Source organism: Lampetra planeri, chromosome 2, assembly GCF_965212315.1.
Source record: "Lampetra planeri chromosome 2, kcLamPlan1.2.h2, whole genome shotgun sequence".
NCBI classification, from domain to species: Eukaryota; Metazoa; Chordata; class Hyperoartia; order Petromyzontiformes; family Petromyzontidae; genus Lampetra; species Lampetra planeri.
In genome coordinates, this window is record NC_136108.1 from 32,456,098 (window position 1) to 32,737,222 (window position 281,125).

Consider the following 281,125-nt stretch of genomic DNA (forward strand, 5'->3'; position numbering starts at 1 on the left):
GAATATCACGTCGCGGTCTGCTTTTCGCTTGCAAGTTTCAGATTTACTGCAATATACCCGTCCTTGGACGGGCAACAGGCTCGTGTATAATAGAATCATGCACCCAAATATAAATCTCTCACACATACATCACACATATATCACATTCACACACATTCGCAGCGCCGATTCACACGGTCGGCTACGTACGGTGCGAAAGAGGTTCAACATACGTAGTACATCAAGGCCGTAATTATGATATATATATTGGGGGACACACATCCCCACGTCGCCCCCAATATTCAAATATGCTCAAAATGTCCCCCCCAATATTATGCTATAAAAAATAATTGCTATGCTATGTAAATAAAAACAACAATTTGCTAAACCTTGGCCACAATATCTGGACTTGTCTTCATATAAATCAATGCATAGATTTCTGTTTATATGATTGTGGTTATGGTTGTACTTTATTGATCCCTAATCTCTGCCATTACATACAATGAAACAAGAAATGGTAAAAAAAAAGTTAAAACAGAGCAATGTAATACAATACACTATTCGACATTATTGTAAAAAATAAATAAAAGTGCATCCCACGTGTTAGTGATTTTTAAAAATATTTTAGGCAGGAAATTCGTTTTCAAATTTAGATTTTTTTCTGGGTTGGGACCCCCAGACACCCTGGAAGATTTGGTCCCCCCCAATGTTGACTCCATGCCTACGGCCTTGTAGTACATACATCAGAGACAAATATCACCCGTATGGCCAACACAGTCTCTTGGGCAAATGCTCTGCACTCAGTATTCGTTTAAGGGTGAGTCAACTTCGAGGAGGCTCAGGACTGGCAGGTCACCAGCATTTAAGCAGGCAGGACTTTGCTGTCAAGACACTGGATATATAGAAGCCGGTCCAGAGGTTTGTGTTGATGCGTGTACGTTGAACTTCTTTCGCACCGTACGTAGCCAACCGTGCTACATCGGAGGTGCGAGGTTGCAGCTGATGTAATGCGTAAATAAATACATTTTACGTGAAAATCCAGGTGCGTTTTCTGATTATGTTGTTACCCAATTGAACGTGAATCGATGTAAGAGATCCCCGTTCGGATAACGAAGCAACGTTCACTTCTATAATCATACTACTACTACAAAATAATATATGCATACCTCTTCAAGTGATGTCCTCAATGGTCAAGACTGACATGGTTTATTTAAAATCACTCTAACTGTTCAATTTGCGTGCCTATTATCATTCGTTCGACAGAATGTTATTGAAATCTTTGAGTTTGTTTAAACCCCCCACAAATCATATTTTAGTACTTTTAAAAGATTACGTTTAGTGCTCCGAGTACAGGATTTTGAGAAGAGTTAAAATCACAGTTGTCTCTTATTTTTCGTTGCAGATCAACGGGTTTTGCGACTCTTAATCATCGCAACACATTATTATACTGGTAGGAACCTCCTGGTTACACCAGCCCACAGGGGATTATTGTGTCCGTCCGTCCGTCGTGCATCCAAAAATGGGAGGGGTGGGGCTGGGTGGAGAGGGGAGGGTGGGGAGGGGCTGGGTGGGGAGGGTGGGGAGGGGCTGGGTGGGGAGGGGCTGGGTGGAGAGGGGCTGGGTGGGGCTGGGTGGGGGGTGGGAGGGGTGGGGCTGGGTGGGGAGGGGCTGGTCACCCCGTGGTGCCCTTATAAACTCAACGTTTAACCTACTCACGCCGGCTTGTGCCCGCCCTCACAGTCGGCCATATTTGCGGAATACACCACGCCGCCGTTGACCCTGGCCATTGACCGAGCAACCCAACGTTCCTACCAGCTCCCTCCGCAGGAATATGTTTTACTCTGCCAGTAGGGGGCGATGATTACAGTTTTCCGTACATATAACAGTCAAAATGTAATAATTTGCAGGTACAATATCTTCATGTTACAGCAGCACACAATGGCTTTCTCGTTTCGAATGACATCCAGGGGCTATTTAACGTCCACTGTTAAGCATACAGCGTGGAAATATCGTCAACACACCTCCGCATTGGCAAACCCCGCACTATTTGGTGTTTTATTTCAGTGTTACTGAAATGGTGTACGACTTTAATGATGCTTTCATCGAACGGAATTTTATGCTTCATTCGCTGTCACTTGCTTTTATTTTATCAGCAAGGCCCTCCGTGGGTCATTGTTGTAAATCAGCTTAAGGTTGCATTTACTTTTTTCCTTACCAGCTAAACACAAATGCAAACAAAAACATCCAATCCATCAACTTACAACATCGCATCATTAACCAGGACGACCTCTGGAATTCCAACCGCGACCGCCCGCCTCTCTCACGCCCCTCACGCCCCACCCCCCCATCCCCTTAATCCGTTTCCCGTAACGCGATTGGCTGAAGCAAGCGCGCGACGCGCCGTAACTCGGCCTGCGATTGGCTGAGCTTCGCCGTCACGAGTCACCGCGAGCGAGTGGGGGTGGGGGCCAGGACGGGGGGGGGCGGGCGGGGGGGGGGGGCACGGGCCGTGCCTATCCGCGCTGGGAAATCAAAAGGGGGAGAGCGGAGGGGAGAGGTAAAAGGGAGAGAGAGCGGAGGGGAGGAGAAACGCGAGAGCGGCAGACGGACAAGGCGAGAGGTGAAATAGAAGAGGGTGGACAAGCACAGGAGGAGAGACGCGTGAGGGAGAGAGGCCAGGGGGGAGGGAGAGAGACTCACGCGGCAGACGCCGGTCACCAACCCCGGACCCCGGCCCAGCGAGGAGACCTCGGCCCAGATTCTCAAGCCCAGGACCCTGCGACTACACGGTGAGCAGACCCCCTAACCCCCTTTACCAAGACCCCCTAACCCAGTCCCTGAACCCCCTAAAACCCTTCACCAAGACCCCCCTAACCCCTTCACCAAGACCCCCTAACCCAGGCCCTGAACCCCTTCACCAAGACCCCCTAACCCAGTCCCTGAGCCCCATTAACCCCTTCCCCGAAACCCCCTAACCCAGTCCCATTAACCCCTTCACCAAGACCCCCTAACCCAGTCTCTGAACCCCCTTAACCCCCTTCACCAAGACCCCCTAACCCAGTCCCTGAACCCCTTCACCAAGACCCCCTAACCCAGTCCCTGAGCCCCATTAACCCCTTCCCCGAAACCCCCTAACCCAGTCCCCTTAACCCCTTCACCAAGACCCCCTAACCCAGTCTCTGAACCCCCTTAACCCCCTTCACCAAGACCCCCTAACCCAGTCCCTGAACCCCTTCACCAAGACCCCCCTAACCCAGTCCCTGAACCCCCTAAACCCCTTCACCAAGACCCCCTAACCCCGTCCCTGAACTCCCCCCTAACCCAGTCCCCTTAACCCCTTCACCAAGACCCCCTAACCCCGTCCCTGAACCCCCTAAACCCCCTTCACCAAGACCCCCTAACTCAGTCCCTGAGCCCCTTCACCAAGACCCCCTAACCCAGTCCCTGAACCCCCTAAACCCCCTTCACCAAGACCCCCTAACCCAGTCCCTGAACCCCCTTCACCAAGACCCCCTAACCCAGTCCCCTAAACCCCCTTCACCGAGACCCCCTAACTCAGTCCCTGAACCCCCTAAACCCCCTTCACCAAGACCCCCTAACCTAGTCCCTGAACCCCCTAAATCCCCTTCACCAAGACCCCATAACCCCGTCCCTGAACCCCCTAAACCCCCTTCACCGAGCCCCTCTAACCCCTTCACCAAGACCCCCTAACCCAGTCCCTGAACCCCTTCACCAAGACCCCCTAACCCAGTCCCTGAACCCCCCTTAACCCCTTCACCAAGACCCCCTAACCCAGTCCCTGAACCCCCTTAACCCCTTTACCAAGACCCCCTAACCCAGTCCCTGAACCCCCTTAACCCCTTCACCAAGACCCCCTAACCCAGTCACTGAACCCCCTAAACCGCTTCACCAAGACCCCATAACCCAGTCCCTGAACCCCCCTTAACCCCCTTCACCAAGACCCCCTAACCCAGTCCCTGAACCCCCCTTAACCCCCTTCACCAAGACCCCCTAACCCCGTCCCTGAACCCCCTTAACCCCCTTCACCAAGACCCCCTAACCCAGTCCCTGAACCCCCTTAACCACTTCACCAAGACCCCCTAACCCAGTCACTGAACCCCCCTTAACCCCTTCACCAAGACCCCCTAACCCAGTCCCTGAACCCGCTAAACCCCTTCACCGAGACCCCCTAACCCAGTCCCTGAACCCCCCTTAACCTCTTCACCAAGACCCCCTAACCCAGTCCCTGAACCCCCCTTAACCCCCTTCACCAAGACCCCCTAACCCCGTCCCTGAACCCCCTTAAACCCCTTCACCAAGACCCCCTAACCCAGTCCCTGAACCCCCTTAACCACTTCACCGAGACCCCCTAACCCAGTCCCTGAACCCCCCTTAACCCCTTCACCAAGACCCCCTAACCCAGTCCCTGAACCCCCGTAACCCCTTCACCGAGACCCCCTAACCCAGTCCCTGAACCTCCTTAACCCCTTCACCGAGCCCCCCTAACCCAGTCCCTGAACCCCCTAACTTAGTCCCTTGTCCCCCCTCTCCCCTCCTCTGAGACTCCTTAGCCCAGTCTCCGAGAGCCTCCCCCACGCCGCCCAACTCGAGCCCTGAGACCCCCGTGACGCATTCCTCATGCCCTGGGCCTCTCTACAGCAGCGACCGAGCAACATGAGCCATTGACACGCGTGATGAGTGAGTGAGTGAGCTGTGTATTTTATTGTGTGCGCCGGGGTTGGGCGTTGAACCTATGGGGCCCTCTCACCCATCGTCCCTGGCATGGAGTTGTCTCTGTCACCCGTGTGTCACTGTCGTCAAATGTCACGGCAAAAGATAAACTATTCATTTTTTTCGGAGGCGACCTGGCCACAAATGACAGCTCATGGAAGTGGCTCGTATCCATGTAGGGGGGTTTATATTAGCAGCCCCCCCAAAAACAATCTAAAAGCAATTATCAATCTAAAAGCATGTTTCTTTAATGTGGAGGGGCAAAACCGGAGGACAAGGAGAAAAATCACCATGGGAGAGAGAAACACGCAAACTACAAATATACAGCAGGCGTCAGGATCTGGACCGAACCCATGGCCCCTGCATACCAGGCGAGGGAGATAACATCTCTGTCATCCAGTGTCTCTGTCAGCCACTGTCTCTCTCTTCTGTCTCCTCGATAAACGTGCTATCAGGCGCATTCACGCTGGCTTCCACTCCAGTGCGAGTCTCGACTGCCGGCCATCATCCTTCCCAGCGACGTGTGTCCTGCCTGAGCCCACTTTTCTAAATGGCCCGAAACATTTAACCTTGGATATGTTCTCAGATCCCAGTGTTCTTCTTTCTGTCACTCATTGTAATTCGAAGCGTTCCCCTCCCTGCGCACTTTTGAGCTCTTGAGCGTCACGGAGTGCCTCCGACATCTGGCGTCGTCGATGCTGTGGCAGGCTGATGTGACACTGCCGCTCTCGTGTTTGTTTTGATGAGACACCTCTGTCCAAACACTACGAACTGCGCGGGTCTCCTCGCTCGCTTGCCAACCGGTGGACCCATGTTTGCCGTAGCCATGGGTTTGTGTTCGGCTTGTTTTTCTCCGCCGGCTGTTGCGCTCACACTTAAGACTCTGTTCAGTTTGAGTTGGGGAGCACCCTGCACTTCTCGCCACAGCCAGAATCAAACTGACGAAACTTGAGCGAGGATCAGTAAGTAACTTCGGAGTGCGGGTGTAAGGCGGGCTGCGGGTAATAGCGACACCGCACTCAAATGCTACCACACCGGGTGGTGCGGACGCTTTATTGTTCGAGTTTGAATACGTGACGGTCGGATGTGCGGTGCCGTTGTTACTGAACGAGTGAAACGCAGCGCGTGCACCCGTGACTTTGGTTTGCGTTGGCAAGCGTTGTTGGTGCCGCTGTTAGACGGAGGGGGCCGTGCCCAGGGGCTGTTGTGGCGGTCTCCTTGCGGCACTGGAGGTCATTGTGTCTGGAGGGGACCCGTGGAGAGGACGCGAGTTTGCTTTTCTGCTTTACGACAAACTCGCGCATAATGAGAGGGCGTTTGTGTGCGCCCCCCCGCACCTCCCCCGCGGACGGCGTGCCAGCTCGTGTGAGCTTGAGGTCGTCAAACGAGGAGGAGATAACTGCGCGGTGTGAGTCGGCGGTGGTAATTTGCTCTTGGAGGCGTTAACTGCACATCGATTCATTGATTGATATCGACTTGTCGAGCCGCCCTAGTTTGTCGCGCCGCGGGATTGTGAGGGATGGCGGCGGCGGGTTAAAGACGTTACGTTCACTGTTCAGGCCGGCAGGTGGGATTGGGCAGGACTTGCCACTGTCAGGGGATAGTGCCCGGTGGTTAAGACTGTCAACAGAGTGGCCAACCGGAGGGGGATGGAACGCACCGGTAGAGAGGAACGTCGACCGAGGAGAGATGGAGCAATGAGTTCAGCTCGTGGGCAGGTCTCGGGATTGTGAGAGTTGCAGAGGTTTAGGGAAGGGCCTTCACCAGAGGTCGCAAACGGGTTTTGATTCCTTACCCGTACCCGTACCCGGCCGCACCAGGGTCGCAAATGGGTACCCGTACCTGGCCGGGTATGGGTTCCCGTTCCCTACCCCTACCCGTACCCTACCCGAAATGAGTGACAAACGGTTACTCACCAGTGACTCACGGCCTACCCGTACCCGTACCCGGCCGCACCAGGGTCGCAAACGGGTACCCGTACCCGGCCGGGTACGGGTCGCCGGGTATCGGGTAGAGTACGGGTATCGGGTACCCGGTTGCGACCTCTGGCCTTCACCCGGCAGTAGTTTGGTGTTGGCTGGTGGTGATGATTAAGTTCACGATACGGGCACCTAGTTGCGTAAGAGTTGACACTTTTTAAATCCTTTATATTAAGTTCGCTTGCTTGCTTGCGCGCTTACGACCGTGGAAATCTTTCGGTCGTTTTTTAACCCACTTCCCGTGATCCAATCGAGCTGACATTTTGCACACAGACTCGTTGTGCGTGACAATTTATTTTCGTGAAAAAAAATTCCAAAATGTTCCACTTTTTAGGAAAAAAAATAATAATATTTAATTTAAAATACCAATGTCATAAAAATGAAACTCTTACTCAAGAAAAACAAATGAATAATAAAATAAAACCGATGCCACGCATATAAAGGATTTATAGTGAAAAACTTTGTTTTTACAGGTTAATTTTTTATTTTTCCTACACGTTCCAATGAAATGTGCTCGTGTGTGGAGGTGCTAGGCGGGGGACCGTGAGAGATGGAGGCGACTTGGGGAGTTCTTCATCCAGCAGCGGATTGACCATGACTGACGATGTTTTAGGTATAATGGATTTCATACAGATGCTCCCAATTCGAACCTTTTCATATCGAGCAACGTATTGTTTATCCTGTGTACATTCGCTTACTTGTGTAGCATGTTCCCACGACTTAAAGCGGCTTGCACGTTAGTTGTGTCCAGTCATCTGTTTGTGCACGCTTTGTGGTGCTGTCATTGTCTATCGATGCTCACAATATCTGTCCTTTTCACATACCCCCCCCCCTGCACCTCAAGACCACGGCAAGCCGGATATGTGGCACTTACTGTATTTCCAAATCAACCTGGCAACGGCTTTGTTGAGCTGACAGATTTTTGCGAGTTTGCCAAGCCGCCGCATTTTGTATAAATTGGCAGTTTTCGCGCCAGCCTGCCGGTGGAATTTCACCCTTATTTGTTTTGGAAATTCCTTCCTCCGTTACGACTCCGTGGCTATTTGAAGCAGCAAAAAATTGTTATTTTGTGATGCTGATGACATACATGAAAACTGCCAAAGCCTCTTGATTTGAAGCTTTCGTGACTGCAAGGATTCATATTCTTAGGGGTTTTTCCGTAAAGTCACGTAGGTATTTTTTTATTTATTAATAAAAGTTAAATTTAAATAAAAGAAAAAATAAAAGAAAAATAAACGTCGTGATTTTTACTTTTATTTCATTTTTATTTTACTTTTATAAATTTTAATTTGTTTTACCTACGTGACTTTACCGAAAAAACATAAGAATATTAATGCCAAAGCCTCTGTTTATGAGCGCGCGGGATGCAGCGATTCACAACCCCGTTTAGCCCCCCCGCCGCCCCCCCGGGACATTCGATGAATAATCACGATTCGGGTAAATTTGCAGTGCCTCCAGCGGCTGCGGCGGGGTGGGGGGGGTCACGTCAAACCCGCCCGAGCAGCGTAGCGCATGCCGACGAGTCTCTGTAACATTGGTGATTGAAACGCCTTGGCCAGTCTGTTGCTGGTGGAAAGCCTCTCCCGTGGCACGACGGTGACACGGGTTTTCGGGAACACTTCGGGCCGATGGTATCTGGTTTGTTGAAAGTGGGGGGAGGCCATAGGTGGAGTTTGACTCCTATATTTGGGGGGGTAGGGTGGTGGTGCAGGGCTTTGCTCTGTCCCTCACATTAGGAATTGCCGGTGCATGTTATTGCATTTTTAATCTTAATTGAAAATTATTCAAGGTGTCCAGTTTGCGGTGGGATGGCTTTGGCCACCCGTGCCCCACCCCCAAACTCCGCCAATGGGGGAGGTCCCAGACTGGGTCAGAATGACCACTCGCCACTTATGCTCGCCGAGACCAGGAATCGGTACGTTCGAAGCGCAGCGCTTGAACCGCTCTGCCCCCGCCCCACGAATAAGACAATATACGTGAGTTAAAAACTTTCATTCTTACACTCACGTAATTTGATTGCGTGTATCATGATTTAAAAACCGATGTTACTCTTATCTATTCGTTATTTGGCGATACTGCGTCTGCAGTGGTGCACACGCACAACAACTCAACGCATTCATCAATAACACTCCCCTAAAATTAAAAATATATAATTGGGGGACCGTTTCGGGGAAATAGGCCTCCTTTATAGCCGAGACATCAACAAGAGCCATTACCTAAAACGCTGCCTATTATATATATATATATTTCCTTTTAGGGGCAGTGTTGTTGACAATTGTGTTTCAGGTTTTTGGTTTTGTCACTCTAATTGATGGGTGGCTGGGTGCCTCCTCGTTCTGTCTCTAATATCTGCACTTCACGGATGCTTGTGGTATGCCAGTTACGAGTTGTGGTTGTTGTGGTTGTTGTTGTTTTTTCCCACCCAGACACTGTCCCTTTGGCTTTTGTTGAAGTTAGAGGGAGCAAGGTCACAGCAGCAGTCAATACGGCATGAATAATTCACTAAACCCCGTAGGTAAAATGCAAACACCTGTCTGGCTTATTGCCAGGGGAGAGGGGCAGAGAGGGAGGTGCTGGTCGATGTCCATTCACAAATTCACAGGCAGGGCCACTGTACGCTGATTTAAACCTCGACCCCATTCATTGTTCGTGTCACTGGGTCACTTGTCACATGTCCTGTTGCTCACATTGTGAGAAGCGTATTTGTTTGCCTGCGAGTCTAAAAAATACTGAAAAAACATTCGTCAATAAACCGACTGCCAGCAATGGCAAAAAATAAATATAAGTAAGGTGACATTTCAGGCCATAACCCTTTTTGATCTCTCACTGCAATGAGTAAGACAAATTTGCCTAAAGCGTCACCTATTATATATATTTCTCTCATTAAGGCGGTGTTATTGATGGTGGTTGTGTTGACTTTTTTTTGCTCCGCGGGCTTGTGCACCTCTGCCAATGCAGTAGCACACGTTGCTTTTTTTTCGCTGCAGGTCAGTTTGCTGCCACGGCACTAACTTGAGTCATTTTTTGCCCGTACAAAGTTGAGTCGGTGCTCATTCTGCTCGGAAGGAACCTAGGATGTACGGCATTCGTGATGAGTTTTGTGTCCAACGTATAACCTCTGACCTAGGTCGAATAAACCTTTGTTTGGGTATTTTCACCGTGGTTTTGTACGTAAAAATGTGGATTAACTTGATTAGTATATTTAGTTTTTTATCTGACAGGTCACGTGTGTCAATGTCAGTCACTGGGAAAGTTGAGGTGGTGAGCAACGGGAGACAGACTTTGTTGCATTAAAAAAAAAAGTTATTAAATGTAATCGCAACATATTAACAAATTGATTTATTTTTTACATGTATAAGTTTAGCAAAAAATATTCTTGCCAAATCATGGAAGCATCAGCTTAATGAAATATAGTTTGTCAGTATAAAGGAACACACGGATTAGGAAACCTAAGCAAGTTAACAGACACCTTGTTGACCATTCAGGAAAGTAAGTGGACTCGTTGCCTGTTGGGATGATGGCTGGTGGTTGAGACTGAGGACAGAGTGGCAGCCATACGAGAGGAACACGTCCCTAATGAGGACGCGCACTGTGGAGACAGCGATTTTACATCGGGTGCTGGATGGATTGTTACAGAGATGGTGGTGGCTTGAAGGGGCCTTCAACCAGCAGTGGTTCGATCGTGCCTGACGATGATGATGATGATAAGTGCACTTTTACATTCATTCATATGTCAGATTAGCATGTGTCTGGCAGACCTGTACAGGTCACCTGGACGCAGATGTGCAGCCTACCCTGTCGAACGGGCAACAGTGAGAATCTTATATGTTTGGCCGCTGGAACGTGAGAACACGAGGCGACATAAATAATGCAAGCGTTCCCGCTCTGCTCTGCTTGAGCAGGGAGGACACAGACTGTTCCTGTGAACTTTTTTTACTCATCGATTCCTCCACTCGGTTGAACAGACTGACTGTTTTGTCTCGTCCACACTGTTCAACCGCTCCGCTGCTGGTCACAGTAACACTCGCTCGCCCACTTACTTGCCACAGCGCCGGTTACAATAACACGCAGGCACTCCGCCACACCGCAGGTCACCAAACACTCGCCCACCACAGCACACAGCTGGTCACAGGAATACTCACTCACCCTTGAACTCGCCACGCTGCAGGTCACCATAACACGCACTCACCCACTCATTCACCACACTGCAGGTTACAACATTTCTTTAGCTGCTGCTACCCCTCGCACTGCTCGACTTTGGAATTCCCTCCCATCGTCTCATTTACCATGCTCTTACCTTTCTCAATTCACGAAATGTGTTTATGTTATCTATTACAACCGAAATTCCTTCTGTGTATTGCTGGCTGCTTTGTGTTTTTGGACCTTTGGGACTGTGCTCAATAACCGTTATATTAAAAAACACTGCTACCTTACTGTATGGCTTGTATACACGTTATCAACATCAGCCATGATAAATCCACTGCTGGATAAAGGCCTTCCCAAGCTTTTTCCATCTCTCATGGTTGTGCAATGTCGTAAGCCCTCCAGCACCTGTACAAGAGCTGATTTAATCGCTCCATCTCCGCAGGGGTCACGTACACTCAGCCATGTTTCGTCCGTCGGCTGCAACTCCACCGTTTGTCTTTGCCCGCTGGCCATTCATGAAATGCAGAGTACAAATTCATAATACGGTACTATAATAATAAAATATCTTCTCTAAACCACATATGATCCTTATGGCGGTACCCCGGGGTACCAAATGATACAAAATGGCCGAGGCAATTCAATATTCTATTTCTGGGATACTTTCTTCCAGGGGTGTACTTCACTCCGCGACTGGGGTACCAATCAATCCGACATCGGTGCTACTCCGCGATGTCGAAACGCAGCGAGGACGATTGCGCCGAAACCCTGAACGCTCGCGGCACGCACCGTAGTGGTGCATCGTGAGTACAGCTCGTCGAGATGAGTCGATGGCCGCGTCGCCGACCATCAACAGACTAAAAGTGACTGCATCACGGATCATTATGCGAGAACCGGGGCACTATGGTACCCCGGGGTACCGCGATAAGGTTAATATGTGGAAGGGGTTAATCTTTTTCTAAACACACCCCCACCCACAGACAAAGTCTAAGATCCCCCATATAGCCTTCACCAGACTGTTAGGACAGGTGCAGTTAGCGAGCACCTATTAAGACCAGTACACCACATGAGGGGTTGGGTTGTCAGCACCACACCTGGCTGCCTTTGTCTCCCCAGTGCTGATTTTCACACACCGCACCAGTTACACATTTAAGGCTGAGATGACCTAGGGGAGGCCCAGGACTGGTTTCGACATTCGTCACCAATGTTGGCCGTGAGCGGCAGTCGAACTCGGCTCGCCGGGTTTGTAGGGCGATGCTCCAGCCACTGCGCTAACGTCCCCGCACACGACGCGCACACGCCGGTGTTGTACGTTATTCTCATGGGAACCTCTTGATTGCCGATCGTAACTCCGTCTCTCGCTGGAGTACGTGTCTTGTGCCTTGTGCCTAGTTTTCTACTTCTGTTGGTTTCATATGATGAAACGCTGACGAGATAATGTTTTGGATTTAGGAATGGAGTTTTTCTGGTCTCTTTGTCCCGATAAAAAAAAAAGTTATCTAGATTATATAATATATATCGTGTGTTACGGTCTTCCTCCGGATCATAAGATACTCCGCAAAGTGTGATGCATCCCAAACTGGTGCTCTGTGTCAATAAAGTTATACGTTTGTGGTCACAAAGGCAAAGGTCTTTCATATTATAGGCGTTAAGAGGCTGTTTGGGCGAGTGCTGCGCACGAGGGAGTGGGTGGCCAGCGCCACATCCGGCCACCTTTGTCTCCCCAGTGGTGATGTTTACACACTGTAGCAGGTACTCGTTTAAGACTCGGGGAGGCCCAACATCGGTTCAGATATTCGTCACCGATGTTGACAGTGAGCGTGACTCAAACTCGGGCCGCATAGCGAAATGCGCTAACGGGCACACTCCATCTCCCCAATCTCATCTGGTCACACGGACACACTCCCAACTTATGCTTTAAAATGCAGGGGGGGGAAAAAGTCCGTCTTATCAACTCGCTAATACAGTATATGTCGGGGGACAATTTTCATTGCAGCGAAATCCATCGTTGTACTGTACCATGCATCAATGTCTATGCTCCCTGCCTTGACCCAACCGCATTGAGCAGCGTGGTGAAAGCAGGTCAAATAGTCCTCAGCAGGGTGGGGAGACTTGACTTGTTCAACGTGTCCATGTGTTGCAACTAAACCGCCGTGTAGAATTAACACGTAACCTAGGAATCGGTGCGGGACAACGTAAAGAATTCGGCATGACCAATACTGCGGATGTCAACACAGCATCCACTTCGCTTCCTCCTGCTGGACTCCTGGAGTCGATGCAAAGTTGACTCTCTTCTTTCACACGAACCACTCGGATGGCATCCCACACCATCTCTGGCTTTCGGTCTTCGCGTCGTTCGCTGACCTCTTTGAGTGCCACTTTGTGTTGCCCGTCTCCGTGAACCTGCCCCGCTCCGATCCTCCTACACGTGCCTCACCCACCGCCGCAACCTCCCGTTTCTGATTTGCATCTGCAATACATTCTTGCCACAATCTGTTAACATCTTCCAAGTTGCTTACCCTACCCTACGAAATGAAAACGGGCTTATAAGGCGAACACGTGTTTTACACAGGAACTGTGTCGTACCTCTTGGTTTGTAGCCATGTGTTATTTCCACGTAGACAATACTTTATAATACTTATTTTTAAACACGATTACTGAGCATGGGCCCGAAGGCCCTCAAACGTCGAGTGGCCGAACAGGACTCTCACAGTTTTAACTGATAAGCATTGTCACGTTTCTTGAATTGGTGCAAGGTTATTATTATTTATTATAAGAGCTGGCGGAGGAAAGACGATGGGCGAGGGGATTCCCAAGTGGAGCAGTGCGATGGAAGAAGCAGAAAGAAAAGTGGTGTGACCAGTGGTGTGGTGCAAGTCCTCTATCTGTCTGGCCTCTCTCTTTATGTGCTATAAAGAAAGGCCTTTTCCTGAAATGTCACCAATTATATATTTTTTTCTTTTAAATGCAGTCGTATTTACATTTGTGTTGAGTTTTTGTTGTTGTTACCTGTGCTTGTGCACCACTGCCGACACAGCAGCAGCAGGCAATCGCCGGATATTTTATTTCATTTTGCAGTGTTGGTGGTTGAGCACAGTGTGGATAAGAAATCGATGAGTGAACATCACAGGAACAGTCCGTGTCCTCCCTGCGCAACTCGAGCAGAGCGGGAACGCTTGGATTATTTATGCCTTGTCGTGTGATCGCGTTCCAGTCGCCAAGCGCATAAGATTTTCCCTGTCGCCCATTCGACAGGGTAGGCTGCACACCTATATTCAGGTGAGCCGTCCAGGACTGCTAGACACATTCTAATCTGGATTATTCACACCGTTTCATGTGCTCGCTTTCCAGCGGCAAAGCACCTGTCGACGTGGGTGGAGGAACTTCTTAACCCTTTCGCACTCCGATGACGTACGCGTCCGTCATCAGTTTTTCTTCAGATTCTGTTCCTACGACGTACGTGTATGCCAATCGGCGTGTCACGACAGTTATCTGTGGTGAGTACAATGTCTTTAAAAACAGCGGCGCTGCGCCTCTGAATAAAATTAACGCCAATCCGCTTGCGCGTACCCGAGATTCAGCGGTGAAACGGGACACCCGCCCTGCAAACTTGCAGTCGTCTCGGAACGGGAAAGGGTTAACCGTTTGTGAATGTTTTTTTTTTAAAGATAAAAACTCGGGTGAACGCGTGGCTTTTCAACACGAAGCTGAAAGCGTGATTTTTCGCGCGTCCTGAGCCACTCAAGAGGCTGCACAGGATGCTTGTCAGCTGCTCCCACACAGCAGGTTCTTGCAGCCCGAGGGGTTGGCCCTTGACAAAATAAAGAGACCCAAGTGCCCTTGAAACCTTCAGACACTCCCCCACGTGTACATTTATACTTGCGGGACAGTATATATATTTTTATACTTTCCACATCATCCGTAATTTGTGCGAGTAACTGCGGATTTGAATTGTGTTAGATTGTTCCACTTGTGCTTAGATAATGGCTCTCTTGGTTAAATCACCCTACCTTGCAGGTGTCTCTATGTGCTGTGACGATATGGGCAATTGCTCGAAATGTCTCCTTTTATTTAGTTTTTTTCTTTTCGAGGCCACAGTGCTATTTGCATGTGCTCGTGCAGCACTGCCAATGCAGTGTCACCAGAATAATTTGTTCAATCTCGTCTCAAATAGATTTTGGGAGTCCCCAACGAATCTGTTCAACAGCCGCTTTTTGGTAGGGTGGCGGGGCGTTCATCAGCATTATTTATGCGTTCATGTGGAGGTTGGCGAGCGAACCAGTGAGCGGCTTCAGGAGTAGCCACATGGTGAACATCCAGAAACGGCACCAGTGAATGATCGAAGCTATGTGGGTCCACGCTTTGAGATTGGTGACCGCATTCACACTCCGGGCTATTCTTATTTTTCTATCCGTGTCGGAGATAGCCGTATCTGCCACGCGGCGTTCGGATGCAGTTCAGTCCAGGCGATTGTTTTGTGGGGTAAATTGAAACCGGGATGTTCTTCTGTGGGGCGGGCACTGCATAGATGGCTGGTAAAGACTCTAGATGGGCAGAGCATAAGTTCGTCGTGTCTGTCAACATGGTCCAGAATGAGTTATAGTGCCCGAGTTGCCGACTACACAGTAAGTCATGTGAATTCAATGGAAATCGGTCTTTGACTCCACGAACAAAAGTTGAACACACGTGAATGCCATGCTTTGTTGTGGTTTTGGGTGAAGGTTTATTTTGCCACAGGTAAAAACCCATTGGGCAAGAGATGTTCATTTTCGATGTGGACCTGCTTATAGCAACAACAACAACAAAAAACACGCGAACAAAACAATTCAAAAACATCTCACGTGGTCAAGGTTTCTGAATGGCAGAGCCGTGCATCAGTGGTGGACCTGGGCTGTGCCCAAGAGCCCATTACCCCCACAGCAGCTTGGCCCAGCTGAACCCATCTCCCTCCCAGACCACAAATAAAATCATCATGGAATAATTTCTGCGTTTAGTATTCGTGCCATTGTTAAGGTTTTGCCGCACCTCCGATTGGCATGGTTGGCTACATACGGTGCGAAAGAAGTTCAACATACATATATATGCCGGCGATCGGGATTTTGTGGTAGCGGTGATGTTTCTATGTAGCTTTTACCCACGTAGGTAATTTGCGGGTTAATTTCAAATTTGGCAAATTTGCACTGTGACAGCGGCATACGTTGCCAACTCGTTTTTTTTAATTCAAATATTGTTGATATTTGTGGGCCAGGGTGAACTTCTGCAACAGGCAGCAGAGCGGTGCTTACAGCTCGCCCATGTCGCCACCCCAAGATTGTGAGGCCCACCCCCAGAGACCCCCTTCCGAAACCGAGCCAGATGCTTGGTCGGAGGCTGGCGCACCCTGGAATCGTTGGCGGCGACGCGGGGGTCACTGTGGAAGAGAGACACGCGTGGCATGACATCACTCGCTTAGTTTAACCTCCCGGCTGTGTTAGTTTAAAAAACCCACGGAGGTAAATGATTTAAACTACAATAGGTAAAATTCGTCTGAGCTAATAAGTACCTGCTTTATTTGTGCACACCTCTGTCAATCCATTGCTGTATGTGAGAGTTGGGAGATTTGAGGGTCAGGACTGGTTCAGATATTGCTCGATACTGATGCTAGCCATGGCCGGGAATCGAGCCCAGGTCAGCATGTTTCGTAACGAAGTGCCTCCTAATCACTGCGCCACCGTGCCATGCCATGCGCGCTCAAGGATTATGTAATAACTTTCCAACATGCGTTGTCTCCTGAAGTGTTGCATTTTAAAGTGCGACAGCTCTCGGTGCAATGTGCGTTTGCAAATGGTCCTTTTTTTCTCCTGATAACGATTGCTTGTGTTGCGATCGAAACGTCGTAGTTTTTTGTTATTTTTGTAATTTTCTTTTCATCTATCTTGCGTGACTTTACCGAAAGACCCAAGAATATCGTCCTTTTTTTCTCGGGTTTTTTCTCCAAGTTTTAGGCAACCCTTGGTTTTATCCATTAGTGTGGCCTGTTTTCAATAGGCTAAGTGTGTAATAGCAACTCCACTGTATACTAAAAAGTTTCATTTGTATCGGATCATCCGTTACGGATGGACGGACAGAGCTAATGTATTAAGCGCCTTCAGCCTAATGTTGGAAAGCACTGGGCTAAATGTTGAATCCCCACTCCCTGGCTGACGAGGGTAAGAGGTGGAAGATGGATGGGGCAAAGTGGTGAAGGAGGGTTTATGGAGCTTTGGGACACAGAGCCAGGCTCTGGTGCTCTCCCCGGGCCAATCCTGGGCCAATCTTGGGCCAAAATAGCCCTTGTTCCCACGAGGCATCAATCAATCAGAGCAAACACCGCCGCTTCTTCTCATCAACGATTTCTCACGTGACGCGGTTGTTTTTTTCCCCCAGATTTATGTTTTCCTCCGTGACCGTCCATACGTTTTGTTTGGTTTGTTTTGTGTCATTTTGGTGACCCAACCTCGCTATCAAATTCCATTATCCTCGCCTCTCTTGAGTTCTCACCTGGTTAAACTAAATACATTTGAAACTTGTGTGAAGCTGATTTTACTTCGTCTGCAGCTACTTTTTTTTAATATCACGGTTGCTTGAGCACAGGCCCATAAACGGCAAAAAACAAACAGATATATTGGGGATTTAATTGATGAGACTTCATACGTTTCTTAAATTGCACGGAGCTGTTAGAGTTTGGGAAAAGAGATTATACGAGTTAGAGTTTCAGAGTCGAGCAGTGTGAGCGGAGAAGCAGAGAGAGATGTGTGTGTGTATTAAACCGCAGTGCGGCGGTTGAACATGGTACGGACGAGACTAAGCCGTAGTCTAACAGACCGAGTCCTCAACGTGGATGGATTAATCGGCGAGTGAATTTCCTAACCATGATGGTTGCGGAAGAAGAGTGACTGACCGCTGGCGAGCAAGTGCCGGATCGACAAGCCTGACTTAGCGCCAGAGTTCTGGGAGATTGTTGTGGTCCAGTCATTGGCACCAGATCGTGTGCATGCTTATTTGTTTTGCTCTTCTATTTTCGGAAGTTTTACGTTCCCCCCCCCCACCCCCACCTTGCACGCATGGTCCGCTGTTCGCACGTTCTCCCTGCGCTGCACCCTTGCTTCTACTTTTGGGCATGTGTAAAGTGAAGGCCGTGCCTCCCGTGTTATTCCAAGTCCTCCCTCTGGGCGAGCGTGCTCCGCGCAGAGCGCTCGCTGCCGCCCGCCTCCAATCGCTTTCGACGAGAGAAATAAACTCTCGGAGAGATCCGGTCCCGTTACCTGGTCCCGCCGTGCGAGTAGCGGGAACGGAATGTCCCCCCGGAGATGACGAAGGGCATGCTTCTGTTTTTTTTATTGGCCTGTGCTGCTACTGTCCGTTGTGTTTTTCCATCGGCGTCGTCGGATGAAGAAATGTTCGCTTGAAATTTGCGGCGAGCAGTGCATGATCCTTGCGTCGGAGGTTGTGTCGCCTTAAAAGTTTAATCTTGGAACTTTATTTTGAAGTTGTTCCAGTCATCCTCTGTCGACACAAGAGGGTACACCTTATAGAAGAAAAGTGTCCGTCGCGTAACAATCAAACCGATATTTGTTAAGTCTCAGGAGCTGGAATGTAGGCAAAATAAGTGGCAAAAAAGCGGGTTACTTTTCGATTTAAAGCTTTTGTGACTGCAGGGATTCATCTTCTTGGTTCTTTCGGTAAAGTCACATATAAAGGAAGTAATAAAATAATAAAAATATAACATAATAAAATAATTCCCACGAAGTTTCGTCCACAACTGAGGGACGGCTGCTTCCGTTGTGGCCGAAACGTCGTGAGAATTATTTTATTACGTTTTATTTTTATTATTTTATTACTTCCCTTCTACGTGACTTTACCGAAAGAACCAAGAAGCGGGTTTCTTATTTATCGTTTGGATTGGAGACTGGTAGAGTTGGAGCTCGCACAATTCTGTCTGTTGATTAGAGGATCAGGGAGGGGCGGGGCGAGTTCTGACGAGGTACGAGATGTGGACACCGATCCATTGCGCTCCAAACAACCTCTGGTATCCTGGGGCGGAGACCGGCAACTCGCTTCACTTGACTCGTGAAAACCTGGCGCGATCGCAGGTGTTTGAATCCCAGACTCGAACCCAGGACCCCGTCGGTGCCAGCTCTGTGCTCTGACCTCTGGGTCACCCGGCCGCACGTTTGCCAGGGGCTTGCTGTCTCTCTGATATTGTCCGATGATAGGTCGGCGTGCCTGAGTTCTCATGCCGGATGGTGACCACAGGGCAGCTGTTTGTACAGCTCTTGTAAACAACAATAACAAAAAAACGAACACATTCGTCCATGACACTGGTGAGCAGCCTTTAAGAGGAAACTATACAATAGGTGACGTTTTGGGCAATGTCCCTTCTTCATAGCACACAAAGTTTGCACAACAGATGGCATGACCACACACATGGCCCTCTGCTGCTCACCAGAACCCCACCCGTGCTAATTCTGACCAACCCAAAGAGCATCCCAAGTTTAACTTGCCGGCGACGAGGCTTTGTGTTTTGAATTACGTGGCTGTACGCCAGCGGCGATTCTCGGCATAGCTCGTCGATTATAAAGCCAAAGTTACTTACAAATACCTACGGGGGGGGGGTGGGGGGGCAGTGCGTATTTTACTGCGTACGGTTTTATGTGCGTGTGTGTTTGTTAATAATCTGCCCTTCACATTCACTCACAAACCACCCGTGGCAGCCGACTCGTATTGTTGTGCTTCGGATTCCCGCCGAGGAGCGCAACGGTATTTCACCCCGATGACATTTTCATCGCTGCTTCGGTATTTTGACAAAAGCGACGTGATTAATCGGTCAAGCGGCGTCCCTGATTGATGCTGCCGTTTCATATGGTTCTCGTGATAGCGCCCGTTGTCGTTAAGGAGCTGCTGCGGGGAAAGAAAATAAAACGAACCGAATGTTTCGCGCGCGCCGGTGGTGAGCCGCCGCCGGCCGTGTGCGCCTGGCAGTGCTCACGTCCGCGTCTCCCCCGCTCGGAGAGGAAGACATTGGTATGCATCGCAAAATCTCGCTGCACCATCGAGATGGGCACAAGCTCAGGCTTCCTCCCCCCCCACCACCCCATGTGACCTGACCAATGCATGTAATGGGAATTGGTTGAGGATTAATTTAATTCGGTGCAAGAAGCCGGCCCAGCGTTTAAGTTGCATTCTTATCGTGCCATGGCTCCGGTTTTCAGTAGTTATCTCTTTGATCCACAGCCGTTCCTGTGAGCAGCCCAATTTATGGTGTCGGGGAAATGGATGATGTTGTTCATTGGAGTGTGTGTCCGTGCTACATGTATTGCATCGGTCGCGTCCTTGATAATGAATTGTCACATGCATATTATAAATCTTGCGCAAATTCCGGTAGGCATCGAGCACATTGTTGTTTTGGAGGTGAGCATGTATTGAACTGGCCTGCTTTCATATCAGTGAGCCTCTGTGGTTCACAGCCATCGATGGTCAAATTCCTTTTGGCACCCTCCCACTATAAGCTGCTTAGAAACCAACGCATCATAGTTCCGCTCATGATAAACGCACCTGAGTAAAAACTGCCGCCCGGTCCCCTTCCATGAAGAGACGTCCTCTGACGCGTTTGAGAAGGCTCGCTCAATGGAACGGGGCAAGCCGTCTAGTTTATGGCTGGCCGCCGCCCCGTGCCATGCCTTGTGGCCTTCGCTTGCTGGGGCTATGGATAGTGCTGCCCGTCGCCTCCGGGGGACCATGTCTGCCGTATACGGTGCGCGGCATGCGTGTCCAGGACAGCTGGTGCGGCTATACTGGGAGACGGGGGCCCACCTAAATTTGGGCCCCCCCCCCCCCTTGTAGTAATTAATACCTCCAGAAGTTCCGGGGCGATGAGGTTTGTGTGTTGTGACCAGCGCTTCCAGCGACGTCGCCGACGAAGGGGGAAGATCGCCGGTTGTTTTGTGAGCCGCGTGCCAGTTTGCGGCCGGGCTCTTTTGCGTCCGGCGTGTAAGAACATGGCCTCTCTGCGTCCTCGCCGCGTGTTCTGTGGGCAGACCTCCCATGTGCTGCTGGCGCGGCGCGTGACAATTGATGACGAACGTCCGCAGCGATTCGGATGGACGTGTGGCGGTAACTGATAGCCGGATTTTGCAGTGTTACCCGCTGCCGCCGCCGCCGCCACCGCCGCCACCACCGCCGTCTGTCAGTATCCCCGATGTTAAATAACTTAACGGTGAATGGAGCCGCGTGGGTGCACTGTACCCCAGCGGGTTGCGCTGAATACGATTCCCCCATCGTGCGGGACACGCACGTCACGCGCTGCGCTCGGCTGCCGAATCAATTGGCAGTGCAATAGACGTTCTTATTAATCTTGAACACCGCTATTTAATCCCTGGATCGGTTGCCGTTGTCAACTGGCGCGCACGCTCTAGACGGCGGCGGAGGCTGGGGCTCGCACGCTGCCGCTCTGTTCGTTATCTCGCCGTTGTTGTTGCGTGAATTCAAATGGGCGGCTGCCACGCTGGAATGCTCTTGCCGGCCTCACCTGCTTTTACTGTATGGCTGGGCACAGCAGTACAGGTACCCTTTACCCGCTGCATTAGCATTTCGAGTTTGCCCGCCTTGTGCTTAGCTGTTAATTTCCAGGCTTTTATGTGGGGTGGACGGCAATTTAATGGTTGATAAAGCTCATTGGTAGTGAGCTTGTTTAAAAAAATAAATAAATAGCCCCATGCACAATTTAACAAAAAAGTTAGTCACATCGCGGTATTGGCTAGTCGACGTCTCTCGCACGCTTTCTCACTTCTCGACAACGCTCTCTCCCAGCGAGACCGCCCATAATCGGCTGCCTCTTGTGTGTTGTGCTCTGTGTGTTTCTCCCGCAGAATGATTGACGATCGGGCGCAACCCTCAAAGGTCATGGCGGACCGTCGGCAGCTCTTCCTCGAAATGCGTACGTCTTGCACGCAAGCGGGCACGTGCGATGGGGTTCACGCACGGGGGCGGCGGTGAGCGCGGAAATAGCTCCATGAGAGCTCCACGGAGCTCCATGGCAGCTCCACGGGAGCTCCACGGGAGCTCCACGAGAGCTCCACGAGAGCTCCGGGGGAGCTCTGCGGGAGCTCCGAGGGAGCTCTGCGGGAGCACCAGGGAGCTCCGCGAGATTTCCACGGGAGCTCCGCTATATTTCCACGGAAAACTGTACGGGAGCTCCAGGGAGCTCCACGAGAGTTCCACGGGAGCGCGTCGCCATTCTCAAGGCGCACCGCCGCTGTGGATTTAAAGGCGCTTTGAATAACCTTCGTTGCTGGGAAAACTGAGCGGGCAACAGTGACGCTCGGTGATGTTTTGCCGCAATGCGCCCTCCGCTTCTCGAGATGCTGTACAAGTTAAGCGTGTAGCGATTCGTCAGATTCATAGATTTCACTTTTTTCGATCCGATTGTGTAAGTGTTTTAAGTTAATGTAGCGAACAAAACTCTACAACCAAGACGGAAAATAATGAGAAACAGAAGCAGTGAATTATACGATTAAAATGGGATGAAATTAAATGTATTCTTGAATTAAATCGTGCGCAGGGATTCATTTCCACTCTGTCCACTTGGGTTGGCGACCAGCAAAACAATTCTGCGCCGGGCACACCGCATCCGTTATACCGCTCGCCATGTGCTGTGTGACTGCCGCTCGTCACGTTTTTTTTTCTCCGCGCGAAATTAAGCCCCTGACCGTATAAACCCTGGCGCCCTCCCTCCCGCCCCCCACAATCGCTGGGTTTTGTTTTGGGTGAGGGTGGTGGGGCGGCGAAAATCTCTACGTGACAACCGAACGGGCGACGCGATTGTGAGCGTTGCACAACCAACGGGTGCTTCTGCGGGCTTTCACGCCGCCCTTCTGCTGGCGCGGGCGGGCACTTGCGATTGTGGTGTGCACCGGAGCATTGCAGCGGCGGAGATTAGTGGATGTTATCCAAATGTCAGCTTTTATGTGCGCATCTCCGGCAAATGGGCGATGAAAGGCTAGCGGCGACGGATAATGCCAGAAGTGGTCGCTAATTGCCTTTGCCTTCGTGGTCGTGATTGCCTGACGGGGCCACGTGGGGCCAGCTAATAAGAGCGGCCACTTTTGGACAATATGCGTGTCCATTATTTGGAATTGTGAAACTGAATATTTTCCAGGTGGGTGGCTGGTAGATGTGGGGTTAGGTGGCACGTGGCTAAGTGAAGCACGGTCGTTGCGAGGGGTTCTGTTCTGGATGTGGTGTGCCAGTTGCAGACATTAGCTTCCTGGTCGCCGACCTGGACAGGCCCGAGACCAGCCGTGCACGCAACGGCCTCTGTCTTGCATTTTGGTGCCTCGAAATGTTGAAGATCCCTTCATAGTAATTGTAAATTTTACTTGTGAAGCGCCGCACAACATTTGCTCGCACTTTATGTGGGAGAGAACAACTCGGAGGCGCGAGGAGGGAACCGCAGACAAGTGGGAAGGCGGCAGCCAGGCGGTAATTCGGTGCCAACAATTGCCCAAGCTCTGCAGTTGTCTATACATTGAGATGTTTTCAGCCAGTTAATGAGTGCTTACGTGTGGGAGGAAACCGGTGCACCCGGGGAAACCGTACAGACGTAACAGGTAATTTTGCCGTACCAACTTTTCCTGGAGAGCCAAGGTACGGCGGCACCTCCTCGACGCCCACGGGGGGAGGGGAGTTTTCTCCACACCAACCTTCGCCTTCAGTGCCTGATTACAAGCCACGTGCATCGCCGCCGCCGCCGCCACCTACCCCTGTCGTGAGGATGCTCGATGTGACTCACCGGAGCGTCGTGCTTGAGCCACGCCCGCACGCTCACCGGCCAGCCGACCAGGCCGGCGGGCGAGAGCGCATGCCGCGCTGCGCCGCGTCTTTCTCGCCGCTGTCATCATCCATGTCTTTTTTTGTTGTTTGCAGGGGCGCAGAATTTCGACGCCATTCGGCTGTCCACGTACCGCACGGCTTGCAAGCTTCGCTTCGTTCAAAAGAAATGCAACCGTGAGTTGGCTGGTTGCTGTGAAAAGAGTTTGTTCATTTTTTGCTTGCGTGGATGCCGTCGTGAACTTTGCTTTGATCGTAAAGAGCTGTAGACCTCGGAAGCCGGGCATATTTATTTGTCGTCTCAGTCGTGCTTTCGGTGAACTTATGACACGTGTAAAAGAGTTACTTCTTTATGTGAAGCCAGTTATGAATGGGCTTCGCATAGTGTTATTGCCTATGTTTATGGAGTACTATTGATTATAGCAGTAGTACCCAACCTTTCTGGGACCCGCCTTCAATAAATGTTCACGGAGCTCCGTGCTCCAATGACATTATACCGTTATTCAAACTTCTCCACATTGTAGTGTCTGCTACGGTTCTGTGGACCACTTCCCTTCAGCCTTGCAGACCCACAGGTTTCAAGTTTCTTTTGTTTAACTGAGTGGTTACTCGAGGGTCCAGGATCGGTCTAATTTGCAAGAAAGGTCTGGGGGCATCAAAGTGACAAGAGCAAAACAAGTAAAATATCGCACAGAAATTAAGCAAATAGTAGTCACAGCGGAAACCTCTGTGTCACAGGTGAAATCGAAAATATTGCACAAACACAAGTCATCGTTGAATAATAACTTCCCTGCAGCGCAAGGCGACCCTAGCGGAATTATTGTAAGACTCATCATAGTACAATTATACGCTAATTTATGTAAGTATTAAACAGGTTATAGTGTGACTTTTTGTACTCGTATGTAAGTGGACAAGGATTAGATGTAAAAATGCCGCTCCATTCCAGACCAGAGTTTGCCTGCCAAACCAAATGTTTTGAAAGACATTGATCTAGGACACCTGAAGCATGAAGGACCAAAACAATATTTTATTTTTACTTGGTCAAACAAAACCTTGTGTTTTTTTGAGTTAATGACCCTTGGGCAACCCGTCCAATAGACGGCGTGGTTCAAGGCACTCGCACAGCAACTCACTTGACCCTTGTCAGACAATCACCGCCCACCTGACATTGACCACTCGCCAGTTGACCCTCACCACTCACAAGTAGGGATATACATCGATGGGCACGTACATTCGTACAGAGATACATGCACACAGATGAAGTGCAAATAATAGAAAACTATTTTGTCATGCTGCGTTGGCTGTACTGCACAGGCACTAATAACAGTAACAATAACTCGACACATTTGTCAATACCACTGTGGCCTTAAAATGGAAAATACCTGATAGCCAACGTTTCGGGTCATGGCCCTTATTCATAGCACATAAAAATCACGTGTATTTTATTTCCTCTTCAGGCAGTGGTATTGATGACTTGATTGTGCTCCTTCATATAGATTTGATTACGCGCACTCCAGAAATATTGTACGTAGTAGATTAGTACGAGAATGCCAAATCGGTTCCTTTACACACGTGACCTGAAGTTGATCCTTTTTTATTTTTCCTTTCCAAAAGTATTTTATTGAACAAACGATTCCGGCACACACACACACACAGGGCATGTATGGGAAATTACACCAGTTTTTATAGACACAATGTGAAGTACAATCATAATTATTAGCCGACGTTTAAAATGTTGAACACGTCTGTGTGTGTTTTCAATAAACTCTATACTTCCCTAACTCGGATAACCCACCCAGGGGGAAGGGCGCGTAGGGGTGGGGGGGGGGGCAGGGAGAGGAAAACCAAAAGGGGGACGTGGAGTTGATGGTGCAGCGCGCCGCTGTTCCCGCAGTCCACCTGGTGGACATCTGGAACATGATCGAGGCGTTCCGTGAGAACGGCCTCAACGCCTTGGATGCGGGCGCAGAGGTGAGCGTGGCGCGGCTGGAGAATCTCATCGCCTCCGTGTACTACCAGCTGAACAAGCGGCTGCCCACCACCCACCAGATCCACGTGGAGCAGTCCATCAACCTGCTGCTCAACTTCATGCTCGCCGCCTACAACGGGTAGGGCGTGCTTCCCGGGCGTGTTAGATCTATATCCGTATTCTTTGGTTCTTTCGGTAAAGTCACGTAAGTAAAAAATTAAATAAGAGATAAGAATAGAAATAAATAAATAAAAGTGAATTAAATCACGACGTTTCGATTGCAACACAAGCAATCATCAGGTGTTAAAATCACAGCTAGAATGTTTTGACTAAAGTGGGAGAAATGCCGAGGCTTAGGAGTTTTAGGTATTACCTTGTTATCGCGGCATCTCTTGAGGAAGGGTAGCGACTCGATTAGCTGTGATTTCTCGTCTCGTCTGTTAAAAGCTCTAGCAGAAATGTGGAAGCCCTCCCCCGTAGAGGCGATTCATTCTAGATTTGAAGTTTTCGTGACTGCAATGATCCATATTCTTTGGTTCTTTCGGTAAAGTTCAAATCTAGAATTGTTAGATCTAGTGTCAGAGGTACGATAGAAATGTACTCCTAACTATAGTTCTATCTTTCGTTTAACATATATCCATATTATTATTATTGGAAAGCCACTGGAGCTATGAAAACTAATTTCTTAGGATTGAAAACTAATTTCTTTAGAACTGATTTTTTGTGTTTAGTTGTTCACCTCTCCGCACCACCGATGATCACGGTTGGTTATGTTCGGTGTGGAATAAGTTCAACATGCATCCATCCTCACCCTTAACCTGTGTCCAGCCTACATTCAAACCCAATCCTAACCACAACCTGGACCCAGCCACCATTCAGATCCATCCTCACCCTAACCTGGAACCAATCGCCATTCAAACATCATCTTAGCCCCAACACAAACACAGCGACCAATCAGATTCCATCCTGGCCCAGCCACGATTCAATCCCCATCCTCGCCCTAACTAGACCTAAACTCGTGTTTAGACTCCAGCCCGCTTCTAATGTGGCCACGGCCACAAATCAGACGCCATCCTAACCCTAACCCGGACCCATCCACCACTCGGACCGCTTCCCATCAGCACCGTCGTGACGCGTGAACCCCGCTGTGTCGGCAGGGAAGGCTGCGGCAAGATGACGGTGTTTGGGGTGAAGGTGGCGCTGGCCACCATGTGTGGAGGCAAGGTCGTGGACAAGCTGCGATGTGAGTGCATGCACGTACGGGCGCACGTACGGGCGGGGCTTGCGGTCGGGGAATTCCGCTAGAGATGGGCCCCGGTTTCCCTTCGCGGGCGATACTGGCGAGGGTCATTTTAAGAAAAGTCGTGTCGCTGCTTGCTCTGGCTTGATGTGAAGTTGCCCGAAGCGGAGGTTGGGTTCTGCTTCGTTAATCAATCTGTTGAATGTTGGACCAGTAGCAGTGGATGCAGCGTGCTTGTTTGTTACGCAACGCTCACTTACGATGGACGCTCACCTTTGATCGATGCTCACCCACGATTCACGCTCGCCTGTGTCTGTGTGCCACGTCCTCTGCATACCCCCTGCCCCCCCGCCCCACCACCACTTGCCCACCACAGATATTTTCTCCCAGATCTCAGACTCAAATGGCGTCATGGTCCTGAACAAGTTCGATCAGTACCTGCATGAGGTCCTCAAGCTGCCCACGGCCGTCTTCGAAGGGCCTTCCTTCGGCTACACGGAGCAGGCTGCCCGCTCGTGCTTCCCACACCAGGCAGGCCCGCACACTGCCACAGCCTCTCCACAACCGGCCTCTACACAACCAGTCTGTGCACTGTGACAGCCTCTCATACAGCTTGCACACAGACAAACCTGTATTGTACAGCATACACACTGGCACCCCTGTCTCTTACAACATACACGCTGGCATCCTGCTTCTTAGAGAGCCTGCACACTGACAGAGTTTCTTGGAATACAAAGACAAAGAGCCTCCGTATAGCCTGAACAGACTGTTGGGGCAAGTGCTGCTAGTGAGCGCCTAATGAAGGTGGGAACGGCACACGAAGGGGTGGGTGGCCAACACTACGCCCGGTCGTCTTTGTCTCTCCAGTGGTGATTATTTACACACCAGGTACTCAGTTGAGGCTGAGTCGACCTAGGGTAGGCCCGGGACCGCATCAGATAATCGTCACTGGTGTTGGCCGTGAGCGAGAATAGAACCCGGGTCGTCGGGTTCGTAGCGCAGCGCTAACTCAAGTTCAAGTTTTATTTATTAGGTATAGCCCTGTGAGCCATTCGGCTCTTGAATCGGGTGCAACTGCAACAAACAAAAAAACAATAAACATGAACAAGAAAACTGCTCCACTACCACTCGCCACACACTCACACATGCAGTGGAAGCTTTATCTTACAGCTGTAGCAGATGGTTTGTAGCTTGGTTGTTATTTTTTAAAAGTTTACATTTTGTAATGTCAGAGATGCGTTGCTAACGCGGCCCGCGGTCGAGTGCGCCGACTGCCGCGGTCGTGCGGCACCGGTTCTCCGCCTTGGAAACAAAACGCGTGTGAATCTCCTGGGCAGCCACGGGGAGGCAGTGTTGTTTTCAGAATGGTTCCTGTTGGAAGCTCAATAATAACACTGGTCAACACACTTTTTCTGGCATAAGGTATTCCAACGGTTCTAATGTAATTTTGGGGTGCTGATTCCAAATCTGGCATCAGTTTTTGTCTATCACATCAGGTTTTCGAGATATCAAATATTGCATTTTCAATAAAAACTGCTAAAGAAAAATATTAAATAAATGTGGATATCTACATAAAATTATATTATAAACACACTATCCTAAAAATACAGCACCATATTTTAACACTAAAGCAGTCACTGACTCGCAACAACTTGCAATCATAAGTGACAGTTAATTGCGGGTAAAATCAATGCAAATGGGGTATGTCGATAGCATAAAATGAGATGTGATGGTGCAGATCTGAGATCAGATTTGAAATCAGCACCCTGAAATTAATCTAAAACAGCTGCAAAAGTCCAGGCCAGAAAAAAATGTTTTTTTTGTTGACCAGTGTAATAGACCGGTGGTACCCAACGTTTCTGGACCCCGCATCATCACTGTAAAGCCTCTGAACAGTTTTTCCTGCGTCGCTACGCAAATATTTTATGATATGTATGTTGAACTTCTTTCTCACCGCCCTTCTCGACCGCACCACCCTCCCCCCCCGCCGTTTTTTTTTCCCACTGCAGAAGAAAGTGACGCTCAACGTGTTTCTGGACGCGCTCATGTCGGACCCGCCGCCGCAGATCCTCATCTGGCTGCCTCTCATGCACCGCCTGGCCAACGTGGAGAACGGTGCGTGGTGGAGCCCCCTGGGGTGCTACACACACCCCCCCCCCCACCTTGCGCTCGGGTGAAATGTGGAGCTGTGCATGGAGTGGCACGAAGGAGACTGCGTCTGTGAAAAAGAGCTCAACGGCTCATGGGATTCCTCCAGTTTCAATAAAGATTCTTATTTGTCGCAACGGTGATACGGCCACGTTCTCGGCACTCTTGTGAGTCGGTTGTCTGGACAAGGCTGGGAGTACGACATGCACGCAAAGCATGATATGGGAGTCCTGCCTGTTTGTGAGCAGCACAACACCTTTGTGTGCTGTTGAATCTGTATACTTTTTTCAGTCTGCGCAAGTCTTCCTGTTGCGATGGGTTATTTCGAAATGTGGAGTAGGAGAACGACGCTCCAATTCTTAATGGCAATTACTCAGTGGGATGCTGCCCTGATGTAATTGTTAGCGCACCGCAGAATAACCCAGCAGCATAAATGGCTACAGCACAGATTAGTCGATCGCCAAGTTGCGTATGGTGGGGTAAAGTGTGGGCACTCCCACCTCTTCCAAGACGTCCAACCAGCGTGGAAGAGTAGGCCAAGTATACCTTCTAGACGAGGAGCTCTCTAGAGCACTCTCAAGTGGGGGCAGGCTTTTCATTCGGCAGTGGCGAGAGAACCACTTGGCAGGACAGCGGTGGCTATGCACGTGGCCTGTAATCCAGCACTCTGGAGGCAGCGAGGTTTCGTGGATTGCACAAATGTTGTCAAACCCTCCCGTGGGCATAGGAGGCGTCAATACCCTGGCTCGCCAGGAGAAGGATGCACACAAAGTGAGCTCCTCGCCATTTGTTTCCATCCGTACGGGGATAGAGTGTTGCCCCCCTTCCCCGGGAACTCCGGTTCCCTCCCAGGTGTATAAACACTTATTTCTTCGCTGATAACATCTTTAACAAAAAACATTTTCAGGACCCTCCTTAAAGAAAGTGTCTTTCCTGGATGAATAAGTAATGATTACAATATATTTTAACAACGTTCTGTACCGTGGTCACGCAAAGTCGACTGAGCGGGGGGTTTCGTGTCGTGCGGGCGCGCAGTGTTCCACCCGGTGGAGTGCTCGTTCTGCCACAGCGAGAGCATGCTGGGCTTCCGCTACCGCTGCCAGCAGTGCCACAGCTACCAGCTGTGCCAGGACTGCTTCTGGAGGGGTCAGGCGAGCAGCACCCACTCGAACCAGCACCAGATGAAGGAGTACACCTCGTGGGTACGTGCAGCGCCAACACACACACACACGTGTGGTGTTTTCACACGCGTGCTAAAGACAATGATCCCCTGCATAGCCTGAACAGACTGTTGGGGCAAGTGCTGTTAGTGAGCACATGGTGAGGGGTGGGTCGTCAACACCACACCTGGCCACCTTTGTCTCCCCAGTGCTGATGTTTTACACACTGCACCAGGTGCTCATTTAAGCCTGACCTACCTGGCGGAGGGCTAGGACCAGTTCTAACATTCTCTGCTGTTAATTGGTCATGGGCAGGAATCAAACTCGGGTCGCCGGGTTCGCAGTGCAGTGCACTAACCGCTACACCACGCGCACACGCGCACATGCGCATGCATTCCACAAGCACCACGTGAAGGACGAGTACAGGTCACTTATACGAACACACGCACACTGATGTGTTGAGCAATGTTCGATGTGTGTATGGGCTGGTCCATTTATAGATGGCCCACTAAAATAATGCCCATAAATTATATAGAACTTCGCGTCTTATAACAAAGTCTCTAAATTTTAATGCAACTTATTAAACCTTTTATATATATATCTAAAAAAACTCTCCTGTAAGATATAGAGCCAGCGCTCGTACAATATTTAGTCACCTGCAGAGAAGAAAGTTACAGGGACAGCGTGAATCATCACTGGGGCGGTGATACGGCCCAGCGGTAGCGCGTTCGCTGCTCGTTGCAGATGTTCGCGATTTGAATCCGGCAGGTCCTCCTGGTTACTACTGCCGGTGTATTGACCGTGAAATTCTGCCCGCCGTCCGCTGCACAGCGGACGTTAAATATACCGTGACAACATCCGAAATGAGTAGGCCCATTGTGCGCCACGCGTCATCGTCCAAATTTGCCCCAGTTTGAAAAATTACACGGCACATTCCTGGGTATGGATTTGCACTCCGTTGCATTAAAGCGAGCACCATATAAATGCAAAGGTTATTATTGCATTTAACTCGTAGATTTTCGCATCCAATATAACGATCGGAAATTTATTTTTGGGTTTTGGCCATGGAATTATTATGATTAGATTTGATGATTATTATCTATGAATGGATTGCACTGTATTTTAGTCATGTGCCCCCTGACCCACGCTAACCTTTCCTCGCTTCCTCCTTCCACCTCCCATCTCGCCCCCTTCCCCACCGCGTAGAAATCCCCGGCGAAGAAACTGACCCGCGCTCTTAGTAAATCTTTGGGCTGCGTGCCGAGTCGCGAGCCCGCACACCCCATGTACCCCGACCAGCCCGAGAAGCCCTTAGACCTCTCTCACATCGTGTGAGTATCGTCGGACTTGCCTTCACACCTCCCCCCCCCCTCCTCTCTTCCCGACACTGGGGCTGCCTAGGGTTGCCGCGATATCGTTCTTCACGACGATGCCAGATATCACGTTTCACAATTGCGTTATCAGATTGTTAACGGCGTTGAGTTTCGTACTTGAAAATTTCGGAATTTGTATTATTAAGGACGATTTTAAATGTTGTCGCTTTTTACAAAATGTATTTGTCGTAATTTTTAGTTTTACATACGCTCGTCATTCAGTCACATTGCATCTCGCAAACGCTGTGGAACCACAGACAAGCCGGAAGGCAACCGGGCGGTGAACCGGTGTCAACAATTGCCCAAGCCCTGCAGTCCTCTATATTATAATAAGGTGTTCTTGGCCATACTCTTAGGTTTTTTTTTCGGTAAAGTCACGTAGGTAAAAAAAGAATAATAAAATAATAATAAATGAAAATAACTGCATCAAGTGATGCAGTCATACTTTCACATCCATCCAAGCCAACTTTTTTTCCGATTGGAAATTCATATCTAGGCCCATTTTTAAAAATATTTTTCAGATTAATATAAAAACCGGGAACATATCCCTCGCTTGTAATAGTATTTCACGTTTTTAAAGAATCTTTTTTTTTTTGCTTTCGCTGTACATCCAGCACTGATAATGATTTGCTTAAAAGTTATTCAACTGCAGTTCGCTCAACTCCAGCCTTCCACAAGTCTTACAAACAATTACCATTTCTCGCACTTATGATGCACACGCTGCCAGTAACGCTGAATATAAATAAATAACTTGTTAAATGACCCGCGGCAATTGTGGCGTTACACAATAGCCTCGCAGTCAATGAGTCGGAAACACATTTTGCCGAGCGATAATTTAATCGACAATAGCTGTCCCATTCACAACTGTAATCATTGCATTTGTTATTTCGTACGTAAATTTCCACGAGATAAAACATTTAAGAAAATGAAATTGAACAACAGAAATTGCGGTTCACGACGGTATTTTGCAAAACGGACGATGCAATCTCCCTGGATCTTATGCCGTACGATGTATCGGGAGTATCGCCGTTTCGTGGCAGCCTGGAAACCAGCCACCTATTCCCCACCCTCCTGGACCTCACGGTTGTCTTTCTCACATCTGTCTGTTACCATTCCTGTTCAGAGATTTTCGGTGATTGTGTTGCCCGTGACTGTCATGCTGCCCCGTGTGGTGGTGGTGGTGGTGTGATGCGTGTCGGCAAGGTCACGCCAAATATCGCAATGTAGCGGGACATTCCTGGCAAAAAATTGTTGAAACTTGATAAGACTTTCCTAGATAATTGAGGGTGTTACTCTATGTATGTATGTATGCACGTTGAACTTATTTTGCACTGTACCTAGCCAACCGTGATAATCGGAGGTGTGGAAATACATTACTGTACAGTGATGATGGTGCCACAGTGGTGATGATCTTCTTGGTTCTTTCGGTAAAGTCACGTAGAAGGGAAATAATAAAATAAAATAAAAATTATTCTTATTATTAAAATACATGTATTTTATTATGTTTTCTTTTTATTATTGTATTATTTCCCTTCTACGTGACTTTACTGAAAGAACCAAGAAGATGAATCCCTGCAGTCACGAAAGCTTTAAATCGAAAAAAAGTGATGATGTTAGGTGTGTGTTTTGTGAGGCTTCGATTCTCTTGATGCTTTCGATATACAGTTGCTCTATAGATCAGAGATGTTCACACTGTATAATCCCTGTTGCACAAGGCCATCGTGGAAAACAAGTAGATTTCACCCTGGTTACGGGATCATGCAATCCTAAATAATGACAGATTTCTTACCAAGCCACTGCTCTTATCTAACCGTTTCCTATATCGATGTATATAGTGCCTTAGTGCAAGGCCCTTTACAATAACAATACAATTTTACATTAGATGACAGTGGTTAAAATAAAGAGTGGGATTATTAAACGCGGTGGTGTAGCTGTGGTGACATTAAGGAGCACAGGTTGGAGTGGTTAAGTGATGGGTTGGGGTAAGGGGTAGTGCTTGATGAAGACCACCTACGGAGTGTAAGTCATGCGGGTAGTTTGACCATACTTCACCGTGCTGATTAGTGCGGGTCGATAAAGGGGATGATGCTCAGGGCCGGTTCATCCATCACTCGCCATGAACTCAGGATCGCCGGCTTTGTTGCGCAATGCGCCAAGCAACTGTACCACCACCAGCCCTGGCCATCTTGGCAATACCTGCTGGTAATCACGTGAGCAGATTGGCTGGCACTGTGGTGAAGACCTCTCCATGGGCTTCCACATTCCACATGGCCCAATGAATTTCAGGCCTTTTTTTCCCCCCCTGAAACAAGGATGGGGAATCTTTTCATTCCCAGATGGGGGCTGGGGTTATTGAGCAAGGTTTGACTCGCCCGAGTGCAAAACAGTTAACAGGAAGAATCGACGTGATTGTTGTTCAAGGCGAAATGGTTGAAACACGCGGACGTTGCTCATTTTGCTTGTGGGCGAGCACGGGAGAAATCGTCTTTCCTGTCATCCTTATTCTTCTTCCCCGTCTTTGCTTGAATAATTCGCCTTTGTTGCTGCAGCTGAGACGGAGAGGTCGGTCCCTGGCTGTCGTCGTGTGGCTAAATGCAGATGGGCGCAATCCGGTTCACTGCTTAATTTGCGAGCTGTAGAAAATTCGCGACGCTTTGTGCATTGGCGTTTGCATTCGTGCTGCGCCCCCCCCAACCCCCTTTTGCGTGCTTGAGTACGAGCGATATCAAATCAGAATTCATTCTTGCCAAACAACACAATACAAACAGCACGGTGCTGTTGTTTCTTTGTTTATAGGGTGATTCGATCAATCGTTGTGATTCTGGATCACGATTCGATAAAAAATTATATTCGTTTTCATACGCTTTCCAACAAACGTTGAAAGTGTCCGTGCATGAGCTCTCTCCCGTCGGTCTGTAACGAGGGTGCACGAGTAACTCCCGTGCACATGATCCAATGTGAGCTAAACTGTAGCATTACTGGTGTCGTGTCATTGCTCTTCGGGAGGTACCCAGTTAATGACGATTAAAACCGATCGAATAGTTGCCTAAAGCTTGGAGGCACAAAGCAGCAAAAATTTTACACTTTGTAAAATGTGCTAACGTTTGTTTGACCCTGACAGCTCAGCGTCCGCCTTCATACTGCTAATGAAATGCTTCCATAGACGAACTCGATTTGGACTAGGGTCACACGGATCCATGGCGTATACACGATTTTTCATTGCTTGTTTTGCCATAATATTGCGGCGAATGGTAGCGCCTCCGGTGACTGCAAGGGTGACCCAAACCGATTACCAACAACATACACAACTCTAAATGCATTCATTTTCACACACACATTATCCTAGCCGGGCCATGTTTATGTCACGCTGGCACCGTGGATGACCGGCCCTCTGTCCACCTGGCATGTTGCCTCGTGCATGTCATTGCCTGCGGCTGTTTAAACAGATCCAGGGCTAAATTAGGGCTTTGTTTGTTTTGTGCCCGGGGATAGAGCGGTTGGGCACAGCGGTTCGCCCGCTGCACGCTACAGAAGGCGGCAATCCGTGTTCGATTCCCGGCCATCGCTAACGTGCAAGTAATAATGATCATGGTAATTTTAACTTGTAAAGCGCCGCACAGCATTCACTCTCGACGAGAGAGAACGACTCGATAGGATCGAGGAGGAACCACAGGCGAGCGGGAAGGCGGCGGCCACACAGTCAGTCCGGGGCCAACCATTGCCCAAGCTCCACAGTCCACTGTATATTAAGATGTTATTGGCCAATGAATGATGAGTGTTTTACACGTGGGAGGAAACCGGAGCAGCCCCAGGAATCCCACACGTGCCAGGAGGAAACACTGTAGTCTATCCAGGACAGTCCACATTTTGGCTGAACCGTCTTCTCCTTGCAAGCCAGGGTATGGCACCACCTCGATACCCACGGGAAGGGAATTTCACAATATGCTATGCGGTGATCCAGCAACCCTCACTGCCACCAGAGTGCTCAATTTCAGGCGTGCTCCATCATCGCTGCAGTGTGGTGAAGTATGGTAATCGATATGGCGTGGATAGGCATTCATCCATTGGTGGATTGAGAATGGATGGAATGTATTGTATTATGTTTTGTGCTTTGCTTGTGACCAAATCACCCAGAATGCCCTCCGTCTCATCAGTCCTCTCGGAAGCGAAGCATGGTTGAGCCGGGATAGCGCTTGGGAGGGCGACCTCTGTGCTGTAGGATGGCCCCCCATCACTTTCTTCACTAACTTGCACTCACCAGTGTGGGCAAGTGTGGTCATATCACCTCCACGACCCGCACGGTGTGGAGAGGCCCCATCCAGCAGTGGTGTGACAGCAATGGCTGTACGTGTACCTGCTGTACGTGTGCTATGGCTGTGGTGTGGTGCAGTGCCCTCCAACAAGTAAACATTTTAACCAACATTTATATCGGTAAAGGTAAAAGTGGAGTCCTGCGATTGCTTGCTCACGCCATTGCTGGCAGCAGGGCCTCCTATCTTGGGAGTTCCTCCGAGCCTCTCTAGAGCCCGATTCTTCTCTGCTGGGAGAGCTGGGAGTACCCACGCTGTACCCCACCACGCGTGAGCTGCCAATCAACTGCCGCGTGGACAGAGGTGGCAGCGGTGGATTTAAGAGACCTGTCCCATTGTTGCAACTGTCGCGCCGGGGACATTATTTTTATTCTTATTCATCTATAACTGACGGCTTAATCTGCATGCTGCTGCTGTCGGCTGTGGTTAATTTAGACAATAGGTTGCCATGTGCACAGGGGTTAATGAAGGCTGCGGAACGCACGGCCATGTGACCGGCAGGGATGTTGAGCGTGCTCCTTGAAATGGCGAAATGTCAGCAGCCATGTGGTCGCCCACCACTCCCGCCCTGACGCTGACGCGACCGCGGATCGTTGCTTCCTGCACGCTTCCTCGATTTAAAGCAGCAAGCAGCAGCGGACGCCACCGTCTGTGTCGTCCTGGAGTGCTGCAGCGATTGTTCTCTTTGTTAACGAAATGTTTTCAAATTCACGGTGATTTCATTAATCAAATGAGCACTGTGGACGTGCTCATCTCCTCTTTTCATAGCCCCGAGACGGTGGTGGAAATCCCACATTCCTCTGGTGGGGTCGAGTCTCTCCATAGGGGACAGCCACTGTCGGCTTCCCCACAAAGTGGTACACATTTGTCGACCCCCGGAGGGATGATGGGGCCGAGTCAAACCCCCAACCAGGATTTGGACTCGCAACCCTCCCGATCGCGAACCGCTCGCTCGACCGCTGAGCCACCTGGGCAGATACAAAATTAGCGCCCATAATATTCACAGACGAAGTGTTTTAGTTGTTTTATATATTTCAGTCGACGATGATCGTTAGTGGACGAATATCACCAAATGTGATGATGACTACGACTTCAGCCCACCCAAGCTCCAAGCGCGCGACTGGCAATGACAAGATGAAATTAACGAGCTTGAATGAAGATGGCGATTAAGACAATTTAGAAACGTTATTAGAGACTGCAGTGCACTGAGGCAAGCCAAAAATGGTAATTGACTATATATGTTTATAAAAGAGATTTACTGAGCTCACCGATTGGTTGTGCCGATATTGTACGGGTGTCGGGCATCTTAATGATTTTCCACTGCAAGCTATTTTCCTTCTTCTCACACATGCCAGGCCAGGTACGTACCGACAAGGCTTTAGAATAAACCTTCCTGTGCAGTATGGTGGTATGGTAGTTCTTGGTGCACTGCGCCATTAGCATGGTGACCCGAGTTGGATTCCTGGCCACGGCTAACATCAGTGGGGAACGCCGGCTGAATGGGTGACGGGGTGTTGCCCTCCTCCACAACGTCGCACCGACCGAAGTAAGTGAAGTATGGTCAAACGACTCCCGTGACCGAGATGGCATGGAGAGGCCCTCATCCAAGAATGGATTGACAAAAGACTTGAATAGTCGCAAGTAGAGGAGGCCCGTAAAGGGTCCTAATGGGCAGTTGGAGGCAGTCGCCCCCTCCAAAAACAACAAAGGGCAGAGGAGTGATGCTCACAAGAACGAGCAGAGCGCCGGGCAGATAAAACAGAGCATGTTTGCACAGTCGAGAGCATCTGCCAGCCATCTTAGTCAATCAACCCATAAACACCTGGGTCTGTCCTGTGACCTCCTGCAAGCGAGCCTTTGTCACTTCACATGGCCTCAAAGCTCCCTTAGCTTGGCATAAGCGCTGTGGTGATGTCACCGCCACTAAGTGACGAATGGCGGTATGTCGTCGTGAATATTTGGGAGCACCTGGCACTCGCTAACAACATTTTTCCCTGCAGCCTGTTGTGTAGCTACACGGTGGCAGGGGGATCCTTGTCTTAGTTGCCATCGCACGCCGAGTGGAGTTGTAACGACCGGTCCCCCATGCCGCCGCTGCCGTCCGCTCCTGGCGCTCCCGGCTGCCACCATTTCCACGCGTCACTTATTCCAGCGCCGAGATTGGTTGTCCTCTGGCTATGGCCTTGCGCTTGACGAAATCGCGCAAGACCACGTGCGAGAACAAAGTGGGGGCGTGGGGTGAGGGGGGGCGGATTGCATCGCAAGGGTCGGCGCTAACGTCGCACTGCTCGCACGCCGCTGGGCGCGAGAGAGACGGGGCAGCGTTTTATGCCGGGCGTGTCGCTCACGTCGACGCTTGCTTTCGCCCAACACGTGCGTCGAGCCGCGGCGCTTGCCAATGGATTGTTAACGGTGAAGGAAAATGACGAGCAAAATTGTGTTCCAGTGCTACCGTGAGGTCAATGGAGCGGACGAACCTGCACATAAGAACGAGTCAAAAAAATCAACAAAACAAATGAAGAACAAGGCAGCCAGTCAGGATGGACAGATTTAGTCTCCCACTACCTTGAGGATTTATACTGAATTGTCTCGACTTTAGTTCTTAAATGCGTTGGTTGTGATTGTATTTTTACACTTTCTTTCAATATTATTGGTACATTCGTAATCGCAGCATAATTAAAATTCTCGTGTCTTGGCACTGATCGCTTCCCGCTTGCCAAGACCGTGCAGTGCTCCCCCACGGCAAACTCTCTCCCCTTAAACCCTATGTGCCGGCGATTAGAATTTCCACGTACAGGATAATAACGTGTGGGCGACAAAGATCGGGGTACAGACAATCGGTTCCCCGACCGAATATATAATTTATCTCGCTGCGAGGGACAACTTAACGATACAAGAGAGTATTGATGTGATCCCTTGAATTGGACCGTGAGCCCGACTTGCCGCTCTGTGCCACTGCGTAGCTTTTCGCGGTTGTGCTGCTGCAACAGCCCTCCGACGCGTCACCGCCTCTTACCCGCGCGCGCCGCGGAGTTGTTCGGCGCAACGTTTTCGCTGCCCGTGCTGGGAGGAACCCGTTCCCCGAAGCAGCTTCCGCCACGTGGAGTGAAACGTCGGACATCGCGCCGAACTAACGCGGCGGCGCGACCCAGAAAAACGTGGGTCGTGCATCCATGCGCAGTTTTACTCCGGCTTACCGAGCCTCGGCGGGCACGTGTGCATCAAGGCTTCGTCATTTCTGCCGCTTTGCACGCGGCTCTCGGGAGCAATGGCTTTAACATCATCTTAGTTTAGCCGTTTGACCTTGGGCAGTACCGTAATTTGTACGAGCGGCTATTTGGTGCACTTGTAACGACATGCCGTTGGCTATTAGAACAAAACGGGCTTTAATCTTCCCTACCTTTCCTTGTGCTGAATCGGTGTGTTCTTGTTCATTTGTTAAAAAAAAAACCTGATATCAAACAAAGAGAGAGGACCACAGTGAATTTATTATTTGCAGATTGCCTGCCAACAGAAAAAGACACCGGCATGGGGTCAGGATACAGACTAAAATGCAGCCGACAAAAGTCGTAAACGAAGAATCGCAGGGGACGTGGGAAGAAAGTGAGTTGCGATTGTTGTGATGGGATAAGAGGTGGTGGCGGTGGTGGCGTGATTGTTCAGTTCTCTCCCGGCAGCAAACCCTGCAAGCCCCGGGGATTGTATTTAAAATATTTATTTACGTGAGACACGCAGCTGAGATGTCACATCGGGTTTTCTCAGTGGCCCCGGAGAGCTCTCAAAGGTTAATGTGGAAGTGGTGTCGTTTGCGGTGATTTAATAGGACAAGGACTGAATAATAAATCTCGCTCTTCGCGTTCGGCAACAGCGCAGGCGGCGGAGCCGTTTGAAATTTTAATTATTTTGTGTTTCAAAAAAAATGCACGGCAACATCGAGCCTCTGTAAAGGTCAAATGCTCGGGCTGCAAAGTTATCACAATTAACAACACGTTCATTTTTATTTTTTGTTGCCGCTGGGATTTTATTTTCTCCGTGAACGCTTTCCGTTGTTAGCGGCCGCTGCGCCGCTGCTTCTTTGCGTAACGGCGCCAGTCGTCGGCCCGCGGATCGGCAAGGGGGGCAGCGAGTTGAGGTCCGGCAGTCACCCGGTGTCGCCGCCTCCTCCTCCTCCGCCTCTTCCTCCTCTCCCGCTCGCATGTCCTGTCGCCATGGTGACGGGGGCCAGGCGTGAAATCCGCGCTGGGCTGCGCTCACGCCCAAGGATCTTCCGCGTCCTTACAGACGCGGAGGGAGAGTAGGTGCCAAGCCAGAACAGGGAGGAGGAGGAGAAGGAGAGAGGCAGAGCGAGAGAGAGAGAGTCGAGCGGGGAGCGTGAACTGGGGGGGGGGGGGGGGGGGAGAGCGCGCAGTGAGAGCGCGACGCGTCACGTGACTTTATCGCTATTCCAGAGCCAAAACCTCCTGCTCGCTCGCAGATGCTGGCTTTTCCGCGGGGGCTATCGCCACCTTCACCGCCGCTCCACATCCTCTCGGCCCAGCTGCGCTTATTCTCTCCAGCCGTTTAAACCTTTCATTTATTTTCCTCGATGCAGTTCCTTTGTGGCGCCCGTGCCGTCTAGCCAACGCTTTCCGTCCAAGTAGCGGACCACGCGGAGGAGCGATTTGCGTCATACCTGATTGAGCGCGGTGCGCTCTATGCCAAAACTGCTCCTCGCCTGTGTACCGAGGTCGTTGGAGCAGAGAGGTACCACGTCGCGTTTCTCGCTGCGCGCGTAACCGTTGGGAGCCCGCGAGCGTCGGCGGCAGTGGTGCCGTGGATTCAGCAGTGAAGCGCGCTCGTCCCTTTTGATTCCGGCGCTGCCGTCGGCGAGCCTGCCTGAGCGCAGTCGTGTTTGCGGCAGGGTCGCGTCGGGACGGAAATAATGGCAAAGGCTGAGCTCTCAGTAAGCTAATTGCCAATTAGCTGTTCATCATCATCATCGCTATTCATGGTTTTGTATGTACAGGCTCGAGCGCGCTGGGGGATTTTCTCATGACGGTTGTGGGGTTATTTTTTTGTTCCTGTAAAATTCATGTCACGGACCACGTGAGCTCCGCAACCAAAACTTAGTAGCGTTAGTCTGGAAAATAGCAGAGCTCTGCACATTGCTGCCATTTGTCATGGCAGACGATCATCCGCAGAGACTGGGGCAGGGCGCGGGAAGGGTCGCTGTGCCGTTTGTACGGGGCTGTTTTAGCTGCTGTGCTGTGTGGCAGGGCCCACGGCAACTCTTTGCGTACAGCATCCCGTATGAAGTTCCTCTTAACCCTTTCCCATTTCGATGACGTAAGGTGTATGCAATCAGTCTTCCCTCCGATTCCGTTCAGATGATGTATGTGCGCGTAGTTGTACGTTATAGGAACAGAGGCAGTGCAGGAAGGCGTGTGGCACAGTTTGGCGCCAGCTGTAATAGAGCGCGGTCGTGTCGCTACGGTTCCCTGCGGCGAGTACAGTGTCTTTAAACACAGCGGCGCTGCTACGCCTCTAAATACAAGGAACACCGACTGGTTGCGCGTTCTGGGATTCGGCGACGAACGGGACCCCCACCCTGCAACTTGCAGACGTCTCGGAACGGGGAAGTGTGCAGGTGATATTCGTAGCTTCGCGGTCAACGGCAAGACCGCAACCATGCTCGGCAGCGAATAGCAGCAGCCCACGCGTTCTCGTAACAGCGGCGCACGTGACTGGCTTTCTCATTCAGTTCGGCAAAGTTCACGTTGGGCAGGAGGCCAAGATGCAGCAGAGCAACTGGACGCGCGCCGTCTTGCAGCAGGGCGCGCGCTCGCGAGGTCGTTCCGTGATTGAATTCGCAAAAAACGACGTGGCCCCTTGAGCCATTTGAAGGAACCTAAATCGAAAGGCAACCTTCAGGGTGGCGCAAGACTTGGGGGCGATTGGTTGAGGCGGCGACGAGGCCGGCGACGGTCGTTGAGGCCGCTTTTTGCCCGCGCTTTCCTTCGCGAGGCCGTGAACGGGCCGAGAGGTGCAAGCACGCGTCGCTCACGCCGCTCTGTGCAATCCCGCAGGCCGGCACGTCCGCTGCCAAACAACATGAACGACAGCACCCTGGTGTCGCCCTCCATGCTCTCCTCCGGGAGCCCCACACCCACGAAGAGGTGAGCTTCGCGTTTCCCAATTCCCAGGCCCGGGAATCCCTTTTGCGCGAACGCGATCCGAGCCGTTTGGCACCCGCTTGCCACGGGCGATGGATCGCGTGTCGCTCGCGACGTTTCCGGCAGATCCGTTGGTGCGCGTTCGCTTGTGCTGTGGATTGTGGAGAGCCTTGGTGTTTTGTAGCCGTGGTGACCAGCGGCCTGATGGATTGCCGCAGTGGCCAGCCCTGACTTGACGACGTTGAAAGGTGGACGGAGACGTCACCGCCATCGCCCGTGAAACCGGAGGAGGTGTGATCGTACGTGCAAAGTCGGTGCCTCTGAACCCGCCAACAGCCATGTCGGGTGATCGTGGTGGTGGCGCCAGCTCTGACAGTTGCGTTCTTCGTACTTTTTGTTTTTATTTCAGATGCCTCTGGACACGAAGAGCGTCGTCACGTCTGTCTCTGTGATGCGCGTGGCCCGTGTGTCTGGAGAAGGGCCTCCATGCGAGAGCGGTTGGCGTTGACCGAATGCGATGGCTTTGTCCCGCGGGGCAGCGATACGAGGGAATGGTACAAATGCAGTAGGCGATGCTGTTGCTGCCACTGCCAAACACTGATATTCTCCCTCGATTAGTTACACTGTATGCCAGTGGTGGTCACATCCCATGGCTTGAAAGTCGCGCAGTTCATATTCGTAGTTAATTTGTAACTTTCAAAATACCTTTGATCTGCGGAAGCAGGAGCGGCCCAGGGCACTCGCAAACCTGGCGGCGGAGCCAGGCATGATTACCCCCGCACATTTTTTTATTGAAAACTTCACAGCCACGCGACCACCCCACGCGACCACCCCACACGACCACCCCACACGACCACTCCAGTTAACTTACGTGACCCGCGCAGTGTCTTGGAACCCTCGTGCACATTAAGATTTTCGCCATGTGGCTCGCAGGGTCAGGAAACTTGGCTTCCCCTGTTGTACGCGGTCTCCCGTAGTTTATTACGTTTTTGCTAAAACCTATCATTGTGAATAATCAATGATTATTGGCAGCAGCAGCAGCAGCAGCTTCGTAGCACATGGGCGACGCTGTGAGGGGGCGATGCTTGCGACAAACGGGATGCCGAGCCCCGCGATCGGCAGCGCCGGGCGACGCGCGGCAGCGGGCAAAACCCTGGCGATGGTCGAGAGCGGCCCGACTGCGCTGGGATTTCGGCGGCGTTCGTTGCCGTTCCGGCGGCTGCGCCGTCGATTCTCTCTGTGGCGGTGGGGGCCTGGTGCTCCTGAGCGCCGAGACGACCGAGGCGACCTTCGATCGAGCGCGTATCTCGAGGAGCTGGTCCTCGCTCAGTCGGAGGCGCATCTAACCGGGGCGGCTATCGTCAAAGATTGATGAACGAAGTGTGCGCCGCGAAAAGCCCCGCATTAATCAAACACAGCTACGGGGAAGCCCCGGCAATGTGAACACTGAGCGCATGCTCGTTCGAATCAATCACTGCCCGCTGTTGTGATTAATCCTCCACACCCCCCCCCCCCCCCCCCCCCCGATCGGTCCTGATGTGAAAGCTGCCGGACACGCAAACGCTTTGGGGAGACGCCTCGCGTTGCTGTACAGCGTGATGTGCAACCGAGGCGACGATACGATTTTCCCCACCAGCCATTTTCCCTCCGCTGTCGAGTGACGCTGACTTTAAAAAACGTCGGCGGTATTTTTTGTTCCGTGGGAGCTGCCGCGACAAGAGGGCTGGGATACCGGCGCGTCCGACGTTATAAACTACCGCACGCTCGTCACCGCGCTCTCCGCTCGTGTGCGACCGTCGCAAATCACCATCGGCGCCGAATTTGGCAAACGTAAGCACGTGCTAATTATGGATGGAACGATTAATCACCCTTGGACCCGCCCCCCCCCGCCTCGCTGCCCCCCCCCCCAACCCCCACCGCGACGATTCAATGAATTGTCGCGATTCAAGAATCAATAGTTTGTTGAACGTTAACAGTGAACGGCGGCACCTCTGGTGGCTGTAGAGGTCAAGGAACCCATTACACCCACCGTAACCACATTGAAAGGCATTAGTTCACACATACACACCCTTTGATGCATGTACGAGCGTAAGAATCAATACGAATCGATGAACTGATGCATCTTTGAACCCCGACTATCTATTCATAATTATAATAACGATCATTTACAGCCCCATTGTCAATTCACTGCTAGACGATGACCTCTCCATGCCGTTGTCAGTAATTGGGGATTCGTTGGCCATACTTCACCACGCTGGTCAATGTGGGTTGGTGATGGTGGAGAGCCCAGCACTGGGAGTCAAACTCGGGCCATCGTAGTGCTCTGAACCACCATTACATTCTAACACGTACAGCCTGCGAATTATAAATTCACACGTTCAAAGTGCCGTGCGCATTATGTGAATCACGTGCACAGGCACTGTGTTGCATGTTCATTAACGATAATCGCTTCTGCATTGCACGTGGGCAGAATGATGAGAAATGAAATCCATGACAAAAGTAGTTCGCGCGGCACAGCTTCTTAACAGCAGCGTTACGGGATGGAGCGATGTCATTAATTCATATAGATTCTGAAGCTCATGATGCACACGTCGAATCCTGACCCGGTGTTCATTCTAATTACAAACACAGCAGCAGCAGCAGCTGCAGCAGTGCTCTCAGCCCAAATTATAATTACACCGTGATTTGAAATTCATTCCGAAAGACACAACCGCAATATTCATTTATCCTCCCCGTCCCCAGGTGTGACGGAATCGCACGTGTGCATGAGTCGCCGCGTTTCCCCGCTTCAACACCAGAATTCGCGTGATCGGTTCCCGTCGCGCGGTAAAAAGAACTTAGCGGATCATCGTGACCCTGAATCGGTGGGCACCTCCAATTAGCACGGTCGGCTATGTACGGTGCTAAATAAGTTCTACATACACACGTACGTACGAATCATCGAATCGCCACGTGGCGGGCGGGGCGGGCCGTGAATCGTTCCGTCCATAATCGGCGCGTGCGCTTAACGGCCCCCCGCCGAACTCGGTGCTGGTAATTTGCGATAGTCACACGCGAGTGGAGAGCGGTGGCGGGCGCGGTTGTTTATGATATTGGTTGCGGCGTTGTTCCAGCCTCTGCGCGTGGAGTGTGGCGGGGGTGGGTGGGGGGGGCCCCGACTCATTCTGGTCACGACTTAAGTGACGCTCGTGTCCAGTGATGCCTGCAAATGCCTTGTCCCCTTTATTGGCCGGCTCTCCCCTCCGCTCCTCTCCAAGGTCAGACGCGTGCAGGCGAGACCTTGGGACGGACGGCAAGGCTTTCCCGGAGCTCGCCCGGCTGCGTTGCAGAGATTCACAGCCCCCCACCCCCGTGCCCCCCCCCACCCCCCGAGCCCCCCCCCCCAACTTCATGTTTCTTTACCCTAATTTGCAGTTTGGGCCCCGTACTGAAGACTTAATTGGTTTTCGTGTCACGGTGTAATCAAGTGCAGGCAGTATTCCCGTAATGTTTACCTTAAGTAATTTATAGCTGCTAATTTAAGTTATTGGTGCGCATGTGTAAACACGTTCTAGGTAATTTCCTTGGGTTCGGCATTTCGAGCCTCGTGTTTGGCGCCCTAAAAATAAGCGCCGTCTTAAAAGAGAAGAACAACCTTTTGCGTGCGCAATTTGTTTTGCACGCGCGCGTGCGCAAGTGTGTGGCGAGCGTCTCGGACGTAGTGCCCTGGCTTAACAGCAAAGTGTGGGAGGGCTCAGGACTGTACAGACGTCGGGCTCCAGGGCGTGCGGGGGGGTGGGGGGGTGGGGTGCGGGGTCGGCTCTGGGTGATGTGTCAACAATGCGGCGAGTTGACGTGGCGCGTGCCAGGTGGACGGTGCGGTGAGACGGATTGCCCTGTCATTGCTGTGCCCAGAGTGGCCGAGGTGGTGCTGGCTCAGAGAGCCAGCGAGCTAGAGCAGAGCAAGGTGCTGAGTAGGGAGACCCCGCGCATGCTCAAGGGCAAGGGGTGAGTAAGCGTGACCTCTGCTGCCGCTTGCCGCCGCCCCTCCCCTCCTGCCCGGCAGGGAGGTCGCGGCAGGATTTGCACGCAAGCGGTGCCCGCAGGTTTTTGGGATTGCTCTTTATTTGATGGTTGACACACCTGCGGTATTAATGCACCTGCTGTTTGAATGCGCCTGTGGTATTAACCAGGGCGGCCGCTTGGGTCTTAAACCGCGAGCCTCCGCAACGAGCGGTGAACGCGTGCCAGAGGTCGCAAACAGGTTTTGATTCCTTACCCGTACCCGTACCCGGCCGCACCAGGGTCGTAAACGGGTACCCGGCCGGGTACGGGTAGCCGGGTATCGGGTAGGGTACGGGTATCGGGTACCCGGTTGCGACCTCTGACGCGTGCCACCGCTCGGCCGAGTCGCCGCCCCAAATCTACGACCCGACGCGTCGATCAAAACCTTGTACCCCACCTGCCCCACCCAGGAGTTGTTACTTCTTCATTAATCATCCTCCTCCTCAATTCGATAACGGAGTGGCTCCTGCAGAGCTCGGTCGGGTCAGTTGGGCCGAGGGCTCGTCCGTCGCGAGGCTGCAGGGGAGCGATGCCAACGCACCTTCCTGTATTGCGTTTGGAGGTCGCCCCTCGAGTGTGAGCACGCGGCCGGGACTTGACGTGTTCGCGCTTGGCTCCTCACCTGTGGCTGCTGCGGCGTGCTTCTCGTGGGGGCGCTCTGTCCGCCCGCTCGGCTTCACCGCACAGACACCGCCGTGTCCCCCCCCACGTGACTGCGTCGAGCAGCGGAGACTCGCCCGGCGTGTTGGCTGCGACTAACCCCAGCTCCGCTGGTGGTCGTCGCCGCTCATGTTCAGCTAAACCGCGTCGCCCCCAGATAAACAGTGTCACCCGCAACTAAATCACGTCACCCGCAACTAAACCGCGTCACCCGCAGCTAAACCGCGTCACTGCGAGTCATTAAACACTGCCAGTTTCACACCGCTACCCCGTGACTAAGCCACTGTGATGCTGCGGTGACCAGGTCGTGCGTTACAGCTGCAGTCTGCGGCGCCGTCTGGCTGCCTGTGCTTTGGTGACCGCTCCGGCCTGTGTTCGCCCCCCCCCCCTTCCCCGGGCCCACTGTGTGCTTGCGTGTGCATGTGCGTGCGTCTGCGGGCGTGTGTGTGTGTGTGCGTGTGCGTGCGTGGGTCTGTGCTGCTCACTCTGCTTCTTTGCTTCCTTCTCACTTTGCATGCACGCGATTTGAATTTTGATTTATGATTTTTTTCCTACACGTTCCCCTCCCCGTCCCCCGCACCCAACTTAATTTTTTGTTACACAAATTGGAACGTTTCTCTTTTGTTTTGTCATTTTTGCGCGTTTCATTTGTTGTTCTGCGCGTTTACGAGCACGTGCGCGTGTGCGCGTGCGTCTTTATGTTTTCATTTTTCTTTGCCCCTCCCCCCCCGTCTGTCAGAATACAGTACAGTTTGGACATGGCCAATCGAATGGCTGACGAGCATGTGCTAATTGCCCTGTACGTTGATCGTCTGCTGCACGGCGACCGGTACGCAGGGGGCCCCGCGTGCGTCCCATCGCGGCTTCGATCGCCATCACCGCCACAATCGCCATCACCGCCCACAATTGCCATCACCGCCACGATCACCGCGATCGCCATCATTGCCCGCGATTGCCATCACCGCCACGATCACCATCATTGCCCGCGATCGCCATCATTGCCCGCGATTGCCATCACCGCCACGATCGCCATCACCGCCCACGATCACCATCATTGCCCGCGATTGCCATCACCGCCACGATCGCCATCACCGCCCACGATCGCCATCATTGCCCGCGATTGCCATCACCGCCACGATCGCCATCACCGCCCACGATCGCCATCATTGCCCGCGATTGCCATCACCGCCACGATCGCCATCACCGCCACGATCACCATCATTGCCCACGATCACCATCATTGCCCGCGATCGCCATCATTGCCCGCGATTGCCATCACCGCCACGATCGCCATCACCGCCCACGATCACCATCATTGCCCGTGATCGCCATCGCCGCCACAATTGCGATCGCTATCACCGCCACGATCGCCATCACGGCAGCGTCCCCATCGCCATCACGGCAGCGTCGCAAGAGAGAAAATGCGGGGCGCCAGTGGTCATCGATCGTCATCGACAACATGCCTGCAAAAATAAAAAATAAACGGAAGCGAGGCCAGTAATTACATCGGACAGTAATTCAGGTTACTTAAATGGAATAACAGCAGTTAGCATTAAAGGTGTCATTCCCAGCTGCGCTACGATATGTGCACATTTAATTTTCAATATCGCCGCTCGTCCGGCAGATCACGAAGGTGCCGTAACGAGCCTGGCCTCATTGATGTCCCGTGTCGAATCCCTCCCGAGATTTGCGCCACCCTCTACTCTGCGCAACCCAATCGTATCCCACCTGCCATAACTCGCGCGCGCTCTCCCTTTGGTTTGCTTCCCGTGATTCGCGTCTCCTCTGCGCGTGAAATCAAAACGACTTCTCTTGATTCCGGCTGCTGCTGCTGCTACCGCCGCCGCTGCTGCGCCCCGACGCGTACGATTGAGCTGCCCTCCCATAGACGCTGCCCTCTCATTTGGGCAGCCCCTTCACACACGAGCTGCCCCTTCCCCCCATCGACCCACGGTGGCTCGTCATTGGGCCCCCACGGGTAAAAGTAAACGTTAACAATTCTTGCCTGCTCATTATAAAGATTATAAACTGCACATACCCCCCTTCCACCCCCCACAACTCCCTCTCCAACTGCCCACCGCCCCCCACTCATTTCCCCCCACCCTCGCGGGCTACCGTGCTCCCACCAATATATTTACCACTGCCATCGGCACAGGCACTGGGCTTCCCTCTGCCTCCTTAATCAGCGATCGTCAAAATGCCGAGCCGTGGTGAAAGAAATACGCTTCTAACAAGTCTCGGGCTCGTCTTAGAGCCCATGGCTGTAGGCGGTCATGGACCTGCCACCAGCACCGAGCAAAACCTACACGACGTCCTTGGCCGGAGATATTTTTTCACGCTTCAAAGTAGACGTCCGTAAACCTGGTACTTTTTACATCGTGGTGCCGCGGGATGGAAACGACCTGTTCGTCAGGACGTGTGTGCACGCCGTGTGTCACCGTATTCTCTGAATTTAAAGACGCTCCGGTAAATAAGACGCACTCCAAAGTTTGTGCCGTTGCCGAACAAGTAGCACATCCGGTGTCGCGCACATGAGCCCAACGAACTAGGGATTATGGCAGGATGGCAGTGTAGTGGTGACGCGCGTGCCTCGCAGCAAGTAGGGGCCTGGGTTCGATTCCCGACGAGGGCGACTTTCTGCGTGGAGCTTGTATGTTCTCCCCCTGTTTTACGTTTGATTTCATCTGGGTCCATCGGTTTCTTCCCAGAGCTAAAACGAACGATGTCACCGGTGTCGGGCAAAACATCCCATTGCTGAATAATTACGCGCACCTCCAATTAGCAGGGTTGGCTACCTACGTACGGTGCAAAAGAAGTTCAACATACATCCATGCAAACATGACTCGAGTGAGATTACACACAGCAGCAACATCACCTCCTAGTCCGATAAGTTGGCACAGGACCCTCCTAAAAAGAGAGTCTTGAGACTCGGTGAGGCTCTTCCTGGACAAATGAAGGGCATTCCAACGAGACCACACTCCCCACATCTCGCTTTAAAACGCAGTGCAACAAAAGTGCGTCCTATAATCTGGAGAATACGGCATCGCACGGTCTACCCAGGGGGCTTGTTACGTGGACGGGCAAGGGTACGCAGCTCGGCATCTCTCCTTCACTGGCGGTTTACACATTTGCACGGATGATTCGCATGTCAGGGTGACTCACGCGTCCCCACCGACCTGGATGGATCGTCAGGCTGTCCGAGCTGCCGCGATGAAGGGAACCGGCATTTGGCCTGGCAGTCGTGTACCCTGCACGCCGCGTGAACACCCACACCCCCTATTCTTTGGTTTTGTTCATCGGCTGTTGGATGAGAGTCTGCCCCCGTGCCGTGCGGGTCGTAGGGGGCTGATGTCTGTGACCATTCTTCGCCACACGCTGGTCAGTGCGAGTTGGTGAAGGGACACGAGTCAAAGATGTCCAGCGGAGAAGCGCCTATTTTATGCATGGCAGTCGCCCATCCAAGCAATAATCGAGCTCGATTCCGCCCGGCTTCCGAGATCTGACAAGATGGGACGTATTCCGACTGAATTGGCCAGAGACATCGTTGTCCACGCGCGAGCTTCGACCAATCAAATTCCTTCTTAGGGAAGCCGCGTTGGCGAGGAGATGTCATCTCCCTTGCCTGGATTTTAGGAGGTCATGGGTTCGATCCGGACCCTGGCGATGCCTGTGTATGCGGACTTCGTATGCCCTCGTTGTGGATTTTTCTCCGGGTTCCTCCGGTTTTACCATCCACGTTTTAGAGATATACGTTTAGATGATTTGGTGCCCACGTACGTCCAGTCACGTGTGTCCAGGTAGCCTATGAAATAAGCTAAGGGATCAGGAGGCTTTGCCTGGTAAATAAATTAGTTTTGTTTCGTGTATATGCCCGTGCCGCCTGAATGCAATTAATAGTAACCCCCTCGTTAGGGTTCTCGGACCGCAGGTTGCGTGGACAGTGGTTGGCGTGCGGCGTCCTTCTGAGTTGTCGGAGCGCGGCTGTCGGTCGCTCGCGGCGTTGCACAAAGAGCCCTGCGCGCAATCGACAGCGCGAGCATTCAGACCGCTCCCCCCCCCCTCCCCATTTAAGTACCTGGCGTCGTTTTAAACGCCGCTGCGTGGTGCAGCGCAAAGAGCGGCGGCGGTGGCGGCGTCGTCGTCGTCGTTAATCTTGCGCGCCGGACTTGTGGCCGCCAACGGGCAAGGCTTGTCCCCTACCAGACGTCCCGCAGCACGTAAACGTTCGATATTTTGCCGTTCAACTTTGGGTTGTGGACGGTGCCAGCGGTATCAGGAGCGCGCTGTGTGCGTGTGTGTGGGGGGAGCGGTGGCGCAATGGTTAGCACGCTGCCCTACGAACCCGGAAAACCCGAGTTCGTTTCCCGCTCACGGCCAGCACCAGGGACGATCATCCGAACCGGTCCTGGGCCTCCCCTAGGTCGACTGGACCTCTATTGAGTACCTGGTGCGGTGTGTAAAACATCGCCACTGGGGAGACAAAGGCGGCCGGGCGTGGTGTTGGCCACCCACACCCCCCCAGTGTACCGTGCCGGTCTTCTAGGTGCTCGCTAACAACACTTGCTCCTAAAGTCTGTTAAGGCTACACGGGGATCTTTGTCTTGTACCAGCTGTGCCGCGTGTGTGATTGTGCGCGTGCGTGCGTGCGTGTGTTTGTGTGAAGCTCAAACAGCGGGCTCGACAGCCCCGGCCGTCTGGATGAGGAACACCGTCTCATCGCTCGCTATGCTGCCCGACTCGCTGCCGAGGCCAGTACCACGGTGCACACTGTACACGTACGGCACACCGCACACACCACGAATCATTAACCGCAACATACACACTCCGCAGAGGGGCACCCTCCTCGGCATACTGCACACCACACGCACCGCACCGGGGAACATGGTTGCACCTTCACCATGCGTCATACGCCTCGCAGCACTCGCCACGTATGTATCTGAACTGGTCCTGGGGCTGGTGTGTAAACATCGGAATGGGCGGGAGAAAAAGGTGGTCACGCGTGTCGTACTGCCACTCCCACCCCCTCGTGTGCCGTGCAGGTCTAAATGGGTGCTCGCTAACAACACTTGTCCCAAAGGCTCTATCGGGTGTGGGGGGGGATCGTTGCGTTTGTTTTGCGTGCACGTGCCGGCACTTTTGCAGGTCGTGGCGTGTGCGTGATATTTTTACTTCGTGGTAACTCTCCAGTTTTGTGCGACCGAGCCATCACCTTAACTAATGCCCTCCGGGCCGGTGGAATCGCAATATAATTTGCTCGTTACGTCTTCGTAAAATAACCGTCGGTGCGAGATGCATCGTCTGGCTCGCTGCGTGATGGTGGCGCGCGAGCCATTACGGGAAGCCATCGGTGTCGACTGCTTGCCTCCGAGCTGCGATCGAGAAAGAGAGAGATAGATATATACGTGAAGCATTTCCTGTTTGAATTCTCCGCACGTTCGGAGACTGAAATTGTTTCCCTTGTTGAAGGTGAGTTTCCATCGGATTGTCCAACAACCGCTGGGAGCACAGAATCATTTTTTTTTATTATAAATACATATAGCCAGGTTCAGTTCATTGATTTGGTTGCTCTTGGCTATAAAAAAAACATCCTCTCAAAATCCCACGACTGGAGATAAACAAAATCCCTGAAACGACAAGAAAAAGGTCCTTACACCGGAGCTTTCGTCTCTTTAAATTATTTGATCGTACATTTTTTTTGTTGCGTGCGTGTGCCGGCGCGCGGGAGCGCGTGTAATTTCTCCACGTCGTCACCTCGTGACCTCGTCGAGGTGATGAAAGTAAGCAGCGTCCGGATCTCTCCCAGGGCGGTGCCGAGCGTTCGTGCCCGGGCACGGAAGCGGACGTCACGGAGTTATCTCTTGAGATCACTGCAGGCGGCCTCGGTGGACCACACTTTCCCACCTGCTGTTGCGCACAAGAGTAACGTTCGTCGTCGCATTGCGGCCAAATCGATATTTTTATTTTTGCCAAATTAAGCGCAGCACCGCGCGATGGTGACTCGTCGCCGTAGGCATTGGTGACCGAACTTAGACCATGAACTCCACCGATGGTACATTCTATTTATTTGCCTAACTAATTCGCCTGGTTTTCAGGAGGTCGTGGGTTCGATCCTGACCCTGGCGCCTATATATTTGGAGTTTTCATGTTCTCCCCGTGGTCGCATGGATTTTTTTTCCACGTCCTCTGGGTTTTTCCCTCCACATTTAGAAACAACGTGCGTTTAGAGTGTTCAGCTGCTATAAAATGACATGTGATAAGCCACTTCATTGAGGGAGGGGGGGTCTTGGTTTTACGTGTGACAAATTCTTTAGGCCGGTGTGTCGTTCTGTCAAGAATCACTCCGTGCTGAGTGTGTCGTATTATTTGGTGCGACATTAGTGTTTGAATTTTCCGGTGTTAAAATTGTGTTGATGGTGTGACGATTATCTGAACCGGTGCTGGGTCTCCCCTGGGTTGACTCGGCCTCAAATGAGGACCTGGTGCGGTGTGCAAACATTGCCACTGGGGAGACAAAGGCGGCCGGGCGTGGTGCTGGCCACCCACTCCCTCGTGTGCCGTGCCGGCCTTCATAGGTGCTCGCTAACAAAACTTGCCCTATTAAGGCTGTGCGGGGGATTGTTGTCTTTGTTGCATTGTAGAGTATTTGTCTGTATGTTGAACTTCTTTTGCACCATACGTAGCCAACCGTGATAATCGGAGATGCGGCACACTCAATGTGTCGCGTTGTTCACTGTGACATTCCATAAAGTGTGTGTGTGTGCGTCACATTGTTAAGTATCCCTCTATGAGTGTGTTAAGTTATCAAAGGTCACATTCAGACGGTGTCATGCTGCTGAGGTTTACACTATGATGCGAATGCCGTATTAGTTTCACGGTTCCCATCTCAAGTTGATTTTGTTTAACCTGGTGAGAACTCACAAGAGACCCTGATAAAAGTCGTCTGATTTGCAAGAGTGACTTGGGTCACCATTATGACACAGGCGAAACAAGCGACGGTGATGAAGCACAATAGGATTGTTCGGTGCAGCGTCACGTTGAGCGTGTCACGGCTATGCGCTCTGTGCCGTTGCCTTAATAGTGAAAGGATTGGAGCCATCGCCGGCTCACTGAATATTGTCCACTTGCACCTCTTACATTGTGAATGGTGCAGCAGCTTATACATTTCGTTTAAAAAAAAAAAAACCCAGTGGTCATTGTTGTTATGGACAATGAGATATCTCACTATGAAATCAGATAAAATTGTGTGGAGGAGGCAGTAGTAGCCTTCTAAATGTGTTTGTGTGTCTGCTTGTGTGCACTGGCATGTCTGTGCACGTGTCCCGTGTCTTTTTTTTCCGTGTGCACGTGTCTGCCTGTGTGCATGTGTGCGTGTCTGCGTGCCTGTGCGTACGGCGATGTCGTGTGCGTGCACACGTCTCTGTGCGTGTCCGTGTGTGTTGCGTGTCCGCGTATGTTGCGTGCGTGTCTCTGTTTACATCTGCGTGCGCGTGGGCATGTATTCTATTCTGCGTGCGTGTGCGCGTGCGTGCGTCGTGGTGTGCAACTGTCGTGTTGCGTTTGTAGCAGCGGACGCCCACCGAGTTGGCGTTCAACTCCGACACAAACAAGCAGCAGCGGCAGCTCATCGCCGAGCTGGAAAATAAAAACCGGTAACGGCCGCATCGTCTGCCTCGTTTTACTTCCCCTCGCGGTCACATTCTCCCCTTGTGATCTCTTGCTCCCAGTGCGTCCGTGTGTTGTATTTGTCTGCGTGTTTCCAAATTCTGTTTTGCGTTTGTCTCGCTGTTCCAGTGGTTTGTGGCTCCACTTCGTGATTGTCTCATGCCGTCGCGTCGCTGTGCTCCAGGGAGATAATGCAAGAGATCCAGCGGTTGAGGCTGGAGCATGAGCAGGCATCGCAGACGTCCCCCGAGAAGGACCAGCAGAACCCCACGCTGCTCGCTGAGCTCAAGCTGCTTCGGTACGGACCTTTGCCACTAGCAGGCCTCCCCCACGGTCCACGCCACGGCCTCTCTCACACGGGCCTCTCCCACGGTCCACGCCACGGCCTCTCTCACACGGGCCTCCCCCACGGTCCACGCCACGGCCTCTCTCACACGGGCCTCTCCCACGGCCCACGCCACGGCCGCTCCCACACCTATCCAAAACTTCAATGAGGACCTGGCGTGGTGTGTAAACGTCGCCACTGGGGAGACACGCTGGCGACAGGGCGTATGGCTGTCCGCAACCACCCCCTTCCATGTGCCGCGCCGGCCTTCGTAGAGCGCCTCCTTACAGCACGTTCCCCAAGAGGCCATTCACGGCTCTACATATTCTGTCTGCCATTTCTAGCGGTTAGACAAAATAACCGTGCGCCCGTTTGCTTGCCGTATGTGTTTTGCGCGTGTGTGTGCACGTGTGTGTGCACGTTGCAGGCAGCGCAAGGACGAGCTGGAGCAGCGCATGTCGGCGCTGCAGGAGAGTCGGCGTGAGCTCATGGTGCAGCTGGAGGGACTCATGAAGTTGCTCAAGGTGACCCCCGTCTGCCGCCGGCGCCGTTGCCCGTTCCTTCGCGTTATTTGCGGCTCTTGAGACGTAATTACAGAACTGCGGCAAGCCGTGAAGAATTTACTAAAAAAAACTTGGAGTGTGGGGGGGGGGGCAGTGGGGGGGGGGGAAGAAAACTCAAAGACAGAAATACATCACATGCCGGCTTCCCAGGTCACGTCCGAGCCGTGCGGCATTAGTTAGATTCACAATTTGACGGCGTGACGGTCGCTTTTACAAATTTGATGATTGTCGTAATCATTATTATAGACGTGTCCCGCTGCCTACTGCAACGTGACGCCCCCCCCCCGCACCAACCCCCCTCCCCCGATTGCCTCTGCCCCGGCGCTCGAGGCCGCCTCTAGATTATCGACGATCTGGGAGCCGACTCTAGATTGGTAAGAATCTGGGCGCTGGACTATCACGTTACTAAAGCCATCCATGTATTCTGCTGGTCATCGGGCCGATTACTCGACGCATTGCATTTTTTGGGAGAAAAAAAAAGTGTCTCCTTTATTCCCAGCCGTGCTACTCGACGCCGTTGGCTTCATCATGTGCGGCACGCTGAGCCGGGGTTTGTGGGGGTTTCCCACCTTCGGTAGGCAGGAAGTGGGGGGGGCCTCAGTAATTGACCGCAAAAAAATTGTCGCTTTATAATTTTTGGTCAATCAACGAGCTTCACCGGTTAATTGCCCCAGCTCTAGTGCTGACTCCAGATGACGAGGATGTGGGAGCGATGATGAGCATGATGAGGAGCTGTAGGTCACATGGGCCCGAGAGGCTGTCACCGACATCGCCGCTTCAGTGCGGTCGAGAGAGTCGCCCCAATTGGCTTTGCCGGTGCTCCAGCCAGGGCTGCCACCACCACCGCTCGACTCGTGCTGCGATTGAGTTCAATTACACTGGTCAACACACTTTTCCTGACATAAGGTATTCCAACGGTGTTAAGGTAATTTTGGGGTGCTGATTCCAAATATTGCATTTTCAATAAAAACTGCAGAAGAAAAAGATTAAATAAATGTGGCTATCTCCATAAAATTATATTATAAACACACTATCCTAAAAATACAGCACCATATTTTAACACTAAAGCAGTCACTGGCTCGCAACAACTTGCAATCATAAGTGACAGAGTTAATTTCGGGTAAAATCAATGAAAATGGGGTATGCCGATAGCATAAAAATTAGATGTGATAGAGCAAATCTGAGATCAGATTTGGAATCGGCACCCTAAAATTAGTCTAAAACAGCTGCAAAAGTCCAGGCCAGAAAAAAATGTTTTTTTTTTGTTGACCAGTGTTATTTCCAGCGACTAAGAGTGCCATGTGGTCCCAGAATTTTCCTCCTTTCTCTCCCCTTCCTCCTGGCTCGCTCCTCCTTCCGACGCCTTCCCTTCTTCTTCCTCCTCCTCATCCTCGCTCCTCCTTCTCCCTCTCATGTCCTCCCTCTGCCCTCTCTCTTCATACTCCTTGGCTAATTCTTCTGTGATGCTCTGTGTTCTGCCTCCTGTTGTAGGAAGAGGAACAGAAACAGGCAGTAAGTGTCTCCTCCTTCAGCCGTGCTCCTGTTGCTCCTGCTGCTGTTGCTTTGCGTGGGTTCCCCCATGCCGCTTGCTCTTCACAGGCTGTTGAGATTACACACGCGTAATTCTGCACGGTTTCAACGATCGTGTTTTACCCCAAAGAAACGACAAAAATACCGACCTCCCGTTTCTATCTCCGCAAGAAATAAAATACGTTCTGAGTTTTGGCCTCCTCGTGAGCCTGCAAGAATGAGTTAAGCGGCATTATTTATTTAAGTAAAACAAACTCTGAACTGGTTTCGACCTTGACGGTGTTGTGAAAGCATTCGGCCTAAACTATGTACCAGTTAAATCCGGTACAGAGTTCGGTTAAACGAATGCTGTTGGTTAGTGCCAGGTCTAGACGAATCACGATACGATATATATTAACGATGTTGTCAACACATATATTTTATTGGAATGCAGAACGGAAGGTCGACTTAATGTTCGATAACTCAGATTGTGGAATGAGTTTGAAACAAAATATATTTAGTGGGAGCGTTTTTGGTGTTTTTGAGCCTGAACTTTTTGCATGAATGACCCTTAGCACAAGGAGACCCAGTACAGTGAATTATTGTCATCATCATCATCATCTCCATTCCTTACTTGATATCGCACCTCACATCGGGTAAATACAAGTCGCCAAGCCGTGAGTTGGAATTTGGTGCTGCCCTTGAGCTCAGAGCCGAATTCTCTCTGACCTCATTCGCAACCCCTGACTCGTAAAGAAGTGATTATCGAGCAGAGACGTGTGCCGCTCCTGTGTTGTGTAAAAAATATAAAGGTGCAGCCCTGCAATTGCTTGCTCACGCCACTGCTGGCGAAAGGGCTTCAGAGCTCAAGAGAGCAAAGAGAGGTATTCCGGCCATACTCGGCCACGCTGGCCAGTCGTCTTGCAAGAGGTCAGAGTTACCCACACTCTACCCCACCGCTCGTTGCCTGCCGATCATAGACTAACTGCTTGGCATTCCCATTTATACAGCTGGGTGGACAGAGGCGGTGGCGGTGGTGGAGGTGGTGTAGGGCGGGGGAGGGATGGGGTTGGTGATTTAATAAACTTTGCCCCGTTGTGTGCTGGGAGATCGATCTGGAACTGGCGACCTTTGCATTGCCAGTCCAGTGGGCTGCTGCTGCTAACTGTTACAGCGCTGTGGCAGCAGCCCCGCTGGGTAAATCATTATCTGGTGTGCTAACCCGTGGCAAACGCCTCAACGTGCGGTCAAATAAATTGCATGGTTTGCCGGGGAGGCTGCTGCTGCTGCTGCCGCTGCTGTTGTTGCCGCCGCTGCTGCTGCGATGAAGGCCGCTTAGAGTTAACCCGTACGCGGTGTGCCGTGGCGACGTGAGAAAACGCCGTGTGCAGCGACGCGCTTCGCCGAAGAACGCGCCGCGCGGCGCAGAGGCGAGAGCGGGGAAAAAAATCACGCTGCGAGCGAGGACCACGGCGGACTTCATTTGTCTTCGGTCCTAGATCTGTGAAGCCTCTCTCCGCTTATAAACCTCTCAGGGAAGCACACTCGCGCGTGTGTGCGTCTGCTGCTGAAGCGCAACGAGTTGGCCCAGTAGGGAGCACACGTGGCACATCTGCCGGTCATCTCAGGCAGTCAACCCGTGGCACCTGGGTCTGTCACATCACTCTGACACGCCACGTGGCCTCAAAGTGGAACCTACCCTGGCGCAAGCGCTGTGGTGACGTCACCACCACTTAGTGGCGAATGGGGGCTGTTGTTGTTGCTGCTGCTATGGGGAGCGGTGGTGCAGTGGTGTTGCACTGCCCTATGAACTCGCCAACCTGTGTTCGATTCCAGTGTGCGTAGCCTATACAGGGGATCTTTACCTTTGTTGCTTGACCTTGAAAGCGACCAAGCTTGGCAAATGCATGGACTGCGTTTTATATGTGAATGCAAGACATACTTCGGGGACATCGCGTTTGTGAACAACTCGCGCAAATGTGCACGGGCATGAAGTGTTTGTACAAAGAGCGGCTCTGTCACCGTGGCCTCGTGAACGACGCCGCGTGGCAGCTCTCCCAGAATGTGACGACGCTGCCGTGTGTTGCGCGTGCGAGTGCGTGTGAGCACGTGTGCGTGCGTGTGAGCACGTGCGCGTGCGTGTGAGCGCGTGCGTGTGCGCGCGTGCGAGTGCGTGCGAGTGCGTGTGAGCGCGTGCGTGTGAGCGCGTGCGTGTGCGCGCGTGCGAGTGCGTGTGAGCGCGCGTGCGAGTGCGTGTGAGCGCGTGTGCGCGCGTGCGAGTGCGTGTGAGCGCGTGTGAGCGCGTGTGCGCGCGTGTGCGCGCGTGCGAGTGCGTGTGCGCGCGTGTGCGCGCGTGCGAGTGCGTGTGCGCGCGTGCGAGTGCGTGTGAGCGCGTGTGCGCGCGTGCGAGTGCGTGTGAGCGCGTGTGCGCGCGTGCGAGCGCGTGTGAGCGCGTGTGCGTGCGTGCGAGCGCGTGTGAGCGCGTGTGCGCGCGTGCGAGCGCGTGTGCGCGCGTGCGAGTGCGTGTGCGCGCGTGCGCGCGTGCGAGTGCGTGTGCGCGCGTGCGAGTGCGTGCGAGTGCGTGTGCGCGCGTGCGCGCGTGCGAGTGCGCGCGTGCGAGCGCGTGCGAGCGCGTGCGAGTGCGTGTGAGCGCGTGCGCGCGTGCGAGTGCGAGCGCGTGCGAGCGCGTGCGTGTTTATATGTGGGGGAGCGGTAGTGTGGTGGTAAGCGCATTGCGCTACGAATCCGTTGAGCAGAGTTCGATTCCCGCTCAGGGCCAACACCGGTGACGATTATCTGAACCGATCCTGGGCCTCCCCTAGATCGACTCAACGTTAAATGAGTTCCTGGTGCAGTGTGCAAACAACATTGGCACTGGGGAGACAAAGGTGGCCGGGCGTGGTACTGTTCACACCCACCTCCTCGTGTGCTGTGTTGGCCTTCATCGGTGCTCGCTAACAGCACTTGCCCCAAGAGTCTGTTCAGGCTATACGGGGGATCTTTGTATACGATGCGTGCAATGTGGGCGAGTATGGTGTGTGCTTTGTTTGATGTGCAGTGCGCTGCCATGTGCCATGGCCTTCATAGGTGTGGCCACTAACGGCACACAGCCCATTATCCAGTTGAAGGCTGCACTGGGGATTTTTGTCTTTGTTGTCTCGTGTTCTTTGTTACCCGTGTGTTGTGTCGCGTACCCTTGTGCCAAATGTTACGTACCATGTGATGCATGTTGCATCCTACTACTGCGACTCCCTACGCACCCCACTCAACTATGACCAGGCTTACCCCAAACCCCTATCACTACCCTCTACCCCTCTCTTAACCACTCGCATCTGTTCTCCTAACACGTCAGCATGATGACACCACTTTTAATAACCCTCCTCCCACCCCCTACTCTTTATCTCAACCACGATCATCTTCTGTACAATTTTTGTTTTTATAATCTTTCTAAAGCGCCTTTTGGAGTTAAGTCGCGATGTAAATCTTAGTAAGTTTAGATCGCCCGCCGCTCTGCCCTGTACTGCTCGCGCGCACGTTCGCCGTTCACCGTGACCGCTGTTCACCGCGTTCGCCACTCACCGCGACCGCCGTTCACCGCGACCGCCGTTGACGCCCCCGCAGACGCAGAGCTCCCCGCGGTCGTCTCCGAGCCACACGATGGCGCGACCGATGCCCATGCCAATCCGGTCGACGTCGGCCGGCTCCACGCCGACGCACACGCCGCAGGACTCGCTGACGGGCGTGGGCGGCGATGTGCAGGAGGCCTTCGCGCAAGGTGATGACGATTGCACGGCCCGGGTTGGGGGGGGGTGGTGGGGTAGGCGCCGTGGGGGGCCAGTGGACTCCACTCTGCCCCCTTGTCCCCGTGTTCACGTAAACTCGAACTGAACAATTTGTTTTACTTTTACCAAGTAAGGCCCCGCAGAGCTGCTATGGCGACCTGGCTATCACGTATCACAGCTCGACGAAGTGGCTTATCATCACGTGGGAAATTTATAGCAACCAAATACTCTCAAACGCACATTGTTTCTAAACGCGGAGAAAAATCCACGCGACCACCATGGGGAAAATACATGCAAACTCCGAATGTACAGGCGTCAGGGTTGGGATCGAACTCGCAACCTCCTGCATACCAGGCGAGGTAGTTCACATCCCGCCAGCGTGGGGCCCCCCATGTAGCGGCGTTGCGCCGCTGTCTGTGCCACTGGAAGGAATTCGGACTGAAGCAGCAGGAAATGAAGCGGTACGGGATTCCATGTGCGTGCCTGCGCGTGTGTGTTTGCGCACGAACGCACCCCCACGTGTGTGAGGGTGGAGTGGTGGCGCGGAGGTTGGCTCACTTTGCCCACGGGCACAGTGGCCTAAGTTGGATTCTCGACCACGGTCAACGTCGTTGGCGATTATATGAACTGGTCCTGGGCCTTGCCGTGGTTCGAAACAGCCATAAATATGTACGTTGTGTGGAGACAGTAAGCCATGTTACTAGCCACACCGCCCCATTGTGGGCTGTTCCAGCTTTCATAGGCGCTCGATAACAGCGCTTGCCCCAAATGTCTGTTAAGGCTATAAGGGGGATTTTTGTCCTTGTATACGTGTACACCTAGCCTGGCACAAAGTGCCGTGGTGACGTCTCTCCGCCCCACGGTGGCGAACGGCGGTTGTTGTCGTTGTGTGCGTGTCGTGCCCAGGCGCCCGCAGGAATCTCCGTAACGACCTGCTCGTCGCAGCCGACTCCATCACCAACACCATGTCGTCGCTGGTGCGGGAGCTCAACTCAGGTGGGCGAGCGCGGCGGTCGGCGTGGCAGGGGTCACGCGAGCCATCGGTCCCCGCGCACGGGAGGGGGTGCACGGCCCTCGTGGTCTTCGTTGGCCCTCGGTGTTCCCTTAAGAGCGCCCCGAGATGGCCCAGCATACGGCACGCTCAAAAAAACTAATCATTCTGGTTATGTCACGGGACCTTTTTGCTCGTATCAAAGTCTTAAAATGAAGGTGTTAAGATGTTCGAACACCGATTAGATACCTTTTGCAAGGAATTAAGTCTGCATTACCCACACACAGTACTTGTGGTGAACATGCAAACAAACACGCTCTGATAATAAATGGGCATTGTCTTTGAAACTGATTGGCCTACACCAGAGACAGCAGCCTTCTTTATGGCCTAGTCTCACCGCCAGTGTCAGACAGAGAACGCCAAGAGGAAAACGGCACAAAGGCAACGCACCCTGAGCTATAAATGCACTAAATTTCGATTTAAAGCTTTCGTGACTGCAGGGATTCATATTCTTGGTTCTTTCGGTAAAGTCACGTAGAAGGGAAATAATAAAATAATCAAAATATAACAATAAAATTATCACGACGTTTCGATTGCAACACAAGCAATCGTCATCAGGTGTGAAAACCACAGCAAGAAAATTAGCTTGTGTTGCAATCGAAACGTCGTGAGAATTGTATTGTTTTATTTTTATTATTTTATTGTTTTTGTTCCCTTCTAAGTGACTTTACCGAAAGAACCAAGAATATAAATGCACTGTTCGTCTTTTGCCATTCTCCGGTCGGACACTGGTGAGACTAGGCCATAAGAAGTATCTCTCTGATGTTGGCCAATCAGTTTCAATTCTCGTCTTCCCTGCCAGCCTCCTGTTAAGCACGCAGCCAATCGCCTCCCGTTCAGTCCCAGCGCAACTCTAACCGCGTGCCGCTGAAACTGTTTCCGCAGACAACGGGCGAGGCGACGAAGAAGGTGGCAGCAACGACCCAGACAGAGGTACGTGGGAGACGTGGCAGACCTCGCCGTGACGGCACGGCGCGGTGACTGCCGTTGACGTAGGTGGATCAACGCTCACGACGCGCCGTGTGCTTTACGCAGATGCTCCTCGTGTGAGCACTGGGCGAGTGGTGTCATGTGTCGGGTGTGCCTACTTGCTGGCCCGCCCGCCCGACGGCGTGCGTGTGTCTGTGTGGGTTTATCTTCTTGGTTCTTTCGGTAAAGTCACCTAGAAGGGAAGTAATAAAATAATAAAAATAAAACATAATAAAATAATTCTCACGACGTTTCGGCCACAACGCAAGCAGCCGTCCTCAGGTGAAGAACAGGTCTGTCGGAAAGACAGCGTCTGAATGAACACCACCAAGCTTGGCAGCGTATATTTAATCTGGGTTAGGGGAGGAAGGGCGCCTTGACAAATGAATCTGCATATCAACAGAGGAATTTAGCATATTTATGGAAAATGCAGATATGGGATTAGTCACTACTTGTGATGAGAGAGTACTTCTGTGCTGGGTGATGATGCGAATCTGTGTTTGTTCGTTGGTTGGCCGTGTGCGCCCCGCCAAGTGGGCACCGGACCCGAGCAGGGAGGGCTGGACTCGGAGCTGCTGAGAGCTCAGCTGGAGGAGATGATGGCCTTCTCCCCGACGGCCGTCCCCGAGCGCAGCTACGGCGTTCGCAGGGCAGGGCCTTCCTCGTGAGTCGCGTCCCCACGCTGCCCCCTCCTCGCTTCCTCGCACTCCCCGCGGCTCGTGCGGCTGCCGCTGAAATGAACGTTGGCGCACCGTGCGGGGATACGAGCGTTGCTGCTGGGGCGGAGAGAATGTGAAGGGGGCGGGGGGACGTGTGGGGGCGGGAGTGAGATGAGACGGGGAGAGATAGGAGAACGCTTCATTGTTGATAGTCTTTGGATTAGGTCGTGTTGGTATAATGTCGTTTTTTTTTACGATAACCCTTCACCACCCAACACAGCCAAACTGTGTGCCATGGGCAAATGTGCCAAATTGATTCTGCTTTTAAGAAAACCGGTTACATTGGAAGAGCAAGAAAAAGTATTTTTAATTTCTATCAACAACATTTCGCTGGAGAGTTCATCTAGCATCGTCAGGCATTGACAAAAGCTCAGCTCTTGCGTGAAAGAGCTTCCTGATCCAATTTTAAAACAAACCGTAGAGACATTATACCCACGCAACGATCTAAAAAGTAAACCAATGTAGCGAATCGTGATATTCGTCGTGAAAGCCTAAGTAGGAGAGCGCGTTTAGAGGAATAGCTTTAGACGAGAGGGGAGAGGGGAGGTCGACAGGGGGGCGGATTCACGGAGAATCTTAAACATTGCAAATGTCATCTTTGAGTTGACGATGCGAGACTGTGAATTGGGGGGGGGGGGGGGGTGCGCCGCTGGAGGGAATGCTGCGAGTCGCGGGGTGATGTGGTCACGTTTCAAGGATGCGGGCGTGAAATCTGGCAGCGGGATTCGAATCCGGACTCTTGCATGTCAAACCATGATTGGGTTTCCGGAAGGGGACCGTGCAGCTGCTTTGCATTTCGTTGCGGCGTCGTCACTTAAGGCTTTTGATCTGAAATGGTAGTCATAATAATGCCCCTTTTTTAACCAGGAAAGCCTCGGTGAGCCTCAAGCCTGCTTTTAAGAAGGGTTCTGCATTATTGGGATGTTTGGCCAATTACATCAGTGGGTGAGGGGGAGGGGGTAACACTCTAAGATCCACATGGCATGCAGAATCTGTCGCTGTGTACTACAACCCACACCTACAACACCTGGCATTCACCTGACAGTCTTCCATCCAACTACTCGGCAGGCTCCAACTTGCTTCGCGTGCGAGAGCTTACGAGGTCAGATGCAGCGTGCGTGCGTGCGTGCGTGCGTGCGTGTGCGTGTCATTCTGTTCAGCCCACCATGCCCTGAGTCGTCTCGTGTCACCGTGTCGTCCCAGGTTCCCGGTCGGGGCCGAGTTTGGCTTCCAGGGAGAGGCCGCCCGCGCCGATCCCCCCAAGCGGAAGATGGTGGAGGACGAGGCCTGCCAGGGTGAGGCGCCAGCTCGGCCCGCAGCCCAGAGTCCGCGTCTGCGCTAGCGTCTTAACCTGTTCCGTACCTTCACCCTCGCTGAGCAGCCCAGAGCACAGTTTCGATTTAAAGCTTTCGTGACTGCAGGGATTCATCTTCGTGGTTCTTTCGGAATGAATTTCATTCAGACGCTGTCTCCCCGACAGACCTGGTCTTCACCTGAGGACGGCTGCTTGCGTTGTGGCCGAAACGTCGTGAGAATTATTTTATTATGTTTTATTTTTATTATTTTATTATTTCCCTTCTACGTGACTACCGAAAGAACCAAGAAGATGAACCACCTTGATAATAACAATAGCATGCGCCGTCTGCTTGACAGTGGACGTGAAACATCCCCTGACGTCGCTCGCAAGAGTAGGCCGTCCTGTGTGCCAAGTTGTAAAATTGTCAGCAAATGACTCATTTGAATTACACACGGCAGCAAACACTGCCCCCCCCCCCCTACTGGCAGACAACTGGCCGTTTGCAGGCCAGGTGCTGAGTCGTCTTGTGACACACAGGGACAGCTGCCGGGAGGGGGGGGTACCCTTTAAAGATATGTTGAAATTCGATGTGGTGTAAAGTTGCTCTTAGACGCCTCTCCGGTACGTCAGTGGACGCTCGGTCCTCATCGACGTTTCGTGACTTTGCATTTTTGTTTCGCTTCAGGCTGAATTACGTTCTCCGGCACCCAAGGGGCAACAACCTCCTCGCTCAAGCAAGAAAGCCTTCACTCGAATCATCATCATCATCATCAGCAGCAGCAGCAGCAGCCCCTCTGTATATTAATGATTTGCTAAGAATGTCGCCGTGTGTTGTGGATTGTACTGAGCGATGATTGTGAATGTCCACATGCCTGCAACCTGCATGAGGCGCTGTGTAAAAACGCTTTCCTTATAGAGTGTGTGACTCGCGGCCGTGTGCGACCCATCCATCTGCGTGGTGCTCCAAGTGAATCGCAGGGCCTCTCTCCGCGCGACCCTTGTGTACCGCACGGTGGCACGGGTTGATTGTACCGCACGGTGGCACGGGTTGATTGTACCGCACGGTGACGCAGGGTGGCACGCGCTCGGGTTGGTACCTGGGAGCTCGCGTCTCTCTGTGCAGCGATGAATCGCGCATCGGGCCACAGATGGAGAGGAGTGTTGCGTCACGTGGGACCGGTCCCTGCCACTGTTGTAAGCCACCAGCGCTCGCTGCTGTCTTCATGGGCCCACGGTGGAGAGAGGGGGGGGAACCTCTCGTTCGGTTCTTAAGGAGGCTGCGTGTCGCTCCCGTGGCACCTCCCGTCCTCCTTCAGCACCAGGCACGACAAGAGACGCCCCGAGCTCCGAGCACCCCCTTGTGTTGTGCGTTCAAGGTTTCACTGCAGGGGAAACGGCAACGAAATCTCCGCCTTGCGAAGCTCTCGGCTGCGTAAGCGAGCGTGCGTGCAAGTGTGCATTGGGAGGTCGCTGCGTCCCACACTTGACCAACCTGCCTCTCCATTGTCGGCGTTGAGTGAAGATGGGAATTGTTGCGCGCTCCGTGAGGTCGGGAATGGTTTCACATTCGAGCGACGGAGCATTACAGACCTGTGCCCCAGGGATGTACTAATTCCCCCCCCCCGCCCACGATTTGATTAGCTATGCACGCATTCAGTCCTATGTGTGTTTTGTGAGCATACAAACCCACGTTATGTCTCCTTGTACCACCAAATGCTTATTGGACATGGATATCCATTCCAGTATCGATTTATTATCGGTTCGATTTTGCAACTAATCGGATAACAGGGAAATAGTTTTGAAAAAATAAAAAAATCTTGACTTCTGTTCCCACGTGTGCCGCTGGACGGGAGGCGTCAGGCAGGGGCGTGCCTCGTGGGGGGCGGGAGGAGGGGGGGGGATTTCCCACCTTCGCGGGACAATTTATCAGAGCAGTGCTTGCCGTCACCGCCTGTCGCAGGGCTGGGCCAGGTGACAAGCCTCTTTGCTGCGCCAGGCGAGCCGCGTTGCCACAAAAACTCATGGCTACAGAAAAGTTCGTGTTCCAAAAAAAAAAAAACGTCAACCATCGTGATTGTCCCGGGAGTTGGGTTGCTTCCTCAATGTAGCGGCCCGGTCGTGTGCGTGCGTGCGTGCGTTTGTGTTTTTTTTCTTTCGAGTCGCTGTCACTGTGGTGCATGCGGAGTGCCTGGTTAATCGTGTCCGTTCGTCTGTAGTACCCGTCGGGGTCTGTGCTCCGTGTAGAAGGGATCGTGCCTAGGGTGCGCCGCTGCTGCTGCTGCTGCGAATAATCGGCGAGGCGTCCGTTGTGCGTACGAGGCAAGCAAGCGATGTGCGGCGGCAATGCCGTGGCGTTTCGAGAACGGTGCAGGAAGGTGCGGAGAGTGATAGGCGCTAGGGGTGGGTGGCACGTGTGGTCATTGGGAGCCGCCGGGGTTGGTGGGGGGAGGGCACTCAAGTTTATCGGGGCTAATCCTCTACTTTGTGGCTTCATAATCCGTGGCTTTAACCGCGGCTAGGGAGCAGCGGGGGGTCATGGACTTCTCTGAATCCTACTGTCCGTGGCAAACGCACGTGCCGATCGGTAGATCGGACGGTGGGCCGGGCGGCGGAACAGCTGGTGGACTAGGTGGTAAATGAGAGGGCAGATCATATGGTGGACTGATTGGTAGACCAAGTTGTAGACGAGGTCGTAGATTTAGGTGGTGGTCTTGGTGGTAGAGCAAGTGATAGATCAGGTGGTGGACTAGTTGGCAGATCAGCTGGTGGACGAGGTGGTAAATCATATGGTGGACTACGTGGATAATCAGGTGGTAGAGCAAGTGGTCGATCAGATGGTGGATTAGGTGGTAGGTCAGGCGATCGAATAGGCAGGGGAACAGGAGGTTCACCTGCCCTTGGTGTGAACCGGATTTCTTTGCCGGACAAGGTAAACACCGCTGAGAAAGAGCGGACAGAACTTGAAGAGGTCACGAATTGCAAAGAGAATGAGTGGAGCATGCTGGCTGGCCGGCCAAGCCAACCCCCATAGACTAACAGGAACGAGGCAACCAAATGCTAGCCCGAGTCTTCTTCAGCAAACGCAGCAGCCACAAGGATTAGGGCCTCTCAACTGAGCCAGCCGGAAAAATATCCCCAACCCTGTCGAACCAGCTGCTACTCACTAACCTTAACCTACTTTTGTCTCAATTGGCTCAATCCACCGGTAAACCACGTGACCTAGGTGATATTGCCAGCCCTATCACTGAAGCTACCCATAACTCCACCACCGCCACAAAGTCTACCACTCATGAAGAGATGTGGTGCTTACTGCTGTGGCTCCTGTGGTCGCGTCCAATGCTGTACTGCCCACACAGCCATGCCCCGCACGTGTCTGCACGTGTCAAGTCCTCGCTCCGTGAAACGTGCTCAGCTTTTTGCCAATCTACGAGTGAGTGATGCTCTCCCCCACACGGTCTTGATCATGGGAGTCTGACCATACTTCACCACGCTGGTCAGTGCAGGAGGAGAGGGTCGGGGGTGAACCCAGGACTTCTTCAGATATCGCTCATCACCGTGACCTGGGATCAGACTCGTAGCGCAATCAGGCCTGCCTCCAGCTCCTCTCGGATGTGAGAGGGCCGTCTAGACACACGCCGTTAAGGAGAGCAAATTTGGCCAAAGGCACATTTGGTGGTGCAGGGCCCATCCCAGCACCTCCCTGTCGCCGGCTCCTGAGCACAATGCGCTCACCGCTTTGCCACCGCAACGCCTTCACTGTCGAGACTGTGTGTGGTCTCCGCTGCGTGGCGAGTCCCGACAGCAGCAAGCGGCATCGGCTCACGATCGTGAGCCACGTCTTGAAGGCGGCCGTGGTGTCTCGCTGCGTCATCACCGCTGCTGTTGCCGAGACGCGTGGTGGAATGTGCAGTAAGCAAGCGTAGTCGGTTTGTAAAGCCGATCCCTTACTTAACTATATATTATATGATTTGGTTTTATATTGCGTCAAAGATACGGAGGCGTCTAGACGTGTAATATATTGCAACCTGAAAATGCGCAACTTTGTCGAACCACTGGGGGCTTCGCCGTGAGACCTGTCCTGGGAGTTCAACTCATCTCCCATGGTATTGCAGGCTCCGCAAGCAGCGCGCACTCTCATACGCACCTTTGCTGCAGCCGACCTGCCTGCAGACGTTAGCACGTTCGAGGGAGAAATGCGCTGCTGAACATTGAGTGCACTGAATAGGAGATGAAGTGATGATATGGGGGGATGGAGGGTATGCAAGGAGATGCGGGGAGATATTGAAGCGAGGCGCCGTGAAAGTTGTAGGTGTGAAGATTGTATTTGAGAGACGGTACGGGAGTTGGTGTGCTATAGAATAGTTCTGGCTGCAGGTAAGGAGTTGTGGGCGTCTGGGGCATGGGGCAGGAAGGGGGGGGGGGTGTTTAGGATATGCTTGGAGACCACCGCACGAGGATCGGACGTGTGGTGAGCACGCTTCACCGCCGTCGCGTTTCGCCGGCTCCGACGTTTAATCGTGAAATTAATTGACGAGTGTAAAAATAACGCTTCCTCGTCCTCCCAACCCCTGGAGGTTGACGTGTATGAAAGAAGAGTCACGTAGGAGACTCGAGTCGTCCGTGTCTTCGTGGTTTAGGCAGGGAGGAGCGGGCTGTCCTCAGCTTTCACCTGCCGAGTTGTAACGCGCATCGACAGGCCTTGCTCACGCTCTGCTGTAAGTTTCGCCTCCACGTGTGTCGGTTCCCACCTGCCTTGCGCTTTGGAGTGAATGCGTCGATTAAAACTGCCGACATTTTGCGATGTCACGATGCCTCCTGATTTCTTCTCTCGGTTGGCGGGGGCGCTTCCACGCGTGTCCCCGCGTTCTTTGTGCCTGCGTGGCTTCATCACCCAGACGCGTTAAGGCTGTCGTGAGAGTTGTGCTTTAATGTGCATCTTCGTTTCTGTGGGAATGCCTGCAATTAATGGGGATCATGGCTATGCACGAGGTGTTTAGCAAAAGCGGGCCGTCATGAGCCGAGGTGGTGGCTCGCCCGGGAGAGATTTCTCGGAAGATTAAACAAAAATGTGTAATCTTTACTCTTTGGTACTTTCGGTAAAGTCACGCAGGTATAAAATAAAATAGATCACGACGTTTCGGGCGCAACACAAGCGTCCGTCATCAGGTGGGAAAGCATGGTCTGCTGCTGATGCAGACTGTTTCTTACCACATCGGACGTCACTTGCGTGAGATCAGCACCAAAGAGTGATTTTGTCAGTGGGATCAGCACCACGGACAGCGCCTCTCAATCTGGAATCAGCACCACGGACAGCGCCTCTCAATATGGAATCAGCACCACGGACAGCGCCTCTCAATATGGAATCAGCACCACGGACAGCGCCTCTCAATATGGAATCAGCACCACGGACAGCGCCTCTCAGTGTGGCGTCCTTACGTCACGTATTTCCTCGAGAGAGCCCATCTAGACGTGATGCCACGTATCGGTTGTGGCAATAACCGGCTGGCTATAGACCCTGACGCTCACGTGCACTTGTAGAAGAGCAAAAGTCACAAATGGAATTGGCCAAACATCGCAATGCAGGATCCTCCTGAAGAAAAGAGTTGAGATTCGGTGAGGTTTTCCCGGGTGATTACACCGACAGCGGCCAGTTCCCCGTTTTGACGAGTGGATCTGCCCCTGTGATCGATGGCCGTGACCAGGGCTTCATTTCTCACTCGACATTTTCCGGAAGACTGGCTGGCGTGGATTATGGACGTACGGCACTGCCACTAGAGTCTAAGGTGCGCCTATCTATGACAATTCCTATATTATCGCGCCCTGCATTCCTATCATCCTATGGACAGGTGTGTTAAGACGAAAAAACCCCGCGAGGATAAGAAGGCGAGATGGATGTACGCGCCAAAAATAATTCCCGCAAACAAAGCTCTTTTGACTATTCCAGCTGAAATTCAGCACTGGTCGTAATCGACATCTAAACACCACAGGGACCCATCTTCTTGGTTCTTTCGGTAAAGTCATGTAGAAGGGAAGTAATAAAATAATAAAACATAATATTTTTATTATTTTATTACTTCCCTTCTACGTGACTTTACCGAAAGAACCAAGAAGATGAATCCCTGCAGTCACGAAAGCTTTAAATCGAAATTTAACCACAGGGGCCGTCTCGCGTCCCCTGGCTTCCCATCGCCTCTCGCCACTCTCACAGCGCCTGGGGCCTTCGCATTAGTGGATGAATGAGACGCTGGTTCGTGAGGATCATGCGTCACGATCGCCGTTTACGGTGAAATCGTACACATGAGCAGACGTTTCGGACCATGGACCTTCGTCACGTATGAAGTCGTTTTTTTAATGCATGTGCTTTATCGACTTCATTTGAAGATGGAGCATTGTCCGAGACGACACCTATTTTCAGTGTTAAAGTCACGCGGTGTTATTTACGAATCGCGTGTTGAGCTTTTGTCCGTTGATTGTGCTTGTGCACCACTGCCGACGCAGCAGCAGCAGCATCGTCACCAAATCATCTGCACTATTTACAGCCTCGCCGGGCCAATCGTCTGGCCTTCGACCTTCATGCACAGTCGTGTCTGTTGCATCCACTCCGACAAGGGCGTTACGATTTTCGGGGTGTTGCGGCCACCCCGCTACACGGAGCAACGATGGACGGAACCCGGCATCGATTGGCCCAGAGTGTGCCCGGTTCGGGTTAGAGTCTAGTCGGCCTTGTATACCGGTTGACGAACTGAGTTTTGTTCGTGCTGGATATCCGTGCTATTGATTCAACGCAACCGCGGTTCTCCGCGATGGCAACGACGATTGCTAACAACACGAATCGTGAGTGCGACCTTCCTTCGAGACGGTGCGGTGGCATGTATCTGAGAGTGTTCAGACGCTGCTCGTGCGAGACTGCTCTGTGTGTGTCCTGCGCTGTCCAGAGCGTGCGCTGAGAGCGGTCCGCGCGCCCGCATCTTGACCCGCGACTTCGTTTCATCCGCTCCAGACCCATCACTGCCAAGTCGGAACGGCGCCGCGCGCGATATTTTTTTTCCCCGTCACTGCAAACAACGCGGGGCAGAGGGAGCTCGAGTCACGTAGATGCGCAGAGGAGAGAAGCGGGCGGAGGCGGAGAGAGGGAGGAGAAGAAGAGGAGGAGGAGGGAGTAACGGGGGTACGGAGAGACGTGGGAAGGGGGTGGACGGATGGAGGGAGAGGGGGGGTAGAGGGAGGAGACGAGGGAGATGGAGGGAGGCGGCGAGAGAGGGAGGGAGGGAGAGAGAGTGGGAAGGGGAGGGGGACGAGGAGAGAGAGAGAGAGGAGGGAGAGCGCATGAGAGAGGGAGGCTGGACGCCTCGGCTTCGCCACCGGGTGAGTTCGCGTCGCCCCGTGCGGCTTCCGAGAACGGGGCTCGCTCAAAGGGGACCTGGGACCCCCTCCTGGGGGACTCTGACCTGGGTGACCTGGAGCTGGGGACCCTGGGACCCGGTCCTGGGAGCGGGATTCGGGTCGATTGTAGCCGAACAAGTTTCACGCGGAGACGCGGGCAGGGCGAGCGAGCGAGCGAGGGCTGTTACGTAACTCCTTGTATAATGCAGCAGCCACTCTGCCACGGTGCGCGTAACCACACGGTACGTGTGCAACGGTTCGCCTACCACGGTGGGTGTGAGCGGTGCGTGTGCCACGGTACGTGCTGCACGGTTGTGCGTAACCACGGTACGTGTGCTACGGTGCGCGTGCCACGGTGGGTGTGCCATGGTACGTGTGCAATTGTGAGTATAGGAACATGGCACGTACCAGGTGCTCCACGGCATGGAAACGATACCGGGTACCATGGTGCGTGTGCCACGGTACGTGTACATGGCGTGTACCACGGTGGGTAAAGCGTTACGTGTAGCACGGGACGTGTACCACACCTGCGCATGGGGTAGTGATGCTATGATGATAATGATGATGGTGCTGATGGTGATAGAGGAGGTGATGATGGTGTTGCTGAGGATTATGGTGTTGGCGAGGGTGATGATGGTGTTGGTGACGGTGATGATGTTGGTGATGATGGTGATGCTGGTGATGATGTTGGTGATGATGATGGTGTTGGTGACGGTGATGATGTTGGTGATGATGATGGTGATGTAAATGATGATGATGTTGCTGATGATGATGTTAGTGATGATGATGGTGTTGGTGGTGTTGGTGATGGTGTTGGTGATGATGTAGATGATGTTGCTGATGGATGATGTAGATGATGTTGGTGGTGATGATGATGATGTTGGTGATGGTGGTGATGATGATGGTGTTGGTGGTTTTTGGTGATGTTGGTGGTGGTGATGTTGGTGGTGATGATGTTGGTGATTATGCTGTTGGTGATGATGATGGTAATGATGATGATCGTGTCGGTGATGATGATAGTGATGGCGATGATGATGATGATGGTGATGATGGCGGTTGAGACCACGGCTCTCGCGCGAGTAGCGAGCGGGGGAGGGGGGGGGGGGGCTCTGTGTGGGAGTCTGCAGTGAGACGGAGAACCGAGAGAGACGGGGGGCAAAGAGAGAGAGGAGAGAGAGGGTGAGAGAGAGAGACGGGGGGGGGTGCAGAAGAAGAGAGGGGTGAGAGCGAGGGTGAGAGAGAGGACGGGGGGCAGAGGAGAGCGAGCGAGAGAGAGACGGGGGGGGGGGGGGCAGAGCGCATGGACAAGAGGGCGGGGACGTCGAGTGGGGGAGGGGGGTAGAATGCAACAGACAGCGAGACCGGGAGAGAGGGGGGGGGGGTAATAAAGAGGGAGAGAGAGGGGGGGGGGGTATCAGACATGGAGATGGGAGCGAGGGTGGAGTCGTTTATGCGAGACTCATTCCCTGTCCTTCTCGAGCTGTCAACCCTCGGGGGGGGAGGGCATGTCGCCCCCCTATCTGCGCTCCATGGCGCTCGCAAGTTTTCCATGCCTCCTTTCACCCCCCCCCCTCTCCGCTGCCGCTCCCCCCCTCCTGCTCCCCTAACCTCCAACCCCCTCCCCCTCTGGCCCCCACCCCCCCCTCTTATCGCCCTCTCCCCTCCCCTCCTCTCCCTCGTCTCCTCCACCTCCGATCCTTCCCTCCAATCTCTTCCGCCCCCCACCACCCTCCCACCACCCCTTCCCTCCTCCCCTCCCTCCCTCCTCTCCCCCTCCCTCCCTCCTCTCCCCCTCCCCCTCCCTCCCTCCTCTCCCCTCCCTCCCTCCCTCCTCTCCCCTCCCTTCCTCCCTCCTCTCCCCTCCCTCCCTCCTCTCCCCTCCCTCCCTCCTCTCCCCTCCCTCCCTCCTCTCCCCCTCCCTCCCTCCTCTCCCCTCCCTCCCCTCCTCTCCCCCTCCCTCCCTCCTCTCCCCTCCCTCCCTCCTCTCCCCCCTCCCTCCCTCCTCTCCCCCTCCCTCCCTCCTCTCCCCCTTCCCTCCCTCCTCTCCCCTCCCTCCCTCCTCTCCCCTCCCTCCCTCCTCTCCCTCCCTCCCTCCTCTCCCTCCCTCCTCTCCCCTCCTCCCTCCCTCCCTCCTCTCCCCTCCCTCCCTCCTCTCCCCTCCCTCCCTCCCTCCTCTCCCCTCCCTCCCTCCCTTCCTCTCCCCTCCCTCCCTCCTCTCCCCTCCCTCCCTCCTCTCCCCCTCCCCTCCTCCTCCCCTCCCCCTCCCCTCCCTCCTCTCCCCTCCCCTGCCTCCTCCCCCCTCCCCTACCTCCTCCTCCCTCTCATATCCCTCACATCCTGCTCCCCCTCCCCCTCCAGTCCCCCCTCCCCTCAGAATCTCTCCCCCTCCCCCACTCCCCCCCACCCCCCCACTCCCCCCCACCCCCCCACTCCCCCCCACTCCCCCCACCCCCCCCACTCCCCCCACTCCCCCATTGGTCATTGGAGACGCGGGCGCGAGTCACGTGATCCCGGCTCCTCTCGTGCCGCTTCACGGGTCCCGGTGTAGGAGAGAGACCGATTACGATCATCCATCAACAACATCATCAGCAACATCATCATCATCTACATCATCATCATCTACATCATCATCATCTACATCATCATCTACATCATCTACATCATCATCATCTACATCATCATCATTATCATCTACATCAGCAACATCATCTACATCATTCTATCAACAACATCATCAGCAACATCATCATCATCTACATCATCATCTATCGGCAACATCAGCAATATCATCTACATCAGCAACATCAACATCATCTACATCATCAGCAGCAACATCATCAACATCATAAAACATCATCAGCAACATCATGTACATCATCTATCAGCAACATCAACATCATCAGCAACATCAACATCATCTACATCATCAGCAGCAACATCATCAACATCATAAACATCATCTACATCATCATCAGCAACATCATGTACATCATCTATCAGCAACATCAACATCATCTACATCATCATCAGCAACATCATCAGCAACATCATCTACATCATCTATCAGCAACATCATCAGCAAACATCATCTACATCATCATCATCTACATCATCTATCGGCAACATCATCAGCAACATCATCAGCAACATCATCTACATCATCATCTACATCATCTATCGGCAACATAATCAGCAACATCATCAGCAACATCTACATCATCTATCAGCAACATCATCAACATCATCATCAACATCATCAGCAACATCATCATCATTTATATCATCTACATCAGCAACATCAACATCATCTACATCATCAGCAACATAATCATCATCATTTACATCATCAACATCATCTACATCTATCAGCAACATCATCATCATTTACATCATCATCAGCAACATCTACATCATCTATCATCAACATCATCTACATCATCATCAGCAACATCATCTACATCATCATCAGCAACATCATCTACATCATCATCAGCAACATCATCAACATCAGCAACATCATCAGCAACATCATCATTTATATCATCTACATCAGCAACATAAACATCATCTACATCATCATCAGCAACATCATCTACATCATCATCAGCAACATCATCTACATCATCATCAGCAACATCATCTACATCGTCTCCATCATAATATACATAATCATCGACATCATCACCTTACACTTCAATCTCACCGTCCAATCATCACTCTCACCACCATCATCACTCTCATCACCACAACCATCATCATCATCACCACAACCACCATCATCATCATCACCACAACCATCATCATCATCACTGTCATCACCACCATCATCATCACCGTCATCACTCTCACCACCATTATCATCACTGTCATCACCAAAACCATCACCACCCTCATCACCACAACCATCACCACCCTCATCACCACCACCATCACCACCATCTGCTGGTGTCTACATCTCCGTGTCTCTGCTGTATCTGCGTCCTCAATGTCTCCATTCCCCGTGTCTCTGTGTCCCCCGTGTCTTCGTATCCCCGTGTCTCTGTGTTCCCATGTTTCTGTGTCTCCGTGTCCCCCGTGTCCCCGTGTCTCCGTGTTCTCCGTGTCCCCGTGTCTCCGTGTCCCCGTGTCTCCGTGTCTCCGTGTCCCCGTGTCTCCGTGTTCCCATGTGTCTGTGTCTCCGTGTCTCTGTGTCCCCCGTGTCTTCGTATCCCCGTGTCTCTGTGTTCCCATGTTTCTGTGTCTCCGTGTCCCCCGTGTCTCCGTGTCCCCGTGTCCCCGTGTCTCCGTGTTCTCCGTGTCCCTGTGTCTCCGTGTCTTTGTTGTGTCCCCGTGTCTTTGTTGTGTCTCCGTGTCCCCGTGTCTCCGTGTTCTCCGTGTCCCTGTGTCTCCGTGTCTTTGTTGTGTCTCCGTGTCTTTGTTGTGCCCCGTGTCTCCGTGTCCCCGTGTCTCCCTGTCTCCGTGTCTCCCTGTCCCCGTGTCTCCGTGTCCCCGTGTCTCCTGTCCCTGTGTCTCAATGTCCCCGTGTCTCCGTGTCCCCGTGTCTCCGTGTCCCTGTGTCCCTCTGTCTCCGTGTCCCTGTGTCCCCGTGTCTCCCTGTCCCCGTGCCTCCGTGTCCCCCGTGTCTCCGTGTCTTTGTTGTGTCTCCGCTATTCCAAGAAGTCGGCGCGTGCGCGGTGAGGTCGCGATGCGGAGAAGAGACGGATAAATAATTAAATAAACATCCCACTCGCCTCGCAGTCGCTGAGAGCCACGGGGAGGGAGAGAGACACTGGGAGAGAGATACACTGGGAGAGAGATACACTGGGAGAAATATACACTGGGAGAGAGATACACTGGGAGAGAGATACACTGGGAGAGATATACACTGGGAGAGATATACACTGGGAGAGATATACACTGGGAGAGATATACACTGGGAGAGATATACACTGGGAGAGATATACACTGGGAGAGAGACACTGGGAGAGATACACTGGGAGAGATATACACTGGGAGAGATACACTGGGGGAGATACACTGGGAGAGATATACACTGGGAGAGAGACACTGGGAGAGAGATACACGGGGAGAGATACACTGGGAGAGATACACTGGGAGAGATATACACTGGGAGAGAGATACACTGGGAGAGATACACTGGGAGAGAGATACACTGGGGGAGATACACTGGGAGAGATATACACTGGGAGAGAGACACTGGGAGAGATACACTGGGAGAGATACACTGGGAGAGAGACACTGGGAGAGATACACTGGGAGAGATACACTGGGAGAGAGATACACTGGGGGAGAGAGATACACTGGGGGAGAGAGATACACTGGGGGAGAGAGATACACGGGGGGAGAGATACACTGGGAGAGATACACTGGGAGAGAGATACACTGGGAGAGAGATACACGGGGAGAGATACACTGGGAGAGAGATACACTCGGAGAGAGATACACTGGGAGAGAGATACACGGGGAGAGAGACACTGGGAGAGATACACTGGGAGAGATATACTGGGAGAGAGATACACTGGGAGAGAGACACTGGGAGAGAGATACACGGGGAGAGATACACTGGGAGAGAGATATACTGGGAGAGATATTCACTGGGGGAGAGATACACTGAGAGATACACTGAGAGATACACTGGGAGAGATACACTGGGAGAGAGATACATGGGAGAGAGATACACTGGGAGAGAGATACGCTGGGGGGATACAAAGGCGGTCGGGCGTGGTGATAGCCCCCCCCCATCCCCTCGTTACTACCACGTTAGCCTTCATAGGTGCTAACAAGCACTTGACCCATCAGTCTGTGTAACTACACTGGGGGACCTTTGTCTTTGTACACCCAACGTGTCGATGTTTAAGCACAAAAATCGATTCCCGTTCATTTCCATTCCACGCACAGCACCCTCCAGCGAGCCACGTGTGGTGTTGGTGGTGGTTGTTGTACACGTGTGGTGGTGGTGGTTGTTGTTGTACACGTGTGGTGGTGGTGATGATGATGGTGGTGGTTGTACACGTGTGGCGGTGGTGGTGGTGGTGGTTGTTGTACACGTGTAGTGGTGGTGATGGTGGTTGTTGTACACGTGTAGTGGTGGTGATGGTGGTTGTTGTACACGTGTGGTGGTGGTGGTGGTGGTTGTTGTTGTACACGTGTGGTGGTGATGGTTGTTGTACACGTGTGGTGGTGGTGATGGTTGTTGTCCACGTGTGGTGGTGGTGGTGGTTGTTGTACACGTGTGGTGGTGGTGATGATGATGGTGGTGGTTGTACACGTGTGGCGGTGGTGGTGATGGTGGTTGTTGTACACGTGTGGTGGTGATGGTTGTTGTACACGTGTGGTGGTGGTGATGGTTGTTGTCCACGTGTGGTGGTGGTGGTGGTTGTTGTTGTACACGTGTGGTGGTGGTTGTTGTTGTACACGTGTGGTGGTGGTGGTGATGGTTGTTGTACACGTGTGGTGGTGGTGATGGTGGTTGTTGTGCACGTGTGGTGGTGGTTGTTGTACACGTGTGGTGGTGGTGATGGTGGTTGTTGTACACGTGTGGTGGTGGTGATGGTGGTTGTTGTTGTACACGTGTGGTGGTGATGGTTGTTGTACACGTGTGGTGGTGGTGATGGTTGTTGTCCACGTGTGGTGGTGGTGGTGGTTGTTGTACACGTGTGGTGGTGGTGATGATGATGGTGGTGGTTGTACACGTGTGGCGGTGGTGGTGATGGTGGTTGTTGTACACGTGTGGTGGTGATGGTTGTTGTACACGTGTGGTGGTGGTGATGGTTGTTGTCCACGTGTGGTGGTGGTGGTGGTTGTTGTTGTACACGTGTGGTGGTGGTGGTGGTGGTTGTTGTTGTACACGTGTGGTGGTGATGGTTGTTGTACACGTGTGGTGGTGGTGGTGGTTGTTGTACACGTGTGGTGGTGGTGATGATGATGGTGGTGGTTGTACACGTGTGGCGGTGGTGGTGATGGTGGTTGTTGTACACGTGTGGTGGTGATGGTTGTTGTACACGTGTGGTGGTGGTGATGGTTGTTGTCCACGTGTGGTGGTGGTGGTGGTTGTTGTTGTACACGTGTGGTGGTGGTTGTTGTTGTACACGTGTGGTGGTGGTGGTGATGGTTGTTGTACACGTGTGGTGGTGGTGATGGTGGTTGTTGTGCACGTGTGGTGGTGGTGATGGTGGTTGTTGTACACGTGTGGTGGTGGTGATGGTGGTTGTTGTACACGTGTGGTGGTGGTGATGGTGGTTGTTGTGCACGTGTGGTGGTGGTGATGGTGGTTGTTGTGCACGTGTGGTGGTGGTGATGGTGGTTGTTGTGCACGTGTGGTGGTGGTTGTTGTACACGTGTGGTGGTGGTGATGGTGGTTGTTGTGCACGTGTGGTGGTGGTGGTTGTACACGTGTGGTGGTGGTGGTGATGATAGTTGTTGTACACGTGTGGTGGTGGTGATGGTGGTTGTTGTACACGTGTGGTGGTGGTTGTACACGTGTGGTGGTGGTGGTGGTGGTTGTTGTACACGTGTGGTGGTGGTTGTACACGTGTGGTGGTGGTGGTTGTTGTATACGTGTGGGGAGCGGTGGCGCAATGGTTAGCGCCCTGCGCTCCGAACCCGGCGACCCCGAGTTAGATTCCCACTCACGGTTCCCAAAACCAGTGTGACGATTATCTCAAACCCATCATGGACCTCCCGTAGGTCGACTCAGCCTCAAATGAGTACCCGGTGCGGTGTGTAGCAAACATCGCCACTGGGAAGACAAAGGCGGCCGGGCGTGGTGAGCTGGCCAACCCACCCACCCCATCGTGGTCCGTGCCGGTCTGCCACTCGCGAACAGCTCTTACCCCCAGCAGTCTGTTGTTAAAGCTACACGTGGGGCGTGTGTCTGTGTGTAGTGTACACGTGTGATGGTGGTGGTGGTCGTGTGTACACTTTGGGGGCTTTTTGCGGTACCGTGTGTGGTGGTGGGGAGGGGGTCTGTGAAGGGGGCAAGTGATGGGCCGATGAGCGGGATCGTGGTGGGAGATGATACAGCGGCTGCTTCAAAAACAATGCGAACACTTTGGAGAATTTGCAACAATATCACAAGACGTGTGCCTCCACCGGGCTCTAGAGACCACCTGGAGAAGATTCCAGGCACAAGTTGACAACGATGGCTGTTAACATTGCATTTGTGTTCATGTTACAACGCATTATCGGTTCTTTTTCCATTAAAAACGATAATCCCGTATGAGTGTTAACAATTTTGCAGCACGCTGTGTAAATATATATATGAAACTAAACTATTGTTATTTGATGACAAGGTAAGGCCTACTGAGCTATGTAGCTCTTTTTCAGAAGCGATCTGGCTATCACGAATGATAAGCTCAACAAAGTGGCTTATCATAATCGTGTGGACATTTATAGCAGCCTATATACTCTCAAACACGTGATGAAGATTCTAAATGTGGAGGGGAAACCCGGAGGACCCGGAGAAAAATCCATGCGACCATGGGGAGAGAGACGCAAACTCCGAATAAACAGCAGGCATCAGGGTCGGGATCGAACCCACGACCTCCTGCATACCTGGCGAGGTAGTTAACATCTCATAGCCACCGTGATGATGAGAGAGAGAGAGACACGCAAACTCCAAATATACAGCAGACATCAGGGTCGGGATCGAATCCACGACCTCCGGCATACCAGGCGAGGTAGTTAACATCTCACCATGGGGAGAGAGACACGCAAACTCGAAATATACAGCAGGTGTCAGGGTTGGGATTGAACCCACGACCTCCTGCATACCAGGCGAGGTAGTTAACATCTCACCACGGGGAGAGAGACACGCAAACTCGAAATATACAGCAGGTGTCAGGGTCGGGATCGAATCCACGACCTCCGGTATACCAGGCGAGGTAGTTAACATCTCACCACGGGGAGAGAGACACGCAAACTCGAAATATACAGCAGGTGTCAGGGTTGGGATCGAACCCACGACCTCCTGCATACCAGGCGAGGTAGTTCACATCTCCTAGCCACCGTGATGATGATGAGAGAGAGACACGCAAACTCCAAATATGCAGCAGACATCAGGGTCGGGATCGAACCCACGACCTCTGGTGTACCAGGCGAGGTAGTTAACATCTCCTAGCCACCGTGATGATGAAATAGAGAGACACGCAAACTCGAAATATACAGCAGACATCAAGGGTCGGGATCGAACCCACGACCTCCTGTATACCAGGCGAGGTAGTTCACATGGGGGGGGGGGAGGGGGGGTGTACGTTATCTGACACTGCCCCCTGCGTGTGTGATTAGCAGGTCGGAAAGGCTGGGCCATGCCTGGCCGCACGGGGGCCGCCCTGGGGGGCCAGGCGAGGGCTCCCGCGGCGGGGGCCCAAGGGGGCGGCCCAACCCGGGGGGGTCAGGGCGGGGGGCGTCACGGGGGCCCGGCCCGGGGGGGAGCCCAGGGGGGGCCCCAAGCAAGAGGCGGGGGCGCCAAGACTTGAGCCGACGATGCAGCAGGTGAGAGACCTCGGGGCCATGGTGCGCCGGAAAAACATGCCAACGTCGGGGTCAACGTTAGGCCTTACGTTGGGTCAGCTGCTCCAACAATACGCGGACGTTGGGTCAACGTTGGGTCAGCTGCTCCAACAACATGCGAACGTTGGCTCAACATTCGGTCAGGTGCTCTAACAATACGCGAACGTTGGGTCAATGTTGTGCCCAGCGTTGGGTCAGTTGCTCTAACAACATGCGAACGTTGGGTCAACGTTGGGTCAGCTGCTCCAACAATAAGCGAACGTTGGGTCAACGTTGTGCCCAGCGTTAGGGTCAGCTGCTCCAACAATACGCGAACGTTGGGTCAACGTTGTGCCCTACGTTGGGTCAGCTGCTCCAACAACATGCGAACGTTGGCTCAACGTTGGGTCGGCTGCTCCAACAATACGCAAACGTTGGGTCAACGTTGGGCCTACGTTGGGTCAGGTGCTCCAACAACATGCGAACGTTGGGTCAACGTTGGGTCAGCTGCTCCAACAATACGCGAACGTTGGGTCAACGTTGTGCCCTACGTTGGGCCTACGTTGGGTCAGGTGCTCCAACAACATGCCAACAACGTTAGTCCAACGTTGTTGGAAGGTTTAATGGGGCTCCCACGGGGTGATTGATGATCAGGCCACTCGCCCATTTCCTCCAGTCGCTCGCTCACTCGCTGGTGGAGGTCAGTGGCCTCCCTGTCGCTCTGCTATAGCTGCTACCTCCACGGTCATCGTTCACTTTGTTGTGCACTGTCCATTGTTCACTTTGTTGTGCACTGTCCATTGTTCACTTTGTTGATGCGTCCACCTACGTGGAGGACCCGGGTCTAACAGGGGCTGTTTCGTCTCGTCCACCACACCGTTCAAACACCACCACCACCAACCACACTGCAAGCCACAACAACAACACACACTGCAGGTCACAACAACAACAACACTGCAGGTCACAACAACAACAACATACACTGCAGTCACAACAACAACAACATACACTGCAGGTCACAACAACAACAACACTGCAGGTCACAACAACAACAACATACACTGCAGGTCACAACAACAACAACAACACTGCAGGTCACAACAACAACAACACTGCAGGTCACAACAACAACAACACACACTCCAGGTCACAACAACAACAACCATACTGCAGGTCACAACAACAACATACACTGCAGGTCACAACAACACTGCAGGTCACAACAACAACATACACTGCAGGTCACAACAACAACAACAACACACACTGCAGGTCACAACAACAACAACCACACTGCAGGTCACAACAACAACACACACCCTGCAGGTCACAACAACAACAACACACACTGCAGGTCACAACAACAACACACACACTGCAGGTCACAACAACAACAACCATACTGCAGGTCACAACAACAACATACACTGCAGGTCACAACAACACTGCAGGTCACAACAACAACATACACTGCAGGTCACAACAACAACAACAACACACACTGCAGGTCACAACAACAACAACCACACTGCAGGTCACAACAACAACACACACCCTGCAGGTCACAACAACAACAACACACACTGCAGGTCACAACAACAACACACACACTGCAGGTCACAACAACAACAACCACACTGCAGGTCACAACAACAACACACACACTGCAGGTCACAACAACAACACACACACTGCAGGTCACAACAACAACACACACACTGCAGGTCACAACAACAACACACACACTGCAGGTCACAACAACAACAACACACACTGCAGGTCACAACAACAACAACAACACACACTGCAGGTCACAACAACAACAACACTCAACCACTCATGCACTCACCCGCTCTCTCACCCACCCACTTGTTCAATTAGTGAGTGTGCTATGGGTGAGCATGAGTGAGTGCTATGGGTGAGTGAGTGCTATGGGTGAGCATGAGTGAGCTATGTGAGTGAGTGCTATGGGTGAGTGAGTGCTATGAGAGTGGAATTCTCGCGTCTACGCGTCATGGAAACTCCTCTCTCCTCTCTCTCCGTGCAGCTCAGAATTTTAAAAATCTGCTGTGTACAGTGGCGGTGTACAGTAGCTGATGCTGCTTGCATTGGGCAGGGGGGGTGCAGCTGCTTGCGAACTCAAAACAAGGATCCTTAAACCCGCCTGAACCCTAAACAGCCTGAACCTTAAACCCGCCTGAACCCTAAACAGCCTGAACCTTAAACCCGCCTGAATCCTAAACAGCCTGAATCCTAAAGAGCCTGAACCCTAAACAGCCTGAACCCTAAACCCACCTTAACCCTAACCCAACCTTAACACTAACATCACCTTAACACTGAACCCGCCTGAACCCTAAACAGCTTGAACCCTAAACCCACCTTAACCCTAACCCAACGTTAACACTAACATCACCTTAACACTAACATCACCTTAACACAAAACCCGCCTGAATCCTAACCCCACCTTAACCCTAAACTCACCTTAACTCTAAACTCACGTTAACCCTAAACTCACCTGAACCCTAAACCGACCTTAACCCCAACCCCAATGTAACCCTAACCCTCCTTAACCCTAACCCCACCTTAACCCTGCTCTGATCCTACCCTAAATCAGACTGCACGTTAACCCTTCCCCAACCGCGATCGTTTCCCCCGACTCCCACAATTAAGCCGACCTTACCCCGATGACGAATATCTAACCCTCACCGTACCCTCACCATGACCCTAACCCTATGCTCATTATTCACAAGAGGTTTTTTTTTACGTGTTAGATCGCGTGAATATAAATGTGTCGTTAAACCCGCCACCACCCGACCAAAGCCAATTAGTAAGGATTTGCCACGTAAACAGAACGTGCCAATTCGTGACCAGTCCAGCACACCGCTTGTGTGTTGGCGAGTCAACACACAACACTTACAATTCGAGTACCGCCATATCCCCCAAACCCTTTTACTTTGAATCGACACAACGATCCTAACCCACATCGCACCAGTATCCCCTAAACAATGATCCCCTAACCCCTAACCCCTGTACTCTATATCCGTCAGCGCTCTCCTCTCACCCTATAACATTATCTATGAACAGCACGAGACCCCCACCCCCCCCCCCCCCCCCAGAGCTCGCTTGGATCTTCGGGGCATTCGTTTCAAACTGATGTCGTCGCTTCCGAGAGAAATATATGTAAATATAATCTCGCGGTTTTTGTCGACCAGTCCAGCATTTGTGCGATACTGCGTTACGGGGGGGGGGGGGGGTGGCGTGGCAGTAAAAAAACAAAAATAAACACCCAGAAACGACAGCTTTCACAAGTGCCGTTGGAACGTGCACCACCGAAAATCCACCGATATCTGCGCCGGCAAGCCGGAACGAGGCCACCGCAGCCGCCGTGGCTGCCCAAAGTTGGAGGTCGTTGGAGGTCGAACCCTCGGCGAGTGAGGAGCAATGGTTTTCGTCGTGGACACCGCTCGGCACAGCGTTTTGTTTTTTTGTCGGCGGGGTTTTGGCGATGGTTTCGTTGTTGTTGTTTTTTCTCCCACCGAAGTGACGAAATTTTGGGTCAGAGTGACCGGCGGCAAAATCTGGCGACTTTCTGCGATGAGGAGTCGACGCAGACTTAGGAAGGAGCGATCCCAGGATTGTGTTAACGACCCCGCACGAGTTGACTTGCGCGTAAAAAAAACCCGCTGTATTCTATTTAGGATTTATTAAGCGCCATTCGCCACGGCGCTAGACAACGCTTGCCGGCGGCGGTAAAAAATGGCAAAATAAGGGAAGGATGGGCGGGGGGGGTAGTGCCGCAGTTGATGATCGGGTTTGGAAAAGGAATGAGATGCGGGCAGCAGGAGGAGGAGGCGATGGTGCAGGGGGTTGAAGGAGGAATGGGTGGAGCGTGATAGTGGACGAGGCTGGTAGAGAGGGGGTAGCGTGAAGGTGGATGGTATAGTATGAAGTGAGTGCACGACATGGTCAGTGGGTTGCTGGGCTGAGCGTAAATGCGAGTGGTTTTATTGAGTTTGTGGCGTGTTGTGTTTTTTTTGGGCAGCCTGCGACGTTTTGAGCTTCGTTTGGCAACCTTCCGCTTTCAGGAGTTCACAATGAGCCCGGGACTTTTTCTGTTTAGTTTTCACGCAAGCGACATTCGTGACTGCGAGTCGGAGGCATGGAGTTGGCCACGCTGCTCTTTGGCTCTGCGCGCTGCGTTGCGTGCGTTGCGTGCGTCGCCCACGATGTCCCCCCCCCCCCACCCGCAGAACGGCGGTGGAGTCGGGCCCTGGCTCGATGAGGAGGACGATGACGACGAGGAGGAGGAGGAGGAGCTCCTGAAAAAGAAGAAGATGAGGAGGAAGCAGCTGGGGGAGAAGCAGGCGAAAGAGGTGGGGAGCACGGCACACAGAGCGGCTCCCTGTCAATCCCCCACGAGAACCCTGTTATACCCCTAAAGTATCCCTGTGAGTCCCCTGTGATATCCGCTGATATCCCATGAGATTCCACCCCTCTGAGATGTGAAATCCTGCGGTTACCCCCCGCACCTCCGATTAGCACGGTCGGCTATGTGCGGCGCGAAAGAAGTTCGACATACATACATAAGACACCCGGTGAGCCCGATGGGTCCCTCTGATAAACCCCCGAGAGTCTCCTGTGAGAGCCCTTGAGACCCGAACCGTTTGCATGGAGAAGCTGTAATCACGAGCCGTGTCAGGTGATGACTACTCCAGTTCAGATGATGTTGAATAATTATTATGTTAATGATGGTGATTACGATAATCATGACGACGACTTGCGTTCCCGGTGATAGGTGTGTCAATGTGCGTCAATGCACGCATGCTGGTAGGCGCACAAAGACAAAGATCCCCCGCGTAGCCTGTAACAGACTGTCGGGGCAAGTGCTGTTAGCGAGCACTTCTGAAGGCCGGAACGGCACACGAGGGGGTGGGTGGCAAGCACCACGCCCGGCCGCTTTTGTCTCCCCAGTGGCGATTTTTATACATCGCACCAGGTATTAATTTGAGGCTGAGTCGACCTACGGGAGGCACAGGACCGGTTCAGATAATCGTCACCGATGTTGGCCGTGAGCGGGAATCGAACTCGGGTGGCTAGGTTGGCAGCACAGCGTGCTAACCACTCCACCACCGCTCCCCATTCAGTCACATATTCACTTTAAGATGTTTTTTGTTCATGTTTTTGTTTTTTGTTTGTTGCGGTTGCACCCGATTCAAGAGCCGAATGGCTCACAGGGCTATACATAATAAATGAACTTGAAATGAACTTGAACTACCGCACACACACACACACACACGCGCGTTCACTCTTGCGGCACAATGAACCTTTCCCGAGCCGGGAGGAACGGGAGGGCATCGCCGGGGCTGTGCGACCGGCTCCCCCGTGGCCACGGTTATATCGGTACGGGCGGCCCGTGCCGCCCGGGAACCTCTGCCTCGCCGTCACATTGGTGACAATCGCCGCCGGTGCTTAGCTGCCACTGATCGCGGTGACATCATCGGCCGGCTGCGCCACGGGTGACGGCACCGGAGGGCCGCTGACGGCAACTGTGCCCGTCGCACCGGGCGATCGTCACCGCGGGGCGACCACCACCGCCGTCGTCTCACCATCGTTTATTATTATTTATACCGCGCTTCCGATGCTACCGCAGTGGTGCAATGGCCCGCGTTCTGGACTCACGATGCAGAGGTCATCGGGTCGATTCGATCAACGGCGCAAATTTCTTAAATCTCCCCCCCACCCCCATCGGCTCCGTCCGACCAGCAGTGTTAGCGGGTACGCCATGGCCTCGTTAATAGCCACGTCTCACGTACTCCCACCTCCTGGATACTGGGTACTCCTGACTCGTGAGCTCGGCAAGGCCGCGGGGAAGCGTCCCGCCGAGTTTTTCACAAAACGCCGGGTTAGTCGCCACGCAGAGCTTCGTGAAAATCGCGCGAGGGGGTGGGGGGGGGGGGCTGACGGCGGCGATGGGCAGGGTGCCGGGCGGGTGGGGGAACGCCACCGGTCTGGACGACGTTCGGAATCGAGCGAACGGAGCGGAACGTCTTGACGCGTGCTTGAGCCTTCTGTCGTGTCGCCCTCGGCCACTGCGCAACCCCCCCCCCACCCCCCACCCCTCCCCCCACCTTCTACGCACCCCACCACTCCCAACAGAAAACAAGGACCGACCCGAGAAACTGGAAGACGCCGGGGGGTGTGCACCCCCCTCGGGCCAACTCGTCCTCGTCCTCCTCCTCCTCGTCGTCGTCGGGCAGCAGAGCCCCAACCACCGGCGCTCAGGACGGGCCCAGCAGCACGAATTCCAGGGGCAAAGACAAGCGGAGCAAGCAGGGAGACGACGGGGCCAAGGACCCGGGCAAGGACCCGGGCCAGGCCGCGATCAAGAAGAAGAGGACGCAGGATGCCGGGGGGGATGGCAGGAAGGCCGCGGCGTCGCGTGAAGCCAAGAAGTCGGGTCCCCCGCCAGCGCAGCACTCCAGAGGAGACGCCGAGGTCCCACCTCGCGGCGGCGGTGACGGTGGCGGTGGCAGTGGGGCCGGCAACCGCGGTCGGGCCAATGTCAACGCCGGAGGTCGCCCGGGCGCCGCCGACGGGCGGAAGACCTCCGGAGAGTCTCGCGAAGCGGCGGGTTCCTCAACGGCAGCAGCAGCAGTGGCGGCGGCGGGGAAGAACAGAAAGCAAGACAAGGAGACGAACAAGAAGCCGAAGCGGAATCAAGACGCCGGCAAGAAGCCGCAGAAGCCAAGAGCTCAGAGCGGCAGCGCGGGAGGCAAACCGCGGGAAGTCGGCGGCGCCCAGGGCGGGGATAAAATCATCGAGAAGGCGACGGCGACGGTGGTGGCGGCAGTCAAGGAAGGGGGTTCCGGGCCGGATGGGAAAGCCAAGAGGGAGCGGCCGCACGACGCCGCGAGGCCCTCCGCGTCGGGCAAGTCGAGCGAGACGGACGGCGTGACCAGGGGCCCGCCGGCCAGGGCCTCGAGGAGCAAGGGCGGGAGGGTCGCCGGGCCGCCGGAGAAAACGGGCGGGAAGAGGAGTGCCGAGGAACTGGGGCCCGAGGCCGCCGAGGGCGACGCCGGCGGCGGCGGGGGGGGGCGGCGGCAATGCCGGGAAGCGCAGGAAGAAGGCGGCGGAGCTGCAGCTGCGACTGGAGCCGGAGGCTGGAAGTGGAGGTGGTGGAAGAGGTGGCGGAGGAGGTGGTGGAGGTGGAGGAGGAGGTGGCGGAAGAGGTGGCGGAGGTGGTGGAGGAGACGTTGGAGGCGGAGGAAGTGGCAGAGGAAGTGGAGGAGGAGGCGTTGGAGGAGGTGGAGGAGGTGGAGGAGGCGGCAGAGGAGGTGGCGGAGGCGGTGGAGGAGGTGGAGGAGGTGGTGGAGGCGGAGGAGGAGGCAGAGGAGGTGGAGGAGGAGGCGTTGGAGGAGGTGGAGGAGGTGGAGGAGGCGGCGGTGGCTGCACGAGAATCGGCGTCAAACGCACGTCGCCGTCGCTCCCTGGTGAGACCCCCCGCCCTCTCCTCACACTTCTTGATTAATTTAGGTTTTATTTTAGTACAAACAACGGGGGGTCAGATTCTGCTGTTGTTTTATTTTTATCCGGTTTTGTGTGGTGGTGGTGGTGGGAATTAGCTGATGTCGGATAGCGAGGAAAATTGCCAAAGCGATGGGGTTCACCCGCTCTCGTTGAGATGTGAACCAGGCCCTAAAACCCCGGAGTTTGAAACAATTTCTGAAACGTGAATTGTCCGACATCAGTGTCCAATTTGAACTCCAGTAGCGAGCGTCGCGCCAACCCCGTGTGTCGGAGAAAGGCCTCGCCGAAGGAGACTTCGCAGAACTACCTCTGAGATCCCTTCAGTTTAACGCCTCATGCACATGCCGCGGTGGTGGTGGTGGTGATGCAGCACTTTCGGACAAGCCCTGCTACGGCGCGAGATGTTTTCTGCGTGGCCGTCGATCCGACATCGCTGTTAACGCTCCCGCCTGGGATTTTTTCCGCAAAAAATTCAGTAAAATAAAAAAAAATTCAGTGAAAGGAAAAAAAAGGAAATATCCGGAGTTTATTCGGAAAACCCCTCCCTCCCTCCCGCCTCCCTTCCTCCATCCCTCCCGCTTACTGTGATCCTTTTTATTTTGAGAGTTTAAAAACGGGGAGCACGGGTCTCGCTTGATTTGATTAAATAAAACCCAAGCAGAGCCGAGCGATATCGGAAAGCTACAGGGGGCTATTCGCTTTAAAATCTAGGCTTAAAAACGAATTTCTTTAACACTGCTTTTTGTGTTTTTAGTTTGTCGTCCTTCCTCCGCACCTCCGGTGAGCACGGTTGGCTACGTACGGTGCAAAAGAAGTTCAAGTTTCATACATACCAGCGGCCGGCATTTGATGCAAACCCCCGGCTATTTGGCTCGGAGATCAAAAACCGCCATCACTTTGCTCCCCATCGCCGCCTCCATTTTTATTTGGACGATTAATTTGGCTGAATGCAGCGACAAATGTTTGCCTGTTCCAAAAAGCTTAGCAACAGTTGGTTCCCGAGCTGCGGAACTTTTTCAGACGCTGCAATTTAGGGGAGTTTACAGATTCTATTTTAAATGTTTCGTGTTCACGGGTGCACGGTGGTCCGATCACGTTCTTTTGTGGATTTGGCGAGGTCGGGATATGCGACGCTGCACCGACCTGTGATTTACACGCCGTCCTTCACTGCAGGTAGCCTTCGTGGTTGGAGCTGTCCGTGATGGGATGAAAGCCTTTATTATTTTTTTTTTTTTGCAGAAATATTATTCTTCGTGAATTGCGAATTGGTGATTGAGCTCGGTTTTGAAGATTGTTACGGGAATTGCTCTTCAACTCACCGGTGAGCTGCAATAATAATGATGAGGGTGATTACAATAATCATCTGTGCGTTGTTAAACGCCTATACACCACGTGACAATTTAATCTGTTTGGCTGTGTTGGGTGGCGGAGGGTTATTAATGACACATCATCGTTGACTAACTCACAAAATCTATCATGGTGTGTCACCCGACGTAGCTTCATTTCCTTGTAACGCATTCACGGCCTTCTTAATGTCTTTTTATTTTTAAACATGCAAATCATAAATGAACAATTTCCTCCGTCGTGAGTAGGGTTTTGAAGGATGTGTATCATTTGGAGCTTGCACATCGTGGGTTGGTGCATCACTTACACAGATTTGCATAACTCCCAAGTAAGGACAGTACGACAAGCAGGATCATGTCACCATCCGTGTGGATCTCTTGTATGTATGTATGTATGTTGAACTTCTTTCGCACCATACGTAGACAACCGTGCACATCGGAAGTGCGGGGGAAGGGCAACACACTGGCGGGTTTTCTCTGGGAAGTCGGGATCCCACCCGCGCGAAACGAGACGCTCATTAAAGACGGCATTGGCCAAAATTCCTCAGGAGCAGGGCTCACCGGGACTCGGCGAGTGAATGAAATTTGCGCCGTCAATAATCTGACATCGTTCACGACGGCCGCGCGACGGGGGCCGGGGTGGGCAGGGCGCATCGCCAGCGGGGGCGATGCGCCCTGCCCACCGAGAGTAATCACGGAGCGGCAGCCAAAGGGAAGTGAGCGCTTCGCAGAGCGCGTCCAACCGAGGAGACGGAGCGCTTGAACTCGGCTCGCGTGCAGGTGCTGGGCGGATCGTCACGTCGCAGGCTCGTGGGAAGTGGCAGCGGCTTGGGGGGGAGGGGAGGCCTTCATCCAGCAGTGGATTGACCATGGCTGCTGCTGCTGATGATGATGAATATTGATTTTACAAAGGTCATTTTTTAAAATGAAATTTAAAAAGCCAACGCGAAAGCTGGTGGCAGGAAGGGGTTAAGTTGGCACGAGCGGGCGCCATGGTGACGGGCTCTGGGAACGAGCTCCCTGCCTACTCACCGCTCCCTCACCTCTCCCTCACCGCTCCCTCACCGCTCGCTCGTCTGCCCTGTGAGCCACGCCGCCACGTGATGCAGCCGGTCGTGGGGGGCCGGGGGGGGGGGGAGGGGTTGAACCCCCCCCCTCTCCCATCGTGTTGGGGGGGGTGCTGTAGCTGTGGTCGTCACGGTAACCGCGTCTCTCAGAGCGAGAGGGAGGTTCACTGTGAAGCGGTTGTCATGGCAATGCTTAGGGGTGGCCGTGGAGGTGGTATCTCCTCACCCTCCCCATCATCTCCATCGTGCTCCTCCTTAGCCTCATCCCTCCTCCTTCGCTGCCCCCCCCCCCCCTCTACGCATCAACCCTCATCATTCTCTTTATCCTCACCATTTTCCTGCTGTTCTTCATCCTCATTCTCCTCCAGATCTTCAACCCTCCTTCCTGCCTCCTCCATCTCCTGCCCCGCTCCTCCACCCCCATTAAGCCCTCCTCCTCTTTCACCACCTCCTCACTGCTGCCGCTCTCTCGGCTCGCTGACAATGTTCAGCTCAAAGTCCCCCGCTGTGCTCTCTCCTCCGCGGGGTCACAGTAAAAACACAAAGATCCCCTGTATAGCCTTAAATACTGTAGGGGCAAGCGCTGTTAGCAAGCACCTATAAAGCCCGACACGGCACACGAGGGGGTGGGTGGCCAGCACCATGCCCGGCCGCCTTTGTCTCCCCAGTGGCGATGTTTACACACCACACCAGGTACTCATTTGAGGCTGAGTCGACCTAGGGGAGGCCCAGGATCGGTTCGGATAATCGTCACCGGTGTTGGCCGTGAGCGGGAATCGAACTGGGGTCGTCAGGTTCGATGCGCAGCGCGCTAACCGCTGCACCACCGCTCCGCGGGGGTCACAGTGCACGCACGCACGCACACATGGGGTACGCGGGAGGGTCGGTGCAGCATGATGACCGTCACGAGAGTTAACCGAGCAGGGCTCTGGCAAGGCGGACGGGCATGGCAAGGCGAGCGGGCGGGCGGGCAGACTGCGGGCAGCCACAGTGGTTGGGGGGGCAGTCAGTTGGAACAGCGAGCAGATGGGGCAGTGGGCAGTCAGGAGCGGGGGTAGCCAGATGGGGCAATGGGCAGTCAGATGGGACAGTGGGCAGCTAGCTAGGAAAGTGAGTTAGGCAGATAGGAGAGTTGGGCAGTCAGTTCGGTGAGTGGGCAGTTGGGAGAGCTGACTTTTATTGCATCTATCTGAATCGGAAGTGGCAATGGTTTGGATATTTAATTCAAAATTAAACCTACCTAAAGAACGGTTACTCGCGGAGGGAACGGGCTCGTGCGGTGCGATCACGTAAGGCTCTTGTCGTCCGCGAGCTGCGTGGGCGACGGGTTCTGCGCCCCGCGGTCTGACCCCGGGTTGCTACCCCTCTCGATTACCACGGTTGGCTACGTGCGGGTGCGAAAGAAGTTCAACAGGCGCGCGTGCGCACCTTAATTACCACCGCGGAAACGCACGATCGAGCGATTTGAGTTGCTGACCTCAGGCAATTGACAAGGGGTGTGGGGGCGTGGGGTCGTGGGGGCATGTTTGGAGAAGCAGGCGAGAAGCCCGTGCGTCGTGTGTGCCAGACTTGCCACCCTTCTAACGTACAATAAGAAAAGACCAGGACGTGTGCTGGGAAGCCGAAGGAGAAGATTCGCTCGCGATACCGGAGAAGGGTGAGAACGCGTCGTCGTGAGTTGGTGTCTTGTTACGCAACCCGACAAAAATAACCGGGGCTGATGATGGCCCCGGGAAGACTTTACAGATTTCCTCAGGACATCAGCTGGCTCACTCAACAAGAGGACCATCCTGGGGGGGAACAAAGAGAAACACCAGGACAGGTGGTGACCCTCGTTCGTGTGTGGACACAGCGAGGCTGGTGCGCGTGGACTGCGCGCAGCGCCGGCGCGCGTGTGGCTGTGTGCGCGTGAAGTCGTGAGACCAGAGCTTAAACCGTTGCCATTGTTGTTGTTGTGAACCCTCAGGTAGCAGCAGCAGCAGCAGCAGCGGCAGCAGCGGCAGCAGCAGCGACGAGGCCCAGGCCGGGCCCAACGCCAAGAGAGCGGCGGTGGCTTTTGGGAGCGGCGACCGCCCCCTTATGAAGGAGGAAAAGGATTCTGGGAAAACTGCAAGGGCTTGTGGGATGGAGGACGTCGGGACGGCCTCCGGTAGTGATTGCGGCCCGGGCCGGAGCGGGGCCGGAAACCGCAGCAGCAGCTGCAGCGGTGGCGCTCGCTTGAAGCAGGAGGACGCGGAGGCTCTCGAGGAGGGCGATGACGCGCCAGGCCAGGTGCGTGCACGCCGGGCCATTGCTCAAGTATGCACCTTCTGTACATACAAATATTATCGGTCAATATTTTTTCCTTTTAAAGCGGTGCTATTGACGGACGTGTTGAGTTGTTTTGATTTACTGAGCATGGACAGCCGGACACGTGGCTCGCAGTGGGAAGGTTGCAAGAGTTGAAATTCTGCTTGGGGGGGGGGTGCCTCAGCCCATCATCATTCCTTAGTGGGGGTCAATAAAATTGGTACCACTTTATGAGCAATTCAACAGTGTTTGTCCTATGGATTGACTCACCCCCCACCGCCATAGCAACGTAGAACTTCCACCACTGTCTCTGTAGGGCTGTAAGCAAGAGTTGAGCAAAAATGTCTCAATGGCTCATTTCGAGAAGGAAACCACTTTGACCTTTGACTTTTGACCCGAGGGGACAAATGCTTGTTACCTTGGGTCGCGACTCGTCGAGGTGAAGCGAGCCGCGTGACCCCTGCGGTGCCGGGCGGCGCGGGTGGCGGGATGCAGGTGGAAGATGCGGCGAGTGGAGGGGAGGTGCCCGGTCGGACCTTGAGACGGAGACCCCAGCCGTGCTTCCACTACCAGGCGGGCGAGCCCTTCCACTTTCGACCGCGCAAGCAGGACATCCTGTGGCTCATGAAGCACGAGGTGAGAGGTCGGGGGTGGGGGCATCAATTAAATCGTCCGTCCGTCCGTCCGTACGTTCGTTCCATTGCCCAGTGAGGTGGCTTGCATTAATTCGTGCACAGGATTGCAAAAACGCGCGCAGTCGTGCACCCCGACTTTGTGCAGCCGCTGCAGCCGCTGCGTTGCCGACGATGTCGAAAACGAGGTGAGAGAGGCGGAAGCCGAGGGTGCGGCTGACTTAAAAACCGGTGCCGCCTTCGCTGTCTCTATGGAGCAGCTCTTCTGCTGCTGCTGCATGAGCTTCTGCCGGCTTTGGTGCACCAACCTCCTACGACTTTGTGTGTACACACACGTGTGTGTACTATGGTTGCGGTGGCTCAGTGGTCCGCGCGCCGAGCTGCGAAACCGGCGACCCGAGTTCGATTCCCGTTCACGGCCAACATAAGTGACGGTCCTAGGCCCCCTCGAGATTGACTCAGACTCAAATGAGTACCTAGTGCGACGTGTAAACACATTGCCACTAGGGAGACAAAGGCGGCCCGACCGTGGCGCTGGCCATCCACCCCCTCGTGTGCCGTATCGGCCTTCATAGGTCTTCACTCGCCCCAACAGTCTGTTAAGGCTACACGGGAGATCTTTGTCTTTGTACTCGGTTTGGCACAGTGGCGAGCGCAGGTGGGTGCACCTGCCAGTCATGTTAGTCAGTTAACCCATCACACCTGGGGTCTGACACGTCACGCGACAGCCTCCCAAAGTGCACCTAGCCTGGCATAGGCACCTTGCGGCGAAGACACTTAGCGTCGCGGGGGTCCGTGCGTGCGTGCGTGCGGGAGCGCTCGCGCCCCGATTGAGAGTGACGATCGGCGCTGGGCGGTGCGGGCCCGCCTGTCAGCGCCGTTCACAAACGATGGGATCCCCCGGGAAGCGGATTAGAGCCCCCCCCCCCTCCCTCCCCCCCTCTCGACAGCTCCGATGCCAATGTCACCGCCGCCACTCTGCGGTCGTAACGATCGCTCTCCGATCGCTCCTCTCTCTCTCTCCTCTCTCTCCTCTCTCTCCCCGCCCTCGATAAGCCATCACGGCGACGCTGGTGCCGTCTCGGCGCCTTTCAATGAAATGAGAATCCCGGCCCCTGCGATTCACGGCTGCTAACGAACACCGATGCGCGTGTCCGTCCGTGCGTGCGTGCGTGCGCGTATCCGTGGGGAGCGATGGCGCGGTGGTTAGCGCCTTCCTCCACGAACCCGGCGACTCGAGTTCATTTCCCGCTCGAGGCCAGTGACGGGTTATCTGAACCCAGGTCTGGCGGTCTCCGGGTTTTTCCGTTTGTGCGTCGACTCTACCGGCGGCCGCGCGCAAGCCGCCGGCTTCGCGCCGCGCGCTACCAAGAGTTAAGTTGCTCCACTTGCAGAGGCGCCGCTGTTACTCAGCACCTCGGCCCGGCTAAAAATAAACGCCGCGTGTCTGCTCCGCCAATTGAGCTGCCTGCTCCCTCCTCCTCCCGCTCCCACCCACCAGCATCACCCCCGCTCTCTGCCGCGGATGACCGCACGTGTTTTGGCACCGAATCAAGCACATGGATTCGGAGCGGAGACCGGCAGCGGCACATCGGCGCAGGGGTGGGCGGACGGGCTGGCAGGCGGGCAGGAGTCTGCGTGGCTACGATGCTCATCCACCCGCCCCCCCTCCCACTCGCATGGTGCCAGCGCCGCGCCAGCAATGACGTCTCGTTAGCGAGCTCTGATGAGACGAGCGCGCGTCGGTCGCGACGGCTCAGGCGCTGCTGAGCGATTGACGGCGAATCCTCCGTGTGTACGAAGGTGCGCACTCAGTGTTGGGATGTAAACATTTAGGAATTTTGCCAGGCATACGTTAATTGTGTTGAATTTTTTTTCCTAACGACGTTTAAAAACATTATTGTATTTTTTAATTGTTTTTTTCGTTGTGCTAACAAAAGTGACGTCACCCGTCGCCACGTGCCGGTAAACGAGCCCACGTGACCTTGCAGGGAGTGACGTCACTGTAAGATCCATTCGGGGACACTGTTGGCCAATATCTAAAAGAGTCCTGGGGCCTCCCTAAGGTCGAGTCAGCCTTAAATGAATACTTGATGTGGTGTGTCAGACCGATGTTGGACCAGCGTGGGTTAGAGCAGTGTTGGAACCGTGTGCGTTGGAGCGTTGTGTCAGAATGGTGTTAAATTAGTGTGTTAGAACGTTGTCTTAGAGTCGGGTGTGTTAGGCTGTGCATTGCAACAGCGCTAGTGGCTATTCTGCACTTGGCCTGTCACCCAGCACTCAGGAGGCAGCGAGGGTTGGCGGATCACACACGGAGGTTGTGAAACTTTCTTCCCGTGAGTGTCGAACGGGTGCAATACCCTGGCTCGCAAGGAGATGGCAGTACAGCAAGTGGGCTCATTTCCATCGATATGTACGGGGATAGCCTGTTGCCCCCTCGCACGGTGTCCGGTTTCCTCTGACTCGTATAAGCGCTCACTAATTGGCTGAAAACATCTTCAAACAAAAAGCCCAATGTCAGCAGGGCGCTCCTGATTAAGAGTCTGTGGGCTTCATTGGATGAATAAGTCATGGATATGATGACGATGATGATTGTTATTATAATAATGTATTCGGCCATGATTCTAGAACTGTGTGCGGCGATGGTACGCTTTGGTGTTGCGGAGTGGGTTGGCCACTCGAGGAGTTAACCGAGTGCTCTTCTGTGAGCTTGGCAGGCCGAGGGTTTTCCAAGAAACATAAACGCGAGCACGTGTGTGTGTAACTGTGTGTGTGGGTGTGTAACTGGGGTCGTAGTGCGCTGCGCTACGAACCAAGTGACCTGGGTTCGATTCCTGCTCACGGCCAACACCAGTGACAATTATAATCTGAAACTAGGTCGACTCAGCCTCAAATGAGTACCTAGTGCGACGTGTAAAAACATCGCCACCAGGGAGACAAAGGCGGCCGGGCGTGGTGCTGGTCACCCACCCCCTCGTGTGTCGTGCCGGCCTTCATAGGTGCTCGCTAACAGCACTTGCCCAACAGACTGTTAAGGCTACACGGGGCATCTTTGTCTTTGTACTGTGTATGAGTGTGGAGCGGTGGAGCAGCGGTTAGCGCGCTGCGCTACGAACCCGGCGGCCCGAGTTCGATTCCCGCTCACGGCCAGCACCAGTGACGATTATCTAAACTGGTTCTGGACCTCCCCCAGATTGACTCAGCCTCAAATCAGTACCTGGCGCGGTGTGTAATCATCGCCACTAGGTAGGTAAATGCCGGGTATGGTTCCAGCCACCTTAATATGTCACGCTGGCCTCCATTGGTGCTCGCTAACAGCCCTTGGCACCCAACAGTTTGTTGAAGCCTCTACGGGGGACATTTTTTTGTCTTTCTGTGTGGGGCTGTGTGGAGCGGATGCGTCTGCCTCTGCTGCTGGGACTCGTCCAGGCAGTTTGGTTACAGATCTGGGCAAAGCCTCGTGAGCATCTGGTGCCGCGGTTACGTGACCCCTTGAACAGCGCAGATCAGCTGCGATGGGCCTAGAGACGTGGCACAAATACCGCGCTGGATAGCGGCACAGACACCGGGCTAGGTGGGCTAGAGGCACAGGGCTAGGTGGGCTAGAGGCACTGGGCTAGGTGGGCTAGGTGGGCTAGAGACACTGGGCTAGGAAACTGGGCTAGAGGCACTGGGCTAGGTGGGCTAGAGGCACTGGGCTAGGAGACTGGGCTAGAGGCCCTGGGCTAGGTGGGCTAGAGCCACTGGGCTAGAGACACCAGGCTAGGTGGGCTAGAGACACTGGGCTAAGGTGGGCTAGGAGGCACTGGGCTAGGTGGGCTAGAGACACTGGGCTAGAGACTGGGCTGGACAAGCGAGGGTCAGGATCCACCTTTGTGTGAAACTAAGGCCCCGTTCTCTCCCAAGACCATGGGTTCCATGGTAACGGATGACTCGGCGGGTTTTATCGCACGGCCCTGATGGCATTACCCGTCGGGGCTGGCCTACTCACTCTTGCCTGTCTCGCGTCACCGCCTTTGCGCGGGGGAACGGCTGATTCATCGCGGTGTTGGGGGCCTTGGAACCGCGCTTCGCGACTCCCTGAATCGGGCCTGGTTAGGGCTCTTCACGTGGGAGCGATGAGGAGTGGAAGGTCGCACACTTTCCACGCTCAGAAAAAGAAAATGTATTTATACTGGAGGAATCCGATGAGCTATGAAGCTCTTTTTCACAGATGTCGAGTAGTTTGACAGATGTCCAGCAGACCTCTCTCTTGGGCCTCCATTATAATAATGGCAGAGTGTGTCAACCAACCAAGTTTCGTTGGAAAGGACCATGGGCCACGAGGTGACCAGTAGATGGCAATAGACTAATGGATTCTTGAATCAGTCCGTGCAGAGCTTGGCGTGCTGCCACGCCATAAGCACGGTTTTTCTTCAGGATCTCCGGTTTCTATCACGTGCCAAACGCATGTGATTGGGACTGGCCAAGCAACCCAATGTTGGCAGGCATTTATTACCAATTATGTTCATCATCATCAACCATGACCTATCCATGGCCTCGTGAAGGCATTCCCCAAGTGGCCACCATTACCTCTCGGTCTCGCGATGCAACGACCCGCACAGCACCCATAACACGAGCCCATTTCAAATCGCTCCGTCTCCACAGCGGTAGTCCTCAAGGCACGGTCCCTCCTTTGGCCGCCTCTCCATCGTGAGTCTCGACCACCAGCGATCGTCCCTTTCCAGCGACGTGTCCCACCCAAGCTCACCTTTTCTTGGCAATATGATGTCTCCAACTGGCCTATCTTCTCTAATCTGCGTGTTGCTCTGTCTCTCTCCCGGCGTCATTCCAAACGTGGATCTCTCCGTGCGTGAATTATTTATACTATTACGCATTCCGTCATAAAAAAAAGGAAATTATTATTTATTTATTCGACTTCAATGCACTTAATTGAGCAAAGAAAATAGGATGAAAAACTCAGAGATGAGAAAGAGCATGCATAATCCCCTGGCTCCACGCAACAGGGCATTATGGGTATCGTGACAGCCTCTGTGTGGTGGTGAAGCCCTTTAAGTGCAGCAGACATTTGTAAACAGATTATTTGGTTGGCATTTGGTTGGACCAACGTTGGCCCAACGTTTGCCCCAACGCTCCACGTTTACAGCAACGTTGGCAGTGGTGCACAAGCACAAACAACAAAAATGAACTCAATACATGCGTCAATGTATGTATGTACGTTGAACTTCTTTCGCACCGTACGTAGCCAACCGTGCTAATACCACCGCGTGGCCTTGAAAAGAAAAAACACCTATAATAGGCGACGTTTCGGACAATGGCCGTTCTTCACAGCACCGCTCTCCGTCTAGGCGCGATGAAGAAGAACCATTGCCCAAAAGGTCGCCTCTCTCATCAATATTTTTTTTACAATATTTCACTTTTAAGGCCAACGCAGCGTTATTTTACGAACGCGTTGATAAATGGTGCGGTAAAAGCACGACGTTTCGGCGCTCGCTGACGGCAGGGCACTCCGCTCGGCTCCGGCCATCATCGCAGCTCCGTCCTCTGGCAGGCACGGGGGTGGGGGTCCATTTTCGCCATTGATGGGTAGCAAAATGACAGTGCCCATGTCAAGCGATTGGGGTTGGTGTGAGATGAGTTGCAATACAATTTGGCATTCAAGACGGAGGGCTTGACCAGGAAAAAAACAAATCGGACATGTGCCGTCTCCGCGCTGAGATTTCCTTTTCACACTTTTCTGCAGGCTTTGCTGACGGCTGTGGGAAAAGTTGCGCTTCTGATGGGGAGTGATTGCGAACGCTTGCTGTCTCCACCCTCTCATTCATTCATTCTCTCTCTCTCTGTCAGCCACTCATTCTCTCTCATTGTCTTTCAGTTGCTCTAGCATTCGCTCATTCTCACTCTCTCTGCTTCCCTCTCGTTTTAATTCCATCTCATTCTCTCTCGTCTCTCCTGGGACCAGGGGGATATTCGCGGTTCGTAAATCTCTCACTCACGGGCGTCATCGTGCGGCATATATACGTAAAGAGAATTCCACAACAGCCTCCTCCCCACCCCCCATCCTCCTCCACTCTTCCCCATCGGAGCACACTGGGCAGAGTGCTAATGAATCTCCTTTTACACTCGCCCACACACAGACGCGCTCACACGCACGCGACACGCACACACACATCGCAGGCGTCGGTCGGTTTGTGTTTCGCACACACACGAGCGATAGTTGTGTCGCTGGCGAGAAGAGCACTGCACACTAGCAAAGACAAAGGCACCCCATATAGCCTTACTAGACTATTGGGGAAAGTGCTGTTCGCGACCACCTATGAAGGCCAATTTGGTGTGGTGGCCAGCACCACGCCCGGCCGCCTCGGTCTGCCCACTGCGAACGCTAACACACTGCACCAGGCAATCATTTGTGGCTCAGACGACCCAGGACCGGGTTCTGATAATCGCCACTGGTGTTGGTGGCTGTGTGCGGGAATCGAACCCGGGTCTCTCGTCGGGTTCGTGGCGCAGCGCCACCACGCGCCGTGCCCTCCGCTGCCAATTCCTGGAGATCTCCTCTCCCGTTCTCTCTCCTCTCTCCCATCCTTTCTTTTTCTTTTTACGATCAGTGGAAACAAGAAGATGCTCGGTGTAGTCGGCACTTTGCTTCGTTCATCATTTTTTTTTTTTCAATGCTTTGCTTTATGTGCCCCCCCCCTCCTCTCTACTCTCCCTCTCTTCCATCCTTTCCTCTCTCCTCTCCCTTCCTCTCTCCCCTCCTCTCTTTTTCTCCTCCACATCACACTTGCCAACGTTGGGGTCTACGTTTGGGCCCCCCGACGTTTCGTGTTTACTGGGACTGGACTACGATTTAAACAAAACAACAACAACAAAACCCCGGGACGTATCATGGGAAGAAGAGGAATATCTCACAATACCGTGAGAGAGATGCAAGTAAATGCACCGTAAATTCATCGTAATTAAGTGGTGCATCCTTTTATTATCACTACGCAAACACCGGAATTTCTAATGCCCCCCTCCCTCCACCCCCCGAAGAGATGAAGGCACACGGATTCCCCAGGACGGCTGCCATCGAGAGAGAGAAGAGAGATGGGGCAGTCAATGGAAAACTGGAACAGGTGGCAAAACCCCGTAGAAATGAGGATGTCAACGGGGGGGGGGGGGGGGGGGGGTTGCAGGCGGCCGTGCCCGCAGCGATGTCTGCCGTGGGGTGGTATGAACAGAGGGCAGCTGACTCGGCTACTGTACCCGTGCTGCTGCTGCTGCTGCGGCACAGAATCTCGCCCTGACCCGCCGGGAGCTGCTACCAGCGACGCTCTCACGCTCTCCCTCCTCCTGTCTGCGCCTCTTTCTCTCTCCCCTCTCCGAAGTCTTCTTCATCCTGATTCTCTCCGAGTCTCTCTCCCTCTCTCTCTCTCTTTTTTTTACGATCAGTGGAAACAAGAAGATGCTCGGTATATTCGGCACTTTGCTTTGTTCGTAATTTTTTTTTAAACTTAGCTTTATGTAAAACCCCCCCACCTCTCGCTCACTCTCTCGCTCACTCTCTCGCTCACTCTCTCGGTCACTCTCTCGCTCACTCTCTCGTTCTACACACAGCCCTTCTCGCAGTCCGACGGCCTCCGACGCTCTATTTGTCTCTCTTCCACGAGTCTCTCTCTCTCTCTCTTCAACTGTCTGCTCCCCGAGCCTCTCTGCTCCCTCCTGTTGCCATTCTGTCTGCGCTCGCTGCCTCTCCTCTCTGTCGGCTCTATCTCCTCCCTGGTTCTCTCTCTCTCTGTCCTCGCTATCTGCCTGGCCTCCATGAGTATCTCTCCTCTCTCTCTCTCGCCTATTTATTTCTTACATTTTTTTCGACCTCCCTCTCTCTCCTCCATGAATCTGCCTCCATGAGGTTTCGTTGGCGCCGCTTCGTCGCAACGGATTTAATGAGCCGCTCCCCACCATCCTACAATTGGCGGTAGTCCAGGGTACCAAAGAATACAAAATGGCCGAGGCAATTAAATGTTTTATTTCAGGGACACTTTTTTTTCCAGGGGTGTACTTCACTCCGCGACTTGGGGTACCAATCAATCCGACATCAGTGCTACTCGGCGATGTCGAAACGCAGCGAGGACGATTGCGCCGAAACCCTGAACGCTCGCGGCACGCACCGTAGTGGTGCATCGTGAGTACAGCTCGTCGAGATGAGTCGATTGCCGCGTCGCCGACCATCAACAGACTAAACGTGACTGCATCACGGATCATTATGCGAGAACTATGGTACCCCGGGGTACCGCCATAAGGTTCAATTCCCCCCTCTCGTCGTGGCCACGCCGCCCACCGCCCTTCCAGCCCATGGGCCCTGGGGCAGTTGCACCGCCTGCGTACTCGACAAGCTACGCAGCTGGTCTCCCCCCCACCCCCCCGCACTGAAGCGAGGGTTGGTGGATCACCGCACAAATTCTTTGAAACTCCATTACCCGGGGGGGGGGAGGGGGTCGAGGAGGTTGCTATACCCTGTCTCGCCAGGAGAAGGCGGTAACAGCAAGTGGACTAATCGCCATCTGTCTCCATCTGTTCGGGGATGGAATGTTGCCCCCCTCGCACGAGGCGTGGGTTTTCTCCGCGTGCTCCGGTTTTCCTGCCACGTGTACAACGAGCGCATTCATTGGCTGAAAACATCTTAAAATAAAAAAAACCCAGTCCAGCAGTGCCCTCCTGGAAAAGAGTCCTACAGCTCAGTGAGTGGCTCTCCTAAATAAATAATTCATCTCATTCGCGAGTGGGGTGGGCGAGACGCGGCGTGGCTGTGCCCCAAATCACGCCGTCGTGAAATCTGAAATAAGAACCCAATTTGACGAGGGGCAGCCTGGCAGATTTCCAAGGCGGAGGGGGTGGGGGGGGGGCTCGGGGTAGGGGACAGGATCAGTGGCAAAGGCTGGTTCTGCCGGCTGGTTGCTTCGCTGGTTCGCGTTAGGGGTAGGGTCAGTAATACTGGCTGGTTGGTTCGATAATTGGTGTTAGGGGTAGGGTCAGTAATACTGGCTGGTTGGTTAGGTTCGCTGGTTGGTGTCAGAGCGGGAGGGGTAATGCCAGTGCCCGGTTGGCTTTCCGGAGAGCCTCAGTAGATGGGGGCTCAGGCGTTGCCCGGCGCGGGGTTTTGGCCGCGCGCGGCTCCTGCCGGCTCGCTCCGCCAAGTCGCACTGTACACGCCGCCAGGGCTGCCAATTCCTGGAGATCTCCTCTCCCATACTCCCTTCCTCTCTCCCGTCCTCTCTCCTCTCTCCCATCCTTTCCTCTCTTCCCTCCTTTTTTTTACGATCAGAGGAAACAAGAAGATGCTCAGTGTAGTCGGCACTTTGCTTCGGTCATCATTTAGTTTTTTTTTAGTTTTTTTCCAATGCTTTGCTTTATGTGCCCCCCCTCCCATCTCTCCCATCCTCTCTTTTTCTCCTCTCCCCTCCTCTGCCATCATTCACTCCTCTCCTAGCTTCACACTTTCTCACTTCTCTCTCCTCCTCCTCTACCATTCCCCTCCTCCTCCTCCTATTCTCTCCCTGCCGCCACGTCCTTCACTCGCTCTCTGTCTCCGTGTTTACAGATATCCGCGTGATTAAACGCGGAATCTGTGTTTGGGCGCTCGTGATGCCTTCTAATTTGTCTTCGGCTGGTTGGATGCCGTGGTCACGAATGTGAGCCACGGGGGTCAAACACACGGCCACCATCGTTTCCCCTTGGAGTTGTGGAGTTGGGGGTAGCACTTTGTGTGTGTGTGTCTGGGCTTCCTCGCTCGCCTAGGTCGACTCGGCCGTTAAACGTGTACCTGACGAAGTGTGTAAACATCGGGCACTGGGGAGATAAAAAGGCGGCCGGGCGTGGTGTTGGCCGCCCACCCCTCTCTCGCGTGCTGTGCCCGCCTTAGTCGGTGCTCATGAACAGCACTCGCCCCAAACGGTCTGTTCGAGGCTACATGGGCGATCTTTATTGTGGTTGGGAGCGGTGGCGCAGGGGCTGGCAAAATGCCCCCCTACCGAAGCCGCCGATTCTCATTCCCCGGCCACGGTACTGACGCGCGCACTCGCACGCGGAACTTGATGCACCACCACCGGCGCCATCCCGACGCAGATCAGAAATTCCGTTCGTCCGGGTACGTCGGACACCGCGCTGTCCTGTGAGCATATCTCCCTCGCCAAGTTTATTCCATTCATTCCGCGGACGACGGCGGTCCCGTTCAGCCAGTCGCCCGGATATTTCACACACGGGGCGATCCGCGGTGCCGCGTGTGCGAGGTTGGCTGCGCACAGTGCGAAATAAGTTCAACATACATACGAAGCTGGACATACAGCGGCAACAACGAGATAAAGACGTCAATATTGCAGAGAACGAGTACAGCGGTCCTTAAGAAAGGTGGACCACATTGTTACTTTCTAATTGGTCGACTATGGCCCAAGTCAAAGAGCCACATTGTGATTATGATAATCATCGCACACGTTTGATGATGCTGATGATGATGCTGCTCTTGCAGCTGTCGCCGCATCGCGCGCTTTCAGATGCGCTTCTGCGGCCGTCTGGAACGCTCTTCCTTCCGATGTTAGGAAGCCAATGGAGTTATGCACCTTCAAATCTTGATTTTTAGAACTGCTTTATGTGTTTAGTTTGTTATCCTTCCCCCACACCTCCGATGAGCACGGCTGGCTATGTACGGTGCAAAAGAAGTTCAACATACACACATAGCTAGTGCTGCTTTCATTATTTGTTTCTTATCAAAGCATCTCACGTGTAAAATCCCTCAAGGTGGAACATATCATTTGCAAGAGTGTCCAGGGTGTGAAGTGACACACACGTAGCGATGCTCCGGCACTGCCGGGAGCGATTGCACTGCCGCCGGTTCTGCCCGAGTTTGAACTGACGTTGCTGCCGATGCTACCGATGTTGTTGCCGGGTGATACAAGCGCCGCTGCTGGTTGCCGTGTGTCTCCTAGGCCGTGCCTCGGGCCCGCTTTCCTGAGCTGCGTGCGCCGCCCTCCCCCGCGTTGTCCCTTCTCGCCCAGGAGAAGCGGCAGAAGCGTATGGCCACAGAGCCCTCGGGGGTCCGGTTCCGGCCTCGCCGTTCCGTCTCCAGGCCGCCGTCGGCGTCGCTCGGCACTCCGCCACCACCTCCCGACGACGACGACAATGACGCCGACGACGACGAAGACGACGACGACGACGTCACGGTAGTAAACCCCGTGCCAAAACCGCCGCCGTCACCGCCAGATTCAGACGCCTTCCCGGAGGACGCGGGGCGCCCGCCCGATCCCGCGGAGTGCCGTCGTCCGGAGCGACCGCGAGAACGGTCGCGCGCCACTTCGTCGGCGCTGCCCTCCCAGCTGCTGCTGATGAGAGCGCAGATCGATTTTCCACCTCCTGCTCCTCCTGCTCCTCCTGCTGCCGCTGGTAGCGCCGGCGCGTCTGTCGGTGCTTCCGCAACGACAGCTCCTCCCTGCGATCTCCGCGAGGGGGAGCTGCCCCACGTGCGCACGGCGACGCGCGCTGGCAAGCCGTCTCCTGCGCCTCCTCCGCTCCTCCCATCGCTCGCTCCGCCACTGCTGGTGCTCAAGCGCGACTCCTCCTCCCCGCCGCCCGTGACGCCGGCGCCGTGCCTCCCGCCGTCGGAGGCGCGCCTGCTGCCCATCGCGGCGAAGCTGGAGTTCCCCCTGCCCGGCGAGGCACCCGCACCGCCGACCCCCGACCTCGTGTTGCTCGTCCCGTCCAAGAAGCTGTCGCCCTCCCCCAGCGATGGCAAGGCGGCGAGGGCCGAGCTCTCGCCGCCGCCGCCGCCGCTGCCGCCGGCAAAACCCGACGGCAATCGGCCTCGCCTGCCCACGCGTCTCCTCCCGGCCGCCGTCAAAACCGCCGCCGGCGCCAGGAAAATATCGGTGCCCTCTCTGAAGCCGAAGCCCCGGGCGGTCGTGCTGTCGGATGACGACGACGACGGCGACGACGGCGACGACGATGGGGCTGACACGGACGACGGTGACGCGGAGGACGAGGAGGACGCGGCGGTGGAGGTGATCTCGGACGTGAGCGACGTGCTGGTCCCGCCAAGGGGCAGTCCCGACGTGGAGCCGCTCAGGGATTCGGACGGCTCGGCCGCCCCGGATGCCGAGAATGCGGAGCGCGATGCGGCCAAGACTCCTGGAGAACAGCAGGTGCCGGTGGGCACCGGGGTGGCGGGCACGGGGGGCACGGGCACGGGGGGCACGGGTCTGGGGGGCACGGGGTGACGGGCTCAGGGAAATGGGCACAGGGAGGCAGACATGAGGAGGCAGACACGGTGGGTGGGCGTGGGCAGGCAGGCATGGGGTGGTGGACACGGGGGGTGGGCACAGGGGATTGGGTACGGTATGGTGGGCACGGGGAGCCGGGCATGGGGGGGTGGGCATGGGTTGGGGGCACGGGGAGGCAGGCAAGAGGAGCCGGGCACGGGAACCTGGGCACCGGGACAGACACGCACACCACGCGTACCCGTTCACACCCATGCATACCCTTACCCGTGCGTACACGTTCAGCCCCAGCGGTCTATTGAAGGCCGTACAGGGGTGATGTTTTGTCTTTGTTACCCCGCGTGCGTGCGAGCAGCCGCAGGAGCGCGGCTTCGCCGTGGGCGAGCTCGTGTGGGGCAAGATACGCGGCTTCTCGTGGTGGCCGGGCGTCCTCGTGTCCTGGGAGGACACGGGCCAGTGCTGCGCAGCCGAGGACACGCGCTGGGTCTGCTGGTTCGGGGACTGCAAGTTCTCGCTGGTGAGGTCGCCGGGCGGCTGCGGCCGGCCGGGGGTTGGGGCGGCTCGGTTAGTCCTGAAATAAATTGGCTGAAACGTAAATGGGCAACGGGTGTGTTTGATCACCACGCTGCCGGTCGCAACGCCGCTCTGTCTGCTTTTCCCTCCTCCCTTCGTCTGTTCGTCCCAAGCTCTGACAACCTTGCTCAATTCAAAGAAATGCATTAACTGCTTTTCGTATTTCGTTTAATGTCCTACCACCCGTACCTCCGATTGGCACGGTTGGCTACGTACGGTGCGAACGAAGTTCAACATACACACAGTACACACGACTTGTTGCCTCTTGTACCTTCGTCGGTGCTGTTTGTTGCTGCCCGCTTGGCACTTTGGGGCCTCTAGGGCCCTGTGTTCGGCAAAAAAAGAGAACTGGCAAGGTGGCACCGCTGACCCCCCCCCCCACCTCTCCTTCCGTCCCCACCGCGCAGGTGGCCGTGGACAAGCTCATGCCGTTCAGCCACTTCAAGGAGAACTTCAACCAGCAGACCTACGCCAAGAAGCTGGTCTACAGGAAGGCCATTTACCAGGCCCTGCAGGTGACCTCCCCACGCTGGCTGGACACACTCGCGGGAGCTTGCTCGCTCGCTATCCTATCGCTACTCCTGTGTTTACTGTATCCGTGAGCTTCACGCACAGATTCGCTGCAGTCGCTCGCTCACCGTGCGGGTGGTCAATTTGCCTCATGGGTGGAAAAAACCCGATTTTTTTTTAGCGGCAGGCATCGGGTTTTTTCTTTAATACAATTAACCCCGATTTCGTGGAATTAAAACCTGGTTTAATGAATACGAAACTCTGATCCAAGGCTTAGGCTGCTTCCTCGTCGGTGCTGCTATCATCGTACTCGGGGCCGTCGGGCACGGGGTAGTCGTAGAATGCGGCGGGCAGGTTGGTCTTGATGAACACGAGCTTCTCCACAATCGTGGGCGCCAGTGAGTTCCTTAGCTTGGAATGGATGAAGCCCATCGTTGAGAAGTTGGCGAAGTGCGGTTCTGCAATTATAACCAACTAAACCGGATTTCTCCCAATCTCAGATGATCGGGTTTAATATAAAAAGACATTTAAACCCGATTGTAAAAAACCCGACTGTGCCACCCTTGATTTGCCTCCTTAGCACTCTCATACCGCTACTACCGTGCCCATGAATTTCACTCTCCTATTCGCGCCAGTAACTTCGGCCTGTGTCATTTCGGCGGCCCGGGTCACCCTTGCAAATGATACGATCCTCATCTCCCGAGTTACCACCCGGTTATTAAACCAAATTAACTTGAGATGAATTCCACCCGCCCCCCCCCCCCCCCACGCGCTCAGGTGGCGAGCCAGCGTGTCAACAAGGTGTTCCCGCAGCCGGAGGAGAGCGACACGGAGCCCGGGCTCTCGTTGGAGGAGCGCATCTCTCCCATGATGCACTGGGCCATGAGCGACTTCCCCCCCAAGGGAGCCAAGGGGCTCGTCCCTCTGCCCGGTGAGATGGCACGAGCGTGGTGCCCTCGCGGCACGGTACGGTCGGTTTTCCGTTGGCTCTTTACCGAGGCGACCCCGAACGAAACCGTGCTACACCGGCCTCTCTGGTTAGGCGTTCGTTGATTAATTCACGTGCCCAGTACCGCGGAGTGAATTCACTCGTTCATTACCCTGCCGAGTGAGATGTGCGACCGTATAGTGTGAGATCGTGGGGTATACCCCCGAGGGCAGATTGCTTTGTTATTTGGACTCTGGGGTAAACGATTCTATTACAGAAACATGACTCCTCCCGCGGAGACATTCCCACCCGGGGTCAGAATATGTCTGTACGTAGAACTTATTTTGCACTGTACATAGCCAGCCGTGAAAATTGGAGACGTGGGGGAAGGACAAGAAACTAAATACAAAAAAGCAGTTCGAAAGAAATTAGTTTTCAATTTAGATTTAAAAGTGCATAGCTCCCAGTGACTTCCTAATATCGGAAGGAAGAGCGTTCCAGACGGCCGCAGAAGCGCACCTGCAAGCGTGCGACGCGGCGACCGCCATCCTTGCTCGATGTCGAGCCAAAAACCGCTGGCTCAGCAGAAAGGCGAGCGGCTCACCATCTGAAGGTCGCGAGTTCACAAATCCTGGTTATGGGGTGGGGGTGGTTGGGGGATTGACCTTGAACATCACCGTTCCGGGGTCGATAAAATGAGTACCGCTCTGTGTGGAAGTCGATTGTAGTTGTCGTATGGAAATACTCGCCCCCGTCAGAGGAATGTGGAACATCCACCACTGGCTCAGAGCTGTGACCAGGATTGTGGGCGCTGTCTCAATGCTCGTTTGAGCGGGAAATCAGCTCGACTTGTTTTGACAAGTACTACGAGAGGAAATTTCGCTCGTAGGTTTCCGCGGTCAATGTTACGTCACGGCCAATTGGTAAATGTTCTCGATGACTCTCCAAGACACCGGCATTGCTGCTGAAGCAGTCTTCTTCTTCATCCTCCTCCTCCTCCTTTCGTGTGGCTCATGTAGATACAGTTTCACATTCAGGTGGTCGAGGCAGACAGCCGCGTCAGCAGGAGCGGAGTAGTGCATCGCTGCGATGTCTCCTTCGTATTTGTGGATCGAGCAGTAATAAATCAGCACGTCTGTTCGCGTGGCAACTTTGCTAATTGCCCGCGTCGGGCGGAGGAGGGTTAACGGCGCACATTTTGCTCGAGCGACGTGACCCAAACATCGACGGTCAGTTACTCTTCAAGCCATGCGACTCTCTGCTTCCAGGGTCAGAATAACGGCCAGGCTCAGAATTCAACAGGCCACAGTGTTGGGCGGAGGGGCTGGCAGGGGTGAAAGGGTAGTGTTTAAATAACCTATAGCGTTCTGACCCCGGGGATCAGAATTCTACGGGGGTCAAAATCCAATCTCGCGCCATCCCCGCAGAGGAGCTGGAGTCGAGCAAGCGCAAGCTGCAGGAGATCCACCTCTTCGCTGAAGAGAAGCGTCGCTCCGCCAAGCGCCAGAAGCTGTGCGCCGCCATCGAGTCGTTCGCCCTGCTGCCTCGAGGTGAGGGGGGCCCTGCCCCGCCCCGCCCCCCTCGCCCCCACCATACCCCCCCACACTACCCCCCCCCCCCCACCGCCCCACTCTGCCCCCCGCCACCCCCCGCCCTGCCCAACCTGACCGCCCCCTGCCCTGCACCCCGCCCTGCCCCGCCCCACCCTGCCCCCCCTGTCCCGAGCTGAGCCAGCCCCACGTCCTCCCGGTACGGGTGCTTTTTCCACTGGCCGTTTGCTGAGCCGAGCCAGAACCAAACTCAAACCGTGCTACGCCGACCTCGCAAATTTGAAGCTGGCGCGGGGCCAGGATAGAGTCTCGTTTGCCCGAGTGCCCTGGAGCACCAAAGTAACAAAAACAAAACAAATTAATTACAGAAATGATGGGAATAGAAATCGGAGCAAAAGCAACTGCTGTGCCGCTTGAGAAATCAAAAATATTGCACGAACGTAATGCAGTGTTAATTCATAAATTCCCTGGAGGGCAAGCCGGCTCGGGAAGCTTATTTTAGGCCGATCACAATACAATTACAGTGTTAATTTACAAAAATGTTAAACTCATTTAGATGATGGGGTGACTATTGTACTAATACAATTTGTGTACACTCACCGCATGAGGGTTCACAGAGACCTCTGCGACTGACTCTGTACTCTGTAGCGGCTGAGTCTGCTGCTTGTTCCCTGTGTCTACAGAGCAGATCATACAGGAGGTGCAGGAGGACATCCGGACTATTGAGGGTGAGAATGAGCCCCCCCCCCGTCACAATGGGCCACACAGAGCCCCCCACAACCTTCTAGCAGTGCCGGATTAAGCTAGTGCGGGGCCTGTAACATATGTTATAAAGGGGCCCTAAATAAAAAAAAAACGTAAATATTACAACACAAATATATTACTTGCATAGTAAAGTAATTGTATTTTTTCATTTGCTATACAGCCAAATAATACGACAAATCGCTAACCTTAAACACCCAGTTGTTCATAAAAGTTGAAGGCGGTGTAGTACTATAGTAATAGAGCAAGTGCAGAATCATTGAACCGGAACTGATAGCTTGAAAGCATTTAGCGCGGGGCCCTTGAAAGTGCGGGGCCCGTAGCTACTACTACATATGTAGCTACTTTTGCTACTAGGATAATCTGGCACTGCCTCCTAGCCAACGACTTTAGGGGCAGCATAGCTTGCGAAGTGCGGTGGCCAGGCAGGGTGCAGCCTAGAGAGTTTCGGAATCTTTCATCTTCATTGAGACTGAAGAAATACGATGAGCTGCGTAGCTCGATTTCACAGATGTCACAGTTTTTCGCAGATGTCCAGCAGGTGTCCAACACCCAATACGCTGCCGTGTCAAATCCACCGCCGCTTTTAAGAGACGTTTGAAGGCTGTCTGCTGCGTCGGGCCTATGAGGAAGCCTGAGCCTGGCTCGACGCTCCTGAGTTGCGGCTGGAATTTGTCTCCTTGTAATTTCGTGAAAATGTGTGCCTTGTAAATAGTTTTTAAATGATCGTACTACTGTTAAAATTAATCCATGCCTCAAGTTTCCTGGCTGGCTGCTGGCTGGGCTCCTCTTTACCGCGACGATAACTCCATTGTGAGTGGCTGCGGGGCCGTTGCCACCAAAACTAGCTGGGTAGCTGGCTACATGGGATTTTTCTTGTAAGAAAAAAACCCTGCTGAATTATACTGAAACAGTGGAGCAATAAGTTCGGAAAAGACGTTTAACACTTGGCGACACCAAAGAGGTGGCAGCGACGATTGCAGAGGACCTACAGGGTTCGTTTGAAATCGCTCGAACTTTTCAATTTGTCCTCCGATGCCGGCGTTGGGTCAGGGAGCCGGTCGGCCAGCCGGCCGAGCGTGGACGACGCGGCGGAAACCGAATGCAGGCGACGAGGCGACGTGTTTAATGATTCATCGTCGTGCATCCCGTGTCCCCCTCGCAGAGATCTGCCTGTCGTGCGGCAGCCCTCGTATCTGTGCCCAGCACCCGCTGTTCGAGGGAGGGATCTGCCAGAGCTGTCAGGTGAAGAGACGGCACCTTGCCAGTGCACCTCACCGTTCCTCGCCAGTACACCGCGTCACTTCTCACCTGCGCACCTCACCGTTCCTCGCCAGTACCCGTGACAATTCCTCGGCGGTACACCTCACCACACATTATCACTCCTCACCATAGCTCACCAATGCACGTCACCACCAAAGCCCATGTAAAATGTTGTACTGAGCATTGTGCTGTGTCGGTGGCTGTGTGGTGTGACGCTGGCTGTGTGGTGTGTGTGGTGTGACACTGTCTGTGTGGGTGCCCGCTCAGATCACCTTCATGGAGTGTGCGTACCAGTATGACGATGATGGGTACCAGTCCTACTGCTCCATCTGCTGTGGCGGTCGAGAGGTGCTGATGTGCGGGAACATCAACTGCTTCCGGTGTGTGACGCACACTCGCTCACGCACATACTCGCTCACATGCTCACTCGCTCGCTCACTCACTCGCTCACTCACTCGCACACTCGCTCACGCGCACACTCGCTCGCTCGCTCACTCACTCGCTTACTCACTCGCTCACTCACTCGCTCACTCACTCGCACACTCGCTCACATGCACACTCGCTCACACTCGCTTCCTCACACGCTCGCTCACATTCACTCACTCGCTCACACTCACACACTCACTCGCTCACTCGTACACACACTAGTACACTCACTTACACAACGATCCCCCGTCGAGTGAGCGCACACGATCGCTGCATCGCTCGCTTTCAGACGCTCTTCCGTTCCGATATTAGGAAGCCACTGGAGCTATGCACTTTTAAATCTAGATTTAAAACTCGTTTTGTTCGAACTGATTTTTGTGTTGAGTTTGTTGTCCTTCCCCTGCACCTCCGATTAGCACGGTTTGCTATGTACGGCGCGAAAGAAGTTCAACATACACACGTGTCGCCTTAACAGTCTGTTGGGGCAAGCGCTGTTAGCAAGCATCTATGAAAGGCGTCATGGCATACAGAGGGGTGGGTGGCCAGCACCATGCTTGGCCACCTGTGTGTCCCCAGTGGCGATGTTCACACATCGCACCAGTAACGCATCAAATCAGTAACCCAATCCCCAACCCGAGCCTTTTCAGTTATCCTGTCTCCCTAAGCCCAAACCTATTCCACATCCCAACCTAATCCTCTCCCCAAGCCCAAGTCTATTCCTATCTTAATCCCATGCTTACCCTAACCCCAACCCTAACCCAGACGCTATGCCTAACCCTATTTCCAACCCAGACCCTAACCCCAACCATGTTCTTAAACCTATCCTTCAGCCTAACCCGAACCCCACACACGATCCCTAATCCCAACCCAATCTATCCCGTTGTTCCTGCGCACTTCGTTACGTCGTGCCCACTCACACTCCCATTGCATCGCCCCACCCGGGCCCCCCCCAAAAACAATTCTAATTTCAGCGTTGCCTTCAATAGGAGCAGCAGCAGTAGCAGCTGCAGCGCTGGTTGCGTTGACAGTGGCGCTGTGCGTCACGTACGTGTGTGTGTGCGTGTGTGTGGTGCTGGGGGGAGCGGTGGTGTAGCGGTTAGCACGCCGCGCTACGAACCCGGCGACCCGAGTTCGATTTCTGCTCACGGCCACCAACACCGGTGACGATTATCTGAACTGGTCTTGGGCCTCCCCTAGGTCGACTCGGCCTCAAATGAGAACCTGGCATTGTGTGTAAACATCACCACCGGGGAGACAAAGGCGGCCAGGCGTGGTGTTGGCCACCCACCCCCTCGTGTGCCGTGCCGGCCTTCATAGGTGCTGCCCGCTAACAGATCGTTGCCGGGCTGCAGGTGCTTCTGCGTGGAGTGCGTGGATCTGCTCGTCGGCTCCGGCACGGCCAAGACGGCCATCGAGGAGGAGCCCTGGCGCTGCTTCATGTGCCGGCCCTCGCTGGCCACCTGCGGCCTCCTGAACCCGCGGCCCGACTGGCCCGCTCGCCTCCAGCACCTCTTCTCCAACACCCACAGCCAGGAGTTTGTGAGGAGCGCACCCGGCGTTTTGAACGACGGATTTGTCCGCGAGCGTTTTCGTCGCTCGGACGCCACTCTCGTAGGTAGCTCGGGGTGGAGGGGGGGGCTGAACACGACGGCGGGGGTGCTGCGTTTCACGGACGGGTATAGCCCACAGGAGTTTTGACGGCGTGATTCTACCCATCGGGGTAATTCGAGAGCAGTTTTCAACGTTGGGCACAGTTGGACCGTCATGCCGGCACGGCGTTTACCAGGGCGGCCGTGTGACCCGAACCGCGGACTTCTGCAACGAGCGGCCAAAAACGCGCCACCCCGCCAGGCCGCGTCACCGCCCGTAAACAAGCGCGCCGCCGCGGGCATCCTCGAGATGCGCGGACGCCGTTTTCCGTCGTCGCGTGCTTCTAACCGTCCCGGCCGGGAGCAGTATCGGCAATGAACGCGAACCGCATTGCGGGACCCCCATCCCGCCGACGGACCCACGGATCGGTCGACATCAACGAATCTCTGCGCTTGCTCAGATATCCGTGTAACCCCGTGCCCCCTTCGAGCTCCGTGCGGTGCCGCTGACCCCTTGCGTTGACCGCGAGCGGGTGGCACCGATCCCGCATGTCTGCGGTGGGACCTCGTCGCCGTGTGCTGGGCACCGTATCGGCAGGAGTGAGCGGAGCGCTTGTGTGCAGGGGCTGGGTGTGAGGGGACAGACATGCCACCATGTGCCTCCTCCCATCACCTCTCTCCTGCTCTGCTCTTCTCTTCTCCACTCTTCTTCATCATTCTCCTCCCCCCTCCTTCCCCATTCCCTCCCTCCCCGTGTCTCCCAGGAGCCCCCGAAGCTGTACCCACCAATCACGCCAGACCACCGCAGGCCGATCAAAGTGCTGTCCCTCTTTGATGGGATTGCCACAGGTACGATGCAGTTAAGGCCTCGAGTTATATTGTCGCCTTGTGACAATGTTGGCACCGGCTTGGTGGATTTACGGTTGAGACGTGTGACGTCTGTGCACGCTTGTAGTGTACGAGGTGGTATTTACCGCACTGCGCTACGAACTCGGTGACACGAGTTCGATTTTTTGCTCGCGAACGATAACAGTGGCGGATATTTGAACCAATCTTGGGTCTCCCCTAGGTCTACTTGGCCTTAAATAAGTGGCTGGTGCGGTGTGTTAACCTCAGCACTGGGGAGACAGAGGGCGGCCGGACGCGGTGTTGGCCTGGATACCCTCTCGTGCGCCGTGCCGACCTTCGTGGGCGCTCGCTAACAGCATTTTCCCCAACATTCTAGTAAGGGCTACAAGGGGGGGGGGGGCATCTTCGCCTGCGTCTTACACGCGGGTGCGTGTGGCAGGGCTGCTGGTGCTCAAGGAACTGGGGATCCGTGTGGAGCGCTACGTCGCCTCCGAGGTTTGCCAGGACTCCATCAACGTGGGGACCGTGCGGCACGCCGGAGACATCACCTACATCGGGGACATCCGCAACCTCACCTACAGCAACGTGCGGCGCCACACCGCCACCACGCCACCCCCACCGACCCTGCCGCCACCGCCACGCAAACGCCTATTGCATCACCGTACCGCCCGCATACATTCCACCACCGCGCCCCCCACACCACGACACTCATTCCACCTCGGTGTGTGCTCGCTCACCGTGTGCTCGCGTCCGCAGCTGCAGAAGTGGGGCCCGTTCGACTTGGTGATCGGCGGCAGCCCTTGCAGCGACCTCTCCATCGTCAACCCCGCGCGCAAGGGCCTCTACGGTGAGACACCCTCGGCAGCACAACGTGGAATAGCCACGGCAGATGTAACGGGACAAGGGGCGTCTTGTGTGTGTTGCGTGTGTGTGCGGAGCGGTAGCGTTTAGTGCGCTGCGCTACCAACCCGGCGTCCCAAGTTCGATTCCTGCTCCCAGCCAACGTCGGTGACGTATATATTTGAACCAGTCCTGGGTCTCCCCTAGGTCAACTTGGCTTCAAATGGAGAATTACTAGTAATAATTGACATTTATTCGTAGGGCGCCTTTCACTAATGACTCAAGGCACCCGGTGCGGTGCAGTGTGTGAAAAACATCGCCACTGGGGAGACAAAGGAATGAACTTGGCCACCCATTCTCTTGTGTGCCATGCCAGCCTTCAGAGGTGCTCGCTAACAGCATTTCTCCCAACAGTCTGTTAATATTGGGGACCTTTGTCTTTTGAGCAGTAGTGTAACGGTTGGTGCGCTGCACTACCAACCCGGCGACCCGAGTTCGATTCCCGCTCACAGCCAACACCAGTGACGATTATCTGAACCAGTCTCCCCTAGGTCGACTCAGCCTCAAATTAGTACCTGGTGCGGTGTGTCAACATCATCACGAGGGAGACTAAGACGACTGGCCGGGCGTGATCTTGGCTCCATGTGCCGTGTCGGCCTTCATAGGCGCTCGCTAACGGCGCTTGCCCCAGACAGTCTGTTAAAGGCTACACGGTGGCGGGGGGGGGATCTTTGTCTTTTGCGTGTGTCGGCGTGGCCGGCGCAGAGGGCACGGGGCGACTCTTCTTCGAGTACTACCGGCTGATGAACGAGGCGAAGCCACGCGAGGGCGAGGAGCGGATCTTCTTCTGGCTCTTCGAGAACGTCGCCGCCATGGGCAACAACGACAAGCGCGACATCTCCCGCTTCCTCGAGGTGCGTGCGGAGGCGGGCGGGGGGGGGGAGACTGTAGTGTCCCTGCTGGAACATAATGGGCGAAGGAGGTCCCTGTATATATGTGTGGAGCAAGCGTCATTGAGAGCTAGGGCCTAACCCTAATGACCCCAAGCCTATGAACAAATCGCAGGGTTGAGCCTCGATTGTCCACAGACCAAAACAGGGCTTTGTACTGTACTATGGTTTACTAAAACTATTTTATTTCACAAGGTAAGGGCCACTGACCTGGCCACAATTGATAGCTCGCTGAAGTGGCTTATCACGTGGACATTTACAGCAGCCAAATACTCTCAAAGCATGTTTCTAAATGTGGAGGGAAAAACCGGAGGACCCGGAGAAAAAACCGCGCGACCACGGGGAGAGAGAAAAATGCCAACTCCAAATATAACGTCGTCAGGGTCGGGATCGAACCCACGACCTCCTGCGTACCAGGCGAGGTAGTTAACATCTCGCCAGCATCTATGCTCCCCGCGTTCGCCCGGCCAGCCCTGACCCAGCGTGGTGAAGTATGATCAAATTAACCGCGCGACCCGCAGGATGCGCGGGGACGCCCACATCCAGCGGTGGAATGACAGAAAGGTGACTGTGCGTCGTCGTTACGTGCAGGGTGGATGCAGACGGTGACGACTGTGGTTGCTTCCGGTTTTGCTCTCATTCTGTTGCAGTGCAACCCAGTTATGATCGATGCCAAAGATATCTCAGCCGCTCATCGCGCCCGCTACTTCTGGGGGAATCTTCCGGGCATGAACAGGCAAGTTGTCAAAGGCCACCCCTTTGACAGCGTCTGCCGGAGCACGCGTTGTTGTGGTGCATTGTGGGTAAATATATGCAAAAGCAGAAATGAATTCTGTTTCTCAAAGCATAAACAGAAAAGATGATTTTGCCCATTTGGCAGTTGGCTTTTGAGACCAGAGTGTTTAACAAGCCTGACTCTGCTGTTGAAACTCAGAAAGTCGAAACCGGTTCAGCATTTGCCTGCTTAAACAAAAGCTCCTCATGCAAACACATTAATCTCAAAAGCCACTAGGGTTAGGAATAAAGCGTATTGTTGTGTATAGCTTGGCGCGAAGCACCTTAGTGATGTCTCCATGACTTATGAGCGAATGGCGGCCGTTGTTGTTGTTGGTGCATGTGTGCGGGGTGTGCAATTCGTATGGTGTGTGCCGGTGGCCTGCGTGCCTGACTGCGTGCCTGACTGCGTGCGTGCGTGCGTCACGTAGACCCCTGGCGGTCACTGCGGTGGACAAGCTGGAGCTGCAGGACTGCCTGGAGCACGGCCGCACGGCCAGGGTACGGCCACAACCCCTTGAGAGAGATGCATGTACAGAGAGACGTAGAAGCACCTCCGATTAGCACGGCTGGCTATGTACGGTGCGAAAGAAGTTCAATATACATACAGAGAGAGGTAGCTACAGAGACACGCAGATACATACAGACAGACACAGACACATACAGAGAGACCTACACATGTAGATAGAGACATAGATGAAGAGAGAGAGAGAGAGGCAGATGGAGAGAAAGACAACAGAGAAAGAGAGACATGGAGAGAGCAAGGCACATCATTTTTCATGAGGGTGGGGGGAGGGATCCAAGCACCTGGGCACCTGCCATTCACAGGCATGCGTTGTTGTGCGTGCATGCTGGGTAACGACGGCGTGGACAACGAGGCGAGGACTCGATCCTCTCCCCTGTCCGCCCGTTGCCGTCCTCAGTTCAGCAAGATCCGGACCATCACCACACGCTCCAACTCCATCAAGCAGGGCAAGGACCAGCACTTCCCGGTGATGATGAACGGTCGGGAGGACATCCTGTGGAGCACCGAGATGGAGAGGTGAGAGTCCTGGCAAGACGCAGGGGCACCCGGCGCTAGCCTGCACCGGGACCCTCCGTCCACCTCGGTCGTTGATGCCGTTGCCAGACGGAGCCGTACCAAGCCGTCGTTTTTGTCCATCCAGGGCGTATCTTAACGGAGACGTTAACCCTGGCCACAGCGCTCTTGTCATCCGAGTAAACGTGGAACGTTGGGTCAATGTTGGTTCGTCCAGTGGTTCCAACCGCATGCAGAGGCCGGCACAGCGTTAAATGTCTCCGGGGACGTGTTCTCGTAATTACAGGTTTCCCCTGCTTTACCCAGGTTCGGTTGTGTGTGATTACACAATGTATATGCGGCTAACTTATTCCTACCCAAAATTCGCTCTATGCAGTTGCGGCTATGAGGTCGGACGCGGGACAACATTGTCTGTGTAACGTGTGTGCTGTGTGCGCTACTCGGCAGGCAGCTGTTGAACTTATTTCTCACCGTATGTAGCCAACCGTGCTAATCGGAGGTGAGGGGTAAGGGGTTAGCAGCTATCATCGCCATTCTTAGGGCGCCGCGGTGGCGAGATGTTAACTCCCTTGCCTAGTATGCAGCAGGTCGTGGGTTCGATCCCCAGCCTGACGCCTCTATATGTGGAGTTTGCATGTTCTCCCTGTGGTTGCGTGGATTTTTCTCTGGGTCCTCTGGTTTTTTTCCTCCACATTTAAGATCAAGCCTTGAGAAAATTTGGCTTGCTATACATTTTCACGTGTTAAGCCACTTTGTTGAGCTACCAATTGTGGCCAGGTTGCTTCTGAAAAAGAGCTACATAGCTCAGTGGGCTATGCCTGGTAAAAAAAAAAGAAGCTTAAAAACACAAAATAGCTTAAATTTAGACTTTCGTGACTGCAGGAATCAATATTTTTTTTCTTCTTTCGGTAAAGTCACGTAGATAGAAGAAAAAGAATAATTAAAAATAAGGTGAATAAAAATGATAAATAAAAATAAAATAAACAAAAAACACTAATGTAGACTGTAGCCTCGTTCTTAATCGGAGTGAGTGTACTGGCAGTCTATAATGTAGACTGTAGCCTGGTTTTTAAGTTTGGTGAGTGTATTAGCAGTCTATAATGTAGACTGTAGCCTGGTTTTTAAGCTTGGTGAGCGTATTGGCAGTCTATAATGTAGACTGTAGCAATGGTTATTAAACTGAGTGAGCGTACTGGCAGTCTATAATGTAAACTTATTCTTGGTTCTTTCGGTAATAAAAATTAAATAAAAACAAAAATCACGACATTTTGATCACAACACAAGCGATCGTCTTCAGGAGGAAGGAGCTGGAAGGTCACCGAAGGCAGCCGTTTATAAAGGTTTCAAAAATGGGCGTGGCACAAGCGGTTCTGTGTCAGGACGAAGTGGGCGGGGCATATGTGTCCTGGGGTCAGAGGGCACCAATGTGAAAAAAACGGAACGTGCAGTGCCACAAAACGTCTCGGTGTCAGAACGAAGTGGGTGGGGCATATGCGCTCTGGGGACAGACAACAAGAAAACGACACAAATCAAGTGATGACTTGACCTGTGCTCCCTTGACAAAAAAACACAAATCAAGTCATGACCCAAAGTGGTTGATGACATCTTTACAATGATTGCTGAGTTTATAACCATCCTCTCGGTTGAAATTGTGTCTGTATATATGGATGGCTTCATGAACGAATCTTTGTTGATAGCCAGTGGGCTTGCAAATTACCATCGTCTTAGAGAAATCAATTTCGTGTCAGCCAGCCGCATTCAAATAACGATCAGCATTAGGCAGATTTGAAACACGCTAGGACCAATACTTCTGCCGTGGCTGATCATTATTTGAATGCGGCTGGCTCACACGAAATAGATTTCTCTAAGACGATGGTAGTTTGCAAGCCCACTGGCTATTCAACAAAGATTCGTTCATGTGCTCCCCGATTAAGAACCAGGCTACAGTCTACATTTGTGTTTTTTATTTTTATTATTTTTGTTCACTTAATTTTTTTATTTTCTATCTACGTGAAATTACCCAAAGAACACAATAGCTTGTTTCAATCGTATTAATAATATGTTAATATTATTACGATTATTTAATTCTTAATTTTAGAACTTCCGTGACTGCAGGAATTATTATTTGGTTCTTTCGGTTAAGTCACGTCTAAAATTAAGATTGAACCACTTCTACGGGGAAGTTTTAAGCTTATCTTTTTTCTCTCTCTTTGGCGACTTGTTTTCTCTGCTTGTGTCCTCTTTAGAATGTTCACACTTAAATTCTAACTTAGCAATCTTTGAAATACGTAATCAACCAGGCTATGCGTTAATTGTGTGTTGACCGACCCTCTGTGTTGTATTACATTACATTTCGATATTTTACTGGGTTATTTAATTTTAGTGTGTCCTTCTCCTGATTTTCAGGCTTGCTTGCCGTGTCATCGTACTTGCAGCACCACGTCTGTTGACCACTCATTGATATGCAAATTTTTTCTCTAACCCCCCTCCCTCTCTCTGCCTCCGCCCCCCCCCTCTGTCTATTTAAGGCCACCCCACAGAGACGATCACCCCTCTCTGTTACCTGTGTTGCTCTCGCTATGTATCTTGGTGATATCTGTCTGCTAATATGTCTGTCTATAGTTTTCTGGTTAGATTTTATTTCGCTATTTCATTATGCCTGATGATGATTGCTTGTGTTGCAATCGAAACGTCGTATTCTATTATTTAATTTAATTTATTATTTTATCTTTAGACGTGATTATTTAATTGCCGACCATTTGAAGACTGAACCGTTTGACCGGCGCTGGCGCCCGCTCGCGCGTGCAGGATCTTCGGCTTCCCCGTGCACTACACGGACGTGTCCAACATGAGCCGCATCTCGCGCCAGCGGCTGCTGGGCCGCTCGTGGAGCGTGCCCGTCATCCGCCACCTCTTCGCCCCGCTCAAGGACTACTTCGCCTGCACGTCTTGAGCGTCTCGAGCGGGCGTCACGCTCCATTCCGCCCCACGACGGCCCCCTCCGCGGTTAACCCGGGCCGCGAGCGTGCGTGGTGTCGGGTCGGCGAGCGGAGGAAGTGGGGGGGGGGGGTTGCCCAGCCCGTCAAAGTTCTCCGTGGCCTCCGCGGCCACCACCGGCCCCCCACTGCCCCCCCCACCCCCCCTCTCTCACCCACCCCACGCCGCTGCCGGCCATCAGTCGCCGACGCGCCGTGTTGAGCGTGGTTCGGGGCCGCCCGTTTTTTGTCGAAGGGGAGACCAGGCCCCAGGTAGGCTTCGTGCAATAGCTGAGTTCGTTCGGCCGACGTGAGTTTGTGCAATCTGCATTTACGGAGAGCACGAGCCGAGTCTGAGAGGATTGCTCGGCAGCGTGGAATGGAATGGAGCTCAATTCCTGCTTAAACGTTACAGATCGTTGCGAAGGAAGGAGATTTTCCATCGCACGGGTGTATTTGAAATGATCTAAAGGAGGACAAAAAAATGGTAATTGCGAGGACCTTTAAAGAATAAAAGTCTGGTGTTCCCCAGGGTTCCGGTACTAGATGAGTGCCATTTGGTGGGGCTCTGCGCCACCAAATGCCACTTTGGCCCCCCAAGTTCACTCCCCTTAGCGGTGCATCACTGTTATGGTGTGGCCCCTCCACACAGCCGCTCTACTGAGCCCCCCCCCCCCCCCCCGATCGGAGAGATGTTGAAGCAGGCCCTGTCTCTTGCAGGTGAGGCCGTGTGTTGAGTATTTTGTTTTTTTTTCAAGCTTTCGCCTAACACACTACTGGGGGGGGGGAGGGGGGGAGCATCTTCAGGCGAGTTGAAGATGCCTTGAGCAGTGCGTGGCTCAGCTTGCAAGCTTGTGGGACACCCTCGGGAGTTGAAGGGGGAACGGTTGAAGAAGCCAGCAGTAGTGCGTGGAGAAAGCTCGAGGGAAGAAACGCTCGCGACACGGCCCTCACCTGCAAAGCCGTGCCCAGGATTATGCGTCGCTTCTAAAAGCAACGTCTGCGCCCTTTAAAAATAACCAATCGCTCAGAGTTTTATCGACAACTTACGATTTGTCAGGACCACTCGTGAGTCGATCGTCGCCGGTAACAATTATCAACACTAAATAAGTAATGACAGGGTTAATAATTAATTCGTTTCGTCATTAACATCATCAAGACTACTGACATCGTCATGCTTACCTGAGCCACGTAACGGCTGCAGTGCGAGCATTGATGGCGTCACGATGGCTTTGTTGGATGGTTGCCCGTTGATGTCATCCTAGCAGCAGATCGCCCAGTGGTGTCGTGGGCCTAATGACGTAATGCCCAACAGCAACAGCTCTTAAGGACAAAGAGAGTTACGATCTCACCATAGCGACACCCATACTTAAGCGTCGTGTTCTTTACGATATTTAGCATCGTATTACAAATTGTAGCCTGCCGGACTTACGGCGAAATGTTCTGTTATCCGGCCCCTCGGTCACACCTGGCCACAAGAGGTCAATTTATGAGCAGCGTGGAGGATGCTTCCTTTGGCTGGTGTCCGTCTTCGCGTTCGAAACATCACGACGACCGATCGATCGCGCGATGACTTTTTTCGTCCTCCTTCAGCGTGATTTCAAAAAAATCGCTGTCTTTATATCCAGCTGGAAAAGTAAAAAAACAACAACTAAAACGCTGACGCAGCGACGAAGTATAACGGAATATATTTATAGGATCGTGGTGTAAATGATGTGTGAAAATGGGCTTGATGGCAATATTTTATATTCTTACTTTAGTTGCAACAAGAAATTAACTAAAGGCAAAAAAAAAATAGTGTTTTTATAGTTGAGTGATGGTGCAATACTGTCTGGGGCGATAGCAGTGTCTGTAGATGCTGCCTAGGCCACTTTTTTTGAAGTGGCCTTTCCAAAAAGAAGAAATACCATCCACTCCGCGTGCACATCCGACATCAGCAGTGGAATGTCCACCGTGGAGGAGGATGGAGGTCGCACTAAAACTGCCCTTTGGCTCGTGTCACTTTATCGTGTCTCTTTATCTGTCGGCATCGCGTCTTGCAGAGGGTCGTTGGGCAAATTTAGTTTTGTCGAAGTTTCACAATTTTTAAGAAAATGTGTTGTTTTTTTCTCTTCCAACGCCGTGACTTTTTTAAACTTGCAAACGATATTCATTTCACCGCGAGTATTTCTCCTGAGCTAACATCCGCGGGAGGTTACCGCCGGCGGTGGTATTTGTACACGACAGTTTAACAACAAAAAAAACGGAGCCTGCAGTCTTGAACACCAGCACCTGCCTGTGGTTTGTACACAAGCGTTGTTCCATTAAATTTTCATCATCATTATTAATTACCTTCACATTTCCAGTCTTTTCGTCAGGCCTGCCCGGTGGCACCGCTCGCTCCGCCGGTAATTTAAACGACTTCGCGCGTTACCGGACGTTCACAACCCTGGAACGCAACGAGAGCTCGCTAGTTCGCTAGCTGCTAGCTGCTGCTGCTGCAGGACTGTGCCTTTGTTAGACGCTAGCATTGCTCGGCTGCCCCCTTCCTGATTGAAAAACAACAACAACAACAAAAACACCAAATCGAGTCGACATTTGCAGCAGAACACCCGGTATAGCATATTGCCATCCACCGCACCACAGGGGCGTCCCGTGAAATCTTGCGTATCGTTTAGTACGGCAGACCGCCCCTACGACTCTCGTAGGCGCGGTCGAGACGCCGACGCTGGCAGTTGTGGGGGCAACCTTTGGTTGCAACGACGACATCAACAACAACAAAAGATGCGTTAGAACTTCCAAAAATAAATAATCAGGTACAAATAAAAATTTGATCGTTCTCTTAATGGGGGTGGGGAATGGGGGGTTAGGGGTGGTTTGGGGTCGTGGGTGGGGGGGGAAATAGTATTGAGATAATTGCTTTGCTTGCATGTGTGTGTGTGGATGCGTGCGCACGTGTGTGTGTGTGTGTATGTAGGGGTCATTGGGGCAGGCTGTTAAAAGGCTGTCGGTGGATTCTGCGGGGTGTTGAGTCACCAATGGAATGGGGCAGAACATTGAGTGTTTGTTGAGTAGGAGCGGTAGGGCGGTACCCTCCGGGTTCTCGTGTACGTATGCGTGGGACGAGCATGAAAGTGCCGTCCAGGCAATGGTACCCACACTGATTTCAAATGGTGCTCGAGTTTAGGTGGCTTTGGAAGATGTCGATTGCGACTTCGTAGCCGAACCTTTATGTTGATAATAGGTGATTACCCCTGTGCCGTGGGCTTAGCAGTGCATATATTTGTGACCGAGATCATCCCGAGGACATTGACCATTTGTCAACCCTTCCAGATGATCGGCCGGGGGGGGGGCTAGACTGCGCCTCGTGACCCACGAGTGGCTCGATAGCTTGCTTGATAACTTTTAAACGCAACTTCATTTGAGACGGGAGGGGGGGGTGGAAAATAAAAATCTGTGGAAAAGGCAGCGACCCCGGGGGCACTCCGCCCTTGACAGCAGGGCTAGACACGAGTACTCCCGGGGCACTCCCGCAGATTTCTATGAATTCATAACTCCACAGCCAGCCAGCGAGAGCGATCCTGCGTGACCACCCCGCCAGAGAATTATTGTATGAAATATCGTGTCGCTCTCGGCCATGTGAAGATGTCGGTATGAGGCTCGTGGGGACGGGAAGTTTAGCCAGCCCCTGCAATAGGCGTCGATTCATCGTAGCAAGAGCCAGAAGAGCCATTCCCTGACTCCAGTGAGGGCCGGCTGTGTGGCCCGTTTAGTGCTGGCGGGCCTTTGTCTGACAAAGGTGGACATTGATGAAAAATGACATTGTGGTCCGATCTCCAATTTTCTTGTTTAATCAGCCGAGCTGAGCATGGCAGTGCCCAGGCTGTTACATAATGTAATTGGTTTACGTCTCGTTGTCTGTCCGCGCATTGATTGACCCTCCAAGTCCACTTGTGCAGTTATGTAACTCGCATACCGAGCCAAGCCAACGTGTGACTCAAGTCCCAACTGCTCGGAGGTTTGCGGGGATTTAACAATTTTGCCGGCGCCGCAAATTTAGATTTGATACACCGCGGCGAAAGCGAATATTGGCCATTCGCCAGTCCACCCTCCATTTGTGTCCAGTGTCCATCCGTCGTCAGCATGGCATTTGGAAGCCATTTTTGCTCGATCTTACAGGAGTCGTGGGAGTGGCTCTACGGAGTGACGACCCAGGCTATTCTTTTTTGGTCGGGACGCTACGGTGGCGAGGTGTTAACTACCTCGCCTGGTATGCAAGAGGTCGTGAGTTCGATCCCGACCCTGACGCCTGCTGTATATTTGGAGTTTGCATGTTCTCCCCGTGGTCGCGTGGATTTTTCTCCGGGTCCTCCAGTTTTTCCCTCTACGTTTAGAATCAAGCGTTTCAAGTATTTGGCTGCTACAAATTTCCACTTGATAAGCCACTTCGTCGAGCTATCATTTGTGGCCAGGTTGCTTCTGAAAATGAGGTATATAGTTCAGTGGGCCTTACCTGGTAAAATAAAAAAAAAAACAGTTTATAGTTTTATATTTAAAAAAAATTGCTGGCCCAGATTTTTTGACTGCGCTAAGCATTTTTGGCACCCCCACCCCTCCTGTGTGTGTACACCTGTGTGTGTACACCTGTGTGTGTACACCTGTGTGTGTACCTGGGCTACCCAGGTTTGCTCACTTTACTAATCAAAGTGTAGTATAAGTGAGGTTGATTATCCCCCCCCTCCCCCCAGCCCCTGTTCCCATGTGGTATGCTGCATAATAAATTGCCCCCCTTCCCCCCCCCGTGTGTTTTGCCAGTAAGAGCTCCCACTCCTCGCCGCACAACGCCGCTTACGTGTACATTGCCGTGCCGTGTGTCCCGTCGTCCCATGTCCTCCGCGGGAATGGTCGCTTCCGTACGTCTAGGCAAGGGCTGCTTTGCTACTTCGCGGGGCGCTAAGTTCAGAGTGACGACGTCGGGGGCGTCTGGTGGAGGGGGGGGGGGGTTCTTTTTGCGTTTGTTGTTGTTGCGAAACCGATGTGCTCCGTAGTGCTAGTCCAAAGAGAGATTTGGGAGAAATGTTTAAATATTGCACATGACCGCTTTTTTTACTTTACTTTCCACTTTTGTGTTGTGATTTTGGTGTAACTTTTTGTTTGTTTGTTACCGCATCACGTCGGGCGAGTTCGTGGTGCGCAATTGCTCTTAGAGCGAGGCGTTTCGATTCAAGCATGGCATTGGTTTCCGTCGCCAGTTGTTTTTTTTTTGTCCCAAATGTACAACAACCTCACCCCACCCCCACTGCAAGCTATATTTGAGCACCTTAAGCACTCTCTGAATATGCCTTCCGTAGTACTGCAGCTGTATTAACTTCGATTTGTAGAGTGGGAAGTCCACGTGTGATTATTTATAGGGACTTTCTGGAGAAACACCGGAGCTGTTTTACAACTGGCATTCTTAAACGAAATGCACAACGCAAAACAGTAATAAGAGCTCGTCTATGATGGTGCTAAAAAATTCCGAGTGTTGTCTCTCCGTTGTTGTTGTTTTTTTAAAATATAAATATATACACAGTACACATATATAAACACGTGTGCAGTCACGTCCTGTTCCCTGTGACTTTCGCAGCCCGGTTCCCGTGCCGCCGTCACGTCGGGAACCAGAACTGCTCTCGATTTGCCGCATCACTTTGGGTTGCCACCTCTCCGGGGTAGAGGCAGAGAGAGAGAGAGAGACAAAGGTAAAGAAAGTGGGCACGTGAACATGAAGGCGAGATGAATATCTAGCGGAGAATTCCCCATTCCCCCCCCAACGTCAATCAATTTTAACCGTATAATGATTATTTAACAACGTGAAGTCGCCACGCAGCACGATTTTTTTTACTTTTTATCAGAAAAAAATCTGCCGTTGTTTTGCACGCGCTCGGAAAACTGCCTGGTGCATTTTTAATCGGGACGGGAAGACGTCAGCGCACCGGGCTTATGACAGAGTGCCACGTTTGTTATTTTGTCTTGCGAATGCAATTATCATGTTACTGCTTACAATATTTTACAGTATTCTCCCGATGATGAGATGCTTTAGAGAAGTGAGACTCACCCCCAAAACGTGTGCCCGGTGTCAGTTCAGTCAAACAACTATAGTCTCGCCGCAACTTCTGTTTTATCTTACAAAGGGAAAAAAAGTCGTTCTTATAATCAGGGGAATACGTTATATATCATTATATTATCTTGCGTGGTGTATTATTATTATTATGATTATGCAACTGACAATACCCAGGCATTTTTGTTACGTCCAGATTTCCCAGGACAACAGCTTCCTCCGAATAACACACAAATAGAAGAGGACGATGCTGGAAATAGCCGGGACAGGTGGCAACCCTGGTGTCACCCCTGCATGAGAATGGTAACGTTCCGTTCGGAGCGAGCCACGCGCACGCAGTCACACCAGCCTCTTAAAGTCATTATGCACTTCCTGTGCAGGGGTGATGGCCGGCAGATCAAACTGGGTGCAGCGACCAACTTTTGTACCGTAAATACTGCGCCCCCCAACCCCGCCACGCAATCGATGTGTAACATGCGACTTCCACCGCTGGTTTGCAGAGTGAACATATGTCTCCCTCCTTAAACGTCTTCTTGCACAAAATACTCCGTAGAACTTGAAAACTAGCATCACTGGCCAGAGGACAATGGTGTGCAGTAATCGTATATATAGACACGGTCAACTCCATTTATAATAACTGATACGTGTTTTGTGCTCATGGAACCTAGTTTATTAGCGATCAGTGTTGCCAACTCGGCGATTTTTGGCGCTCGATCCAGACATTTTTTTTTTATAGTTTTCCATGGCAACAACATTTTTGTTTGTCGAAATGACCAGCGACAAAATCTGACGGTAACTCGGGACGAGGTGGTTTTGCGCAGATTCGGGAGAAGTCCCTGGTTCGATCGTCTCGCAAACATTTCCGCCAACAACTTTAGACAGTCTGGTCGAGCGAAAATCGAGCGGCTTTTAACAAAACAAATATACATGTTTTGTATCGGAGCACGTCTTGAAGGAGTTGTCGACACTGACGACCAGAATAAGTGTCGACACGGCCTTGTTAAATATCCCAAAGCGTCCATCGTGTGTCCTGGGCAACTCTTTCAGAGCCACCGATCTCACCCCACTCCTCCCCACAGTTGGCCATAACGCGATGTTTCCTTTTCCATTTGGCTTAAAGCATACGGCTCCTATAGTGTAGTCGACGTGGTGTCTGCGTCCAGTAAAGGATGAGCGAGGTTCGACTTCAGCTGTCGTAGGTTTCAAGTGTTTTTGACGGCGGTTCATCGTTTGGTGGCAGCAGCGTTGGCCAACGTACTGTTGTTAAAAGGCTGCGTTGTCATTGTGGAGGTCGGTAACCCCCTCTAATTCAACGTCCTCTCCCGTGTAAAACGCTTCTGTTCTCTGGTTGACGTTTGGAAGTTTTCAGCGTGTGTACTTTTAATGCTGCAGTGGTCGGGTCCTGTCGATTTACATGCAAGTCCTTTTTTGAATTTGCAGTAAATAGTTGTTATATGAAGAAAGAGGGGAAAAAAAAAAAACTTAAAAAGTATATGGCTATATTATAAGATATATATTAACAAAAATGTACGCTTTTTTTGCCGGAACTTATTCATTTGCACAGTTCTGCTCGGAACTAAAGATGAGCTAAGTGTCGTGTGTTTTGTGCCATAATCAGATTTTTCATGATAATCGATTATCCTTCCTGGGGCACCTGCCCGAGGGCCGTTGCATGCAGTGAGACTGCATGCCAGGTATCCCGTGCGTGGCTTCGGCACAAAGATTCCGGTGGGCAGAGGGGCCTCCCTGGCCGACGCAAGCGGTTCCGTGAACCGTCCGAACATACCAGGCGCCGTCCCGGGTTCACACTTGGGACGTTCAAAGACTCCGTGACGTTCGTCATTCGAAAACGAGGAGGCAACGTGTGCCGCCGGCTTCGCGGTCCGAATTTGCTGATTTTGAAGAGAGAACTAAATCGCCTGCAAATGTATGAATTGGGTCAAAACCTCACAGCGACATTGCCCCACCCCTACTGGCAGCAGACTAATGTCACCGTGCAGGCTGGTGCTGCGTTCACTTTGTGCCGCACAGGGTCAGCTGCCACTGGGGGTCCCCCCCCCCCTCCTGGCAAGGCCGCAGCAGGTCACCTCGTGATGTACTGCGCGGGAGGTGCAACGTCGATATCACGTGACGATGTTGATGACGGCGTGGAGAGAGTTGCACGCCTGAGCTCCATTGCCGTGGGAACGCCTGGTGCAGATGTGCGTTTCGATTGGCAGCGTAAATCACTCTCCTGCCTCGGTGGGCCACCGCGCGGTACACAAGCGAACCAGTGCTGCCAACTCAGCGATTTTGTCGCTACGATTTCACGACTTTTAGGCTTCCCCAAACAGAAAAGTGTTTGCGAAAACGACCGGCAACAGATCAAGCGACTTTCCGAGACGAGGGCATGGTGCAGACTCGTGAGGCCATTCCAGATTCGTGTTAAGGATCTTTTGTCAATTTACTATGATGGTTAATATGGCACCTACATGAAATGAATAAGCAACGTCTACTTCACATAACCCGTCTCAACGCGTAAGAAATATGGAACGTTTCTTACTCAATCCATCAACTGCACGGCCTTGTGGGAGTTTTCAGCAGCCTTGTTACAAGGCAAGCAAAAGCTAGACCGGTTTCGACATGCAGTGTCTCAGCAGCAGCAGTCAGGCTTGCTCGAACCAATGCTGGTGAGCTGACACTTTTGAAACTGGTCCAGAGTTTTCTCGTTTTAAAACAATGCTGGTGAAATTCTGCACCCCCAGAAGGCCGTGCGGCTGACATGGTTGTGTGAGAAATGCTTATTGTTATACTTTTTTTTTACGTGGAGAGATGGATATGTCAAGGACACGATGCGTGTTTATGTTGTTTTGCAAATTCCCCGCAACGATTTTGGGCTGAATCGTGAACATTTTTTTGACAACTTCAGAAGGTCTATTTAGCGACACCTCGAGACTTGTTGCGGTCGGCTCGGTGACTTTGTTTTGCTTGAAGGAGTTGGCACCACTGGGAAGGACCCCTCTGCCTACTAGCGCCTTGCCTTGTGTTGCTTAGCAACAGACGTTTTGATTTGAATTAAAATGTTTTATTTTGCTCAAAAGGAAGATGAAATAAAAACTAATTGGCGTTGGACTGCGAGCATGTTGCGTTTGTTGATCATTTATAATAACATTACTCCGTAGCAAAACCAATTATTTGGTGAGATCGAGTTGGCAGTGGTGCACAAGCACCAATATCAACTCAACACAATCGCCAAAATGCCGCCTTAAAGAGACAAGGTATATAATTGTATTTGTGTATATTCTTGCGCACGACAAAATGCTGATGCGAGCAATGAGTGGGCTTCAGAGGAGAATTCGTGTAGTTTTGGCATTCCTCCTACAATCTTGATTCGAAGCTTTCGTGACTGCAGGAATCCATACTCTTTGCTTCTTTCGGTAAAGTCACGTAGGTAGAAAAATAAAATAAATCACGACGTTTCGGGCGCAACACAAGCGTCTGTCATCAGTTGACGGACGCGACTTTACCGAAAGAACCAAAGAGCATAGATTCCTCCTCCATTTAAGAAGCGCAGACTGCAGTGGTGTACGACAGCACATGGTCCATAGTTTGAGTCGCGTGGTCACAATCGCGCTCCTGTGGTTAATCTTCAGTGTCCCATTCACGATGGAGATGTGCGCATCGGTCTGTTGGCGTTCCAATGCGGTTGGCGGCTACGGCGGTGTCTTCGAGGAACGCCAAAGCCGGAAGGTGCAATGTTTGGATCTCGAACGAGGAGTGTAAGTATGCAATAGATGAAGCTCATGAGTTATCAAACCGAGTTGTAACGCGGTCATCATGTATGTATGTTGAACTTCTTTCGCACCGTACGCAACCAACCGTGCTAATCATTCGTCAATGGCACAGTCAAACTTTTATCATTAGTAGTCATGGTCTAGCCACTGTTGGATAAAGGTCGTGCTATGCCTTTGCCATTTCTCATGATCCCGTGATGCCACGGTCCATCTCACTCCTGCACATGAACAGATGTAATTTTGCTCCATCACCGTAGTGGTCGCCCTCTGGAACATGTTTGGCGACCTGGAAACTATTAAGGTACCCGGCACACAACGTCGAGTATATCTCTCGCTGTGGCTGTAGCTGCAAGTCACGAGTGTCTACTTGCTCCCTACCAGGCAACCGGAATGTATTCAGCGAGAACTTCAGCCCTGGCTCAAACCATCACACCTCGACTAATGAGTATTGACATTGCACACGAAAATTACGGAGTGGCTGATTCCAAGTCCTCCTTCAATAGCGTCCTTAGCTCAGACCCATACTGGAGCAGGGACAACACGCAAGGCCTAATTTAGTTGTGGGATAAATGTGTTGCTGCTTCTGTCTCCAAGTTCTTCTCAAGCCGATTCATAAACGAGGCAGCCACACTGATACACCTACCCCAGTCGACATGGTATACAAACTTGTTTTTTTTGTATCAGGTAAGGCCCACTGAGCTATGTAGCTCTTTTTCAGAAGCGATCTGGCCACACAAATAGTAGCTCAACGAAGTGGCTTATCGGGTGTACATTTCCAGCAGCCAAATACTCAAAACGCATACTTCTAAATGTGGAGGGGAAAAAACCGGACAACGCGGAGAAAAATACACGTGACCACAGGGAAAACATGCAAACTCCAAATATACAGCAGCAGGCGTCAGGGTCGGGATCGAACCCACGAACTCCTATAAACCAGGCGAGGTAGTTAACATCTCACCACCGTCGCGCCCGAATGCAATGTTTGGCCAACGTTACCCCAACGGTTGAACCCGTTGGGCTAACGTCGGTTCAATGTTTCCTGTTAACTGGGTAAGCACGCCTGGCTGCTATGGTCCGGACACAGAGCCCAGACCTTCAGTTTCCATTGCCTCTGGTGACGCCTCTGCGGAATGGAGCTCCGCTGGCTGGCTGGCTGGCAGGTGAGTAAGGTGAGGTGCCGACCAGGTGAGTTCTTTATTAAATCCTTTATATTAAGTTCGCTTGCTTGCTTACGACCGTGCAAATCTTTCGGTCGTTTTTTAACCCACTTCCCGTTATCCAATCGAGCTGACATTTTCCACACAGACTCGTTGTGCGTGACAATTAATGTTCGTGAAAAACAATTTTCAAAATGTTACACTTTTTAGGACAACAATATTATATTTAATTACCAATTGCTTAATGGTGCAATGCAATCATCTGACCCATAGGTGGCAGCCATCTCAAGCCGGAGGACGAGAGGACTCTAGCCGCCACGCATATAAAGGATTTATAGTGAAAAACTTTGTTTTTACGGGTTATACTTGTTAAACCTCAGACGTGCGCGTGTACAACAACATAGATTTGTTTTAATACAGTTGCCGAAAAGGCCAACACGAACAGCACTATCAGCGATGTAAGAAATATATGGAGAGGTCAATGCCCATAGAGCTAAACAGTGCTACCACGAGGGCGGCAGTAAGAGTGCAACGCGTTTCTTGAATTGAGCGACGTTATAAATAAGACATTGGGCAAAAGAGATGATGGAAGGGCATTCCCAGTGCGTCGTACGAAGCGAGAGGAGTGTTGTTACCTGCAGTGTTGTGGTGAGTGGGTGATGGGAGAGAGTAATTTAGCGCGTGAGTGAATGGGCGAGTGAGTGAATGCATTTATTTTGTTTAACCAGATGTGAACGCAAGAGGCCAGACAGAATTAGTCCCATTTGCCAGCGTGACCTGGGGCATGTCTACCAGCAGGGGGTGATAATTGCCGCGGCTGCTGCTGTTGCTGTACAATCCCAATTGTCTCATGTGCGGGTCATGTTAGAATTTTACAACATTGGACCCAAATACTAATAATAATACGAATGACACGATAACACACGAGCCACGTTTAAATGCGTCGACCAAAACAGGGCATCGCTCCGTGCGCTTTGACGTTTTGCTTTTCACAGCGGTTGCTTGACGCGTGGCAAGTTGGTCGCGACGTTTCGATGCAGCCCCCTCTTCTGTCGCCGCGGCTTCTGGCTCACTAGCGTCGCCTGGTGGTGCGAATTCCGCTACTGCAATTGGCAAAGAGTGGTGGCATATGTGATGACACAATGTGTATCAAAAAAATTAACCCGTAAAAACAACGTTTTTCACTATAAATCCTTTATATGCGTGTTCAATGGGCCACAACCCAGCCCACATTGGTCTTTGAAACGGGCGGCTAGAGTCCTCTCGTCCTCTGGCTTGAGATGGCTGCCACCTATGGGTCAGATGATTGCCTGCCACCATTAAGCAATTGGTAATTAAATATAATTTATTTTTTCCTAAAAAGTGTAAAATTTTGGAAAAAAAATTTTCACAAAAAGAAATCGTCACGCACAACGAGTCTGTGTGCAAAATGTCAGCTCGATTGGATCACGGGAAGTGGGTTAAAAAACGACCGAAAGATTTGCACGGTCGTAAGCAAGCAAGCAAGCACGCAAGCAAGCGAACGTAATATAAAGGATTTAAAAAAAAGTAATATTTAGAAAAACTTTTTTTTAAAACACGCTTTCATGAAATGTACTAGTAACGGAAGAACTCCACGACTCCAGGAAGTGGCCCCGAAGCTTGCCATAACGTAAGGGGCCGTGGCCAATTACAGCCAACGTCAGTTGACCGTGGACAATTAGACCCAAGCCGAAACATAACATATAAAAAAAAAGTTTAAAAATATACATATTTTTAAAATTTTTTATGATAGAATATAATATTCTCATCAGTATGACATAAGTATGCCAAGTTTGCAGTCGGTACCACATTGGGAAGTGGGTTAAAATTGAGTTACAAGATTTGAGGATACGACAACAACAGACAGAGTGACTTAAATGAAAGCGGGTAAAAACAACGTACTGGCAGATAAATCACCCGATCACCATCTCTGCCATATACCGACAGAGACACGCCTACCCCCCTTCAATATATACGGGGGGTCAAATCTCTGATCGGTGATTTCGTGGGGTGTCCGATGTTTTCGTATTACCGCGCATAAGCACATTTAACAACAACAGCAGCAACAACAAAAACTCCTCCGCACGTTCGTCTATGATAACACGACTGTGGCCTTCAAAGGACAAAAAATCGATAAAATAGACGACGTTTCTGGCAATTACCCTTTTTTTATCGGACATCAATGAAGAAGGGGGGCTATGAAGAACGGCCTTTATACGTAACGTCACGTTTCATTAAACGTGCGTCCTATAATACGGAGCACAAGGTGATACAGTATTAAGATCTTTTCTACAGCATATTATTAATTCAAGAGCTGGACTTAATGCAGCAAGCACGTTATCGCAACCTGAGCGTGCAGTTGCAGTTTATTACAAACGTCAGTTCAGCTGCACTTAAAGCAGCATCAGTGCAGCTGCACTTTAACGTATCTTCTGCACATTATTCCATCTTAGGTACAGGGAGCCGTCCATAAATGACGTCACGCACCTGGGTGGGGGGGGGGGGTCAGACATTTGTGACGATGTGTGATGAGGGGGGGGGTGAGAAATTTGACGTCACATCAAAATGCACAACTTTAAATAAATATAGCCAACACGTTCTACTGAATTAAATAGACTTTTTAATAATTTTTTTCTCTTTCAACATCAGAGTGCAGCGCCACCTTAATACGCAACTACAATGATAATTGTAGTTGCAAGCGATTTGAAGCATATTTTATATATTTTTGGGGGGGGGGGGGGCAGAGCTTCTGTGACGTCATATTTGAGGGGGGGGGTCTGATTTTCGTGACGCCGTGTGAAGATGGGGGGGGGGGGCAAAAATCGTCAAAAATCGCGGGACGTCATTTATGGACGGTCCCTAGCTGCATACGATTGCAGATACACACTACACTGCAGCCGTACTTGGAGCAAACCCACATCCCTGGAAAGGGCAATACAACGTCTGCACTGTGCAGCTTCGTTCGTGGTGGCTGTTCTCGTGGTGACACGGTGGCTAGGAGATGTTAACTACCTCGCCTGGTATACAAGAGGTCGTGGGTTCGATCCCAACCCTGACACCTGTTGTATATTTGGAGTTTGCGTGTCTATCTCTCACCGTGGTGAGATGTTAACTATCTCACCTGGTATACAGGAGATCGTGGGTTCGATCCCAATCCTGACACCAGTTGTAGATTTGGAGTTTGCGTGTCTATCTCTCCCCGTGGTGAGATGTTAACTATCTCACTTGGTATACAGGAGGTCGTGGGTTCGATCCCAACCCTGACACCTGCTGTATATTTGGAGTTTGCGTGTCTCTCTCTCCGTGGTGAGATGTTAACTACCTCGCCCGGTACGCAGGAGATCGTGGGATCGATCCCAACCCTGACGCCTGCTGTGTATTTGCAGTTTGCGTCTCTCTCTTTCTTGTCCTCCGGGTTCTCTGGTTTTCCCCTCTACATTTAGAATCAACACCAGTTTAGAGGATTCTTGGCCGCTGTACATTTCTACGTGACGATAAACCAGTTCGTCGAGCTATCATTTGTGGCCAGGTCGCTTCTGGTTTTTTTAAATATAGCTCAGTGGGCCTTACCCTGGTAAAATATAAATAGCTTATAGTTTTAACTTTGTAAGCAAACATCTCGAGCAAATGCATCGGTTGACTTTAACCGATGTATATTCTCGCATGTCACAATATGTATCACAATCTTTATTTAGACTGGAGGAATCGGATGAGCTATGAAGCTCTTTATCATAGATGCCCAGTATTGGCGGGTCAACAATGTTAAAAGGGGGCTGTCATCTCACGCGAAAGTATTAATAGAGCTGTCATAGAAACGCTGACCTTTGTTATAGCCACAGCGAGATGCTATTGCATAATCAATGCCCCATTCAGCTCACCGATTGCAGAACCAGTTTTGGGGGATTTTAACTTTTTTTTAAACTGGAAAATCAGGTCTCTTGGTTGAGTATCACTGCAGTGTGTGAAGTATGTGTGGTGATGATGTCAGGGGGTGTGCAAAAGAAACGTGAAGAGGCGCGTGCTTGGAATTGTATCGACAGAGAGAAAGAGGAACACACCAATGTACCCGAGGCCTCACCATGGGAATGGGAGTACTGTAGATCATTCTAGATTTGAAGCTTTCGTGACTGCAAGGAGTCATACTCTTAGTTCTTTCAGTAAAGTCACGTAGGTAAAAAAATGAAATTAAAATTAATAAAAATAAAACTATAAAATCACGACGTTTCGGAGGCAACACAAGTCTCCGTCATCAGGTGGGACCGTCACAGCCAGATTTGCTGCATCAAGCGATGCATCAAGGAATGCAGCAAATCTGGCTGTGACGGTCCCACCTGATGACGGAGACTTGTGTTGCCTCCGAAACGTCGTGATTTTATAGTTTTATTTTTATTAATTTTAATTTCATTTTTTTACCTACATGGTGACTTTACCGAAAGAACTACGAGTTTAATGGGAGTGGAGCCAAGGATACAATGTATGGGAAACAGAAGGGGAAAAAAGTAAGAGAACGATGGGGAAATATGAGGTAAAGGAACGGAAAAATGGGAGCCATGGGTCAGGAGGGATGAGGGTAGAGAGGAAGAGGCTCGTCGCTGCTGCACGGAGGGGCGTCTGTTTTCACAGCGGCCGGGGAGAGGGGAACGATTCAGAGTGGGATTGGCCACACAGAAGTCGCGTGATTTATGGGGGGTCTTGAGCTGATTTAGATATTTCGATGGTTCCATGCAGGACCCGAGATATTAGTTGAGGGCGGGGCTAGCTGAGTAGTGGGCGTGGTGGGGAGGGGCCAATGCAAAGTGAACGATGCAGGCAGAGGCTGGTGCTGTCAGCTCACCTACCAGAAATATAATAATTATATAACATGTATAATGCGCATTCCATCCTAGGACCCCCCCAATGCAACCAGGGCAACCGATCAAACTAAAGAGGGAAGGCCACTTTGAAGAGATGGGTTTTCAAAGCAGACTTCAATATATATACCGACTCTGATTGCCTGATTTAAAGTGGCAAAAAAACCCCTAAACAAATTCCGTAATAACACTGCCTTAAAATGTCAAATATATACTAGGTGACGTTTTGGGCAAACATGTGAAGATGGACCATTGCCCGAAACGTTACCTCTTTATCCAGGGGAAATTTCTATTAAAAGTTCACTAACATTTCATTGTACGTGGAACAATTTGTGATGTGTGAGTTGGACCGTGTGAATGTCTATTGTTTCATGTTCCCATGGATGACTTCCTGGCATCCGTTTGTTGTTTTGCCATCGCCTGAACTTTACCATGGTAATGGTAACTGTTGAGCGGGGTCCCGTATTTTATGTGGAGCGCTCTTGCCAATAACATGCCCGTTTTTAGTTTTATTTTTATGTTTGTGCACCGCTGCCAATGCGGTAATGTGTTTCATACTGGTAGGAACCTCCTGGTTGCACCAGCCCACAGGGGATTATTGTGTCCGTCGTGCAGGGAGGGGCTGGGTGAGGAGGGAGGGGAGGGAGGGGCTGGGTGGGGAGGGTGGGGAGGGGCTGGGTGGGGAGGGAGGGGAGGGAGGGGCTGGGTGGGGAGGGTGGGGAGGGGCTGGGTGGGGAGGGTGAGGAGGGACTGTGTGGGGAGGGTGGGGCTGGTTGGGGGGTGGGAGGGGTGGGGCTGGGTGGGGAGGGGCTGGTCACCCCGTGGTGCCCTTATAAATAAAACTCAACGTTTAACCTACTCACGCCGGCTTGTGCCCGCCCTCACAGTCGGGCATATTTGCGGAATACACCACGCCGCCGTTGACCCTGGCCATTGACCGAGCAACCCAACGTTCCTACCAGCTCCCTCCGCAGGAATGTGTTTTTTACTCGACCAGAAATGCGGTGCATAGTAAACATGGACCGTTGGCCCAACGGTTCGAGCAACGTGCCATCACCATTGGCCCAACGTTGCATACGATTACTGGGTGACTTTATCTCTATGATTGGGAAGGATTGACTCTACCAGGTAGTACCGTCATACCACTGCCATACAGCACCACATCTTGCATACAGTAATCTAAAAGGACCGCCAATGAGGAATTATACTGGCATAACTTAACATTGAGCAGCTACGCTTTGATTACACATGCGACGTGGTGTGTGATTTAGCCGGTGGCGCTGCAGGGTTACCCCATGGCACCACCTTGATGGTGATTCAGGGGTTTCTTTCATGATTCACGTTGCAGCGCTGTAGTTTGGTTTGGCAGCAATGAATAATTTCAACTTTGAAACGCGCCGCGATCGAATAGAGAACGACTCACGTGCCGTGGCGTACAGCATTGCCAAACCTGTCAACCCCTTATCAGTGCCCTACTACCTTATTACAGACCAGTTCAGACCTTATCGGTCACCCCGTGCCCTTATAAATCTCAACGTTCATCCTACAAAGTCCCATCACAAGGGAGAGACACAAACAAATAGACAAGAAATAGTTTTAACTCAATTTCCCTGCACAAGAATACGGGTCGTCCATAAATGACGTCACGCGATTTTGGACGATTTTTGACCCCCCCCCCCTTCGTCACACGGCGTCACAAAAAGTCAGACCCACCCTCAAAAAAAAATAAAACATGCTTCAAATCGCTTTAAACTGTTGTCATTGTAGTGCGTATTTAATGTGACGCTGCACTCTGATGTTGTAGGAGAAAACATTGATTAAAAAGTCTATTAAGTAGAACGTGTTGTCTATATTTATTTAAAGTTGCGCATTTGTATGTGACGTCCCATTTCTCAACCCCCCCTCCCCCCCTTGTCACACATCGTCACAAATGTCTGACCCCCCCCCCGCCCCCCCCCCTAGGTGCGTGACGTCATTTATGGACGGCCCCTAACATCGTTTGTGTCCCAAAGTGTCAGGTCCCTCGTGTGTTCGAGGGCTATAAGCGGCAACTCAGCCCTGATGTAGGAGGGCAACATTCATGCGGAGTGACATCGACAAGTGTCTACACGTATATGATGATGATGATGGACACCGTGATGTTAACGCTGCTGCTTCTATAAATGTCGAAGAAATGATCCCCTTTGTTATGGGGCCGTCCATAAATGACGTCACGCGATTTTGGACGATTTTTGACCCCGCCCTCTTCACACGGCGTCACAAAAAGTCAGACCCCCCCCTCAAATATGACGTCACAAAGCTCTGCCCCCCCCCCCCAAAACCATATTTCAATTTTTTAATTAAAACATGTTTCAAATCGCTTTAAACTATTGTCATTGTAGTGCGTATTTTATGTGGCGCTGCACTCTGATGTTGTAGGAGTGTTGTTATAACAATTAGTGTTATAACAATTCTATATTTATTTAAAGTTGCGCATTTTTATGTGACGCCACATTTCTCAACCCCCCCTCTCGTCACACATCGTCACAAATGTCTGAGCCCCCCTCCCCCCTCTAGGTGCGTGACGTCATTTATGGACGGCCCCTATGACCCCCCTTGATCCCCGCAAAAATATTCGAGTTACCCCGGACAGACCCCGTGTGTCACGCCCGGCGAGACCCACCCCACACACGATCCATCAATGGGCTCCCACCCGAGACCCCTTGTAACCCTGCCAGACCCCGTTGGGAACCCCGTTGGGGACCCAATTGGGAACCCGTTGGGGACCCCTGCTGGGACCCCTGCTGGGATTCTGCTGGGACCCCGTGGGGACCCCGTTGGGAACCCGTTGGGGACCCCGTTGGGAGGCATCAGAACCCCCTTGGAACCGCCTAAGAAGACTTACCCCGTGTGAGTGCCACGCCCGCGAGGGGAGGGCAGGACCGGGCGTAGCTGATGAACCACGTGAGCCCCTGTGGACCCCCATTGGAACCCCGTGATACCCTGTGGACCCCCCTTGGAACTACGTGGGACCCTGTGGACCCCCCTTGGAACCACGTGAGACCCTGTGGACCCCCCTTGGAACCACGTGGGACCCTGTGGACCCCCCTTGGAACCACGTGAGACCCTGTGGACCCCCCTTGGAACCACGTGAGCCCCTGTGGACCCCCCTTGGAACCACGTGAGCCCCTGTGGACCCCCATTGGAACCCCGTGAGACCCTGTGGACCACCATTGGAACCACGTGAGCCCCTGTGGACCACCATTGGAACCACGTGATACCCTGTGGACCCCCCTTGGAACCACGGGAGACTCTGTGGACCCCCATTGGAACCACGTGATACCCTGTGGACCCCCCTTGGAACCACGTGAGCCCCTGTGGACCACCATTGGAACCACGTGATACCCTGTGGACCCCCATTGGAACCACGTGAGACTCTGTGGACCCCCATTGGAACCACGTGAGACTCTGTGGACCACCATTGGAACCCCGTGAGACCCTGTGGACCACCATTGGAACCCCGTGAGACCCTGTGGACCACCATTGGAACCACGTGATACCCTGTGGACCACCATTGGAACCACGTGATACCCTGTGGACCCCCCTTGGAACCACGTGATACCCTGTGGACCCCCCTTGGAACCACGTGAGACCCTGTGGACCCCCATTGGAACCACGTGGGACCCTGTGGACCCCCATTGGAACCACGTGAGACTCTGTGGACCCCCATTGGAACCACGTGAGACCCTGTGGACCCCCATTGGAACCACGTGAGACCCTGTGGACCCCCATTGGAACCACGTGAGACTCTGTGGACCACCCTTGGAACCACGTGAGACTTTGTGGACCACCCTTGGAACCACCTGAGACTCTGTGGACCCCCATTGGAACCACGTGAGACTCTGTGGACCACCCTTGGAACCACGTGAGACCCTGTGGACCACCCTTGGAACCACGTGAGACTCTGTGGACCCCCCTTGGAACCACGTGAGACCCTGTGGACCCCCATTGGAACCACGTGAGACTCTGTGGACCACCCTTGGAACCACGTGAGACTCTGTGGACCACCCTTGGAACCACGTGAGACTCTGTGGACCACCCTTGGAACCACGTGAGACCCTGTGGACCACCCTTGGAACCACGTGAGACTCTGTGGACCACCCTTGGAACCACGTGAGACTCTGTGGACCACCCTTGGAACCACGTGAGACTCTGTGGACCACCCTTGGAACCACGTGAGACTCTGTGGACCCCCCTTGGAACCACGTGAGACCCTGTGGACCCCCATTGGAACCACGTGAGACTCTGTGGACCACCCTTGGAACCACGTGAGACTCTGTGGACCCCCCTTGGAACCACGTGAGACTCTGTGGACCACCCTTGGAACCACGTGAGACTCTGTGGACCACCCTTGGAACCACGTGAGACTCTGTGGACCACCCTTGGAACCACGTGGGACCCTGTTGACCCCCCTTGGAACCACGTGGGACCCTGTTGACCCCCATTGGAACCATGTGAGACTCTGTGGACCCCCATTGGAACCACGTGAGACCCTGTGGACCCCCCTTGGAACCACGTGAGACTCTGTGGACCCCCATTGGAACCACGTGGGACCCTGTGGACCCCCATTGGAACCACGTGAGACTCTGTGGACCCCCATTGGAACCACGTGAGACTCTGTGGACCACCCTTGGAATCACGTGAGACCCTGTGGACCCCCATTGGAACCACGTGGGACCCCGTCAAGATCACGTGGGACCCCGTGCCGACCCCACCGCGTGTGTCACGCCCGCGTGGGAGGGCACCACGAGGGAGGAGCTGGGTAGCAGCGGCAGAGGGGAGGAGGAGGCGGAGGGAGGGAGGGAGGAGGAGGCGGAGGGAGGAGGAGGAGGCGGAGGCAGAGGGAGGGAGGAGGCGGAAAAGCGCGGCCTCTATGGCGGCGCGGGGAGCGGACGCGTCGGCCTCGTCTCCGCGGCTCGATGTCCACAGGGGCCGCTCCCGCAGTGACACTCCGTCCCCTGGGAGGTCGAGGGCCCGCACCGGTGAGGAGTGTTGTGGTGCAGCAGCAGCAGCAGGAGGAGAGAGGCAGGGAGAGAGAGATTGGTGGACGCGCGTGTGATAGTTGATGGCGGGTGGTGGTGGAGTTGGGTGATGGCGAGCGCCGCTGCTGCTGCGATGGGGCCGGCGGGGTTCTTGTGTTGCCACAGCTGCCCACTGTGTACCGTGTTTGGGGGGGGGGGGCTGTGTGTAGCTGCCACCACCCCCCCTGCCTTGAGGGGGGCTGTTGTGTCGTTTATTTTTTAAAGAGTTAAGCCCGCGATGTCGATGTGAGACCTCGACCTCCGTGTTCTAGCAACTGCCTCGGCGTTACCGAACTTTACCCTCCGAGTTTCGTTCGCTGCCCCTTGACCACGTACAGGGCTGGTGGTGGAGTGGGGGGGAGGGGACTGCCCTCTGTGTCCCTTTAGCTGCCCTCTGTGTCCCTTTAGCTGCCCTCTGTGTCCCTTTAGCTGCCCTCTGTGTCCCTTTAGCTGCCCTCTGTGTCCCTTTAGCTGCCCTCTGTGCCCCTTTAGCTGCCCTCTGTGTCCTTTTAGCTGCCCTCTGTGTCCCTTTAGCTGCCCTCTGTGCCCCTTTAGCTGCCCTCTGTGTCCCTTTAGCTGCCCTCTGTGCCCCTTTAGCTGCCCTCTGTGTCCTTTTAGCTGCCCTCTGTGTCCCTTTAGCTGCCCTCTGTGCCCCTTTAGCTGCCCTCTGTGCCCCTTTAGCTGCCCTCTGTGTCCCTTTAGCTGCCCTCTGTGCCCCTTTAGTTGCCCTCTGTGTCCCTTTAGCTGCCCTCTGTGTCCCTTTAGCTGCCCTCTGTGTCCCTTTAGCTGCCCTCTGTGCCCCTTTAGCTGCCCTCTGTGCCCCTTTAGCTGCCCTCTGTGCCCCTGTAGCTGCCCTCTGTGCCCCTGTAGCTGCCCTCTGTGTCCCTTTAGCTGCCCTCTGTGCCCCTTTAGCTGCCCTCTGTGCCCCTGTAGCTGCCCTCTGTGTCCCTTTAGCTGCCCTCTGTGTCCCTTTAGCTGCCCTCTGTGTCCCTTTAGCTGCCCTCTGTGCCCCTTTAGCTGCCCTCTGTGTCCCTTTAGCTGCCCTCTGTGCCCCTTTAGCTGCCCTCTGTGCCCCTTTAGCTGCCCTCTGTGCCCCTTTAGCTGCCCTCTGTGTCCCTTTAGCTGCCCTCTGTGCCCCTTTAGCTGCCCTCTGTGTCCCTTTAGCTGCCCTCTGTGCCCCTGTAGCTGCCCTCTGTGTCCCTTTAGCTGCCCTATGTGCCCCTTTAGCTGCCCTCTGTGCCCCTTTAGCTGCCCTCTGTGTCCCTTTAGCTACCCTCTGTGCCCCTTTAGCTGCCCTCTGTGTCCCTTTAGCTGCCCTCTGTGCCCCTGTAGCTGCCCTCTGTGTCCCTTTAGCTGCCCTCTGTGCCCCTTTAGCTGCCCTCTGTGCCCCTTTAGCTGCCCTCTGTGTCCCTTTAGCTACCCTCTGTGCCCCTTTAGCTGCCCTCTGTGTCCCTTTAGCTGCCCACTACACAGAGGGGACGGCTCTCCCCACTCGTCATTTGCTCACGCGTTTCTGGGTTAGTCGTGTCCGGTGTTACCGGAGGTACCCCGCGGTGATTCTGTGCTGCCCTTCTGTGTTATTAGCTGCCCACTGAGTAAAGTGGACGTCTCCGCTGTTGTGTAGCTGTCCCTCTGTGTTCAGGCATAGGTGAAGCTTCCCTCTGTGTTCAGCAAAAGGTGAAGCTGTCCCTCTGTTCAGGCATGTGTGAAGCTGCCCCCCTGGGGTTTCAGCTGCTTCTGATTATGCTGCCCTTGATTGTCTCGCTGCCCAGGGACTCGGGGCTACTGCTGCTGCTGTTGTTGTTTCTAACTGGAGAAGTGCCGTTCGGTTCCGCATTGTTAGCCACGGACGAGTGAGTTGTGAGACTGTGTGTCATCGGTGTGCGTCATGTGTGTGGGTTGTTATTGTTGTGCGTCGTGTGTGATTTGTACACGATGAGTGTGTGTCATGTGAATAGAGTGTCGTCATGTGGGTTGTGTGTGTGTGGTTTGTACAGTATTAGCATGCGTCATGTATTGGTGTGTGTGTGTCATGTGTGTGGTTTGTATGTAATTAAACAAGTGTCATGTGATAGTGTGTGTCACGTGTGTGGTTTGTCTTAGTGTGTGTCGTGTAGTGGTGCCATGTGCGTGATTCGTATTCGTGTTTGTCATGTGTGTGTCATGTGTGTGTCACGTGTGTGGTTTGTATTAGTGTGTGTCATGTAGTGGTGCCATGTGCGTGACTCGTATTCGTGTTTGTCATGTGTGTGTCATGTGTGTGGTTTGTATTGGTGTATGTACCTTGAGAGAGTATATTCTGTTAGTGTGTGTATGTGTTTTGTACCGTACAGCTGTATCTTGTCCGAGTAGGTGCCTGGTCTGATGTATCATGTAGTAGAGAGAGTCGTGCGTATTGGATGTGTCCCGTGTGAGTGAATGAAAGCAGATGGGCACATTGTGGTTTTTAGAGGTGAATATAAATGTGTCGTTAAACCCGCCACCACCCGACACGGTCAATTAGTAAGGTTTGTTACGTAAACAGAAGATTGCAATTCGTCACTAGTCCAGCACACCGGTAAATCCACAACATTTACAATTTGAGGACGACGTTTCGCCAGTAATTACAACTAGCATCATCAGGCGACAGCCAGAACACAACATTTACAAATGGTAAATTGTGAATGTTTTGGATTTACTCTCCCAACACACCGGTGTGCTGGACTAGTAACGAATTGGCACGTTCTGTTTACGTGACAAGCCTTACTATTTGGCTGTGTCGGGTGGTGGTGGGTTTAACGACACATTTATATTAACGCGATCTAACCCCAAAAAAAACCTGTATTATGGATAATATTGGTCGCGAAAGCCTACGTGTTTAAACTGTGGTTATTAGACCCGCATTAATCATCAGGGCGACCACTGGGGTTCGAACCGTGAAACGTCTTAAAAACATGTGGTGAACGCACTATCGGCTTGCCCATGATGCCCCTATGTCGTCTTATAAATGAATGCCCTGTGATTGTGTGTGTGCGCGCTCTATGTGTGGGGAGCGGTAGTGTAGCGGGTAGCACGCTGCGCTACGAATACGGCTACTCGCTCACAGGCACCAACACCAGTGACGATTATCAACCGGTCCTGGGCCTCCCCTAGGTCGACTCGGCCTCAAATGAGTACCTGGTGCGGTGTGTAAAAACATCGCCACCGGGGAGACAAAGGTGGTCGGGCGCGGTGTTGCCCACCCAACACCTCGTGTGCCGTGCCGGCCTTCATAGGTGCTCGCTAACAGCACTTGCCCCAACAGCCTGTAAAGGCTTTGTGCGCTATGTGTGAGTATGCTGGAAGCATCCTTGCGTTGAATAATGTGGCATGCTGTGTGTATCGCGTCTGTGCTTATGTACACATTTCACGCTTTGCTCGTGCACCCAACACATGTAACGCACACACGCACACTGTCTGTAGTTGTGCGTCAGTGGCGTCATCGGGTTTGTTTAGACATTTGTGTTCGTGTGTTTGTCCGGCTATCGCTTTCCACAGCCAACAGTGACGGCACATACGTCCGATTTGTTAGTACAAGTGAATGTGACACCAGGGAAGTTCTGCACGTGTGTGTGTGTGTGCCGTGTGCGCCGCGTGTGTGGCCGTGTTATAACGAGGGTTGCTACTCGTATGTATGAATGCTGAACTTCTTTCGCACCGTACGTAGCCAACCGTGCCAATCGGAGGTGCTTGTCTTGGTTGTTCCAGGATCGTCCTCAATTGAAGGTAGATGTCTGAGGAAATCTGTAAGTCTTCCTGGACCATCAAGGTCTCTTTTTCTTGGCCACGGCCCGATTGGGCTCGTCCCAGGCTCGACTCGGCTCAAGCTCATGTCGGCCGGCTCAAAGCGCATGCTCAACTTGAGCCGTCTCTTGAGCACGATTCCAACCATGAGCTGAGTCTGTGCCAAGCCATGGCTGAGCAACCAACCCCTGCCACGTGCAGGGGTCGGCAACCAAATTAACAAGAAGATGAAAAAAATCGAATTCGGTAAAAAAGAAAAAATCGAATTCGGTAAAAAAAAAAATTCGAATTCGGTAAAAAAAAAAACCTCAATATATCAATAGCCGCAATGCCATGCGAATACATACATATATGTGGCGTCACGAAGCAGTCCGGAAAGAGGGCCGCATTCGGCTCCGGAGCAGCAGGTTGTCTTTGGGAGCAATTGAGCGGCTCAGAGTCTGAGCCCGAGCCGTGTTAGAGGCACATAGCCAAGAGCCGAGCCGTGACAAAGAATACGGCCCTACTAAGAGTGACGGGTTACTGTCATTTGCGAAATAACATACCGCTTAAGACAACGCATTTATTTACACGTGCTTCTCACCTCGTCCGATATCGTGAGATATCGTTTTCCCCATGATTCGTCCGTGCCACTCTCGTTGTGACCTGGGCTGCGAGGCACATAGTTGGGTCAACCTGTTGGGCTGGTGGCCATGTGTCATGGGGTCCCTTGTGTGAGCATGTGCTGCCCAGTGGAGGTGGTGGTTCGTGGTGGTTGTTGTTGTTGTTGTTAAGGCGTTCAAATGCACGCGAACGAGCCCTCCGTCGCTGTGCCGTGACGTGGTTTACTGTTTTCCACCCCTCCGGGCAACCAAAGTTTGAACTTCGCCAAGGCTGTAGCAGGTTTAAGCCAAAACTCCTGCTGCTGTTGATGATGATTTTGTTGTTGCTGCCACGGATGCTGCTGCTGATGATGACAAAGTATGCTTTTGATAAATTGCTGATGATGGTGGTGGTGATGATGTCGATTGTGCTTTCCTAATAATAATGCTGCTGCTGTTGTTGTGGTAGCTGACGAGGCTACATGATGCAACCGTTGATGATTGGTGATGCTTCTGATAATGATGCTGTTTCATGAAGTAGTTGCTGCTGCTGTAGAGGATGAAGCCAATGAGGCGATCTCCGATGATAATTGATGATGATGATGATGCTGTTGCAAACGCTGACACTTTGACGCTTTTGCTGATGCCGTTGACATGAATGCTGTTTTTTTTTATTGCTGGTGATGCTGTTGATGTCAATGCTTCTGATGACAATGCGATTGACTTTGAGGCTGCCACTGACAATGATTGATGCTGCTGATGTTGATGTTGGCGTCGATGCCTGTAGCGTCTGATGCTGCTTCTGATGCAGTTGACATTAATGCCACTGACTATGATTTATGATGCTGCTGCTGATGATGCTGCTGCTGCTGCTGATGCCCCGTCTTGAGTTTCGTCTCCGGCGACTACTTTCCGTTCCTTGCATTATTGATGGAGCCCCACCGTGGGCTGAAATGAATCCGAACATTTTCCTTCCTTTGTTGCAGCCTGCTGCTGGCAACAGGTACGGTGACGGTGTCTCACCCTCACCTGATATCCGAGCTCTTGCCCATTTTGTTCGTCGTGGACAGTAGCCGCCCCCGCCGGCTACGGGAGCGAGCCGGTGGGCCTGTGTCACGGTGGGCCCGTGTCACGGTGGGCCTGTGTCACGGTGGCGATCTGCGCTCACCGTTCGCGTCGGTCGCGAGGCCGTCTGCATGGCCCCCCCTCGCTCTCTGAGCCACTGTTTTTTCCCCCACCCGTTCGTTTCTCTTGACCTTGGATTTGAGAGCTCAGCTGTGCTCTCTACAGTGTCAAGGGTGAACCCCGGTAATTTAAATGCTGGTTTTACGTCGGCAAAGCATACCCACTAGCCACACCTCCTTATCTATCGTCACATCAACTGTTTGTGAACGTGAACTCACAATGTTTCTACACTGTCCAATATTGTGTAAGGCGGAGGGGGGGTGGGTGGGTGGGTGATGCAGCGGTTCACGCACTCTGCCATGAATCTGGCGCCCTGGAGTTTGATGATTCCTGGCCAGGACTAACATCACTGGCGAGCGATTTCGCAACTGGTCCAAGGCCTCTCCCCCGCCTACACAAACTTGCACTGAGCAGCGGAGTGAAGTATGACCCCCCCCCTCCACCGTGATCGGCACGCCCGCCCGTGGGAAGATCTTCATCCAGGAGTGGATTGACAAAAGGGCTTAAACTTCGTTCTAAGTTTGTTTAAAATCGTATAAGTCCGTGCAGAAATATGAGACTTAACAAACAAAAACCCGATAACATTACGGCATACACCTGCCGTAGCACTTTGTGTTTGCAAATTACATAATGTTGTATTTGGGTAACCAAATATAAAACGCAGTTTTACTGGCGTAATGGAATGTTATCAGTCACGTCCTTGACCTCGTTTCTTATTGCTTGTGCACGTGCAAATGCGTTTTATAGCTTTGCACAAATACACTGTCAACTGTTCCGCAAAAAAATAAAATAAAAAGTAAGCGAGCTTGGGCAGGACGTGCCACCGGAAGGGGAATGGCCTACGGTTAAGAACAGCGGTGGCGTGGTAGCCGACAGCCGCCAATCGCGCCTGAGACGTTGCCCACCAAGGAGATGGAGTCACGAAATTAGCTCTGGGCGCAGGTTTAACACGTAGTAGGCTCTTTGCGACCAATATTGTAAGGTGATGCAGTACTCGGATATTATTTTCTGCAGCATCTTATATATTAAGGAGGCCGGACTTTATGCAGCAGCACTTTATCAAAACTTGAGCGTGCAGCTTTCGTGACCAATATTCATAATAGTTTTTTTTTTGGGTTAGATCACGTAAATATAAATGTGTCGTTAAACCCACCACCAGCCGACACAGCCAATTAGTAAGTTTCGTCACGTAAACAAAACGTGCCAATATGTTAATAGACTCGAATTGTAAATGTTGTGGGTTTACTCTCTCAACACATCGCTGTGTTTACGTGACAAATCTTACTAATTGCTATGTCGGGTGGTGGCGGGTTTCCTGACACATTTACCCAATCTAACCCAAAAAAACCTCTTATGGATCATGTGCAGGTGTTAGGTGGATTAGTACATCGCAGGAACGCGAGAGATGGCAACGGCTTTGGGATGCCTTCAACCATCAGTGGATTAACCATGGCAGGCGATGTTTCGGTGCCCTCTTTGTGCTGTTCATAAAAGGGGCATCGATGTTAATGAGTTTTGCCTGTAGATGTTTTCGCTTTATTTTAATCCGTTAGAAATGCGGCGTTGATTTATAGGTGACCAGGTGGTGCAGGGATCAGTGCACTGACCTGTCACCACTGAGATTTTGAGTTGGAATCTGGGCAGCCAGCCAACCAACCATGAATTAACTGGGATATAGTGAGTTGATGGTTTCAGCCCGATCACCAGTGACTGCACAAAAAGCCCATCACGTAAAAAACATGTTTTTTCAATAAATTAACCTAAATTTCAACTCTGACAATGAAAACAGTCGGTGTGATTGTCGTGCGATGGACTTGCGTTGCAGGTTCGGATGAACACGCCTCTTTACATTAACTTCAGAAGTAGTTCTGTGACCTTAAGCATTATGGTATACTGCTTCAGGTTAATCGCTTGTTTTTTCTTATAGCGCCCCTATACGCCGGGACATCTCAGAGCGTTTTACATCATCACATCTCATCTCAACACATTTAAAGGGGCACCCCTCATGGCAGCTGTCCCCCCCGTGGGCCCAGGGTAACCGCACCTGGCCTGCAAATTGGCATGAGTCTGCCAGTCGGGGCGATGATTGCTACGCGCAATCCTAATTGAGTAATTCGTGATAAATTTTCGCATTTGGACGCCGACGCCGGCACACACAACGGCCTCCTCTTTGCGAACGACGTCAGGGGATCTTTATCGTTCACTGCGAAGCAGACGGCGCGTTTTATTACGATGGTTATTACACCCGCAGTGATAATCAGGACGGCCGCATGATTCGCAACTTGATCCCCTTTCACGTCGTCATCGTGAAGGTCTCCCCAAGTGGTCATCAACTCTCACGGTGCTGCGATGTAACAGTCCAGCATGTGCACCTGCACACGAACTGATGTCCGTCGCTCCTTCTTCCGAGAGCGAAAGAACACCCGCGTGTAAATGTCCTCATCTCGTGTGATGTCGCCGGTCGGAGAAGTGGAGAGCAATAGGGTGGGGGGAGGAGGTGAGTGCTGGGGGGTAAATAACACTGGTCAACACACTTTTTCTGGCATAAGGGTATTCCAACGGTTTTAAGTTAATTTTGGGGTGCTGATTCCAAATCTGGCATCAGTTTTTGGCTATCACATCAGGTTTTTGAGATATCAAATATTGCATTTTCAATAAAAACTGCAGAAAAAAAATATTAAATAAATGTGGATATCTACATGAAATTATATTATAAACACACTATCCTCAAAATACAGCACCATATTTTAACACTAAAGCAGTCACTGACTCGCAACAACTTGCAATCATAAGTGACAGAGTTAATTTCGGGTAAAATCAATGCAAATGGGGTATGCCGATAGCATAAAAATGAGATGTGATAGAGCAAATCTGAGATCAGATTTGGAATCAGCACCCTGAAATTAGTCTAGAACAGCTGCAAAAGTCCAGGCCAGAAAAAAACGTTTTTTTGTTGAATATAGATATTTACTTATCTATATTCTTGCACAGCCCTTTCCCCCGCCCACTCACTCTGAGACCCTTATCAGCAGCTACATTCGGAGGTTTGCCCTTTTTTACCTCTCCACCTGAAGAAGACCGCTTGTGTTGCGATCGAAATGTCGTGGGTTTTTTTGCTTTTAATCTTGATTTTTGTTTTCTATCTACGTTAATTCTAGATTTGAAGCTTTCGTGACTGCAAGGATTCATACTCTTAGTTTTTTCGGTAAAGTCACGTAGGTAAAAATAAATAATAAAATAATAAAAATAATAATAGAAATAATTTTTTTTTAAATAACATAATATAATATTTCTATAATTGTTATTTATATTATTTTTTCGATTATTTTTATTATTTCCTTTTACCTACGTGACTTTACCGAAAAAACCTCAGAGTATTCTATCTACGTGACTTTACCGAAAGAACCAAGAACATGCATTCCTGTAGTCATGAAAGTTTTAAGTCTACTTATCTTTGGAGGAAGATCTCCAACCCCTTCCTCCTCCCACACTGGGACGGCTCAAGCTGGCAGGCAGCAGTGAGGCGTGAACACCCAGGTCCTACGTCAGTATAGCTTTGATAAAGTTCGATATAAATCAGCCAGCTTGATTGATCTAACGCTCACTGTTGCACATCGGTCACAAGCACACCGGCAGTCACCCCCTCATCGCTCTTCCATTGCTACTGCCATGGTTATTGTTCCCATGCACTTGGCTCATTGATTCCTACACCCATGCCGAGTCCTCGGTCGACCAAACCGACTGCCTCGTCTCATCCACACTTTATGTCACCACTACTCTGCAGGTCACAAAAACTCACTGCTCCACTCGGGGATTCCCTCCCATCGCCTCTTTACCCAGTGCTCTGACAACCGTGCTCACTGCAAGAAATTTATAAACTGTTGTCTATCGTGCCTTCATTGGTGCAGTTTGTTGTTGTCCACGTGGCGTTTTGGGCATTTTGGCCATTTTGGGCATTTCGGGCATTTTGGGCATTTTGGGCCTTTTGGGCATTTTGAGCATTTTGGGCCTTTTGGGCATTTTGGGCATTTTGGGCCTTTTGGGCATTTTGGGCCTTTTGGGCATTTTGGGCCTTTTGGGCCTTTTGGGCATGTGCTCAGCAACCGAAATGTCAAAAAAATAAACAACCACCATCACTGCCGCAGTAGACGTGACAGCCATTGGTCCGACACCATGAACCATGTGCAAAGCAGAGCGCAGACGTCAACATTGTGTGAGTTGGGTCGGTTAGCGACCTCGCCAGGTACCACCAGGCCTGGTGAAAGTGGGGTGGGGGGTTGCCAGGCCTGGCGAAAAGAGGGGGCAGTATTTTCTGGTGGCCCAAGCTCGGAGAGGGCACCCCCGAACACATCACAAACATGGAAAATAATATTTCCACCGAGTGTTTAGTGGTCAACAATAGAATTGATTCCTATGATGGATTCGAAACGAGGGCCTCGTGGCGATGCAATTTTTGCGGTCAAAATCGCAGCCGCTCACTTAATTTACGGAAGGTATTTTCTATCCGGTCACAAATGGCAATCTTCAGATGGATGCGTGAAGTAAATATAATTTACAATTTGTGCTTTCTAGGTCAAGGCAAAGTGCTCTGAATATTTTGCAATTGCATCCAGAGATGGGGTGGTATGGGGGCACCCACCCCCTCCCCCAGCCAACATCATTGTACCAGGGTCCCACATTTCCCCTCTCAGCCAGGCCACTGCTGTCCAGTGTGTGATGTGTGACGTTACAAGCGCACGCTTGTTCTGTGTGGGCGACGAGCGAGGGTGTTTGAAAGTGGTTTTGCTTGTCGGCCGTATCACGGGTCCTGTCAGTGGAGGTCAGGCCGATTCCCACTTGACCTTTTGCTCCAAACGTCAGATGAGATGTCTTTGGCACAAGTCCTCCATGAGTTGATGAATCCATTCGTTCACATCTTGTTTTTCTGCACTGGATATATGGCACCTGTGGCTGAAACGTGACTGCCTGCAGTTAACAATATAGCGGCGTGTAAAGCTTGTGCATACTTTATTAGAATTGGGTAGCCATGACTAACTGCCTTGCCCATGACCAAATCAGCAGGAATGCACCTGATGAGATCTCGGAAGCTAAGCGAGGTTGAGTCTGAATAGCGCTCGGATGGGCAGCCACCATGTACAACAAGGTGTTATACTGGTAGGAACGAAGTGGACCAGACCACCAATAGATTATATCGTCCGACCGTTTGTCCGTCCGTCCGTCCGCGTCCGTTTGTCCGTCCGTCCGTCCGTCCGCGTCCGTTTGTCCGTCCGTCCGTCCGCGTCCGTTTGTCCGTCCGTCCGTCCGACAAGATGGCCGCCCGCTCCCCCTGCGCGTGTGTGTGCGTGTCTGTGTGTGCGTGTGTGTGTGCGTGTGTGTTTGCGTGCGTGCGTGTGTGTGCGTGTGTATGCGCGTGTGTGTGCGTGTCTGTGTGTGCGTGTGTGCGTGCGTGTGTGTATATGTGTGACTGTGTGCGTGTGTGTGCGTGCGTGTGTGCGTGTCCGGCCCACTCGAGCGGCGTGATGAATGGGCGCTATTGGGCTTCGGATCGTTATTCACGGCGAACTGGAAGCGTAGCAACACAACTTCATTACGTGTGCGTGTGCGTGCGTGCATGTATGTGTGTGTGCGTGCGGTGTGTGTGCGTGTGTGTGTGTACGTTTATGCGCATGTGTGCGCGTGTGCGTGTGTGTGCGGTCTATATCCCTGTACCGGTATTAGTATTATTCCTACCAGCCCACCCCGCAGGGTCCTGTTTATAGGCTGCAATAAAATAATAGTTGTACCTTTTTTACGTGCTCCCATGTATCCTCATGCTGCTGCCCCCCCCCTGCCTTCACCAGTATGGTGAAGTGTGTACTCAATGACCTTCTCGATCCGCACAGTTCCAAAGTATAAAAAAAAGAATGTACATGTGCACGCCACGCAATCTGATTTTAGCAAGTTAAAATATCAACGCCCCCGCCCGTGTGGTCACACGCCACTTCCGTTCAGAAGTGAGGGTTTTGCACGTTCCTGTTACACGCTAACCCTGGTGCGCCAAAGTCTTTTGGGGAGAAAAAAAGTCGCACGCGGAATTAGGAAGGATAAGTGTTGGGTCGGGTTTCACGTTTATTTTGTATAACCAGGCGAGGAAAGAGGCTCACGAGGGTAGAGGCTCATCCGTAGGCAGTGACCTGGGTCACCAAAATGAGAAAAAGCAAAACAAACCAAAAACAAAACTTCGGCAACGAGGTAAAGCAATTGGAACAAAAAAAACAAAATAAAAAAACACTCTCAGAACACAAAACAGAAACTTTTGCGTCCGCGACAATTTGACGCTGTTCTGAACTAAGAAGAAAAACCATCCAGCCATCGTTGAAAACTGACACTTTAGAGTATGTGTTCATTCTCAGACAAAAATTATATTTAATTAGCAGTACTGGAGCTGTCAAGGCAAAACCTGTTTGAATATTGGGCAGATTATGTGCAGATTATAATTACTTGGTGATGCTGCTGCTGCGTTGGCAGTGGTACGCAAGCAAAAAACAACAAAAGAAATCAACTCATTCATCAACAAACAATGGCCTTAATAAGACAAATATATAATAGGTGACGATCCGGGAAATGGCCCTTATTAATCTACTGTGAATTAGGGCCGTCGCCTGAAACATCGCCGATTTAATCCGGGCTAAATTCGCAATAGCGATGCTTATTGTTCACTAATATTGAATTGATATTTGGATTATCTTCATGAGCGTTATCTGTGCCACCCCCCGTCCTGCCCCCCCCCCAGCAACAGACAGGCAGACGGAACAAATGCAAACTTAGTTGGAAATTGTGAAATAGACCGGGTGCGCACGCATTTGGCGGTTCGAGATGATGCGAGATGATTGCCACCGCACGTGTCTGACTGTGTGACCCAAAATCCCCCCCCCCACTTCTTCTTGTGCTACGATATTTATTTTCAGAATGGAGCGATTTGTGACGCAATTTTGGCCACGGAATGTTTATTCTTGTCATGTTTCCACTTGATGAATTCCTGGCAACTGTGCGTTGTTTTGCCATTGCCTGGGCGTTACCATGGAAATGGCGACTCTTGAACGGGATCCCATGTTTCATATGGAGTGCTCTTGCCAATAACATTGACTAATCCAGCAGCTGAACTGTGTGGTCGGCTTGTCATTGAGGATTTTAAAGATACCAATTCCATCGCAGGCATCTCGCTATCTACGTGCAATGACGGCTTGACACACTTCTCTTGAGATGGCACTTTATTGCAGACACGTTCACTTGACAACAGGCGGAGACCCCCACTGCAACAGCCCCGAGTCTCCCGCGCGTCTCCCTTTTATATACCGACACGAGGCCACGCCCCCCTTCTCGATCCTTCTCGCTGATTGGACGCTCGCTCCACCGGCAGACTCCACCATCCTCTGCCGTCACCTGACCACGCCCCCTTCTCGATCATTCCCGTAGCCACCGGTCCCTTCGTACTCACAGCTGACACCCTTGGCATTACCTCCCGTGGCCACGAGTCCATTCACAGCACATGTAGGCTCTACTGTCATTACATATGTACGTACATATGTAAGCATGCATCATAAACCTCAACAGCAACAACAAAAAAAAACCACAACAGTTAGAAGACTTGGCAAGCGAAAGCCGCCAATCAAAATCTGTGCTGAAAAACAGTGAGCATTGGTGACTTTACTGTCCTGATGAGTCCGAATGAGGACGAAACCGGACCCACGGCTGTCCGTCACGGCATCACGACTGCTGTCGGTCGGTTACACTTGCTCACACGTATGGCGACGGTGGCCTTGCCGACAAGAGGGCCACAATGCACTTCTTCCGTAAAATTCTGATGCTATTTTGCATTTGCCGCGAAAGTTTCTGCGTGTTTTATCACGCGTTTTTGTGGCGGGTGGCGGCGGTGGTGTTGATTTGCTGTTGTTTGAAACGTCCAAGCAAACGATGGAAAAGCGCCCGTCGCGGAACAAGTTTACGAGGCCGCCGGCAACCGCACCCAGAGCAGCAGCCCCACACGCACCGCGCGCACGGCCAGCCTGCAGGAGAAATTACGCTCGGCCACCACCTCCCCCATCGTGCGGTGCACATGGCTGGCCACCGGCTCCGCTGACACTCGCGACCGCCGCAAGTGCCAAGGCAGCAGCAGCAGCAACAACAACCAAGGCCACTGCCTGTGGCCGGCGCCCCTGCGCGTCGCTCCTCCGCTGCTAAGCGAACTTTGACCGGTTCCCCGATTTTGGACGCGCAGCGGCGGGGTCCCCTCGTTGTTCGCGAGGGGTACTTTGCGGAGACGCTCGTCAATTGCACTTTTCTCAGACAATGATACCTATGCTTTAAAACAAAAATTAATTACCTTAAACAAATACGCTGTTGAATACATGACAATTATCATAACAGAAACAAAAACATTGGTTATAATGAACATAAAGTAAATAAAAAATTATATTAAATAATACTTTATAAGTGAATTTACCTGAAAATGATGATGATACTGCGCAGTAGAGGTTTTCTCTCAATCTTTCACCACTTTATCCCATCACTTTCTCTCTCTCGATGTAGTAGTCGTGTAGAGTTCCGGATGCCATTCGGGGATAGCCAAAATCGCGGTTAGCAAGTTGGTAAATGATGAGGGAATGCCGTAAGTTTCAGTAGAGCCGGGCTGTAATCTGATTATCTGGTCATGCTGCAGCATTGGCAGTGGTGCGTAAGGACAATGAACAAAAAGAAAACTCAACACATTCGTCATTTATACTGCCTTGAAATAAAATGACAATAGGCAACGTTTTTGGCACTGGCCTTTCGTCTTGACATCTGATTGATAAGTAATCGATTACTCTACCGACTATCAGTTCACGGTTGTTGTAGGGGGTTTCCTGCCTTGGTGAGGCAAGACATGGGGGGGGGGGGGTGTTCGTTTGTAAAGAGTTGCGAATAATGGACCACAAAAAAATGTCGTCGATGGCAATTTGTATTCGATGGAAAAGCTGGAAAGCGTCGTGGTGGAACGCATTTTCCCAGCGCGAGACACGTCACAATCTAGCGCCATGGCCTGGAGCGCCGGCTCGTTACGGTGAGCCTGCCGGACGTGTCTGGAACACGGATGGGGGCATTTCTGTTTTGACGGGCAGTGTGTGCGAATCTAGCAGCTGCTTGCGATTTCCTGAATTCTTGCACCGCAAATAAAACGGAAACTGAGCGCTTGTTTTTGTTAAAAGTCATGCTTTTTCAGTGAACAAGGCACGGTGGCCATGTACACTGTGGTATATGCACTTGGCACTTAATGGTTCACTTCCAAATCTATATATTTTTTACGAATTGTTATGATTCGTGGATTAAAGGATATATATTTGCCGTTTCCGCCGTTGTATTTAATGGGCAGTTTTGCGAATTCGGACGTGCATTTCAGACACTTTGAAGGTGTGAGTAATCGTTGAATACAATCACGAGGAATCTTTGTTAATTGGTTGCACTGCGTCAACCGATTAGGACTGTAATTCAGTTGTAAATTATTTGCCCACCTTTCGTGGGTAAGGGATAAATGTTCATAAAATATCGCGGTGTCGGACGTGCTCTGATTAATCGACTTTTTCATGCGCTCTGAGATTGTGGCGATGGCCCATTCGGTTGTGTGTGTGTGCGTGCGCACGCATCAACGTGCACCTAGCCTGGCACAAGCGCCGTGGTCACGTCACCGCCCCTGAGTGGCGAATGGCGGTTGTTGGTGTTGTTGCACGCGTCAATACCACCGACTTAATATGTAAATAAGCAACATTTGTGAAGTTAAAGATGGTTATCTTTAAAATTACACCGCACGTGTATTATTTTAAAATCTGACTGCGAGGTTGCCTAATTTGTGTAACTGCCCAAATGTAACAAAAACATTTGGCGTGTAATCGCTTCCCCCTCCCTCGTGATGCAACGAGTTTGTTTTCATAATCCGGGAACATTTTTATTTAACCATTGCTGTGAAGGTCTTGCCTCAAGTGGCTGCAGAGGTCACATTGTGTTTAGATTTGCTGTCCTTCCTCCGCACGGCTACGTACGGCGCGAAAGAAGTTCAGCGTACGTATGTACGCACACGTAGAACAATGATATTCGGCATGCACCAATTGCAAATAATCCATTGTTTTTCCTGCACGAACCAATGCTGAAGAATCAGTTTGTATCGGTAAATTGGTTTCTACTTTCCTAGAACTGTACATGTCTATACTATGATTGTATCTGCTTCCCACGTCGTTAAACTTGTACATTTGTTGCGTGTTTGGAGTGCTGTACCAGTAGTACACCAGTGGGGAGCGGTGACACAGTGGTTCGCGCATTGCGCTGCGAGCCTGGCGACCCGAGTTCGATTCCCGCTCATAGAGCATCGACGAATATCTGAAGCGGTCCGGGGCCTCTCCTATTTCGACCCAACCTTCATTAAGCACTTTGTATGGTGTGCAAACATCAGCACCGGGGAGACAAAGGTGGCCGGGTGGCACGGTTCTGACCACACCAACCCCCTTCGTGCGATGTGCTGGCGTTAATATTTGCTCGCTAACAGCACTTGCCCCAACGCTATGTTTGGCTTTTGGGGGGGTTCTTTGTTTTTCGTCTTTGTACCAGTATCAGGATAGTTGTGCTGTTCCACCAGCCCTTGACTGTGTTTAACTGAAACTCACTACCCAAGCCATTCAAGGACTTGGGAATCATCAGTGGTTTTAAGTGGAATAATAACACAATTTTTTTTATTATCACGTGGTTTTCAAGAATCGCTTCCGTTACGGCCTTAACCGACTTCTCTCAATTTTCCGGATGCGCTGCGTTGTTTTTACTTCCACCAACCCGGCATCAGTTCTTACAAATCCATCCCTCCATCAAGCTGCCGGTCTTTGCCGCTTGTCATGTTGGTGACCCAGGTCAGACTAACCCTGGCCTATTTGAGTAATCACCTTTTCAAACCAACTAATTTCCCTGTCTTTCCCCTCCTCAACACGCTCCATGACATTTCTCTCCAAACAGAGGCCGTCGTTTCTCACAGTCTGGCTCAAAATACTTCAAATTCGTCTTGTGCATTATGTCGTCACTGCATTGTCATTTAAATTTGGCAGTTCCTTCATTCATACAGATTGCACTTGCTCATCAGCTTAGCTTTTAAAATAATTTATTGGTTGTAGTTAAGACTCGGGCACCTTCTGTGTTTCTCTGCTTTCAATTCATAGGTAAAAAAAATAATCATACTTTATCATTGGTATTGGCCAAACATGCAAATTCTGAAAAAAAAACACCTGCATATTCCTGAATTGGGATTACACAAACCAGCAACATCAGTTCTTCCCCTCTTATGCAATGTTTCCTCAGGTTTCTCTGCTTTCAATTCATAGGTAAAAAAAATAATCATACTTTATCATTGGTATTGGCCAAACATGCAAATTCAGAAGAAAAAAACACCTGCATATTACTGAATTAGGATTACACAAAGCAGCAACATCGCCCCCCTACCGCAAAAAACATGGCAGGACCCTCTTGAAACAAAAGTCTCGGGACTCGCTGAGGCTTTCCGCGTGTAAACACAAGCATAGCCGTAAAAATAATCATGATGTTTGCTTTCGTGCCGTTTTTGCACTCTGCTCTGTTTTTATTAAAATTACACAGCGTCCCGGAACAACTTGTTGCAAAAGGCGCCTCTGCTCTGCCATCTTCATTTCGTTACGCACGAAACTCACGAGTGCTGCTTCAGACAAAACACAGGCACGCGTTTTTCGTCTCACGTGCCTTAAAAAAACGTCATCGTAGCAGTGACCAAAGACAGATGGGGGCGGCGCGCGCGCCGGCGGGCGCGGGAGTGCGGGTTGAGACGGGCGCATTCCAGCGCATTCCAGCGCCAGCCGGGGGCGTTCGGCCGCATTCTCGCGCCAGCAGCCCCCAGATGCCCCCAGCGAGACGACTGGCTGGTCGCATTCCTCACGTCAGTCGGTAAGGTCCCTTGCGACGAATACAATTGAGCGCGCCCGAGCGCGTGAGCACACACTTCAACACCGACGCGCGCGTGTTTTCCCCGTTCGCCGATGAGTGAAACCCACAGGTTCGGGAGAAGTGTCCGGATTGAATTGTTGGTGCCTTCGGGGTGATTCCCCAGGGGGCGGTTACCCGGGGGGGTGCGATGCGGTGGTAGGGAGGAGGGTCCCCCATAGTTTAGAGAAGTCCTCTCCATCTTCTTGGTTCTTTCGGTAAAGTCACGTAGAAGGGAAGTAATAAAATAATAAAAATAAAACAATAAAATAATTAATACGACGTTTCGGCCACAACGCAAGCAGCCGTGCGCCGACAGACCTGTTCTTCACCTGAGGACGGCTGCTTGCGTTGTGGCCGAAACGTCGTGAGAATTTTTTTATTATGTTTTATTTTTATTATTTTATTACTTCCCTTCTACGTGACTTTACCGAAAGAACCAAGAAGATGAATCCCTGCAGTCACGAAAGCTTTAAATCGAAAAGTCCTCTCCAGATATAACTAATTATTTGGCGATGCTACTGCTGCTGCTGCTGCGTCGTTGGCAGTGGTGCACAATTAACAAACGTTGTACGCGCTCGTCTGCGACGCTGTTTAAAATGTATAATAGGCGACATTTTGTGCAATGGCCCTTCATAATAGCGGTGAACATTTATGGTTGTACTGTACTAATGAGTCCTAATGAGGACACGGTCGGTCCGCAGTTGTTTCCTTGTTTCACTGCTGTATGACGGGGCAGCCAAATGTTCACGCCTTCCTGCTGTAATGTGAGCAAGGCACCTTTGCGTGTCGTTAAACGCAACGTGGAGCGTCTCAGGCCCTGCCCAACGACGCGCCGGTGCCTTGTGCATTATGCCCTCGGTGGTGCAGATTGTTGCTGGACGTTTGGCGTTTTCTACCTTTGGGCCTACTGCGCTCGGAAAAAGTGACTGAAAGAGAATAAATGCAACCCTCCACTGTGAACGACGCCAATCGCAGCACACGTGCGCCTAGCGCCTCCGCACAATCCGTGTCCCTCCGGTGTTTGTGTGTCGGTGGTAATGTCAAAGGCAAAGGTGCAGCCCTGCAATTTCACCTGGCGGAGCTCTATAGAGATCCTCTAGAGCGGTATTCTTTGACCTACTCTCCCATGCTGACCAGGAGGTGATTGTACCCACATTTTACCCCACGATGTATGTGAACCTGCCAATCGATGAAACTGTGGTGGGTTACCCAGTTATATTGCTGGGTGGACAAAGGTGTTTGTATCGTGTGATTTGTGCAGCACAGCTCTTTGACATTCATGGTATGCCTTGTTGCAAAGGATTTATGCTGCCGCGTTGATGGCATCCTCTTAATATTACTCCAGGTTTGACATTTTTATCAGCTGATCGATAACCACAGGCAGTGTCGCATGGAAATAACGAACGAGGCACTGTCCTGCCGGTGGCGTTAATTTCATCAAATGTCATCGGATCTCATCAGGTCTCGGAAGCTAAAAAATTAACCCGTAAAAACAAAGTTTTTCACTATAAATCCTTTATATGCGTGGCATCGGTTTTATTTTATTATTCATTTCTGTTTTTCTTGAGTAAGAGTTTCATTTTTATCACATTGGTATTTTAAATTAAATATGACATTTTTTTTCCCTAAAAAGTGGAAAATGTTGGAAAAAAAATTTCACGAACATAAATTGTCAAGCACAACGAGTCTGTGTGCAAAATGTCAGCTCGATTGGATCACGGGAAGTGGGTTAAAAAACGACCGAAAGATTTGCACGGTCCTAAGCGCGCAAGCAAGCAAGCAAGTGAACTTAATATAAAGGATTTCAAAAGAAACCGAGCCTGGTTATTACTTGGGACGGATGACCACCAGGGGCTTGCCAGTTGTTGTAGGCGTGTGGCCGTGATGTGGCTAGGCATTGCCAGTGCTGCGTGTACGTGGGAAGCCAAACGCGCATTAATGTAATTGACCAAACATTCCAATGGAGGACCCTCTTTAAAACTATTTTAGAGACTCTGAGGTTTTGTGGATAAAAAAAATGGCATTACTACTACAACTAGTACAGTATTATCATTAATAGCGTATTAGCGGTGGTTTTAATCTGCGCAGCTAAAATGTGATTTCAAGTGTGCTGGAAACACAAGGGAAAGAATTCTATGTTTTTGCCAACTTGCCGAGGTAGCGATGTGAAATCTCGGTATGACGAGAATGCGTTAAGTATGGGCCTCCACCACCACCACAATTTTATTTTACGTTTCAATTCGATTGTGAAATCACCAGATGCTCCTTGCTGCCCCCCTCCCCCCAACTCCACTGCTGTGAAAGCCATACTTCACCATGCTGGTCAGTGCGCTTTGGTGAAGGTGGCAGGCAGGTGGAGGGTTATGATGTTGCCTGTGGCAGGAAACGGAACTCTGGGTCGCCGGATTCGAAGTGCATTGAACAAACCACTGCACTACTGCTCCACCCAGTGTTCAGTATGCAGTGCGCACGAATGGATGTTTGAGAGTGGCAGGGCGGTGCAGTGGTAACGCTCGTGCCCTCGGCAAGAAGAGCCAGGGATCGATACCCGACTAGAGGGTGGAGTTGGTATGTTCTTCCCCTGTTTTCTATGGGATTCCTTGCGGTTTTCCGGTTTCCTCTTGTATAAAAAAACAAAACCTAAACTGTAACTGGCATCGGGCAAAATGAGCCTGCAACATTAAGCAATTTGAATTACGCCACAGCAACATCGCCCCCTACTGCGAGAAAAGCTAGGCAGGGCCCTTCTGAAAACAAGTCTTGTGACTCGATGTGGTTTGCTGGGTAAGCAATTGTACAGTAGAGTAACGACCGCACGTGATGTGGAGGTCGCGTGAAACCTGACCTTAGGTAACAGTCGTTGGGTAAAACCATGGCGCTTCCATTTATCAAGACCTCATTGCGCCCTGCGGCACCCAGCCCACGGCAACCTCCCGCACCACCTCAAAGACCGCTCGTCAAGGCTCGCGCAAAACGAGCCATCGCTTCAACTCTGCCCAACTTGTATATCACTTGCCTCGGGTGCGTGGGCCCTCTCGGTCACCTGAATTGTCCCGTCACTCCCCGTCAGTCGGTGGGCCGGTCTCTCGAGCTACTTTACATTCACGCGGTGCGCGCTCCACTTACTCCCGCGAACATGTCGCTGCGCAAAAAGCAAATCCCTCCGCAAAAGAGCGGAGGTATTTTGTGTTTTTTTTTAATCTGGGACACAATGGCGTTCCCTCCCCGGCGCTAGTGGGGAAGCCCGCGCTACGCCAGCGCTGGGGCCGATCTTGCGCGCAGCTGAGCGCCGCTTTATTGGAACTGTTTTTCTCCCTTTCTGGCCGCGTCCTGTCTTTGTTCGCTGCTCCGCGGGCCATCAGACGGGCCCCCTGGGGCCTCCGGTCATGACAGAGGCACAAAACGGTCCCGTGTGGAACTTGGCCTGCGCCCACTTTTCATGCTGGGAGGCCGACGGGTAATCCAATGATTAGAGCGCTAAGCGTCCAGGATTAGACGTCAGGGCGTGCGTGCTTGCGTGCCCAGCCGGAGCCGCTCGCCGCGGTTATTGACTCGTTTAGCGCGGGGACGCGGGCCTCCCTCCGCTCCCGAGGCCTCGCATCGTTGTCCGCGGAAGCCACGGGGGCTTCCCATTGTGCGTCCTTTTCACAGGCCGCGCGCGCGCCCACTGTTTGTGTACCTGCGAGGCGTTTTGAAGTGGGTTTTATCCCGGCTGAACACTGTGCGCCACGAGCGGTCCCGCAGTTCCCTGGGGAGATGTAAAAATGCTTTGGCTGCTGCAGTTTTGAAAACAGTTAAGTGCGCTCCTCAAGTGTACTGCTTTGCTGGCTTTGGACCACTAGACGTCAGAGAGTTTGTTGGAATTCGTGAATGAAATGCCATTTCTAGCAGCACAAAGGGTCCCTCTGTTCATTGGTTATAAGCATGAACCTTCCCCCCCCCCCCGGTGCCCATAACAGGCTTCTTCTTCCACCCAACCTCCATTCCAAAAACCCTCTTTCCCCCTTTCAGTCGGCGGCAGGCGCAGCCCCATATGTGCGTGCAGGCGTGCGGGGAATTTATCCATGGCCTTTGACCTTCGCGGCCGCGATTTACATTGGAATCCCGGGCATGTGGGCAGCTAGGCGCTGGCCTCGGCGAGTTGTGCGATAAGGACGCTGCGCTCGGCACGGCTCGTCGTAGTCGTCCCTAGCGCCGCCCGTTCCTCACTCGTTCCACGACCGCTCGCCGCTCCGAGGCGATCGTAGAGGCGGCTCACGCCCGCTGGCGGGGGTGGGAAACGCGTCGCCTGCCAATCCGTCGACGGCATGGGCTTAACCGTGGCGGCGCCCGGTTTTGGGAGGGGCCCTCCGTCCGCTCTACGATGACCGCGAGGCGTGTGCGTCCGGCCGGCACAGTGCAGCGGCTGGAGACGCGGGTCATGTAGCATGGGCCAGTCGGCTCCCCCCAAGCAGGAGTGCGGGAGCAGCCACAGCTGTGAGTAAACCCCGGCGTCGCCGCCATCAGCGCGATGTTGAGACCCAGGTGCGATGGAACGTTTCGCGAGCGGTCTGCCCCCCGTGCGCTCGGATGAGTGTAAAGTGAAACTTTCGCTGTGGGTTTCCAGCGTTACGCCCGCGCGGCGTGTCGGTTAGCTCGCGTTAACTTGTTCGATTCCTTCTCCCTGCGCAGCGGTTGACATCACGGGCAGGTCGTGTGCGGCGGGTTAAAGTGTGGGTGCCTCCACCTAGTCCAAGCTGCCAGGCCAGTGGGGAGGAACAGGCCAAATAACCTCTCTGAAGCTCCCTCTTGTTTGAGACTCTTCTGCCAGCAGTGGTGTGAACAAGCAGTTGTAGGGTTGCTTCTTTATCGTGATTGTCATTAGTTGAGCGCGAGCAGGGTGAACTGTTGCTGCTGTTATGGCACGGATGAAGCATGTGATTAACGCCGTGCTGAAAAAACCGCTACGCAGGTATGTTGCGAGCGTGTAAAAGTGCACCGCAAGAAGATGCACAAACACAAGAATGTTACGCTGTCAGGCTAAACGTTGACTGCGAAATAGCTGACCAGCTCGGGCTTGCGTTAAACATTTACCACGAACGGTCGGATCATATTCAGAGCTCACGGCTTGACACAAATGCGTTTGAGCGAGCGCATGAGTCGGATGCCATCGGCTAATCCTGCCAAGAACAAGTGACAAAAAACACGGCGGTGGAGTGTGTCACCGCGCTCGACAGAATGTGCTCCATGTCGTGTCGCCAGATCCCATGTTTTGAAAATTAAAGCGAGCTACGCCCATGTGCGCCGGCATCGATGGCAAAATCACTCTGCCCCCCCTTCCGTTCCGAACGGGTTATCGCAGTGATTGCATCGACGCACTTTAACGAGTTCCCCCAGATTTCGGACGTACATTTCAGTCCAGCCGGGCTGAAAATCCGCTTTTTTTTAAGTGACCGGTTACCCTATGGGCCATCGAAATAAATTGGTGATGCTGCTTGCATTCGTTGCCAGTGGTGCACAATTGACAAATAATGAGCAAATACACTCAACACATTCGTCAATAACACTGCGGCCTTAAAGGGAAAATAATAGGTGATGTTTCAGACGATGGCCCTTCGTAGCACATACATAGAGAGGCCTAAGAGATAGAGTGGATAATAAGAGTTCGAGACTGCACTACACCATGGAGCCTGATTAGAATAATTATTTTCTTAAATGTGTTTTGACGACCAGTTTTTTTATTGGCTTATGAACAGTGACTGAATAGTGGCTATTGAGTAACAGCCGAATCCTTAAATGATCAGAACGTTTTACAAAATAAATTAACGTATATAATCGTGGGTTGCATTCAGTCCTGTGCATGCCTGGAACCGTCCACTGGTTCCATGCTAATCCCTCACATGAACATCATGCTAATCCCTCACATGAACATCATGCTAATCCCTCACATGAACATCATGCTAATCCCTCACATGAACATCATGCTAATCCCTCACATGAACATAGCCACTTCCTTGCCCTCGTCTAGGAGGCCGCTCTCCTTCTATCTTACAGTTACATGCTTAGTTCTCACATTAACATCACTAGCCCCGGCCACTTCTTTATGACCCTTGGGCTACACCCAGTTCAAACCTTTTAAAACAGTCTGCCTCAGCAGCAGACCACGCTTTCCCACCGGATGACGGACGCTTGTGTTGCGCCCGAAACGTCGTGATCTATTTTATTTTATACCCACGCGACTTTACCGAAAGAACCAAAGAGTACGGTTCCATAAGTCGTATGTCCTGTCACGGTGCGCACACTGGATTTGCGATTCAGAGGGCAGCTGTTCGACTCCCATCTCCCGGCACGGTGGTTGACACAATGGCACAGGTTTCTTAAATCCGCCCCCCCTCCCCGCGAGCCGCCTGTGTCCACCCTGCAGTGTAGATGCGTTCACCGCGGCTAGTCTCTCGCGCAGGTTGTGTTTGACGGGGTGACGTGTCGCTGCTCCCCACCTCTTCCAAGGCAACTGGCCGGAACGGATGAGTCGGGCGCCACGGGGGCTGGGAGATGTTAAATACCTCGCCTGGTATGCAGGAGGGTCGTGGGTTCGACCCCGACCCTGGTCGCGTGGATTTTTCTACGGGTCCTCTGGTTTTTCCCTCCACATTTATAACCAACACGAGTTTCGAATATTTCGCTGCTATAAATTTGCACTCGGTTGAGCTTCCACTTGTGGCCAGGTCGCTTCTGGAAAAAGAGCCATATAGCTCGGTGGGCCCTACCTGGTAGAAAATAAAAATCTTCCGCGGGTATTTAACTCTATCGGGGGAGGGCCTTCCGCCAGCGGTGGCGTCAGCAGGCAATTCCAACCGCTGCACCTTTACCTTTTTATAATTACCTTCACAATGACACCCCCCCCCCCACCGATGTGTGGTATTCGGATGATTTTGAAATAGTGAGGTTGCATAGCCTGTGGATCTGCCCCACTTGTAAGGGGCTTAGCGCAACGCATGCGGCGCTGCATGCTCGAATAGATGTGTCACGCGGTGTTTGTGGTGCGATTTCATTGCCGTTAATTGCTTTCATGCGCCCGGGAAATGTGCCAGCGGCAGTTGGCACCCGGGACCACTTTGTGCGTAGCCTAACTGGGTGGCTTCAGGAAAGTGGAAACTAATTTCATTTGGGAACGGAAGGGGGACACGGCAACAGCACAATGGCTGCCTATGTGCGGCTGCGCCTAGTTCTTACCTCCCCCCCCCCTCCTCCTCGTCATCGTTGTCATCATCATTCGCTGTGATCTATCCACTGCTGGATGAAGGCCTCCCCAAGCCGTCGAGATCCCTCGCGGTCCTGCAGTGCCGCTGTCTATCTGATCTCATCATCGCCAGTCCTTTAGCTGCCATTCTTTCAGCAGTCTCGTCCATCGGCCATCATCCCCACTTGTGATGGGCCCTGGCAAAAACCCAGTGGCTTTCCTCTCGTCTCCCAATCGGCAACACCGGAGGCAGTTGGCAGCGTGGTATCGGTGAACGATAGAGTGAACTGCTCATTGCTCCACGGTGGCGAGATGTTAACTACCTCGCCTGGTATATCGGAGGTCGTGGGTTCGATCCCGACCCGGGCGCCTGCATATTTGGAGTTTGCGTGTCTCTCTCCCCATGGTCGCGTGGATTTTTTTGCTCCGGTTTTTCGCTGCACATTTAGAAAATTGCATTTGGAGTATTTGACTGCTATAAATTTCCACATGGTGATAAGCCGCTTCGTTGAGCTATTATTTGTCTCCAAGTTGCTTCTGAAAAAGAGCGAAATAGTTCAGTGGGCCTTACCTGGTAAAAAAATATTTATAGTTTTTATAGTTAAATTTCAGTTCCCAAATAAGCTCCCGGTAAGTGGAGCGAATTATCGGATCTCATGCCGAACAAGACGCGGTACAACCTGAAAATGCATCGGAGAGGCAGGGTTTGTTGTGGGGGCGTCTATTTTTAAGCAAGGTGGAATGTCAGGGAGTGGAGGCTGTGGTGTTATGGGAACGGGCCTTGTCATCCTAGAATCTATCCCCCCCCCTAACCAAACCCGTTCCCGTGTGGTGGTTTCTGACGGGGTAGTTTTTCCTGATGATGTTTTCAGAGCGGTGCGGGGAGGTTTGCATGGCGCGAGTTAAACGGTGCGTGCCCAGGAACGTTAGGCATGTGGGGCTTGGAGATATGTCGACACAAAAAATTACTTCCTCTGAAATTTGACAGAGCGTGACACGGGGAGTGGTTAAGAGTAGACCACAGTGAGTCTCGCGGGGAAGCATACCATGCAGGTGGCTGTGCTGGTATAGGTCGTGTATGTGGAATATCGGTGTGGATTCTAAATGCCGCGATGTCAAATTAATGAGCGCCAAACCAAGGCCGGCACCCCGGGGTGCGCAGTCTCAGTGCCGCGTTTGTGATGGACTCGACGTGAATTTTAACAAGCGCAAGCGCTCGCGAGGGACTCGTTGCCTCAACTTTGTTGCGCAAAAAAGAAAATTACATTTTCTCGGGCGTGTTCCCACCTCTTGGCTGGTGGGATTGTGTTGATGCGTCGCACCACGCTGCCGTCCATCACCGCCGCCGTCGGGGTGGAGAGATGGCCGGGCGGTGTCTGCGCACGGCGCGCTCGAGAGAGAGGGGGAGAGAGACGGCGGCGTTGTGTCGCCGTGGGTCGTGCGTGGGTGGCGCGGGGGGCCGCGGTTGGCACCGGGGCGTAGGAGTGGGCCGGCGTCCTGACCAGGCCCCGGCGAGCGCGTTTATAAATTCCACGGGTTGATTTGCCCGTGAAACACTCGCGTGCGCGATACAGTGGCAGGGCAGTCGGAACCGCGGCAGCACAATAGACCTTTGTGTTGCGCGGGCCCCCACGGTTGTTGTTGCCAGGCCTTCGGCCGAGTGCCGACGCGTAATCTTTGGCGTCACCCGGCCCCAGCCCCCGGCCCCCTGTTCCCGATTAAAACCTCCGCAGCCCGGAGATTTCCATTTTGTCACTCCAGCCGTGGCTCGGTGCAGCGTGGTGATTTATACCGATGATAAATGTGTGGAACTTGTAGCATCCGTGTGACTGTTCCGGGGCGAGCGTATAAACACAAGCGGCACATTCAGACGATGTAAATAATGTAGCAGAAAACGAAAAAGCGAGGCGGGGCATATTGAGAAAGTGCCACAATGCGCCACGGAAACCTACTAAAAAAAAACTTGGCTGGACCCGCTTGAAAAAGAAGTCACGAGACACAGGCTTTCCGGGGTAAACATGCGGAGCGATGTATGATCGGCATCAACAAACGGTGGAGACGCAGTGTCCTGCAGGCAGAGCGCTTTTGCCGGTGACGTCAATACACCGTAAACATCACAAGTTTTTCGGGTGGCGTACACACAGATTACGTGCGTGTGCGCGCGTGCGGCGCTTTTGTCAGTCCACTGCTGGATGAGAGCCTCCGCACGCCGGTTAGCGCGCGTTGGTGGAAACGTAAAAGTACGGGACAACAACGCGTTTTTTTTTCTGCACTGCCCTCTGGTCCGCCACTCGTCGTGTGTGACGGTCGCCCATCCGAGCGCTCGCTAGGCTCGTCCCTGGTTAGCTTCTGAGAGCTGACAATATCAGGCACATTCCGGGCGATGGTGTCACAGGGCACCGTAAGTCCACACGCGTGGTGAAATTTGCGAAGTGTAAATGATTAGTTCCCAAGTTGCGTCGTCCTCCAAACCCACTCATGTGCGGTTGCTGCGATTGCTCACAATGGGCCAAATGTGCTCTGCAAGCTCGTGTACACGCAGAGGACACTCTACAACACAGTGTGGCGTCTAAATGCAACCGCATCTCAAGGCACTGTACAGAAACAGTGGGCGCGTTTCCTTTGTAGAAAATAAGCCGGTCGTACGCAGAGGAGTAAAGGAACGAACCTGGGCTTGAACCGGGGCAGGGAGATGACAGCGCGGATTGCTGGGGGGGGAAGGGGGTTATCGACTGTGGGGGCAGCTAAGGAGAATGAGCAACTTCCCACCAAGCGAAGGTTGTCTGGGGGGCTTGGACAGAAAGCCTTGGTGGCTGGAGCGGAAAGTGCATAGAGTGGAGAAGAGTGAAACGAAAGAGGAGAGGTAGGAGAGAGCATGGCGGAGAGGAGAGTGAGATGAGAGGGGAGACGTAGGCAGGGGTGAGTCCGTTTTCGGATTCGGTGGCAAGATGTTATCTCCCTCGCCTGGTACGTACGAGGTTCTAGGGTTTAATCCCGACCCTGACGATGCCTGTATATTTGGAGTTCGCATGTTCTCCCCGTGGTGGTCGCGTGGATTTTCTCCAGGTCCTACGGTTTTTATTTCCGCATTGAGAAACACGTGTTCAGATTGTTTGGGCTCCTATGAATTCCCACGTGTGATGATATCAGCCACTGCGATGAGCTATTATTCGTGACCAGGTCACCTAAAAAAAAAAGAGCTAATCGGTCAGTGGGCTTTACCTGATAAAAAAAAAAATGTTGTCGTTGATAGTTCAGACGTACGTGTATCACTGAATGGCCCGTAGCCACTTGACCCAGGAGGTGTGTGACTGATTGCGCCAAGCGATGTGCAGTGCGGGGTTTTGCCCTTCGCCGAACGCCGAGAAGATCCAGCCGCTTCCACTGCCCGCTCAGCGCCTCGCTGTTCGGCCTCGGCACCGCCGTAGAGGCGGCTTGCGTTCGACGTCGCCCACGCGTGAGAGAGTGCCGAGACCGCCGGTGCGCCTGTGTGCTGGCGTGACCACGCGCGTGTGCCCCCGCAGGCGAGGATGTGCCGCAAATGGTGCCCGGCCGCTCCGAGTCCGTGGCGTCGGACTCCAGCACGCCGACGCTCAAGCGCAAGAGCAAGCTGTCGTCGCTCGGCAAATTCCTCAAGCCGTGGACGTGGCGCAAGAAGAAGCCGAGCCCCAAGTTCCAGCAAACTTCCGAAGGTGAGTGCGTCCACGGGCACTGTTTCCGCGGCAAGGCATGGTTCTGGGCGACATCCACGTTGGAGCGAACATCACCTTAAAGCGGTGCTCTTCACACGTTTTCAGAGGGGAGCCACTTTCGCCGATAGGACATCATCAGCGTGAGGGGCACCACACATTATGAAACCATTGGGGTTTGACAGCAGCACGAGGATGGGGGTGTTGTGTATTGTCGGGGGCCGCACTAAAGGCCGTCAGGGGCCCCCAGTGGCCCGCGGGCCCTGCAATGAAGAATACTGCCTTAAAGTCTATTTGATTAATTATCAAGGAAGCCTCAAACTTGGCTCGGACAACCTGGGATACACGGCTGAGGCATGCGTCGACAAGATAAGATCCATCAGTGGTTGTGTTTACCCTGGAACCCAGGTGAACAGGTTCCTCGTCCTGATGTGCATGCGGTGCCCGTGTGGGTCTCCCTTATAAAAGTGGCTTGTGTATCAGTGGCCTGGTTATAATTTAGCACACAGGTTTGTTTCCAAGCCACAGCGTGATCCCAAGCGTAGATTGCCAAGTCAAGCCACGTGTTGAGCATTTATTCCATGAAGCTTTCTCCACTCACTACTGCTGGCATCTTCACAAGTCCACATGAGGAATCTCACCTGGTCTCCTTCCACCCTTTCACGTTTTCTGGTTTTCCGATTGAATGTTTGTCCTGGGCGTGTCGGGGAATTCTCAATTTCCTGTCCGGGACTTTCTGAGAACACCCAGTTTTCCCATCTGGCCAGCGCACTGGGACAGGATAGCTGTCAATCATCACTGCTGTCGTTGTTGTTGTTGTTGACAATGGTGCTGATGTTTGTGTGTGTGTGTGTGCAGTGTTGGAGCGAAAGATCTCCATGAGGCTCAGTCGAGAGGAGTTGATAAGGAAAGGGCTGCTGAGAGACGTGCCTGAAAGTGGTGAGCCTTGGTTTGCAGTGTCATTCACGAGCCCTTGCAGTGACTACGAAACACTTTCATGAAGTAGGAGGTACCAGCAGCGTTGGTCATATCTTGCCAACTAAGTTTGAAAGTATCTCTGCATTATCTATCTGTCCAACGGTAAAGGGTGGCTACGCTATAAAGATGATCCAGTACAAATGATTTTTAGTAGAAAGTTGTCTCGCTTTGACGGACTCGCTCTCGTGAAAACCAAACGCATTTATCAAAGCGTTGCCCGATATTTGGAGACTCAATCCAGAGGAAGATCAACTTTGCCTGCATACGCGCGACGTGCGTCCACGACGTGAACCCGCGTCTGCCCCCTTTTTGCGCGTCGGTGCAGTCCTGGAGAGGGCGTCGATCAGGGAGGAGGCTCCCTTGGGGAACGGCCACGTGGCTTCGGAGCTCTCCTCGGAGGAAGAGCTGAGAGTCGGCGACGGATTCTCTACCCCGGCACACCCGTCGGATTCGGGTTCCGAGGATCAGGCAGTCCACGGAGGAGGTGCGGAGTGGGGGGGGGGGGGTTCCAGGGTTAGGAGGGTCGCACTTTACCTTGAGCCCAGCGGCAGCACGACCACAGCCCTCAGCGGCGAGCGCGTTTGCCGCACATTGCAGAGGGGATTGCGGTTCCAGGCCCCAACGGCCGCCCTGGTCAATACTGGGGATGTGGTAACCATGAAACCCGCTTCACAGTGGACGTTAAAGATCCCGTTTAGTCAGTTTATTTTGGGTACGGGTCCCATTAAGCTTAGAAGCTCATTTGCAATGACGACCCGGCTAAAACGCCAAGTGTGTTACATGGGGAGGGTTTAGAGGGACTACTGCATAGAACAAGAGCGGGGAAAATGTATAAACATCAATCAATCAAAATGTATTTCTATAGCACTATTCGTGCAAAAAAAATGCAATATATAGTGCTTTACAGGCATGAACAATAAAAGTGAATTTGTAGGCAAAATAAAATCACGTTGTTACAAATTTCTAGCAAAGACATAATAAAAATAACACCTTAAGAAAATCCTAATTAAAAGCAGGTTTAAAAAAGTAAGTTTGTTGATTTATTTTAAAAGTGCTTAATGATAAACATAACTAATAAACAGCGAGAACTATGTACAATGGGTATCTAGCTAGTAATCCAAAAGTATATTATACAGGACACTCGTGAGATGAACTCGCATATGGTATTTTAAATGCCATCATGGTCCAAATTTAATAAACTACGTGCAAATGTATTCTTGGTTCTTTCGGTAAAGTCACGTATTAACAATAAAAGAAAATAAAAATTGTATAAAAAAAAAATTATTATAATTTTTTTTCTTTTTTATCTCCCTACGTGACTTTACCAAAATAATCAAGAATATGAATTCCTGCAGTCACGAAAGTTTTAAGTCTAAATTTTACGTGCCAATGATTTGATTGGGAAGCCACGTAGCAACATCGCCCCCTACTGGCAGACTAATGCCGACTGGTGGGCCGGTGATGCATTCACCTTGTTCCTCGCAGGGGCAGCTGCCACTGGGGGTTCCCTGCCGCAGAGCATCTCTATGTACTGCATGGGAGGCGCGGTATGAAAGCGATAATGGTGATGACTAGCACAGAGCTGGCAACCTCTTGAGATCGTGGGTTCGAACCCAGTTGTCGGGTGCCTGTGACTAATCCGGGTTCGCGAGTTGAAGGTCTTAGCCCCGTTACCAATGTCTGCATTGCGCAAGAATAAAACATCTAATTTAATCTGGTTTTCAGATAATTTAAGCTATTTCCAGCTCCTGTTTCCCATGTACAGCAGGGCATGTGAGAAGGAGCAGTACCACCTGGGGTGGATAAAATGTAATCGAAGGGCCCTCAGAAGTAGTTCTGCAATGCCGTCTTCCATGGGAGGCACCGTATGAATATTAAATGATTGATGATGATGATGGTGACTGGTGGACTGTTGGTTCACCTTGTGGCCGTCGTGGCATAAAGGCCCCGCCCGGCCCGTTCGTGCAGCGCCTGACGGCTGTCACCGTGCGTGGTCGATCGTTCTCTAGGCCCAGACTCCCGATTGCAGCCGAGTTCGACGACGACGACGACGACGACGACGCCACCGTCTCGAGCCGAGCGGCGGGACACGAGCGACGACGCGGTCACGCAGAGCCGGGCGCCACCGCATAAAGCTTCCAGCACCATCGGCTCCACCTTCGGCGCCCCCACTTACCAGCATTCCACATTGCCCAGGGTCCCCAGCGGCAGCAGCAACCATCAAACCAACATCGGTACGCTCGCACCCAGGGGCTCCCGAGAGGGTCCTCCTTTGCGGGGTGTTTTGGCCTACTCTTTCATGCTGGCCCCGACGTCTTGGAAGAGCTGGGATAACCCACAAAAATGAACGCGCGACGCACGAGGGGTGGTGTGGCTTGCACCGTGCCGGCCGCCTTTGTCTCCCCGGTGGCGACGTTTTATTTAAGGCTGAGTTGACGTAGGTGGAGGCCCGGGACCGGTTTCGATGTTCATCACTGTTGTTGGCATATTCATTGGCTTTGCGTGCTCCGCGTGTTACAGTGCGAGTGTCAGTCGCCAGATTCATTACAGCGCACGGCTGTTTGTTTGGCGATGCCGGGTGGGAGCGTACGAAGGTTGTGAACCCTCGGTTATTAGGGCATTCCGCACGCACGCAGTGAAGTGTCCTCGCGTTGCAGATCATTATTACCCGGCGCCGTTGACCGACACGGGAAAATTGGGCTTGGCTCAAAAAGTGTCCCCGGCTCGAGTTGGAGCTGCGAGCCCTCGGGAAATGCACGCACATTGGCGGGCCTTGAGTTAAGTGGCCACCGGCTTGGCATTATTTGTTTCTTCCCGTGAGCCAGAGGGAGAGGTGGGGAGCCGCCGACGTGTAATTGTTAGCAGGCTGGAATTGCAACCCAGATGTCGCCGGTTAGATTGAATTTGATTTCTCATTGGGCAAGTGTCTCTTGAATCCTCTTGCCTGGATCTGACGAGATAGGATGCCATTTAACGGCACTTGTATAGCGTGACCTTATTGGTTATTTTCATACGACACCGCAGGCTGTTATCGATTAGCTGATGAAAATGTCAAACGCAGAGTGATATTAAGAATTTGGCGTCAACACGGCAGCATAACTCATTTGCAACGCAACATACCGTGAATGTCAAAGAGTCACGCTGCACAATTCACACGGTACTGACATTTCTGCCCACCCAGCTATAATTGGGTCCACCACCAGTACTGAATCAGCAGGTCACGAGCGGTGGGTTAAAATGTGGAACTCCCACTTTTAAGATGCCTGGCCCGCGTGGAAGCGCAGGCCGGATACACCCTCGAGGGCAGTGTTGTACATTCATTTTCAGAGGGGGCCCACCGTTTGGCGATAAGATATCAGTGTGAGGGCCGCCACACATTTTAAACCATTGGGGTTTGGCAGCATGATAAGGGGGGGGGGGGGGTGTTTTAACATTCGTGTATTGTAGGGGGCTGCACTAAAGACCACCAGGGGGCCGTCAGTGGCCTGCAGGGCCTTGCAATGAAGAACACTGGTCTAGAGTGCTTGCCTGCGGTGGCCCGTGCACCAGCAGTGGCGAGAGCAAAATAAATTGCATCGCTGCACCTTTACTCGTCGGAGGTCATTGCTCATCCGTCATCTGTCAAGTCCGCGATCGCGAAACGCTCCCAACAACGCTCCCAACAACGCTCCCAACAACGCTCCCAACAACGCTCCCAACTACGCTCCCAACAACGCTCCCAACAACGCTCCCAACAACGCTCCCAACAACGCTCCCAACAACGCTCCCAACAACGCTCCCAACTACGCTCCCAACAACGCTCCCAACAACGCTCCCAACAACGCTCCCAACTACGCTCCCAACTACGCTCCCAACAACGCTCCCAACAACGCTCCCAACAACGCTCCCAACAACGCTCCCAACTACGCTCCCAACAACGCTCCCAACAACGCTCCCAACTACGCTCCCAACAACGCTCACTCTTTCTTGCGTGCCGGCACCACGGCAGATGACGGCGCCCAGGTGCAGGGGCCGCCGCCGCCGCAAGGTCGCCCCTCCCCCCTGCTGCCACCACGAGCCCACGACCCCGGGGCCGGCCAGCGGAACCCCCCCTCGGCCAGGAGCTCGGGGGGCGGCCGGCAGCCCCCTCCGGTGCTCCCCAAGCCCGGCGCCCGCATCGCCCAGGCCAACGGTGAGTCCACGGCGCGGGGCCCAGCTTCCTCGATTGCACGGCCCCGATACCGCTGCGACTTCTCCAGGCCGGTGCTGGGGTGGAACTCGGCCTCCTCAAGGGGAACAGTGATGGGGTTTGGGCCAGAGTTTGTTACCGTGAATTATCTAGGTGAGCGTTACATGTTAGGATTTAAGATGGTTGTGAGTCGTGTACATTTTGAGTGACACGAGTGAGTGTTGTACACTAGGGTTATGTGGCCAGAGTTACTGAATTGTGACCGTTTTCTCTGAAACCCCTGCACCTCTGTCTCCATCGTAACTGTGCAGCGAGAGAGGAGCACGGCGCGAGGGACTCCGCGGGGAGCTCCGCACGTCCTCCCAGCAGCCGCTCCCCGCTCTTGCCGGCCAGGCCCTCCTCGGTGGACGCGCCGGGGGCCTCGGAGTCGGGGAACCCCGCGGTGCAACCCCGGCCTGGCCCCGTGCCCAGGCCGCACTCCGGCCTTCCCCCGAAGCCTCCCGTCCGCACGAGTTTTCCTGCCGGCGGTGAGGGGGGGGCTACGATGTCACGAGGGTTGCAGCGATACGATGACTTTAACGCCGTGATTCGCAATATCGGTTTTCAATAACACTGCACAAATGGAAAAATTAAAAACTGTCCGGTAGCGTGCAACTACGGTCATCCAGGACAAGACCGTACAACGTGTAACGACGCAATGCCCCGATCCACAAATACGAAGGAGATATCACGGCGATACACTCCGCCGCTCCTGACGCAGTTATCTGGGCTTGACAACCTGAATGTGAAATTATAGTCGTTGCTCTGCATCTACATCAACCGTACGAAAGAAGAAGTAGAATAACCCTGCAATTGTGTTTCGCAATGTTATTGCCTTGTTATTGTGTTTTAATTCGCCTCTGTGATCCAGCAAGGCGAGGCTTTCTGTCGAAGTCCCCAGGCAAGTTTTGCTCAGTGGCAGGTCGCTCATTCTTCTCTGCTGCCCCCGTTGTCTGGACCTGCTTTCCTCCAGCCATCCGTGCTTCTGGCTGCCCGCTCCTGTTCACATCAATTCTCAACACCCTCAACTCCAGTTCACTCCGCATAAGCCTTGTATCTGTAAAACTTGACATTTGCACACAACATAGTTAAATATTACTGGTAGGAACCTCCTGGTTACACCAGCCCACAGGGGATTGTTGTGTCCGTCCGTCGTGCATCAAAAAATGGGAGGGGTGGGGCTGGGTGGAGAGGGGAAGGTGGGGAGGGGCTGGGTGGGGAGGGGCTGGGTGGGGAGGGTGGGGAGGGGCTGGGTGGGGAGGGTGGGGCTGGGTGGGAGGGGCTGGTCACCCTGTGGTGCCCTTATAAAACTCAATGTTTAACCTACTCACGCCGGCTTGTGCCCGCCCTCACAACCGGCCATATTTGCGGAATACACCACGCCGCTGTTGACCCTGGCCATTGACCGAGCAACCCAACGTTCCTACCAGCTCCCTCCGCAGGAATGTGTTTATATGAACGACATAAAAACGATGTCATATTACCACCACCATGCTAACAATTGTCTTTGTTATTTCGTAAATATTTTGACTCCAATTAATATACTCCAAAAAATGTAACGAGCAAAAATAGTCACGACACAGCGATATTCTGCAAAACAGACGACACGATTATCGTGTGACCATGCATACCACGTGGTATACATCTTAGAATTAGCAAGACGCGGCGCACAAGAGAGGCGTCATATGGTGGCGGGATAAGAATGACGTCAGTCGCCTCTACGAGGCCACGGCGGACGTGTGAATAGCAGCGGTGTTAGCGATAGACGCCGCATTTCTCTTTGTCTTACGCAGAGTCTGGTGTCCTTCCCCCGCACCTCCGATTAGCACGGTCGGCTACGCACGGTGCGAAAGAAGTCCCACATACATACAATGTAGACATACGTGAGGTTCATACCACGAGCAATAGCGTTCAATGGACTGGCCATGCACTGTCAGTAGAGTGGTGGACGTTATGTTCACTTGAGTAGAGCCGTTGTTGATGAAAGACTCGGTGAGTGGGATCGTGTGGTTGGAAGGCCAATCGGATGACGTCGATTGATTGCGTCTGTCCCCGCTGTTGGGCTGCAGGGGAGAGCAGGCAGGCGGCTGGAGGCGGCGGTGGCGGTGGAGGCAACTCGGAGCCCCATGCGCCAAGCGGCGCTGGGCCTGCTGTCGCTCTCCGCAAGTTCGGAGTGGTTGGGCTTCCGCCGTCTCTACAGCCGCTTCCGTCGGACCGACCAGAGTCCCAGCAACCCGAGCCCGACGCGCCGCACTCTGCGCCGCAGCCTCCGCACATGCAGCACAGGGTAAGCAGCAGTGGCAGCAGTGGCAGCAGGTACAGTGGCAGCGGCAGAAGCAGCAGTAGCAAGAACAGCAGCAGCAGAAACAGCAGCAGTAGCAGCAGGTACAGCAGGAGCAAGAACATCAGCAGCAGAAACAGCAGCAGCAGAAACAGCAGCAGCAGAAACAGCAGTAGCAGCAGGTACAGCAGTAGCAAGAACAACAGCAGCATAAACAGCAGCAGCAGCAGGAACAGCAGCAGGAACAGCAGCAGCAGGAACAGCAGCAGCAGGGGAACGGCTGTTGTAGCAGGAACAGCAGCAGCAGAAACAGCAGGAACAGCAGCAGCAGGAACAGCAGCAGGAACAGCTGTAGCAGCAGAAACAGCAACAGACCTGACATCAGTGTCAAGGCCCAGCGTTTGCCACTTGTTTACAGAGGTTCGTGGTTGGAGCCCAGCAGCCATCCTGGTTAATACTATAAATGTGTTGTTCTAACTGTGTAATATTCGCCGTCTGCTTCATGGCAGTCGTTAAAGATCCAAACTTGCCACATTTCTAAATGATTCGCAAATTATCCTATTGGATGAATCCAAACAACAACATCGCCCCCCGAATGCGAAACTACTGCAGACTACACCCGTCCGTGATGCACAGCGCCGTCGTGATAGCGTTTCACGATAGAATGGGCATGATCTCCTCCCCAGAATAACGAGCTGGGGGAGGGCGGCTCCAGCAGCGGCAGTGACAAGGGGGCCATGCATCGATTGCCTCGCCGGGTCTCGCCGTGGATTGCCGCTCCCGATTCTCACGCTCATTCGTCGTGCATTTTGCAACTTGCAGGGTCCTCCCAGGGGCTCGCAGACGCAGTCGGAGACGATGGATGCGAGAGCCAGGGTGGTGCAGGAGCTGGACCAAACCGCGGGCGCAGCGTCGCGAGGGATGCACGGGTAGGCGCCGTGCGGCATCCCCTCCCACCCGCTTTGCCATTGGTCTGTGGGTCTTTAAGCCTATGGGTCTCTGTGTTAGTCAATGGGTCTCTGTATGAGGCTGTGGATCCGTGTGTGAATCTGTGGGTCAATGTTTTTGTACAACATCTTGAGACTCGGTCACATGTAGACACTATATTAATCCACCATGTGTTGTTATTTCTAACCGGGGCGCTGGCTTGTGGCCGGGATGCATTTGCCTCCGCAGCCCGTCAGCCGATGGCACCGGCACCACAACTCAGGGCCCGCCACCGGGGCCCCGCATACCCCAGCCGGCCCGTCAACCCGCATCATCATCATCATCAGCGCCACCGCCACCACCACGGCCGTCAGAGTATCCTAGCGACACGCAGCTGATCATGTGGACCGTGACATCGGAACCGGGAATCCCGTCCGGTGGCCGTGCCGCCCCGGCACCGGCGCCGGCGTCAAGAGAACGCGGAGACACGAGGGAGGGTGAGGAACCCCAGCAGCGCCATCCGCCGGAATCACCGGCACGTCCGCCACACCCCCCGGGAGACGGATTCTATGGCGGCGGCGGCGGCAGGGGCGGCACCAGAGGTGGTCACCAAGAGGACAACAATGTCGACGATTACGATAACTCCGTGGGCCCCATTGGGCCCATCTCGGGCGTGCGCATGGAGGATGTCCTCGAGTTCCTCATGCAGCCTTCCGGAGGAGGCCAGGACAATGGTTCGGATGATGCCACCACGGAGAATTGCGTCACCGGCGTACAGATGCACCACGATCACCACCCTGATCACTACCCTGATCATCGCTACGATCACCATCCTGATCACCGCCCTGATCATCGCCATGATCGCCGTCATGATGATCACCACCCTAATCACCACCATAATCACCACCCTGATCACCACCCTGATCACCATCCTGATCACCACCCTGATCACCACCCTGATCACCACCCTGATCACCACCCTGATCATCAACACCACGACCACCGCCACCATGACCACCACCTTCACCACCACCATCACGACAACCAGTATGACCATAACCATAACGACCACGATGACGACAACAACAAGGAAAATGTGGACACAAGCAAAGCCTCCTTCCCTGACGAGCAGCAAGGGCTCTACCAGGACGACGAGGATGATGAGGATGGGCCCATCCTGTACCGTGACGATGATGACGACGACGATGATGATGGGCCTGTCCTCTACCGGGATGATGAGCAAGAGGATAACGACGACGAGGTGGAGATGACGGGTTAGTACCCTGATGAGAGCCCCTCACATGTACAGCCTTCCTCTGTGTGTGTGTGTGTGATTGTGTGCGTATCGGGCAGCGGTAGTGTCAGGGTTAGCGCGCTGCGCTACAAACCCGGCAACCCGTGTTCGATTACCGCTCACGGCCAACACCAGTGACGTTGATCTGAACCGGTCCTGGGACTCCCCAAGGTCGACTTGGCCTTAAATGAGTACCTGGTGTGGTGTGTAAACATCGCCGCTAGGGAGATAAGTGTCGGGTCGTAGTCTGTGGGTGCTGTGTTTACTCGCTGTGTGTGTGTGTGCCGAGTCAGTCTGTGTGCTGTGTTGACTCGCTGTGTGTGTGTGTGTGTGCCGAGTCACAGTCTGTGTGCTGTGTTGACTCGCTGTGTGTGTGTGTGTGCCAAGTCACAGTCTGTGTGTGCTGTGTTGACTCGCTGTGTGTGTGTATGTGCCAAGTCACAGTCTGTGTGCTGTGCTGACTTGCTGTGTGTGTGTGCTGAGTCACAGTCTGTGCGTGCTGTGTTAACTCGCTGTGTGTGTGTATGTGCCGAGTCACAGTCTGCGTGTGCTGTGCTGACTCGCCACACGGCTCTACTGCCCCCAGGGCTCCTCGCCAAGGTGCGCAGGAACCACTCCCTGGTGGCCGCACGATCCCTGGGTCACGACCCTGAGGTCGGTGACCCCCAGCAGGGTCACATGGGGGAGGCGTGGCAAGAGCTGCGCCAGCAGATCGGCACCGCGCTCACCAGGTGCGCTCACCACCCCTCACCTCACCTCACCCGCCACACTCACCAGGTTTAAACACCACCACCAGCCATCTCACCAGCCATCTCACCACACTTGCTCTAGGTCCACTCGGCACCCACCAATCACCTCATCACACTGATCACTCTCCTCACCACGCTCACCATTCACATCACCACGCTCACCATTCACATCACCACGCTCACCATTCACATCACCACGGTCAATATTCACATCACCACGGCCAACATTCACCACGTCACACTCGCCATCCACATCACTACACTCACAATTCACCACAGCCCACAACAGTGCGGCCGCGGTCATCGGTCTCGCACAGTAACGCCACTGGCTCACTCGCCAACCTCCACATGAACGTAGAAACGTTGCCGATCGACTCCCCTCTGCCGTACGAAAGAATAAGAAGCGGCTTAGCCGAGCAGTGGTGGCTACGCACTGGGCCTGTAATCCAGCACTGTCTAGGCTGCAAGGGTTGGCGGATCGCCGCACAAGTGTTGCCAAACTGCCCGTAGGCGTCGAGGTGCCATACCCTGGCTCGCCAGGGAAAGGCGGTGCAGAGTGTTGCCTGCCCCCCCCCCCCAATCGCATGTCTGGGTTTTCTCCGGGTGCTCCGGTTTCCTCCTCACGGACATAAACACTTGAAAATCGTCTGAAAACATCTTAATATGTAGAGGACTACAGAGCCTGAGCGATTGCTTATGACCAACTCACTGCCTCGTGCGTGGCTCCGGCGATTGTGAGATGCAATTTGCACGGGCGACGACGTGAAATAGTCAACTAATAATTATTATATTGTTAATCGACAATTTTTTCTAAAATTTCCACGCGTTTACTTTTCCCCCGCAGGCGGCTCAGCCAGAGGCCTACAATGGAAGAGCTCGAGCAGAGAAACATCCTGAAGCGTGAGTGCAGCACAGACGCACGGGCAGCGTTTGCTGCTGCCACTGTTGTTGTTATTGTTGTTGTTGTGTCGTGACATCGCTCCCAGCGGCTCAAAGTGTCGCCATGATTCATTGTCATTGCAGAGAGGAATGAGGAGGAGGAGCGAGAGGAGAAGAGAGAGATCAAGCGCCAACTCTCGAGGAAGGCAAGTTGCAAGCACCAGAGGCGCTGGCACGGCAGAGATGGTGCCTGGTTGTGCCCGCCATAATGACTGGGCATGCGAGGGCTGTCACATCAAGTAATAACAATACTTTGATGTTATATAGTGTCATTCATGCCAACAGCATCCCACAACGCTGTACATTAATTATGTACAATGACCAAATCCCATGGACGCAGTTGGCTGTCCACGGCGTGAAAGAAGCCCAACACACACACACCAATCAAATGGAAACCCCTACTACCAAGCTGCCTTGGGGGGTACAAAACGATAGACTTGACGGGCCGATCCCGGGCCCCACGCTCTTGAATGGAAGCACGACCCCAGGAGCGCCAGGGAGTGTTTTAAAATGGTTGTCGTTGCACGGCCGGTAATGACGGCATTTCCCGCACGCGGCGTCTCAACGTTGTGGGTGAGCGTGACGGTCACGCGCGCGTGCGTCCGTGTCCGTGTCCGTGCACGTGCAGCTGAGCATGCGGCCCACGGTGAAAGAGCTACGCGAGCGGAAAATCCTGCGCTTCAACGACTACGTGGAACTGGCCGACGTGCAGGACTACGACCGCCGCGCCGACAAGCCCTGGACGCGGCTCACCGCCGCCGACAAAGTACGGCCGCCACCCCGACCCCCGACCCCCCCCCTGCCCCCAACTGCCCGGTCCGCTGGCCCCTGCCACCGCAGGTCGAGGGGAATATCGGGACGCCGGTGTGGGGGGGGGGGGGTGAGAGGGGAGGGCATGGACACAGCAGGATGATGACAGAGGGAATGGAGCGTCTCTGGGGGGGTGATAGAGGGGCATCGGGTGGGATGACACACGTCATGGGATGGTGGGGAGAGTGGGGAAACCCCATGGGGGCAGCAGGAGCAGTTCACGGGCAGCAGGAAGACAGCAGAGAGTCTGGGGTGGGACTACATGGATACTGGTGTCACAAGGGCATCAAGGGGATGACACACTTGGTGGGGTACCGGGGACAATGTAGAGGATCACAAGGATGTGTAGGAGGGACACGGGGACATTGGGGCGACCACGCAATGGGGGGGGGGGGGGGGATGATATAATGGAGTTGGCTAAACATCTCGATATCGGTCCACCGATCTTGGGTAATTGTTAAGGCCGATTCTGGCAGCCTTCCCCCGCTTGTCTGTGTTTTACTGTGCCTCCGAATAGTTTTCTCCGTGTGAAGATGAAGGAAAACTGCGTGCAATGCAATTTCTCTATTATCGTTATTATTGTGTGACGCTGGTGATACGGAAGGGAGTACCACATGTGGGCGCCGTGGGGTTCTACGAGCACACCGATGGGACTTGGGGGGGTGGGGCTGGGGGGGGGGGGGATGTGGTATCCGGCGACGCTCGCTGAGCCAGCCTAGCGCTGTGCAGACGCTCATTGCGGGATGCCATGTGCCGTGGTGATTGTTAATGTGAACGTGTCGTCGCCGTGCGTGCGTGCCTGCGTGCGTTCCAAGGCGGCGATCCGCAAGGAGCTCAACGAGTTCAAGAGCATGGAGATGGAGGTGCACGAGATGAGCCGGCACATGACGAGGTGAGACACTCGCACGCACCCTCCCGCATCCACCTCGCCAGCCCTGTCGCATCAGGCCGTGGGGGTGGGGGCTAGAGAGGGCTGAGTACCCCCGTCCTCCTTCTGAAGCCTCGCAGCCCCCCCCCCTCCCCCCTTCAATAGCCAGAGGTGGAGCGACAAAATGCACAAACGAGTCCAATTATAAGCGATGGGCGTTTCTGCCTTTCCTCGAATACACAGGGGGTGAGAGCCAGAGCAGCGTTCACGATAGACACGAGCGGATCGCACCGTTACACTCATTCTGTTCAGCGCTTGACATTTGTTTAAAGTTTATTTAATATTGACTGTGGCTAATTGTATAGCCCCCCCCCCCCCCCCGATTCTTAGTCTGGAGAGAGTGAGGAGCTTGTGTAGTGTACTTCAGTTCTGATGAAAAATACAAATAGTTTTTTTAAATTAGATGTGGATGTTGCTCTCTCTCACCACCAACCCCCCGACCCCTCCCCCTGCAGGTTTCACAAACCGTGACGGCACGACGGCCTGCACACTGCACATCACTGCACATCCTCCCGCAGGCCACGTCCTGCTGCTTCGGGGACCCCGGTGTTCGTCGCCCGTCACAAACAAAAATAATCATCAAGCTTCGTCTTGTGCCTCGTGCCGGATCGGAGGGGAGGCGAGGATGGACGTTGTCGGACGATCCTAACGAAAGCATCTATCGCTCTTTACAAACACGGAGATCTCTGCTAATTGCTAATTGCTCGGATGCCTTGGAAACAAAATCAAGCATATCACTCGGGATCGGCAGTGATTGGAGCAGCAAGAGGCAGGGTGGCCTGGAGGCCAAGCGGCCGTGGATCAAGCGGCGCTCCTCGTGGCCTGCCCCTGCCAGACTTGACCGATGCTAATTATATCCTGATTTGCACTTTGTCCACTCTGCGCTAATCATTACAGGAAAGGGACTGAATTGTTATGTCGCTTGTAAACTTTCTTTTTTGTGTTTGTGACACGGTGGGTTCTGACTGCCCCACCGGCTCAACAAAAAACAAACGGGCTCTAACCGAGCACCGATATTTACTTTGTTGTACTGCGACACACGCTAAGTTATATAGTGACATTGTTTCTGATCATTCTTTTGTCGAGGAGCGTTGGGTAATGTGCACGGGCACGCCCCCGGAGTGCGCCGCCGTTTGACGTCGCGATCGGAATGCCGAGCGCTAAACGCGGGGTTTGCAGCTCGGAGCGTCAGCTGCCTCTCCTGCCTGAGGCGGCGTCTTAAGCTCTCGACGGCCAGCTAGGGATTGCCACCCCTGGGGTACAAAACATCCACGACACATGGGAAGAAGAATATCTCACGAAACCAGAAGAGGCGGGGAGGTGGGGGGGGGTGTGAGAATGACACGTGAATGCATTGTCTTGAGCAGTGTATCATTATGCAACTGACAGAAACTGGGATTTTTGTACGGATGCATGTTGAACTTCTTTTGCGTCGCACGTAGCCAACTGCGCTAATCGGAAGTGCGGGGGAAGGACAACTTTTAATGTCCCGGGAAGACTAACCGATTTAACAGGGGTGCTTCTTCGAAACAGGGGTCGATCCTGGGAAAACCAGGACAGAGTTGGCATCCCGAGGGGTCCCAGTGCTGTCCATGCAGTGAATTAATGAAGTGAGCCTATGGGATTGAATCCACTCTGAAGCCGGATGTAACACGTGGTAATCTTACGGTTTTAACAATGAAGGTAACATTCGCCCAATCTTAATGCTATGTGAATAATATTTGTATATTTTTGTTTTTTTCCTCTGGCTTGTTTTATCCCCCCCCCCCATCGGAAACTTCCATTTTTACAAATGCTCCACTACGCTTGTGAAATATTAATGGATGATGCGAGAATGAGATTGCTTCCTGTGGCCGCCTTGTTCCACGTTTAATCTCAGTATTACCAGTCGACAGTTGCTGCTGCTGTTGCTTTGGCTCCGAGGAGGGCGGCGACGCGATTGCGAGTGGCAGCCCCCCCCCGTTTTGAGCCGTGGTAGAAACTGAACCCACGGCTGCCTCCTCCACCCCCCCCCCCCCTTGCTGCTGACAGAGAGAAGAGTAGATGGGGCCCCGGAGTTGTGCATCTCTTGGGCTCGAATGCCTCGCCTAGGCCGCCGCGCAAGGGGGTAAACGTGTAGCCACTCGCAACGCGTGCACGTCCGACGTTTTTGGTCAATGTGCATTATTACCTTACAAGCATCGATCTTCGGAGGGAGCGAGTCGTGCTTTGCTCACCAGTTGTGTTCACTGCCCGCTTCTTCGCTTCAACTCCGCCCGACTTGAAGGCCGCGGGTCCCTTTTGCGTTGCCATTTTGACTGCCTGGAACGTTTGCGTCGAGTGCGTTTGGCTCCCCTCCGTAGACAAGCGGCGCTTGAACCGCAGCTGGGGATCTGCCGGCGCAGCCTTGCCCGTGCGGCAGGATTGCCCAGGTTTCACGCCCGCCGAGGCAACCGGTGCCGAATCGGCGTTGAATCCGCGAGGTTTTTCCCCTCTTCCGTGGACAATCTCTTGTTGGCCGGGACTGCCTGTCGGGAGCGACGTTGAAATTGAGCAACGTGGACGGGAGGGCGACCGCTTCTCCCGCCGCCCCCCCCCCCTCCCCGATGCTGGCAAAATGATGGCCACTTGCTGGCCGCTACTGCGTTCACCTTGTGCCTCACAGGGAGAGCTGCCACTGGGTGGTCCCCTGCCGCACGGACACCTCGAGATGTCACTGCATGGGAGGCGCGGTATAAATAGCCGCGTGCCGTCGTCACGGCTCTTGTAGTTACACCCGTTCATGTGCATCTGCTGTGGGAAAGAATGCCTGGTTGTCGGAATGCAGGCATCTCTTGTTCGGCCATAAATTAAGCCCATACCCCTGTCCATCACATCTTATGAACACCGTCTTCACACGCGCCAACCCTACCGATGTAAGCAGTAGGGCCCCAATTTTTTTTTTTAAATACCCTTTAAACGGTATCGATTTTCAAAGCAAATCTCGTCAATTTTTTTTTTTTTTATTAAGCAGCACGATTTGCTTTGGAAATTGATGTCATTTTGACTAAATACTCTTAAGCCACTTGAGAAATTTCCCGGCCATCCCATTCCCAATATTGGCCCCCGATGCCGGGTCGCCCCCAGGACGCCCTCAACCCTGCGGCGTGTTGTAGTCACGTCAGTTCGCTTCATTTTAAATCTTTTATCCTACCGTAATAATTTTGGGTTGTAAATGTGAAAACTCTAGCGATTTTAATTTTTTATTTTACGTCAACACTGTGTTTTAAACAGTTTTTTTTTAAGGGCACTTGTTGGGGACGATTGTGACTTCACAGCCGCATGTGCAGGGTGTTCCAGCCAGGCTCCGGATTTTCAGTGACCCCCCCCCGCCCCCCCCCCCCCCACTGGTTTGTCAGAATGTGAGTCGTTTATTTTGCTTCCTTTAATGTAAGTCGATTCCATTTGTTTTTTATTTATGCAATAAGCTCATGTTGTACGTCACTGAAAGCACCAGTGCCTTTTGGTCGACATTGGTTAGTGAAATGCAAGAGCACTTTTTCTTTTTAAAGATCCGGCGTTTATTAAACAAAAGTGCTCCTACACTGTGCTGGAGGGAGACAGGACATGAAGTGCCTTGCAAGAACAACACGCATTGAAGCAGCAACTAAACAAGTTAACTCGTGCAGCTTTGTGAATTATAAATAAAATGTGATATTAAAGTATACGTGCCCTCACGGTGTGCCGCGATTCTTTTAAAGCGCTTTGCAAAACGAAGAGGGGGGTGGGGGGAGGGGGTGGGGGGAGCCAGAGGCACCCGAGGTAATAACCCAAAGTCTAATTTGCCAGAGCTGAAATCGATACCCACCTCGGGCAGCAAAGCACATTTTTTTGTCGTACCCATGTATTGATACTGTGACCAGTGCCTTACTGGATAGCCTCAGCGATGAATCGCGGAATCCACCGTTATTGGCCACACAAAGAATGTGGAAACCTCAAGTAATGCCCACCCCCTTGGTGGGACCGACAAGTGACATTTCTGGCCTTGGTTCACGGACTCGCAAGGACAAACCCACTTCTGCCTGCGCGGGTTCCAGGTGGCGCACGCAAGTGTCCACTGGTAACTTTAATTGCCGTCCCCCTCCCTTTTTTTTTACACGACTATGTAAACGCCGTTTAAAACTCGGCCTGCTTTGACCGAATTGTTGCAGACGTCGGACATCGTAGGCAAACAACGTTTTGAGAGACTGTTAATCTGGTTTTTACGCAAACGGTTTCATCGCATCGGTTCAAACCAACGGGGTATATTCTCTCTTCGCGAGTAAAAAGGGCTAGCGTTACGCAAGAACGGATTATTTAATCGCGGTATCTGTAAATGACGTGCTGATGAGCCAGCTCTGGCATCCGTCTAGGCTTGCAGGATGGGGCTTGCGGCAGTGTCTGGCGGTGCAGTTGGCGGCTTGCCTTGATCCCCCTGAGGATTCTGAGCGGATGACGGTGTCTGGAAGGGCGCATTAAGGGGCAGCCTCGAAATTCATCTCGACCTGAAGACAAGTTTAAACAACCCGAGGCACAATTTTGGCTTCTCTGAAAACAAACCCATTAAGTACAGATCCCCCCCCCCCTCGCTCAGCTCAAACGCGACGCAGCATCATTCTGGCAGGAGGTGTCTGCGATTTGGCCATGACGGCGCCACTGCTTTCCACGTTGGCACCCATGGGCGAGTCCCGGCGTCTGTAATTATCCCATTCTGCGTCCGCTCAAAAACGTCCTCCTCGCCTCCCTGAAACGGGAAATAATAAATCCTCAAGCCGTGAAACTGCATGTAGTTTTGTTTCCCTCCGAATTGTGGCCCATTGTTTCTCAAGCGAAACGCTTGAAGGACGTGACCTGGATTCTTATTTACTTCCCACATAGAAGATTAATGCATTATTAGTTCCAAATAGACTTATTCGAGCATCTTGTCTGCACAATAGTGACACCCACTGGTCACTGATGTCCCATTCATGAAACCATGAATGCATTAGCTCTGGCTGTGACGACAACTGATGATGCCCCTTCTTCACATTTGTGTTGACCAGGAAATGTGTCATTCTCATGTCCTCCTCTACCACTAACTTTTTACTGCTGTTGCTGCACGACCAGAAAAATTAATTAGAGGGCATGGGGTTCCATGACCTCTAAATTAATTACCAGCTACAGCTTCTCTATAAGATGCCAATTTTTTGGAACATTTTTTTTTATAACGATCGAGCTCTCAGTGTTAATTCACAAGGCAAAGTATCCATTGGATCTCTCGCAGTGAAGTGCAACCTTTCATTTTCAAGAACGGCCTGCAGAAGTGGATGTCGCAGAACTAGTTTTGAAATCCCTTCAAGTCTCCTCCGGTCCACACGGTAGAGCCGACAACTTTCCCACTCACTCTGCCACTATGTTTTTCACATGATAGTCAAACCGATGTTTTTTTTTTAATTCTCAGCTGGAATTTATCCAATTTTAATATGACGGTTGAAGTCCATTGTTCGGTTTTACCACCAGCTAAACAACTCCAGTCCGGTATCGCCACAGGAGTGCGGGGGTAGTCCCAAGTGTCCTACGGGGCTACGTGTGGACGGGAGCTCCCGTGTGCTTCTGCCAAAGCTCAATGGCCTTGGTCACAATTGCGTCCGTGTTCTCCTGCGGAATCTGAGAAGCAAAATAAAAACATCTATTTTACGCTCTCTCCGTGCACATTGCATACACCTGACCTTCACTCGCGACCAAAACACATCCCGACGTCAAAGCGCAGTTGTTCCAATCGCGCGGTTGTTCCAATGATTTTACCTTTTCCAAAAACTGCACAATGCTGTCGGCCTTGTTCATCGTCATGAGAGTCATCTTAAACGTGAGGAGGATTCCCATGGCGACGAAAACTAAAATCTTGCAGGAGCCACTCATGATCTTGTCCCACACCCTGTTGGAGTACAGGAGAGAGAGAGAGAGTTCGAAATGGGATCGGTTTTCAAAAGTGGAGAAAACCGCCGAGCATAACGCGTTGTTTTTGTAAGCAATAGCACAAAGGCTTTAGTATCTGTATTGATGTCGTACATCTTGTATATAAGTGTTCTTCATTGCAAGGCCCACGGGGCTACTCGCCACGTCTGGTGGCCTTTAGTGCAGCCTCCGACAATACACAAATGTGAACATACCCCCCATCATCATCATCGTGCTGTCAAATCCCAATGGTTTAAAACGTGTCATTTCCCAGTAGTTCACACTGATTTACATTGCAAACAAAGTTGAAATATCACTCAAGTTATTTTGCGCAGACGACCACCGTTCCCCCTCAGGCATACGCAGATACACACGGGGGTTTAGACAGAAATAAAAGTCCCGATAGGTCAGCTGTTTGTCGCAAGTCACGTTACCTCTCCAGACTTTTGTTGGGAAGAGTCCCGGCAAAGCAGCGGGAGAACCATCGGGAGCACGGCAGCCTCGGCAGCGCCCCGGTGCCACGCAGGTGCTGCAGCAAGCGTCCGTCCTCCACGCCCAGGTAATGCTCCAGGCTCTTGGGCTGTCAGCAAACACGCACGTGCGTCACTACAACCAGCAGCGGCGGTGGCGGCAATAACAACAATTACAATTCGGCGGTGACGGGGCCGTGCGGTCGCGTGTTTGCCGCTCGTTGCAGACGGCGAGAACCCTGGCTAATGCTGCGGGTGTGTTAACTGGAGGATACGCGATGTCTGCTTTGCAAGCACAATAGCGTCACGGTGTCTGCTTTGCGTTGCAGACACCGTGACGTTATTCGAAATCGAGCGGGCCATGTGTGCCAGCGTGCCAGTCCAAATTTAACATTTTTCCACAAATTACCCAATTACCTCGTGGGGTAACAAAACCACATAGGAACATTGCGCCCTTCTGGCAGACTATACCCACGAGTGAAACATAGCACGTTGGTGATAGCCTCTCGCCGTAAAAATGCCTCGGATACCAAATGTAATTATTATTTTACATGGTGCCGAAATGCAATCGCACTTGACGGCGCTTAACACAAGTGATGAACATGTGGGAAGAGGTGAAATGGGAAGAGGTGGACGAGGGCAGGGGCAAGCAACGCCGCAGCACGGCCCCAGGGCCAACGAGGCCAAGCACAAGGCGACACGAAGCGACTGGAGCTCAGGCTCAACGGGTCCCCGGTGGCCCAGACGCGATGCTGACATAATCCCAGGGGCAGCGAGAGCAGCACCAATGGGTACCAGAAGGTGGCATATCCACCATGCACGCATGCACGCTCACCACGGAGGCAGGGAGAGGAAACGCTGCCGCTTGTTAGGGGCCGTCCTTAAATGACGTCACGCGATTTTTTACCCCCCCCCCCCATCGTCACACGGCGCCACAAAAAGTCAGACCACCCCCCCTCAAATATGACGTCACAAAGCCCTGCCCCACCCCTCCCCCCCAAAAAAAAATAAAACATGCTTCAAATCGCTTTAAACTATTGTCGTTGTAGTGCGTATTTAATGTGCCGCTGCACTTTGATGATGTAGGAGTTAACATTTATTAAAAAGTCGATTTAATTAAGTAGAACGTGTTGTCTATATTTATCTAAAGTTGCGCATTTTTACGTGACGTCACATTTCTCAAACCCACCCCCCTCGTCACACATCGTTACAAATATCTGACACCCCCCCCCCCCCCCCAGGTGCGTGACGTCATTTATGGACGGCCCATATCTGGAATAATGCAGGGAATTGATACGCAGGCTCAACAAGGCTGGCAGTCCAAACACGACCGCAGACTCCTGCGGTTGTGCCGCAGATATTTTTGGGTCGTACCGCGTCTTGTTCGGTACGACGTCCGACGTTTCGCTCCACGTGCTGGGGGGGGGGGGGGGAGCTTCTTCGGGAACCAGAACCGAAGAAGTTTCCGGGTACGTGCAGCTGAAGAAGCAGGCGGAGCGAAACGTCGTACTTTCAGTACAACCCGGAAAAGAAAAAAAACATTGGGGATTCCAACACGAGTTCTGCCGCTGTGCTCAAATGCAGTGGCTCACCAGATGCGGCAGCGAGTCGACGTATTTGTTGTTAAATTGAGTGAAGAAACACTTCGCCAGCCAGTAAGCGTCCACTTCATTCTCCGCGATTTCAGACATGCTCGACACCACGGCAATAAAGTCCCCTTCCTCTTCCTCCTGAAAGAGACCGTGCAGAGCGTCCGCTAGAGAACACCACCAACAATAATATTGACGTATTCACTTAGTCATTCCACTGCTAGATGAAGGCCTTCCCACACTGTGTTGGTCACGGGGTTTCTTTAACCAAAATCGTGACTGATGTCAGCCTTGACTAGGAAGGTGGTTGGGTTCGAAGTTTAGTACACCGACGACCACTGGACCACCGTTGCATCCTCACTATCCATCATCATCATCATCGCCGTCATATCAGCCATGATCACTCTACTGCTGGATGAAGGCCTCCCCCAAGCCGTCACCACGTCTCATGATCCTGCACCTAGGGCCCCCCCCACAGGAGCCGATTGTGTCGCTCTGTCCCCTTGGGTGAGGGTGTATCCCCCTCCTTTGGCTGCCACTTCACCATTAGTTTGGACCACCGGCCATCATCCCTTTGAGCGACGTGTTCTACACAAGCACACTGTTTTCTTAGCCTCCCATATGGAAAATGTGCAGCCCTGCATTTATTCACAACACCGCTGGCAAAATGGCTTTCACTACAGTCAACTCAGGGAAGCCCCCCTAGAGAGTATGTTTTGCATACTGTTCCACGCTGGCCAGACGTCTTGGTAGAGGTGGGAGTGTCCACACTTTACCCTACCACACAACTCCTGCACATTGACTAACCGCGGTGTACCCATTTATACCGCTTGGTGGACAGACGCAACAGTGTTTAAACTGCTGCACCGGGAGATGGAATCGAACGGGCCACCTCTGGATTGCAAGTCCAGTGCGCTAAACAATTACACCGCGGCAGCCGCACTCCTAGCCACCCACGAGCGCTGCCAAAAGTTTACGAGAGCCCTTGCCTCGGCTTGGCCCTGCCCCGAACCCCAGTTACTTCGCGTACCGGGGGCTGGTCACAGCGGCGAGGGAGGCAGCCGTTCTCCAGCTGCAGCATGCGCAGCATGGTGTGTGTGTCGGGCGCGCCGTCCCCCGTGAGGCGCATGGTGCGTAGCGCGTGCAGCACGTCCTGGTGCTGCTCCGCACGCTGCTGGGACACGGCCTCGTGGGCCGCCTGGTGCGGGGGGAGGACGCCTGTGGGAGCACACGGGCGCGCACACTTTAAAAAACAAAGATCCCCCAAACCGTATAGCTGTTACAAGGCTGTTGGGGCAAGTCCCGTTAGCGAGTGGCACCTATGCAGGCTGGCACGGCACACAAGGGGGTGGGTGGCTAGCACCATGCCTGACCACCTTTTTTTCTCGAGTGGCGATGTTTACACATCGCACCAGGTACTCATTTGAGAGTTAGTCGACATAGGGAGGCCCAGGGTTGGTTCAAATAATCGTCACTGGTATTGGACGTGACGGGAATCGAACCCGTATCGCCGGGTTCATAGCGCAGCGCGCAAACCGTTACACTACCGCTCCCCATATATCCACACACACACACACAAGGCCCCATTCAGTCCCCGCAAAGAGAACCCCCCGCCTGGCCGAGATATTAGGAGCGCTCATACCAAGCAGCACCTTCCAGATGAGGATGCGGTAGATGGTGGGGATGGGGAAGCGCTGGCTGAAGGTGCACAGCTTCTCCAGATCTACACGCGCAGACACACGACACGACGCACCCAGCAACCGTCCACAACCCAGTGACCGCCATCCGACTCACGCCTCATCAGCACCCATCAATCGAATCCTGCGTATGGCAGCAATTACGTTCAGGAGCTAAATACCAATGTTGAGATCTGCTCGCCATGATGAGAGGGCTTCAGGAGAGTTTGTGTAGTTTTGCTATTCTTTGTCCATTGAAGGAGCACAGACTACAGTGGTTTACTACGTAGTCCATAGGTTTGGGTTGCATAGCCACAGTCGGACTCCTGTAGCTTGTCTTTAACTTTCCATGCATGGAGGAGATATGTGCATCGGGCCTGTTGATGTCCTGATGCGGTTGATAGTTTCACCAGTGTCACTGGGGAATGTCAAGGCCAGGAGGTGCACCTACTGACCCCCATCATTGCATTTTACATATATCCTTGTTTGTTTACATGTTAGTACAATGGTCCCCCCTTATATCCGTTTAATGTGTCTGTAGCTTAGTTTTGTAATTGTGCTGTGGTGAAATCTGTACGTAATTTAACCACACAGATTTGTTCTGCGGGGAAAAAATACATTTGCTAATTTTGAGTTCTTCTGCAGCGATTAGGTTGTGTTTTTGTTGCACTTTTAATTTGTTTTGCTCTCGTAGTTTTGGTGACCGATGTCACTCTTGAAAATGAGACCATCCTCGTCTCTTGCGTTCTCATCTGGTTCACCAAAATTTACCTGAACTTGAAACTTAAATCAACTAGGTCATTTAGATCGAGTGACCTCACCTGATGCTAATTATTTGGTGATGTTGCATTAGCAGTGGTGCACAAGCACAACTCACAGAAACTCGACATGAATCAATGACACTGTAGCCCTGAAAATCTATTTTTGTAAAAATATAATAGGTGACATTTCGAGCAATGGGCCTTCTTCATTGGGCATCATTTGTATTGACTGATGCTGCTTGACGACTTGAAAGAATAATGGGGCGGCATACTGCGACGTGAAGAAGAAAGCTCAAGATCGGCCAGGGCAGAGTGTTTATGAACCAAGGCCCTGCTACTGCAAAGATGATTAATGGATACTAATACCCTGGCTGGATCACCAATTAGCTGACCATAACCCAGTGTACACAATCTGACTATACATTTTTAATTTCTTTACCGGGTAAGACTCACGGAGCTATACAGCTCTTTTTCAGAAGCGACCTGGCCACAAATGACAGCTCAGGGAAGTGGCTTATCACGTGGAAATTTAGAGCAGCCAAATACCAGTTTATAAATGCGGAGGGGAAAACTGTAGGACCCGGAGAAAAATACACGTGACCACGGGGAGAGAGAGAGAGACACGCAAACTCCCAATATACAGCAGGCGTTGGAGTCGGGATCGAACCCATGACCTCTTGCATACCAGGCGAGGTAGTTAACATTTCGCAACGGTGGCGCCCTAAAACCAGGCTGGATCGCCGTGACCCAGTGACCCTGTCTAAGACTGGCTGGGTCGCATCTCCTTGATGCGCTGGGGAGAGACCCGGGGTGAGGAGGAGGAGGAGGGGGAGCACGGTTCAAGTTCAAGTTCATTTATTAGGTATAGCCCTGTGAGCCATTCGGCTCTTGAATCAGGTGCAACCGCAACAAACAAAAAACATGAACAAAAAACATCTTAAAGTGAATATGTGTCTAAGTGCAAACAGACAATCCAAGAAAAGACAGCAAAATATTGCAGAAAAAACACCGTACACCAACGCTGTGTGCAAAAATCCCAGTGGGATGCAAGTCAAACAACAACAACAACCACAAGACAACTTAGATTAAGGCCATTAGTCTAACTCTGTACTACAACAAACAAACATGGCTAAACCAATACACTTTTCGAAATCACCAAAATAAAGCCATGAAAGCCATGAAAAAGCAATCATAGGAACTGTGACGGAATTTTCACAATAACTGGTGCCCTTACCGAGCGGCTCGTCCTTAAGGAGGATCTCCAGGCTGCGCTTCTCGTCCACGCCGTGGAAGCCCACCTTCTTGTAGTAGTGCGAGCGAAAGTTCCTCGGGTTGTCCTCTGCCATGGCCATTGGGACCCTGGCCGAAGGAGGACGCGGTGTGTGAGAGACCGAGTGAGCCGTGTGGGCGAGTGACTGAGTTGGTGAGTGACTGAGTTGGCAAGTGACTGAGTTGGCGACTGAGTTGGCGACTGAGTTGGTGACTGAGTTGGCGAGTGACTGAGTGGGCGAGTGACTGAGTTGGCGACTGAGTTGGTGACTGAGTGGGCGAGTGACTGAGTTGGCGAGTAACTGAGTGGGTGAGTGACTGAGTTGGCAAGTGACTGAGTGGGTGAGTGACTGAGTTGGTGACTGTGTGGGTGACTGAGTTGGTGACTGTGTGGGCGAGTGACTGTGTGGGCGAGTGACTGAGTTGGCGAGTGACTGAGTTGGCGAGTGACTGAGTGGGTGAGTGACTGAGTTGGTGACTGAGTGGGCGAGTGACTGAGTTGGCGAGTGACTGAGTTGGAAAGTGACTGAGTGGGTGAGTGACTGAGTGGGTGAGTGACTGAGTTGGTGACTGAGTGGGCGAGTGACTGAGTTGCCGAGTGACTGAGTTGGCAAGTGACTGAGTGGGTGAGTGACTGAGTTGGCGACTGAGTGGGCGATTGACTGAGTGGGCGAGTGACTGAGTTGGCGAGTGACTGAGTTGGTGACTGTGTGGGTGAGTGACTGAGTTGGTGACTGTGTGGGCGAGTGACTGAGTTGGCGAGTGACTGAGTTGGTGACTGTGTGGGTGAGTGACTGAGTTGGTGACTGTGTGGGCGAGTGACTGAGTTGGCGAGTGACTGAGTGGCAAGTGGCTGAGTGGGTGAGTGACTGAGTTGGTGACTGTGTGGGTGAGTGACTGAGTTGGTGACTGTGTGGGCGAGTGACTGAGTTGGCGAGTGACTGAGTGGGCGAGTGACTGAGTTGGCGACTGAGTTGGTGACTGAGTGGGCGAGTGACTGAGTTGGCGAGTAACTGAGTGGGTGAGTGACTGAGTTGGCAAGTGACTGAGTGGGTGAGTGACTGAGTTGGTGACTGTGTGGGTGACTGAGTTGGTGACTGTGTGGGCGAGTGACTGTGTGGGCGAGTGACTGAGTTGGCGAGTGACTGAGTTGGCGAGTGACTGAGTGGGTGAGTGACTGAGTTGGTGACTGAGTGGGCGAGTGACTGAGTTGGCGAGTGACTGAGTTGGAAAGTGACTGAGTGGGTGAGTGACTGAGTGGGTGAGTGACTGAGTTGGTGACTGAGTGGGCGAGTGACTGAGTTGCCGAGTGACTGAGTTGGCAAGTGACTGAGTGGGTGAGTGACTGAGTTGGCGACTGAGTGGGCGATTGACTGAGTGGGCGAGTGACTGAGTTGGCGAGTGACTGAGTTGGTGACTGTGTGGGTGAGTGACTGAGTTGGTGACTGTGTGGGCGAGTGACTGAGTTGGCGAGTGACTGAGTTGGTGACTGTGTGGGTGAGTGACTGAGTTGGTGACTGTGTGGGCGAGTGACTGAGTTGGCGAGTGACTGAGTGGCAAGTGGCTGAGTGGGTGAGTGACTGAGTTGGTGACTGTGTGGGTGAGTGACTGAGTTGGTGACTGTGTGGGCGAGTGACTGAGTTGGCGAGTGACTGAGTTGGCAAGTGGCTGAGTGGGTGAGTGACTGAGTTGGTGACTGTGTGGGCGAGTGACTGAGTTGGCGAGTGACTGAGTTGGCAAGTGGCTGAGTGGGTGAGTGACTGAGTTGGTGACTGAGTGGGCGAGTGACTGAGTTGGTGACTGAGTGGGCGAGTGACTGAGTTGGTGACCGTGTGGGTGACTGTGTGGGTGAGTGACTTAGTGGGTGAGTGGGTGTTTGTGTGGGTGGGTGAGTGACTGTGTGGGTGGGTGAGTGACTGAGTGGGTGACTGAGTGGATGACTGCGTGGGTGAGTGACTGAGTGGATAACTGAGTGGGTGAGTGACTGAGTGGGTGACTGAGTGGGTGAGTGACTGAGTGGGTGAGTGACTGAGTGGGTGAGCGACTGAGTGGGTGAGCGACTGAGTGGGTGACTGACTGAGTGGGTGACTCACTGAGTGGGTGACTGAGTGAGTGACTGAGTGGGTGACTCACTGAGTAGGTGACTGACTGAGCGCCTCGCTGTCCCTACCTGGGCCTCCTCGTTTCGCCAAGCCCACCGTAGTCCGCCACTGTTGTTTCGGCGGACCGGGCCCGGAAACCCACGCCTCGAGATTTAGTTCCGCCCGCGTTTCGGTTCCGGCCAACCGTCTCCCTCTCACGCCCCGCCTCTCACGCCCCCCGCTGGCCACTCTGACGCAGTGAGCGCCTCCCTCCCTGTGAGCTCTACCTTGACGGCGGATAGATCCTCTGTCTGGCCCTACTGCACCAACATTACCGTCAACACGACGTCGATCACACCAGAACACGATTGCACCTACCCTTCAAACTACCCCGCAACGTATGTACGTTGAACTTCTTTCGCGCCGTACGTAGCCAACCGTGCTAATCGGAGGAAGGGCAACAAACCAACACCGGCATCACTCCGACAACTACCTCGAACCCTTAGGGGCCGTCCATAAATGACGTCACGCGATTTTGGACGATTTTTGACCCCCCCCCCTCGTCACACGGCGTCACAAAGTCAGACCCCCCCCCCCCTCAAATATGACGTCACATCCAAAAACCATATTTCCATTTTGAAAATAAAACATGCTTCAAATCGCTTTAAACTATTGTCATTGTAGTGCGTATTAAATGTGGCGCTGCACTCTGATGTTGTAGGAGTGTTGTTATAACAATTAGTGTTGTTATAACAATTCTATATTTATTTAAAGTTGCGCATTTTGATGTGACGTCACATTTCTCAAACCCCCCCCCTCGTCACACATCGTCACAAATGTCTGACCCCCCCCCCCAGGTGCGTGACGTCATTTATGGACGGCCCCTTACCCTACCCCACCTTTATCCTAACCTCAACCCTTACCACAACCCCTGCCTCTATACTATCACCTCGACCCTTAACCCCAACCTCAACGCTTACTACAATCCCTACCTCTACACTATCACCTCGACCCTTAACCCCAACCTCAACCCTTACCACAACCCCTGCCTCTACCCCAAACCTACTTTAACCCCTGCTGTAATGTAACCCCCAACTCGGCTCATTGTCACATTCTTATTTACAGTGAGCCTCGGTCTAAATGGGAACGTGCATTTAGATTATTTGGATAATTTTGCTGCTATAAATGTCCACGTGATGAGGCCCCTTTGTTGAGTTATCATTTGTGGCCAGGTCGCTTCTGAAAAAAATTAACCCGTAAAAACAAAGTTTTTCACTATAAATCCTTTATATGCGTGGCGGCTAGAGTCCTCTCGTCCTCTGGCTTGAGATGGCTGCCACCTATGGGTCAGATGATTGCCCGCCACCATTAAGCAATTGGTAATTAAATATTAAAAAATATTTCCTAAAAAGTGTAAAGTTATGGGAAAAAAAATTCACGAAAATGCATTGTCACGCACAACGAGTCTGTGTGCAAAATGTCAGCTCGATTGGATCACGGGAAGTGGGTTAAAAAAACGACCGAAAGATTTGCACGGTCGTAAGCAAGCAAGCAAGCGAACTTAATATAAAGGATTTTAAAAGGTGTCTCATTGGACTTTACCTGGTAAGATAATAAAACATTTAGTGTATATATATTTTTAAGTTATTATATTTGTTTACCTTTCCTATGCTTTGCACTACTGCCATGTTTTTGTATTGTTTGTTGTTGTAACGTTCTGACCCGCCCCTACTGGACATCAGTGAGAAAAATAACTTTATAGCTCATCGGATTCCTCCAGAAGAAATACATATTCCGTTTCTGAGTTGAACACAGTGCTACGACCACCCGGTGTCTTAGCACAAACTCGGGGGTTGTTCGAACAACAACCGACAAAACCGGTAACCGTTTTCCGAAATCGATTACCGGGGTTTCCAAAAGCAGCCGGTTCAGAGGCACACCATTTACTCGGTTGATAAGCTAAAGGCGCAAGCCCTGCAACTTGCTTGTTCACGTCACTGCTGGTGGAGGGGACCTCCACGAGGAGATATTTGGCCACATCTTTACACGCCGGTCAGACGTGTTGGAAGAGTCATAAATAAACGTTTTTTAAATCCTTTATATTAAGTTCACTTGCTTGCGTGCTTGCTTGCTTGCTTACGACCGTGCAAATCTTTCGGTCGTTTTTTAACCCACTTCCCGTGATCCAATCGAGCTGATATTTTGCACACAGACTCGCTGTGCGTGACAATTTATTTTTGTGAAAAAACATTTCCAAAATTTTACACTGTTTAGGGAAAATGTTTTAAATATTTAATTACCAATTGCTTAATGGTGGCAGGCAATCATCTGACCCATAGGTGGCAGCCATCTCAAGCCAGAGGACGAAAGGACTCTAGCCGCCACGCATATAAAGGATTTATAGTGAAAAACTTTGTTTTTACGGGTTACATTTTTTTGGGTTAGATCGCGAAAGTATGAACGTGTCGTAACGTTTATACTTACGCGATATAACCCAGAAAACCTTTATTATGAATAATATCGGTCGCGAAAGCCTACGTGTGTGTGTTGAAAGAGGTTGAAGTACCCACACTTTACCCCACCAGGCGCAACTTCCCGACTGACTTGACCTGTGGTTGTGCCCATTTAAACTCCTGGGTTTTTAGAGGCACACTGTGTGGGGAAGAGATTGAACGGATTCCGAAACATCTGGAGTGCATGTCCAGTGTGCAAAGCTATTACACAACTGTGGGAGCTACCACTGTTTCTCAGTTAGACGTGTATATTGTTGGAAAATCGGTAACCGGTTTTCACAAGATTTTTTTTTCATTTGGTTAACGGTATTGCAAAAGAACCCGGTTTTAACAACCCAAGTGCAAACAATTCCTGCCGCCCCGAACACAGATGCCGATTGACGGACTATCCGGGATGACGGTTGAGAGAGTGTATGGTGTTGCTTGTTGGTGGTTGATGGAGGATGATTATGAAAATAACGGAAGAGGTGAGGGTGTGGATGCTGGATGATGGTTCAGACATCATGGCGGTTGATGATTGAGAGAGGTCCGATGTTTTATTACCGCGTTGTTCAGAAGTTAAATGCCCAATGTCGAAGTTTTCGAGTCACGACGAGCAGACTTCAGCACAGAGTTCGTGTAGATGTTCTAATCCTCCATTAAAGGAGCGCAGACTACTTTACTGTGGGATACTATATAGCCCATAGTCTGGGTAGGTTGGCTGTTGCAATGCCCGATCCACAAATACGGAGGAGACATCACAGCTATAAACTCCGCCATTCCTGACGCTGTTGCCTGGCTTGACCACCCGATTGTGAAATTGTAGTCGTTTGCTCTGCATCTATATCAGCAGCCATACGAAATAATAATCAGAATAATAAGAAGACTGCTGCTGAACAATGATGACGGCGGGAATTTTTGAGGTGTTCCACACTGCCATTGTTCTCGGAGCTCCCCAGCAAACAGAGAAAGTTGGGTCAATATTGAGACAACGTTGATACAACCACTTGCCAACGTTGGCCGGAAGTTGGCACGTGTACTAGGTCGGTGAGTCGGGCACGAGCATCCAAATCCTTGGCACGGATTCCCTCCCATGTCCTCATCACGCTGGCTCCGAGACGAAGTGTCTCATCCAGGATGCAGGATGGGGCTCGTCTAATCGTTTAATGGCCCACGCAGTCAGAACCGGTAGCTGGGGTTTGAGTTGAGGTTGTTCTCACCATCACCACCACAAGTCTATAATTACTGGGCCAGGAGGGTGTAATGTGGGGGAGCGCTACGGACCCGGAAACCCGAGTTCGATTCCTGCTCACAGCCAACACCAGTGACCGTTGTCTGAACCGGTCCTGAGGCCTCCCCTAGGTCGACTCAGACTCAAAATTAGTACCTAGTGCGGTGTGTAAACATCACCACTGGGGAGACAAAGGCAGTCGGGCGTGGTGCTGGCCACCCACCCCCCCTCGTGTGCCGTATCGGCCTTCATAGGTGCTACTCACTAACAGCACTTGCCCCCTTCGTCTGTTAAGGTTACACGGGGTCTTTGTCTTTGTAGTATCGGGGTTACCGATACGAACCCGGCGACCCGAGTTCGATTCCCGCTCACGGCAAACACCAGTGACGATTATCTGAACCGGTTATGGGCCTCCCCTAGGTCGACTCAGCCTCAAACGAGTAGGTGGTGCGGTGTGTAAAACATCGCCACTGGGGAGACAAAGGCGGCCGAGGGTGGTACTACAGGCCACCCACCACCGCGTGTGCCTTTGCCAACGTTAATAGGTGTTACTAACAGCACAAGGGTATCTTAAAGGCTACTGTGAGGGATCGTCACTTTGTAATGTGTTCACCAATTCGTCTTCTCAGACAAACGTCTCAATGTTGCGTGGGGTCGGCTGCTTGGATTTCCTTTCTCCTTGTGCAGTCATCCCTCGTTCTACAGAAACGAAATGTACGGAATGTCGCAAAAACGTGACTTACAGACGAGGTAACGAATCCGACATACGTTCCATGAAATTCGCAGTTACAGAATGTTGAATCTCTTAGTTATATTGCTTTTTGTTGGGGGTGGGTGGAGGGGTGTGGAAATCAATGAAACAATGCACGATCATTCTGTCGTTTGTCCGAGCGTGCGTAACAATGCTTCGCCGCATTCTCTCGAGCGTGACGTTTACGTGCGCAATCTGTGCGTGTATGATACCCAAAGAATGTATAGTGGGAGCACGTCTGCCGAGGAGACGGAGCGACGAAACCGGCTCGTGTGTAGGAGCTCGGCGGATTTTTTGTTTTACATCACAGGATCCGGAGAGATGGCGACGCCTTCTGGGGTTGGAGCCTTTCATCCAGCAGTGGATTGATCATGGCTGGCGATGATATTTCTTTCATCCGACATCTCCTGCAAACGCCCTCTCTCTCTTCCCCTGGTCCCCCCCCCCCCCCCACGTCTGTTGCTACCGATGCCAAAATCTGTGCGTGTGCAGCACATGCGGCAGACCCCCCCCCACCCCCCACCGTTACATAACGAGTACGGCTGTGCCCCCCCCCCCCCCAACTCATCCGAAATGGAACGCAGTCGCGAGGGAGGTCGGCAGCTCCGCGTGGTGGTGATCGACACTGAAGAAACTGGGGGGCCGCATTGACCCAGTGGGGGGCTTTAAGGCGCCACAGTCCCCGGGGCCTCTGATTTTCAGTGGAACGTCAAACAAATGTGCACCCAGAAACTGCTTTATAATGTTTGCAATTTCAACACTGGAGCACTCCGACAGAGCCCATGGTGCCGATTGGTAATTCAGAGCCCTCGCGTGAGTTCACCTCGATTTAGATTTGCAGCTTCGGATATGGAATTAAAAACAAAAATCTGCAATTCAAACAAGCGGGATGAGTAACAATGGATGCGTTTGGCATCATGGGGCATTGGTGGTGGCAAATCAGTCGAGAGGACGGCATTAAATAGAGAGGTCTGTGAAAAAAGCTTTATATCCCATCGGATTCATATTCCGATTATCATTCTGGGTCCTCCCAAAACTTTAACAACTCTTGGCCGCCCATTAAAATTTAATCCGGCCTTGGAAGATACAAAATCACACCCGTTCCTTCATCCACGCCCCTTCACCGCAGAACAATGAGGTCACACACCGCTCTATAAGAGACGACGTGGCACCACCAACGGCCGCAGCCTCCACACCTGTGATTCCTCCATACCTGTGTGAGTCTTCCCCTCACCTGTGTGAGTCTCCCCCTCACCTGTGTGAGTCTTCCCCCGCCCCCGTGTGAAACTCTAACCCACTGGGATTTTTGCACACAGCGTGTTTTTTCTGCAATATTTTGCTGTCTTTTCTTGGATTTTCTGTTTGCACTCAGTCACATATTCACTTTAAAATGTTTTTTTTTGCTCATGTTTTTGTTTTTTGTTTGTTGCGGTTGCACCCGATTCAAGAGCCGAATGGCTCACAGGGCTATACCTAATAAATGAACTTGAACTTTAACCCCTGCTGCCTGTCCCCCCCCCCGCCCGCCAGATTCCTCACGACCTTGTGAAGATGGTGGAGGCGTTGTGCGGCACGTGGAAGCTGGTGGACAGCAAAAACTTCGACGAGTACCTGAAGGAGCTGGGTACGTGTGAGCACACTGCGCTATTTTCGTCACCGACACAAAACGTTGACTGGAGTGGAGTGAAAAGCAACGTCGATTTACGCATCGTTTATCGCAACATGCACGAACACATCCTCTGAATTAAAATGTAATTCAACTCCCCGAAAATGTTCTGGGTGGCTGGTAGACTAGAGTAGGTTGATAGGAGACTCGCAGCTGTAGCCATAGCGAGGGGCATACTGGACGTGGTGCGCCAGGTTTGGACACATTTTCCGGCAGACCCGGTTGAAATTAAGCACTGGTTGTTTGTTCTCGTTAACAGCGAGAGAGGCATGACGATGTGGCCACACGGCCTCTCTCAAGTACGTTACAAGCACAGCTACAAGGCAGGCAGACGACAGCCAGACATCGAGATAGCGAGCCGGGTAGCCAGAAAGACTGCCAGACACTCATTCAGTCAGCCAGCCGGCCGAGCAGATTGAAACCTGGCGAGACCGTCAGACAATAATCCGGTCAACCAGCCAGTCAGCCAGCTAGTTCACCGAACAGACAGCTGGCCATACGGGCAGTGAAACTCGCTATCCACCCATGCATACGAGCCGTCCATCCAACCGTCCAGCAAGTCATCCATCAATCAATCGATCCAGCATCTCCATTCTTTCAAGGCTTTGTTGTTTTTTCCCCCCCAGGATTTTTCTGTTGCGCGTAGTCACTTTAAGATGTTTCTTGTTCACGTTTTTGTTTTTGTTGCGATTGCACCCGAGTCGAGAGCCGCATGGCTCGCAGGGTTATACTTAATAAATGAAATAAATGAAACTGGAAAAAAAATCCGAGCAGGCACCCCAACCAGCTCGACAGCCAGGCAGCCAGCCAGTCAGTCATTCAGTGAGACAACAAAGATCCCCTGCATAGCCTGTAACTGTTGGGGCAAGCGCTGTTAGCGAGCACCCTCTGAAGGCCGGCACGGCACGCGAGGGGCGCTCCATTGTCGTGCCGTGCCGTGCCAGCATCCGCGGATCGGGGACTCCCCCTAACCCGCGTGTGTGCTGCCGTGCAAGGCGTGGGCATGGCCACACGCAAGGCGGGCAGCTTGACCAAGCCCACGGTGACCATCGCCACGTGCGGGGACGGCACCGTCACCGTGAAGACGGCCAGCACCTTCAAGAACACCGAGCTCACCTTCAGGCTGGGCGAGGAGTTCGAGGAGACGACGGCGGATGACAGGAAAGTGAAGGTGAGCCAGAGGTCGCAACCGGGTACCCGATACCCGTACCCAACCCGATACCCGGCCGGGTACGGGTAGCCGTTTGCGACCCTAATGCGGCCGGGTACGGGTAGGCCGTGAGTCACTGGTGAGTCACCGTTCGTCACTCATTTCGGGTAGGGTACGGGTAGGGAACGGGAACCCGTACCCGGCCGGGTACGGGTTCCCATTTGCGACCCTGGTGCGGCCGGGTACGGGTAAGGAATCAAAACCCGTTTGCGACCTCTGAGGTGAGCTCGGAGCCACGGTGTGTGTGTGGTGAGGGTTGTGCGTGTGATGGTGAGGGCTGTGTGTGTGTGTGGTGAGGGCTGTGTGTGTGTGATGGTGAGGGCTGTGTGTGTGTGATGGTGAGGGCTGTGTGTGTGTGTGGTGAGGGCTGTGTGTGTGTGGTGGTGAGGGCTGTGTGCGTGTGTGTGATGGTGAGCGGTAGGGTAGCGGTTAGCGCGTTGCGCTACGAACCCGGCGACCCGAGTTCGATTCCCGCTCACGGCCAACACCAGTGACGATTATCTGAACCGGTGCAGGGTCTCCCCTAGGTCGACTCAACCTCAAATGAGTACCTGGTACGGTGTGGAAAAACATCGCTACTGGGGAGACAAAGGCGGTCGGCGTGGTGCTGGCCACCCACCCTCTCGTGTACCGTCCCGGCCTTCATATGCGCTCGCTAACAGCACTTGCCCCAACAGTCTGTGAAGGTTATACAGGAGATATTTGTCTTTGTGTGTACGGTGAGGGCTATGTGTGTGATGTAGATGCTGTATGTTATTGGTGCGTGGTGTGTGCATCCGTGGTGTGTATCGTGCCGATTGCTCTCTGGTATGTATGCTTTGTGGTGTGAGTGCTGCAACGGTGTGTGTGCTACACGGTGTGTGAACGCTGGATGATGTGTGTGTGTTGCATGGTGTGTGTACGTGTGATGCATGGTGTGTGTGTGATGCATGGTGTGTGTGTGTTGCATGGTGTGTGTGCGTGTGAACGCTGCATGATGTGTGATGCATTGTGTGTGTGATGCATGATGTGTGTGTGTTGCATGGTGTGTGTGCGTGTGAACGCTGCATGATGTGTGTGTGCTGCATTGTGTGTGCGTGTGAACGCTGCATAATGTGTGATGCATGGTGTGTGCGCGTGTGAACGCTGCATAATGTGTGATGCACGGTGTGTGTGTGATGCATGGTGTGTGTGCGTGTGAACGCTGCATGATGTGTGATGCATTGTGTGTGTGATGCATGATGTGTGTTGCATGGTGTGTGTGCGTGTGAACGCTGCATGATGTGTGATGCATTGTGTGTGTGATGCATGATGTGTGTGTGTTGCATGGTGTGTGTGCGTGTGAACGCTGCATGATGTGTGTGTGCTGCATTGTGTGTGCGTGTGAACGCTGCATAATGTGTGATGCATGGTGTGTGCGCGTGTGAACGCTGCATAATGTGTGATGCGCGGTGTGTGTGTGATGCATGGTGTGTGTGTGATGCATGGTGTGTGCTGTGCCATGGTGCCCACAGAGCACCGTGACGCAGGAAGGAGGGCGGTTTGTCCACGTGCAGCGCTGGGACGGCCGGGAGACACAACTCATCCGGGAGCTGCAGGGCGATCAGTTGATCATGGTAACGAGTCAAGTCGTCGTCGTCGTCGTCATCATCATCATCCAAAAACCGTCAATTATCTCGACCGAGAATCAACCCCCCCGGTGTTTGATTCATAAGTGATTTTTGGGTCGGATCGCGTGAGTGCTAATGTGGTGTCGTTAAGCCCTTCTCCACCCGACGCAGGCAGTAACATAAATCTGTGGCGTGAACAAACGCGGTCACTGTTGACTGCTTTGGTAAACCGGTCCGCTAAAGGGCGATCCACAACATTCAACCGTTCACAGCATGGGACCTAACTGTTAAATAATAATAATAATGTTAACTTGCAACGCACAGTAGTCGCTCGCTCCTCCAAGAGTGAGAATGGAGGCGCGAGGAGGAACCACAGACGCGGTGAGCCCGCGCAAACACATTCCAAAGCTCTGCGGTCCCCTATGTATTTGGGTGGTATTGGGCAATGAATGCGAGTTTACATGTGGGAGGAAACCGGAGCACCCGGAGGAAGCCCACGCGTGCGAGGGGGAAACACTCAATCCCACGAAGATGGAGGCCACATTATTGTTGTACCGCATTCTCCTGGTGGGGGGGGGGGGATCATGGTATGGGACCTCCTTGATGGGAAGTTGGTTTCACAACATTTGTGCAGTGACCCACCAACCCTCGCCACCTCCACTGTGCTGGATGTGTGGATTACTTATCAGCATGCCGGTGTGCCGAAGCAACAGTTGGCGTGCTTTATGCTCACGTGACAACTTTATTTGGCTACGATGGATGGAGGAGGGTGCCCGACACGACGTTGGCATTGTAGTCGCGTGACAAAAATCAACTGTGAATAATAACAGGAGGTCGTTGGTTCGATCCCGACCCTGACGCCTGCTGCTGTATATTTCGAGCTTGCGTGTCTCTCTCCACCCGTCGTCGCGTGGATTTTTCTCTTGAGTTTTCCCCTCCACATTTGGAAGCACGCGTTTCGACTATTTGGCCGTGAGAAATTGCCACGTGATAAGCCACCCCCCTAGAGCTGTCATTTGTGGCCAGGTCGCTTCTCAAAAAGAAAAATCTACGTAGCTCAGTGGGCCTCACCTGGTAAAATAAAGAATACAGGATGTCCCGTGAGTCTGGATTCATGGGAAAGATCCAACTCTGTGTTATTGGCTGGATGCAGTCTGTTAAATTCAACAGCGACCTCCCTCTGACTCCGATTTCCTACGAGTAGAATGATCTGGACTCGTTCTTCCTAACTACTCAAGAGACATCTTGGGCCTGCAGAAACACAACAACATGAATTAGTTCTTTCCCTCGATGATTCCAGACTCATGGGCCACGCTGTAGTTTAGTTTTAGTTTGTTTTCTGGAAACAGGAGTCGAGCACCCCGTTGTTTTACTGCCCCCCCTCCCCCCACCTCTCTCCAGACGTGCCGGGCAGGAGACGTCGTGAGCACGCGGACGTACCAGAGGGCGTGACGGGCCCCCCCCGCCAGTACCAGGGCCGCTACCATCCTCACGGCCACGTCCCCGTCAAGACCACCGTCACTGGGCCACATGCGCTACATACCTCTCGACCTCTTGACACCCCAACCCACAGTCGCCGCAGGGGGGGGGTTGACGTCTCAGAAGTTGGGAACCTCCGGGGTTTTTGTCTTCTCATTCCCCCTGTGAAATGCCGACCGCGATCGCCATTAAAAACCCTTCACGAACAAAAGAAACCGTTGAGTGGCTCGCTCGCACTTTTATATCCGCAAAAGCCGCTCCGTCCGACCCCCCGCCCCCCCCACACACAGCAGTGCCAGCCGCGCGGTCACGGGGCCCTCCGACCGATCGGACGCACGCGACGGTGTTCACGCGTCCGCGAGGTCGGTCCGTGACAACCCGAAACCGGCGGCGGGGAGATCGGAGGGGATGGGTGCGTGGCGGGGGTAGGGGTTCAGAATCGGCTTCCGCCACCCGGAGCGCTCAGGTTCGATCCCCGCACGGAGGCCGCCGCGTCAGCCTCCCCCCCTCCTCCTCTTCGTTCGCTCGTTCGCCTCGCCCTCTTGCCGCTCGCCCCTGTTGTTGTCGCTCTCCTCCTTCTTCTTCTTCTTCTTGCCCGCCGAGTCGAGTTCCTCGCCCTTGCCCTGTTTTTCGCCCTTGACCCCTGACCCCGCCGCCGCTGCCTCGTTTTTCTTGCCGGTGCCCTTGGCCGCGTCCGCTTTCTGTGCCGCGGCGTTCGTCGTCTTCTTCGTCTTCTTTGTCTTCTTCCCCGACTCGTGCTCGTCCGTGGCGGCGGCGGCGGCGGCGAACGCGGCGGCCTCTGTGCGTGCCGGCGGACAAAAAGACAACAACGCATCAAGCTAAACGCTCTCTCGCCGACAAGAGCGGGGGATGGCTGCCAGGGCGGTGCCCACGGAACGTCAGCGCGCGAGGCTTGCGATCCGGAGGTTTACAGGTTCGATTCCCTCTCCCGCCCAGAGATGGTTGAAACAAATTGGGGAAGTTTTCTCAAATTCACCCCCAAACCACCCCCCCCCCCCCTCTATCGCCACCAGCACCACCGCCACTGCCCAACCCAGCAGAATCGATAGGATCACCACCATTGGCAGGTCGTGTGTGGTGGGGTAAAGTGTGGGCACTCAAATCTCTCCCGAGACGTCGGGCCAGTGCGGTGGGGAAGGCCAAGCACCTTGCTGGAGGGGCTCCTAAAAATTACCTTTTGGTGAAGGTCCTTCCAGCAGCAGTGGCGGGAGCAAGCGGTTGCTGGGATGCACCTTTAGCTTTTTACCGACAGCCATGGTTCCCTTAATCCGGAGTCAGGGTTTCTCAGGACGTTGTTCCCCCCGCGATCCACCACGGCGCGTCGCATCAGGTACCAATGTTTTACAGTTAAATGCAAATCGTCGATGCAAGCTGCAAGCGGCCGAATCGCAACACCGCCCCAAGTACTCGTTTAAGGCTGAGCCGACCTAGGGGAGGCCCAGGACCGGTTCATATAATCGTCACCGGTGTTGTCCCTGAGCGGGAATCGAACTCGGATCACCGGGTTCATAGCGCAGTGCGCTAACCACTACGCCACCTTTCCATTTTGCGCGCGTGCATGTGCGCGTGCGTGCGCACATCTCAGAGTGCGTCTAGACGGCTGGCACAAGTGCTGCGGTGACATCACCACCACTTAGTGGCGAAACACAGCAGCAGCTGCTGTTGTTGTGATTGTCGCCTTTGCCGTGTGTATGAGCCGTGACTGAGAGAGCGCCGATCCAAATGAAGGTCGACGCGTCCACGTGTGTTTCCACGCGATGTACACAGCTCCAAATACAAACATCGCACGTGTGGCCTGTTCGTGTCCGAGTTGGAGGAGATCGGCGAGCGTGCAAGGGAGACGCGCCCGTGTCGGGTTGCGAGAACCGACCGGGACCCCACAAACCCGAACCCATCCCATGAGACATTGGGGGGCCTCTCGTCCTCACGCCCAGTCCTATACTATAAAAAAAATACAACTATTTTATATTTTAGCAGGTAAGGGCTCACTGAGCTATGCAGTTGTTTTCTTTTCTTTCAGAAGCGACCTGGCTATCACAAACGATAGCTCAACGAAGTTGCTTATCGTCATGTGGACATCTATAGAAGCCAAGTACTCAAAACGCGTAATGTTGATTCTAAATGTGGAGGGGGAAAAACCGGAGGACCCGGAGAAAAATACACACGACCACGGGGGAGAGAGAGAGACACGCAAACTACAAATGTATAGCAGGTGTCTGGATTGGGATCGAACCCACGACCTCCTGCATACTAGGCGAGGTAGTTAACATCTCGCCACCGTGGCGAAATGTTACCGTGGCCTGTGTCCCCCCCTCCCCCCACCACTTCCCCCCTCCCCCCCCCCGAATTCTCGGCCCCAGTGCTGCGTGGGCGTCGATGGTGTCACCTCTCAGGGAGGCCGCCTCCTCGTCCATCCCATCGTTCTCCTCGTCCGGTTCCAGCGCCTGGCCTAGAGGCAGCGAAGCAACTTCGCTCGTCATCATCAACAAACACGCTTCACTCTTCATCATCATCATCATTATCAAGAAACACGCGTCACTGTTTATCATCGTCATCATCATAATCAAGAAACACGCTTCACTCTCCATCATCATCAATAAGAAACACGCTCCACTCTTCATCATCATCAACAACAAGAAACACGCTCCACCATCATCATCGCTCCATCATCATCATCAATAAGAAACACGCTTCACTCTCCATTATCATCATCATAATCAAGAAACACGCTTCACCATCATCATCATGGAGATGGAGAGACGAGCGTCATCATCATAATGACGGAACCCACTTTGCCCATCATCATCATCCTCATCAGATCACTAGCAACTCCAGTGGCACGGGCCCTCTCTCTTTCTCTCACACGCACGCACAAGACAAAGATCCCCCCTATAGCCTTAACAGCCCGTAGGGGCAAGTGCTGTCAGTGAGCACCTTTAAAGGCCGGAACGGCACACGATGGTGGGTTGGCCAGCACTACGCCCGACCGCCTTTGTCTCCACAGTGGCGATGTTTACACACCGCACCAGGTGCTCGTTTTGAGACTGAGTCTAAGTCGACCTAGGGCAGGGGTCGGCAACCTGCGGCTCCGGAGCCGCATGCGGCTCTTTTGAACCTTGACCGCGGCTCCGGGGCGGATGCTAGCGAGGGGAGGAGGCGCACTGTGACACCTGCTCTGGCGTTGCCGCTGCTGACAGGTCGCCGCTCCGCTCCACACTGCCCGCCCGGTGACAGGCAATAACGTTGCCGTTGCTTTGTCACATGTTTGGAAGAAGTAAAAACCTTCCTGGGCAGCAAAGAGCTCACCTTTGCTGAGCTGGAACAGCCAGAGTGGCTGGAAAAATTACATTTTATGGTAGACATGACACCACATCTAAACACGCTAAATACAACCCTTCAGGGGAAAGGAGGCACAGCCCTGCACATGCTGGAGGAGGTTTTGGCATTCGAGCGCAAGTTGACAGTGTTTGTCAAAGATTTACAGAGAGGTACACTGTCTCACTTTCCCTCTTTGAGAGAGTTCAAACAAAGTCATGATACGATAAATTTGGAATATTTCAAGTCTGCAATCACCACAATGCAAAGTTCGTTTGGGAAACGATTCTGTGAGTTCAGAGAGGAAAAAACGACATTATCCTTCCCTGTCACTCCCCTGGCGATCGATCCATCCCTATTGAATATGACTGCATTTGCAGGTGTAAGTCAACCTGATCTTGAGATGGAACTGGCCGATATAGCCGACAAAGATATATGGGTGTCCAAGTTCAAATGCTTGACCGCTACTCTTGAGGATGTTGCCCGTCAGAAGGCCATTCTGGCTCAGAATCATAAATGGAGTGATATTGAAAACCTTCCCAAACAGGACAAACTTGTATTCGAAACATGGAATGCCATCCCCAACACTTATATAAACATGAAAAAGTATGCATTTGGAGTCCTGTCGATCTTCGGCTCCACATATGTATGTGAGCAGGTCTTCTCCAACATGAACTATATTAAAAACAAACATCGATCACGCCTCACAGATGACAGCTTGCAAGCCTGTGTGAAAATGAAGGTGACGTCTTACAGCCCTGATGTGCAGACACTGTGCACTGAGGTTCAGGAGCAAAAATCCCATTAACCAGGTAATTTAGCTATTAATTTGCAAAAATATATTTTACATTGTTAAGTGAAAAGTCATTTTTTTATTCAGATTGACAGCTGACTGCACGATCCTGTATATAGCAATAAGGTAAGAAACAATATATGCAGTGTTACATTTGTTTTAAATGTTGCAATGGTTTTGCGGCTCCCAGTTTATTTTTTCCTTCGGAAACGGGTCCAAGTGGCTCTTTATGTCTTAAAGGTTGCAGACCCCTGACCTAGGGGGAGGCCCCAGGACCGGTTCAGATAATCGTCACTGGTGTTGGCCGTGAGCGGGAATCGAACTCGGGTCGCCAGGTTTGTAGCGCAGCGTGCTAACCACTACACTACCGCTTACACGTACACACACGTATACACACACACCTACATACACGCACGTACACACACACCTACATACACACACGTACACACACACCTACATACACACATGTACACACACACCTACATACACACGTACACACACACGTACACAGCTGCTGCTGCTGCTGCCGCTGCTGCGTTGGCGATGGTGCTCAAGCAACGCAGTAAAATCGAACGAATATTCGCCAACAGCACCGTGGCCTCAGAAGGAAAAACAAATGTGCATTAGTCGACGTTTCGGGCAATTGGCCCTTTATCTTCAGGGTAACGTGTGGCGGGCATGCACGCGTGCCATAAAGTGGAAAGTGTCGAGTTTGTCTACCGCGGTGGGTAGGTTGTTCGTGGCTGTGGACGATGATGGCAATCTTCTTGGTTCTTTCGGTAAAGTCACGTAGAATGGAAATAATAAAACGTCGTGAGAATTATTTTATTATGTTTTATTATTTTATTATTTCTCTTCTACGTGACTTTACCGAAAGAACCAAGAAGACGAATCCCTGCAGTCACGAAAGCTTTAAATTGAGATGATGGCAATGATGATGACGACGACGACGAAAAACGTCCCCCTGCTTTCATTCAAATAAGTTTCATAACTTAGCGTCCCAAAACAGACGCGGTCCCCTTGCACCGCTCCCTCTGGCGTCGTTGGCTGTGACGTTAACCCGGCGAGATGATTAGCGCAGTCTCAAGGGGAGGCCGCCCCCCGACGACCTGGACAACAATCACCGGCGACAGATATTGCCGAGCCAGCGTCGCAGCAAGCGGCATTTAGAACGGCGTCGTTCCGCAGAGCCAGCAAGCAACGCGTGGATTAGCGCGGCGCGTTCGTGATGGACTGGACTCTTATTTTAGCGCGCGCGCGTGCGCGGTAACGAATGTTCACACCAAGGCCGTAGCATGGAGTCAACATTGGGGGGGACGAAATCTTCCAGGCGGTCTGGGGGTCGCCCCCCAGAAATAAATCTAATTTTGAAAACGAATTTCCTACCATTTTCTGCGTAAAATGTAAAAAAAATTGCTAACACATAGGATGGATTTTTTTTACAATAATGTCTAATACTGCATTGTATTCCATTGCTGTTTTTTTCTTTTTTACCTTTTCTTGTTTCATTGTATGTAATGGCAGAGATTAGGGATTAATAAAGTACAACCATCACCACAATCATATCAACAGATATCTATTTTATAGGGGACTTTTTGAGCATATTTGAATATTGGGGGGGGGATGTGTCCCCCCTCCTAACATATATTATAATTACGGCCTTGGATCAGACTTACTGATCAGGAACGTGTTGTTTTACCAGCTCGCGTCCCCATTACAGCCGCCTGCGATTGGATCGGAACGTGCGTTCACAGTGCGGCGTACTCCAACCGTGGGCTTCATTAGCCGCGTCCCAAAATTGCAATAATTCGATGAGATTTAGAGGAGGATGCGTGCACTTTCATTCTGTTCGAGAGTGGGATAAGCGTGTTTTAGCAGGACGCGTTCACAATCGCACCCATCCAATTGGGGCTTCTTTTTTCAACGTGTTTGTTCGTCGCACTGGCTTTCAAAGCGATTAAAAAGAGGACACTTGGTCAAGAAAAGCACGTGACTTAGACACCAGGGTGCCGATCACAACCTCGCTCACTTGATCTGTATTCGCTCATCATCGTGGTCGTCATCGCCAGCAGCAGGTGACAGTGACTGACCACGCTGGCCTGGACTGGCTGAGACGCCCCACACCGAGTGGCTATTTTCGGGATGTCTAATGATGCGGCTTGTTACCCTCCGGTGGTTGATTGCAAAGTCAAAACTGGAATCCACCGCTAATTTACTCCAGATATGCCACGGAACAAAATTAAAAAAAACGACTTCCTACTCATACTCTTAGGTTTTTCGGTAAAGTCACGTAGGTAAAAAAATTATAGAAATAATAGAAATAAAATAATACATCTATTTCTATTAAAATGTATAAATCCTTGCAGTCACGAAAGCTTCAAATCTAGACTTCCTACTCAGCGAAGTCAAAACTGGAATCCACCGCTCATTTTCTCCAGATATTCCACGAAACAAAATTTAAAAAAACGACTTCCGACTCAGCGAGCGATTAAATAAATAACAATAATGTACAACCCCTTTGGTCAATCCACTGCTGGGTGAAGACCTCCCCAGACGATATCGGATGTGGGGGCGGCGTTACCAAATCCTTAAAGCGAAAAAAAAACCTCTTCAAACGAACCTCGCATTTGTGAGACGTCGCTTAATGGAGCTGTCACCAGTGGACAATTTGACTCGTAATTATTTCAACTTGTGACCCGAATTTGCCGCCGCCGCTGCAAAGTATTAGTCCACTCGCTCTCGAGGAGAGATGACGACTCAAAGGCTCCAGGAGGAAGCACAGACGAGCGGGAAGGCAGGCAGCCATGCGGAGAGCCGGCGCTACCAACAATTATCCAAGCCATTGCAGTCCTCTATATGTTCATCTGTGATAATTGTTTTTTTACCCTTCTATCTGGCAACAAAACTGACACCTTTTTTTACAAGGAGTCATGTTTGCATAGACCACAATACCTGCAATCATAATGAAAACAAAAAACATAACTCTGATAATATATGCACTGTCCTTGGAGTTGATTGGTCCACACCCGAGACAGCTTTCCTTAGAGCCTAGTCTCACATGGGTTGGATCAGATGACGCCAAGGACAGTGCACATTATCAGAGTTATGTTTTTTTGTTTGCATTATGACTGCAGGTATTGTGGTCTATGCAAACATGACTCCTTGTAAAAAAAGGCGTCAGTTTTGTTGCCAGATAGAAGGGTAAAAAAACAATTATCATATTTTTTACTGGCAAATGAGGTTCCAATGATGTTCATCTGTGTTTTCATTCAATGAATGAGTGTTTATACACGTGGGAGGGAACTGGAGCAATGGCGAAAACCCACGCGTGCGAGGGGGCAACACTCTATCCCACACACAAGGGACGGATGGAGGATTCGCCTGTACGTTGCTGTACCGCCTTCTCCTGGAAAGCCAGGGTTTAGCAACATTCGTTCGGCGATACACCAAACCTCACTGCTCCCGCAGAGCTGGATTATAGGCGTGCGCCACTACCGTAACCCAACTCAGGATTCTTAATACGTAAACCTTCTATCGTTCCACTCAGGCAACTGACCAAATGATAAACATAGTCAACTGATACGGGGACCCTTAAGTACAAACCTGGGATCACTGCTAAATCTGGATCATGTCATCATCCCAGAGAGTCCGTTCGGTTTGTCACGGGGTTGGCACCACCGTGTCGGAGTCGTCTGACGATGCTTTACCGCGTTGGTTCGTGAGGGTTGGTGAGCTGGGGGCCACTGATGTTAACTGTGGCCTGGAATGGAACTTGGGTCGCCGGGTTCACAGTGCAGTGCCCTGTTCATTGCGTTATGACCTGGTTATTGATAAAGGATCTACCGCCATATGATGACACACACACACACACCTGAAACAAGGACAAGTAATGGTCATCTATCACCACCAGCACTGTCACCATCTCCACGAGCACGAACGATACCACCAACTCCATCACCACCTCCACTATCACCACCTTCATTTACCACCTTCACCACTTTAGTTGCAGTGCCACCAACGTCATCACCGCCTCCTCCCGTCACCACCCACATCACGACCAGCGTCACAACGCCACCCCTATCCCCAGTGTCCTCGCCATCACCGCGATGTGTGACAGCACGGTTAGGTACCAGTTTTATCCAGGTGTAGAGGTGAAGCTGTAGGTAGTACTCTTTGGTTCTTTCGGTAAAGTCACGTAGTTAGACGTAAAATAAAAACAAATCATGACGACCGCTTGTGTTGCGATCGAAACGTCGTGATTTGTTTTTATTTTATTTCTACCTACGTGACTTTACCGAAAGAACCAAAGAGAATTGATTCCTGCAGTCACGAAAGCTTCAAATCAAGACTGAATGTAGTAACTGCCCAGGTAGTGCTCTCGTAGTAGTATCCACGTGGCAGCCAGGTTAGCGACTGGTAGTGCTGCGGTAGTACCCAGCGTGGACCCAGCTAGTGACTGGTAGTGCTATCATAGAACCCAGGTTGGATCCAGTTAGTGACTGGTATTGCCGCGGTAGCTACCCACGTGGTTCCTAGCTAGTGACCGGTAGTGCTATATTAGGACCCAGGTACGACTCAGGTTAACGATTGGTAGTGCAGTGCTAATACCCAGGTGGGTACCCAGCTAGTGGTGAGTGGTAGTGCTACATTAGTGCCCAGGTGGCCCCCAGCCGGTGAGTGGCAGTGCACGGGTAGTACCCAGGTACACTTTCAGGTCCACGACGTCGAACATGACGACGGCGACGGCCCCCCAGGTGAGGAGCAGAGCGAACGCGAGCATCCAGGTGGAGGGGGAGTGCAGCAGCGGAGAGGTCTCCACCACCCTGCGCACGACCCTGCGCACGACCTTGCGTCCACCAGAGGTGTCCACCCCCGCGGTGCCGTGCCCGTCCGCCACGGCACCAGCTCCTGATATCCCCCTCCCACCCCAATCACACACACACACGCACAGGTATAAGGGGATGTGGTAGTGAAGACGGAGAGATGCGTTAGACGGTTCTTAACCTTTACTGCAGCCTTGCACCGCTTTGGCTCTCAATCGTAATGTTTTGGTAAATATAATGTTCATAAATACGTAGAGTTTGATTAGACAAAGTAGCTGTCGTGCCCGTGCTTAATTTGTCTTTCGATTATTTAATAATAATAAAATCAACCGTGTCTCGCACCCCTAGAAAGGGCAGATGGCATCCCTCGGGGGTACGGGCACTCCGGGTTAAGAACCACTGCGTTCGACACACGCCGCGTTCAATTACACAAAACACATGCGCAGGCAACACGCCTCCTCCTTCCCATATATCTGTTCCCCCGCATTGCATTGCGGGAAGATTTGTTCTTGTGTGGCACATGAGAAATGGACCACTCTTTTAACTATTTCCTTGTGCAGCAAGGGAGTAAAGTGTGGTTCAGTGAATGTCCTGATGTGCTGTGCAGTGCATCAATGCACCTGTGTACAGCAGCATGTGATGACTGAGTTGGGCCTGTAGGGGGGCTGGCAGGGTTATTTATTAACCGGACGTGTACACCGGTCACGTGGTTAATGGCGACTCGATTGGAAAATGTCTGTGTGTGACACACGTGCTGTTGTTGCATCTTACAGGTAAAGGACCCAAAGGTTGTTTTTGATCGTTACAGAAATGTTCTAGACTTGTTCTAGACTTCAAGCTTGGCTTTGAATTGTTAGTTTGTGATATCTTAAATTGGAGGGGTTTTAGCACTGTGCATTGTAAAGGATGACGTACTGTAGTTCATACTTGTGATTCTTAATTCACTAATCCTAATACTGTTTAGTCTATAACCATGCCCATACACCCAGAGTATGACTACTTGCAATGTTATTGAAAATGGAACACATGCATAGTCGTAAGTGATACAATGGTGACACGTACAGTACGTATATTGTACACATGCAGTACAGGTAATGGGTGTAAGATACAGATATGTCGATGGTATAGATAGACATACAGCTTAGGATTAAAGTAATATTCGAATAGTGAAGTGCAAATGTTATTGTCAAAGACAAAGATGGGTTATCAGTAGTAGAATTGGGTTTAAGAGAAAACTGTTATTGATTAACCGGACGTGTACACTAAGTCACATGGTTAATGGCACTCGGTTGGAAAATTGCTGTGTGACACACGTGCTGTTGCATCTTACAGATTAACCACAATACATGTGTTTGCTCTCGATTTGAAGCACCTGCCCACGTCCTTAATTTCGAGTGTGCAACACTTGTGAGAAAAAGGCACAAGCTACCCAGCAGGCCATTCGTGGGCCCGTAATAAACGCCTCGTTCCGAGACGCAAACTTTGCATCTCCTGAATTTTACATTCCTCGAAGACACCGGTTGGCACAACTATTAAACCATTAAACCGCACGATAACATCAACAGGCTGATGCGCACACATACTTTGTGAATGGAAAATTACGGACAAGCCATGCAACTGACATTGTGGACAAACCATGCAACTGACATTGTGGACAAACCATGCAACTCAAATTATGGACAAGCCACAGTCGTAGTGCGACTGTGGCCATGCAACTGAAACTTGTGGAAACTCTTGCAGAAAATTGAGCCATTAAAGTCTGCGCTTCTTCAACAGAGGAGGAGCAGCACAATTACGCGAACTCGCTCTTTCCCGAAGCCCTCTCGTCGCGCTCAGCAGAACTCGACATTAACATTTAGCTCCTGAAGAACGTACTGCATTGTCAAAACGCAACAATGGAATTACAGTGGTACCCCGGAGATCGAACTTAATTCGTTCCAGAAGGCCATTCGAACACCGATTTGTTCGAACACCGAATTAATTTTCCCCATACGAATTACTGTGAATGACATTAATTGGTTCCAGACACAAGACATCTCTCATTATAAAGCATTTTTACACGAAGTGTACAGTAATTGCATAAAAGCATACAAAAAACAAGAAACACAATAAATAAATGGAATAAATGAATAAATATATGGAATAAATGAAATAAATTAACATTGAACTTCACTTTACCTGTAGTAAGGAGAGTTGATGGCTTGATTGGAAGGTGGTGAGGAGGAGGTGGTAGTGTTATAAAAGTTAAGGAACGATGTTTTGCGGGTAACTGCACTGGGTGAGAGAGCTACGTGTTAACTGAGCCTCTCACATGGTAAAACCTTTATCTGGGCAAGCGTCATGCACGCTGCCCATACGCGTCTCAGCCGTACAGGTTCTTTCAAGTCTCGATTGCCCGTTCGACCTCCAAATTTCGTTCGGTTTCCGGGGCAAAAAATGTTTGGAAATATCGATCGAACACCGATTTGTTCGAGTTCTGGTGCGTTCGATCTCCGAGGTTCTACTGTACACTTCTTACAGCGCAAGGCTATAACAAATATGACATGCACTGTGTTACACAGACGAGTGCGATCTGCCGGTGGGGGCGGGGACGATGTTACGCGTAACAAAAACAAGTGTACTTACTTTAGAGATGTGCCGGCAATTGTTTCAACCTTGCATACATTTGGACCGTGACACCGGTAAGCTTGGCCTATCCCTATTCGAATAACGTCACGGCCTAATCATCCAGTGCAGACGGCTCGGCAGGCGTGTCGAGTCAACAACACCCGCCCGTGTTAGCCAGGGCGGCGGCTGGGCTCGATTGCGTTCGCCCGCTCGACCGTTACTCGCCCACCGCCTCGTGGTTTTTCTTTGAATTATCGCCCATGGAATGAGTGAGCTTGGTTTGCGTGCAACGTTCTCAGCGGAATGATTTAGCTGCCGAGTTGGTGGTGCGAACCTGGCGCAAGAAATTCGCTCGGCCTTGGACACAACGACGGGGCATCGCGGCGCGTCTTAGGGATTCATTCAATGAGGGTTAATACGAGAGAGGGAGAGAGACACTTGGTGAGAATTTCGTAGCAAGGGCCGTAAAACGAACGTTACATATTCGAGTAGGCAGACTCATGCCAGCACGCTCCCCCATTCGCTCGGAAAGTAGTCCAGCAACGGACACTACACCCTTATCGACATCGCCCAGGATGGATGAACCTCGTTTGCACCAATGTTTTCACGTTGCCGCAATGCACCGCTTGCTCCACGGTACCGCGCCACTTTACCGGCCCTGGGTGGTGCGAGTGTGTGTGTGTTGTGGGTAAGCCGACAGTGTGGGTCTTCCCCCCCCTTCCCCCGCGGGATGATCGCACCTTCACCGCGGGATGGGTCCGTCATGGGGCCGGGGCGCAGGATCGCTCCCTGGGAAGACGTCTTCGGTAGCGGAGAGAGGAGAGAGCGTAGAGAGAGAGCGGAGAGAGAGAGAGAAAGCGCAGTCTTTGAGAGCGCAGAGAGAGAGCGAGCGAGCGACGGCGACAACCTTGGGAGAGAGAACGAATGGAGCGTGGAGTGAGAGGCGGCGGGGGGGGGGCGGTGGCAGCACTTGTAAAAGAGAGAGAGAGAGGCGAGAGTAGTGAGGAGAGGAGGGGGAGAGTGCGCGGAGGGAGAGCAGAGTGCATAAATCGGGAAGGCTGGGAGAGAGAGAACGAGGGGAGCGTGAAGTGAGAGGGCACAGCCCCGGGAAAAGAGAGAGCGAGTCGGATAAACACCGGGAATGACGGGGAGAGCGGAGGGGAGAGTCGGGCGAGTTAAAACGAGAGAGCGCCGAACAGAGACGGCGAGATAACGATGGGGAGGGAGTGGTGGGGGGGGAGAGCGCGAGTCGGGAGAGCGTTGCGGCCAGAGAGAGATGAGAGACGGGGAGCGCGGAGAAGAGAGAGGGGTGGCCTTGGGGGAGACTGCCGGAGGAGTTGGGAGTGGGGGGAGGGAGAGGTTTGGTGGAGTGGCCGTGGAGGTGGATGCGGGGTGGAGGAGAGAGGTCGGCGAGAGGTGGAGGCGACTGTCACCCCTCCACCGTCCTCCGCAACGTTTGCTCCCCGCGCCAGGAATAGCCCCCAGAAGGAACCCGACACCCGGGCAGCAGCAGCAGCAGCCGGAGCCCCGAGACGGGGTCCGTGCTGCCCCCTGGGTGGTGGGGGGGACCCCCCACAGGGGCACGCACAGTGCCCGTTCTGCACCGGGTATATATAGCACACACACACAGCACACACACACACACGTGTATACACACAGCGCACACACACACACACGTGTATACACACAGTGCACACACACACACGTGTATACACACAGCGCACACACACACACGTGTATACACAGCGCACACACACACACGTGTATACACACACACACGTGTATACACACAGTGCACACACGTGTCTACACACAGTGCACACACACGTGTATACACACACACACACGTGTATACACACAGCGCACACACACACGTGTATACACAGTGCACACACACACACACACGTGTATACACACACACACGTGTATACACACAGCGCACACACACACACGTGTATACACAGTGCACACGCACACGTGTATACACAGTGCACACACACACGTGTATACACACACGTGTATCACACACACACAGCACACACACGTGCATACACACACAACGCACACACACACGTGTATACACACAAAGCACACACACACGTGTGTGTGCTTTGTGTATATACAGTCAGGTCGGCTCGGGCTTAAACGTTTACACCTTGTGCGGGTTGTAAGCAACATCAGCGCTGGGGAGACAAAGGCGGCCGGGCGTGATGTTGACCACACCACCCTCAAGTGCGCCCTGCCCGCCTTCATAGCTGCTATTCGCTAACAGCACTTGCCCCCGCAGTCTGTTAAGGCTATAGGGGGATTTTTGTTTTTTAGTATAATCAGGTCGACTCAGCCTTAACTATCAGGTGCAGTGTGCCAGCAACATCGGCGCCGGGGAGACAAATGTGGCATCGGTGGTGGCCACACCACCTCGCCCATGAGGTGCGCCTTCCCCGCCTTCATTGGGTGCTCGCTAACAGCACTTGCCCTCACAGCCTGGGTGAGCTACACGGGGGATCTTTGCCTCGTGTTTATAGTTCTGGGAGCAGTGGCGCAGTGGTTAGCGCACTGCGCTACCTACCCGGCGGGCACTCGATTCCCGCCCACGGCCGACACCAGTGGCCATTATCTGGGCTTCCCCTAGGTCGACTCAGCCTCAAATTACACCAGTGGCCATTATCTGGGCTTCCCCTGGGTTGACTCAGCCTCAAATGACATCAGTGGCCATTATCTGGGCTTCCCCTAGGTCGACTCAGCCTCAAATGACACCAGTGGCCATTATCTAGGCTTCCCCTAGGTCGACTCAGCCTCAAATGACACCAATGACCATTATCTGGGCTTCCCCTGGGTCGACTCAGCCTCAAATGAGTACCTGATGGCGATATGTCAAAGACATCGCCACTGGAGACACAAAGGCGGCCGGACGTGGTGATGGCCACACCAACACCACCGACCTCGTGTACTATTCCAACCCTCAACAGGTGCCTCGCGAACAGCACTTGCCCCAATATTGTGTCAAGGCCATATACCGGGGGGGTGAAGGGGGTATCTTTGCCTCTACGATTCACAGCGCGAGCACTGCCCCGACATCACCAGCAGGTGGCGCGCGAGGCGTTCCGTGCGTCCACACACAAAGTGCCCTTCTTGCCTATGGGACCTTATTGCCAGTATCAAAATGATGAACAATGTTTTTAAGAAAAGGCTTTTACCTCCGCCTGGCAATACAACAGGAGTCGTGTTAAGATGTTCAAACACCAAATAGGTGCCTATTAAATGGCATCAAGTCTGCATTCGCCACGCACTCTTGTAGCAACACATGCAAACAAACATGCTCTGATAATTGCAAATGCACTGTCGTTGGAACTGATTGGCCTGCACAAGAGACGGCAGCCGTCTTTTAGCCTCGTCTCGCTAGTGTCAGAGCAGAGAACGCCAACAGGCGAACAGTGGCAAGGCCATAAAGAAGGCCGCGTCTCTGGTGTAGGCCAATCAATTTCAAAGACAATGCCCATAGATTATTAGGGCATGTGTTTTTTTTAGTGTTCTTCTACAATAGTGTGTGGTGAATGCAGACTTGATGCCTTCTAATAGGCATCTATTCGGTGTTTGAACATCTTAACACCTACATTTTGATTTAAAGCTTTCGTGACTGCAGGGATTCATATTCTTGGTTCTTTCGGTAAAGTCACGTAGAAGGGAAATAATAAAATAATACAATTATAAAACAATAAAAATTCTCACGACGTTTCGACTGAAATAAGTGGCGGGTTTTCCTGTTTTCAGGAAAAATCGCCACTTTTTTCTAAATTTATTGTTGTGGATTTCACACCTGATGATGATTGCTTGTGTTGCAGTCGAAACGTCGTGAGAATTTTTATTGTTTTATATTTGTATTATTTTATTATTTCCTTTCTTCGTGACTTTACCGAAAGAACCAAGAATATCTTAACACCTGTTTTAATACAGAAAGGGTACAGCCTATATTGGTATATATGTTTTTTTAGAATCAATATCCTCTTCCAGGCCATAGATACCTCGAAAATACTTTTCGTAAATGGTGGTCCTTTATTTCACACGGGGTGCTCTTGCCAAACAGCAGCAGTCAACCCAGCGGCGTGTTTTTGTTTGCCGAGCCACAACTCCGCTGATGAGACACCAGAAGGTCGAAACCGGTCCAGAGTTCGCCTACTTGGGGTTACGAATGCCGCCCGGTTAACATTCGGTATGCAGAGTCAAATATGTCGATGGGCCACAAACGCACGTTGTGTTTGGAAGCGGATTTGTGCGCATATTTGCTGTAGCTGTTCAGACTATTGGGGCAAGCGCCCAAGAGTTGTATTTGATCGGGTAGACTGATAGAGGCACGGCATAGAGAGACGACGAGTTGATGGGGGTACAATTCGGAACTGGAGATGTGTGGATTTGCTGACGACTGGCATCAAGATCGGCCTTTCTAGAGGAGGGTCGTGGAAGACTGCGCCGATGCAACGACGGCGGGTGGAGGAGCGATGCTCACAACAACGAGCGGAGCGCCGGGCGTATAAAACAGCCAGATTGCACAGTGGTAAACACAGGTGCGTCTGTCAATCATCTGAGGCGGTCAACCCATAACATTCGGATCTGTCTCGTGACCTCCTCTGGACCTAGCCTGGCACATCGGTCAACCCATAACTCCTGGGTTCCGTCACCTGCTAGCGAGCCTTCGATCACTTCACGTCAAAGTTTCAAAGTGCACCTAGCCTGGCACAAGCGCTGTGGTGACGGCACTTCCACATTGTGTCGGTGTGGCTGTGTCAGTGTGAACGATGCAGATATTTCCATTATTCATTCCATGATCATGCGTCGTTAATATTCACTTAATCGATCAATCATCGTCATCGTCATTCACAGCACCGTCCCATAATTCAGATCTTAATGGGCACGCCATCATCATCCATTAAAAGTATTTATTTCATCGATCATCATTATTCATATTTCATCCAGAATTATCACCATCGTTAATAACTATATATATTTTGATATCGTTCATTACTATAATTGTCATTCATAGTTAACACATTTAACCATTTTCGTTATCATTATTCACATTTCTCGAAAGACGTCATAATTGTCATACTAATTTACATCTCAATACGTTCCCCTTCACCAATCACGCTCATCATCACCACCATCACGCTCATCACCATCACGCTCACCATCATCACCACCATCACGCTCATCACCATCACGCTCATCACCATCACCACCACCACCACGCGTCTCGCCTAAGGCGGGAGGGGAGGTGAGGGGAATGCGGTAATGGGAGACGGGGGTGTGGAGGCAGCGTGAGGAGATGCGGGGAACTGACGGGTGGTATGAAGGGAGAGGGGGTTGAGTGGGAGGCTGGGAGGGAGACCAGTCGCGCTGGGTGGGAGGAAGGGCTGGGTGGGAGGCAGAGTATGAGGAGACGAGAGGAGGCTGGGTGGGAGGAAGGGAGACCCGATAGGGTGGGAAGGAAGGGAGGGGGAGAGAAACGGTGCTGGGTGGGAAAGCAGGGGGTGGTTAGTGGGGATGGGAGGATGGGTGGTTGGTAGGGAAGGAGATGTTGGTGGGCGGTAGGGGTGGGTGGGCGGTAGGGGTGGGTGGGTGGGAGGCAGGGATGGGACGATGGGTGGGAGGATGGGTGGTTGGTAAGGATGGGAGGATGGGGTGGTTGGTAGGGACGGAAAGATTGGTGGGCGGTAGGGGTGGTTGGTAGGGACGGAAAGATTGGTGGGCGGTAGGGGTGGTTGGTAGGGTTGGGAGGGAGGTAGGGGGTGGGGGAGGGTGTGGGAGGATGGGTGGGAGGCGAGGCGGAGGAGGAGGCGGAGGAGGAGGCGGGTCTCGCGCGTCTCGGCGATGCGCGGCCCGTGGGCCGGGTCGCGTCGCTGCTGGATGGAGGCACCCACTGCACCAAGATGCCCGCGTCGCTGTCTCGGCTGAGCGATCCGCGGTTAAACCCGGAATCAGGGGATCAATAACAACAATAACAACAGCGTCCTCGTCAACATTCACGACAAACAACGACGACGAGCACGAGGGAGAAGTGGAGGAGGAGGAGGAGGAGAGAATCTCAGCGGTGCCGGGAGAGAGAACGAGGAGAGTGAACGAGGAGGGAGGAGGAGAGATCATGGCGAGGTGCAGCGGTCGCTGTTCTCTGCTGTTCGTGTGCGCCGTGCAGCTGGTGAGTGAGTGGGTGAGGGAGTGGGTGGATGAATGGATGAGTTGGTGAGTGGGTGGATGTATGGGTGAGTGAGTGGGTCGGTGAGTGGCTAGATGAATGGATAAGTGGGTGAGTGTGCGGGTGAGGGAGTGGGTGGATGAATGGATGAGTTGGTGAGTGGGTGGATGTATGGGTGAGTGAGTGGGTCGGTAAATGGCTAGATGAATGGATGAGTGAGTGGGTTGGTGAATGGATAAGTGGGTGGGTAAGTGAGTGGGTGGGTAGATTAATGGATGAGTGAATGGGTTGATGAATTGGTGAGTGGGTGATGAGGCCTGGTTACCTCGGGGTGACTCGGGATGTCCTGGCCATACTCGGATCGCTGAATGACTTAGGATCACTATGGCATGGCGAGGTGGCTGGAGTGGTGGTAACTGGATTGAGAGCGTGACTAAGATTCATCCTGGGTGACTGTGATGGCTGGGTGAGATAGCTGGGTGACGTGAGCGGCTTAGTTTGGATGATGGGGACGATGATGACTGATGGCTGGGTGACATAGCTGGGTGCCTCGGCGTGACTGGGATGACGGGGTGACTCAAACGTCTGGGTGACTTCGAGATGGTGACTGATATAGCCGAGTGGCTGGGCGAAATAGATCGGTGACTCGAGTGAGTGGGATGACTGGGTGACCATGGCGTGTGGGTGACACAAACGTGGGTGACTGGCTCACTGCGATAGCTGGTTGAACTAAGGTGACCGGGTCACCAGGATGGACGGGTATGGCTGAGTTGAGACATCTGTGTGACTCGGGTGTGATCGGGTGACTGGATCGATTACCTAGGGTGACTGCAATGTCCGGGGGTGACTTGTTCACGCCGCCACTCCACGAATCGTGCTCGCGTTGATGCGCCACGCGGAGACGGAGCGTTCCACGTTGCGTCCGACTGCCCAGCGTGCCGCGCGTGCCACCGGGCGCGTGAAGCGTGTGCCACGTTGTATGAGGATGCCGTGTGCGTGCGGAGCGGTGGCGCAGCGGTTAGCACGCTGCGTTAGAGAACCCGGCCACGGTGCCGCTCACGGACACCGACACCACCAGTGGCGATTGTCTTGAACAGGTCCTGGGCCCCCCACCTAGGTCGACTCGGCCTCAAATGAGTACCCGATGCGGTGTGTAAACATCGCCACTGGGGAGAGAGAGGCAGTCGACCCATCCCCCCGTCGTGTGCCTTACCGGCCTTTATAGGTGCTCGCTAACAGCACTTACCCCGACAGTCTGTTGAGGCTACATGGGGGACCTTTGTGATGATGTGATGTCCAACTCTCCAAGAAGGGGGCCTGGTGGAGCGAATCAATATCGTCATCAGCAGCAGCATCGCGGTGATGCGATCACCCCATGCCTCACTCCTGCCATCGCGTCTTTGTCCTATATTCAGTGGCGTCACCACCACCACCTCCTCTCTCTCCCTCTCTCCCTCATTGGGAAGCTGCCACAGTTGGTGGAATGGTTGTCAACACGAGGCTTGCGATACAGAGGCTCGCCGGTGAGATTCGAGCGCACGGCACAGCAGTTGAATCAATGAATGATGGTTGTTGCGAGCTCCTTAAATCCTCCCGGCTCATCACCGCCTCTGTTCACCCCAAACCCAACCCAGCAGTGCGAATGGGATACACACACACACAGTTACATCGATCGGTACCTTGCGTGTGGGTGAAATGTGGGTACTGTCCTCTCATTTATTTCAAGACGTACTTGCCAGCGTGCAAGAGCCGGGCTGAATACCCCTCTAGCAGAGGTCGCAAACGGGTTTTGATTCCTAACCCGTACCCGGCCGCACCAGGGTCGCAAACGGGTAGCCGGGTATCGGGTAGGGTACGGGTATCGGGTACCCGATTGCGACCTCTGCCTTCTAGAGGGCCTCTTTGGATCCCCCCATCTGGTGGAGGTCCTTCTGCCAGCAGTCGCTTCAACAAGCAATTGCGGGGCTGCTCCTTAACCTATACCTCCTCCCCTCTCTCTCTCTCACCCGCGACTCGCGCTACGCGAGCACATTCGTAGTCCTCTCATTAAAAGCAGTGCACCACCTTGTGCCGTGAAACGGCCTCCGAGAGGTTGCGTCGTAGAAATGTCACCTGGGTGAAGGTGAAGTCGCAGCGCTGCAAATGTATTTCAATGATATCCGCTGGGGCTTTGGATTGCAGTAAATTATTGTTGTATCCACAATTTCTCAAGACTATTTTTGGTGGCCGGGTGGCTCGCAATCAGCAGCTGGTTGCGAGTTTAAAATACCGGTTGGGTGGCAGGGGGTGGGGGTGTGGGTAGGGGGGGGGGTGACTCAGCCCACCATTCCTCCGAGGTCGATACAATTGGTACCACTTTCTGGAGAAGTCAACAGCGTTTGTCCTTTGGTCGGTCTTGCCTCTGCCATGGGCATGTGGAATTTCCACCACTTGCTCTGGTCTGTAAACCGCGAGGCGAGAATGGCCTCAGTGCTCATTTGAGCCAGACATCGCGTCGACTTAATTTCATTTTAATGGGGTATCTATAAACGGATCACCCCCTTGAACCCGAGTGGAGCATTCAACATTCCGATGCGGCCAAGCGAGAGCTCCATTGTCTCTCTCTCTCTTTCCCTCCCTCCCCCATTGTCTTCCTCGCCATTGTCTCGCGTAGGGTTTTGGCTTGCTCTGCCTACGAGTAAGGGCGGGCCTGCGGGCCTGCGGTCGGAACATGTTTTGCGAACGGAAGAGTTTGACATTTTCACGACGGTAATGGTGCCGGGGTTGATGAACGGCGCGCTTCGCGTGGGATGCTCGGTGCAGGGAAGGTGGAAGGAACGAGCAGCCGAGGAGGCTCAACGAGAGGACAAAGCGGAGAGAGAGGGCTTCTGTGGCAACGAGCCAGAGGCGGGGCTCGAGTTCCACTCGGGGCTGGTTAGTGTAGTGGGGTTGGCTATAGGGGAGGGGGGGGGGTAATAGGTTTAGGGGTGGATATTTGTTGGGCCCCATTTAATTGCTTTCTAGGGCGTTGAGCCAGCTTCGTCACTGAGCAGTGTTGACATTATCAACGATATTCATAATAAAGGTTTTTGGATTAGATTGCGTGAGTATGAATGTGTCGTAACCCTCCACCACCCGACACAGCCAATTAGTAAGGGATTTGTCACGTAAACGAAACGCTAATTAGTTACTACTTCAGCCCACCGGTGTGTTGGAAGGTAAATCCATAAATCGCCCGATGATGTTGGATGTAATTACCAGCGAAACGTCGTACTACTCAAATTGTAAATGTTGTTGATTTACACAACGAAAGTTAGTCATGAAATGTGTTATCTATCTCTCGAGCAGTGTGTAGCGACTGCTCCGCCATGCAGAACACAACCGTGGGGACATTTTGCGTTGAGTTTGTTATCCTTACACCGCACCTCCGATCAGCACGGTGTGGCTACACGTGGTGCGAAAGAAGTTCAACATGCACATGTACGCTAGTGGCTGGTTGATTTAGTTGTTTTGGGTCGGATAATACGAATATATTACGACGTGGGACTCCCACAGAGCAGTGTAAAATGTGCACCGTGTTATCGAGAATAACGGCCTGTGGAAGATGATACCACAGAACTGCTGCTGAGATCCACGGCGTATTTTCAGCCGGGTCTCTTTTTGTCACTCGATCGTTTGCAACCAACCTGGTCGGCGGGCTGGAAAAGATTTCGGTGCCCGGCACACCGCGTCCAGTATACACCCTCCTATTGCTGTGGGCTGTGGCCAATCGTCACGCGCCACCCACCGCAGTCCACACGGAGACGCTGGGAATATTTGGTGACAGACGAATCCCCGCGGAGTTCCCGTCCGCCGTCTAGAATCAACGCTTATTTGTGCATCTTCTGACACGCGCTTGCCAGGGAAGGGCAATCGCGTGGCGTCGGTTGTAACGCGTTGTCATCCGTCGTGGTAGAATTATCCAAGTAAAAAAAAACGTCCACCAAAATTTAGAAGGCTATTTGTTCAGGTTAATATGTAACGAATGAGTTGATGGTGATGATGATGCTGCTGCGTTGGCAGGGGTGTACAAGCAAAACAAAATGAAACGAAAGGGGCCATTGAGCTCGGGCCAAGAAGGGCTATTGCCCGAAACGTTGCCTGGTTGTCCATTTTTTTCTTTTAAATCCGCACTATTTTTTGGCGAATATGTTGAGCTATTCGATTGTTTTGCGTGTCTGTATTGGCCATCCGGGGCTGACACTGTCAACTCGCTGCGTAATGAGGATCACATTCAACCGCGGTTGGTTTACCCGGAGTTGAACCCATTTGCTCGGCGTCAACGGTGCCGGCTCGGCGACTCTGAGAAGGGTGCGGGGCCGATTGTTGGGCCCTCTGAGCCCCGACCTGGCCACCTCGGCGGTATGCGCGGATTTCGACGCAGCTGTTATCTTTGCCGATTTGAAGCTCGCTGCCAGCCGCAACACAGATGGGACATCTCTTCTCAAATGAGCTTCATTTCCTGTCACGGCAGGGGGGCCACGCTCGAGGAGGAGGTGGGGGAGGATGGGGGAGGATGGGCTGTGAGGGAAAAGAGGAGGATGGGGGGGGTGGCTGGCTTTCTTGCAAGCCGTGTTTTGTGATCTCAGGCTCAAAGCGAGGGGAATTTACAGTCGCATTCAAACGTTTAAGCCCCAACCCAGGGGCTCCGCGCTCTCTGATGCTGCCCCTGATCTGTTGGCGGCAGCGGTGGCGGCGGCATTAGCATTTGTTAAAGGGACAGCACCCCCTGCACCCCCCCCCCCCACACGAACAAACAAAACCGCTCTTGTCTAGGAAGTGGCGGGTGTCAGACGCACGCGCCTCGGAGCTGCGCTAATGAGAAAAATAGCGCCCTGTTTGTGTCGCATGGCAAGGTGGCGTGGCGCTTTTGAACGCGGCGATCCCCGCGCTTAATTGATTCTTGATTCCCGGCCAAGGCCGACGTCGGTGGCGAGCGATACTCGAACCGATCCTGCCGACACCCCCCCCCCGCACCGCACTATGTCCTCTACACCAACCCGCACTGGCCATTAAGGGGAAGGATTGGTCGAACAAACCGCACTGGGTGGGGAGGTTTGCCATCCACTTGTGGATTGTATGTTGAACTTCTTTCGCACCGTATGTAGCCAAACCGTGCTAATAGGAGGTGAGGGGTGGGGTGGGTGGGGCAGGACAAGAAACTAAACACAAACATCCGAATTGGAAAAGGGCTGTAAGGTGAATGATTGAAAGGTAAAGGCGCGAGCTCCCTCTAGAGGGTATGTATTTGGTCTACTCTTTCACGCTTGCCCAGACGTCTTGGAATAGGTGGCAGTACCCACTCTTTACCCCACCACACACGACCTGCCGATCAACTTACGGCTGCCTGGTGGACAGATTTGACGAGTGGGGGGGGCGGGATTTCGAGAAACTTCGCACCGTTGGTTCAACTGTCGCGCCGAGAGGTCAAACCGGTGACCTCTGGACGGCAAGACCAGTGCGTCGACCATCGTCGCTGACTCGCCGCCCATGACGAGTGCCGCTCACCCAGCGGCCCCCTTCTTGGGAATTGGATCACACGCAAGCGCGCATCACGCACGCACATTACACACAAGCAAGCATCACACGCACGCATCACACGCATGACAGCATCCCGAATTTGATCAATAATTACGTGATTATCGCTACGCTACGTGGCGCTAGCTGGAGCTGGCGATGTCACCGTGGCACCGGTGATTGTGCACGCCCACCGCTGAGCGATGGAGGAGCGAGCGAGTTGAGCTTGGAGGCGAAAGGCTGGAACGCTTGAGCGGTCGTTTTTTTTTGTTTGACCGGTGGAATCCGAGCGCTGTAATTGCCGGTGACTTTGCGTCACGGTGAGTGGACGGGGCGGAGGGGTTCTTGCCCATCTCGCGTCCGTCACCACCAACTCCGATGCGGTGAGCGCGATCTGTTTCCAGGAGACTGCAATAATTGAATAAGTCTCTCAACGCTTCGCTGCTCAAATAAAATTGATTTATGAAGCGACTTGAAATCAAAGCCTCCACTCGGCCCCGGGAGGTTGGTTTAGTTTTTTTTCATGAATCCTCTCAACTTTGCAAATCAATTGGAGAGGGCTGAAACGGTGATTTGTCGCCGATGCCACCACACCCATGCCATCACACCCATGCCATCACACCGATACCATCACACCGCGCCACCACACCGATGCCATCACACCGATGCCATCACACCGATGCCACCACACCGATGCCACCACACCGATGCCACCACACCGATGCCACCACACCGATGCCACCACACCGATGCCATCACACCGATGCCACCACACCGATGCCACCACACCGATGCCATCACACTGATGCCATCACACCGATGCCACCACACCGATGCCATCGCACCGATGCCACCACACCGATGCCATCACACCACGCCACCGCTTCGGCTCTTACGCGAGGATCTCGTCCGTAGCTGCTGCCAAGCGATTTGTTTACCTCTCCTGTACATTTCACTCCTTTCGTGGGTTTGTATTGTTCGTTGTTGTTGTTGTTGTTGACTCCCGTGCCCCCTAACTCAACATGTGTGGGGGGGGGGGGGAAACAACAGCTTTATAGGTCTCATAGGATTCCTCCAGTCTAAATAAATATTCTGATTCTGAAAGTCATCGCTCCACTTGGGAGTTTGGCTCTCGCTGTCGCCCGAGGGCCGACTCCAAGCGTGCGGGCACCGCGCCTTCCAGGACCTGAGCCCCCCCCTGTCGCGTGGAACATCGCTGAGCGCCCCCCCCCCCACCCCGATGAACTCACAAACTACAACAACAACACACCTGTTTAACACATAGGAGGCTTGCGTGACCAATATCATCCATAATATAGTTTTTTCGATTTAAAGCTTTCGTGACTGCAGGGATTCATCTTCTTGGTTCTTTCGGTAAAGTCACGTAGAAGGAAAAAAATAAAATAATAAAAATAAAACATAATAAAAGGGAAAATTATTTTATTATTTTATTATTTTCCTTCTACGTGACTTTACCAAAAGAACCAAGAAGAGAAAAAATATAGTTTTTTGTGGTTAGATCGCGTAAATATATACATGTGTCGTTAAACCCGCCACCACCCGACACAGCCAACTAGTAAGGGTTGTCACGTAAACAGAACGTGGCCAATTCGTCACTAGTACAGCACTCCGGTGTGTTGGAGAGCAAATCCACAACATTTACAATCTGTGTACGACGTTTCGCCAGTAATTATAACTAGCATTATCAGCCAGATTTGGTGGGTGGTGGCGAGTTCAACGACACATTTATATTTCCACGATTTAGCCCCCCCCCCCCAAAAAAAAACAATATTATGAACAAAACACCTCTTCCTTCAACCGCAGATTTTGCGACCCAAACAAGAAGACTATTTTTGGAAGAAGAAAAAACAGGACATGTGACGACCTTATCGCTGATGCAGACAACCCCCAGCTCTGGTCTTGATACCCTCTCAATTGAGCTGCTCAGGGAGGATTATCGGCAGCCTGCCTGCTCTGGGATGGGGTTGCCACCAGGGCCTTGCTATCCCAAGACGCAGCTGCTGTACTGGGAAATCTGTAAGACTTCCCAGGACATTAGAAGTCCCGGTTGTCACTTTACGTAGTAGTAATAATAATACACCACTCAGGATAGGGGAAGGACCAGTCACCAAGGCATTCATTCGAATGGTCCCCCAGTCTGTCGACCAAGGGGAAGCCCTCCGAGCAGATGGTGAGCTATACTGTTGGGGCAGGTCCTGGAGGTCGCGTGTCAACTCTGGGATCTGGCGGAGACTCGAAAGTGTTGGAAGCGAGGAGGTGCGGTGGTGGCCTCAACAGAACCCCTTGGCCACGATGAACTCTTCATCTTCAGAATCCGAAAATATGCTGGAGGAATCCGATGAGCTACGAAGGGCTTTCATCACAGTTGATCCTGACCCTTGACGAGGGCGACACGCTCACCGTAGTTCTGCCCTCTTCCGCCTGTGGCCACCTTTCTCTCGGGGATGACACCTCGAGGTCGTCTGTCGGAGGCCGCGGCGGCCGCAGCTCTTCCTAACACACGTTGCCCCCACGACCCCCCCGCACCCCCCGCGACCCCCCCCCCCCCGCACTCACCGCGACCTCCCACGTCCCCGCCACCCCTCGCCGCGCAGCGGCTCCGCGTCGCTGGGATGCGCGTTCTCGTTCCAAGGCTAATTTTATTCCGCGTCGCTGATTAATTGCCCCCGAAAGCGGATTGGGATGCGGTGGTAAAAGAAAAAAACAGGTGGGGGGTGGGCGGGGGGGGGGAGGCAGGGGATGGGGGGGGGTAGGGGATGGGGGTCTGGCTGGGAGTCGCTTGTGGGATCGTGGGAGGAGCAGGCTTTGAGCGATCCTTGTTTGTGACACCTGTCACGTCCGTGTCGGCGGCGATGCGAGACGGCCCCTTTGCGGTGCGTTCGGGCTGCGCGCCGCCGCATGGACGCGCAGCGCCGCGTGGCGCTAATTGGCGAAATTGTGGCGGAGGACGGTGGAGGGAGGCAGAGGGCATTGTCCGCTGCTGGATGACTTGCGTGCTCTCTCTCTGTCTCTGTCTCGCTCCTTCCCGCCGAGATCCCGGGGCAGCTCTCACCGCTCTTCAGCTTCGCCCTTCCTGCAGCTCATCTGCTCACGGCTCGCCCCGTCGAGTGCGCACATTGATGCAGCTCATCCCTGTCGAGCTCACCTCCTCCACAGCTCATCCTCCCCCACAGCTCATCCTCCCTGCATCTCACCTCTTCCCAACTTCTCACATCACGGCAGCTCACATTTCTGCAGCTCGCCTGCTCTGAATCTCACCTCCTTGCAGTTCTCCACCTTAGTCGCCCACCACCTTAGTCACCCACCACCCTAGTCGCCCACAACCCGAGTCACTCCACACCTCTACTGCTCACCACTCTAATGGGGTCATCCCGCTACAACTCACCGTTCCTGCACCTCAACTCTATGCAGCTCCCCCCCTCCCTCAAACTGAACCCACTGCACAGCTCACCCCCGCTAGACACGGCTCTCTAACGACGTCTTTGGAACAGCGATGTCCAGATTCACACGGAGCTTCTCTACACACTCTGCTCGGCGTGGTGTGGAGAGATGCTGTGCTCTGCGTACGCGCCGTATCCGAATACATCGCGCAACCTTCGTAGGTGCTCGCTAACGGCACTTGCCCCAACAGTCTGTTGAGGCTATGCGGGGGATCTTTGCATTTGTACAAGCACAGTATGCATCGCACAGCCTTCATAGGTGCTCGCGAACGGCACTTGCCCCAACAGTGTGTTGAGGCTATGCGGGGGATCTTTGCATTTGTACAAGCACAGTATGCATCGCACAGCCTTCATAGGTGCTCGCTAACGGCACTTGCCCCAACAGTCTGTTGAGGCTATGCGGGGGATCTTTGCATTTGTACAAGCACAGTATGCATCGCACAGCCTTCATAGGTGCTCGCGAACGGCACTTGCCCCAACAGTGTGTTGAGGCTATACGGGGGGGCTTTGTATTTATATACCCACGCCGGAGGACGTTGCGACGACGGCCGATGGGCGACACTGCTGGTGGAATGGGGGCTCGAGTCGTGGGACGCGTTCCAAGAGGACGACCCCTTGCCAGAGATGGAGCGGTGGGATCGGTGCACGTGCGGGAGCGACTGATGGATTAGGGGAGGGAGGGGGAGGGAGGGGAGGCAGGGGGAGGGGGGGAGGGGGGGCGACGACGTGGGGAAAGGGGCCTTAATCCAGCAGTGGATAGAGCGTGGTTGACGACGCTGATGATGATGATACTGGTGGCGGTACGCAGGCAGGCAGGACACTGGATTGGTTGCGCGTGTCCCTGCCGCATCGCAGGACGCGCCTGCCTCTCTGATCTTTAGGAATTTCTGGGGAATCCTAAGAATCCCACAGTGGCGCCCTCCCCCCACCGCCTACCCCTCCACGCCCCGCGGGCCGTCGGAGTCCACGCGTGCCCGAGCTCCATTTTTGGCCGTGTGAGTGAGGCCCGCATGGGGCCCTGACAGGTGGCCCGGTTGCGTGGTTCCCCGAGGCACCATGTAGCCTCCAGTCCTTCCTCACAGTGCCTGCCCCCTCCCCTGCCCTCCCCCCCCAATAATGACTCAATACATTAAACTGTTAAAGTTATGCTGTAATAGTTCGTGGAGTGGATTTGCAATCCGCGGGTCGCCGGTTCAATTTCGTCCCCTGCTGCGTCGGTTGAAAGGATGGGGGCAGGTTTATGAAATCCCTTCGCCGCTGCCTCTGTTCACACGGAAGTACAAGTGGGCAGGTTGCGTGTGGTGGGGTGAAAGTGTCGGGTATACCCACCTCTTCCAAAGACGTCTGGTCGGCGCGGAAGAGTAGGCCAAAAACCCCTCGGGAGGGGGCCCTCTAGAGCTCCCTCTCGCGAAGGCCAGCCGTGTCGTGAGCAATTATAATTCTGCATTGCGGTGGAGCGTTGTGACGAGTGTGTACTTCACAATCAGAATATTTATTCATACTGGAGGAGTCCGATAAGCTATAAAGCTCTTCTTCTTGGTTCTTTCGGTAAAGTCACGTAGAAGGGAAATAATACAATAATAAAAATAAAACATAATAAAATAAAATTCTCACGACGTTTTGGCCACAACGCAAGCAGCCGTCCTCAGGTGAAGAACAGGTCTGTCGGAAAGACAGCTGCTTGCGTTGTGGCCGAAACGTCGTGAGAATTATATTTTATTATGTTTTATTTGTATTATTTTATTATTTACATTCTACGTGACTTTACCGAAAGAGCCAAGAAGATGAATCCCTTCAGTCACGAAAGCTTTAAATCGAAATTTATAAAGCTCTTTTCACAGATGACCAGCCATCGTGAGGTCGTGGCAGCGATGAGACTGGGTGGTAACCCCCCCCCCCCCCCCACTGGTGCATCCCCCCCCTAGTGCCCATTATTTACTGGGTACCAGAATCGCCATCAACAACTGTGTCCTGTTTTTGGTTGAACCCCAACCCGATGTGCGTGTGTGCATGGCCTCTCCGTGAGGAGCGGTGGCGCATCGGTGAGCGCGCCGTGTTACGAATCCGGCGACCCGAGTTTGCTCGCGGCCCACATCTGAACTGGTCCTGGGCCTCCCCTAGGTCAACTCGGCCTTAAAGGAGCACCCGGTGTGGTGTGTACACATCGGCATTGCGGAGACACAGGCGGCCTGACACGAAGCCGGCCACCCCCACCCCCCCCTTGCGCCCCTTCTGGCCTTCATGGATACAAACTCACCTACAGCACTTGCCCCAACAGCCTAAGCAGGCTATATGGGGGGGGGGGGGGTCTTTGTCTTAGTTTCCATCTTACTCCACTCTGTGTAGTGGCGGCGTTGGCGGCCAGGGACGCAGCGAATCCTTCGGACGTCACTCTTCCTCCTAAACATCGATTTGAACAACTTAACGGGCGGATAATAATAACGATAAAAAGTGCAATCTTGATTTGAAGCTTTCGTGACTGCAGGAATCAATACTCTTTGGTTCTTTCGGTAAAGCCACGTAGATATAAAACTAATAGATCCCGACGTTTCGATCGCAACACAAGTAACCGTCATCAGGAGAGACAAACACAGCAGGAGAACTGCTGACGCAGGAGAGACGTCGTGATCTAACACATTCCTGCGGAGGGAGCTGGTAGGAACGTTGGGTTGCTCGGTCAATGGCCAGGGTCAACGGCGGCGTGGTGTATTCCGCAAATATGGCCGACTGTGAGGGCGGGCACAAACCGGCGTGAGTAGGTTAAACGTTGAGTTTTATAAGGGCACCACGGGGTGACCAGCCCCTCCCCACCCAGCCCCACCCCTCCCACCCCCCACCCAGCCCCACCCTCCCCATCCCCCCCCACACAGCCCCTCCCCACCCTCCCCTCTCCACCCAGCCCATTTTTGGATTCACGACGGACGGACGGACACAATAATCCCCTGTGGGCTGATGTAACTAGGAGGTTTCTACCAGTATTAATTTTCTATCTACGTGACTTTACCGAAAGAGCCAAAGAGTAATAAATAAAAGTGCCACAAACCGCCCCCCCCCAACGAAAAAAACCACGTGGGCACGCTGCCACGGGGCCGCGCCGGTGCTCCGGCAGTTTGGGGGGTTGTTCGCTGCCGAGGAGGAGGAGGGGAAGAGAGGAGGAAGAGGGGAAGAAAAGGGCGGCTCCACCGGTCGACTGGCCGCGCGTGAAATACGGCACCTCGCTGGCACCACTCCCTCCCTGTGACACCCGGCGGCCTCCCTCGCCCTCACAACCCTGGGGGCAGCTTCGCTAGCTCGTCTGGTTGGGGTTGGGTGCGGGAGGGAGCAAGGCCGGGTTAAGATTTATGGGGGGGGGGGGGGGCTTAGAGCTCTTTTAGTTTCGAGGGCGTGGGGGGCCAGATTCTATTCCCTCCCTTGATTGTTTGACCACCACCACCACCCACGGCCGAAGAAATAAAAAAACGCTTCTATTGTAATCCACCCCGGCTATTCTACTTGTCGTTCCTAAACGCGACGTGCGCATTCTTAGAGCAAGACCAAAGTGACGACGAACAAAACTCGTTGCAATCTCGGCACGCAGCCGGTCGGAGCTCACGTGGTCATGTGATAAATTTACTCGCGAAATCACCTGCAGCATTCATCACATTGCTTCCGCTATTGCATGTCAACCGTTGTAAAGCAGCCCTTAATGTCCACGGTGTCGATCTGGCCCTGGGTAGTTGCAGTGCCAGATTAAGCTCGTGCGGGGCCTGTAGCATATGTTATAAAAAGAAAAAACACAAATATTAAAACACTAATTTTTTACTTGCATAGTAAAATAATTGTATTTGCTATACAGCCAGATAATACGACAAATCGCTAACCTTATACACCCAGTCGTTCATAAAAGTTGAAGGCAGTATAGTACTATTGTAATAGAGCAAGTGCAGAATCACTGAACCGGAATTTATAGCTTGAAAGCATTTAGCACCGGGCCCTTAAAAGTGTGGGGCCCGTAGCATGTGTAGCTACTTTTGCTACGAGGCTAATCCGGCACTGGGTAGTTGGGGGGGGGGGGGCTGAGGGCTGAGCGGTGACAGTGACCCGGGGGTGGTCCCTGGCCACGTGGGGTTACCCAAGGCCCTGCAACTCGCACACACCACGGCACGAGGATTTTATATTGGTGGCCTTTGTATCGGTTTCTTTTCCGAGAGAGAGAGGGACACATTTACCCCGGGGGTGGTCGAGGAGGAGGGGGGGTGCCCAGACACTTGGCTTCATACTGCGACGAGGAGATAATTAACCCCACCGCGAGAGTGATTTGCAAGCTAAACAGCATTTGACGCGCTGAAGGGCCGCTGCCGGTTGCGGTGAGGCCACCAGGAACCCCAGCCAGGGTTGGACTGAGCCGTAAGGCACCCGGGCTTCTGCTGCGCGAGCCATTCCTGAGGTTTAACCGTCACACTCGGAATAAATATAATTTAAAACAATTCCGGCTAATTGACGCTCAGATTTAGGGTGGCCCCAGTGGCTCTCTTCCTCCCTTCTGGGCCATTTTACGGGAGGCCGCTGAACCCACAGTTTTTCGTCGGCGGTAGCAGCGACGGTCCTCCGGTTGGTGATCCTCATCGTATCCCATCTCTTGCTTCCCCCCCCCCCCCGTCATCCTCTTCGCTCTAGTCGCTCTAGTGCCTCCTCCTCCACCCCATCAGTCCATTTTTTTGTAGTTTTCGGTCGCCCTCTGTTACCTTCCACGTGCCGTGTCTCCACGGTAGCTAGGAGATGTTAACTACTTCGCTGGTATACAGGAGGTCGTGGGTTCGATCCCGGCCCTGACGCTTATTGTGTATTTGGGGTTTGCGTGTCTCTATTTCCGTGGTCGTGCGGGTTATTTTCCGGGTTCTCCGGCTTTTCCTTTCGCATTCAGAATCAACATCACGCGTCTAGAGTATTTGGCTGTTGTAAATGTGCACGTGATAAGCCACTTCGTTCATCAATCATTTTTGACCAGGTAGCTTCTGGTTAAAAAAGATATATAGTTCAGTGGGCCTTACTTGGTAAAATAAAAGAATATAGTTGAGTTTTTAGTTTCGTGTCCGGAACCGAGCGAGAAGCACACCAACGCACATGCACTCCCACGCACGCACACGCACGCACACACACTCCCACGCACGCACATCCGCACGCACGCACACCCGCACGCACGCACACCCACACACATCCACACACACGCACGCACACGCACTCCCACGCACGCACGCACACACACCCACACACACGCACACCCACACACACACACCCACACACATGTACACCCAACTACACCCACGCACTCCCACACACATGCACACCGCTCCGCGGGACCGTAGCTCCGTCTCCGTGAAGGCTTCGCCTGCCGGTTCTTCGTTTGCGCCTGGGCTGGCGGACGGCCAGTAAAACAAACGAGTATATAACGTGAACAACATGGGAAAACGTGCCCTGCTCAAGCATCGGTGCGGTTACAAATGTACTTGGTGGCTGGCGCACGCTCGCCGGATTTGACAAGGGTCAGTGGGAGGGCCATAGGGCAAGTGTCTGGTTGTTTAGGGTCAATGAGGGGGCTAGTGGTTCATAGGTAGGGCCAGTATTCATAGCTGTTTGGTTAGCTGGTTAGTGTTCGGGGTAGAGCTAGTCGGTCAGTGTTACCAGGAAGGACGGTGTTAATGGCTGGTTGGCTAATTGGGTAGGGTTAGGGGTAGAGTCAGTGCCAGTGGCTGGTTTGCCAACAGGCACAAGCTTAAAGTTTACGTTGCGTTACTTGTTGAGAACTCAAGAAATCAGAAGAGAGCCCAATTTGCAGGAGCGATCTGGGTCACCAACATAACAAATGCAAAACAATTAAACTAATGTCTAGCAATGAAGACAGTAGACATCAGGCAAAAAGAAAACGAACTTCGTCGCATGAGAAATAAAATTTTTTTTGCAAAAATCTGACTTAACGATAATAATAAATTCCCCGCAGTTTGTCAGCACGGTCGGATAATTTTTGCACCGATCATTGCCCAGTCACAGAATTGAGTAACGGAAACCTTGCAACAGATATCGGGCGACTACTCTGTAGCGATATGTAACCAGACAAAGGATCTGCGTCAAGTGGGTTAGAGTCGGGAATAGAGCGACTAGCAGCATCCCGCTCGGCTGTCACGTACACAGACACGGATCTGTGTCACATGGTTAACGTCAGGGATAGAGGGACCGATGGCATTCGCTCGGAGAGCCGCGTTTCTCCGCTCCCTGCAGCGTCCCAATATCTCTGCTCCCCGCATCACAGGGGACGGGGGGTGTGTGTGGGGGGGGGTGTGTGCGGGGGGGGGGGGGTGTGGGGGGGTTGTGGGGGGGAAGGCCCCCCACCCCGCGTGTTCATGGTCGCTCCGCCAATGGGTTGGCGTTTATCGACCGCGTCGGTGGGAGAAGCCGCTCCTTAGGAGTCCGCGGAGGCTGCTTCGAGCTCGCGTGGTGCCGAGATGGGGGCCGCTTGCGTGGGAACTGGAGCGGGAATAAAGGACGACGGGGTGGGGGGTATGGGATGGGGTGTGGTGGGGGGGGGGAGCTTCACGGAGGCGGTGTCGCTCGGTGACTCAGATGCCCCCAGGGGCACTGCCTCAACCCCGCCGCGTGCGGGGATGATGGTGGTGGTGGCCTCGGCCGCTGCTGCTGATTGGAGCTGTCGGGAAAACCGGCCATTGAACAATCATCATTCTCATCATCATCACAATAACAGACGATATACAAGTGGTAAAGGGTGCTGCCCTGAAATTGATTTTTTTATTTAACGCCCCACGTTACTCCTGCTGGCTTTTGGAGCTCGTAATGGCTGGGGCACTAACTGGTTTTGACAAGGGTCAGTCAGAGTGCATCAGTGGTTGTGGCTCATTGGTATTAAAAACTCTTCAGCAGTGTGCGACTGTGTGTCATCCAGCACAGACCGTGCAACTTGTATAAACGACGCAATGCCCCGATCCGCACATCCGAAGGAGACATCGCGGCGATTGTAGTTCTCGCTCCGCATCAACATCAGCCGTGTGTGTTTCATTGGTAGGGCTCGTGTGAGTCGCTGGTTGCTTCGCTGATTGGTGTTAGGGGTAGAGATTGTGCTAGTGGTCGGTTAGCTAGCTGATTAGTGTTCGGGGTAGAGCGAGTAACAGTGGCTGGTTAGCTAATTGACTTTTGGAGCTGGTAATTGATTTTGCATCCCAGCGCAAACAAGAGCCTTGATACCCAAGCGAGGTTTTTCTCTGCATAAACAATGAACAAAATTAGTATTATTATTTCAATTCCAATTTGCAATTCCTAATGGGGGGTCCCAGCTTTCATTAGCGAACACGAGGCGTCTCAGTTAACGTGCAAACGTGGCAAGAACCATCGGACCAACGTTGTGGCTCAACGTTGGCCCAACGTTTGCACGTTTACTGGGGCCGTGATTTATTGAAGACGATTGAAAGTGAGAGTTGGAACATGGAAGAAACCTTTCCCCGATCGGGTCCCAAACCTGCTCCGGTCTGACCGTTGCCGTCCGCCAATCGAACTGTAGGGGCTGGGGGGGTCTCTGCGTACCCCGTGTGGTTTACACCTCTCCTCCTCCTCCGTTGTTGTCGTTACTAAAGCTGGGCCCCATTGTGTTGCGAGCTCCGGCTCCCCTATCGCGCTCCCCGCCGAGGTTTTCCGGAGGGGAGTGAGCGATGTGGAGGGGTGGGGTGGGGAGGAGTGCGGTTGATTGTGGAGATGCTGCTGCAACACGCAACACCCTGCACGCGCAACACCCTGCACGCACAGCACCCTGCACACTCAACACCCTGCACACACAGCGCCCTGCACACACAACACCCTGCACACACAACACCCTGCACACACAACACCCTGCACACAACACCCTGCACACACAACACCCTGCACACACAACACCCTGCACACACAACACCCTGCACGCACAACACCCAGCACGCACAACACCCTGCACACACAGCACCCTGCACACACAGCACCCTGCACACACAGCACCCTGCACGCACAACACCCTACACGCACAACACCCTGCACGCACAGCACCCTGCACGTACAACACCCTGCACGCACAGCACCCTGCACACACAGCACCCTGCACACACGACACCCTGCACACACGACACCCTGCACACACAACACCCTGCACACACAGCACCCTGCACGGCTGTGATCATCTGATCCCCGTGCTGCTATGCCAAGTTGCTCCTATCCATCTCCCCCCCTCCTTCTCTCCATCGTTGATCCCCCCCCCACCCCCCGGGGCCCTCACCGCTGTTAAGCGCCCGCGGCTCTGGCGCTAACGCGACGATCAGAGCGGATTCGCTCCTCTAATGGTGGCGGTGGTGGCGGTGGTGGTGGGGGTCAAAAGCAAACAGCGGATCGCGCGTTGGCGACATTCTGCGCGGAAATCTCAGCTCCCGTAGTCAACAGATGCACCAGCGGCTCGTTCCGATGGGGGCCACCGCCAAAGAGCCAGGCAGACGTCGTGACGTCGTGTCGTCGTGACGTCTGCCTGTTGGCTACGTGCGGTGCGAAAGAAGTTGTACGTAGATGCGTGCGTACGTGACCCATCTCGCCGTCGCGGGTCGAACAACCGCTGGCTGTGCAGAGCACAACGCGGGGCTCTCCCGGGGAGCGGTGGAGAAAGCAGGCGGTGGTGCTGTCGTGTGGTTGGTGGTGTGTGGTGGCATTGCGTGGTGTCATTGTGTGGTCGTGTGTGGTGGTGGTTGTCTGGTGTCACGTGGTCGTGGTGGTGTGTGGTAGTGGTGTGTGGTGGCGGTGTGTGGAGGTGGTGTGAGGTGGTGGTGGTCTGGTGTCACGTGGTCGTGGTGGTGTGTGGTAGCGGTGTGTGGTGGTGGTGTGTGGTGATGGTCTGGTGTAGTGCGGTGGTGGTGTGTGGTGGTGGTGTGTGGTGATGGTCCGGTGTAGTGCGGTGGTGGTGTGTGGTGGTGGTGTGTGGTGATGGTCCGGTGTAGTGCGGTGGCGGTGTGTGGCGGTGTGTGGTGGTGGTCTGGTGTTGTGTGGTCGTGGCGGTGTGTGGAGGTGGTGTGTGGTGGTGGCGGTGTTTTGTGCCATTGTGTGGCGGCGGTGTGTGGCGATGAAGTTGCCAAGGTGACGTTTGTCTTCGCACTCACTCCTCACGCTGCACGGGAGACAGATTTTGTGATTTCCAGACCACAGAGACACTGGTTGTGGCAGTGCCTGAGTGTTGGGTTTCTGCTCCTGCAGGGGAGGGATTGGACCTGAATGGCCCCCTGAGGAGTGGGGTCATGGGAGTGAGGGAGGGATGAGTGGCGTTGGGCGGTGCAGGGCAGGAGAGGGAGAGAGGCGCGGGAGTGAAGGAGATAATAGATAGATGTGTGGAGGCACACAGCGCGACGTTGGTTGCTGGGGTTGGGCCTGGTCGCCTTGCTTGTCGGAGCGAGAGTTCACCGCGGATGCAATTTTAAATTTATTTCGTACGGCGCGTTGCAGAGATAAACGGCAACAAAAGTTGTAAATCAATGTCCGGGGGGGGGTTCCTTTGGTCGTTCGACGGCGGCGGCTGTGAGCTCGTGGATCACTCTGCTGATGACCGGGCACCTCCACCGTTGGTTCCGCCATGCATGTGGAGCCCTCTTTAAGTCTCCACTTGTGCGGCAGATTGAGCGCATTGGCCCCGTGCGGTGACGTCCACGGATGGCGGTGATTCACCACCGCGGGTCCGAGGGTTCATTTCGTATTCCGACGATGTTCTTGACCGGCCATCTAAACTCGGTCTGTCCTTCCTTACGAACAAAAGAATAAATGTCGCCGCTTCCGTGCGACAAAGAGAAGACCGCGGGTGCACAGATCACGGGGAAGCGAGAAGATGCCGCTGATGAGGTCGTAGTGCAGTGTTCTACATTGCAAGGCCCGCGTGCCACTGGCAGCCCCTGGTGGCCTCTAGTGCGGCCCCCGACACAATACACAAAAAGAGAAAACGCCCCCCCCCCCCATCATCATGCTGCCGTCAAACCCCCAATGGTTTCAAAAGTGTGGCGGCCCACCTTGTGTCTCCTCGTGCCAGCTTGTGCCACGCGTTGTGTCCTTGTGGTTCCACCTTCCCCACCCCTGCCCACAGCTCACTGATAACTCCCCCTCCCCCCACCCCTCCACCGGCATTCTGTCCAAGGAGGTGGTGCGTTGTGGTCGGACCTTGTGGATGTGGTGATGTCCCCAGCGTTGTGTGTGAGCGACGAGGCTCTACCGCTCGGCGTGTCGCTTGCGAATTTGATTAATTTATTTCTACTACTTTTATTTGACATTTGACCAGGTAAGGCCCACTGACGCGTGTAGTGACCTGGTAGCTCGACGAAGTGGGAATTTATTGCAGCCAAACAACTGTAAACGCACGTTGATTCTAAATGTGGAGGCAAAAAACGGGAGGACCCGGAGGAAAATCCACGCGAACCACGGGGAGAGAGACGTGGGTTGGGTCGCGACTCTGACACCTGTATACCAGTGCAGGTTGTTAACATCTTGCCACCGTGGCACCCAAATATGCATCGTTCCCAAAGCAAATTGCCGGGCGTGTAATTTCCTCGGGGCGATGTTGTAATCTCATCCACGGGAGAAAAGCGAGGATAAATCACGCCGTTTAGCCGCCCGAGCCTCTAACCTCCTCCAGAAGCGTGGCGAGTCACGCTCAGCCCATGAACGATGGTGGCGGTAGCAGCGACCCCCCCCCCCCCCCCCGGGGTAAGAACGCGGGGAGCGTGACTCAAAGGTGCGGGCGCTGATGGTTTCGGGCGGTAGGGTGCCCGATGCGTGGAGGTTGCCACCCGTTCCCGGTTTTCCCCGGATCGCGTCTCCTTTTTTGCGGAGGACGCTGCTGCGCTGGGAAAAAAAAAAATCTGTCTTGCGTTTGTAAGCGGCACAACGCCGCGGCTCAAGGCAATGTATCTTGCACGCGTGCGGTCGATCTTGCCTCTTCTGGCATCGTAACGTACCCTTCTTGTTGTCGTGAGATGAGTCTCTTTTTTATTATGGCTCCGAGATGGCGACCCTCGGAATGACTTGAGGGCCCATCGGATCTAGGTGCATGGAGAGGAGAGGAGTACGAGGGAAAAGGGGGGGGGGGGTAGTTGACATTGCAATGTGGTTTCAACCAATTATTTCAGTAATTTGCAAGTAGATTTGTTTAATTTATGCAAATTTTGACCGTAACACCAGCACACACACAAACAAACGGCATTACTATTTTACGAACAAAGTCACGTGATCCACCGTGAAGCAGCCGGAGCGTGTTTATACATAATGCCCCCCTTCGGCATTATCCAGGGTGGCCGCTTGGGGGGGGGGGGGGGGCCGAACCGCGAACCGCCGCGCAGCGAGTGGCAAACGATCCACGCGCCGTCACCGCTCTCGCTCGGGCGCGGTCGGAGCGAGCGATGCGGAGTTGGGAAGGGGGGTTGGTTTTGTTTATCTGCCCAGAAGTTATTTGTGTTCATGGACAAGCGAGCGAGCGAACACGCGGCTCCTCTAAACGGAACGAGAAGAGCTCGCGCCCGAGCTCCTCCCGGCTTCCCATCGACATCAATTAATCAGGGCCGGTAATTGAAACGGTCTCGGGGTGCGCGCGCGCTCAGCTGTTTGTTAAATGGCCATAAACTCTGGTGCACCGCAGCAGGTTTGTGACGGCGATAATGGCTGCTCCCTCCCTCGCTCGCTCACTCGTTCGCTCACTCACACTCCGTGAAATACGGAGCTGCGGAGAAAGGGGCTACATTGAATCTGGGGTGGGGGGCGGCGTGCTGGTGGGGGGGCGGTGGGTTGGTGGGGGGGGGGGCGTGCTGGTGGGGGGGGGGGGCGGGGTGCTAGTGGGGGGGGGGGCGGGTGGTGTGCTGGTGGCGCTGTACTTTAAACAAATCGTAGTAGCTAACCGCAGGCACAAAACGCCAAGCTGCCATCAACAAACACATTGAGTAAGGTTATATACGGATCTGGTGGCATAGGTGCTGGTGTTGCGTTGGGTTGGTGGTGTTTACTATGTGGGCGGTGGTGGGCTATAGGTCATACGGTGGTGGTGTGTGCATGGTGATGGCGGTATGCGGTGACAGTGCTGGTGGCGTGTGGTTGGTGGCGGTGTAGTGATGGTGTACAGCCGCTCGCCCTCGCGGAGGTCGTGCCGGCTCTCGAATTATCAAAACGCTTTAAATGATCGCGCGCAAACCTACTCAAAGGAGCGCGTGAAACGGCCGGTTACCCAGCTTTATTCGCATCGCTGGCTGTGACCCTGACCTCTGCGTCTGCGAGCTCAGCCCAGGGCCCAGGGCTCCACGGCGGACCTCGCTGGCGTTGGCGACAGCGTGGGCGGTGGGCTAAACAGATGAAGGACACGGCAGAGGAGGGGGGGAGGAGGAGGAGGAGGGGACATTTGTAAAAGGTCAGGGAGCAGCAACCCAGCAGGAAGAGACGCATTCATCTTGCCCGTTATTTTGAAAACAAATATGCCGACAGCGGAATGTTTAATTTAGTTTTTCCTCCCGTGGCCCTAATGGCCGCGTCTGCGTTGCCGCACGAATCCCGGGCCGGGTGGCTGTGGTTGCCGCCGCCGCCGCGGGCTCCGGTTTGTGACCCCACTGCATTGCGCTCATTCATCCAGCAGCCGTGCGGGCAGGTGGGCCTCCCTCGCCCCTGAGAGGGCCTCCTCCGCCACGCGACGGGGGAGAAAGGCGCGTGTGATCTGCCGGTGTGCGTGCGTGTGTCTGTGACTGGCTGGGGTTACGGGTGTGGGGAGAGGCAGTGTAGCGCTTAGCGCGCCGCGCTACGAATTCGGACACCCGGGTTCGATTCCAGCTCGCGGCTGACATCGGTGACCATTATATTATCTGAACTGGCCGTGGGCCTCCCCGAGGTCGACTCAGCTTCGATTGAGTACCTGGTGCGGTGTGCAAACATCGCCACTTGGGAGACAAAGGCGGCCGGGCGTGGTTCCGGCCACACACCCCCTCGTGTGCCGTGCCGGCCTTCGTGCGTGCTCGCTTAACAGCACTTGCCCCAAAAGTCTGTTAAGTTTATTCGGGGGATCTCTGTCTTTGGTGTGTAAGTGGCTGTGTGTGTCGGAATCTGTGAGTGACAAGGTGGGGAGCGGTAGTGTAGCGGTCAGCATGCTGTGCTATGAACCCTTCGATCTGAGCTCGATTCCCGCTTACGACCGATAGCATTGGCGAATATTGCACTGGTCCTGGACCTCCCCTAGGTCGACTCAGCCTCAAATGAGTACCTGGTGCGGTGTGTTAACATCGCCACTCGGGAGACAAAGGCTACTGGGCGTGATTCGGCCACATCACACCCTCGGGTGCCGTGCCGGCCTTAATAGGTGCTCGCTAACAGCTCTTGCCCCAATCTTCTGTGTAGGCTCTACGGGGGATCTTTGTCTTTGCGTGCATATGGCCACAATCACCATCTCCAGCCCCAGCACCGTGCCAGCGAGCTTGGCCGCCGTTCAATCGTTTCACATAAAAAAGCGTCCCATATGAGCGGGCTTTGGTGACAAAGCATTTATCAAACGCAACATTGTTTTGCCGTGGTTAGGCTCTCTCTTTAGAGCGGTGTCTCATAGCAACACGTGCACAGAATGCGCTCACCACTCACTCTTGTCTCTCGCAGCGTACAGTCACGTGCACAACGATTCTCCCCGTGTAGCCTTCGCAAGACTGTTGGGGGCAAGTGCTGTTAGCGAGCAGCACCTATGGAGGCCGATGGGGTGGGAGGTGGCCAAAACCGTGCCTTTGTCTATCCCGCGCTAATGTTTTACACAGCGCACGAGATACTCGTTGAAGTCCAGGGCTGGTTCAGATAACCCTGCACCGGCGTTGGCCCATGAGCGGGAGTCGAACTCGGGTCGCCGGGTTCGTATTCGCAAATGAGTTGAATTTGCCACGCACGCGACGCCGTGCGCTGACCACTGCGGCACCGCACACTCGCTGTGTCGGAGACGCTGCCGTGCGTGTCCGTACGTTTTGCTGATCTCAGCCAGAAGCAAACTGCGTAGCTTTGGCTTCACAAGGCGATGTGAATTTGGCTTGGGGCCATGTCGAGCCAGGGGGCGGTTTAATAATTTTTTGCTCGTTGAGTGTGATGTCAGTAAGCACAGTTCTGGTTCTGTAGTGTTAAACAATCTCGTGCAGCCTGAGCTGGTGTGTGGACGGTGGTAGTGTTTGTGGGTGTGTTTCGATGTTGTGTGGGTGGTGGTGGTGTATCCGTGTGGGTGGTGGTGGTGTATCCATGGTGGTTGGGTGGTGGTGGTGGTGGTGTGTCAGTGGTGGGTGGGTGGTGGTGGTGGTGGTGTGTGGGTGGTGGTGTGTGTGTGGGTGGTGGTGGTGTGTGTGTGGGTGGTGGTGGTGTGTGTGTGGGTGGTGGTGTGTGGGTGGTGGTGTGGGGGGGTGGTGGTGGTGTGTGGGTGGTGGTGTGTGTGTGGGTGGTGGTGGTGTGTGTGTGGGTGGTGGTTTGTGGGTGGTGGTGGTTTGTGGGTGCTGGTGTGGGGGGTGGTGGTGGTGTGTGGGTGGTGGTGGTGTGTGTGGGTGGTGGTGGTTTGTGGGTGCTGGTGTGTGGGTGGTGGTGTGTGGGGGGTGGTGGTGGTGTGGGGGGTGGTGGTGGTGTGTGGGTGGTGGTGGTGTGTGGGTGGTGGTGGTGGTTTGTGGGTGGTGGTGGTTTGTGGGTGCTGGTGTGTGGGTGGTGGTGTGTGGGGGGTGGTGGTGGTGTGGGGGGTGGTGGTGGTGTGTGGGTGGTGGTGGTGTGTGGGTGGTGGTGGTGGTAGTGTGTGGGTGCTGGTGTGTGGGTGGTGGTGGTGGTGTGTGGGTGCTGGTGTGTGGGTGGTGGTGGTGGTGTGTGGGTGGTGGTGGTGGTGTGTGGGTGGTGGTGTGTGGGTGGTGGTGGTGGTGGTGTGTGGGTGGTGGTGGTGGTGGTGTGTGGGTGGTGGTGGTGTGTGGGTGGTGGTGGTGTGTGTGGGTGCTGGTGTGTGGGTGGTGGTGGTGTGTGGGTGGGTGGTGGTGGTGTGTGGGTGGTGGTGGTGGTGTGTGGGTGGTGGTGTGTGGGTGGTGGTGTGTGGGTGGTGGTGGTGGTGTGTGGGTGGTGGTGGTGTGTGGGTGGTGGTGGTGGTGTGTGGGTGGTGGTGGTGGTGTGTGGGTGGTGGTGGTGTGTGGGTGGTGGTGGTGGTAGTGTGTGGGTGCTGGTGTCTGGGTGGTGGTGGTGGTGTGTGGGTGGTGGTGGTGTGTGGGTGGTGGTGGTGTGTGGGTGGTGGTGGTGTGTGGGTGGTGGTGGTGTGTGGGTGGTGGTGGTGTGTGGGTGGTGGTGGTGTGTGGGTGGTGGTGGTGTGTGGGTGGTGGTGTGTGGGTGGTGGTGGTGTGTGTGGGTGCTGGTGTGTGGGTGGTGGTGGTGTGTGGGTGGGTGGTGGTGGGTGGTGGTGGGTGGTGGTGTGTGGGTGGTGGTGGTGGGTGGGCTTCCGAGTTGGTTTTGCGCGCACCCACAGTGTGACACAGGGAGAAGCAGAGGCAGCTATGAGCAGCACGGCACGAGGCAGGTGTGTGCACGTCGCTGGGATTTTGCTTTTTTTCCCCAAACACCGACGCTCGACGATGGCGGAGGGTGTGGATTCGGCGCGCTTCGAGACGAATTGAATCCGTGAAGAAAAACGCACGAGCCGCGCGCGTGTGTGTGTGTGTTTATTTTTCATCGTGATATATTTATTTTTATTCCGTCACGGAGAGCGCTCGTCTGTCCCGGCTTGCGGCGGTGGCCGAGGAGCAGAGGTCGCAACCGGGTACCCGATACCCGTACCCTACCCGATACCCGGCTACCCGTACCCGACCGGGTTTGCGACCCTGGTGCAGCCGGGTACGGGTACGGGTAAGGAATCAAAACCCGTTTGCGACCTCTGCCGAGGAGCCGACCGCGAGCGTTTCCCCCCCCCCCTCCCACCCGCGACGCGTTGAGGCCCGGCCATCGATACGAGTGACCTTCAGCCGGTCTCCCCCCCCCCCCCCCGCAGCGCGGTTGAAAAGCGGCCGAGCGGTTTGTCCGCGTCAAAACTCCGCCGCCGCCGCCGCCGCTGCCGCCGGCGTTCACCACTCAATTTGCTCGTTCGCTCGTTTAGTTGTCACCGTCCTCATCACCGTTTGTCGTCATCGTCATGGGGATTGGTCGAACAACCCCCACATGACCGACACTTTGTGGAAATTCCCAATCAGTGCATTTTAAAATCTCGATTGAGAATTCATTTCTTTGAAAACTGCCCTTTGTCTTTGGTTTGTTGTCCTTCTCCGGCACCTGCGATTCGCACGGCTGGCTACGTACGGTGCGAAAGAAGTCCAGCGTACATACATTAGATTTAGAAGAAAAAAACAACAACAATGGCTGTAAATTACCACGACTGTTCTATGCAAGATTTGGCACTTATTTTTTTCTTGTTCCATTGTCCGTTTTGAGAGCCAGCCAGAGGCACACGTGGAAGAGAGAATGGGCAGCAGGGTTTCTTCCGCTTGGAAAAGGGGGCTCGGGCAGAAACACGTCACCCGCAAGGGGACGGTCGTCGACGATCGAGCCTAACCATGGGGCGAGTTGGGGAGCCAGGGGAGGCAGGGAGGGAGGCAGGGAGGGAGGCAGGGAGGGAGGCAGGGAGTGAGGCAGGGAGGCAGCCAGGGGAGGTAGGGAGGGAGGCAGGGAGTGAGGCAGGGAGGGAGGCAGGGTGTGAGGCAGGGAGGGAGGCAGGGAGTGAGGCAGGGAGAGAGGCAGGGAGGAAGCCAGGGGAGGTAGGGAGGGAGGCAGGGACGTCCACCGTAGCGAGACGCAGCGGCGACAGCAGCTCGCGCGAGCGATCAGTCGATCGTCGAACGTGGCAAGACCGCCTAGAGATGGCGACGGTGGCGACAGACGACCTTCAGCCCCGACTGCGAGACAAATAAAGATCCTGATACGTTGACGGCGCTCTCCCTCTCTCTCGTGCCGAACGGCGGAGGGCGATCAGTCTCGCCGGGGGGGGCGCGTGTGTGGTGGGGGGGGGGGGGGCGCGTGCCGCCATTAGCGCGATGGACGGCGGCCGCGGGGGGCCGCGCTGCCGCGAAGGGATCGAAGCGGGGGTCAATGACGCTTCTCGTTTGGCGCTAACGGCGCTTTCATTACGGAGCGAGAGAGAGAGAGGAAGACCCTCTTTTTGCGGAGACTGCCTCGGAACATTCCTCCAGGGGTGTCATTTAGTTACATTTAATAATCTAATAATAACCTTCTGTCCCGGAGCCTCATTTAAATATAAATTGCGCACGCCGCCTCCCATCGCCGCCACTGACATTGACTCCCAAAACAAACGGTGACGACGCCACGGGGCCGCTGCTGGGCCCCACCTCGCAGCGCCGGCGGCAACAAAGTCCCTCGACTGGCCGGACTGCCTGCCCGGCCATCCCACCACCAGACAAGAAAGATCCCCCCCCCCCCCGCCCCTCCACGTTCTGCCCCCCACCCCGCTAGTACCAGCACCACGCTCGTCCAGCTTTGTCTCTTCCCCCCCCCCCTCCCTCGTGTCATCATTGTGAAAGGCGAATGTTGTTCGCGGGGCACCTATCGAGGGAGTGGTGTGGCTGCAACCCAGCCCGGCCGCTTTTCTCCCCCCTCCCTCCGTGCCGATGTCGTTTTACTCACTGCACCGGGTACTCGTTTAAATGCCGAGTGGACCTTGGGAAGGCTTGGGACCGGTTGAGATATTTGCTTGTTCAGGTTAGCCGTGAGCAGCACACACGTACGACACACACACTCCCATCTGCGTGCGAGCCGGCAGGGATGAGACGGCAAGCAAGACGGAACGTCTACGAGGCAGTGCGCAGCGCACAACGTAGGACGCGACAAACGAGACGCGCGGTTGAAATGAGAAAAACCAAAAAACATCGGCTATCGAATGGAATGGCGATGCCGAACCGTGCGCTAGTGCGCGCGAGCGTCTTCCGCCGCGCGTCTCCTCGCTGGAGGCCGTGCTGGTGCCCGGCGTGCCTCGTCGCGTCTCTCTAGCTCGGCGCCCGACTCCATCTCCCCGCCGCAGGTGGTGACGCTGGAGCGCCAGGTGTTCGACTTCCTCGGGTACCAGTGGGCGCCCATCCTCGCCAACTTCCTGCACATCCTGGCCGTCATCCTCGGCCTCTTTGGGGTCCTGCAGTTCCGCCCTCGCTACCTGGGCCTGGTGAGCCTCCCTGTGCCGCCCCACTCCTCTGCGTGTGTCTCCGTGCCTCCCCGTGCCACCTCGTGTGCCTCCCCTTGACACCCCGTGTGTCTCCGTGTCTCCCCCGTGCCACCTCATGCCACCGCACGTATATCCTCGTGTCTCCCCTTTCCTACCTGTGCCGCTGCATGCTTCCTCCCGGCGCATCCCCCGGGCTCCGTCTATATCCTCACGTCTCCCCCCGCACCCCCACCCCCTCCCCATGTCTTCTCCTCGCATCTCTCTGCTGCCCTTTGTCTCCTCGTGCCTGCCACGCGTTGTGTCCCTGCAAGTGCCGTCCACCGCAACACCTGCCCACTGACAAACTCCCCGTCCCCTCCCGTCCCCTCCCCCGGCCACCCCCGTGCAGTACGCCGTGTGGACAGTCCTGTGGCTCACGTGGAACATCTTCCTCATCTGCTTCTACCTGGAGGTCGGCGGGCTGTCCAAGGTGGGATGCGCCAATCCCCTCGCCCCCCCCCGGTGGCGCTGCTGTCGCCGTGATACATTGACGCGTCTGTTCGTCACGTGACAAATGTATTCATTGGTTGTGTCGGGCGGAGGAGGGTTTTTACGACGCACATTTTTTACACGACGACCTGACCCAAAAGATAAACAATTATGAAAGGCTACGTATCAAATGTAATATTTTGTTTTCGTCATATTAACAATATTGTTTTTTATTTCACGAAGCCCTCTCATTTCGAAATATCTCAAAGCGCTGCGCGTAAACAAAATAAATAAATAAACTGCACTCGTACAGATAAAATCCAATCGAAATGCAGCACAAACCAATCGTAGCAATGACGACTACACTCGCACGATAGATTAATTATTTGCCTCTGGTAATTCGAGCACGAAGAAAGTTCACTGTGAAGTTGTTCAGCGCAAACCCTCGCCACGAGCAAGTTAACGCACCGTAGCGGCAATACAGTGCGTGATGCTTGCGAAAACACACGCCATTCGCCGCACAAAATCAATAAACGATCCAACGGACTGCAGAATTTATGACGCCATATAACGGCCATGCTTGCCAATTTACTCCGAATAGCATTTCGTGGCGAGCGCATGGGGGTACTGCAATGGTTGATAGCTACTTAATTACAACTTTAATTACCGAGTTTGTTATTTTGCGAAAAAAATTAATATTTTTCGGCCGGAAATGAGATATGTAGGTAAAGTGAGACATGCGACGACAATGACGACGATGAAGACGACGGTTCAGCGAAACGCGACGATGCGACCGCCGCGGACGTCACACGCCGCCACGACGTGCCGCTTAGAACCGCGGTACCGGGGACCGCACGACGCCGCCGGTCCGCCGGAGGGGAGCGGAAATCCACGCTTCGTTATAAATCAGCGCTGGCCTTTCCAGCCCTAATTGGAGAGCAATCTCACTTTTACAGGCTCTGTATTAAATATGCAAATTGTAGCCTTTAGGGTGCGCGAGGCCCCCGGGTTAAACCTGTGTATATCCGCAGTGCGAGTAATTGCCTCCGAGCCGCATGCGTGCTTTTAGCACCGCCGCCACTGCCACCATCCACCCCCCCCCCCCGCCCGGCTCCCTCCCCCCTCACTCCCCCTTCACTTTTCCCTCTGATCGCGCAAAGTCGAACGAGTCGCCAGAAAATGTCGTGACACATCTGAAATTGCCATCGTCTGGCACGCGGCGTTGGCGGCTGGCGCCTCCCGTTATTGCATCCGCTCTCGTTTCAAAGGGGGCTCGCGAATTAATTGCCCTTAGCTTCGCGATGAGAGGGGCCCGGCTCGCCGCGGCCGACGGGGTCGCGAGGCACGAAATACTTTCTCTGGCAACGTCGGAGGTGTGCTGCGTTGCGGACGGCTCGTCGGGCATCGGGTGCCACCTGAGCGATTTTTGTCGCGAGGATTATTCTCCGACTACCCAGTGAACATGCCAACGTTAGGCTGACGTTGGGCATGTGCCAGCTCGCAACCATTGCACCTAAACCCCGAGGGAGCCGGGCCGTTGGCTGGGGCCCTTGATCTAACCCGCCCAGGGAGCCTACCCCCCCCCCCCACTGCACCCCCCCCCCTCACCCACTCCCCATTGTTGCCATCCATCCGTGCGTTGTTCCCGCTCGTTTGTGCAGCGTGGGAGGGCGTTGTTGACGGACGTCGACCGGAGGCCGTGGGCTGCGCATGCCCCGCCGCGTTGTTCACGTCGGGTCGCGCGCCCGCGCGGCTTCTGCCGGTCGCTTCGCTTGGCCAGGAGAACCCCTCGCCTCGATTCTCACCGAGCAGCGGCACATTCGTAGCGACGCGCGAGCATTCGACAGCGACGGCAACCACGCCGGTGGATGTAACGTCTGAATGCGATCTCTTCCAGGGTGGAGTGGCCACAGTGGAAGACCAAGCACCCTCTAGAGGGGCTGTGTACAGCTCCCTCTCGTGGAGTCCCCTTCCACCAGCAGTGGTGTAGGGAGGAAATTGCCGGGTTGCACTTTTACCAGCTCTTATCATCACCAACACGGTCATGGGGCAAGATCAATCGACTGCTGGATGTAGTCGGCCCCAAGCTGCCACCGTGACTCATGCGTCGTGCGATGCATCAATCCACGTTTTCCTGAAGGCAATCACATCTCAAGATACCTTACAAAAATGAAGGCAAAGAATTCCCTATGGGTGGTAGGGGAGGGGGAGGTGGTGGAGGGGCGGTGGTGGGGTGATCGTTGGTCTGGACAGGGAAACGCGGAGAGAGAGCGACCCAGAAGGAACAGCGACGACGATGATGACGACGACGATGATGACTACGATGATGAGGACGATGATGACGGCGACGATGATGACGACGATGACGACGATGTCGACGACGACGACTACGATGATGACGACGACGATGATGACGACTACGATGATGAGGATGACGACTACGACGAAGATGACGACGACGAAGATGACGACGACAATGATGATGACGACGACGACGATGACGACGATGATGATGATGATGACGACGACGATGATGACGACGACGATGATGACGACTACGACGATGAGGACGATGACGACGACGATGATGATGACGACAACGATGATGACGAGCCCCAGGGATAGCTGTGGCAGCCAGGGCAGCACCAACGAATCCCAGGGCAACGTTGGGTGGGGGGTGTTGGGGGGGGGGGGGAGGGTAGGCGGGGACCCCAAGTGTGCGACTCCGGCAAGCACACGAATGTCCGTCTTGACATTGCTGGCAGGTGAAAAGTCGAGCGCGGGCTTGTTTTCACTTCTCGTTGCGATCGCGGCCGCGGCCCTGACATTCGCGATTAATAATTGCCATGTTTTGGCATTTACCGCCAGTGCGTGGCGTGGTGGGCGGATGAAACAAAAGGTAGGATCGGGAGGTATAAAAAAAAACCCAAACGAAGGGGGAAAAAAACCTCTCCCACAAAGACGACGACCTTTGTTCCGGGAGCTGCCTCTGCCTCGGATGTCGGGACGCACAACAAAGGTGGGCGGGGGACAAAAAAATCCTCGCCGCCCCTGCTTCGGCCAAAGTCCCAAACCCCCGACGGAAATTTTCCCTTCGTTTTATTTATTTCTGGCTGCGATTTTGTTTTGGTATAACCCCCGCGTGCTCGGTGCCTTTGTGTCACCGAAGCCGGCTTCACTTAATCTGGACACAAAGGTTGTTTGTTAAATTTCCTAAGATGTTGGCACACCCCTGGTGCTGCTTCTGGTGGCTTAGGTGGGGGGGGTGGGGGGTTTAGTAGATTTCTCACAAACCACGAGATGGGTTGGGGGTGGCTCCGTGCGTCCGTGCGTTATTTGCGGAATGTGAGAGCCATGAAGAGGCGACGTAGAGCCAGGAGTTGTGATCGGTCGATACCCATGAGGTATCGGACACTGCTGCCTGTTTTTTCCACTGGCACATCTGAGCTGAGCCAGCGTGGGGGGGCCTCACTGTACGGTTTTCCGTGCTGTTTGCCAATCCGAGCCAGAATCTAAAACTAAACTTTTTATTTTACCAAGTAAGGCCCACTGAGCTATATAGCGACCTGGCCACAAATAATGGCTCAACCAAATGGACATTTATAGCAGCTAAATACTCTAAGCGTGTGACGTTGATTCTAAATGTGGAGGGGAAAACCGGAGGACCTGGAGAAAAATTCACACCCCCACGGGGAGAGAGACACACAAACTACGAATATACAACAGGCGTCAGGATCAGGATCGAACCCAAGACCTCCTGAATACCAGGTGAGGTAATTAACATCTCGGCACCGTGGCACCCTATGACACACCGACCTCGCAAGGCGAACCGATACCCCTTTTCCACTGTCACATCCGAGACGTGCCAGTGCGGAGATCCCACCCGGAACGAACAGGTCGCTTCCCGCTGCCAACGTGTTATGTCAAGCCGAAAGCCAAGCCGTGAGATAAGCTGGCCTCGCAAGGTGACCTGAATCTGGTTCGGGGGCGTCGGTGGCTCCACCGCCACGATTGCCGCGTCGCTCGCAGGCATCTCGGCAACGTTGGTAGTAGCGCGTGACATCGGCGGCGCGGCTCTGGTGGCTCCTGCAGGGGAGATCGATCCTGGGGGCTTCCCAAGCCACGTGCCCCGGCTGGCTCGGCACACCACGCCGCCGTGGCTCAGTTCTGCAGCTGGAAAAGACGGACCGGAGGGTCAAACGGATCCGAAGACTCAATGTCAATGGCGAAGTTACTCATCGTTTACAAAAAAAAGATGTTTTTATGAATTCTGTTTAACCATGTGACAGATGTGGAGAGGCCAGGACAGTTTAGTTTGCAAGTGTTACCTGGGGCATTCGTGAGCCAACAGGAGGGGCTGCGTGTGGCGGTGCCCGTGGCAAGCTGCGGCTCCTGCTGGACTCGCCGTTAAGACGGCAGCGGGCAATGGGGAAACGGTTCTGCTCGGAGCGACGGGCGGTATTGATTCGCGGCCACGTGCTCGCTCGCTCGTTCTCCCGTGGGAAGGAGGGGAGGTTGGGAAGCGTTTTTTTTGTTGTCTCTCCTCGCCGGATGACGGGAGCCTTCACCCCTTCCCATTGTTGACGGCGGAATTACGGCCGTCGCGAAACCGTCGTCTTCATCATCGCCGTCGTCTCATTGCGTTGTCCATCATCTTGGCGCGGTGTGGACTCCGCTGCGCTGCTGTGAAGGAAGTCTCTCCGAGACGAGCCTTTGTCTGCCAGTTTTCGCGTCTGATAATTATGATTATTACTATGAATGATTATGACAGGTGGTATTATCATAACACGACGTGTGTAGTCGTGATTTTTTTTTTATTCTGCTCTGTGGCTCTCTCCTCTCACATGTAGAGAGGTATGCAGTGGGAATGTGTTCCCGATGATTCAGTTCAGTTGGGGAAAAAATCGGCGGAAAATCGAGTGTTGATAATGAAATATTCGTATTTGTTCAAAAGTATAACATCGCAGCAAATGACATCACATTGAAGAGAAATATATATACAGTAGAACCCTTCTTAACGAGGGTAATTGGTTCCACAAAAGCGGTCGTTAAGTGATTTTGTCATTAAGCGAGTATAGGAAATACACATTAAAGGCCTAATTCGTTCCGATAGCATCAAAAGTAAACCTTTTTCAAACAAAAAACTAATTTTATCATCTTTAAACAATGCATATTAATACATGAAGATACTGACAACATTATAAACACATATTATGAAAAAAACCCATGGTTAATCAATGCATTAATTAATATTTTCTGTACTGACAACAGCCCGTCATTAATAGGGGAATGGTGGGTATGGAGACCCGTCGTTCAGCGATTGCTCATTAACAGGGCTTCGAGTGTCATATGCGATGTTTCACGCAAAGGACCTTCTTCCTCGCACATAAAGAACGACCATTGCCCGACACGTCGCCTCGTACATTTTTTTAAGGCCGCACACCGTTATTGACGGGAATGGTGTACATTTTTTTTTAGTCGATAACAACAACAACAACAACACAATAATTGTTTTATTGCCGCACGATCGGTGGCGGCGGCCGTGGTTGCCACCGCTCGCCCGCCCGCTCTCTCCGCTCCGCTCCGGCGCGTTTCCCCCGATAGCGCTAAAAGATGTTTAATGCGTATTGCGGACGCCTTCCGAACGCCGGCGCTTCTTCTCGGCCGCGGCGGCTCGAGCGGCGTGCGGTGTTTTTATTAAGCGAGATCGCGAGATCGTGCCGGCTACGGCCGCGTCGACAGCGGCGGGCCACGGCGAGATAAACCCGCGGCGTAAAAGGTCACGGCCGCGCAATTTCCTGTCGCCGGCGGGCACGAGCCGGCCCCTGGCCCCTCATGGAAGGGAGTAAGAATGAACGGGGAGGGGGGGGAAGGTCGCAGAGGGTCAGCCGGTCGGGGGATTCGGTGCGGGTCAAACGAAGACGGTGGTTAGGGTCCAATTGGGTGGCGGGGGGTCGGTGGGGGGGGGGGTTGAAGGGGTGGGGATGCTGGCAGTTCTTGAGCTGTGCTGGGATGGCTCGACACATCCTCAGCGTGGCCCGGTTGTGCGGTCAATGTTCGGACGTGGGGTTTATCATCATTAACGTTTGATTTTGTGTGGCCAGGTGAGAACCCTGCAAGCAGGGGAGGTGCCGATCTGACCGCTGCTGCGTGTGTACGCCCAGCTGAGTCACGCGCGGTGCAATGTTGAATTTGGAAACGTTGGACCCTGACGCCGGCACACGATGGCCTAATCTTGGGAATCACTTCAGGGGACCTTTAACGTCCACGGTGAAGCGGACAGTGTGTCGTAATAATTGTGGTAATTACACCAAAAGTAATCATCGGGGCGGCCGCTGGATTGGAACCGTGGACCTCTGCAAGGAAGGGTGAACGGTGCTGCCGCTGGGCCACCGCCACCGCCCTATTCAGGGGTCTCTGGGTAGTCACCTGTCCAAGGGCTTCAGTGGAGTGGGGGTCAGTGGGGGGCGAGGGGTGGGGGGTTACCTATACAGGAGGCTTCAGAAGAGGTCTCCCACAGGGAGGGGGTTCAATGAACAGGTGGCTTGAGTGAGGGGGGGGGGGTCACAAGTAGAGAGAGTTTCAGAAGCACGGTTGGCTACGTACGGTGCGAAAGAAGTTCAACATACATACAGATTGGGCTTACATAGCTGCGTGAGGCGGTTTTGTCGGAACAAAGGTCTCTATTGAACCGTGTCAGAACATTGTACGGTGGAGGCAGCTACCTTCCTGTGGCGGTGGACAATTGAGATTAGCCCACAGCGTGGCCGTGGTCACCCACCTCAAACCACGGCCCCACGGAGAAACGCCACCACCCGCCCGGATCGTTCGCCGTGTGGCGACCCTTGAAGGTGCCCGCCGGCTCGCTCGCCAAACCTCGGCGTGAGCGCAGCCACGTTGCCGATCAACTCCCCGCCGCCGTAGAGTAGACGAAGGAACGGAGAAGTGATTTCAGAGGAGATTGTGTGGAGGGGAGGGAAGGTCCGGGCGGGGGGGGCTGGAGGGGAGGGCAGGCAGGGGTTCGTCAGTGGGCATCACCTGTAGAGAAGGAGAGGGGGGGTGGGTTCAGTGGAGGAGAGAGGGGGGGAGTCAGATGGCATGGGTGCCACCGTGCGCCTGCTGGTGACGGCTGCCGCTTGCCGATCGGCGCTGGCGACCTGCGCCGCTCTGTCAGCGCCGGTCCGTGCGGGCGTATGGCGATTGAACCCCGAGGGGTGTCGTGCGACGCGGGCCTCGCCAGCCGACGGAGCGGGAGGGGAACTCCCCGGGAATCCGCGGGACCTTGGGACGGCGACAGCGGCAGTGGCGGCCTTTGTCTGCTCCCCACGCCGTCTCCTGTGCCAAGGGCGTGCCCCGTTTTGTCTTCCCGGCCTCCAGTATTTAACCATCAGTGCTATGAGCTTCCGGTATTTAACCATTGGTGCTGTGAGCTTCCAGTATTTAACCATCGGTGCTCTAATGTTTTTGTATTTAACAATCGGTGTTGTGGGCTGTCAGGCGTGTGTGGATGTCGGGGTGTGTGTGTCATTGTCTCTACGTATGTGGATGTCGGGGTGTGTGTGTTTGTTTGTAGTGGGGAGCAGCAGAACAGCGGTTTAGCTCGCTGCGCGACAAACCCAGCGACCCGAGTTTGATTCCCGCTCACGGCCAACACAGTCCTGGGCTTCGCCTAGGTCGACTCAGTATCAACTCAGTTCCTCGTGTGGTGTATAAACATCATCATTCGGGAGACTCACCCTTGTGTGCGGCGGCGGTGCGTGCGGTGCGCAGGACAGCGACGTGCTGACGCTCCACGCGTCGATCCACCGCTCGTGGTGGCGCGAGAACGGCCCCGGGTGCCGCGTGACGCCCGTGGAGCCGCCCCCCGGCCGGGAGAGCCGCGGCCTCGCCTACATCTCGGTGCCGGGCTGCCTGCTCGAGTACCAGTACCTGGAGGTGGTGCACGCTGGCCTGCACATCGTCCTCGCCGTGAGGGACCCAGCGCACGCACGCCACGCGTACCAAGCGCAGCAAGCGCACGTGCGACAGAGACGACACGACGGACGCGGACGCACGCGCTAAGCGCACGCATACCAAGCGCACACGTGACGGATGCACGTGACGGACGCACACATACCAAGCGCACACGTGACGGATGCACGTGACGGACGCACACATACCAAGCGCACGCACATACCAAGCACACGCGTGATGGAGACGCGCGTTCTCGTCATTGTGGTTGTTGATGTGGTCGTGTCGGACCGAAGCGTGAGCGGCCATCTCTCTCTCTCTCGCCCTCCCGCCTTCGCACATTCGCTGCACCTGCGGCTTGATGTCTGAAGGACGGCCGTTTCTCCTCACGGAGAGTTTCGTCGTCACGAATAGCTGCGCCCAGCGTAGCGCACGACGCTCCGCTCTGGGGTGGGTGGGGGGTAGTTTGGGCGGGATTGGCAGAGTAGACACGGCAACATAGGAGTGCAGTACAACGAGGAATTTCGCCGCTCTTAAATGTTTTAACGCGCAAATTCTTACGGCGCCGACGTTATCGACCGCAATCCACCCCGCCGCGTTCCGAGACAATACGCAACACTGCTCCATCAGAAACGTGCGTGGTCACGTTCAGACTCCAAATCCGATTTTCATAATCTCCCTCTTTTTCTCCTCTCTCTCGCTCGCTCTCTCGCCCTCGCCCGTGCTCGCATGGTTCTCACATTCCTCTCGGAAGCCTCCATCACTCCCAGCTGTCTCCCGCCTCGCAATAAACACTCCCGGGGAGACCTTAATTTCGCCGAAGGTCGCAGCCGAAATGGTCAGCCCGGCTCTCGACGCTATATTGACGCGAGGGGGGGGGGGGGTTCGGATTATTTATATAAATAAATATTCCGCCTGTGTCCCCCCATCCCTTAAAGCCTGCCCCCCCCCTCTCCCCCCCCTCTCCCGCCCCCCCCACCCCCCCGGAGTGCTTGACACCGCGTGTGGGAAATGGAATCTGCTTGAGCTGTTGCTGCTGAATTAGCGGCATGGGGAGACCAGTCCAGGGGAGAGTGGCTGAAGGGGAAATTGGTGGGATGTGCCGTCAAAATACGGCCGTTGCAGCTAGCCCCCCAGGGGACAGCCGTAGGCTCGCAGAGAAAATCCATAGACTTGTGCGGAAACCCATAGACTCGCACGGAAACCCGTAGACTCACGGAAACCTATAGATCCAAAAAAAAACATAGACTCGCACGGAAACCCATAGACTTGCATGGAAACTCATAGACCCCTCACGGAAACCCATTGACCTCGCACGGAAAACCCATAGACCCACACGGAAACTCATAGACCCGCACAGAAACCTATAGACTCGCACGGAAAGGTATAGACTAAAACGGAAACCCATTGACCTCGTACGGAAACCCATTGACCTTGCACGGAAAGGAGAGACACGAGGACCCTTGGAAAGGAAAGGGATCCACAGCTCTGTTTTCTACCCCTATCCCACTCGCACATTCGAGGCGAGCCAGCGTGTGGGATGTCACGACACGGGGTCGTTTCTCCCACTCTCTGCCGAGCCGAGCCACAACCAATCCATAGAACTCTGGCCTGAGAAGACAACATCCCGCACCTCCGGTTAGCACGGTCGACTACGTGTGGTGCAAAATAAGTTCAACACGCATCCGTACATCCATCCAAATCTGCCTCCGAGCCTAGCAAGGACCAGAGGCGGGGGGGGGGGGGCTCATAAAATTAATAGTACGCGCGACTCGCCTAGTTCATCGCGCGTGACGTCAGTCGGCGCGCGTCGGCAACGTTCCTTTTGCGCGTGACGTCAGCGGCACGGCTCGGCTTCTGCGATGGGTGGCAAAAAACAACAACCGACCTGAGCCGCGTCCCGGCGCTGGCTCGGTCGGTGCGGACCCACCCCCCCGTTCAGCGGAAAATGGGAGCGGAATGCTGCTGTACGTGCGTACGTTTGTATGTATGTATGCACGTATGTTGAATTTCTTTCGCACCGAACCGTCAAAGTCATGACGCTTGCCACCGCAATGGCCCGCCCGTCTGTTTGTTCGGATACGGTGGCGTTTCTCTTTTTAAATCCTTTATATTAAGTTCGCGTGCTTGCTTGCTTGCTTGCGTGCTTGCTTGCTTGCTTAGGACCGTGCAAATCTTTCGGTCGTTTTTTAACCCACTTCCCGTGATCCAATCGAGCTGACATTTTGCACACAGACTCGTTGTGCCAGACAATTATTGTTCGTGAAAAAAAATTCCCAAAATTTTACACTTTCTAGGCAAAAAAAAAATATTTTACATATATTCAAATAGAACGCATTCATGGCTTTGGCTGAACGTCAGAGTGTAAGAGCCCAGAGCGTAACCCCTCCACAGGCCGTGGCGGAGTAGCGCAGTTGGTAGCGCCCTCGCTTCCCATGCCAAAGGTCGCGGGATCGATCCCCGCGTCCTCCACAGGCGAATATATTTTTAAATCCTTTATATTAAGTTCGCATGCTTGCTTGCTTGCTTGCGTGCTTGCTTACGACCGTGCAAATCTTTCGGTCGTTTTTTAAATCGTTTATATTAAGTTCGCTTGCTTGCTTGCTTGCGTGCTTACGTGCTTGCTTGCTTGCTTAGGACCGTGCAAATCTTTCGCTCGTTTTTTAACCCACTTCCCGTGATCCAATCGAGCTGACATTTTCCACACAGACTCGTTGTGCGTGACACTGTTTAGGGAAAAAAATAATTAATTACCAATTGCTTAATGCTGGCAGACAATCATCTGACCCATAGGTGGCAGCCATCTCAAGCCAGAGGACGAGAGGACTCTAGCCGCCACGCATATAAAGGATTTATAGTGAAAAACTTTGTTTTTACGGGTTATACATATTTAACACTCCAGTTGACACGGCAACGTCATGGTTCTCCGGCGGATGGGCGACCCGCGCCGCACCGTGACCACTTACCATAAACGATTGGCCGTTCTACGTTGCGCGGCTTCCCGGCAATTAATTGAGCAAATACTTATCGCTCCCAGAGCCCTAATTGAAATTGATTGACTTGTCCGTCGTGGACGGAGCGATGGAACCTCGCTGCCGCCCTCCCCCCTCCACTCCCCTCCTGCCCCCCCTCCCCTCCCCCACTTTGTGAGGTCCACACAACTAGGGGCTCGAGACCAGCCGTCGATTGGTGTTGTTGTTTGAATTTTTTTTTTTTTAAACCGTTATTCATTCATTTTATGTAAATTTCTCCGGTAGAATGTTCTTGTACATGCTCATGTACGTGTACATGCTCATGTACGTGCACATGCCAAATGTAATGTCACCTAATCAGCAATCAGCTTCATAATTAGCAGCAGAATCATCAGTATCTAATGCGCAACTCATAACACAAGTCTCAAACAAGTGGGTCGCCAAAATCACGTGGTACGTAAGGCAAAAGATGGGATGGTTTTAAGGCCACTCGAATTAATTATCGTAGAAAAACAATTTAACATGAAAGAGCGTGAGAGCACGATCAGATAAGAGCATATCAAAAGCAATAAAATTGGGAAAGACCTGTGAAAACATTCAGTCTCTCAGATTTAAGATAAAACAAAATCGATAATGCCGGAGAGATTTGGCCAAAAAAAACCTTCAGAAATGAAGGGGTTTTTTCTTCTTCAGAAATGAAGGGTTTTGTTTAGTTCGGAATGTTTAAAGGAATGAAGAAAAAGGGGGGGGGGGGGGGTCGGCCTCTCGCTTTGTGAGGGCGCACGATGGAACGGCTTGTGCCACCTTTACAGCCTGGCATGTTCTGGAGGTTTGACTCCAGAACGTGGCGTTGAGAATCGATCCAGGAACAGCGAGCGTATCACAGGGGGCTGTCGATGCCACGTTCCAACCACCACCATCACTGGGGGGGGGGGGGGGGGGGAAGCAAGCCGGCGCACATGCCCCATGGTACCAGGCGGGGCGACGTTGCGATGTGTTTTTCCCAATTGAGTAATTGGCGAGTAAAATGCTTCTAATCTGGCAAAATTGACGCCATTCATTTTTATAATTATGGCAATATTGATGCATGGCCTGCTGTCTTTCGAATAACGGGGCGCCGTTCGTTCGTCTCGTTCGGGGCGTCCGAGCGGAACTCTCAGGGGTCCCGGCCGCGGCCAGCGTCAAGCCCCTTACCGCGTTCGCTCTGCCGGTGCGCAAGACCCCTTCGCCGTGTCAACCCATTTAACGCACCCTCCGATTACCACGGTTGGTTACGTACGGCGCAAAAGAAGTTCAACATGCACACCGTGGCGCCCCGATCAGATTGAACCGGCCTGGGCCACGCGGCGCGGAGTGGAGCGTTCGCCCACAAACTGCAGACGCCACTCCGTGGCCCGGCTCCTGCGCCCCTGGTTCCCCGAGTCGGCAAACACGCATGCTGGGAAATGCAGGCGCGAGGCTGGATAGGTGCATTCGTGCATCGCCGGAACTGTGAGAGGCGGTGGCGGCAGCAGCACATTTTCGGAGGCCTTCATCCAGCAGTGGATTGACCGTCCGTAGCCGACGATCAAATTCGTCGCCAAAATTTCTTTAGCCGACGAGACCTCATCAACAACCTGGCCCGCGGGCAAATTTCATTCACGCCGTGACGATGACGCATAGTGGGACGATGAGCGTGGAGGATTGCGTTTGCATCCACGAAGGCCGCGTGGGGGATCACCGCTGTGCTTTGTCGTTGCAGCTGATGGGCTTCGTCTACGCCTGCTATCTCATCAACGCCTTTACCGAGGAGGAGGACAGCTGTGAGTTGACCCCCTGCGACCCCCACGGCTCGTCGCTCGCCGGACGCTTGTGCGATTAGGGACCGGTGTTGTTGTTGTTCGACGATTCGTACGTCGCTGTGTTTCCACAGCGGTGGTTTCTTTTTGTGTAAAAGTGCAGTTATGCATGTATGTGTATGAGCGTGTGTATGTGTGTGTGGGGAGTCATAGTGCAGTGGGCTAGCGTGCTGCGCTATGAACCCGGCGCCCGGGTTCGATTCCCGCTCACGGTTCACACCAGTGACGATTATCCCAACTGGTCCTGGGCCTCCCCTACATTGACTCAGCCTCAAATGAGTACCTGGTATGGTGTGTAAACATCGTCACTGGAGAGACAAAGGCGGCCCGAGTGGTGCTGGCCACCCACCCCCTCGTGTGCCGTGCCAAGCAGTAGCAGCAGCAGCAGAAACTTCACCAAATAATTGATTACCTTTTTAAACGAACTGCACTTTTTTTTTACTTATTTAATTTTTCAGACGTTTGGGCTGCAGAAAATGTACTCACTGTGGTGATGATGATGATTATGGCTCTGATGATGATCGCAATGGTTGTGGTGATTGATGACGACTGCCGTGGATGATAAACTTAATGTGGATGATGGTGGTGGTGTTGGTGGTGACGATAAACGTCACGGTGTGGGTGATGATGGTGATGGTGTTGATGATGGAAGCAGTTATGTTGTGGATGATGACAATAACTAAAATGATGATGGTGATAATGATGATGTTGGATGGGTGAATAGCAACAACTTAATCATACGATACCGATGATGATGAAAGTAATGATGACAAAATTCATGAATCTGCTGATGTTGGCGGTGTTGACACTGATGATGATAACAACAACGATGACATCATCATGCTCCGACACACTCCGACGAGAGCGCTAACCTCTTCTCGCCGTGTGCAGTCGACTTCATCGGAGGGTTCGACTCGTACCCGACGTCCTACCAAGCCCCGCAGAAGCCGTCGAGTCTGCAGCTGCAGCCCATGTACATGTGACCTGCTCCGCGGGGCTCGCCGCCCAACACGCTCAGCCGAGTGAGACCCGCTCGCACGCACGCAGCTCGCGCGCGCGCCTGCGGACGTCGGAGCTCACCACCAGCCCGTCGGCCGTATGGTCGCCACCTCAGAGACACAACGAACCGAGACTCTTTGCCAGAAGGAGAACATCTCACGATTCCGGAAGAGTGGGAGGACTACGTGTAAAAATGCGTCGTCTCGAGCGGTGCGTCGACATAGCTGCTGCTGCTGTTGTTGTTATTGCACAGCTGACGCAAAGCGGGAGCATTCATGTCTCGGGAAGAACGACATATTTCCCGGGGACGGCCACTGCGACGAGAGGGCGCCCGAGGCAAACCGGCACAGGCGGCAACCTCGATTGGACATGACGGGCAGAAGAGTTGGTGCCTGCAGATGTCGAGCGCTCGCCGGCGCTCGTCGAGAGAGAGAGACGGAGCAAATGGCGGGGCGTGCAGACACGCCGAGGGCGCTGGGAGCGACGCGTGGACTTGTGAGCCGTGCGGTCGAGGCATCGCGAGACGTCGGCGACACGGCTTCCCCACCTCCCGCGGTGGATCATCATCGTCGTCCTCATCAGCCCATGTTCCACTTACTTCTGGATAAACGCCTCCCCCTACCAAGCCGTCGTTGCATCTCTCGGGCTTGCGACGCAACAACCCATACGGCTCCGAAATTCGCCGCCGCCGCTCCTCCTCCGTCTCCGCGGCGGACGTCCTCTCGGGGCGCGTTCCCCTCTTCCTTTGGCCGCCACTCCGTCGTCAGTCTCGACCAGTCGGCCCTCATTGGGCCGCGACGCGTCCTGGACTTGCGCGATGGCGACACGCCGTCGGAATTCCGCGCGCGCCGGGTTCATCTCTTTGAAAGTCTGTGATCGTGTTTCCTCGTCGAGGTGTTTTGCCGAGATCGTCGTGTGGTGTCGTTTGGTGTGCGCAGGTCTTCATGATTACGTGGCGCGAGAGAGCAGCGGCAGTCGGGTCTGTGTTAGGAATTCAACACGATAGCCACTTAGCAGCAAAATATAAGACCCTCGTTAATGAATATTAGCCGGCCACCCTCCGTGTCCAGCGAGAACCCGTGCTGAGGCTCATCAGATGCGTACATTCAGCTGCTCCATGTGTATACCGTATGTTGAACTTCTTTCGCACCATACATAGCCAACCGTGCTAATCGGAGGTGTGGGGAAGGACAACAAACGAAATGCAGTTCCATGTAGAAGGTAGAGGTGCAACCCTGCAATACTGCGCTCACGTCACTGCCTGTGGAAGGGAATCCACTTAGATGGGACTCTAAAGAGGGTATTTGATCTACATGCCATGGGCATGTAGATCAACCCCGCCCCTGGCCCAGCTTGGCCCCGAGCCAGATTCAGATGCCGTCGTCTTCACTTCGCATTCATACCGCGTTTCCCAAGCAGTTAGATCTCAAGTTGGTCCACGACAAGGGAGAATCCCCCCCGCCCCCCCTCCCCCCCCTGGTGGCAGCTGTCCCTTGAGGCACGAGGAGAAGTCGGCACCAGCCAGCGAGTGGGCATTGATCTGGCAGACGCCGTCTTGTGAGGCCAGAGTTTCACAATTCGGCTCTGGCTCGGCTCGGCAAGCAGTGGGCGAAGCAACACCGAACGTACTGTGCGGGCCCTGCACCGGTGCGGCTTGGATGTGCCATTGGAGAATAGGTACACGTGACCTTACGTTTCCGCTGTTACCAGGGTAACCATCATGCGCGATGCTGCATCATGTTCCCAGGACTAGGGCCGGATTAAGTCTAAGGGGGGGGCCGAGGACTGGTATAGTTTTGCCTGCCATCCCCCACTCCCCTTTGTCCATTCTATTAATTTCCTTGCCACGCCCAATGATGCCAAACACTTCCATTGTTGTCCACCCTGTTTATTCTACTTGTATCTATTTTTAAAAAAACACGCGATGCAGAAATTGCGAAGCAAACTCGCGGTTGAAACGAACCAAACGATTTTTATTTTAACGTATAACTGATCAGTGATGCACACATCGATGATTTGGCTTTGATAAGCAAATTTCACGTCATATTTATCGCAGTGCTACAGCTGTATATAAAACTAAACCTAAACCTTTTATTTGACCAGGTAAGGCTCACTGAGCGAAAAAGCTCTTTTTCAGAAGCGACCTGGTTATCGCAAAGTGTTCGCTCAACGAAATGGCTTGCCACGTGGAAATTTACCGCAGCCAAACACTGTAGCCGCATGTTTCTCAATGTGGAGGGGAAAACCGGAGGACCTGGAGAAGAATCCACGCAACCACGGTCGTGGCACCACACACTCAGCCACTTGCTCGCTCACTCAGCCACTCGCCCACCACCACTATCACCATCAGTACCACTGTCAAGTGTCGACAATGCGACGACGCTTGTTCCTCCGCCGTAGGCTTGCCGTGGTGCCTCTGGCAGTTGTGCAGGCGGCTGGGCGGAGGATGTCAGCTCCATGAGCGACCTCCCCTCCTCCTATGGTTCTTTCCGCAGCAAGCGCCCCATCGTCTACCAGGATACTACGCATCTCACGAAAGTAGGTGCAGACGTGCCAACCCGGCCCGCCAACACGTTGTTTATCCACCAGAGCCTTGCGGTAGGCGGCTAGCAGGGTCTTCCACCGGCCCTGCACCTGCTTTGCCTGAAATTGTAGTCCCTGCAGATGCAGGCGGTCTGTGAGTTTCTCCCAAAGCCCCTTCTTGCGGTATTGGTTGCTCCTGAACGATTCCTTCAAGCACGTATAGCCTTCTAGAAGCAGCATCGTGGACTTATAATCCCACATTTGTATGGGTTCATCTTCCATTTCTGCATCTTCCACCGCCAACGCCTCTCCCTGCCCGACGGTGTCGGCCAGCTCTAGGTCCTGCTGCTGCTCCTGATCCAGGTCCTGAAATTGAGCTTGCTGCTGCTGCTGCAGCTGCTCCGGTTGCTGCTGCTTGAGCTGCAGCTGCATCTGAAACTCCAGCTGCTGTTCTCGCACATGGACCTTCTGCTGGTCCAGCTTATGCTTCTGCAGCAGCTGGAGCTTATGCTGCTCCACCTGCAGGTGCCGCTGCTGGAGCTTCTGCTGCTTGAACTGTCACTGCTCCTGCTGCTTCTGCTGCTGCCACTGCGTGGAGCACCAGCTCTCGGCAACGGGGTCACTCGACATGTCTGCCGGCAGGGAGGTGCTCGAATCTCGAGACATCACGGCTGTGAGAGTCGGGGGGAAGTAGGACAAGCGAAACCTTCGCTTGTCACTGCCTCGTAGCAGCACTCGCTGGCATCCCACGGATGCTGCGAGCGGCTCGAGGAGGCAGGACGGCAGGGAGGGAGTCTGGATCGCCCGGAGGTTGAAGACAACTCAACTCACTGTCCCGGGGCACCTATCTTTATTTTCTAAACTTCAAAGGCCCAGGGTGACGTCGTACCACGCGGTCAATCGGGCACTTACCCGTGCTTCCCATCGTCGTCCCTCGCCACCGTCTCTACCGTGGCCTAATCCCCTCACTTCAAAGGCCCAGGGTGGCATTGTACCACGCAGCCAATCGAGCGCTCACCTGCGCCATCTACAGACCCACGGGGTCTGCTGCTGCGGCCCCTCACCCATTGTCCTCCCGTGCTCATTAATTCTAACCCACTGGTCTGCCCTTCTGGCCTCTCCCAGTGTCGTGAGTAACGTATTGCGGTTGGCCCAGTGAACCTTTTCCATACAAATGTAAGCCAATTTAGGGGCACCGCAATGTGACCGGTCCTGTGAGGGTCGGCCAATCTCCTGGCACCGGGAAACCGTGGGACTCTCCCTATAGGGGCCCTTCGGATTAAAACCCGATGTGCCAGGCAGCCCCCCCCCCCCCCCCCCACGTCAGGACACTACGTGGGTGCGCTGTGTGTGGGTGTGTGTTTAGTGCGGGGGCCGGGAGGGGATCGCGGCGTTTGTGGAGTTGCTCTGCAGTCGTGGCACCACAGGTGTCACGGTCAAGTTCGAACCCACGACCTCCTGCATACCAGGCGAGCTATTTAACATCTCACCACCGTGGCACCCCATATTTTGTGGAGGACCTCAAAAGCCAAGGCCCTCCCAGGCTGCTGCCGCTGAAGCCGCTGCGTTAATTCGGCCCGTCCTGAGGCAGGGACGGTCACCGGCACTCCTTCCCTGCGCCGCTGTCAAACAAACGCTGCCCTTCACCTCCCTGCTACTGCCCGGCAACTACCGCGCATCTCCACGGTGCCTGTCACATTCTTTGTATTTGACACTTATCCGCTTTGACCGTACTCCGGTCTCCCCGCCCGAATCCACCCGCCCAAATCAGCCACCGTTCCCCCTTGCCCAACCTCGCGATGATTAATTCACGTGCCAAAACCCACGCAGCTTGGCCACCTGTCTCCATTAGTGCCCTCGTGATTTTGACAAATTGGGCAGATGTCCCGGGGAGGCCTTGCGACCTTGTGACCTTACCAACCTCTGACCTCCCGATCCGAAGGCATCGATTTTCTTCGCCCACTCCCCATGTGGTGTCATTTTCTAAAAAAAAAAACGTTTCAGTTCCCCCCTTGGCCTTAACACTCAGCGGTGACGCATTTTCACGTGGGCCCTGTGAGGGCTTTTAAGCCGTTTCACTTTGTTGCTTCAAACAAAGGCGCGTGCTGGCATCGGGTTTTGTGATGTCATTGGTTGGTTGTTAGGGTGTTAACAATGTTCAACATCAGGCCTCGTGTTTGTGGGCGACGGCTTTGCTTTTCTACAAAAGATAAAGGTGCAGCCCTGAAATTACTTGGCCATGTCAGGGCTGGCGGAAGGGGCCTCCACTAGAGGCCACTGTAGAGAGCCCCTCTGTAATGGAGCATTTGGCCCTACGTTTCCATGGTGATGAGACGTCTTGCAAGAGGTGGGAGTACCCACACTTTGCCCCACCACACGCGGCCTGCCAATCATAGACCAACTGGATGCACAGAGGGTGGCAAGAGGGATTTAAGAAACTCGCCCTCTTCATTCAACTGCTGTGCCCGGGAGATTGAATGGAACCGGTGACCTGGATTATAAGGGCACTCACCATTAAATCGCTGCAACGTCCCACATCCCGAAAAAAAATATTCGATTAAAAATCGAACCGAGAATCTCCCTTTTGGGCGAATCAATTTTTCGCTCGGTGTTTTGTGTGACCGGATGCAGGCTCTGCACTGTGGACCCCCCCCCCCCCCGTTCCCCAAATCTGGGACACGGTTCTTTGGTACCAGCCATTTAATGACGTCTGTTGCAAACCCTGAAATGAACAGGACTCACCTGGGGCTTCTTGGAGGAGGGGTACAACCGCAATGTTATAGGGGGTCAGTGGCACACACACACACGGTAGAGTAGTGGGTAGCTGTGCTCGTGGGTTAGGGTGTGTGTGGGTGCGTGTCTGTGTGGATTTGTTTACATGCATGGGCACATTTCTCGCTAGAGTTGCCACTAGGGCCGCCGCGATATTGGCGATACGACGACACTTCGTACGATATACGGTCAAGCGGTTTCAATAACAAAAAAGCGTCATTAAAATGTTTTACTCAGGAAAGCCTCGCTGATTCTTAGTTTTTATTCAGGAGGATCCTGCTAAGTTTTCACAGTTAAAGGAGTGGGGGGGGCGGGTGAGGATTGCTGTGTCCCAATGGAAGTAAAGGGCGAGTCATCGTTCAATCACACCGTCCTTTTTGTTAGTTGCTAAATATCGTTACTTCGCATGCTACCGCCGCTCATTTTTATCTCACTTAAATAGCTTGCTTCCTGATTAAATATTTGTTGAATTTAAAAGAAAGAAATCGTTTTTTTAAGTTGTAAATAATTGTCTATTATCCATTCAACAAGTTATTTTGCGAATTGCGTTTTAAAATGAATTGGCAACGTCGCTATTACAGGGTGTTTAAAAAGATGGACCCAATTTAAAAGCAGTATATTTCACGATGGCAACATGTTAAAATTACACAAAATGAGTTAGCATGTTTTACTAACCATTTTATAAATTCTGTGTGCCCTCCACTTGCTGTACGGACAACATAGAGACAATAGTTGAATTCGTCCCAAACGCCTCTCAAAGTGTCGTCTTCCACTGAAGTCACCTCTGCCGTGATCCTGTTTTGGAGGTCATCCAGATTAGTCGCTAATGGTGGCACAAAAACACGGTCTTTTGTGCCACCATGCTCTTTGACGTTGGCGGATCAATGCCAAAACACTGTTGAAACGCACGCTGCACCGCAATAATGAATTCAGTATTGCTGAACTGCATAACGTAAAACGCCTTGTGTTGCGGGGTCGCCATCTGGCGAATGACTGAGGCTATGGGCTGTTTGTGCGCTGGGAGAGGCATCAAGCGGCAATCATTTGAAACTCTATGCCCCGCCCTTTCAAGTGGTAAGAGTTTCATTCATGGGCGGTTCGTGGTTGCAGAGATATAGCGATTTCAAATCGGGTCCATATTTTTCAAACACCCTGTACGTATATTGTCACCGTTTTCATCGGTCATTGAATAATTTAATTGGCTTATGTCACCATTATTGTTGTCACTAAGATGTGTACTGTACAACATCTGTACCGTCGCAGGACGCCAGTGAAATAGAAGCTAGCAGCTTCATTGAGCCCTTCCTGCTGAAATAAGTAAAATGTAAAATAAATCCAAATCTTAGTTTTAATTGACAGCACGTGCGTTATCAGCGTTGCAATCAATGTAAAGCCGTGTAGTGGGCTTATGCTGAGGGACCCGCAGTTGAATAACGTTGAAGAAATCATTCGTACTGGAAGTAATGACGACAAAAATACTTTTTTATGGCGTCATTTGTATAAATTTCACCGCAGGGCGCTGAACATCGCGAACCACGTTGACATCAAACCTTGAGAGAGAGACACACACAACGGAGACACGACACGAATACAATCAAGGGGTGCATCGGTGACCACAATAACAGACCAGGTTGGGCCACGGTGCACTGCCCAGTTAAACGTAGAACGTTGGGAGGGCAAATATTGTGGGCTTTCGTTGGGTCAACGTTCACACATGCTTTGGAAGCATTGACTCAACGTTGGAACCAATTACCCAACCACGTGCCAAAGTTGGGTCATCGGTTCCAACGTTGAGTCAGTGGTTCCAAACCACGTGCCAACATTGACTCAAGGTTGGAACCGATGAACCAACGTTGGCCCCCCAACGTTGCCCCCCCCCCCCCCCAACGTTGGGTCATCGGTTCCAACGTTGAGTCAGTGGTTCCAAACCACGTGCCAACATTGACTCAACGTTGTGGGGGTCATCGGTTCAAACGTTGAGTCAATGGTTTCAAACCACGTACCGACGTTGGGGGGCCAACGATTCCAACGTTGAGTCAACGGTTCCAAACCACGTACCAACGTTGACCCAACGTCTAAACGTTGGCATATTGACCCGGGTAAGCCCCTGACATCATCGAACGTCCAGACGATGACAATAATAATAATAAGAGTTTGATAGCACAACAAAGCGATACAATGCATCATGAAAAATGTATTGTTTGTTGGGGGGCGGGTGTGACGGTGGAACTGATCTTGCGATAATCGTCTAATCGTGGATGTGTGTGTATCGTATCGTGTCGTGGGAATCGCTGTCGGGTTGAGCCGAGCGGCAACACATTGGCGACCGTCTCACGACTACTACGGCTCGGCGCGTTTGCCTTTTTATTAACTTAAAATAACAATTCTCACCCCACCTCCCCCGGCCTCCTCCGAGTAAGCAATTTTAAAATCACTTGTTGAAATTGTATATATATATGTACACACACACACACTCACACACGTATGATGTTGCAATGTGACACTTTTTTGGGAAGGGGGACAAACTGTGTGTCTCGATTTAAAGCTTTCGTGACTGCAGGGATTCATCTTCTTGGTTCTTTCGGTAAAGTCACGTAGAAGGGAAATAATAAAATAATAAAATTCAAACATAATAAAAGACAGCGTCTTCCCGACAGACCTGTTCTTCACCTGAGGACGGCTGCTTGCGTTGTGGCCGAAACGTCGTGAGAATTATTTTATGATATTTTATTTTTATTATTTTATTATTTCACTTCTACGTGACTTTACCTAAAGAACCAAGAAGAAAAACACTGTGTGTCGTGATCTCAGAGTAGTTACGCTCGTACGGTGGGGGGGGGAGGTGGTGGTGTGGGCGGGAGGCACCCGATGAGGGTCGTGAGAGATTTTTAAGGACTCGGGATTATTACCTAACGCACAGTAGAACCCTGTAAGAGAGACGGCGGCACCACTCGCGTTTGTAGCCACTCGAGCGGGAACTGTTTCCAATAAAACTCGCACCTCGTACGAAGTCTTCGCCGTGTCCCTGTGTCGGCGACGCCGTTTCGCACATTTGGCCTGGCTCCGACGCTCCGGTGGCCACGCACGATACAGACCGGTGCGCCGTGGTGTTTTCGCACACGACGTAGGAAAGATCCTCCGCTATTCGGACACCACGGTGGCGAGAAGTTAGCCGCCTCGCCCGGTATGCAGGAGGAGGTCGTGGATTCGATCTCGACCCTGACTCCCTGCTGTATATTTCGGAGTTTTCGTGTCCCTCTCTCCGTGGTCGCGTGGATTTTTCTCCGGGTCCTCCGGTTTTTTCCCTCCACGTTGAGAAGCATACTTAGTTGCTTTAGATTTCCACGTGATAAGCCACTTCGTCGAGCTATCGTTTGTGGCCAGGTCGCTTCTGAACCAGAGCGACATATCTCAGTGGGCCTTACCTGGTAAAATAGAAAAATAAGTAGATATTTTTGCTGAGTTTTAGGACAGACGAACTCCCTCCGTGCCGTTCAGTGGCCGATCCAACCTCCCACCCAACAACCTTCACGCACTCCCCTCGCCATTGGACTTTTGCGTGTGTGGACCGACTGTGCTCGGCAAACCGTGAACAAAGTGCATATTTGGGGGCCTGTGAAGGCCGGTCGATGAGTCAATTAAAATTTACTTAGCAATTAAAATAGATTCTCATGACACGTGCATCGAATCGTGCATCTAGAAATCAATGGCACCCATTTTCTATTCCCTTATTGTTTGTGGCCCGTGACCAAACCAACCTGGGATCCGTGTCCAATGGTCCCATCAGGTCGCAGAAGCTAAGCAGGATGTGTGCCTGGACAGTGTTTGTGCACGGCTGCCAGTCAGGCGGCTCAGTAAACGAATTAGTTATTATTGTTCTATTCATTTATTGTGTGAAGCCTATTCAAAATAATTAAGTTATCGGAAAAGATGTATCCTTAGGATGGATAAGAACGCACACTTCCTTTCAAACTTGCATTATATGTGTGAAGAAGATAACATTTATGAGTCCTATACTGTATATATATATGAACTTCTTTCGCACCGTACGTAGCCCACCGTGCTAATCGAATGAATAAATGTGGCGACGGAAACGGTGGCTATAGCGGTTAGTGCCCTGCACTGCGAACGAGACGACCCCCGTTCCACTCCCGCCCACGGCTAATGTCAGTGGCCAATGATACAAGAACCGACGGTGGCTTCCACCTCCCCCATCTCCACCGATCCGCGGTGACCAGCGTGGTGAAGTATGACAACAACAACTGACGTGGCGTGGGGAGGCCTCCATCTATCGGTGAATCGAGAATGGCTGAGATGTTTTTTTGCTGTTGCTCGCAAAGGCCTCTAGGACCCAATCTTATCTTCACGGAATTCATAAAGCGCCAGGTCGCGTGAATGTAACGGTGGCGATGAGATGAATGAAATAGATGAGAGGACGCGATGCGTGAAATCAGTGATGAATGGATTGAATGAATTGGGAATGAGTGAGAGCCGTATAATGAGATTATGAAGGGGGAACAGTAACGGTGGCGGTTATGAGGGCGAGATTAAAGGGGTCGTGGGGTGAGCTCGGGAACAATGAGTGTGAGTTTTGAGTGCGGAGTGGAAATTAGCGAGCGAAGGTGACTGCCTAATGTGCAGAGGGGAGTGTGTTCCAGTGAAATGGGGGGCGAGAAGAGAGAGAGCGCGAAAGCTTTGATTGAGCACAAGGAGGAGGAGAAACAGAGAGAGAGAGACAGCAAAGATTGAGAAGGCGAGAAGGCGACATAGAAAGATGCAAGTGGAAAGATATGGTGGGGCAATTGAGTGCGTGTCAAATCAAAACACGCAACATGTGACAGATTCTGTCCAATCACGGCCAACACAAACTCAGCACATTCATCAATAGCATTGTGGCCTTAAACGAATTATATGAAATATGCGACGTTTTTGGGCAATTTATGTACTTTTTGGTTCTTTCGGTAAAGTCACGTAGGTATAATATACATTAAATCACGACGTTTCGGGCGCAACACAAGCGTCCGTCATCAGGTAGGACAACCACAGCAAGAAGCAATTGCTACTTCAGCAATTGTTTCTTACTATACCTACGTGACTTTACCGAAAGAACCAAAGAGTATGGATCCCTGCAGTCACGAAAACTTCAAATCTAAATGTATGTACTTCCAAACACGTAAAACGTGATTGTGTTACCGTCCAGCAGACGTGGAACCTTGGACCAAGGTTAGGCCAACAAGGTTAGGCCAACAACGATCCGAACCGCAGCGTCACCAAATTATTGAAGATCAGCAGCATGTCCATAAAACAACGCCCGCAGTGGCCAACGTAACCTAATAACACTTTGGAAAATGTTATGAGAATGTGAATGTTAAATCTAGATTGAAAACTTATTTCTTTGGAACTGTTTAGTGTTGTTGTCCTTCCACCCCCCCCCCCCGCACCTCCGATTGGCACGGTTGGCTACGTAAGGTGAGAAAGAAGTCCAACATACATACATGCCACTCAAGTTTTGTTCAATACAATGGGGATATTTTTATTTTAACAAATTGTTTCTCGTGGGAGAAGGATAGAGATGGTAATAGCTTGGAAGGGGAAGCCATTATCCAGCAGTGGATTGATCATGGATAACAATGATCATGATTTCTCCCATTTGTATGGGAACCCAAGGGAGGTTGTGGGAGTTTCGAGTTGCCATGCCTCTCCTGCCCACATTAGTAACACTCTCCCCAGGTAACAATGTTGGCTCAACATTGGCACATGGTTGAAAGCGTTGAACCAACGACGGCCCAACGTTCCATGTTTACTGGGTCCGCCCGTATTTTGGCAGCTGTTGGGTTAATTGTCCATAACATCAGCCGGCATTCGGAATGGTGACGTTCTTAGTCACCATTGAACGTTTGCCTCACGTTTCATGTCTACTCGGGCAGACCTTTTTGTCCTGGGCTGGTGACAGGTTAACATGCCAATCATCATTATTATCATCATCATCATCATTGCATTACTGCTACGAGTACTATACAACGTGTCTGGGGTTTGGAATTTCTGGAGCGAGAGCTTGTGTGGTGGGAAAAAAAAAGTCCCACCACCAAGAGCTGCAAGACAAACGACCATCGGAAAATGTCACCCCACCACCACCACAACCCAGCCATGCACTTCTCCCCCCCCCCCCCAACAGCAGCCAGCTGCGTTCCCGCCAAAAAACAAGGTCAGAGGATTGAGCGGCGGGGACAAAAAGAGTAGGTCGCCATGGCCCCCCACCACACACCCCCCTCGCCCCCCAAATCCAGCCAGCTCCTGATGGATTTATCCGTAAAGCGGTAATGGGGCCACGGGACCGATGCTTCTGCTGATGCCGCGGCTGCCACTGCTGCTGCCGCTGCTGCTGCAATGAAACCTGCTGTGAAAACCTTTCCACGGGGGTCGGCTCAGGGCTTTGATTTCTCGCCGAATAATTTTCCGGGTCGCCGCTGCTGAGACTTGGAGTTGCGCCTCGGGGGAGGGAGGAGGGGGTCCTACGACACGAGGTGGACTGGGTGCAATGCTGCCGCGCGGATCAGGATAGCAGGACACTAATTTAAGCGGCTTGAAACATAAGTCGCTGGCATTTTAGGTAAAGGTGTCTGAGGACGGATGCTGGGAATTTCGTAGCAAGGTGGGATAATCAATGCCTAAGGGTCAGTGTAGAATGCGGCATGTGGTGAGTGTTGTAGATATTTTATTAAAAAATAAACAAACGGTTGCGCTGGGTAGGACACGCGTTTGCAGGATGAAGGAGGGCCCGTTGCTGACACGCGCAATGCAGTGGCCTCCACGAGTCTGGTGACCCAAGGGATGACCTAAGGTCACGACGGTGGAGGACCATCAGGGCAGATCCTTGGACACCGAGTATCGACTGTGGGAACGTGGGATCTCGCAGAGGGTATAAACGCTGTGGCGAGGTGTGGTGGCATTAGTGGCTTTGGTAGTTGATGACATCTTGATACTGGATCGTGGCATGCCAGGAGCTGACATTTTTTTTCTGGGTCACCAACCCGAACAGACTTTGGCTGAAATGAATCCGTGGGTACATATGAGGGAAATCACGTCGAAGCCATGTGTTTATCATGCCCCTAGTGGCGGTGTTGTTGTTAGTTAAGGTTCAGCATATAGGCCTCAAAAATCCGGGATAATCCGGGGGTAGGATGCCCCGGTAAATCCTTCTTTCTTAAATCCCCATTCATTCCAGGTTGGACCAGGCCTCCGAGTAAGCGTTACACCTGTGCATTGGCCTGGGCTGTTATTTATCACGGAATAATTCCCGGGTACGAAGATAGACTGTTCGCCAACACGGACAGACCCAAGTTAAACTGGTTTAACACACGACCAATATTATCCATAATACAGGTTTTTTAGATCGCGACCTGTATTATGGATCAAGTTAAACTATCGTCATTTAAGAAACACAAGTGGCCATTTGTGCGTTCCCTCTTCCGGAATGAAACGCGCCTGGCCAACCGGTTAATTTCCAAAATAATTTCCGCCTCGATTTAAGCAACGAGTCTGTGAAAACAAAAAGTACCCGGGCAATTCACGAGTGTTTTCATGGTGAGGTGTATTCATGGGAAGCCTGTAAATCATAGAGGGAAGAGTCTCTTCGGTTTTCCTTGACACCGCATACCCACTCGGCACAGAAGTACAACCTTGTGTTGTTACACTGCCCCGCGACGTAGATATATAATGGCTTTGTGTGTGCCGCGCGTCGAATTACAAGTCCCTGGGGCCACCTGTGCGCTTTACGGCATTTGGGTGGGTTTCGGGTCGTGCTGCGTGCTGGATTTCACACGCTCACCAGTCCCCGGCGTTACCAACGCACTGACAAATATCTCAAGCTCGTACAACCCCCACCCCCCGCCGCGACCCGTCCACCGCCCCGAGGCAGCGTCTCCCATTCTCCGAAACCCTGGGCTCCTCGTCCGACTGCGAGCCAAACCCACAGCGTGATCTTGTTTCTCGGCGCATACAACGAACTCGACACAATGTTAGAGCAAACAACTTTAAACGGCCTCATCAACGCATTCTGCCGCGGCTCTCACGGACCCCCCCCCCCCCACTTGTGCGTACACTATGAACTTCTTTCGCACCGTACCCCCATCCGACTACAGTACCGAATTGTTGTCCGTATCATCGCGTGAAGCTTGCAAAATCTGAAAGGGCATCGTGGCAGATCCAGTGCCATCTGTGCACAAACTCTGGGCAAAACCGCCACTGGTGTTAAATATTCTGTCAAACATTTTTCGACTCAACTACGAATTTAGCGGCGGGGGATGCGGGAGGGGGCTCATCCCGCTCTAGCCCCCCCCCCCGCTGAGCCGATGC

At 52.9% G+C, this 281,125-nt stretch overlaps 7 protein-coding genes across 14 annotated transcripts; 5 read left to right on the forward strand and 2 right to left on the reverse strand.

Annotated features, from left to right (window-relative positions):
• The first annotated feature begins 2,516 nt into the window (after positions 1-2,516).
• Positions 2,517-69,417, forward strand: LOC144732061 (dystrobrevin beta-like). Of its 6 annotated transcripts, XM_078613298.1 has the most exons (22): positions 2,518-2,768; positions 21,719-21,786; positions 23,775-23,855; positions 25,573-25,786; positions 26,805-26,890; positions 27,264-27,418; positions 28,897-29,002; positions 30,071-30,237; positions 31,402-31,526; positions 41,944-42,033; positions 45,925-46,017; positions 47,474-47,563; positions 51,398-51,482; positions 54,298-54,383; positions 54,581-54,694; positions 55,149-55,245; positions 60,415-60,568; positions 61,482-61,571; positions 62,512-62,559; positions 63,130-63,259; positions 64,518-64,609; positions 65,297-69,417. In XM_078613298.1, the coding sequence occupies exons 2-22, from the start codon at positions 21,720-21,722 to the stop codon at positions 65,299-65,301; spliced, it is 2,175 nt and encodes a 724-aa protein (XP_078469424.1). In that variant the 5' UTR covers positions 2,518-2,768; position 21,719; the 3' UTR covers positions 65,302-69,417. The 6 variants fall into 6 exon arrangements, with proteins under 6 accessions (XP_078469452.1, XP_078469424.1, XP_078469433.1 ...); XM_078613307.1 differs by lacking the exon at positions 45,925-46,017; XM_078613316.1 differs by lacking the exons at positions 45,925-46,017; positions 47,474-47,563.
• A 3,021-nt stretch (positions 69,418-72,438) lies between these two features.
• Positions 72,439-121,765, forward strand: LOC144724348 (uncharacterized). Its single transcript, XM_078603411.1, has 24 exons — positions 72,439-72,480; positions 81,283-81,486; positions 85,734-85,856; positions 87,640-88,667; positions 93,391-93,691; positions 94,205-94,345; positions 105,375-105,465; positions 105,580-106,520; positions 106,945-107,106; positions 107,570-107,677; positions 108,450-108,603; positions 110,028-110,150; positions 110,834-110,878; positions 112,078-112,157; positions 112,443-112,555; positions 113,954-114,140; positions 114,955-115,039; positions 115,479-115,624; positions 115,796-115,886; positions 116,645-116,793; positions 117,480-117,565; positions 118,035-118,104; positions 118,527-118,645; positions 121,451-121,765. Exons 1-24 carry the CDS (start codon positions 72,439-72,441, stop codon positions 121,593-121,595), a joined length of 4,734 nt encoding a protein of 1,577 aa, XP_078459537.1. The 3' UTR covers positions 121,596-121,765.
• Positions 121,766-142,376: 20,611 nt separating this feature from the next.
• LOC144732133 (uncharacterized) lies at positions 142,377-187,789 on the forward strand. Of its 2 annotated transcripts, none has more exons than XM_078613437.1 (16): positions 142,377-142,515; positions 170,829-170,996; positions 171,852-171,932; positions 172,297-172,455; positions 173,981-174,205; positions 175,960-176,142; positions 176,451-176,666; positions 178,248-178,465; positions 179,282-179,388; positions 179,636-180,660; positions 181,267-181,411; positions 182,274-182,329; positions 182,453-182,514; positions 182,997-183,134; positions 183,994-184,070; positions 184,562-187,789. In XM_078613437.1, the coding sequence occupies exons 1-16, from the start codon at positions 142,407-142,409 to the stop codon at positions 184,575-184,577; spliced, it is 2,985 nt and encodes a 994-aa protein (XP_078469563.1). In that variant the 5' UTR covers positions 142,377-142,406; the 3' UTR covers positions 184,578-187,789. The 2 variants fall into 2 exon arrangements, with proteins under 2 accessions (XP_078469563.1, XP_078469573.1); XM_078613447.1 differs by lacking the exon at positions 142,377-142,515 and adding an exon at positions 164,254-164,561.
• Positions 185,868-198,095, reverse strand: TBC1D7 (TBC1 domain family member 7). 2 transcript variants are annotated; one of them, XM_078613554.1, is made up of 8 exons: positions 197,973-198,095; positions 195,768-195,892; positions 193,739-193,819; positions 193,127-193,314; positions 192,100-192,237; positions 190,472-190,617; positions 189,888-190,017; positions 185,868-189,749 (listed from the first exon to the last, which is right to left on the reverse strand). In XM_078613554.1, the coding sequence occupies exons 2-8, from the start codon at positions 195,883-195,885 to the stop codon at positions 189,666-189,668; spliced, it is 885 nt and encodes a 294-aa protein (XP_078469680.1). In that variant the 5' UTR covers positions 195,886-195,892; positions 197,973-198,095; the 3' UTR covers positions 185,868-189,665. The 2 variants fall into 2 exon arrangements, with proteins under 2 accessions (XP_078469680.1, XP_078469690.1); XM_078613564.1 differs by having other exon boundaries at positions 197,936-198,081.
• A 5,799-nt stretch (positions 198,096-203,894) lies between these two features.
• Positions 203,895-208,274, forward strand: LOC144724357 (fatty acid-binding protein, heart-like). The gene is made up of 4 exons (XM_078603424.1): positions 203,895-203,981; positions 205,019-205,194; positions 206,727-206,840; positions 208,224-208,274. The coding sequence occupies exons 1-4, from the start codon at positions 203,909-203,911 to the stop codon at positions 208,272-208,274; spliced, it is 414 nt and encodes a 137-aa protein (XP_078459550.1). The 5' UTR covers positions 203,895-203,908.
• Positions 208,275-208,514: 240 nt separating this feature from the next.
• Positions 208,515-221,421, reverse strand: LOC144732201 (uncharacterized). The gene is made up of 4 exons (XM_078613578.1): positions 220,601-221,421; positions 217,129-217,338; positions 210,709-210,771; positions 208,515-209,100 (listed from the first exon to the last, which is right to left on the reverse strand). The coding sequence occupies exons 1-4, from the start codon at positions 220,623-220,625 to the stop codon at positions 208,796-208,798; spliced, it is 603 nt and encodes a 200-aa protein (XP_078469704.1). The 5' UTR covers positions 220,626-221,421; the 3' UTR covers positions 208,515-208,795.
• A 4,487-nt stretch (positions 221,422-225,908) lies between these two features.
• Positions 225,909-275,776, forward strand: LOC144732205 (sodium/potassium-transporting ATPase subunit beta-1-interacting protein 2-like). The gene is made up of 6 exons (XM_078613592.1): positions 225,909-226,050; positions 253,111-253,248; positions 253,637-253,717; positions 261,487-261,684; positions 266,380-266,440; positions 267,368-275,776. The coding sequence occupies exons 1-6, from the start codon at positions 225,997-225,999 to the stop codon at positions 267,457-267,459; spliced, it is 624 nt and encodes a 207-aa protein (XP_078469718.1). The 5' UTR covers positions 225,909-225,996; the 3' UTR covers positions 267,460-275,776.
• The last annotated feature ends 5,349 nt before the right edge of the window (positions 275,777-281,125 follow it).

What these genes read in the sequence shown, in the direction of transcription:
- TBC1D7 (XM_078613554.1), bottom strand. Translation starts at nt 195,885, where the DNA reads ATGGCCATGGCAGAGGACAACCCGAGGAACTTTCGCTCGCACTACTAC. An exon ending in CATCTGGAAGGTGCTGCTTG is followed by an intron (nt 193,315 to 193,738) that starts GTATGAGCGCTC and finishes GTGCTCCCACAG; the next exon opens with GCGTCCTCCCCCCGCACCAG. An exon ending in TCGACTCGCTGCCGCATCTG is followed by an intron (nt 190,618 to 192,099) that starts GTGAGCCACTGC and finishes GTTTGCTGACAG; the next exon opens with CCCAAGAGCCTGGAGCATTA.
- LOC144732205 (XM_078613592.1), top strand. Translation starts at nt 225,997, where the DNA reads ATGGCGAGGTGCAGCGGTCGCTGTTCTCTGCTGTTCGTGTGCGCCGTG. An exon ending in GCCCTCGCTACCTGGGCCTG is followed by an intron (nt 253,249 to 253,636) that starts GTGAGCCTCCCT and finishes ACCCCCGTGCAG; the next exon opens with TACGCCGTGTGGACAGTCCT. An exon ending in TACCGAGGAGGAGGACAGCT is followed by an intron (nt 266,441 to 267,367) that starts GTGAGTTGACCC and finishes CGCCGTGTGCAG; the next exon opens with TCGACTTCATCGGAGGGTTC.
- LOC144724348 (XM_078603411.1), top strand. Translation starts at nt 72,439, where the DNA reads ATGGTGCGTGTGCCACGGTACGTGTACATGGCGTGTACCACG. An exon ending in GCCGCCGTCGGCGTCGCTCG is followed by an intron (nt 105,466 to 105,579) that starts GCACTCCGCCAC and finishes CGTCACCGCCAG; the next exon opens with ATTCAGACGCCTTCCCGGAG. An exon ending in GGGAACATCAACTGCTTCCG is followed by an intron (nt 112,556 to 113,953) that starts GTGTGTGACGCA and finishes GCCGGGCTGCAG; the next exon opens with GTGCTTCTGCGTGGAGTGCG.
- LOC144724357 (XM_078603424.1), top strand. Translation starts at nt 203,909, where the DNA reads ATGGTGGAGGCGTTGTGCGGCACGTGGAAGCTGGTGGACAGCAAAAAC. An exon ending in CGGATGACAGGAAAGTGAAG is followed by an intron (nt 205,195 to 206,726) that starts GTGAGCCAGAGG and finishes TGGTGCCCACAG; the next exon opens with AGCACCGTGACGCAGGAAGG. An exon ending in TGATCATGGTAACGAGTCAA is followed by an intron (nt 206,841 to 208,223) that starts GTCGTCGTCGTC and finishes ACCTCTCTCCAG; the next exon opens with ACGTGCCGGGCAGGAGACGT.
- LOC144732061 (XM_078613298.1), top strand. Translation starts at nt 21,720, where the DNA reads ATGATTGACGATCGGGCGCAACCCTCAAAGGTCATGGCGGACCGTCGG. An exon ending in AGCCCCACACCCACGAAGAG is followed by an intron (nt 42,034 to 45,924) that starts GTGAGCTTCGCG and finishes TGCTGTGCCCAG; the next exon opens with AGTGGCCGAGGTGGTGCTGG. An exon ending in GACTCATGAAGTTGCTCAAG is followed by an intron (nt 55,246 to 60,414) that starts GTGACCCCCGTC and finishes ACGCCCCCGCAG; the next exon opens with ACGCAGAGCTCCCCGCGGTC.
- LOC144732201 (XM_078613578.1), bottom strand. Translation starts at nt 220,625, where the DNA reads ATGACGGACCCATCCCGCGGTGAAG. An exon ending in GGACCCATCCCGCGGTGAAG is followed by an intron (nt 217,339 to 220,600) that starts GTGCGATCATCC and finishes GGGGGATATCAG; the next exon opens with GAGCTGGTGCCGTGGCGGAC. An exon ending in GGAGGCGGCCTCCCTGAGAG is followed by an intron (nt 209,101 to 210,708) that starts GTGACACCATCG and finishes CGGCACGCACAG; the next exon opens with AGGCCGCCGCGTTCGCCGCC.
- LOC144732133 (XM_078613437.1), top strand. Translation starts at nt 142,407, where the DNA reads ATGGCGGCGCGGGGAGCGGACGCGTCGGCCTCGTCTCCGCGGCTCGAT. An exon ending in CAACCATCAAACCAACATCG is followed by an intron (nt 174,206 to 175,959) that starts GTACGCTCGCAC and finishes GCACCACGGCAG; the next exon opens with ATGACGGCGCCCAGGTGCAG. An exon ending in GGCTCACCGCCGCCGACAAA is followed by an intron (nt 183,135 to 183,993) that starts GTACGGCCGCCA and finishes GTGCGTTCCAAG; the next exon opens with GCGGCGATCCGCAAGGAGCT.